The 280,369-nt window shown below is 38.2% G+C and overlaps 9 protein-coding genes across 19 annotated transcripts; 5 read left to right on the top strand and 4 right to left on the bottom strand.

Moving 5' to 3' along the window:
- Positions 1–14,976: 14,976 nt before the first annotated feature.
- On the bottom strand, positions 14,977–80,874 carry TDRD9 (tudor domain containing 9). Its single transcript, XM_030452257.1, has 36 exons — positions 80,708–80,874; positions 66,477–66,583; positions 61,376–61,473; positions 60,711–60,932; positions 59,120–59,242; positions 56,831–56,911; positions 54,825–54,989; positions 49,616–49,719; positions 48,041–48,099; positions 44,955–45,009; positions 44,723–44,807; positions 44,005–44,062; positions 43,342–43,446; positions 42,262–42,359; positions 41,756–41,887; positions 40,921–41,080; positions 40,770–40,833; positions 40,219–40,282; positions 36,706–36,750; positions 35,761–35,814; positions 33,635–33,751; positions 32,555–32,662; positions 30,110–30,210; positions 28,904–29,077; positions 27,622–27,733; positions 26,047–26,259; positions 25,056–25,145; positions 23,482–23,742; positions 22,873–23,022; positions 21,906–21,976; positions 21,433–21,542; positions 21,241–21,337; positions 20,413–20,551; positions 19,286–19,395; positions 16,267–16,339; positions 14,977–15,075 (listed from the first exon to the last, which is right to left on the bottom strand). Exons 1-36 carry the CDS (start codon positions 80,872–80,874, stop codon positions 14,977–14,979), a joined length of 4,071 nt encoding a protein of 1,356 aa, XP_030308117.1.
- RD3L (retinal degeneration 3 like) lies at positions 74,304–75,716 on the top strand. Its single transcript, XM_030452258.1, has 2 exons — positions 74,304–74,602; positions 75,419–75,716. Exons 1-2 carry the CDS (start codon positions 74,304–74,306, stop codon positions 75,714–75,716), a joined length of 597 nt encoding a protein of 198 aa, XP_030308118.1.
- A 710-nt stretch (positions 80,875–81,584) lies between the features above and the next one.
- ATP5MPL (ATP synthase membrane subunit 6.8PL) lies at positions 81,585–86,224 on the top strand. The gene is made up of 4 exons (XM_030452249.1): positions 81,585–81,682; positions 83,215–83,338; positions 85,129–85,149; positions 86,034–86,224. The coding sequence occupies exons 2-4, from the start codon at positions 83,215–83,217 to the stop codon at positions 86,057–86,059; spliced, it is 171 nt and encodes a 56-aa protein (XP_030308109.1). The 5' UTR covers positions 81,585–81,682; the 3' UTR covers positions 86,060–86,224.
- An 11,477-nt stretch (positions 86,225–97,701) lies between these two features.
- Positions 97,702–161,202, top strand: PPP1R13B (protein phosphatase 1 regulatory subunit 13B). Of its 6 annotated transcripts, none has more exons than XM_030452051.1 (18): positions 97,702–98,019; positions 120,345–120,492; positions 125,626–125,733; positions 126,710–126,777; positions 142,377–142,478; positions 143,386–143,560; positions 143,971–144,167; positions 146,014–146,178; positions 146,976–147,156; positions 152,264–152,433; positions 153,217–153,715; positions 154,273–155,039; positions 155,748–155,876; positions 156,595–156,732; positions 156,813–156,946; positions 157,621–157,787; positions 158,648–158,847; positions 159,694–161,202. In XM_030452051.1, exons 1-18 carry the CDS (start codon positions 98,011–98,013, stop codon positions 159,733–159,735), a joined length of 3,399 nt encoding a protein of 1,132 aa, XP_030307911.1. In that variant the 5' UTR covers positions 97,702–98,010; the 3' UTR covers positions 159,736–161,202. The 6 variants fall into 6 exon arrangements, with proteins under 6 accessions (XP_030307911.1, XP_030307912.1, XP_030307910.1 ...); XM_030452052.1 differs by having other exon boundaries at positions 125,626–125,745; positions 146,014–146,154; XM_030452050.1 differs by having other exon boundaries at positions 125,626–125,745.
- Positions 161,203–161,674: 472 nt separating this feature from the next.
- Positions 161,675–182,513, bottom strand: ZFYVE21 (zinc finger FYVE-type containing 21). 2 transcript variants are annotated; one of them, XM_030451912.1, is made up of 8 exons: positions 182,296–182,513; positions 170,777–170,827; positions 168,625–168,793; positions 166,782–166,857; positions 166,005–166,096; positions 165,191–165,244; positions 163,597–163,739; positions 161,675–162,431 (listed from the first exon to the last, which is right to left on the bottom strand). In XM_030451912.1, the coding sequence occupies exons 1-8, from the start codon at positions 182,425–182,427 to the stop codon at positions 162,396–162,398; spliced, it is 753 nt and encodes a 250-aa protein (XP_030307772.1). In that variant the 5' UTR covers positions 182,428–182,513; the 3' UTR covers positions 161,675–162,395. The 2 variants fall into 2 exon arrangements, with proteins under 2 accessions (XP_030307772.1, XP_030307773.1); XM_030451913.1 differs by lacking the exon at positions 165,191–165,244 and having other exon boundaries at positions 182,296–182,510.
- Positions 182,514–183,450: 937 nt separating this feature from the next.
- On the top strand, positions 183,451–190,043 carry XRCC3 (X-ray repair cross complementing 3). Of its 2 annotated transcripts, XM_008500007.2 has the most exons (8): positions 183,451–183,533; positions 184,303–184,371; positions 184,729–184,866; positions 185,718–185,930; positions 186,955–187,109; positions 188,151–188,363; positions 189,035–189,081; positions 189,769–190,043. In XM_008500007.2, exons 1-8 carry the CDS (start codon positions 183,521–183,523, stop codon positions 189,989–189,991), a joined length of 1,071 nt encoding a protein of 356 aa, XP_008498229.2. In that variant the 5' UTR covers positions 183,451–183,520; the 3' UTR covers positions 189,992–190,043. The 2 variants fall into 2 exon arrangements, with proteins under 2 accessions (XP_008498229.2, XP_030307771.1); XM_030451911.1 differs by lacking the exon at positions 184,303–184,371 and having other exon boundaries at positions 183,458–183,533.
- A 6,301-nt stretch (positions 190,044–196,344) lies between these two features.
- On the bottom strand, positions 196,345–238,093 carry KLC1 (kinesin light chain 1). 3 transcript variants are annotated; one of them, XM_008500008.2, is made up of 16 exons: positions 237,634–238,001; positions 222,028–222,289; positions 220,513–220,743; positions 218,560–218,638; positions 216,309–216,534; positions 215,695–215,782; positions 214,846–214,947; positions 214,114–214,287; positions 213,844–213,943; positions 212,964–213,013; positions 212,793–212,860; positions 211,553–211,661; positions 208,711–208,872; positions 203,563–203,693; positions 198,909–198,975; positions 196,345–197,606 (listed from the first exon to the last, which is right to left on the bottom strand). In XM_008500008.2, exons 2-16 carry the CDS (start codon positions 222,286–222,288, stop codon positions 197,541–197,543), a joined length of 1,914 nt encoding a protein of 637 aa, XP_008498230.1. In that variant the 5' UTR covers position 222,289; positions 237,634–238,001; the 3' UTR covers positions 196,345–197,540. The 3 variants fall into 3 exon arrangements, with proteins under 3 accessions (XP_008498230.1, XP_030307977.1, XP_030307978.1); XM_030452117.1 differs by lacking the exon at positions 198,909–198,975 and having other exon boundaries at positions 237,634–237,981; XM_030452118.1 differs by lacking the exons at positions 196,345–197,606; positions 198,909–198,975; positions 203,563–203,693 and adding an exon at positions 204,412–205,046 and having other exon boundaries at positions 208,738–208,872; positions 237,634–238,093.
- Positions 238,094–248,569: 10,476 nt separating this feature from the next.
- Positions 248,570–259,988, bottom strand: LOC103534111 (apoptogenic protein 1, mitochondrial). The gene is made up of 5 exons (XM_030451661.1): positions 259,808–259,988; positions 258,362–258,559; positions 256,649–256,712; positions 254,741–254,831; positions 248,570–252,087 (listed from the first exon to the last, which is right to left on the bottom strand). The coding sequence occupies exons 1-5, from the start codon at positions 259,946–259,948 to the stop codon at positions 251,979–251,981; spliced, it is 603 nt and encodes a 200-aa protein (XP_030307521.1). The 5' UTR covers positions 259,949–259,988; the 3' UTR covers positions 248,570–251,978.
- Positions 259,989–260,051: 63 nt separating this feature from the next.
- On the top strand, positions 260,052–265,436 carry BAG5 (BCL2 associated athanogene 5). Of its 2 annotated transcripts, none has more exons than XM_030451660.1 (2): positions 260,052–260,146; positions 260,811–265,436. In XM_030451660.1, exon 2 carries the CDS (start codon positions 260,839–260,841, stop codon positions 262,189–262,191), a length of 1,353 nt encoding a protein of 450 aa, XP_030307520.1. In that variant the 5' UTR covers positions 260,052–260,146; positions 260,811–260,838; the 3' UTR covers positions 262,192–265,436. The 2 variants fall into 2 exon arrangements, with proteins under 2 accessions (XP_030307520.1, XP_030307519.1); XM_030451659.1 differs by lacking the exon at positions 260,052–260,146 and adding an exon at positions 260,153–260,259 and having other exon boundaries at positions 260,811–262,289.
- Positions 265,437–280,369: the final 14,933 nt, after the last annotated feature.

Genomic DNA, 280,369 nt, shown 5'->3' with positions numbered 1-280,369 from the left:
AAAACGGGTGTTAAACAGGGCTTGGGGCCACGCCCAGCCAGGGGAGCTGCGTCGTCTCCTTTCTAGAAAGTTCTTTAGGACGAACGTGGGAACTTCCTCTGCTTTGGAGGGGCTCTGAGGTAACTTGTGCCTACAGTTGCAGCTACCTAATCTAGACCCTGGGTTTTCATCCTTGTGAGAGGGGAAAGACCTGAGCCCGGGGCCAAATGGGGACAGTGTGGTACAAAACTGCTCACAGCTGTAACAGAGAACATAAGGGCTGTGCTGGAAAGCTCTCCTTGGGCAAAGATGAGAGTGGCCAAATTCAAAGTGAGCAGCCTGCAAAACCACAACCTATCCAGACTGGTCTCTTGGTTAAATCAATCATCCATATACAATTCTGTCATGTAGGCTGTATGGTAGTATCAGCCCACAAAATCCTGAGTACCTACAAAGCTGAACTGGTGAGAAAAGAGCTGGTATTTGTACTATTTTAACAGAAAGAGTGGTGAATTACTGGTTTAGGAAAAGGTCATTTCCAGCCTATTTCAGATTGTAGGCTTAACTGAGCTCCAGTTCACATTTAACCTGTGTGTTACCAACAACGTGCTAAACATTTTTCAAATTTTCCCCTGTCTTCCTGTAACAGTCTTCCTAAGTTTTCATTCTTCAAATGCTTCGTAACAGAAGCTTTAGCTCCAAAACTAAATATAAAAGTAGGATTTAGTGTCTAGGTAAAACTAGTTGATACATCTGGATTAGAGGGCAATGTTACAGGTAAAAGAAGTAGAGAGGTGTGATGGAAAAGGTAATGTTACAGCTATATTACAGAGAAAGCTAGACATGTAACTTATAGACTCTGGAACTAGAAGTTGATTGTGGGAAGGGGGTCAGATTAAGCGCTGTCATAAAATCTGTATTAAGTCTATTGGTGTCTAGCTCAGATACTGACTGGTTTTACTTCAAGGAATCGTGTTTAGAAGGTGTATGGTTTCTTTTGAGTATCAGGTGTGAGATCAAGTATAAGAAGTTGGTTTTAAGGAAATCTGGTCATTCTTGGTGTCTGTTGTTACGACATTTGTTACTACTGCCCAGCTAGACAGCAAAATTAGCAGAATAACTGGCTAAAAAATGAGCCAGTTACTGAGAAAGGTAAATGCTGAGAAGCAGAGTCTAATGAGCTGCCATGGAAGTACCTTGAAGCAAAACGTAGCTTAAGTGCCTCGGTTACTCAGTAAGCCAAAGGAAGAAAATGCTTCCTGAATGAAAGTGGCAGGGATTTTTGGCTCCAGGTCATAGTGCTTAATTTGTCCCCTGTGCTGCAACTTTTAAATAAAATTTAACTCAGTTTTCAAGGTCAAAATATATATTATGTCACAGTCCAGGATATTTCTTCTGCTTCCACTTCCTGTGACATACTCTTTCAACAGAAATTTTATGCACTCTGTACAACCTGCCAATCTGTCTTACAGTGGGTGGCCCAAAAGTTGGCACAGAGTTCCAGATAGGGCATCACAAGTGCCATGTAAAAGGAAGTAGTTATTCCCCTTGATGTGCTGACTGCAATTGTCTTGCTAATGCAGCCCAGCATAGCTTTCTCTTCACTACAGCACAGACCACTTGCTGACTCATATTTGATTTGTCCATAGAAGCCCCAAGCCCTTTTTGCACAGCTGCAGTCTTGTAGTGGAAAAAACAGACAAACCATCTCTCAATTTACTTTTTGTAGAATTTAGCTAGACTGCATTCCTTAGGCAGGTAGCACCACATCAATCTTTGGCATCAACCAATGCTCCATACTTGGCGAGATTTAAATGTTCCTTACAAAATGCAACATGAAGATGGGTTCTATCACCTTAGCCTGGACAACTGAGCTTGCTACCCTGTAACAGAAAGGCACTTTATCAGTGACAAAAAATGCAGCAGCAGTACCTCAGGAGTCAGAATGGTAATACAAGGACAGATATTTCTAGTTTGACAGGTTCAAAATGGTAACTCAATGTCAGTAATACCTGATAGCTGCTCATGAAGTAAATCGGTTCTGTCAGTCAAGCATAGTCAAAGAGACAGGGTTACTCTTTATACCACTTAGAAGTATGATTTTTAGGTATTGATGGATAGATTAAGAAATAATTGTTGTGATAGCAGAAACTCCTTCCAACTACTGAATGTAATTGTATTCTGACTAATACACTATTAGATACAGAACATTAAATACCACTTTCCTCTATTAAGTATCACTTTGCTATTCAGAATCCAGATTTCCTGCTTCAAACTCAGAACTTTTGTTTCTTCTAGGCTGACTTTTACAAAGGCATGTAGTGGATAGGATGGGGGGTAGTAGGATAGGAAGAGGGTAGATTTAGATTAGATATTAGGAAGAAATTCTTTACTTTGAAGGTGGTGAAACACTGGAACAGGTTGTCCAGGGAAGTTGTGGATGCCCCTAGGAAGTATTCAAGGCCAGGTTGGATGGGGTTTTGAGCAACCTGATCTAGTGGGAGATGTCCCTGCCCATGGCAGGGGTTTGGAACTAGATGATCTTTAAGATCCTTTCCAATCCAAACTATTCTATCATTCCATGCTATTAGGTAGTTTAGATACCTGAAAGTTCTCAAGATTAGCTTCTGAATTTATTTAATGTACATTAATGTGGGCCTGTCCATAATAAACAAGGGAATGTTTATTCCCTTGTCTGTCGTGTGCTTAAGGCTGACGGCCAGTGTGGTCTCCCATTTGAGGTAGGCATTTGCACACTGTAGTATCATAATGACCTTTTCTAGTCTTACAGTTCTGGTTTAAACTAGTATTAGTGAAGGTGGTGGACTCTTCATACATGCTGAATGATCTTAGGTCTACTTTAAAGAATTCAGTATAATTGTCTACAATACTGAAGAGGTTAATCAAAAGGAAGCCATGAGAATACAAGTTTTCACTTTTCCTCTGCATACCTCCAGTAGAATACTTTTACTTTAAGCAAGACAATTTCCATATGCATATCAAGATGGGAGGGAACCTCATCTACCTGGAAGGGAATTTTGGAGGTGGAATGTTGATTGTTCAGAGGGCAGATAAAGGCAGAAAGTAATTTTTGAAGAGAGAAGAGTGCTGAAGACAGGGAAAATAATTAAAAATTAAGAAAGCAGCAAGAAGTAACTTATGCCCTAGGGAGGGGGTTAAAAAAGGCAAACAGAAGGGAAAGAAAAGGACTGGTCACAGATGGAGCACACAGCTAAGCACTGGTGATTTGCTTACAGATTTCTGTACCTTAAGGGCTACACATAAAGCATTTTGCTTAAGGCATAGAGAAGAACTGGGGAATATAAGTGAAGCCCCTGTGAATCTCAGGACTGAGAGACTGCTGCTAGTTGGTCGGTGGCTGGGGTGCCGAGACTTCTTCCTACCTCCAGCTCCCATTTTTACTTCTTTTCAAACTACAGTTGACCTAAGAATTGTATTTCTATTAACTATTCCATCTGTTACTCCCCATACACAGAGACTGCCAAAAGATTAGGGAAATGTTGTCTCAGGTGCCTAAATTCATTCTTTATCATGCTCAGGAGCACTTCATCAGCAGTAATTTCAGCAGAATCTTAATGGTACCATGAACACTTTTACACAGGGAAGGAGAAAAGATTTAATTTATTAAAAGTCAGTAACAAACCTGAGCATTTTAGGCACTCAGGCTTCCCACAGGCAATCAAGAGCAGGAGTTCCACTTGCCTTTAATATGCTCTAGTTGTGACATTGTGCAATTTCAAATGACTTTGGCCTTCCTGGTGGAAATTCAGCACCCATCACAAAGCAAGGTTAGGAGTTTCATGTTTTCTTCCCTATAAAGGGTGTTGTTAGGGATGTGGGTGGCTTGAATGGACCCTGCAGATCTCCTGTTGAGGCTATGGACACTTGCAGAATGGCAGTCTGTGTGTTCTGCTGGGAGTGGGGATGTAGAAAGGAAGGTGAGTATGGATGCAAGTTTAAAGTGAGTTATTTCCAAGGAGAACAGGACTGTCCTCTTTCAGCTCTCTGTCTTTCTTTTTTTAAGAGGTACAGATGAGTGCATAGAATTAGTTTAGAAATGTTGATCTTTTCTAGTGCAGTTGTGCTGCTGGGGGCACCTGAGCTCTACCTATTCCTAAAGCCTGCTCATGGCTTTGATGTGAACTTTTCTGTGCAGTGCTCACACAGAGTTCAAGGTTAGCAGGAAAAGGAAGGCAGGAGGTGGAATGAGAATAATGAAGGGATGGATACTTTGTCCTAGGGTGACTTCATTGAGCACAATGAGTGCAGTCACAACAGGCTCTGCCTTGCTTAATCCGTGGTCAGATGTCTCAGGTTTATTTATACTTAACCACCTCACTTGGGCAGAACTCTGACGTGCCCAGGATGAGAACATAGTGAGACAAAGGACTGTTCAAACAGTCACACAGAGGATGGTCCAAGTGAAAGGAACTGCCTTGGAGAAGCTACAGAAATGCTGCAGCTTCCTAGAAGAAGGTGAGACTTTTCTCTAAAACTGAGAATTGTGGAGAATTTGTATAATCTTGGGAAAGAAAAACACTGTCATGTCAGTAGAGAGATTTTCATGGGTTTTTTTATGTTTGTTTGTTTCCTCTAATTTTATTGAAGAAATATTTACCTTTCACTGAAATAGAAATGGGGAGAGGAGAGCCTCTAAGGATAAATTTAGAACTGTAGCTCTGTAGATCCCTGGGTTTGTCCTTCAAACTGCTGAACTATATAAGTTTTAAATGAGACAGTCTATTCTTAGGGCTCTATTTCCCTGTCCATCTTTCAAGCAGGATCATGATGCAAAGCTGAGGACTCTCTACACCTGCTGCACTCCTTAAAACAGATTAGGCTGAGATGCCAGTCTGCATACAAATACCAGGAAAAGGCCATGTGAATTAGGATAAAGGATAGAATCACAGTTTAAATCAGGAGTGTTTCATAGTGTATGCAAGTGTTGGCATAGACTGTGACAGGAGTTATACTGAGTTTGGAAAGTAATTATCACACTTTTAAGGGCAATATTAGCATGCTGTTTTTTAATCTACCTTAGCCTGTAGAAAGGGAACAGAAAAGCAAACAAAAAACCCCACCATCAATATATAGTATGATTTGGAGTTTCCTTTCTGTACAATAACCTAAAGAGAAGCAGATGAAACTCCCAAGAGGTTAATAAAGGAAAAAAACTTTAAGCAAGGAGGATGTATCTGAAGAAGAATAAAGGTATATATTAATCTTCTAAAGGATTAACACTCCAAAAGAATGTTGAGGGAAGAGACAACCTCTGAGTTTATCTGATGATTCTGTAGAAAGATAAAATTACTGTTTTCTTAGGCACCAAGTGCATCCATACATATAGGTGTTTCTCTCACCTCTGATGCTCCTGTACTTAGCTTTACTCAAGCTCCAGAAATGTCTGGTCTGGGAGATGATTTGGCTTAAATAACCTTGGGAGGCAGCGGGTGTGATGGTAGCTCCCTCTGATGAGGGAACTCTTCCATCCTGTGGGTCAGGGACAGAACTCTCTCAGAGGTTCTCTCTTCAAGGGAGGGAAGCGGCCCACTTGGTGACTTCACATCTCCGTGATGGGGAGGTCCTGGTAGCTGTTTTTTGGCACAGGGATGAGTTCTTTGCTTGCTCTTGAGCCAGTGGGGCTCCCTGGAGCCTTTTCCAAAAGGGCTAAGAGCAGAGCTTGGATGCTGGAGCTCATTAAGAGGGGAACTGCTGCTCACTGTGGGTCTCTCCATGGGCAGGCAGGTTGAGCTGCATGCACCCCATGCCTTCCTGAAGGGTTATGGCCTTCACTCCTTCCCCAACAAACCCCTCCCTCCCAGTGAGTTCCCAGGAGACAGAGAGCAGTGGGGACATCTCCCCGTGGAGACAGGGGAAGGAGGAAGGTAAACAGTTTGCTCTAAATGCAGGTATCCATTTCTTTTTACCCTTCAAAAAATGCAGAGTCTGCTTTCTCCTCCAAAAACTGCAATCAAAACCTCTTTTCTCACAGTTGGATCAGCTCATGTCCTTTTCATGCAACACTTATGAAATGTCTCCTCTCTCCTTGCTTGTCAGAGCAATGAGCCCCAGGTGTTCCACACCACCATGATGGTTTTCTTTTTTCTTCCTGTATTTGTTCTTCATGCACTTCACAAAGGACTCTTTAATCTTTCACTTCTCTCATTCTGCTTTCTTCTTAAACAGAGAGTAAAACACACAGGGGCAGCATTCTCCCTGGATACCTGGGTTTAAAAAAGGAATAGTACAGCTGGCAGCAGAACTTCAACATTTACAAAGTTCTTTTCTTTTGGTCTATTACTAGTGAAAATCTAAACTGCATAATCAGTAAATGAACAGCACAGAGGATGAATATATATCTCTCTCTTAGGCTTTTTTTGTCTTTTTAATAAGGACAGGAAAGTAGATAACATTTGATTAGAATTCTTGATATGGACAGCATCTTCCACTGCCCGTATTTCCAGAGATAACAGAAATAAAGCTGTAGGGAGTTCCTCTGCTTTTGGGTTCAAACTGTTAGCTTTCTCTTGAACTAGTTTTACTTGATCTGGATAATGATCATGTGCAGATTACTCCTGCTCAATTAATGGTTAAATGGGGAATTGAAGAGGCACACTTTAAATCTATTTTACATGTTATTTGAGGAATAGGAATTTCTTGGATTTTATGTATGAAAATGAGGCAGAAAATTCATGGGAAAAAACCCAAAGTGATTGCTGCTGGTAGCAAGTTCTGAAATTAGAATAGTTCCTGAAGGTAACACATTTAGTAGAGACCCCCCATAGGATGCCAGTGCTACAGGATGAGGAATATACACAGGGAAGCACAGTCTATGATGCTTGTGAACTTCCAGAGAATACATGAGTGCTTCTGGAAGCAAAGTTTTCACTCTTACTAAATAGATGCTTTCAGCTTAAGTATATGTAAGATAGCAAAGTGCTTCTAGGGATGGATGCTTTGTAATACTGTGTTGTAAACTTTCATATTGCAGACTAGAATCAGAATGGGAAGCACTGCTTCCATACTTCTCTGTGTGTCACACACAGCACCTAGTTCAACTCAACACTTTGTGATGCTATGGTTATTATTTTCATAATAAAACGTAAGGTTTTGTCTTAATTTTATTGCTGCTATCAATGTATTGTTTTTCAATTCATTTGAACTGATACAGTCTGTAATTTCTTAGGCTTTGCCCAAACTACATAGTTTCATGTGACTGCTTGACAACTATAAATCCAGTTATGTTTAATTTAGATCTTCTAGCACAGTATTACATCACTCTTATACATACTTGATGTATAGTCAAGTTCAGCTAGCAACTTTTTGATAAAAGTTTTCCTAGTTCAGAATAATTTCAATACCTAGTTTTAATATAAACTGAAGTAGGTTTTGTCTGTGGTAAATGAAACAGTTGCACACTGTTCTGCAACATAGGGAGATTATGATTTAGGGTCATACAGCCTGTTGGAAAAAGGAGTAGCAATGAAATGGCTCTGGTTAACAATAGAACATGTTTATAAGATGTAGTTTTGTTGTTTACAGCCTCTCTAAACACAAAAAAGATTATCTATGCAATCCTGGAATATGCACCACTTCTTGATTCATGTAACATGACAGTAGAAGACTTGGCCAAAACTGTCAAGTGCCCAGAGGTACTGAATACGTTCTCTTATTCTCTGTTCCTAACCCTCCCATCCTGTCAACACTGGTGCATTGGTTACTGCACACTCCATGTCCTCAGTGGGGTTGATCCCATGCACAAGCTTTATTCACATGTTCCCTTCTTACTTGTATGTCAGCATGGTTTTCATTATTAATTTTGTTTATTTTTCTAAACCACTTTAAAAATCTCAGTAGTTTATCTTGCCTGCAGTCTCTGTGAGGCCTGGGATTTGTTTGCACTTGGGTGCTCATGCACCCTGTCTGCCTCCTTCCAATTGGATTTTAGCTCGATGCCAAATCACTTATCTTACTTCGCCTAAAGCCATACTGAGCCTGCACCATTGCCAGTGCCAGACTGTACTCTTGAGAACCCAGCACAGGATCTGTTGCCAAATCACACCTCACAGGTGAAGGAGAGGTAACTGCAGAAATTTCTCCTCCCTGAGTCATTTGAGGGCTGCTCCAGACTTGCCATGTCTGGATCAGCATGTTTTGTGTCATCCATGGCTTTCCTAGAGCTGCACTTCCAAAGATGAGGCAGGATAGTTTCTTGGTCAAGGGCCCACAGACCTACCCACAGCCAGTGCTGAGATGTGAGTGCCCTGTTCCCAAAGTGGTGATCCCCAATGCACAGATGCTGATCTTACAGCTTTTTTGCCTTTTTAAAACAGGCAAGGATTGACAACCTGAAGCCTGACAAAGCCCAGAGGTGAACAGCCCCTCCTATAGCATCATCCACCTACTAGTTCTGCTGGTATTTCATGCCATACCAGGGTTTTTCTTGGCATTTGTATTTGTGTTTTTAGCATTACTGACTCTTTCTCTGAGACTTAACATCAGATGCCTGATTCCTGTGGATTCACCTCTACCATCTTTTATCCTGGAAATACCTCAGTGCCATTAGTAGCTCAGTGGGCTCTATTTTGACAGGCAAGTTTTGGTCCCATCCAGCCCTTGAAGAAAGGGGAATTAAATTGTGCAGCCCAGTGTCAAAGTTTTTGCATTCTGATAACCACTGCAGCATTTGCATTCAACTTAAAGGATCTGCTTCCATCTTTCTTTTCCTTGTCACTGTAATCAGTGACTCATGGGCCTGATTCTCATCAATCAGAAACTCATGGCACAGCATGTATCCTGACCTCATTATTACCTGTCAGCAGATCACACACAGTGGAACTTTAACATAACAAACAAACAAAAACAAACACTCCCCCCCCAAAAAACCCCCAAACAAACAAAAAAAGAAACCCAAAACCACATGAACACACACACGAAGAAATATTTTTGTAACTCATAGTCAGCCATTGTGGATGCCAGACATATATGCATCCAAGGAAATTCTAGTAATTAATTATTAACTTATTAATTACTAATTATTAAATGAATTAGTTGAGACTACATACCTGTCTTCTAGAGAAGTGAAATCAGTAAGCTGATGAATCCTACTTCTGAAGCATATTATTTGGCATGTGACTGTCTATGGGGAAAAAAACTGTCCCTGTACTCAGCTCTGGTGAGGCTGCACCTCGAGTACTGTGTTCAGTGTTGGGCCTCTCACTACAAGACAGACACTGAGATGCTGGAGCAAGTTCAGAGATCATCAACCAAGCTGATGAAGTCTGGAGAGTAAGTCCTATGAGAAGAGGCTGAGGTAATTGGGATTGTTGAGTTTGCAGAAGAGGAGACCTTATTGCTCTCTACAGCTACCTGATATGTTGTAGGGAGGTGGCTGCTGGCCTCTTCTCTCAAGTAAATAATGACAGGACCAGAAGAAACGGCCTGAAGTTGCACCGGGATAGGTTTAGACGAGGTATTTCTTTACCAACAGAATAGTGAAGCACTGGAATAGGCTGGGCAAGGAGGTGGTAGAGGCACCATCCTTGGAGGTATTTAAAAAATGATGTAGATGAGGCGCTTCACTGCATTTCCTAGGGGGCATGGTGATATATAATTTTTAAAATTTTATATGGGGTGGATGTTGAAGGTTGGATGTGGTGATCCTTGGTCTTTTACAACCATGACAATCCCGTGATTCTGTGCAATAGTAAGAGTTGAGTATTTTGAGTCAAATATTTCTTGTGTTTTCTTCCAGACCCAGATATGTCTTGATTAGAGCATTTTGATAAGACATGTCCTCAGGGTTTTGCTCAGACTACTGTGTTCAGAACAATAACAGGAAACAAGGTTCATGCAGGACCAATTAGGGACTTAATTTACCTGACTGAAGCTCTAGTAAGGACTGAGAGCTGAAAGTGCTAAAGCAGGTCAGTGTTACATGTGAAATTATATATTACATGAGATTAGCTCCTGTGATTATTATTTGATACCTTCTCACCAATTACAGTTTCTTCAAGGAGCTACTACTTTGTTTTTGAATTCAATTCCCTGTTTTGAATTCCAAAAGATTTTTGTTGATGAGGTTGCTCAGCCTGTCCAGACCCCTCTGAAGGGTGGCCCAGCTACTTGATGTTTTACCACTCCTCCCAGTTTTGTGCTGTCTGCCGAGGGTGCACTCTGTCCCTCACCTACCCATTAATCAAGAGATTGGTGCTGTTATCAACCCCAGGGATGCATAACCTAGTGCTTAGGTTGCAGCTCATCATCATGCTGCTGATTACAACCCTTGGACCTTGGCAGTTCAGCCCGTTTTCAGCCCACCTCACTGGCCTATGGAAGCCCATTATCAGTTTGGCTGAGGATGTTACAGGAGACAGCATCAAAAGCCATAGTAAAGTCAAGACCTCTGAGCCAGTCATCCAGTTATAGCAGGCTGTCAGGTTGATCAAGCACAATGAACCTTTGGCAGCAACTGCTCCTCACTGTATTTTTGGCATTCTTATGTCTGGACATGCCTTACAGATTTGTTCGTTTCATCACTGTTCCCTGGGACTAGGGTGAAGCTGAGGACCCTGTTGTCCCCCAAGTCCTCCTTCCCTTTCAAGAAAGTTGAAGTTTCTTCACTTACTTTCTTCCACTCCTCAGGAATCGTCCCTTGATTGGCAGGACCTTTCAGAGTTTTAGTGCCCTCAAATGGCATCAGCCAGCTCCCTCAGCACTTGTGGGTACAACAGGAACTTGTCGGTGTCTGGTTTATTTAAATGTTCCCTAACCTGATTCTTCTCCAGTGACAGTAAATCTTCTTTGGCCCACACCTTCCCATACATCTCAAGTGCCTGGGATTCCTGCAGGCAATTACCAGTGAAAACCCAGGCAAAGGAGACATTGTCACATCTTTCCATTCCCTGTGTCACCAGGTGCCCTGCAATCCAGCAGCGGGCCCATATTTTCCCATCATCCTTTTGCCACTTGAATTTCCTGTAGGAGATGATGCTTGAAAATGGATCCAAAAACACATGGAGATATTTTAAGAGCTTCATTATATCTGATGGGTGATGTAGCTAGACAATTACCTTGACTATTGTGAAGCAACAACAAAAGCTCACTGGAGTTCTCACTGACTGCAGGAAGGGTATCTGCTGGACTTATAGAATCATAGAATCCTAGGGGTTGGAAGGGACCTCGAAAGATCATCTAGTCCAACCCTCATGACCATGACTTGTTTCATGACAGTTCCCAGCTGTCAGGTACTTGCATCTCACTACTGAATGGACACAGGAGTGTTTTTCTTTCCCAAGATGTCCTGGTTTGGGCCAGGATAAAGGTGATTTTCTGCTTTGTACTTTTACTTTTAGCTAAGTCTCTTGTAAGTAGTTGCACTTGCTGAAATTAACAGCAAGTTTCTCAGACAGTGTGTGTTTCTAGGATTGATAACACTTGATGTTTATAGTTACTGCTAGAGACTTGTGTGCAGAGCCAAGGACACTGCTCAGCTCTGAGGAAAACATTTTACCGTCCAGGAGGATACAGAGGCCCCACCTGAGCCCTCCTTTGGGGAGGAACAGACAAGATAGATGCCAGAATTGACCAAACAGAGTATTCCATCCCATATACGTCACACTCAGTATAAATTTGAGGCATCACGAGGGCCGAGCCAGATCTTTTCCTGATTTCCTGCTTCCCTTCCTTCACTCGGCATCCTGGAAGGATCCTGTCCGTTCGTCTGCCTGTGGTCCTGATCCGTGCCAGCCCATATCTGTGTTTTCCTGCCTCTGGTTCCCAACTGCTGCCGACTCCAGGAGTCCAGCCTGGACTTTCCCAGGGCTGCCCTACAGCCTCGGTGGTGACGTGAGAGTTATTGGGGGAGAGAGGGGAGGAATGTGGTTTCCATTTTCCTGTATATTTGTATATATTTAGTAATTTTACCTACTTATCATTACTGTTCATTAAAGTTGTGTAGTTTAGTTTCCAACCCATAAGTCTCTCTCCCTTATTCTCTCTCCTTTCTCTGTCAAGGAGAGAGAGATTAATAGAGAGCGTCTGTTATTCGGTTTAATTGCCGGGCCAGTGTTAAACCGTGACACAAGATTATACAAATTCTCCACAATTCTCAGTTTTAGAGAAAAGTCTCACCTTCTTCTAGGAAGCTGCAGCATTTCTGTAGCTTCTCCAAGGCAATTCCTTTGCCTTGGACCATCCTCTGTGTGACTGTTTGAACAGTCCTTTGTCTCACTATGTTCTCATCCTGGGCACGTCAGAGTTCTGCCCAAGTGAGGTGGTTAAGTATAAATAAACCTGAGACATCTGACCACGGATTAAGCAAGGCAGAGCCTGTTGTGACTGCACTCATTGTGCTCAATGAAGTCACCCTAGGACAAAGTATCCATCCCTTCATTATTCTCATTCCACCTCCCACCTTCCTTTTCCTGCTAACCTTGAACTCTGTGTGTGCACTGCACAGAAAAGTTCACATCAAAGCCATGAGCAGGCTTTAGGAATAGGTAGAGCTCAGGTGCCCCCAGCAGCACAACTGCACTAGAAAAGATCAACATTTCTAAACTAATTCTATGCACTCATCTGTACCTCTTAAAAAAAGAAAGACAGAGAGCTGAAAGAGGACAGTCCTGTTCTCCTTGGAAATAACTCACTTTAAACTTGCATCCATACTCACCTTCCTTTCTACATCCCCACTCCCAGCAGAACACACAGACTGCCATTCTGCAAGTGTCCATAGCCTCAACAGGAGATCTGCAGGGTCCATTCAAGCCACCCACATCCCTAACAACACCCTTTATAGGGAAGAAAACATGAAACTCCTAACCTTGCTTTGTGATGGGTGCTGAATTTCCACCAGGAAGGCCAAAGTCATTTGAAATTGCACAATGTCACAACTAGAGCATATTAAAGGCAAGTGGAACTCCTGCTCTTGATTGCCTGTGGGAAGCCTGAGTGACTAAAATGTCCAGGTGTGTTACTGACTTTTTAAAAACTGTATTCTTTTCTCCATCCCTGTGTAAGGTTCATGGTACCATTAAGATTCTGCTGAAATTACTGCTGATGAAGTGCTCCTGAGCATGGTAAAGAATCAATTTAGGCACCTGAGACAACATTTCCCTAATCTTTTGGCAGTCTCTGTGTATGGGGAGTAACAGATGGAATAGTTAATAAAAGATGATTTTAAATCACCTGCAGTCATGGCCTTTTCTTAATGGAAGTAACCCCTGAAAGGCACAAGGCTGAATGAGTGCAGGTCTGTAGCCATACCAAGAGACAACTCTTTTTCAATACTTCTTTCTCACCTGCTACATAACCTTGAAGGGATAAATCCTGCAGCTGCCTTAAACTTGTTTAAGTGATTCTGCAACGCTTTTGAAATGTAAATGAAATAATAAAATACAGTGGCTGCTTTTTGAATATTAGTACATTCTCATCTGGCAGTAACATTTTCCACTTGTAAGATGCATATCCACAATCCCTCACCAGATGGCAGCACGGGTACACATACAGACCAGGACACCTTAGCCACAGAACTGGGAGCAGGAGGAGACAAAAAAACCCAAAACAAAACAAAAAACCCCCAAAACCAAACCACCAAAAAAAAAAAAAAAAAAAATGGAAACATACTCCGTTCCTCTCAGTACTCAGTACCCAGTGTTGCTTGTGAGGAATCACAGGAAGTTACATTATTTATTTCACATCTTTTGGTACTACTCAGTTACCTTTTCCTACAGAAATTCCCACCATTAATGTCAAAGCAAAGATCTGATGCTCTATTTCATTTGTCCCCAAATGTGTTTAACTGCAACACCTAATTTGCATACAAGACTCAGCTGAGAAATTCTTGTTTTACCACTTGAGATTTGATTTTTCTATGAGACCTATTATATGAAGTATGATATTTTATAATTCACAAGGATTAGTAAAATAGGTCTAAGGAAGTAATGCTTATAATTAGCCACTGAAATTGCCTACAGTTGCCTATACAGTTGCCTCTCTGCTTAAGTACAGCTTAAATAATTTCCCATTTTAAGCATCCCTTTCTTTCCCCAAATCTTCCACTTTCTTATGGTGACAACTGATTCTGCCTGTTCCTCAAGTGATGACTGGATATTACAAGATCTTAAAATCAATAAATAAATAGTGAAAAGATTAATACATTTCTACATAGGTTTGTTTTTGTATTAATGTATTTAATGAATGCAATCACATACCATTAATAACTAAATTTAGCTTTCATTAAGCATGGATGCACAACAGAAGAGACATACATTTTATTTCACTTATACATTTCATTCTGAAACAACTGACCTCATTTTTAGAACTCAAGATCTTATGGGTAAAAATAACAGGAAAGGATGAATCAGCAAAGGTGCCATAAATCAGTAATTCAAAAACATTCTACTGCCATGCAGGAAAAGAAAACGTATTATATTTTGCTGTGAAAATTTGAAAATTAAATGATGTATGAAAAAACTGTATCCTGCATAGGCTATACTCTGGATCAGAACATAATCTAGATCAGTTTGCCTTGATCTCAAAGTCTTTGGTTGAGATAATACCCAACCACCTTTGCAGTATGGCTTGTTGAAAAACCAGTGACAAAGAAAACAGGCAAATGCAACTTGCAGTTAAAAACAAACAAAAAAAATCATGCCCCATGACTTATGAGCTTTAAGACAGCAAAGTAACCAAACCTAGAGGCACTTTATCTTCCATGTACCTTCCAATAATCTGCTCATCAGTATTATTAAAATGAAAATCGGATCCTTTGTTAAGTCAGTTTGTTTCATGAATGAACTCTTCTGCTCTTCTTCAGCTTTTTGAAAAAAACAGAATGTATTCTAAACTATATTTTAGTATACAAACTAACTTTATGTAACAGTCTTCCAAGACAGACATCCAAGAGGTATACAGAAGACAAACAAAACTTTTAGACTAGTTGAAACACCTCTTCCTCTAAAAAGCTTCCAGAAATGCCTAAACATTCAATACAACAAGCTTATGTAGCTGATAAATACTATTTCCTGGTCTATCGTGTTGCTCTTCTGACTGGTCAATGATGAGCTGAGAATCCACCTAACCAAAAGAAGCAGGATGAATGTCAGAAAGCATTCTTAATCCTGTTTTCCTGTCAAAGAAGAGTTTAAAATTATACAGGCATTTCAGTTCCATGCCACCCACTTCAATGTAAGAGCCAGTACTATAAAATGCTGTTATCTCACAGTTTGCCCAAGTCAGATTTTCCACAATCAGTTCCAAAGCATTACAAGGTAGTATTTTATGTGGTGAAAACAAGAGGAACTGAGCTTCTTCAGACTTCAGACAATGTGAGCAAAACCCTAATTGAAGGCCTATATATTGTCACAAAAAGCTAAACACCAGTATTAACTAAATAGGGGATTATCTTCATAATAACAATAATAACTGAATTTGAAATGTAAGAACAGAAACACTTTAGCTTAAGGCATTGTGACACACTCTTGACACCTCAGTGAATACCTGCAAGAAATCCGTGCCCTTGGTGCTCATTCACTGCTGTCAATCTTTTCAAGATTGCACCTCAGGGTAGGAGAGGCACAGGGAGGGTCTGTGTAGAAAATCTCCTGCACACAGTAATCCCTCCATCACTTTTTAACTAAGAAAATGTACTCGTTCAACAGGAAATCTAGTTGCCTCCAGAGGTCCTTACAGTAACAGGGTAGGAAGCTTCACTTTCCAGCTTTATGGACTTCAGCTCTTGGAATTCCAAGAAAACCTACCCCCTCTCTCTGATCCCAACAGATTCATTCTAAAGTAACTCACATTTCTGTCTGCTTAAGAGGGAAAAGCCCCCTGAAAGCACAGCAACCCAAAATGAAACTAAAATGCACTGCATACACATCAATCCTAAACAACAAAAATAACATTTTTTTTCTTTTAGGCTATGGCTGCTTAATAGAAAGAAGAACATAAAATTGTAACTTCCAACATATTTAAAATTGCCTTTACAGGTTCTCTCAGAAATCATGAGGTGTTCTGTTTGAAAAGGCTAAATATTTACATACACAAAATTAAAAACCAAGACACCCAAACTAAACACTCTACAAAAAGTAGAAGTTCTTATGCCATAAATTTGCTTTCAGTATCTTTGAATTCAATATTTTTTTTCCCCCTCCCCAGTCTTAAAAAGACATCCTTCCATAGGAAATTCTCCATTTGACCACTCTTAACTAAGTTCTGGAGTAGTTTAACTACTCTTATTAAGAGAACATAGATTTACACCCTTACCTGATTCCATTCATACGGCTTCTCATACCAGGTGGGAACAATTATATTTCGAGGTTTTGATTTGCAGATTAAGCTGAAATTACATAAAAACTGCCTTAAGAAATAAAACTAAATAAATTGTAATTATATTAATACAAAAGTTTTTTAATATTAGATACAACTAGGCATTTATGAGGTGTTTCTGCTGAAGGGAGTCTTAAATGTTCCTAATTAAGTCGTAATACGATCTTTCAAAGAGACATATAAAGGGTATCAGAAGGTATTTGCTGTTAAAGAAACTGAATTTAAAAAAAAAATTTGTTTACAAAGTACTAGAATTTGCAACTGTAATTTACTCCACAAGTAAATGTCCATTTACTCCATAATACATGGCTATCCAATAAAATACAGCTATTTTTAGGTATTTTGCTTTGCATGACAACTCAATTACTATAGATAGTCTGTCTGCTACAGTTATTCCCTCAAGCTGTGCAAACCACAACAGTAGCTGACTTTAATTAATTCTGTCTAGATGTGTTTTTCAAATACTCATTTTAGTCTTAAGTAGTGGTGACATGTTGTAAATACAATTAGCTTTTGAAAAATGGGAAAAGTTATGAAGGACTGTTCAAGCTACATTTTTACACATTTACTCATTAATAAAATGTTAAGCTTTTTCCCCACAAAAAGACTGCATCATGGCAATAAACAACTGATAATAAACAAACTGTCTCTTCTTTCAAAAAGGTTAAAAAAAGAACAAACAACAGGAATTAGGGACTTCATAATAAGAATCCAGAATAAAAAAATGGAATAATTACTGAATGTGGTTTCTTGATAGTGTAACCCTTTCTCTCTTCAACACTTGCTGAAAGCTCCCCACCCCTAGCTGAGCTGCCCCAAGGCTCAGCTCTGACACAGGATGGATGTGTACCCTTGGCTCAGAATGCCAAGAATGAGCTGTCAGTCTGCTCAGAGGCAAGAAATGCAGAAAAATTAGTTGTAGGATTGCTGGAACAGAATCAGAAGCACAGAGATTCCCTGAGAGGAAGCACTACCCTAGAAAGGTGTAAAAGCCTGAAGAAAGAGCAGCCCAGAAGAGGCTAGTGAGATTGACCAAGTCAGCACTGCCTGCGCCGAGGAAGATGGCAACACTGAGCAACCAACCCAAGAATGGTGCTGGAACAGTAGCGAAGCGTTCATGCCTACAGAAATAGCTGTGACATTTTTGTGCCTTGAATTTATCATATAACTATTGATTTCCAACTATGAGTTCCTGTTATTGTCAGTCACCTTCAGGGAGGTTTTGTGGTTTTGCTTCTTCTTACCTATCCACTTCCTTGACTTCTCCCCACAGTTATTACCACATGAATCATGCAGCCCACCTTCATTCAGCTTTTAATCTAAGCATGGAACTACAGGGCAGTGTCTAAAGGCAGTGCAGACACCAGCTGGCCTGAGGTATATGTGGACACCAACAGGAAATTCAGGATTGTATGAGCAGTACACTGGGCAGCTGGTATCTTACCAAGAGCTCTGCAGCTGTGAAATGCAAACAGCTTCCTGTCAGCCTGCACTGCTGCTCTTTCCAGCAGTGTTCAAGCAGCAGTGCACCTTGAAGGCACAGCCTGTGTGGAGCTGTACCACTGCTTTCTGGAGACACAGCCCATTGCACCAGCTGGCTGGGAGCTGCCACACCTCGAGAGAAGAGCAGCTGAGAGCCTGCTGGCAGCAGGCACAGTGTAAAAAACAAAAAACCAATCACCCTTCTCCCTTGTCATAACCAATGTGTCTGCAGGTCAGCTAACACTTAATGGGTATCTCCACATTTGGCAATTGCTTATGTTCCTTAATTTCATTTCCAGTGCCTCAGAAGGCAAGGCTGACAGCCCTTGCACTTCATTTATTATAAAATGCATGACACTGAACTTTCCGTCAATTTTTGGACATAAGAAGCAGGGCTCTTGCTTTCAACTAAAAGCAATTTATGATTTTTTTTTTTACAGATGGGAATAGAGAAAAATCAATTGAGCAGATATATTCAGAAACAAGAAACACTTGAAAACTCAGCATAAAAGCTGCTCTGATAATAACTGTGATAAAGGAGGATAAGGGCAGCTAAGCTTAAAAGCTTCTGACCTTTATCAGCATGAAAAACAGCCTCAGTGTACAGCTCCTTTAGAACAGCTCTATTTACAAAAAAGGTCACATTTCCTAGAGATGAAGCTGATGCTAGAGAACATAACATAACTGTTAATTCATGACTGAACCAGAGCTCATTTTGAAGTGTGTTCAGCACAGAGCCAGGGAATGATGAGAAAAGTCCACACATGACACAGAGGGCACTAAAATACACACCGTGTTTACAAACAAGGGAAGATTTTTCACACATGTTCATCAGTGGCAGATCTGACAAAGAATGGGTTACAGGGATATGTCATGGAACTGTCTCTACCAAACATGTCACACACACCACAAGCTAACAGAAATTCACAAGCCTGGCTACAATGACACCCAAAAGTCTTTTCAGAACCACTGCTTCAGTTACAAGAAGCAGGGATAACTTCTGGAAAAGGCAGATGGCCTTACTTCAGTTCATAAATTAACCTGGGATTTCCAGCAATTACCTTGGCCAATGTCTGTCCTACACAGGTCTGTTCAGGGAGAAAAAGCAGTACACACAATTTAAATCTAATGTAAGGTAAAGAACTCCAAATCCTTCTGCACTCCTATGACATAGGACTTCATTAACTTTGTCCTGGGTGCACGAAGCAGACACCTCACAGCTAGTATCCTGTAGAACAGGTTCAGCAGTCCAGGTTTTCTGACTTAAGTGATCAGGCTTCCCTGAAAAAGCACTGCTCTCAAGTCTAAAGTTATTGTGTATACTGATTTATAAATAAAGTAAATTAAATGCACCATTCAAGTAAGAACATACATTTTTCCCCAAAGCCTCATCTGCATTATGCTTCAAGCAATTATATATTCTGTTTTTGCTGAGACTGTGAAACAGACAGTATTATTTCTACAAAATTATTACCATAGAAGTTTCTGACGAATATCTTCCTGCAGCTGTGTCATTATCTCTTGTCCAGAGCACACAGCACATTCACTGAGTAGCTTATTAATGGCTGTTCTTAGGATGTTTATCTGAAAAAATAAACGGTGACAGAATATAAAATAAACCAACAACAGTTCTATATATTGCGTTGACAAGATGGTGGTCATGGCATCCATATTACCCATTTCAACTGGAATATTATTAACAAAAGCATCTGAAGCTTCAGAAGCACTTCTTCATCTCTGCAGGTCAAACATGTTAATATTCAGCCACCTGATATCACAATCTTCCATACTGTTGTAAAACAGAGGCTACCACTAGCCTGGAGTCTTTTCTAACAAATAATTACTTCTGTAAAAGTTTTAAGAACAACAACTTGGCATTATCATTCTAGCTAAGGTGTCATGAATACAGACATCACACACATCAAGCCAGTGCTTTCAGAAAACAACAGCCCACAGATATGTACACCAGTATGCCCACTGTGCCCTTAAAAAGCCTCTAGAAACCACTGGTCATCCATCACCCAGTGCACCTGCTCTGAACACAGAACTCATCAGGGCATGCGAGGTCCTCCACTGTCTAAAGCACTGCTCAAACCTGAAGCACAGGTCAAATACAGGTTTTATGGTCCTGCAGAACAGAGTACATGTACCTACTTCCCTCTGACAAATCTGTCTGCAAGTTGCAAAAAAACTGTATTGAAGAATACAGGGAGCTTTATTGTTTGGCTGGTTCATCTGACTCTGGGAGTAGCTTGACAGAGCTGTAAAATCAAACTGAACACTCCAAAGCAGCAATGCTAGGCTGATGAGAAACCACAATCTTAAGAAGGGAACTAACAAGTGTTGACACCTGATTACTGCAAAATTGATGCTTTTGTTTTGAAAAGTGTATATTGTATTGTTCTATATCTTCTTCAGTGTGCATGGAGGGTTAACTATTTTCTCTAGTATGAATACAAGATCTTAAACAGGTAGGAACACTAGAAAAAAAAACCCAAAAACATGGCTTAAAAGAAGTCATCTAGTTAACTCTGAGTTAACTCTAATGAACGGAATTCTACCTAATTCCCACTACAGAAAAATTCTTATGCATTATTTTACCTCTGATATGTCTTCTGCTCCAAAATGCACATCGAATGTCAGCTCCATGTCATTTTCTGGAAACAGTGGAGCCCCACAAGTCTGACTCCAACCCAAACCACACAGAACACCAGTAAAATACTTTCCACTTTTATCAACCCTATAGAAAAAACAAAGAAAACAGTCTTGCCTAGAAACAAAGAAGCTAAACTCGTATGAAGACTACTTAAAACAGTTATCTAAGCCATACCAAGCAAGATGCAGGTGGTGGCTAAGGAAGCTAAACTGATCAAAAAGCATTCACCCCAAGTCATACTGCTTTTTTTTAAATACAGCAATGAAGCAAAACTAAAGTTTTAATTATGAAAACATGTATTCCTAAAGCCTAAGAGAATCATGCATATGCAAAATGAAACTTTAATTAAGAAAGCCAGCTTCACTCTATTGAAGTGACAGTCTACAGTTACAAGAATTTAAACAAAACAAAACAGAAATCCAAATGCCAGAACTCAGCTTTTACAAAAAACACATGTTCCTCTCCTCACATAGATTTACAACTTGCCCAGTTCTACAGCTCATATTCACAGGCTTCCAACACAACCGGCAAATACTGCATTGCCTTATTGTGAGGATAGAGCCTGCAGCACCAATTCTAAAGTCCATGAAACTACTTAGCTACAGTCTGTACTAAAACTGACAAGATGCAAGAATTACATGAACAGAACGAGGATATACTGAGTGCTGAAAGAAGGGGGGAGCAAAAAATTAAAAAGGAAAAAACCCACTAATTTTGTGAGGGTACTTAAAAAAAGAAACAAAGAACCAGTACTTTTGAATGTGCACAAATACCTGAGTTCTACAGCAGGAGCAAACACCATGCTGAGGAGTGCAAGCAGGCCAGGAATAGGAGGCATCAAAGATGTTTCATCTAAAAACAGAGTTGATCCTGGCACCAAAAAAAAAAACCAAAACAAAAATACTCAAAAAATGTAATTTAGAACTACAGCGAGAAACCACCCCAACACTTCTATTAAGCATTACCAGTTGCATTTACTGATAAAGAAGCAGCAACCAAGAACTGTTGAAAAGGATCTTCTGGAGAGTCATGGATGACAACAGAGTTTATGCTTTCCTTTAGTATGATAGCATTTCTGTGGAGGAAAGAATAACTTTTTCACATAAAAAAACCCCAAAAAACATAGAAACATGTAAAAAAAATATTTAAAATTCACTCAATGGATAGCAGTCACTATCTGAATACCATTTAGCAGATGTATATGATGGTTACAAATCTCTCCATGAGACACACTAAAGCACCTTTCATAAACCTATTTTTAATATCTTACATAGCAACAGTGTGCACATTAATGCAATTCAGGCTTGACTACTTCTGTCTTTGAAATGACTAAAAATTCTGCAAAAATCAGTAGGAGTAACTAGAATGGTTTTTGCCTATTTATTGAAAATAACAGCTGAGAGTGTACCTATACTTCACAATACAAGTCTTGTCGTACCTGAACTGGGACACTCTGGTCATACTGTAGAACTTCACCTCATAAGGACTGAATGGGCCAGAAATTGATACCTTCAAAAAGTGATTATATTTTAGTTAGCCAGCACCTGGACCTCTCCAAATCAAAACACTTAATAAATTAAAACCAAAACACATTTTAGCATTTATCAAGCAACACTGATTGATAAAATGGTAAACACCATTTTCATTTCACCCACCTAAAGTAAACTTTACTTGTGGGGCACCTAAGCAAAAGAACTAATTTCACGATTTTCTTCTGGCTTAAAAAACAAAAGTTCAGACTTCATAGAGCACCTAACACAATCAGGTAATTTTGTTTACATAAGCATGTATATTAATCTTGAAAATATCTAACTTTTATGAAAGTGAGTAGTTAAGCAGGATTAAACCTATGGGTAAATTATTAGGTGATTGAAGGCTTGAAATTTTGTCAGGTTTGAAATGGAAAAAGAATTATAATGTAGATGAGGAATAAGAATGAAGAACAGGGCACACATTTTCTTATTTATGTTCCATCTTAAAAGTAAGAAGATAAATCAAAATTTGTAAGAAAGAATAAACTGAGTCTGGAATTAGCAAACTGTTTCATTATTATCAGTTAGAGGGTTTGCAGCACCTGGTTGCTTACTTAGCTGAGGAAGAACAAAACGTGTGTTTTAAGTTTTCAAAAGAACTTTATCTTCATTCTGCAGTCGTTCAAATTGCTGCCTTAGAATGTGTCAGAAAAACATACTCACTAAACTCTTATGCCATAATTCAAAACTTTGTTAAAAGCTGCAGACTATAGTCTACAAAGGTGATCCCCTTGATAGTTTCTACCTGCTGAAGGTAGAATGCACTTTAAGAGACATCATGTATGATTTGGTTATTAAAGGTACTTTCAGTCTTCATCTCTATCCTAACAATGTCAGGTCATGTAATAACAACAAAACCACCACGTAAGTTACCTTGTGTGTTGGAGCATCGTATTTCTTGTCAGAAAACAGGTTCAACAATCTTGCAATAAGATGCTTTTCTTCCTCTCTTGAAGATGCAGGCATTTTCTCTCCTTCCTTTTCTTGTCCCAAAAAGAATCCCTTAAGCAAATCATGGCTTTGCTACATAATAATGGAAAGGTGTTAAAACCATGAACTACCCATACTTTTAAAAATTTTACCAAAAAAAGTCCCCCACAAAGAACATGCCTACTTGATTATAAACACAAAACTCCCAATATTCTTCTCTGTTCAGATGATATAAAACATAAAAATTACACTTAAGATTATGAAGCAGTTACATTTTTTCAGAGCTTCAAGAACCAGCGTAGCAGTTCAAATGATGCCACTATCTCCTAGGAAACATCTCTTCCAAAAGGTTCCTCAAAGCAGCAATGCTTTTGCCCAACTGCTCAATATGAATTACACACACACACTTGAAAAGATATTGGTCCTGTTCAAGTATTAATATTTCCTAATCCCATGGAATTAGTCAAGACTTCATCTCGCTTTCACAGGACTTCAGAGAGCCTGAGCTGAAATACATTAGTGTAAGAAAAGTAGAAGCAGTTTAATACATACTTGTGATTCGTATGATTCCTCTGCTAGTTCAGCATAACCTTCTTCAATAAGCACATCTCGAATATTCACAAGATATTTGCACCTCGAGTAATGGAAAACATCCACGTGCAGAACATTCCTCACAACTGAATACACCTCTGCTAGAAGTGTGTAGCCATTTACTAGTGAGGCAAACCTCTGAGTAGCACTGTAACTCCACCCTTCCCCACATACAAGAGATTTTGCAGACGGACGCATCTTGCACATCTTGAATTCTAAAGCCTGGAGAAAAAAACATGGAAAGCAATGGGAAGAGAATCAGCATGAAAATGACTAATTTTATCAAAAATCTGAATTATATCTATGAAATTACTTCATCATTACTGCAGTGGTTAATGTTAATTCCTAGGACTGCTAATAAAGCTACTGGCATAATTCCTATTCTGTCATTGCCAACACAGCTACACATGTATGAACAAATCCATGAACAAGGACTGAAAAGCTAAATCTCACTTGAAGTCTCAAGCTATTTCATTTGTAAATATAGCTCAAGATGATTATTGGAAAACTAGCTAGAAAGTCCCTCAGATTTGTGTTACAAATCACTATTTAATTATCAAGAGTGTTCTGGCTGAAGAGACCCAAATAACAGTTCAACTAAAAGCTCAAAGAACAGCAAAGCAACACAAAAAGCCAAAACAGACTTCTAGCTCTGAAAAATTTAAATTAGGTAACTCCTATTTATTCATTCTGTAATTAAAGCTTAACAAACAGGAGCTTTGATGGAACAAAAATACTGTGCACAGTAACTGTAATCAAGATTTGGCACTCCAGGCTTACGCCATACATCCAAGAGATACTAAACTGTAGTGGTAGCAGCCAGGTTTAAGCAGAGAACAACAGATTAAACACAGCATTGGATCAGTTCTCCCCTCAGGGTTGTTTTCTAGGCTGTGTAAACCTTTGCCATTTGCTCAGAGGTGCTTTAGACTAAAGCAAGGCTGATCTCCTGCTCAGACTGTTACTTCTGAGCTTTGCATATAAGCAGGCAAAGGAGGAACCACAGCAACACTCTCCTTCTAGAAAGAAATTCTACTTCTCATAAAACTAACTGGTGGAGAGCAAAGAAACTGGTAACTTAAAGCAACAAGCAGCCAAAGGCAGCTATTAGAGCCAGTTCTTCTTTTCTTCTGCCATTCCTGTGACCACAGTTGGACCCCCACAGACACAGGACTAGTTCATTCAGTTACAAAAAAGACCTCAAAAAAACAAACAAACAAAAAACCCACAAACCACCCACAAACCATTAACTTTTTCATCTAGCAACTGTCCCAGGAAACGTTCTTCTACAATTCTTCTACTTCCACAATTAAACACAATGCAATTCACTCACATGCAAGAATTACTGCTCTGTGCATACACATAAATGTCAAAAGTGTTTATCCACCTACTAGTGATCTACAGGCACTCCCATTAGCAAAATACATGTTACTTCATTATTATTCTGAAGAGCATTATGATTTGAAGTACAGTTCTGTCTCCCAGACCAGACATGGAGGTACGTATTAAGCAGCAGTAAACAGAATCATCCTTACCTGAAAAGGAAGCTCTCGAAGACAGCTTGGAATCTCCTTTAATTTACTTAAAGGCACTTTTGATCTATTGCCATAATCCACAAAGAAAACCTGGAAAAAGAACCAAAAGCATCAGCATTACAAGTGCTTCTTTGAATAACAAGGAAAGTGGCAACCTAAGTTTAGTAATTGCAGCACACCACAATCTTAAAGTGAAAAGAGGCAAAATCTGAGTCTAGAAAATATGTCAATGAAGTAATACAAAAACAGTCAGATTTCTATCCTGTCTAGTATATGACCCTTGGTTTAAACTAGTGATACAAATAATCTGCTACATCTAGAAAAGGTAGATTTCTCTGAAAGGCTCTCCCCACAATTAAATCTGTATTAACCTTATATCTTAACAGTGTTATAATAACTAATAACTGCTTTTAGATACGCAGATGGTAACGTGGATCAGGTGACTGCTTATAAATGCAAAAGAGAAAGTGATGCAATTAATGTTGGTATTCACTAGTGATCCATGACTTTACAGATGACAATATTCTGTAGTAGTTCTATAGGGGTGACAGCCAGGTATGTTAAGAAGTCAAGTAATTCCCTATATTTATTAAGAGGAAGTCACAGCATCAGTGCCAGCAATGCAGCACTAGACTGACCTAGGAATTTCTTCCCATGCTTTCACAGCTCCTGGAGGTTTAACTTATATTTTGCTTTGCTCTGCTACAGTACACAAGACACTTTATTGCATCAACAACAGCTTCTCAATTTAATATTAAAATATTCCTGTGTCCCGGAAAAAAAATGTAATTCATCTATTCTGGTCACATTCTGTTAGGTTTTATTTTAGTTATAGTTCTACAGATTTCTTTCTGGAATAATTATCAAGAACATGGTGATTATATATATATATATATATATTTAAAAAAAAAAAAAAATATAAAGCATAGCTTCAAGATTGTTAACCCAATTACATCCTACCAATTCAACATGACATAACATATTACTGTACCTCTGCAAAATCCCCACAAACATAGAGAATACGAGCTCTGAAGTATCCCCTGTTTTCCAGATCAGTGAATGGTGCCAGACAAACCATCTCTGGGTATGGAAACACTGACAAATCCATCAGGTTCTGGTAGTTAATTTCAGCAGTTAGAGCCTGAAGTGTAGTCCTATTTTTTTCATCTATCCTGTAACCCCAGAAGTGTCCAACTTCTACTATCTGAAAGTATAAAAATTAGACAATATCAGCTTTCATACGATTTTACTTTTCTGCACCAAATAAAAAACACAGGAGCAAAACACAGAAAAGCACTCCTATTCCTGACACAGAAATGTTTTCATACTGCAATAATACAGTGAAGAATTTCTCTGTAAGTTGTTTTAATATGCTGATTTGATGCGCATCTACAATACACTTTTCATCTAAAAAACACCCTGACACAGGCATTACTAAAATACAGAAAATTAAGAAAAGATTTCTTCCATTTTTCTAAACCAAATGAAAAAAAAAGTTACAGCTGATTGACAGATCAACAGATTGACATTTATGGTGCACTTTTCTTATTAGTAAAGCAATACCAGTTAGCTACATCTATCAGCAAGTCAGCATTTTAGTTATGATTACCCAGCCTTCAAGAAACTGAAAAGCACATTCCACTACTTACACTAAATTGAATAAAATGTCATCTTTTCAAATGGCTTACTAAACTCTTATCCCATTTCTGATCTTACACTGAATGCTCGTGATATAAAAAAAAACCATTTACTTACAATACATATGACCATTAAAGCTGATGTATTAAACAGAAAAAGCACAGATAGATGAGTGATTGGAATGTGTCTGATCAAATCCCTATAATGTTTTGATCTAAGACTCAGCTCAATAAAATGAAGAAAGTATTTTCTATGCTTGCAAAACATGTCACTGCTATCAAGAACTATCAGCCTATAATTTCTATAGGCTGATATAAAGACAAATGGTTTGGGCTTTTAAAAAAATTATTCTATTTCAGCAGAATATATATTGCTTGCTACTACTTAACTTGTTGAGAAGATCACAGTTACACAAGATTCAAAACTTATCAGCTCCAGATACTAGAAATGTTTTATTTAAATTATTTTCCCCTAACACACTTTTATGCAGCAGTGTTCATCTGAATGAGCATGCAGTACAATTAACTCATGTAATTTCTCTCCCCTGCATTTTCTGAAGAAAACTGAGCAAATGCCTACAGATTCTCATTTCTCTGGTGCACACAAGTACATTTCCTTCTCCCCATAATCCTATTTACATTTATACCTATTTCCACCTAACATTTACTGCTAACAAATCTCCCAAGTTTTGTCAAGTGCAAATACATTTCCTAGTTTGAAATCTGAGACATGCACATTATTGTCTAACAAAGAACTACTAAAACTTAGACTAAGAATAATCTTCATAACTCTTATGGATACACCTCTGGGCTAAAACCATTTTTAGTACCCATTCTTTTTATTTAAGCTTATCAGATATTCACCTCTCCAAAGTTACCCAGGTACTGATTATTAGATGTAACCTACTTCAGATGTAGAACATTCCTACCTCTGTTATCTTGATGGACAGAAGACTATTTGGGATCATCTTTGACTCTTGTAAGGCACCAAATGAGATTTCCATAGGCTCCACTGCCTGCTGCTGACAGTCCACATTTACTCTAAAAAAACTATGGAATAAAAATGCTAAAGACTTTACTCATAGGAGCTCCAATTTTTCCTTCAATTTGCTTCCCAAGGTGTCCATAGGGTGTGCTTATGTATTTAATGACTTGTATTTAGAAATTGATTAACTTAATTAGAATGTAGAATGACCTCACAGTACCATAATACTACAGAGAGACTGTTTGCATTCAATTGTGACCAAACACAGGAAGACAGACATCAAGAAGCAACCATACCATCAATTTATTGGAAATTTGGAGAATTTGTGTTAGTCAAGCCTTTTGCTATGACATACCTTCTAAGAGTATTTTAAAAAAGAACCCTAAAGCATTAAAATAAATTCAGCCTTTTTATATATATAATATTAATTTTACTTGACAGAAGAATTCTAAAATTAGTCTTTCAATCTAATTGAGTGTCTCAATTAATTTTCACAAAGATTATAAGCACAGTGAAACTGCTAGAAGTTTTATTAAGTACAATCAACTGGAAGCAAAGTATTCACTTGCATTTTAACATTTCCAGTTCATTCCTGCCTTTGTATTTTAGAATATTTTAAAATACTGAAATAGCTGCAGATGCACCAGAAGCTAGGCAGATATATTAGTTAGAAATGTCCTTGTCTCACCTGAAGCTGAGTATCACAGACAGCATGTTGTAACAGTAAAAGCCACGTGCCTGATATTTCTAGCACCAGGAGGTGTGGACCAGAGATACTACATTGAATTCCTCAGCAGTATTTTCTGTTACATTTCCCCACGCTTTGGTGTTATTTCCACTTGGTTTCTGTTGTTATACTCTTCCTCCTTCCCCTTGTTTTATGTCTCCAAATGCTACTCTTTATATTGGTATAAATTATGTCTAGCATGAACAGGTATTGCTGTGTACATCTGTATTTCCATATGCCAGAGGCAAATGGACTAGAACCTTAAAAAGATAGTATATACCTAAGAGTTCCCTTAAACAGTAAAACACCTTTATAATGAAATATGTAAGAGAATCATGTGATTTCTACTTGGGAAAAACTATTCTGCTTAAACACAATTTACCAATTTGCTCTTGAACTTAACATGTCTTCCCTGGTGACACTTCTGAGGAAATTTCCACAGACCTCAGCAAACCCCATTTCACTGCAAAGAAGCAGGTTTTCCATGCAACACTATTACCTTAGAGATTCCACGTTTGCAGCTCTCACATCTAGCAATTCCCTTGTGATATCATCTGGATAATGAACATTCAGCTCCAGAGGAATTCTCAGCTGTGACATCTTCACTGACAAATACACTGCAGGAAGAACTTTAGAGGTCTCCATTGGGTTGCGGGAAAATTCCACAAAAGCCCTGCACAAAAAACCCCACCAAATAAAACTGCAATAAATACTGAAGAAACAGGACCCAACAGAACACAAACAAAACCCATAATTTCTTCTCCCTGTCCATTTCTTAGCAGGCCAGCAAACAGTGAAACATACATTCCTCACAGGCTTTGCCTACTGCTCTTACACACCTTAAAACTTCAATTATTAGGATGGTTTTAAGAAAACTTCATAACATTCACATAAGCATATAACAAGTTCACTGAGAATATTTAACACAAATAGAAATGATGAGAAAATATGTGCATAAAGGAATAATTAAAGATTGGAAAAGACTCAGGAGAAAATTAACTCAACTTCAGGCAGCTGTAGTAAAAAGTTAGCTAGAAGTTTAGCTAAAAATAGCCAGTTGCATTAATTTTGTGCAAAGCCATCTGACTGCAGAAATGAGCTAATTCAGTATACAAGTTAGAAATATATACAGACAGATTAGCTGCAGTTAAGATCCACTGTCAGACAACAGAAGAGAATAGGTGGTCTTTCACTCTGCTAGTTTAACTAATGTTATTCCAACCATCCTATTATCACAGAATGTCACAGCATGTCAGGAAGGGACCTCAAGGATCATCTGGTCCAACCCTTCTAGTACTATTTTTTATATATGTCAGCACTCTGTCAAGATGAGACTTAAAACTTTCCAGAATGGGCAAATCCACCACTTCCCCTGAGAAACCATTACAACGTCTGACTGTCCTCACAGTGAAAATTTTCTTCTTGTGTTCAAACAGAATCTCACCAAGAGCAATTTATGCCCATTGCTCCTTGTCTCATCCATGGGACTCCTTGTAAATAGGAAGTCTCCATAAGGAACGTACCACCTTTCTTACTCTTGCCAATACATTAAGAAGAAACTACTGATTCCAGAGAGATAAGAAAAAAGAAACTCATTTTGTCAGTGTACCACTGACTAAGACAGAAATTGATTACTGCATAACTAGGTAACTGAGAACACGAGACAAGGCAAATTTATGAAATACTTTAAATATTTCATACTTACTTTTTTCCATCATAAGCAATAGATTTTACCTGCCCACACTGTCTAAACAATGACTGCAACTGTTTATGGTATAGATATCCAAAGGGAGGAATGTTCCTAAGCTGTTAAGAAAAAAAAGATAAGTTTGGATACTTTTGATTATTTGATGCATTGTCAAGTTCCCTGAAATTGTTTACTTCCCTCTTCCCTTAAGCTGCAATAATGACATACGATCTAAACCCCAACAACTTCTAAGAATACTGTATACTAAATTAAAAAATCTCAAAAGATAATAAAGTCAGTCTTGCTGCCCTACTGCCTCAAACCAGAAGATAAATGTTTTCTTTCTCTAAATAGAAATGAAGGAGCTTCATTTGCAGTAATACATATTTAACATTTCTTCCTAGAAGTTGTCCAGCATCCTGCTTTTTGCTTACACAAGAGAAACAACGGATTGCTACGGTCTCTAGATCACAGGCTTTGCATTTTATGGGGAAACAACACAAGCTCCTAGATTTCTGAAGGCTGCTGAAGGTAACACAGGTCACGAGTGAAACGGGGTTCTTCTGGATCTGCTATCAGTGAACATTACTGAACATTACTGAACTTGATACAGAAGTGAGCAGCCTGGGGCAGAGCAACCAGGAAAGAGGAGAACTGCAGATTCTGAAGAGAATGAGGTAAGTAGCAAAATACACATCCTGAAGTCTAGGACAGCTCAGTTTGGGTTATTCAGGGAACTGGGTGGGATCCCATGGGAAGCTGCAGAATCTCCATCCTGAGAGATCTTTCCAAACTCAAGTGCATGAAGAAATAAGCAACATAGCCTGAATTCACTGTGTTTCCTGCTTTAACCTTATTACCAGATTAGGTAACTTCTTGAGGTCTTTCCAAATTGAATTAAAAAATTGTTACTCTTCCTGGATTTTCAACCTGAAACCACTACAAATTTCTGAATTTAAGGGACCTGACACATGTTTTCAAAGGCATTTTCTTAAGAGAAACATCTAGTTAAGTATATTGCAATGCATAATGTTAAGTATATTGGATTCTACAGATCATATATAGCTGGATTATAACCTTACCATGCCTAAGGCAACAGGTGAAAGAGTCATGCATTTCACCAGCTGTCAGCTAAACTAGCTTAAAAACTAACTGCAAAAAGCAGCAGAATAGCTTTCTTTAACATGTGTCATTCAGGAGGCAGACAAGATCCAATTAAGAAAACCACAGAATCTTGCAATCATAGAATGACAGGGGTTGGAAGGGACCTCTACAGAGTCCAACCCCCTTGCTGAAGTAGGATTATGTAGGGCAGGTCACACAGAAACACTTCCAGACAGGTCTTGAAATCTAGAAGACTCCACAATCTCTCTGGGCACCCTGTTCCAGTGATCCATCACCTTTACAGTAAAAAGCTTTTCCCTCATATTGAGGGGAACTCCCTGTGCTCCAGTTTATGTCTGTTGCCCCTTGACCACTGAAAAGAGACTGGCTTCTTCATGACACCCACCCTTCAAGAGATTGATATTTTTATCTTTTATATTTTTACTCTGCCAGACTGAGTTTAGTCTGTTACACAGATTTTTCTGTTTTTTGCTTCAACAACCTGAAACAATTGGTTAAAACTTCAAAAACACACACAAATGTATTTGTGCACACATATTACCAGGCTAGCATCTCTTTCACTATAAAACTATCCTCTCTTCATGGGTAGGCAGTAAAGCATGAAAAAATTCCTTGTCAATAAGCTTTTAAGAATTTCTCTCCTAACATTTTTCTCCTGTGTCAATACAACTCTATTCTGTGAGGCTCACTTGTTTGTTAGTTTGGTTTCTTTAAGTGTAGATCATGATTATTTTACAATGTTATATCTAGTTCAGATACAGCAAATATTTCCTTAGTTGAGACACCATGTGCAATTTTCAACATCAATACAGCCATTTCAAACTTGTACTTAATCAGATAAAAAAATGTCTAAAAGAAAGCAGACTGCAATACCTGAATAACCTTAAAGCAACAAGCAAATATGTCATGCACTATCAACTAGGAGATGACAAAAAAGCAACACTGAAGTTGCTTTCATGCAACTTTATCCATATACATAGATTTCATACATATATATACACACTTCATTTATACATTTCATGCTTACCAAAACATACCCTTTATATTCCTGTTCTATTTTTCGAATTTTTTATTAGTTTTATGAAAGCTGCCTGTGCAAAGTAAGCAATCAAATGCATAGAGGAAGTTCTCTGTAGGAATTCTTCTATAACTGCCCACCCAAGCAATGTTTTTTGTATGGAAAGAAAGAGAAGGCAGAAAGAAGATAATGGACCAAGGGAGAATCACAGTAGATAACTAATTCTGTCCTTGCCCAAGAGAGAAATCAAGCACAGTGCCCAAACACTACACATTTTCAGTACTTGATTCTTTATTAAGTGGTTCACCTTCTTAACATACCATTACAGTGGTTTGGGGATCTTTGCCAGCAAGGTTTTTCACAACAGTTTCTTCATCACATTTTCCAAAAGTAAAGTAGTTTGGATAGAAAGCACCAGCTATTACAACCTGAAATCAAGAGAGTATTTGGTAAAACACACCAGATTACATTCAATTTCTTGAAAAGATATACACTAGCAACAGAGAGACACTGACAGATTTCCCTATGAAGTTTTTTTCCCCGTATCTTTTCAGGAATTACTGATTTTGGACTAACATTAACTCATACAAATCCATAAAAATGTACTTTCATGATAAAGAGTTCAACTTCTAGAATAGTTTTGCAACATTTTAACATTTTTGGACAGACTTGCTCTATGAAAAGTATAATTGTTAGCTCTGATATCAAGAGCAGCCTCAATTTAAAAAAAAACAAACATACTAACTACATAAAACTTGTTCAGTTTTCATGTTGCATCTTACAGTATTTAACAACTTAGTTCTGAAAAGTTCACTTCTTACACATAGAAACTATTTGCCAATGAAATAATAAATAGGTCTGTGAAAAAAAAACCCCACACTACTAATCAATCCAAATAAAACAAAAAATTTAACTCAAAATTTTACAAAGTTGCAGTAGCTGAAAGGCATCGAATTTTCTCCCCTCCAATCATTAGCCAAGCCAGTGGTGGTTCAAATATAGTACTCAATACCAGTGAAAACAAAATTTTCAAAATTGTTATTTCTTAGTCTTCTAACACAAACCACCCTTTTTAGATTTTTATAACTTTAACAAAGATTAGCTTAAATATACAGTTTAACTGATCTCAGTATGACTTTGTTGATTTTGATGAACTGTCAGAAGTAAAGAGCCAGAGGATCAACTTAGTGTGAATTCTGAACCATCGGAAGTAACATCAGTTGTCCTTCAAAGTAATAAACAACTTGTTTTTTCATCTGTAAGGTCAAAGCCCGCAAAGAACATTAACACAAATGTGTAATACTAATTAATCAGTTCCAGTATACTAAAAATCCATATAAATTTTGTACGTAAATTTTGTAAATGAATGGTTCTCCCATGAAGAGCCAATAAAGCATTACCTGCAGAATGAAACGCTGTTTGTAAACATACTCCTGATCTCGAGCAGATGGCAGAGCATTAACACACATGTTAAATGCTTTCACTCTCATTTTCAAGTTGTGAAATAACTGTGACACCTGAAATTTGAACTCTAGGTTACACATTAAACACATCAAAACCACCCACAAATTAAAATAAAACCTGTTAGTGTAAGTCTAAATAAGTGGGTGAACTCCTTTCCATCCCAGGTGTACGCATCTCACTTAATATACTGCTAAGCATCTCTGCTTAGGAAAATAATTTCAGTACTGTGACTAAAGTAGTTTTCCTGATCTCTTCATAATTTTGTAGTCTCAAAACATATTATATATATTTGATACAGAATAGATTGGGAAAATAACTGAAACAACCTTAAATAAGATGATGTACTGATTGGCTATTTAAAGAACATTGGAGTTTTATCTTAAAAGGTAAAAAACATGCTAATGCAATGTGGACTTCTACACCTAACTGCAGCAGTGACAACAGGTACTGCAGCCTCAATTCAGCAGACAACTACGATGACTTTAAGTGAGATCAAACTTATGCCCTACAGCAGAACAAGCTCTATTAAGCTTTTAATCCTAGGCATTTCTAAGGCTTTCATAAGCAGCCATCACTCCTCCAACCACCCAATTAATGTTTCCATTGTCATGACCAACTTCAGAAAAGATGCAGAAAAGTACAGTCCACTACTCAGTATCTATATTTTCCTGCCATCAATTTTAGGATTCTAAAGATCCTGTTACTTTCCTTATAGGGTAACTACTACCATCAGAAACCAGTATGTGTGACTGCCTCAGTTCTCCAAATTCACTTCCACACAAAGAATTATAGAATTGGTATCTGAAAGTGTGGCAAATAAAACCCTTGCCTCAGTCTTCTTAGTAAGTGTTAGTGTAGATGTCCATTCTAAACTCCTGAACTATTATGTCATGCACAACTTCTTGAATTATCTGAAATTGGGCCAAGATAACACCAACTACCCAGAACGTATCATGTAAGACTTCAGGTCTCCAATTTTACAATTTTTCTTCTCCATCTTTTTGCCTTGATACAAGCTAAAATACTATTGACATTTCTTATCCAGGTGGTTGCTTACCATGAAAAGCTTTTTTTTTTCTCTTGTCCCTTTTGAACACAGGTCATCCAATGCTCGTGAAAAGGTATGACCTACTGGAATAATGGGCAATGCCATGCTCTGCTGATCAGTTTTACTTATCTCCCCTCTCACCATAGCATGTTAAGCTTCAAGCCTTTGTGATACAGAATTTTTGTAATTGTTGCAGTAATACTATCAACAAAGACTCAAATATTCTAAGTCTAGTCACCATTACATAACTATTTCCTTAAAATTATCCTAGCTGTAGGACAGAAGCTATGTAACACCAGCAGTCTCACCATAACCAGTGTAAGTGAGGGACTTATAGAATTAGCAAATAATATAAAGGTCTCTTAAAAAAATGTTCAAAAGATGTTAAACAGTTAATAGTTTAACACCACTTTGTTTATTCCAACAAAAGAAAAATTCCTTTCCTCCAAAAGCTACAGCCTGACTGTTTCAAATCCCCATCTCTGAGCTAAGATCCTACTGGATGTGCCACTCCTACAGCCTCCAGCAAGAGCCATCTCCTCATAACATCAACTGTGGCAATTAAACTACTTAGGAATCCATTCCTCCCAGGTACAGGTATGTGGTCTTGCTAACATAAAAACCACAATCTGAAGGCCACTCTCCACAAGAATGCCCATGTGGCTTTGCTAACATTACAGTGATTTTCCTCACCTCTTTCTTTTATACTGTATATAAAGGGGATATCTACAATCGCTTGAGAGAAAAAAGAACAGAAGGGGAAATATTTGCTCTCCATGTTAATAAAGCTTGTTTGATTTTGTACTTCAAGTCCTAATATTCTCCAACAACTTTAAATAGTGCCATCTCTCCTTCAAAGAAACAATGCCTAAAAATTCAGAATTTATTTAAAGGAAATTTATATATTGACACATACGTAACCATAAAGCAGGCTTATGCAGGATCTCAACATCTGTAGAAAATACAGGAAGTTACAGTCCTTCTGCATATAAAAATTATTATTTACTGTCTTACCTCTCTGACCTTCTTAATATGAACACAATTTGATTGACCCCACTCAAGCTCTTCCTGGAAAAGAAAGCACAAAATGTAAATGCAAAAATTACTAGAAACATTTTTCTTCTACTGCTAGCAAGGTTCTTCTCATCCTTCTGTGTAGACGACAGTAAGTTATATAAAGCAATGGAACATTTTTGTCTTATTTCACAGCTATCGTTGTATCTATTATCAAATGAGTGTTATATGTATGAAAACAAGACAGTTAAATATTTGACTAGTCAACTATACTTTGATTACCACCAATGCACTTGTGAGTCATCTAAACTTTTCATTTAAACCCACAACTCTAACTCTGTGCTGCTACTACAGAATCTTCTTTAAGAATCTTCTTTATCTGGATGCATAAATATTATCAGACAGATTCTGGCCATCTTGGCTTCTCATTATAACTCAGCATCTGTTACATACTGGTGTTCATGAAGCTTATTCCAATCCTCTGACAGAAGCAAGGAAAAAAACTGTTTTATTTTAAAAATAGACTGAAAAAATAGTGTGCATACTAGTGGTTTTTATGACTGATGCACATAAAGATCTTTCATCTTTCAGACTTATTTGGTAGAGGAAGAGTTGTGCGATTCTCTAAATGAAAAAATTGGACATGCATATTAAAAACATTTCTTTCAACTACAGCTCATTTTGCCTTTGCAGATTGGATTTCAAACCTTTGGCCACCGTTCATTTATCTGTGAAAGGAACCACGTAAGGGATTGCCTTGAAATACTGAGCACTGGATTCAGAGCTCATGTTCTGTCAGTGCCTACGCTCCTGTCTACCTATTAAAAAAAATCCCAACCATTATGAAGGAGGATTTCTAGCAAAAATTCCTCACTAAGAGCATAAAATACTCCAGCACTGAAGTCATTAATCTTGGGTAGAAAAGAAGAAAGAAGTTTAACTGACCTTTGGATGTCTCAACTTCCCCTTTTCTTTGCAGGCCTGCCATGCCTAAGAAAGAAGTGGTACAGTATTCTGGCACAAACTATTGTTTCAGCAATAATTCTTACAAATACTAATGCAATGGTAAAATGATCAAGTTTTTTCCATACCTACACTGAAGATATCTTTTTAATATCAATTTAAAGAATCAGACATCAGGATACAAATATTTAAGTATAAAAGAGTATAAGGAAATCTGAATCACACTGATTTAGTTTAGAGAACACTTCTTCAGATGAACTCTTCCAACATCCCACAGAGCAGGGCCAACTCAGATCAGGTTTTTGAGGATACTGTCTATAAAACCCTGAGTAAGCTTGGCTGACCTCATGGCTGAACCTGCTCTAAGCAGGAGACCTGACTACTGACCTCCTCAGATTCTTTCCAGCCGTAATTATTTAATTAGGTCCTAGACTAATGTAATGCTCACCTGGTTGTTTATTAAGCAGATCAAAATATTTCTCACTGTCATGAACAGTCTTACTCTCTTTAGTTGAGGGTGGGCAAGAACTCTGGGTCTTTGTTTGCTCATATATAAGCACACAAAGTGGTATGCTGGAAATTGTAACTCTGAGAATATGTTATTGGAGGGCTCAACGTGTAGCAGGGTTAGAAATGTTTTATCACAATATGCTAAAGAGTTAATTGCTGTAGGAAGACAACTATTCTGCCTTCAAGTCAGCTTATAGGTTATGGGATACAATTCCACATCTACAGACTGAAAAGGAGTTTAAACACTATTGAATAAACTGCAGCTACATACACTGTCTGACTTGCCATCAGCTCCTGCAACTGAATTGGAAACACAGCATTTCAGTCGCTGTATTTCTGGACATAGCTTAGAGATTCTTGATTGTGGCACATTCCAAAAGCACATCGAGAATCTTAAGTGCCAAGAATTTAAAGGAGTAAGTCCTGATTTGTGTTGGGACAGGTACAGTAGCCACCTGATAACTGACAGCACAGCAACATAAAAAAGGCTATCCACCTAGTTTTCTGAGAGGATATGGACAGAGTAATAAAGCACATGCAAACATTCATCAATAAATAGAAGAATATGAATGCTTTGATGTGATACTGTAATAAAGCAGGCTTGCCTTGAGACAAAAGTGAACTGACTGATTCAGATACAATTCTGATACAGATGAGGCCAGAAAACAGGAATAGAAGAGAAATTAACATACAATATTAGTGACAATAATTTCAATAGTGGCAGCAAATTTGACAGATGCCTGCAGAATCCATTTTTCCAGTTTGACAGCAAGTCACCTCAATGAATTCTCCAGGTCATTTTTTTTCTAGTACTCAGCCATTCAAAACACAAAGATGTCACACCACACACAGAAATACTGCACAAGAAATTCTGGTTGAACATTTGGGTTTTTTTCCCCTGGACGGGAAGAGCAGAATATAAGTAAGCTTTCACTGAAGTAAAAAAAGCCAACATACACAAAAATGGAAGAAATTAAATCTGCAGCTGAAGATTTTGGAGACTTCAGAAGAAGACAACGTGTCAGGTCACCCATAATGGAAAGATTGTGTTTTGAAGGGCAAGTTCCTCCAGCAGAAGCTTTTCCTGTGCAGCACCAGCTCTGCTGCTGAGGACACAGAGCACCCGCTGTCCATGGTGCTGAGCTGCCCAGCAGCCACTACAAACAGCCCGTGGGGAGAGAACAAATCCTGCCAAGCCAAAGATACCATCCTCATTCTGTCTGAGAATTTACCAGCCCAAAGTGCCCTGAGCTAAAAGGGAGCTACCAACATCACTGCATCTCTGACATTTTATTTGTGGTTAGTACAATGGAGAGAAATGCCACATAAAAGCTGTAAATTCTTCAGTGGTGGCTAAAGTGAATTTATGAAAAACTAGAATTTTCTCTGATCATCAGTGGATTGTCGACACAAAAGCTCAACAGTAATTTTGGAAAAGATGGTGAGTCATCAGGATATTAACATTCACAGCCAGAGACAAAAACCAAGACAGTCCTGCTTTAATCTGATACTAATTTTCCTTTAAACACTGCAAGCCTACCTTGATAAGCTGATCGGAAGTGAAACACAAAAGATAAAAGAGGCAACCTGCTAACATCTGTAAAGCAAGTTCTAATTTATCAGACAGAAGGAAGTTGACACCACAGCAGTTCAGTCATTTTGTATCAGTCAGTACTACTTTCAACAACAACCTGTTCCCAGGTAAATCTGAGCTGAGATGGGACATGATACAGACATGTATTAGTTAGTGAAAAACAAGACTTTTTTTTGCAGAACAGACTCTTTCCTACTGGAATTTCATCCTGATTACTGCTAATTGAGCAAATCACAAGAGACAAGCTTACCAGCCTAGATAAATCAATAAATGCTGTATCATATTTATTTTTCTTTAAATATGTATGCATACCATTTAAACAGCCGAGGCTGATGAAAACCATTTTGCCTCATAAAACCTTTCTTTTTTTCCCCCCTTAAAATTCAGTTTATTAAGAAGCATAACTTAGTATGATAAAAGACTCTCCTGAAGCACTGAAGGCTGTATGTTCTGGGTATATGAAACTTGCAAGACTCAGATGTGTTGCAAATACAAATTTCTTGTTGCCCATGACAAGGCTTTTATCATTCCCTCCTAAAAAGGCTCAAGAACAATTTGAAAAGAAGTTTTCCAACAGCACAGATGTAGACAGTGTATTAAGACAAAGGAAAACAGACCAAGCAGACATTCAAGTGAAGCATGTGAGGTCACAATACCAATAAGTATTATGGTTCAGAAAACTTCAGTCTTCTAAGATCTGTAATAGCTGCAGTGAGATCCTCAGTAGGGCAGAGGAAGCAGATACTCTACATGAGAAACCTGATCAGCACTTCAAGTTATTCAGTCCAGAAACTTCACTCTGCTTACTGGTTAGCCACCACTTTTTCTGTTGGAGGCAATGAGACATCACCTTCATAGTAGCTATACACAGGTAAACCTTCCTGAGTTGGAAAACATTTGGCACCCCATGTGAAACAGGTCCTTTATTGAAAGGATCACAGAGTCAAGAGACTCTGAACCTCCAGTTCCCATCAAGTGTAAAATGTGCTCCTACTTTGACCAAGCAGAAGGTTGAGATAAGAACCATGCTCTCAGTCTTTCTCTGCTTTTCATGCTCTTTTCCATCTGCTTAGTAGAACAAATATCTCAAAAACCATTGGAGACTGAAAAGTAGGATATATAGTCAGAAACAAAGCCCTGCAACCCATTTTTTTATCCATTTCTTGCCGCCTTATTTTGGTGTGGACTTGTGAAGCTCCTTCACTGTGGTAAAAATTAACCCATCAGAACTAATGGCATTACACAGTGAGACACAGGCTTCAAAAAGCAACATGAAGTAGCTAGGACCAATGTGAAGGTCTTACCAACTTTCAGCAAGTTCAAAATACAAACGTGAGAAGCTTAGTCTCAGATCTATCAGATTTCACTGGAAGCCAGGAAAAATTACTTACCTTAAAGGCATTCACAATTGCAATACAGTCACTCTTGGTATTCCCAGCAAAGAAGAGTTTGTTCCTGAATATACAAAGAAAACCAATTGCCAACTATTTATTTTTTTAAAATATCAAATCTGACATACAGCTCAAAATGCTCTACATCTTCTAGGTCTTAAATATACAAGGTCAATATGCTTATTGTAATTATTTATTCTTATTCACATCTCCTGGCTGAAACTAAACTGTGTGAGCAGGACAGCAAGGATTTTTTTCAATTATTTAAAAAAACCAAAGCATTTTAATACACTGCCACACGTTCACACGAGAATGACAAAGCTGAAGTATCAGGTCTTGCACCCAGAAAAGGTAAGTTAGCTCTGGGATACTACTTAGTTCACATAGAAATAGATTTTAGTATCTCATCTGCCCTGGAAAAGCTTCCTTTTGCATTTCTTGGCACTTAGACTGAAATTTAGACTCATGACACGAGAATATATATTTAAAGGTAAACTTAGTCCTCTGCACTCAATTGTGGTCAGGAAATTGTAAAATATCTAGGGTTATACCTGTATCCATCGACATGCTGCTTGAAAGGTACTACAAAAAAACTCCGCAAAGAGAGTGCTGCAGCTACAAGAGAGGAAAAAAAAAAAAGGTAAAAATGTGCAAATCACTTCCTTTTAGAAAAATGTTCTCATTTTGGTTTTTTTCAGTTACCTATAATAAGGCATTCTTCTAAGCACCCGAAGACGTGCCCGAGGACTATCAATTTTCCAAGATGTAGATCCACTGGCAAATGTGTCAATACCCTTCCTAAGAAAGTCAGCTCACCATCATGTGGATCATCTTTTTGCACACAATTTGTAAGTGCTCCCAGCTAGAGAAATGAAAATGTATTCACTTGTAAAAAGTAATGAAATAAATATAAGACCAGTTTGTAAGAAAACAAGGCAAGAGGTAAGCAGTTATCTCAAAGCAGTATCAATTAGTATGAAAACTGTAATTAAGGTGAGGTTCTCAAATCAGTTTAAGAAAACTATTATTTTGAAACCAGAACTTCTATTACATCTACTGTATACGAGTATCATTTCTTATGCACTCTGAAAAAGTTTAATACAATGAATGTTCTACCTTGCATCAACTTTGTAACTGAAAATCAATATCACAACTTCCTTGTAGAGGTCAGAAGGGGATCTTTACACTGACCCCTACACATTGAAGGGTGTAAGACTGTGATTTTGCTAATTATTGACAAACAATTTAACTTGAAGTTCCAGTTGTCTCTTCCCCCCCTATTCTTTCCCACCATCGATGCTAGTTTAAGCAGTATTATTACTCTCTGATGAAATTACAGTTCTGTTTTAATGAACTAACTGCAGAAATTACACTGAAGAGGATGGTAAGCAAACAACAGTCAAATGTAACAAAAGATTCTCTAGACAAAGTTTCCATTTCAGGTTCCCATTAGGACTCCTACTACCTTAAATACCAAAAAAAAGTTGTGTATTACATTTTTATTACTTTGATTTAACAATATTAAAAGAATGCCTACCTCTTTCAACTGAAGTATGGTACGTTCAATGTCACCTTTACTGGGTGGAGAAAGAGCTGTTGCCAGCAAGGCTTTTGGTCCCCCCATATCAAGCAATTTTATTTTTAAGACTGTACTTCCCAATGGACAACGCTGAATGGAAAACAATGTTATTGTTACTTCCCCCTCATGGAAAGCATGAAAAAGTATTTTTATATGAAAAACCAGTTAAAGTTTATAGTTTACTAAAGCCTGAAATTGATCCTGTGCTACTTGAGTTTCTTTTGAACAGATTGCTTATTTCTAATCCATATTCATTTTATTGCTATAAAGTATTTCCTGCTATGAGTAAATCTACCTGGAATGGTCTTTACCAGTTATTTATCAACCTGATTTCTATCCAGTTTCCATACAGTTATTTGTAACTACTCAAATCATGCACTGTCTTCAGGAAAAGCAAAGAAAAACTTAATTTTATTGTCTCTGCTACAAAATTTTAAAATTTTAGTGTTTCCCAAATGTCTTACCAGTATCTCAGGTACTAATTTCTCTGGAATACAGTTTATCCAGAAGTCCTTGTGTACAAGCCTGTAACAATACCCTTTGGAAACACGTCCAGCACGACCTTTACAAAAATAACACATCAGCAATCTTTAAGTTGCTCAAGTTTCAGGCTGTTCAAAACCCATCCATCTACAAGTATTCTTGGGCAGCTGAGCAGCATGCAACAGCTGATGCTGCAGGCTGACCAGTATTTTGCTTTCTTTTAGCATACAGGCCTAGGGGAGACATTCTCTCTATTCTTTCCTACATAAGGTCTGATGAAATAATTTTGCTTTCATAGCAGCAGTAACTAACAGAAGAGCCTATACTGTAACAAAGAGCCTATGTGCCTATAGTATACAAAATACGGTCTGTATATTGCTGGTTGCCATAACCCACACCGACCCACAACCAAATGGAAATAAAGCTATGATTGTGAAGTCCTCATTATATTTAGATATTACAATACCTTCATTTTTAAAGATGTCACTGTTATTAATCCATGCAGTACTCTTAACTGAAACTAGAAGACTTCGATATATAAGGTTACCATATTCCTAGAAGAGCTGACTTGAACCTTTTTTTAACCTTGTAATCTTTTTTAATCTTGTGCTGCAAACACTTCTCTATACTAGAGACATTGGTATGGAGTTTTCAACTAATTTTAAGAGTGACAAATAGACAAAGAATTCTTTTATTGCTGAAACTCACAAGAAGGTAATAAATACCTAGAAGTATTTACACCTCCTCTTTAAAAACGGCCAACTACAAAATTTTACTACTAAAACCCAACAAATTCTTTTAAGTTTTATGGCACTCAATTGTTAGTATTTTCAACAGAACACAAACCACTCCTCTGGAAAAATACTTAGGCAAAATAAAACATTCAAGCATAGTCATTTAACCACACTTCAAAATCCTGACATGGTCATGAATTGTATTTTTGTATCAACTAATAATGGCAAAAATAATTCCTGTTCTTTACTGTTCAAAAAACTGAAAAGTAACAGAATTCTTCATGGTCAGCTTCTAAAATGCCTTTCACTTATCCATTGTGATCTTACCTTTCCTTTGATTACAGTTTGTTTTAGATGCCCAGCAAAGTCGCAAACTTTGGTAATTAGTTTCCTCATCACAAATCAAAGTTCTAGTTAAGCAGAAATCTATCACTGCAATTAAGAAAAAAAATCCAGTATTATGTTGCAATTTATCCTCATAACAGTGGAAAAAATACTGGTTCATTCTGTATTACAAAGGGAAAGTTTCTATTATCAGAATTATTACCAGATTTACAAACAAACAGACCCAGAATACTCTGAATACTAAGAGAACTGAAATTAGATTTCAGATATAAATACAATAAATAGTCCAGCTGGAAAAGAATTAAAATGCAGTAATTCCTGAATTTAGATACTGTATATCAGAATTAGCTTAGTCTGATGTAATCATTTCAAACTACCGTCAGAATATGGATAAAAAGCTTAAGGTTCCTGTGATATGCAGTCTGATTCTGCTTGTTACTACATTTAAAATTATTTTTCTTCCCCTGCCAGTTAAGATTAAAATCAATCATCTACTCAGAAGCTCAACTACGTGTTGATATATTCAGATTTTAAAGTCCTCTGTCGTGAAAGAAAGAATTCATGCTTTTTGGGTGTTAGAGATTATGCCACAAAAAAGGAGAATGTTACTTAATACAATGCATACACAGGAGGCAGATGACTTACCATACTTAACATCAGGAACTGTTACAGAGCTTTCAGCTATGTTTGTAGAGAGAATAATCTGAGTTTTGAAGGAAAAAACGAGCAATGAATGCTTAGAGAACAAATTACTCACATTTATGTTTCTACATGAAAAACCCTTTTTCCTATGAAGAAATGTAAACACAATGGCAACCTAGTAATAAGACAAACACTAAAAGAGCAATACAACACAAATAAACTTGTATGTTCTTGTCCTAAGATCAGACAAGCATAATAAAGTAGTACTGCAGATGACAATACAGAGGAAAAATATTTTCTTATGCCTTTGTTGTAAAAAAAAAAACATTGCACTATTAGCAGCAATAAAGAAAACAGAGACCCCAGCCAAAATGCAGGAGACAAAGCAGATGAGTTTCTCATGTACTGAGGGACCACTCTGCTACGCAGTGCCACCAGCAGAATGCTGCTGCTGTGCAGGTGAAAGAATTGACATGCACAAACTATTCTGAGGGATAAAAACAGTGTTACACAGTAATTTAAAGGTAACCTGCTGCTATTTCACTCCTCTTGACAGCTAAACACCAGTTAAAGCAATCTGTTTACACCTTGTAAAAACAAAATTGCTTTGCCCCGTGGCACACCTAGTATTAATTTATATACATTATTATTTACTATTATTGCTCTAGCACACATTCAATAAAGATGAGCACACACTCAATAAATATTCAACAATATTTACTTTTCTGTAGCCAGGAACTGTAGTCAAAAATACACTACTTTGTTCCTCTAATGTGACACGTGAGTGAAGTGGATACAGTTGCCACCTGAAGAAAAATAAATTAGTGGAACAGTTACTGATGCAAGAATATAAAAATTAATTACACTTCTGTGCTACATCATACTGTGTATTTAGAACTCATACAGCTGAAGGATTCGTGTTAAACTTTAAATGAACATGTAATCTAACTTACCTTTTATTAGGCATATCTGAGAGACATGAGTGCATGTATCTTATTTCACTCAAACCTAGGGAAAAATTAATCAATAGTTTGTTTTCTTTTTATTAATCACTAACAATCCTAAAACCAATTCTCATATCTACTTAAAATTCTTAACTTTCATTATTGACTCCTTTTCATCATATAATAAAACAAGTTTAACAGTAAATATAGTAATGAAAACTGAAATAAGAGTCATTCATTTTTCAAGAGTTATGTTGCATAATTTTACATTTAGTAGAGTAAAATGACAATATCAGATATAAAGGTCATCTACCAGTGCCCCATTATTAGCCCTTGTTTCAGTTCCTTACAAGCAATAAAGCTCACCACATATCTGGGTTAGGATAAGTTCAGGTATTAAGCGAAACATGGGTATTACAGGCAAAATAAGCTGTTTCTAAGAACAGAGCCAAAGGAAAAAAAAAAATTAATTGCCTATTTCTGCCTTAACCATGCTACCCTTGGCAGTTACCTTTCCAGTGCCCCTACTCTGGGATATGGATTTCGTGTCTGTCAGGGGAAACCTGACTATTACAGGGGGTTTTGCTGCATTCCTGAGTGCCTCCACAGTCATAAATCTGTTCTCAGAAGCCTAGTTTACTTCTTACTGAAAGTCCAATTCCAAAAGCCCCAGGAGAGACAAGACCTTGGAATGAAACAGTAACTACCAACAAAATCTGTCTGGCAAACATATTAGGATAAGAAGGAGAGCGGGGTCCCAGTAAGTGCAAAAGGAAGAGAGACAAGAGACTGACAGAAGTAGAATAGATAAAAGCTTAGGACAGTTACAGCAGAGTAACTCTGAAAGAAAACCCTAAGGCACTAAGCTATGCAATTCCTGCCATCAGCAAGGACAGGGGAAGCACAGACCAAGCTACCCCCACCTTCTGCAAGCTTCTTGGATGGAAGAGGATGCAAGGGGATGACAACCTAATGTTGCTTTCATTTAGCCTGTCAGCTGGTCTGGCAGAAGCTTGAAGGCATGGCTCAGTAATAATTAGGTCTACACAGCCCAACACAACTTCTTTTTCTAATTGGTTAAGATTTTAAAGAATTATTAGTTTTGCCAACAATGTAACCCATTAGGAACATATTTACAAGACATGTTAAAAATTCACTGCACAATTTAACATGCCACTTTGTATCACCTAGAATGTAGGGACAGACTAGGTCTGGAATCAAAGGAATTGAGTACCAAAGGATATTTATGTATGTGGAAACAGACTCAGTAACATTAAAAACATTAATCTAACATTAAAAAAAAACCCACCCACTGAGGAAGACAGGCAATTACAACAGGAAGGGAGAACACAGCATTTTATGGAGGCAGCTACAGCAGCTCCGTGGAAGTGGATTCTGCCCCATCACTGAGTTCCATGAACAGCTGGCAAAAACCACTTTACAGTACTAAGCACCACACTGATTTCTGTCTGCTGATGTCTCCTCAGCTTGAAATGTCAATGGGAGTGTTATTCTGAATGTACAAAATGGTAAGTAATTTTGAGCACTCAAAAAATCCAGGCATCTCAAATCAGAGTCCTAAATTATGGAGGTTATTTTTACCCATACCAGCTGCCCTCTTATGAGGGTTCTCCTCCCTTTTTCTCCAGTTCTGTGTAAAGACTTTTTGTGAAGAAAATTTCAAGAGGTATTTATTAATTTTGCATACAAGATTAGTTTTGAGTTATCCAGTTACAAAACAGGCCAAGGTCAAACACTGAACAACATAAATAAAAATCAAACCTGAGCACCAACTGATTCAGAAAGCACAATCTACACAGCTTTCCATGAATTTAACAAATGTATTTAAATGAAAAGTTTGATTTAAAGTGATGTTTAAAGTTCTAAGCCATAAGGCAGTTATAAGCTATGGGAAATAACTGCATAGTTAAAAATATTTGGGAACTGAAAGTGCTAATGAGTAATTCCAGCCTGAAATAAAGTCTTGGAAGGCTGTGGGAGTCTCAAAACACACTAGACAAACACCAGTATCAGAGGCCAGAGGCAGCAGAGATGGTCTCCCTACTTCATTAATGGGGAGCTGGAATGGATCCTAAATTGATGCAATGAAGTTAATTCCTTCCACCCACTGATTTTACAGAGACAGCAACTCTAAGAATGGCAGCTCTAACGCCTTCTAGCTGGGGGGGAGCACTCTCCACTATAAGCTACTGTGAAAGTGCAGTCTTATTTTTGTGCTGCTGTGTCATGCTTCCAGCCCTACTGTTAGCACAACTACTGCTAAGCTCAACACTGAAGTCTTACGACATTGATAAAGACTTTACAGAGAATTAGAAAAGCCCTGGTAAGGGCAGAGCTCATTGTGCCCACGGAAAACAGCTGTTCCTCACTGTAAGGGGACTGTCCACTAGAATGTAATCTGGCCTTTTCAAAATTTTCAACTAGCAAAACTTAACATGTTCACGAAGCAAAAAAATACTTGAAACCACTAGGTAACAGGTTTGTAATGCTCAGGAAACCCAGCCTGCAGCCTACTCAGAATAAAACCTATTGTATGCTATTGCTCGAACTATCATTCTTTCTTGAACCTCTCAGCTAGATCTTAAAGGTAGTGTAAGATAACGTAGGTTTATTACTATATATAACTAGTTCTCTGATCATAAATTGCTATGTCATTGTGTGTGCTTCTGAGCATTGCTACTATACCAATCAATATACATGGAAAGAAAAAAACCTGAATCTTAATATCTACAAGAATCTAAATCAGACAACACCATATGAGGGTAAGAAAACACCTCTAAAAGAAACCTAGAAACTTCATACAATGGTTAGTAACAAGTTTAAAAAAACGAGTAACAATTTCCATGGTTTAATTGTAAAATTAATTACTGTAACCTCATTTTAAAAGCATAAAAAGGCTTAATTTTTAACTTGCAGCTCTTTCCATTATTGTCATTTTTAAACAACTGTGCAAGAAGAATACCCAAATAGATCAATCAAACCCAGTTAAACATGTAATAAATTCCTGGAACATGTGGCAGAAGAAATCTCACTACACAAAAAGGCATAATACAGTTTTTAGGATGCATACTTACCTGGTAAAAATACTAGCACACTTCCACGTCCTGATGTAACATTGCAGTTTTCTTCCTCTCTATAAAGAACATTTTTTCATTACTTTTAATACCTTAGTCTACTTTATTACCCCAAGTTATTTTATTATGGAAGAACAAGCAGAACTGTGCACTTTTTGTAACACATATAATTTAACCTTCCTGAAGAAATGGAATTTGAAACGACATTCACAAGTATGCTATCTGAAAAACCAAAGTATATAAACATTTGAACTAGATCAATAGGTTTAGTTCTGCCTAAAATTATGTCAAAACAGACACATTCTTGTTTAGCAATCAAAGTAATCAAAATTAGGTTTCTTAAAATGAAAACACAGTATACTACTGCAGAATTCTATGCAAACTTGTTCAGTACTTTTTCAGGTCTATGTAATATTCTTTGTGATCTAAAATAGAATCCCAGCACATAAAAACCTAAGAATTATCAAGAAGTTCAGGTTATGACAAACTTAGAGGGAGACAGGGAGGTATCTTCAATTAATCTGTTACAAATCAAGAAGCTAAAATCAACATGATACAGAACTCAATTTTTTGTTAATCATTATCCCTGATGGTATGTTGAAAGTCTCTACTCTCAAACTATATGACGAAGGGAGTGTATAGTAGTCAATGGAAGGTACAAAACAATGGATGTGTGTAATAGCCCCTCTGGTACCTGGAAAGATGAAATGCTAATGCCTTTATGTTGTGTAAAAAAGGGAGCTTATTAGTTAAAGGTAGTTTAATTTGGCTATTCTCAACTACAGTAAGAGAGCTTGAGTGAAACGATCAGAAGTAATAATGTAAAAAGTATCAGAAGTCACTATATTTTCTAAAAATGTTACTACCACTTTTTTTGTAGTTATTTACCTCCATTGGCACTTTCACTTCCGTTGTTTAGTTGGTAAATGCTCAGGAGAGGTTAAGCTGTGCTTTAAAACTTCAAAGTTTATATAATATCAAGTTTGGAAAAAATTAAGCTTACAAAACCAAGTTATTTCTTCAGCATAAATTTATGAGAATATAAAGCAAAAAACCCTTCCTCAACTAAATGTGCAAAGTCACAGAAGCAACTGTAATACCTTTTCAGATAGTGATTATCAATTTACAAAACACAGATAGTAACACAAATTAATGTTAACTTTCTCCAAAATCAGTGGGGCATTAGCTAAACATCCAAAGAAAATTACTGTCTAGTTTGTAATACTTTTTCATGGCTTAATGGATGTATTAAAAGTTCAAAAGAACCACGCTGATTTTATTCTTCATTTCAATACTACTTAGCTCTGGTCTGCAGTAAATCACGTGGCTAGACTGAATGGTCACTTACACTCCAGAGCATGAAGTATATTTTAAAAACACAGGGCACTCAGAAAGACCTACAAGCAGTCTTAGTGTGACTACAACAAGAAGAAATCACACATACATGCCAAATAGCTGAGATACAGAAAATTAATTTATTGTGAATAATGATAATACACAGGCTGCTTCTGTTCCTTAATTAGTGTCTAATTTCTCCAAAGAAACATGGAATCTAGATCTTGAACTGCATCTTACCTATTGCTCTTCATCTCCATCTCATCAAATGACTGAATCAAAGACACTGCTACTTCATACATCTCCCTTACTATCACTGGGTCCTCAATCCTTTGAGAAGGAAGCTGTGTAGAGAAAAAAAGCACTGAGGTTAACACAAAGTAACAGGCTAAAAGGCTGTAGATCACTTGCGTCATTTTGTCAAGTGCTTTTTGAATTAAAATTGATCCAGTGCAGAAGCTGTACAAAGAAGCAACTTAATCTGGAGCAGTAATTGTGCTAAAGAAATACTTCCGAGATTTATGTACTTGAGATAAGCACTAGCTCACACTCCATTTCTTAAAGCTTGCAGGACATACTCCTTATTCAGTAATGTTAAGCACATGAAATGAACCACAACACACAGAAACAGGATAACAAGAGGAGAGGAATTTATGTAAGGTGCTATAAAGCAGGTTGCTACTTGACTGCCAAATAAATTACATAACTTTCTCATTTGAACTGTTTTCCACAGTTAATTGCACCTCAGAGTTACTCCTCATTCTAGCAGAAACTCTTTAGTGGACTAACCGTTATCTCTAATTTTTCTAGACTTACATGACAGTGTAATCTGTCCACCACATACTTTACATTATTAGAAATCCTTGGGTCAAACTGTGCTTCTCTCTTTCCTGTTGTGCTTTTGAAGTTATTCTCTCCCTCCACCCTCAAGAGATTTTCCCAAGAAAACCAACAGGTTCAAGTGCTCATGTGCAGAGTACACTTTTAGAACTTGTATTTTCTCACTAGCTGGCACAGGGAATTTACACAGCTTTTTACACAGATGTGTAGTGAGAGGACAAGGGGGAATATTTTAAAACTTGAAGAGGGGAGATTTAGGTTAGACATCAGGCAGAAACTCATTCCTTTGAGGGTGGTGAGACACTGGAACAGCCTACCCAGAGAAGCTGTGGCTGCCCCCTCCATGGAAGTGTTCAAGGCCAGGTTGGATGGGGTTTTGAGCAACCTGGGCTAGTGGGAGATGTCCCTGTCCATGCAGAGGGGTTGGAACTAGATGATTTTTAAGGTCCCTTTCAACACAAACCATTGTTCTTGGGAGAAAAGGCAGAGGAAGGAAAAATGTCCTTTCAGTTGCTTCTTTCCTATATCCAGCCGTGGGGCTGGATGTCCAAGTTCAAGATTCAACACCAAGACAGCTTTAACTTCATCCAAATCTTGCCTGCAAATGTAATAGTTGACCTAGTAGAGAGCTATATCTTACCTTCAGAGAGCTAAAATTGCAGAATACTGAACTACCTGAACTATTAAATAACTCTTTTTTTAACCAGTCTCCCTTTCTGAAGGGGCTCACAAAAGAATCACAGAAGCACTGCTGCTAGCACCATTCTGGCAACTTGATTTAGATCAGGTTTTACTGCTGCAACCTCAGTCATCAGCATTCCAGCCCTTAACAGAGGAGCCAGCCCATAATGCTACATAATGTCATCTTTAGGTCACCTTGCTGTCTGCAGAAAGACTCCTCTGTGAAAATCCTCAGAAAATTATCCTACTTTCTTCTGGCAGAGCGTGGATTGGTGAACCAAAAAAAGCCATCTGTAAGAACGTGCCAATATTCTTCCCACTTCTCTGAAGCCCTGGAATCAGCTATCCAGACAGACTTTTCAGGTGTACAACACTGTCAGTCTCAGAGCATCTCTGCAGTAAAACTGCATTCTACACCCACTATAGTCAAGCTTTTCCAATGAAGCTTCATTAGACCATGAGAAACCACTCTTAACATTCTACTAATTTTGAGGAACAGTACTTTTCCCTTAATATGTGATAATTTAAGAAAATTATCTTTTCTGAGCTGCTTGAAATTAACATTTTTTAAAAAATTATTATTCTCCCTGCCTAAATAACCACCAAATTTGTCTTTTCAATTTTGTCCTGGTTGTACCTTTTGTTTTTTTTGATATGACAAGGCTGTCACATCACTCCTAATAAAAGGTAACGATGTGACAAACAGCAAATCCAAAAGCCCAGTCAGAGCTGACTGAAATAACACAACATAATTGGAATAGCTTTTGACAGCAGTTCACTACCTTTCATCTGTACTCTGACTTTAGCTCCAGGGATATAAAGGAGTTTTTACATTTGCAAGCCAAAAATGGGACTCTTTTGCCTTAGTTAAGTAGATACATAGGATTTCACATGTTTACTGTGAAAGACTGATGTCTAGATCCCCTATCTGTTTACATTTTTTTATTCTGTTCACCAAATTAATTTGTTATGCATTTAATCTGCATTTGGTATCTCCAGCACTATATCACACCAATAGGAAAACATTTACACAATTAGCTTGAAATTTTCCTGTAGATTCAGTCTTCATGCAATTTCCATCAAAACCTGTGTTTCACTGACTTCTTGTGGCTCAGAGGGTGCTGCTATGACAAGATGAAGACAATTAAATACCTAGAGCAATCTTAAAGGTCATCATGCCAAAAGAAAAAGCAACTACATTTTATAAACCTCAACTCAAAAAGAAACAGTATCACCCATACACCACCCAATATCGAGGCAAGCATAAGCCAGTGCTACACTGAAGAGCCTGCCTGCTTTCTCTTCCTTCCCCCTTAGTTTTATTTTTTCCTACACATGAATCAACTCAAGTGGAACACTGAATCTTTGATTCAGCTAGATGTTTATCTAGCCATAGCAAAGGCACAGAGAAGAACAAATAATGACTGGCATTTCTATTTATCTTCCAAATCATAACTGCTATCAGGGAATTCTAAAATTATCTGAGTCTGATCTACTCAGAAATCTCTTATTTTGAAGCATAATTTAAAAACATTAGCATCTACAGAAATGAGTGATATTAAAGCCAAGAGTTATGCAGGATTTACAAAAGAATTCTACTTTTATACATAACACCAAAACATGTTGATTTTTTGAGAAGGGACAAAGGTTCATGCCTTGCACTAAAGAGAGACAGTTACAAAGGACTAAGTTGATTTCAATCAAGGTGCTTTAAAGAATGTTATAATTTCTGTAACCTGATTTTATAGTTACTAATTTTAAAATTGAAAGAAAATCTGTAAAAAAATTAGCTTATGTAAAAAACAGACTTTTCACTTCTGTATTTTCTATGTGAATTTTACAGGCTTTTATAGGCAAAATTAAAGTATTTAGTACTAAAGCCTGAAGCCTCTACCTCAGGCACTTATCCAACTGATTTTGATTTTAGCACGGAAAAGATGAGTCCTTGCTTCCACATGGCAGCATTAACTCATTTACTGCCTTAAACACTCCGGCTGTGTTTTCATTTTTATTAGGTTGTTATATAAACCTTCCTAGACCTTCTATTTTAAAAATACTTAAAAAACATGGAACTACTATTCTGAGAAAAATTCCTCACACACTACCATAAGAAACAGGATGCAAGACCAAACGTCAGTGATTTCTAGTTCAATTTTTCTTGTTTTCACATGTATTAAAAGAAAAAAAAAATGAAAATAAAGAGCACATATACGCTTCTCTTGTTGCTGTATGGTACAAATAACTTGGACAATCATACTCTCCTCCTACTGTACAGGATGGCTATAGCTACAATACAATATGAACAGATGGAAACTCTTTAAACAAACACACCCAAAATAAAGCTAAATACTCATACGTAGAGAAAATATAAGAAAAGGCATAAGCACAGAAAACAGTTCCTTTTGTAAGTCATTTCTGAGGTGAAAGGTATGGCAACTGACAGTCAGCTCAACAGCTCACTGTAGCTATGACTAATGCAAATTGACCTCTTATTAAATTTCTTTTTATTGTATTACCAAAAGTCTTTTACAATAATCACACACTTACATAATCTCCTCCATACTATCTGCCTGAGCTGCCACACTAATGTATAAAAACTGACAGGTCAACTGTTACATGACATTTTTTCCCTCTTGGTTCCATTAACACTCTAACATTTGACAGCCTTTAATTTTCAATGCCTATATTACGGCATAAGCAGTGCTTGTACCTTTTACACCATAAGCAATTATTTTCTTCTGGGTTTCCTGTAAATTAGCTGTGTGTATCATTAGTCTTAATTTAGTTTCTGCAAAACTGAGGGACAAAGGCTAAATAATAACAGTATGTTCAAATGCTGCATTGTATTAACGTTTTAAGTGTTCTGAATTATCAAAATTGACCAACAGCTACTCCTATACCCCAATCATTTGTAGAGCTGTTGTTAATATTAAAGCCTGGCACCATTTGTTCTTCTCCACTTTAACCTGTTTATTTTGCCTTGGACTATAATACTGAAAGAATTTAGACACTCAAGAAAATTCCTCCACAGCTGTTTTTCAACTGTAAAAAAAATCTAATTATAAAAACACAGAAACCAGACTAATTCAAACTTCCATTCATTCCTCCGTTATCTGTTGTCTATGAAGATACATGCACTACAACAGCATGTCAGGAGCTCTGCAAACACACTGTTCAGCTCATAAGCTAAAAAAATGACACAGCAAATGAATCTTCAGCCATTATTACTCTCCTGAGGCATCAGAGCAACAATTCTCAAGTGCAGCCACACAGGCTGTTAAGTGGCCGCCAGGGATTTGGTGAATATCTATTATTCTAACATATTTTCATCACTCAAAACTACTTAGTTGCTGTGGTGGCCTTTGTGACCACAACAGAAATATTGTCAAAAATACTGTATAACAGCTCTGAGACTATTAGAAAAAGAAAAAAAAGAAAAGAAAAAAAGGAAAAACGATAGGAAGCACCTGAGCCTCAGCTGATGGAGAAGCAAACTTTATAACATCAAATTTCTAATCATAAATGCTTTTTTTATGATTACTCATTCTTCATTTCCTGTCTCTTTCTATCCTTGATACATAAATACAACATGAACCAACCCAGGCAATGTTTCCTGACACTGCCAGCTCTATTCAAAGAAATCTACAAATCCTCCTATGTTACTTTTGGCACAGACTTTTACACTGTTCATCTTGGATGCAAATTACCAAACAAAATACTACATACTAAGAATTTCCAGCCCTTTAAAATCCATTTGTTATACGAAAGAAAAAACAGGCTGTTAGTAAGGAGACTCCTATTTTATCACCACACATTCTTATCTATAACAGTAAGGTTGGTTATTTGTTATTTTATTACACAGCTTTCAAAAGACCATTCCATTTTCTTTCTTAGTGTGTCCAAAGAAATAAAGTTATAGTTACAATACCTTGAAATTAAGAATATGCTTCAAATCATCAAGATAATATTCTTCAATTGCATAAGGTCTGCCTTCCAACTTAAATACACAGGCTGGATTTAGACCATTATGAACTGGGAGTGCAAAGTAATGAGCAAATTCTTCACAGTTGATGGAAGCAGACATCAATATTACCTGTTGAAAAATTGCACAGAAAACATAAAACATTAATGCTGTAATCACCAGCTTATGATCTCTCAATGGTCGTCAAAAGAAAAAAAGTGTACCCTAAATATTTCCAGCTCCTGCTTTACTAAACAGTTAAGGTTACATATCAATGCCTTTAACTCCATCAAAAGATGGCTTATCCCTGCAAGAGCAGTAAACAATTATAGCTCAGCCTTAAAAAGGTTACTATAATGATTTTGAGATATGTCAAATAATCTTTTTCTCGATTTCAGTTAATTTATCTAACTTAAAACTCATGGAACACACTAAACTAACTCCTTGCTCTATTTGCTGACTCCAGCAAGACTCTTAACCCATAGTCACCTGAACAGAAATCACATTTGATACCTGGTGACACCTTTTCTTTCAACTAATATGAAGTTCAGAATTTACAGCTTGGTTGTTTTCTCCCTAGTTAGACACCATGTAACGTGCATAACAGGGGAAGGGATAAGACTTAAGTAACTTTGTGGCTGACTGTTTATTTTCTATTTGGCATGTACTCCCACTGCTCAGTGCTCAGAACAGCCAGCATCAAGGGCAAATGTTTCACAAACTGAGTGTTCTTGGCAGGCAGAGCCAAGTGCTAAGACAGACAGAAGCGATTCACACTACTGTCACTGATTTGAAAGACAGGTGACTTTTTATTATCAACAAGAAAAGGGATAAAAAGATGAAGTGCACAGACATGCTCTATGCCAACTTGGAAGGGAACTTCAGTGAGAGCACACTTGGAAATATCAGAGATCAACTTCACAATATCACAGAATGGTTTAGGTTGGAAGTCATCTTAAAGATCATCTAGTTCCATCCCCCCTACAGGGGCAGGGACACCTTCCTCTACATCAGGTTGCTCAAGGCCCTATCCAACCTGGCCCTGAACACTTCCTTGGGCAACCTGCTCTCTCACAGGAAAGAATTTTTCCTGTTCAGCCTAAATCTCCCCTCTTCAAGTTTGAAACCATTTCCCCTTGTCCTCTCATCATACACACATGTAAAAAGCCCTACCCCAGCTTTTTTGGAAATTCAATTTACCTGACTTTGAATCAATGTGGTAGAAGGAAAAGAACACAGATCCTCTTCTAATAGTAACAAAAAACAGCCAAGGTAGACTCACTGAGCAGAACAGTTCATATTACCTGAACAATTAAGTGAAGCACTTAAAGGACACTTACAGCCTTGCAAAATTTCTGCCGTCACAAACAGCTGCACCAAGTTAGCCCAACTCTTAATTTCTAACAATTCAAGAGTTCAGTACTCTGAGACCACAAAGCTTAACTATGTCAAGCTACAACTCTTCAAAATCTGCTTTAGTACAAAGCAAAATTTCCTAAAACGCAGGAAAAACCTCAACCACGTTTTACTACTATTCTGCTTAGAAGTTACAACGCAGTATTTCTGCTTTTTACCATTTTTACAAACATGTTGTTTCATTTAAAAAAATGTCAGTACTTCCAAGAGTTAATGATACCATTTTTAACCAAGGATAAGCACTGCCCTCTAAACTCAATACATAATTCTAGTCAAATACCCAGCTTGCATTTTTTTGCCTTAAGCAGATTTTAGAAACTAATGCATTTTAACATGAGGAAAAAAAAGTCTCTCAGAACACATTATAGCAGCCAGAAAAAGAATGCCCTTTAGCTTTCTTGCTTATGAAACAAACTAAATAATAAAACAAAAATAATATTTTATTTAAAAATAATGACACATTTATGGCAAGTTCTTTAAAACATGCCCTTCATAGATCAAAACATGTTAAAATAGATTCTTGCAAGAAAATACAGCAGAATATACTCTGAACCTACCTTTACAGACTGTGAATTTGTATGCAAAAGTTTACGGATGACCAACAGCAAGAAATCCATTTCTTCTGTACGTTCATGCACCTGGAAGACATAATCCACAATTTAATTTTCATGCTCTTTTTGACTGTGTCTTCCTTTGCTACTTAATCTCATGTTTTATTCTTCTAACTTGGAACAATACACTTTCATAGAAGAAAACACACTTAAGACTATGCTTGATAATGACATTTTAAAATCCCAACACAGCACCCTCTGTTAAAATCCTACGTCACTCTTAAGTCATGGAAACTGCATAATAATGACTACAAAACCAGTTGTGAGCTCTAACCATTAGTTCTACTAAAGCTGACAATAATAACTGAAGTGATACTGGAGTAAGTCAATTGTATTGGTAAAACCACAAATGATCCAGGAGTGGCCCATGCTGGCTTGTGTAAAAGCCAAACAAACTGAATAGACATTTGTTGCCAATGGCCTGTAGCTATTATCAAAATACAAAATGTTTGTCTTAAACATTATTCTCCACCTACTTCTTCCTAGCACCTGACTCTTCTGACTGTTCCTTGCAGTTCAATAAGCACTTCACGAGTGACACACATGATTGTATTCCTTTCTTGAACTACAGTTTAAATATATTAAGTGCAGCAGCTTTTTACATAGTCAAAACTTCAAAGGTCAAAATTCCAAATTCATTCTCTACAAGGTTATTAGCATTTTCTTACATAATAGGAAGATATGTTTATATTCAGTACTGCCTCACTACAAAAATCATTTAACTAAGGCTGTTTTCAAGCTGACAGCAGTCTTGCTGTGAGAAGTGATGATTTTCAGACACAGGTTTGCTTAATTATGTTCCTAAATGCCTGTAGTACCCTGAAGGGCTGAGACCTACAATTAGAATGCAGTGGAGAACATGTGTTTGTTCAAATGGTAACTATTAGGTCAAGATTACAATCTGTGAGGTAGATGTAGGGAAAAAAAGCAGCATATTGGGAACAGAAGGGACTAGAATTTTATGAGCCACAAAAATCAGAAAACACAATCTTGAAAGCTAGGAGTTGCTAAAAGAAGTGGTACAAGCTGATACCATCACTTCAAATGACACCACCCGAGCAAAAAAAGGTGGGAAAAATCGCTGCATAAACCTGTTCCACACAAGAGCCCAAGAAACTTCACTCATTCATTTTCAGATCTAATAATTTTTAAAACTAACAGAACAAGCTAACATTTCTTTGTGTATACATCTTCTATTGTTAAACTTTTGTATCTCACATGTAATCTGCATTTCTTTATCTTTGGCTAAAAAATGTTAAGGTTTGCCAGTATTTTAGAGTGGTCTTAAACCTTTCCCATGAGGACTACTGGTACAATTCCTCTGGACTCAGGGCTTTTCCATTCTTTTATCTTTTTTAATTAGAGTTTCCCTCATACAAAAGTTCAACTATTTGCTCAGTCTTTTCCAGGTTTTCAAGTGCATTTCAAGTACAGTGATGGCAGCCTTCATTATTACTGTGATAGTCTAGTGGTACACCAAGTACAATCTCTCTGCTCCAATACTGAAGAATCAAGTCACTCTCAGCAACAATACCGTAGCAGAATAAACCCAAAGAACAGTATAAAAAAAATAAACAAAACAAAAATTTTAAAATCCCCATGTGTCCTCCTCCGTGTTGCTACAAGTAAAGATTTGTCTTAAAACTTCCTTGCGATTTACATTCATGATTTGTGAAAGCACAATTTCATATGTGACAACATTTAACTGTCAAATACTGCTTACCACAGAAATTAAGCTTAAAACCATACAAAAACACAAAGTACATAAAAAACAAGTACCGTTTTCTTTAGCTTTTTAGTGAAGTGACAGCAATAAGAATGAAACCATGAGTGGACTGTAAATCCAGCTAGGAGACAGAGAACTTTCAGATGGTTATTTTATTTTTCAGGGCATCCCTGGAGAGCAGACTCTAAGGGCAGCATTAACCAAGTGAGTAAAAGCTAGCTGCCTCCCCCTAATAGGCCCAGTCAGAAACACTGTTGAATCTGCCTGGTGGATTTCAGAAAATGTTTCAAAATATTCGTATCAAAAGCTAAGCACTCCCAGATATCCTTCACACACCCTCGATTCTAAACATTGTTGCTCAAAGGACTGCCTGGAGATGCCTATTTCAAGAAGCATTGGCTTAGAGAACTTAAAGCCTATTTACAAATAAATTTGCACTTTTCTTTCTCTAGTATGAGGAGACGAAAATGGTTTTAATATAAACTTAAAAATTATTTCCACCAACTTACTTCATCAATGAAAATGTGTGTGAATTCTGCTAGGCTCTTGGCACAAACTACTTTCTGAAGAAGAATTCCAGTTGTCATGTACAGCAACCTTGTCTCCTTTGTGGAAACGTTCTCTAAACTTACCTAACACAGTGAGAAAAACAACACACTCAGGAACAGATACAGATATTTAACATACTTATAGGAACATGTATGTGAAAGACTTACAAAATTAGATAGGGTAAATGTATATAAACTATTCAATCAAACTTGTAAAAGTCTCTGTACAGATGTGTTCTTCGAGCCCAACCACAAACATTTTTTTTGAGAGAAATGGATTAAAATAATTATAAAGGATCAAAATTCTTTGCTAGGAGCTCTAGCCTGGAAAGAATTTTTCAAAGGCTTTTAAAGGTGCATACATGGATCTTTCCATAATATACAGAGCAAGAAAAAGGTTTTGCCAAAACAGAGTTTGCTTACTAGACAGGAGAAAAGGAAAGAAGTGTAAGATACCACAGAGACCAGGCAAATTATTCCTAGAAGGAAAGTTCTACAACGTTGTGTTAAATAATGGATTTTTTTATTTCTGTCTGTTAGCTGTCCCAGGCACTACCTGCACAGGGCAGGCACGACTGTAACTGTGTTTTCACTTTCAGCTTTTACAACAGCCTTGAGTAGATGACTCCACGCTTAACTGTTCTACTTCCATTTCTGCTCAGCTCACACAAGTGCTTTTAAACAAGCAAAGAACCTCTATGTACACTGTATGTAGATATTTAGGGTATTATTTAAAGCATATGACACCGTCTCCCACACCATTCACCCAGCTAAACTCAGGAAATATGGTCTGGATGGTTGGGTAGTAAGGATTGTGACTGGCTAAAGAAAAAAAGTCTAGCCTATTAGCAAATACATGAATGACCCTGAGTGGAGAAGAGTAAGAAAAAAACGGCAAGGAAGAAGAAACCAGTATCTCTTCCTCACAACAGAGAACCCCAGAAGCTGACAACTCTCCAGGAGCATCCTCCCAGTGCCAACACCTGCGTTAAACCCTTAGGCCGCAGAGAAGCTGTTCCAGTGAAACAACAATCACAGCAATTTATTGTGGTTACTGACAAAGAGCTGATTAAAGCATCAGTACATGTGTCAAAAGATCAAAGGAGCACAAAGTTTATGAACAGAGGTACAGGAATGAACTATGAAGCCCAGTTGGGCAAAATGAAATGAGGGAGATAGATTTAACAAGTTTGACATTTTAAGAAGAAATGATAGGATGTTCACAAAATCTGACAATAAATGCATGAAAGTTCTGACATAGCTGTCAGGTAAATGTAGCAAAATCAAACATTTTAAATATGCTCATTAGGGCTTCTAAAGGAAAAAATCAGAGAATAGAGTTCTGCAACAATTCAAGGGATCAATAAAGGTAGATGTGTCTGATTACCAGAATGAAGACCATTGAATATTTCTATTGAAGTCTCATTAGCATTTAGAGCTGTTCAGCTGTTCATTCCTAATTAGGTGTTTAAGTTTGGGGTTTTTTTAAGCAAGAAATAGGATACATTACTTTTTAATGTCTTTTTGAACACAATTTGCAATTTTCTTCTACCTGGTATCCCACAAATCCACCCAATGTCCACGATCGTTCCTTGCTAATCCACTTGGCAATGCTGCTGGCACCAATCTTCCGAGGCTGGGTGACAGCAATGTTGCAGTAGATAGAATGCTGAATGCAATAGTCCAAAATATACTGTGGAATCTGTGTGCTCTTGCCACTGCCAGTTGCTCCTTGTACAATTACAACTGAATTGCTTTCTATCAGGGACACTATCTGAAACAATTTAAGAAAACTCTTTAAGTCTACAAAGAAATCAAAGCAGTTTTCAAACAATCCCAAATATCAATACCTTCCAAGTCACCTATCAAACCTCTGCAAAACACTGTCCCATATTTTCTATCATCTCCTAAGCATCCACAGACAAATGGACTCCTAAAACACATTAGAGCACCACAGAAAAGAACATGAGCAGGCTTTTGCTTACTTGCATTTATTTCTTTTTAGTTTGCATATTTTACTTAAATAGCTATAAACAGCAAGTGAAACAGCAATCTCCCTTCCTCTTGAGAGATTTTATACAATGATTTTGTACGAAAAAGGTCTTGTACAATACTTAGAACCAGAACAGGAATTTCCTTCTGAAAAACAAAACCAAAGTAAACCAAACCATGATTCTCAGCTTTATTCCTTAATTAGGGGGAGTACAACAAAATTACCTCTTCCCTGTGCTTGGCTACCGGCATCTCCACGCATTTCTGGTTAGCTACTGGTGTAGAACTCGAGTCACTTGATTCACAGGGAGACAATGAAGTATCTGGGCATAAAAATAGCCAAGAGTATGTTATTTCAACAGACAAAAGGGAAGACCAGCAGGAGAATATGATATTATTATTTTGAAACCTAACTTCTACCTAATTTGAATCACATACTTATGAGTATTAATTCAATTAGTACTTTAATATTAGTAGATTGAAGAGAATTTCCATGTTAATGTGAATATTATTGTACTGGCAGCAGCTCTGAAAAACATTGCTTCTGTATGTAAGCTACCAGCAGCATCAAGGACATATAACTAACTGCATATCCTTTTTCTCTTAACTAAAAAACTCACAGTATTTTTGCAGTTTGCATTACAAATGCCAGATCTACTCTTTTTCCCACTTTTCTGAAAATAGCAAAAAAATATTATTCACATACCACCCACGTGCTGTTTTCCTTAAAGCCTATTGGATACACAGTACAAAATAACCTGCAATCTGACAGGAAGATCACTACATTTCTACCACTTGGCAATTAAAACAAGTCTAATAAGTATCATGATGACCCTTCAACGTGACACTACTGATTCTGCCGTCTCTTGGCAGGAGTTGATCACTATTATCACTGGGTAATAGAGGACAAAAGTCTTGCAGTGCTACCATGAATTTCTGCTCACCAGCCTGATGTCAGGTGGACCATGAAAAAAAGTGACTGAACAGGTGTGGAGACAGGTGCAGAAGGGAAAAACCAAGACAAGACTTTGATAAATAACAATTCTGCAAGTCAAAATTAAACAATTTGGCTAAAACTCCCAGTACACTGAAATAAAAAACAGAAACATTTCCTATTTCAAATGGGTTTCTTCAGGTACTGTGGTGAAATTATTTGCATACAGACAGTAAAAACTTACTACTTCATTTTTTAAATGTCATGTTATTTCTCTAAGAAATACATCAGTAATGGGAAAAATAATAAAGCATTCTTTTTACCAAGTCAGTTTTTACTGTACTATACAGGCTACAGTCTAAACAGCTGCAGTTGCAGCTTCCTTTCTTAGGAGCCTTTCCAAACAAGCTCACACAGCAGCAAAGCAGAAGCAGGAATAGAATGTGCTCCTATGCCCCAAAATTGTCTTCAGGTGTCAAGGAATACAAAATTAGTTATCCTCACACTAAAAAAAATGAACTACCCAGCTTTTGGGAGTTTAAGACAGTTTCATAAAGCACTAAAAACCAGAGTTGTTCTGAAGCCACAGTCTCCAACAAGAAAGGTTCTTTACCTATATTTTATATATACGTTTTACCTCAAAAATATTAACTGTCCTCTTTAAAATTTTGGTCAGCTTTCTGAATATATTCCCCAGAAAAATTTGTATATATTGTTCTATCACAGCAACACTGTGAAGGCTGACTGGCTTCCCTCTGGCACAAACATGTCACTACTGAGACATCAGTAACTCCGTATGATTTGACCAATGCTAGAGGAAATCTCAAGCTGCTAGGGAAAAGATCCCAGTGTCAGCATATTCCTGCTAAAGCAACATAGCCTTCCCATGATCAGATCTTCCATGTAGTTAACAGCAATTCCAGAAAATACATTAAAAGTGTATAGTACAAGACAGCAGCAACTCTATAATGGTGATTACAAAAAAGGCAGGGACAAAAGAATTAAATTGTAGGATTTACATTATAAACATCTCCAACTCAGTAAAAACCAAGGAAATAATTAACCTCAAATTCTAAGGAATGAACCAGAAAGAAGTAATCAACCACTACTATTCATGTACCCACTGAATAATCAGATCAATTTTTTTATTTTTCATTTTTTCATTGAAGAATTTTTTTTTTTAATATGGCTTTTTATATGCCAAAAGTGAGAGCACATCCAAAGTCAGCAACCATCATCAATATGAAGAGTTTGAGAACTGGCAGCCATATAACCATTAGGTAGATGCTGCAAGTACTAAAAGCTGTTTGGTTTCATATTTTCTCTTCAAGACACGTACTCTGTGTTTAAAGTGAAACTGAGTTTGACTGGGAAACTACTACCATGACAACTGTGAAATTTCTGTCTGAAGTAAACAGGGCAGTCTTGAGCCTCAAGGTAAACCATAAACCTCAGCTGAACGTTGGTGCCACTCAAGCAGCCATGAACAAGTCCACTCTAATAAACTGATATCCAGTATTATCATTAATGAGAAAACAAAACTGGTATCAGGAACTTGGATTAACCATCTCAGATGACTCTTAAACTTCTGTTGTGTTCCCCTCCCTCCACCCTTTTTTTTTTTTTTTTAATGGAAGGTTGTATTTCAAGCAATGAAGGCTTGTTGCAGAACAGAAACACTGCAATATACATCCCCATAAGATTTCCAAGGTGAGTCTACTAACTTAAACAGCCCTTCAAGTGTGGACTCTATTACGGTGTAATTACCTTCAACTATTGTTTGGTTTTGCGGTGGTTCTTTTTACATCCATGTCTGTAACATCCCAAAATGAGAACCAGTCTTTAAAAAATATAGCTTCTGCAAATACAGAGGCATCTAGATTCAAGGTGCTATAGGACTACAGACTGATCAGCAAGAAAGGCATGGATTCACTTTTTAAATTGCTTATACTTTCCAGAAGCCACTATTAAAACTGGGACAACCAAACTCAACCTTTGTAAGATACAATGCTCAAATATGCATCTTGTATTTTGACACAGAGAATGCAGGACACTTCCAACTTCAAAATAGTAAATTGAGGAAGCTTGCAACTCCCCAGCGTGCTGTTTTACAACAAGCAAAATACTTTGTGTATAAGCAGTGTCAACGTCAGTCCCAAATAACTGATGATATTACTATCTCTACCCAAAAGCTGATGCAAAAAGAAACTGAAAACTCAGTTACAGGAAAGATGAATTTGCCTGCTCACTTCCTTCACAATTATTATTGAAGTTCTATAAAGATATGTTGAATGCCATGACTAGAACAGTCTACTGCCCATAAAAAGATTAATTCTGAAATATCTCAGTTACTGTAGCCCATATGGCAGATATATTCCTTCTGGTACCTGTTTCCTGAACTGAATTTGAAGAGATCCTTTAACAGAAGATTAGATTTTTGTATTCAGCAGTTCTGGGAAGAAAAGATTGCAAAGCTGAATCTTTGTAGCTGCCACTAAGCAAATGAAAGTGAAATGCATAAAAATTTATACTTGGAAGTACAGGTTAAGTGAGACAAATGAAATGCTTGCTGTATCACTGACCATGCTTCTACTAAGATACAAACACAATGTAATTAAAGTTTGCGAACAAGCTCATTCAAAAGGTAAACCAAAGGAAGCAACAAGGCTCCCGAACTGAGCCACAAAGCACAAGGACTTCACAGTAAGTCATGCTACTTGAGTCACAACAAAGTACATGAAGTTGCTGCTGACTGAGCCCTGAAGAGCTTGATGACTAACAGTTGCGACAAAGAATTTTCTTCTACTTTTATTTAATCACTTTGACTTCCTTTCCACACCATTATCATTTCTACCATGCTCTGTACAAGCCAGAACTCTAAATGCAGTTCCCTGACAATCCATTTTCTCTGACAGAGAAGCAGATGAGGCATTTCTACTTGTCCTCTCAGTATAAAAGCACAGTTTCCGAAAGAAATTGGAAAGCACAAAATTTAAACTCCAAAGAACTCCAAGGCATTAGCAAATACCACAACAGTTTCAGTAACTCTGAAAGCTTTAAAATAGGCTGTCAATTTACACAGAAACCAACCTACAAGTAGAAGAGCAATTCAGAAGAAGCAAGAGAAGGGGACTGGTTTTGAAGCCTCTGGGCAAAATCACCCTTATTTCCTCTTTTGTGCATCTTATTCCTTGACTATATTTCTATACATGTGGAGTGGTAGAGTCTGGTCTAGATTGAATCCTTTGTAATTTATGACAATTTTTGGGTTCTTAAATAGAGCATGCACTTCCAGATTGATGTAGCTGATAGTTACAAATGGGTTTTGAAGCTCTTGAAATTGTCATGAACACAGTACCATTTGAAACAGCAGTCTCATTATTGTACACATTTATAATCCATAAGATTTACATTACAAATCTCAGGCTCACTCACCGAGCTTCTTTATTCATACTACCCTAACCTGGGACCCGTGAATCTAAGTCAAAGTTGCTAACACCAACAAGCAGGATTTTCAGAAGTTTCTGTGTTATTCTATATCTAGGCAGGATTTGGCAGCTCTGCCTCAGAATGCCCTAAGAATCTTCCAGTGCCATCACTACCCAGTCTGCTCAGAGTCCCCCAGTGTGTTGCTAACAGCTGTCAAGAGAACAGGAGACTATTTTGTACTTAGGACAGATGGTCAGATGCATGGCATGTGCTGGACAGGCCAGCTGCACCTGCTGCCTCTCAGCTGACAACAGACCAAAAAAATGGCTTCATCTACTACCTGAGTTATAGAGGTTGCATAATTAGCAGAAATACTGAAGGACAGTAATTCCTAGAAAAATTCTCAATTTGTTGCTTTTTGGTATATCAGCAAAGTAATATAATAAATATAACAGAGAATGTCACATAAAAGTCCTTTTTTTTTTTTTTTAAGGAAATCAGCTATGGTAACAAATTTGGAAATTAAGAGGCAAAATAGGAGTCTGAAGTTGAGTTGTCCTGACAAGTGAATCAGTCTAATACTGCTTTTACTAGAGCTCCTAAGCAAGAAGTGCAATCAAATTTTTCTCTAAAGGCAGTTCAAAGCAACAACCAAGAATACACAGAAAGAACACAGATAGAAACTGGGAAAACATAACAAAGAAAGACTTTAATCCTATGAGTGGTATGTTTGGCATATTTTAATCATTTGCCTACATTTTTATCAATACATTAAGCCAGATGTATGCACATTATCTATGCAGCATTATGCACTGTGGTTTCCAGAAGCACATGCAGCATTAACCAAGTAATACACAGTTAGGTTTCACAGCTCTGTTTTGGGCAAGAGATGTGGGGAAATACAACAGAAGCAAAAGGACAAGTACATCTGAGTTTATAAAAGTAAGCAAATGTATATTTTACCTGGTTTACAAACAAGTTGATCATTTTCAGCTACACCTAATTCTTGTCCAACTATTTGTCTGCATTCTTCAGCATATTCAGTTCCAACACTCCCTGTGATAGGCAGCCTGAAGAGGAAACCAATGACAAAGCAATGATTTTTTCCTAATATAACAGTCACAGGTATCCCTGGGAATAAAAACATTATACAGTAAGTTCAGAGTCTCTCAGGCACACAGGAACTACTTTAATTAACAAACTTCAGAAATAAATTTTCTCTCTGAAGCTAGATACTAGCCAGATGAAAATACCACACTAAATCTTTTTTTTTTTAAATATATTTTTTTTAAAAATAGCTCCCAAAATACCACCCTTTAGGTTTTTAATACCTAGGAAGTTCCCTTGTAATGAATACCTACGATTTTTTTTCTGAACAAAGATGAAATAGCTCTTTTTCACCAATTCTTGACACAAAACAATTAAGAAAGTACACGTAACTCTTGCATGATTACCTGGACATCACACTACTTTAAGGAAAGAGCTTTTGTCTTTTGAGGCAAGAGATGACAGTGGATATGGAAAAAGATTAACATAATCACTCAATCAATGAATATCATGAAAATTTATTACACAAAAGATAAAAGACTATCCACAACATAAGGAGAATGAAATGGGATTTTTAAAATTCTATTCTACATAACAGTGTGAAGAAAACCACATTGATTTCAATAAAGAATAAAGCAGCATATATACTTTTATTATTATAAAATGAACTTACATAAGTTTTGAACAAATTAAATGCACCCTCTTTCTTTAAATAAAATACAAACTAGAAGAGAAATCTATGCTTTTGCACTTAAAATTCTAGGCCTAGTCCAAGTTTTTGCTGTTTAATAATTTGTTAATGCACAGCAGATCTGTTTCTCTGTAGGTGTATTTCAGAGCCATTTTATCAAATAAGGTGCTGCTGCAGAAGTGTCAACTTCGTGACCCAAACAGTAAGCAACACTGACTCCAAAACCAATAAAGCTGAAATCAACCACAGATTTTTAACATGGAACTGTGTCACATAGCTGTTTTATAGAGTAATTCACAATATCTTGCTGCCACAGAGCGCCCACCTTCTGACACGGCAAAATCTCTGCCAGCTGAGCTTTGAATTCAAACAGGTATTATTTCCTCTTAGAGGAAACACCAAGTAGTTATCACCTGCTGCTCTCAACCACCCACGAAATGGCTTCTTACCCTATTTTTGCAGTATTTCAGAAAAAGAGTTAGGGCAATTTCTCCCTGGATCAAGTACCTTCTGATGCAGATCCAACAGGATTGCACACATCTGAACAATCACAAGGTATCAACTTCCTACTTTATGCAAGCAGAGTGCAACACCACCATTATCACTCTTCTGAAACTGCTGGGACAGGGAGCACTCCTCAACATACCCAAATCCAAGATAGAGTTCTGTAGAGTTCACATATACCTCAGACCATTTGTTAAATAGGTTTTTCCAGGCATATGTTTTAAACACAAGTAAAACCTAAAAATACACTGAAGGTGTCAAAATCAAGCATCTAGTAGTTGAAAGTAACTAAACTTGACCACACAATCTCAATTTGGCAGTATTATATCCACTGTTATACATATTTCAGTGGTACAACCAATTATTTTTCATTTCCATTAGACTACAGCCTCACCAAGTGCACTGGACACACATTATCTTACAACAAAACCAGGATGTATGGTAAACATAACTTGTTCTTTTACTGTCTTACTCAACTGAGAGAGCCCTGAGCAACAGAAAGCAAACCATTTTCAAACAAAAATCTTCCACTGAGGGGTGGGGACTGAGGGTGAGAAAGGCAGGACTGTGTTCCTCATTTGTTGTAAAGACCTTGCAGAAGCATCAGTTATTTAAGCAGTAGCTGAAGACAGCTGAGAAAAAGTTTTATATAATACAAGATATATTCAACAAGACGCTCCTGGAAATGGAATATTAAGCATTTCAAGATGGGCTCACTGAAGGATGTAAGTGCTTTTGATCTTTGCCTGTCAAGCTCCAGGAAAATGAAGACATTATGACCTCAGTGATTTGTGAAAATACATCAAATTTTTTCTGTATGAATATCTGGCTATTTGCTTTCACAAAATAGGTTCTCTGCCTTCAAAAAACTGCATGAAGTAAATATACCCCAGGCTAAACAATGAATAAAGAAACTATTTAATAGCCAGTCATTAAGGATGAACATTGCTCATTCGATGCACTGAATGAAGCTCCAGTCTTGGGCAAAATCATATGCCAGTGAAAAATTGCATATGTGCATATGAAAGGAACAAACAATCTTCATTACACCATTTCTCAATGATTTAATGCTGAACTTTGGAGCTTTAATAAAATTAGAAACTTACAGAATAATGGGGTTTTTTAAAGCAAAATGGAGAAACAATCTCTATGATTAGGAACTCTCCTAAATCATCCTAACAATACAATCCTTTCAAGAAATCATTAACAAGCCATCATTAGGAGATATCAACCTACACATTCCTGGACAAACAGAAAGGGATGGAACATTTTTCTAATTAGTTTCAAACATTTGTTGACAGCAGAGGAATGACAAGATTCAGAAAATTCAAATCCATTCCAGCCATCAAGGCTTTCTAACCAGGTAAAAAGGTACATACTTCTTCTTGGGAGAGAATTAACACTGTTTCTTACAAGATAATGGGATACTTTCCTTATTCCTTAGCATGTGCTGTAATTACCATGACATTTCTCTGAGCTGTGACTGATCTTTACAGAATTGACTAGTTAAACTAATTTGGAGCATTTGAGAAAATTATTTCTATCCTGATTATTTTTTATAAGTATTTCTCACTTGAGTCGAAAGGATAATTCAGTGTCACAAACAAAATTAAATACAGCTGTAACTTCAGGGGAATTACTAGAAGGGAAAAAACAATTTAACACCAGAAATTACTGACACATCCAACTGTAAATGCTCTCAAATACACTGAAGGGTGCTTTCTTTAAATAAAATCAGCTAGAGAAAGGTTTTCCTTTTCTTCAAGCTACAGAGTGACCTCTAATAGGTTACCAAGGCCACCATAACAGGCTTGGGTTTGCATACCCAAGCAAACTTGGGTATTTGAGCATTTGAAGTATTAACCAAACCATTTCTGCACACAAGAACTGAGGAACAGAATCAACCACACAACCCCAAGCAAACTGGACAGATCATTTATTTGCCTCTTCTCAGTGCTGTTTATTACAATGCCAGTGCATACACTGAACAGAGCTAATGGTCTCTAGAAGCCATGAGTAAAAAAAGCCTTATTAAATAAACAGATGCATACAATCTTATTCCCTGAAAAAGTAACACTTCTTATGCAGCAAGCCTGACTGTATACAGAAAATATTCAGGTATGTAATGAAACTCCCATGTACTTTGTGCTTATTTATGGCTATTTTGACACCAAAAAAATCCGTTTGCAAGGGGGCTGGAGCCACTAACTTCACAGAGCAGGACTGCCCTAAGTCATTGCTTCTATCACACACACAAGCTGTTCACCTACTTAAGAGATCTCGGGGAGCGGGGGAGGAATCACTGGAAAAAAACCACTTATCTTTACAGTACTATTTTGCTGTACAATTTTAGTACAATATATACAGTAGACTGTTTCAAAGCCTCTTTTCTGAAACTAATGTGATACCTTACATAGCTGAACATTTGCCATGACAGTAAATAACTTCCCCATGTAAGGGAGACTGCTCAATACCTCAGCACCCTCACAGTGAAGAACTTCTTCCTAATTTCTAACCAAAATCTACCCTCTTCCACTTTAAAGCCACTACCATTTGCCCTATCATTATGTGCCCTTACCAAAAGTCCCTCCGTAGCTTAATGCCCGAGCGAGAAACATCTCTGTAAACCAGAACTGACAATCAGTAGGAACGGACAGCAAGAAAGAACTGATGGATATGATCCTCCCATTTACTTGGAGTTGGATGGAGGGGAGAGAGAGGAAGACATCAACACTTTGGAATACAATTTTTATTACCAAGAAGTCCACAAGATGAATATTAGCTATCAACAAGGTTTTCAAGTTTGTTCTATACATTGTTAATTAATAACCCGTGTGTCTTGCATAGGGATGCAAGAAAAGAGATTCTGTTTTATTCACTGGCTGCCACTCTGATTTACTTTTTTACCCAATCAATTTTCAATGAACATGGACTCTTGAAAGGCTGTTGTTTCAGAATGAGGCTCTTTGATGATGAATCTGGACTTGCCATACCAAGAACAGAAAGCCCACTAAAACTGTCTTACTTGATTCATAAAAGTGAGTCTGCACTTTGGCTCTTAACTCTTGCTGCTCCCTCAGCTCAATCTGAGAACGGCAACAGCACACAAACCTAAAATACTCTACAGAAAAAGAAGTTAGATTAAGAGAAAGCATAAGAAATGGTTATATGAAAAGATACCCCGATTTACCTACATAAGAGGACATATCACTTACTGTTCAAAGAAAATTATGAGAGAAACAGCATATATGTTTCAAAAATTCATTACATTTCTTGCTTCAAGAACTTGGAAAATAAAGTAAGGTTGAAGGAAAGTTGAAAAAAATAAAGAATCTTCAATTTACATTTTAAATTATATTCAGAGAAAATTAAGGCTAATTTACAGGATAAAATTGCTTAGCAAACAACTGCTCTGCTGAAGTGGCAAGGTAAAATAAGGCTTCCTAAACAACAATTACTCATCATCATATAACTAATGTTACAGTCTCACTTGGGTAGTAATGTGTTTTAGTCACTAACACCAGCAAACAAAAATTCAGAAAACAGAAATAAAAACTGTAAAAACATTGCTTTGGCATGCTACAGTAAGAAAGCCAAACTGCTAGGACTGAAACTTCTAGAAAGTTTACCGAAGTGAGTAATGAGATTAAATGCCAAAGAAAAGAGATTCAGAAGCTTAAAAGTACTTTTAAAAATACAGCAACTCAGAGTTCTCTGAATTTACAGACTTAAGGAAACTGCAAGATTCCCAGCCAAATGTTAAGGAGACGAAAACATTTTTCCATAACCATGAGAGATATAAAGATAATATAAGTGTTTCTTCCCACCCAGATTAAGATATAACAGCAGCTGTAGTTACTACTAGGACAAACTCAGAAATGCCTTCAGGGAACAGGCCCACTGTCAGCCAAAATCATACCAAAACTTCCATCCTGACACAGCACTGCAAAACCACAAGTACATTTAGGGACAATTGGATAGAATTTTAACTCCCCACAAAGCTTCCAGGACTAGCCCCTGGATGGCAAATACATAAAATACAGCTCTGCTCTGAAGAGCTGTTCCCAATGCGCTCCTCACAGGAACAGTTGTCTATTTCTGAATACAGATCCAAAATGCATAAAAAAGCAGAAACAACGAATTTTCCGTTTCAATGTTCTTCTACTAATAGATACAATTCTCAATATCCTGCCATACAATGCAACTAAAAATCTGGTTAAAAACAAACAAAAATACTTTTAGGTTTCTCATTTAATTTATTTGCAAACCTTCCAGTATGCACCTCCTTAATTTGCAAAGACACTACAATGGTTTCATACTGTATAGCAGTTTACTTTCTGATTTGATATACTGGGGGAAAAAGTGGTGACACGTTAACTCTGCTGTACAGGAGGTGGCAAGGAACATTTTCATTTCATCAGAAAATCTGCCAGGACAGTTCTGTCATCATAAACCTAGCTCCCTTCCTCTTTCACAGTACCATATACAATGCAATGTGAAAACCTTCCAGTTGAAGAGAATTAATACTGACAATTGAATTTTTCCAATGTATAAGTAGTATCAGCTTTAATAACAGCCATACACGTCACCCTTTATGTTACATGACATCTAGAACACATTCACAGAACTCCTGGTCTCCCAACAGTTCCAACACACCAGTGGAGGCAAAAAAGCAGAATTGAAAAATCCTTACAGGAGCAAAGACACTCGTTAGAACAAGAAAGAGCAGAAGAGAAGGCATTTTGTGTATCATGCCTACTGTTTAGATTAATAGGAAGAGACTCGATAACTGGAACGGAAAATGGCTGCTTCAGCGACCTTTAGTGTGCACAATGCCATCTCTGAAAATTAATCTTAAAAATGGATATGCTCGTCAAGGAAAGAGGGAGCAGGCAACTGACAGCCAGCTGAGAGAGAAGCAGAGTCTATGGTAAGAATTACAATTCTGGACTTTATATATCAATTTTGCCTTAATTTGCATCTCTTTATCATTCTATTCCTTTAATTAGATTAATGTGTCTTTTAAGGCACACCATAGGTGTTACAGACTGGCTTCTTTAAACACATTTAAAATGTTAATTAAAAATGCCAACAGCTATGCACAGTAATGAAAAAGTGTAGCACCATGAGACTGATGAAATTAATCTGAAAGAAGCATTTAATATACCAACAAAATCCCAAGCAACTGAAAAAAAGCTCTCTTCTGTCAACATTCACTTAACAAAGGCTTTAGATTATCTTCACTAGAGAAAGACTCTTCTCAGCTGTTTAAAAATGACAGTAGAACAGCCTGATCCCCCTCTAATGGGATAGAAGTCTTCCAGCATCTCAGTGGCCTGAAAGTTTAGTTTAAGGATAAAAGCAATGTGGTTATTTTTAGCACTCTCCAGGCAAAAAAATACAGCTCTAAACCATGACCTACAGCTATGCACAGCCAAGCATCACATCATACGACAACCTTAACTTTAGCTAGAAGCACATCTGTAGTTGTTTCAGACAATCATTATTCATCTCACAGCCAACAATACCATTGGATGGATTTAGCAACAAGAATTTGAAATTGTTACCATCTTTTTTTAAACTGCTCCCATCGGCAGAACTCAATTCAAAGGTAGGAGATCTTAATGGACTTTGTAGTGAGTATTTGAGAGACCATGTTAGGCTAAATGGATTACTACATCTCTCTGGCACAGAGGATGAAAAAGAACCTTAAAAGCAGAAAAGCTTAAGATGTCATATGCAGTACAGAAACCCATTTTTTCTAAGCACGGTTGGAGTAAATGAAAAAAAAACCAAAAAAAAACCCCAAGAACAAAACAACAAAAAAACCCAGCTTTTTTTTTTCCAGCAGCAGTAACAGCCTGAAAACAGGATATGCTAGAATAAAAGACCTTCAAGCAAACTCACCTGAAACAACACTGTTCAGAGACAACTGCAAAGGTAATTTAGGTTATTTTATTCCTATTAGCATGCTTGTGTCTGCATGATTTGTAATGAACTGCAATTTAAAAGCCTATTCCACCAGGTTACTGTTTCCAGGTTATGTAAAATGGAATATATTTAAAATAAAAATTTATGCAGAAGCTCTAAAAACTCAAAGAGTTCTAGCACTTAACTTTATTTAATTACTTTTAAACATGAACGGGTTACTTCCAATTTTGGGGGTTTGTTGTTTTGTTTTTTTCTGTTGTTTTGGGGAGGGGTTCTTGTTTGGTTGGCTTCAGGTTGTTCTGCTCTGTTTTTTAAAGTACACATTCTATGAGAATGAAAAATGAAGTATTTCCAGAGTGACAGACATGCGCTTTTAAATCCTGTAAACTTTGCAGTTGTGTGAACCCAGAAAATGTTACAAAATGCAAGGCTTTTCAGATTTGTGGCTTAGAAATCATTGTTACCACTACTTATATTGTACTGCAAAATATTTTAGATCATTAATCAAGTTTCCTTTAAATATTCATCTGCTAAAAAAGAAGCCTACAAGGATAAATACTATGGGCCAGACATAAATAAACAAAGTTATTTTTTCCCTCTTCCTTCACAGCTTAAAAATGCCACTCTTCGGTTGGATGAAATGGTCAAAAAATGATTCCTATAAACCCTCAAGACATCCTGGATCAGAAGTAGTTACAAAAACCCTACTGAGGGAACTGAAATGGCACCTGAAAGAGCGTGAAAGATTAGTCCAAGAGATTGAAAATGAACAAAAAGTCCAGAAGATTGGCATGGATTACAACTGGTTGAAGAACTACCAAAATCCTCAAGCAACAATTCCAGCTACTGAGCAAAGGCAGCTTGAAGTTCTGTGTTCACAAATCCAGCCTTGCCAAACAGGAACTGTTCTCAGCAGGTAACCCTTTCATGTTTCTCTGAGTACTGCATGATAATTAAGGGGTTTCTTCTACCGAATCTCTGATCTTTCTTCTAAAGTAACAATGACAAGCGACTTGAACACATTTTTACAGGTGTTTCAGCAATTACATCTTTAATATGTTGTACCTGAAGGAAGTTTTAAGTCAGGATTTTCCTGACCTAATTCAAAACAAAGGAAGTCTCACATGGTTCAACATGTGACCTCTCATTACTCTGAGCTTCTCTCTTGTCACTTATGCCCAGTATGTATTAAATAGTAACCCAACAACCAAAAACTCAAACAAAAGCACTAATGAAATGCCCTGTGACTCACAAACACAGCCTCACTGTCCCAAATACCTGAAAGCTTATAAAACTAAAATCACTGGGGGAGGAAAAAAATCCCTTTCCTTAAAAACAAACAAAATCCCACATTTTACAAAGAGAACAATCTCCTACCACCTGTATATAAATTCATTTTTTATGTAGAAATGTAGAAAGGACATGTATATGTAGAAAGGACATAACAAACCCATGTGCCTTTTAAAGCCCTGAATATACCTACAAGCAAAGTCAGTTTAAATCAAGCTACCCACAAGGGCCAAAAAAAAAAAATTTCCTCATAATAGCTGGCCCACATCCAGCATTGTTTGAGCTCTTTTCCTCTTACAATCTTTTGGGGGAGGTGTATGGGGAAATGTGGCAGCAAGGAATAAATACAGTCATTTCCTCCTCCTTCCCTTCCCCTCAAAAGACCAGAGAGGAAACTGTTTTCAATGCTGATGATTAGATTTTGGTTTTTGTTTGTTTCTAGATTTCGTGAAGTTTTGGCAGAAAATGATGTATTACCATGGGAAATAGTCTATATATTCAAACAAGTTTTAAAAGATTTTCTTACCACTCTTGAGAGAGAAAACCACCAAGACCAACTGGTAGATGCATGGAATACAAATTGCTCTGAACATTGCACCCTGCGTGGAGACAGTTCTAACAAACTGGACAAAGATGAAATCCCCACAGTTTCAAGTTATGTCGACAAAAACACACAAAGCATGTTTCCCACCTTCTCCCACAGAATCTGGAATCTACCCTATTATTACCCATCAAGTTAAATTGGTAAATTTATTTTAAAAAAATACGTAATCGCTCTGCATTCCTTTTTCTTGACTGCCTTTCCACACACACAGGACTAAGAAACCTGACATGCTCCCTTTTCCCCAAGTTCAGAAATTAAAATGCTTGATTATAGCTAGTATGCAGTATACAACTTTATATATGAACTCTTATTTTAACATTATCTTAAAGATGTTGTGTTTGAAGATACCTTTTAACAAAAAATGTAGATGTTTCTCAAAAAACCCTGACATTTTCATTTTTAGCTAGATGTGTGCACTTCTAGACATACAGCTAGGCGTATTTAAACAAGAAATGACTGCATTCTGTATTTTGAAACAGCATCAATCTATGAAGTGTTGGGCAAAAACTTCTGTATTTGTCACATAGCTTTTAGACTGTATAGGAACTTTATAATCAATGGCTTACTATAGTATCAGTTGTACTAAATAAACTGGTAAATACTATTTGAAGCTAAACCTATTTCTTTACTTCAAGAATAAGTTCTAAAATGAGAACAATGTCAGAAATTAGAACACAGCATATGTACCCTTTCTGTATTTTTTCAAACTGTGCTCTGCACATGCTGAAATACTGCGGAGATAGACAACTAAATTAAAACATTGGTTATTTAACAGCATTGAATAACTAGCTCTCTACACTTTTAGAAGTTAATGTATTATATATCAAAGTGTTATTTCTTCATTTAAATTATAAAAAATTTTCCTGAAAGACGGAATGTAAAAATTTGGATCAAATCAGACAGTACTTTTCTAGAACAGCAAGAGAGTCAATAGATAATTTCCAAAGCAAGAGGTGGTCTTTTTAAATATAAGTAAAACCAAATTTCATGGTTTTTGGTTGCCATCACCTATCACTGTGGGTTCATAATAGTGTCTCACAAGACGGATCAGATATGTAGCAGTTATGGACCCAGCAGACAATCAGAGCAGAAAATCAATGAAAACATACGCCACAACTCTATTTCCTGCATTTCCAATTGGGCTCCCATCATCGTATTCTAACAAATTTTTCAGTGTCTTATGTAACCTCTTCACATCCAGATTTCCTTTTAATCTGTCTGCCACATTATAAAAATGAGGAAGACTTAAGACAGACCAGATCACAAAATGCACTATTTTTCTAAGACAGAGGAAAACTGCATCCTCTAGTATTGCCTTCAAATATAGTGAAGATGAAACTCAGATTTCCTTGCGCTGGTAACACAATGTGGAAAGTATGTTCCACAGTTGTACACCCCACCCAAGAAAGTATTTACTAGTTCAATGAAACAAATAGCACAGTATTTTCATAAAAGATAAAAAATACTACTAAAAAAAACTTTGTAAACCTCTTGATCTAGATAACTTTTCTGGCACAGAAGTGGAACATAACATACACAGAAGGCTAAACAATCAGAACCCTGGCACACACACACCTCACTGAGAAAGCACTAAAGGACAGGGAGCAATTCAGTTCCTACTGAATTAGAATAATAAAAAATGCAGTTCAATACCAAAAGGAACCAGACCCTCAAACTAAATGCACAAAACATGCAAACTCATTATTTCTGCTCTGAAAGATGGCCTAAACTCTTCACCCTCCTTTTCTGCGGCTTTCAGTGTGTGGACAAATAAAAGAGCTCATCTTGACCCACTCTGCCTTACTGATGCAGAATAAAGATTATCAGTTTATTTTCATGCAATGAAAATTTATTTTCTAAACAATCCAGATATGGATCCCTGCATGAGAGCAGGATGGTTGGAAAGAAAGGTTTTCTCTCAGTGATAAAGTTCCCTAAAGAGTTAAAACTTGAAATACCTTTTTTCCACAGGAAAGAGAGTAACAGGTACTGAGGATATATAAAAGACATAAGCAGAATTACTATTACATTGAGAATTAACATCCACAGTGCCAGTTTCAGAATTTTTTTTATTTGTTCAAATGTATAAGATTGCAGCAATGGTAATTCACATACATCAGTTCCTTAAAACAGTATCTTCACAGCTTTCTATTGGAAAATAGGTGGGAAAAAATGCCCCAAAAAATAGCTTCCAAATTTTAATTTATGGAAAACAGCAGACCAGTAAACATACAAAGTCCACTTACCTTTATTATCAACAAAAACAGGAAAAAAGAAAAAAACAGGCCCATAAGATGATAACCATTCTTCATAACTTTCATTTTAATATAAGCAAGTGACTGCACCTGCATTTTAAGTCAAGAAACAAGTAACGTCAACTAAACATACACTAAAAGGCAGTCAATGAATAACAGTGGGGAAAATTATCTAGGAATCACAGCTAATTCAATGGTAAATTGCAGCATCATGCAGAAGAAACACACAAAGTCTTCCCTGCTTTTATAAGCATCCTTTATTGATAAAACTGATACTAAGGTACTGCATCCAGTTCTAATATCTGCACTTGGAGGGGAAAGACAAGGACAAACCAAACTGGGAACTGGAGAGAGTAAAGGAAAAAAAAAAATTATTTAAAGGCTGATAAAAAGCCATCCACTAAGACCTCACTGTCCCATTTTTTTTCAAATACAGAAATGAGAGGTGAACTTCAGGGAATATGAGCACTTTCACCTGATGAAAGGATCATATACTCTAGTTAAAAACCAGAGAAAAACATACAAAAAACAAGGGTGTAAGAGCAAGACAACAAACTAAACATGTTTCAGAGAAATCTGCTAGGTTTACAGCAACATGCTACAAAGAGACTCCATACTTCAGTCTGCCCACTAAGACAAGCTATTTTCTGTAATTTAGCTTACACTTAAGATTTCATCTACATGACAGAATGTTAGGGGTTGGAAGAGACCTTGAGAGATCAAGTCCAACCCGCTTCCAGGGTAGGATCACATAGTGTAGGCCATACAGCAACACATTCAGCAGGTTTTGAATGTCTCCAGAGAAGGGAAGTCCATAATCTCACTGGGTACAGACAGAAGTAACACGGTAAAAAAGTCATCACTTCCCTGCTGACCATTGCTGTCTGAGAACCCACCTGTTTTTTCAAGCCCTTTCTATATATGGCCTCCGAGCTTTGCATGAGGTGATCACAATCTATCTTGTTCCTTCTATTAACCCAGCTGGTATTTCTGATGCAGGCAGGCAGCTGACACTAAGCAGTGACAGAAAGGTAATCAAAAGGCAGCAATGTCTCCCACCTACACAGGTGTCAGACAGAACAGTGCTCAGTGTGTTTTTAGCCAAATAAGCTGGGTATAAAAAAGGGCTAGCTTGGTGAAAACTAGAGCTATGAAATGGAAGAAAGAAAAGTTTTGCCTCCAGAAAAGGTGGTTGATTGCTTTAATGTGAGCCACAATTGCACTCATAACAAGGAAGGATTTAAGAGTCTCAGTTTCTTTTCATTCAGTTAAACATAATGAGAGGAATTAAAAAGTTAATTAATAAGCCAGTTAAACAAAATTGCAACCACAATTTCTAAGAAATAACTATTTCCTTAACAAACTCAATTGCTAATACTGCTATTCTATGGGTTGCACTACGAGACAATATTAAAAGCCTTGAAAAATGAAATAACATTGGTAAAGGCAGAGAACGCATTCTGTATCACTTTTTAAAGGCAGACATGAGGCTTTTAGATCCCATTAGACAGTCTCTAACATTTTTTTGAGAATATCAGCTATTACACTTCTGTGCATTACCACACCCATTATTACTGTTACAAATTGGGTATTAATCCTACACATGCTTACATACAAATTTAGACAAAATAGGTAGGAAGGCAGTCACCATGAGTAACTGTGTATCCAGCTTGAAATAAACAAATATTTGAAATAGTTTTGATTTTGTTTTTTCCCCAAAAACATACCAGGAGTTTTAAAGGAAATATTAACTGCTATGCTACAAGCAGCCTAAACAAAAGGAGATAAATTGATTTCCGCTCTTCACATTCTTTAAGAAGAGAGTGAATAAACTCTAAGTGTTTCCTACTCGAATCTTAATTTTCTCAAGGCTCTTCAAGTTCTGTAAAAACTCTGCAAGCGTATGAATTTTCCCAGAACTGTGAAGCACTATAGAAACAAAACACAGCTAAGCAAACACACCTTCCTATACAGGTTCTTTTCATTTCACTGCAGCAGCACACACATACACGTAACACCTATGTTACCTGTACACAAAAAACCACATATCAGCTGATGTGGGAACATCAGAGGGAGGAAGAGCAACAGGTAAGTCAAATTTTCACAAATCTGTAGCCTAACAAACTTTCCAACAAAGCTATAGGGCAGGTAGTACCTACACAGTATTAAGAAAATCTGCTTACAGACTTTGATATAAAGGACTAACCTATTCAAAACATAGTTAATTCCAAATAACATATTGAAGCACCTGTAGTTAAAGTATTTACATACAGTATAATAGCTCTTCAGCATTCAATGATGAGCCCCTCAAAACCACACAAAGAAGTAACTATGAAGTGTAAAAGATCAGTTAAAATCAGCAGCAGTGCTTACTGAATTAATCGCTAAATGCAAAAGAGCAGTCTGTGAGAATATTACTCCGTAATAATCAAGTTTACTCTTGCATCTCCTTTATCACTTCCCACTACCAAAATTCCTAAGCTACATGTCTGAATCCAAGTAAACCAGCCCTTTTCTAACTGTTCCACAGTTTTTCAGCAGCACTTGTTAGGACTTCAGAGAAAGCAAACATAGCACGTCTAGCGATGACAAACCCAAGAGCATTAACTGCTAATTCAGGAAACAACTGCGAACACACAAAAACACACCCATTCACGCCTGACTACACACACAGGCATTACCGAAGGTGTTAGGCTGGAATCGAACGACCGCCCCACCTCAACCGAGGCAGAAGGCAGCCCAGATCCAGTGGGAACGCCCTGCGGGGCCGTGGGCACACACCGCAGAAGGCGAGGCCCCCACTGCCCCTCACTGCGGCCCTGAGGATGCTCCACTCGCTGCCAACATCAGAGGCCCAGCGCCCCGCACTCACCCCGTGGGCTTTAAAGGTTCCCGTGCAGCAGGAGGGTCTGGGGAGCGGCAAAGGGGACCGCGCAGGGGCCCGACCTGCACCTCCTCGCCCAAGAACTCGACGGCGGTGACGGCTTTGCCGATGGTGAACCACTCCCGGAGCTGCTCCCCGCTCAGCTTACGCAGCATGATGGCGGCGACACCTCGCGGATGGCGGCACGCGGCGCCCCTCTTCCCGCCCGCGGCACGGCCACGCCCCTGGCACGTGACCCAAGGGCCGGCGCCTCGCGCTGCGGCGCCATCCGCGGTGAGGCCGCTCCGGCCCCGGGGTTACCGCGGGGTATCCCGATCCTTCATCCCTCCTGTGCTCGTCCCAACCTACGGTTCCCTCCCTTCTCAGCCACGAGAGGCGCGGGGCTGTCATTTTCTCCCTCGCACCTACATAACAATGCCCCAGAGCTGCTCTGGAATCCCAATCCCCTTGTTCCCCCCCCGTCCCGTGGAGGAAGAGACCCGCCAGCACGTAGCTGCCTCAGCCCGCATGGAGCGAACCCAGCGGGTGCCTCCCCGTCCTCCCGGACACTCTGTGCCCCAAGCGACACGCTCGCCACAGCCCCTTCCCGGCATTGTTCCGTGCGCAGGACGCGCGCTGCGCTCCCATCTCAGGAAGCAGCAGCGAGGCGCAGCTCGGGCACAAGGCTGCGGTAAGGCGGGCCCTGGGGATGAGTGCTGCTTTCAGCAACAACGGCAACTCCGGCGGAGGGGGCGCGGGGCCGTGACCCCGGGGATGGGCTGCGGGGCACGGGGAGCGGCAGCGCGGCGCGGAACCGGCCGGTCCAAGCTCCTCCGGAGCCATAGGGGGCGCTGCACGGCGGCGCCTCTCGCGGTGCGAGGTGCTCGCTGGTTCTTGCGCCATTCCCAGCATCCCCCGCGGCGGTAGCGGAGCCCTTCCCCGTTCGGTGACCTTCGCTGCCGGCCGCGATCTCCCGGTGTCACGGTGCGTTGAGGCCCAAGCCGGGCCTGTGGGCCCGCTTTCAGCGGTGTCTCGGGGAGGCGGTTGTGGCACGGCCTGGGAAAAGAAGCGGCGCTTGAGCTCTGCCGTTGCGCACCGCTTCCCGCTGTGTGGGGAAGGAGCTGCGTGGGCCAGGCCCCGGGTGGGCGGGTTGCCTGGGCTGCGGTGGGGTCGTGGCGGAGAGGTCAGCGAGGTGTTCCGGATAAAGTGCAAAAAAAATAATTAATAAAAAAGGCCTGAACAATGTCGCGCCCACGGAGGCCTTGGGGATCTGTCTGCCGGGTTTTAGCAGTGTGTTAACTGGAAATAGAATTGCGTATTCTCGGGGGTTTATGGTGGTGGGAGAATCTTTTCCTTGCTCCTGTTAAGTCTCTGTGTTAGTTGTGTTTTGATATTTTGCTGCAGCAGAATTGCTGTTCGTCTGAAACGGCAAATACTGCAAACTTTGGGGGAGGTGCAGTGTTCGTGTATTGGTGAAAGCACAGCAGTGTTTCAGGAAATCTGGCCACGATAATGAATTTGATTGAAAGGTCTGGCCATAAACAAGTAAAGCTAAGTGTTTGGCTATGCATTAATTACCATGAAGATGCTTTCATTCTTTAAGAAGCACCAAGATTTTTCCTGTTGTTTTGACACTGGCTACCCGTGCACCCTTTTCTCTTAGATGCTTGACAAAGGGTGATTTACATTTAATTATGGCAGATAAGGTTAAATCTGTTTGTTTCCTGGATGTCTGATTTACCAAAAACTGTCCATATGCCTTCAGGTATTGTAGGTGCCTTCAGTGGGTTGTAATAAGTGACTTTACTGGTGTTAAGTGATGTGAGACAGTAGAACATACAGTATTTCAGTGGAGTGTGGTGCAAATGTGTATTAACATGTTGAATGGGACTTTGGGTAAACTTTATTTTAAAACCTCTTAAAAGTTTTCTTTTTGTCCAACAAGGCTGTATAGACAAGAAAAGATACAAACATGTATAGGCTTCTTGTTCTTGAGGCATATTTTGAAAAGTAAAATATTCACAGTAAATCATGAATTCAGTAGATTAGCAAAATTTATTCTGCTGTCTTTAATAGAAATTAACATGCTGGGTGAGACATTTTAGCTATGGGGAGGGAAAGGAGGTAGTGCAAGGAAGGAACCTCCCTAGCTTGTCTGGAACAAGGTTTTCTTAGAGAATCTTAAAATATTTTTAAAAGCTGTGATTGATAGGGAGAAAGGAGTCTAGCTATTGCTACTCTGTAAATGCTTTATTGAGTTGTCATTGAACCATTTCATCAGGTATAATTTATGAATTTTTTTATTGCCTTAACCTATTAATTTTGACCTTAACTCTGAATTTTCATTGCTTTGCTTCACAATAAATACATTTACATGCTTGGGGATCTTTTTTAAATTGTAAACTGCTGCTGATACGTATCAGGAGTATGTAGACAGATAAATACATCTATATTAAACATAGGTATGAATACAGTTGCACAACTCACTGTGGAAAAAAACTTCTTGTAATTTTCAGATGGTGCAGACAATGCTTCCAAAGTCATTGAAAGCCATGAAGTTTTACTTCACTACCGTGTATCAAGAAATATGGGTTGGTGTAGCATTAACAGCTTATGCCTATTACAAAATTTCATATGGTGGTAAGTTATACATTACAGTCTTAATGAGCTGTTACTTTATATATAAGGTTTATAGATGAGAATACCCTTAACAGTTAGAAATCAGTCATTGAAAATATCCAACAAGTAAGAAATTAACATTCTTACTTAAGGCTAAGTGTTTGCCATAGAAATTCAGAAGTATTAACATGCTCAGTGTAGAAAGTTACACAGAGAAACATACTCAAATACCACTGCAGCTGTGCCACTATTACAAAGATTAGGTAATAAAAGAGTTGGTTTTAAAAATACACATCTAACTTGTAACTTCCAGCAAGAGCTGTCTGTAGATCTGTCCTAAAGGGAAATGTACTGGAACCTATTTTAACTAGAATTTTTTTTAGAATCCTTATGTTTTGGAGTTTTTGCTCAAAAAAAAATGTGGTCATTAAAAAGTTTTGCCATGTGAACTTGTGAAAGTTAAAGCACTTACTTTATTTTTGGATGGTACATCTGAAAATGTGAAGAATATCACTGAACATTAACATCTGTTACTTGGGGATATTGTACTGCTTCCTTGGAGGAAGAAACAGAACATCTAAAATATTAAATTTGAGTGGGCAGGAACCTCAAAGTACATGGGTACATGGTGTCTTAAAACTCCTTCAATTCAGCTGGTGCCAAAAGTGAAACCTTTACTACATGTCATGAAGAAATGTTAGGAATTGCAGACAAAGTTGGGAGACAAAGGAACTCCTCACTGTGGACACAGCTGAGGGATGTTACCTCAACATTTCTTGAGCTTTGTCCAACCAACTTGCAGCCTGTCCAAAACTGTTACACTATGCTTACAAGCTTTATTACATAGGTAAACAGAAGTAGTTGAACAGCCAGAGAGAAAACAAGTAGTGTAACTTGCTTTAATTTCTTTCTTTCAAAGAGAATTCAAAGTTGACAGACTGTTTCAAGTTTGTGTTCATGTCACGCTACTTCTATTTTCATTTATGACTTAAGTAATAGATGTGGCAATGTAGGGTTTTAAGGGCCAAAACTTTGATATAGGGCAACCATATGCTACACATTATTTAAAAGTTAAAATGGCTTTTAGTAGATTTAGGCCTTTCCACAGTTTGGGGAACAGTTTTGAAAATAATACATGTATTTATAGAAGAGTGTGTTGTAGAATAATGTAGATTGGAAGGGATCTCTTGAGCTCACCTGGTCCAAGCCACAACTTAAGGTAGTTAGATAAAGGTTGCTCCTGGCCTTAATAATTATAATTCAAATTAGTATTTCCAAGGGTGGGGATTGCACAACCTCTTACGACTGTCTTCCTTATGAAGAATTTTTTCCATCTGTTTTTGTCTGACCACTGTGAATGAGTATTTTAGGACAACAATTACAAGGGGAATGTAAAGCTATTTAATTTACAAAGGAGGATTTTAAAGCAACCTGCATTCTTATCACTTCAATTTACCTCCATATGTTGTGTGTGTGTGTGTGTGTGTGTGTGTATATATATATATATACACACCCCATATATTGTATAAAATAGCACCTTTCTGTATAGCTTCTTTTGAATTACAGGAGGAGTCTTGATGGCTGCAGTTTCTAAATGCATGGTCTCTTAACCAATGAAAAAACCCAAGTTTTACAAAATTAAAATGTTTACTGACATATACCAAAGTACATGTTATACACTTCCTAAATCTTGTTCAAGCTAAATTAGCACATCATAAGTAGCATAATTTAATTGAAGTTTATCTGCAAAAAAAAAAAAACAACTATCTTTTTTAACTGTCATTGTTCAGCTTGTATTTTCTTTTTTTCAGGTAAAAAAGCAGTGGCAGATAGTAAGTATGAAATACCTAATACCGTGTTGCATTTTTAAGGGAGTGTAGTGAAAATTAGCTCACCATATTTTACATAACTTTGGGATTTGTTTAAAGACTGCTTTAAAATACATAGTTTTGGTGGTATTGATGGTTTTATAGCCTAGAAACGTGTGAATCTGCATAGATGCTACCTCTGTCTTAAATTGTCCCTTGTGTAGGGTTTAGGAGCAGCATGGAAGTTGCATGCCTTTGTTGAGGGGGAGGAATGGTTTTAAATAGTGGTCATTCTTTTATATTAAAAAAAAAAAACAAACCCCAACAATTTAATGGAGTTTCTTAAGTCAGTACAGTCTCAAGAGTTGCTGCTACCTTAGCTGAGAAGAATGAAATTTAAACTTGCATTTTGAACTTGTATTTTTATATCTTATAGAAAGTAGTGGCTAGATATTTACAGTTTCATTTGACATCACATGGGAATTTATTTTTTCATGGTCTGCTGTATCTTAGCTTTCTGCACCAGAATTAGAAGCCCATTTGCTGCCACTTGAATTTGTATATGCAAACATGATTTACGTTTTAAAATGTGTAATTAGTGTAAATACTGCCCAGTAGACCTACAGATGATAGCATAAACAAACCCTAATATAGAAAGAACCATACCAAGACTGAGGATGAATGCATGTTTGCCAGTAATAATGCCTTAAAATTTTGGAAAGAGGATTTTTAATATCAGCCAAGTTTATGTATGTAGTTTGAGGATTTTGTAGTGTTTGACAGGATAGTTGAATCTGACAGCTCTTGTGCTCAGGTGTAGATGCAGTTGTCTGTTCTAGGTTCTGAACTAGGTGCCTGAACTGATCAGCTCTACTGTTTGAACAGTCTAAATTGTGTCTTTGTTTCAGAGTCCTCTGGTGGTGGCCATCATTAAAGGCATCTTCTCTTCTTGGGAGTATGAGTTCGTGGTTTGCCATCTTTGTAAATGAAGAAAATGACAACCATAGGGAACTCTAAAACTTTACCTGATCCATCTGCTGTAATTAGAGAAAGAATAAATCTGTTGAGCAACGAGGAATTAAATATGTTGGACAAAGAATTCTGGAGTGTAATATTAACCTAATTTCTAGAATAACTATGTTTTGTTTTCTACAGGTCTTTCAAGTACTTTGAAAAAGACTACATTTCTGTAACTAAACTTCTTAGTAGAATTGGAATGTAAGAATTGTAAGGATGCTATTCTTACAATAGCATTAAGCCTCTTTTTTTTCCCCCAACGGTACCTTTTTTGGCTAGAACCTTTGAAACTTCATATACTTTTAAATTGTCATTTAATAGTATACCAAGTATGAGAATTCTCATCTTTTTGGCAGTTTGTGGCGCAATAAATAAGGGTTCAGAAAGTTCTTAATACCTTTCATTTTTATAAAGACTTCTTAGTTCTACAAGGGTTAAAAACAGAAGCTCTATTGTTATTAAAACATGTAAAGCATTCACAGAGGTTTTTTAGAAGTGCATTCTTGGCAACTACCTTTTTTGTCTTTCATATTCAGTAGAGCTAAGGAATTACTTGGAAAGGTTCTTCCTTTAGTCACAAATTTTGCAAAGTAATAACATGTCCGTGTTGTATGAGAAAGTTCATATGACATGGACCCTCATCTGACACTTGTGTTTAAGAAAATCCCAGAATTTAAAGGGAAGAAGGAAATCACACACTCTGGCAACAGTTAATACAAGCATAAACAAACACTTAACTGACTTCAAAGAGATTTCCTTTTTACTGAAAGTTTAGAAAATACTACAAAGATGGATCATTAGTGGTTTTTGCAGACAGCTTTTAAAGTAGCTCCATGAGGAGTGTGCTACTTTTAAGACTTCAGGAACCTATTCTATCTTATGAAAATCAGTTTTCAGAACTGTACATACTGAATCCTGTACCAAGGATACATAGTGTATAAAACCCAAATTGGACTTGATGTTTTGTTTATATTTAGCCTAATCTGCTTTTGAGAAGATTAAGAGGTTTAGGTAATTTTAATGACTTAATGCTTACGTACATCTTTTTAATTACTTCACTGAAATGTCTTTCAGCTTGATTAAAATTTTGGTTTCAAGGCTGCAGGATCTGGCCATAACTTAAATATTTTGTATTTTAATACAAAATATTGTAGTCAATTTGCTATTGCTTGATATATTGATGTTTGGTATTGCTTGATAACCTTACCTTCTGATGGTAAACATTGCAAACACTGTCTTGCCCTTAATTTCAAAATATATATGTCTGCTTAAGCTTAACAGCTGTACCTACCATAAGCAGCATATTACCAGTGATGTTTCTCCGGAAGCTTTTTATAAAAAGGAAGATAAAGCTTTACTCAATTTGAAAAGAATAGGTGACATCTCTTTTTCATGCATTCTTGATGTGTTTTCTGCCTTCCACAGCCTCCCTTGTTGCATCTTTCCTTGATATGCTTTAGCTGAGACTTCTGATTTCTGTATGGGTTTCTCAGTGTCTCCTCATCATGGGAGAATAAATGAGAAATAAAAATAACTTTCTTTTCATAAAGCCAAAAGCATTCAGAAGAAGGGAACGGAGAACAAGAACTAGAAGAAAATGGAGCTTCAAATGAACAGATATTAGGCCAGTGATGATTACAGAGTTGTTGTAGAGTTAATGAGTGGCTCATATTGAAAATTTATGCCAGGTAAAGAGCTATATGTTTATTTGTAATGCAAATCTATGATCACTACATTATAGTTCCTAAGATACTACACATACTTCTAATGACCTGCTTTAGCAATTTTCAATTACAGAGCTAAGGAAAATGAACTAGGGGAAAAAAAAACATTAATCATTGCAGGATTAGCTCACCTGAACTAGAACTTAGCACACGAGACTGAGTTACATCAGTGTGCTGTCTGATCTCCTGGTTGGTAACTGAAAAGCAAGAGGGGCTTCTGCTAATCTGCCCTTGGGACACCCTTAGCTGCACTTACAGGTAAATGTAACCTGCTTAACTCTGAAGGCTTCTTTATATCTGACTTGCGTGATTTTCTGTTAGGGAAAGAAAGTACATTTAGGCAGCAATGTCTGGTTATGAATCCTACAAATGCCATGGAAATGCTATCAGCAACTGGTTCTTCCATTAGTGCATCTCTGTCAGAACTTTCTGTGAAGGTTGCAGAATATTCCTTCTTGTTTGTGATTCTTAACGCACAAATTTCTGCAAGAGATGAGGGAAGTAAAACTGGTATTTCTGTTTAAATAGACATTTAAATTGTGTTTAGATGAGTAGGATTCAAAGGAGGAAATTAACTTTTAGTCAGTGGCTTGAGTCAAAACCAGAAATCAACACACCCAGAATGTGTAACACCTGTAGTACCATTTATATACTTTCTGCTCCTTTATGCTGAAGCATACCAGGAAGACAATAGAGGGAAGTTAGCTAAGGCATTGTGAGTTCCATTCCTTCTGTACAGTGAGGTGTGAAAGGAGTAATTGGTTTTCTTTGCAGCACCAGCATCTGGAGTGTAGCCCCGGGTAGAGAGGCACTATAGAGGAGTACCCTTGAACTGAATACTCTGATTATAGCATATGTGCCTTTTTTTCTCATGTAGTCAGGGTGATTTCTAAAGCTAACTTAACTACACAGACAAGCCTCAGCTCCTGAAAAAAACCCCCCACATTGTCTATGCAAATGACTATTTAAGATGAGGGCTTTTATCCGTGGAGGTAATACTCATCATGATTCACAATTAAACACTGGTGAGGGAAATGCTTACTGCTCATTAACAGATCGTGCTGTTTCAATTTGGCTGCTCACTCTTTATATTGCTGCCATTTTTTTAAATGAGAGGATTAAACTTTGTGTAGTAAAATACAAATTCATCAATTGCATTTTTCATGTTTTGCCTGTGATAAGGCATCAGCAATGACACAAACTGTTTACTACCTTACTTGTTAGTGGAACAACAAACTCCTGTAGGGGCTGAGAAACCTCATCCAATTACTGCAGTGCCATCTTCATTAAGTTTTGCTGTGGCACTGGTATTTTTTTACAAAATCAATACAGAACATGAAAGCAGGGATCTGTATCAGTAATGACAACACCAATGCAAGACTTGGGCCTTTTACAGTACAAGTTTTTCTGTACTTGCCTCTTCATACCAGGTCTAACTTATGGCTAGGATTTCTCATTGTGAATCTCTCTGAGATTACTAGAGCATCTGCAAATCTACAATTAGGAATGTGAGAGTATCCCCTGCATGCTAATGAAGTATTGTGGAATACTCCAGAGGAACAGCAAAACACAGCCAAGGAAACATTAGTCATGGGGCCCAACCTACTTAACCTCTTTAATGGGTAACTTGGAAAAAAAGCCAAGTGTGTATTCATGTTAATTGGGAGGATGAGTAAAGTTGCAGGAAATGATCTGAATTAACTAAAACAGCTGAACTAATCTGTTTATCTGAATCATGATAACAAATCACTGTCTGTAGTACAAATACAGCCTGATATAAGGCTGGTATTGGTATGTGCATTGTACTTTCAGTACCCCTGGAAGGAAAACTATCAGGTGCTTGTTAGACACAGGTGATTATAGATGACATCACCACCAGATGGCTGGAATGAAACTAACTGAGGAAATCGATGTGTGAAATCTCTATTGTTTCATTCACGGAAATGTGTAAAGCTACTAGGAAGGAAAGAATATTAAGATGGAGATTCCCTGAGGCATTAAATGTTGGTTAACAATTTGGTAAATGGAGGAACAAGAAGTGACAAGATAGCACTTGCTCTTCTTTTTATAATTCCATGACCTTTAGCAACTAATATTTAGCAGGTAATATTCTCTTTACTTCAATAATGTAAAGCCATGTGACTAATTTGGTAATTTATGAAGAACTCTTAAATTCCTGTAGTCTGTTCCACTGCTGCAGGCCAACTACCTGGAAACATTACTCTCTCCAAACTGAAAATTAACTGACCACCACAAGAATGGATTACTTGGAACTTTTAATTAAGTTCTGCTGAGGGTACTGTGATTTCTTTGGATGTGGTTTACGAGTACTTTGGCAGCTACACCAACTTGTGGAGTTTCCACCTGTAAACCACAGTGCCTTGCTCTTCACAGTTGTGCTGATACAACTATTTGTGGATCAAATTATTGTGAATCATTTCAGGGTTTTCCCTTCTCCTCTAAAATAACAAAACAAGCACTAATGTTTTTTTCTATTTTAATGTGGATCAATCGCCTGATCCTGTGTACAGCAAAGCTGCTTTATGAATTGCATTACAGCACAATAGCACGGCTTTTTGTTTTTTTTGTTTTTGGTTTTTTTTTCAAAAAAGGGGCAGCAGAATCAGAGTTTCTAGCTTTCCATGCACTCACCCAGATTTCCCAAGTCACTGTATCCCTTACAATAATTTAATGCGAGTTTCTTCCTCGTGCCCAGCTACGCACATGATCAAAGTACTGTCTCTCCCATAAGAACTGTCATGACTGTCAGCACTCACAGGAATAAAAAGAATGCAGAACTCCACCCTGTATACAAATCAGGAATGTCAGCTTGTGCTTTAGCAGAAAGGCATAACCTTGCTTCCTTCCTCTGTGACAGCACATAGCTTTCTCAAGTTCATAGTATCATTTAATTAATTGTGACAAATGAGCAAACAAGAAGGGACCAGGGAGAACAGTTGTACCACAATATCCAAAAGCTCAATACTTGCAGGAAGAGTACTTTTAGTAAAAAAAGATAAATCTGGTGGTGGTTCTTCAAAATACATTACTGGTCATCATCAAATGAAAATACATTTTTAATTGCTATGACCTTCAAAAACCTAAAGTAACTTTTCTTAATTTACATGACCTTTAACTATTTCATATCCAGATCATCACAGGAACTTCAGCTACCTGCTGGAACAGACAAAAGATTGGTTCAAACTAATCTTTGAAACAAAACTAATGAAGTGTGTTTGCTAGGGAATGGTAAGAGGGGTCCTGCGGGTGGTACAAGTAACAGCAGTAAACTGAATGAATCCTGTTTGTCATGACTACTGCCTACACAGATTTTTCCTGCACTATCAGTTGTAGTCTTCATTTCTTGTTATAACCTGTAGTGTTTAGCATGTGTTTGATAATATTAAGAATTGCTGCAATTTAGCAGCAGTCTTTGAGTATGAAGTAGAGACTGTTGTGAGGTATTTCATATGGAATGCTATATAAGCAAACAAAATGGCAACAAATAAAATTAACAGAACCAGGATATTATGGGGGGAGAAAGGAGGAATCATTAATCAAGTGGATTAGAATGTGAGCAGGCATTTGATTCCAGAGTAAAAAAACAGGGAAAGGATACCTGTATTTAGGGCGTCTAACCAAAGGCATTTCCAAGTGCTTTTGGTTAAACAATGATGCCATTGTTTATCTTGAGGATTTATATAGCAGACTCAGGCTGTACTTTTTTGCAGACTATTATTGACTCTGCCCTTGATGTTTCAGATACACCTTTTAATTTTGTGTACTTGTATCAGAAAAAGAGCCTTGTTTAAATTCTCTTATACTTGACATTACAGTTCTCATACTTTTTATCTTGTATACCACGTACATACCATACAACTTGAAAAGAAAATTCTTTTGGTCCCAGTAGGACCTCAAAACACTCCTTTAAAATAATTAGCAAAAATTGTAATTATGCATTTCTTTCAGTAAGCTAAGAAAGAATTGGAGACATACCAATTTTAGCAAAGGATCTGACACTTCTTGCAGTAAGCACCAAGACAAATACTTTTCAGCATACTTTAATTTAGTTAATTCTTTCAGAGTAATGCAACTAGAAAAGGAAACTTGCAAAAGTATTTTTACTTTGCTTTCAAATAATGTATTCTTACTAATGCTAACTATTACTCCTCTTTTTAAATTAATGCTTCTAATTTAAAGTCTGTCTAGAAGGACAGAAACAGAAGGCAGAAAAACAAACTCTTGAACTTTCACACAGCAATTGGAAAAAAAAGATTCAATTTAGTTCCCTTGTGCTATACAGCCAGCCCTTTTTTAGAACAGAAATACTGGTTTTAAATTTGAGATATGAGCAATGGACTAATCTTTAAATCAGCATCTAATCATAACCAAGCAAGGAGGTTTATTTTTTGTGTTTTCCATGGTGACCACACTCCTTTCCAACCCTTCAGATGTTCTAAGGTTCAGCTGCATATCATATTCTCTTTAATAAATCAAGATAAAATAGATCACCACATACTGGGAGTACATTTTCTACCATCCTATTTGTAGGACTTTCACTGAATCATTTTCAGCAGAGTTCCATCACTACTCTTTACAAGTCATCTCCCCTTACTGTTGACATCCTTCTGTTTATACAACTAAAAAATTGCAGTAAACATCTTCCACTCATCATCGGCATATTGAAAATTTAAGAAAAAATATTTTTGTAATAAAACAACTTGAGAGCTCAGCTGGTTATAAGCCTAGAGGTACAAGCAAAGAACCTCTCCCAGGACATTGAAGTTTTTTATTTCTCTACCCCTTCAAATATAGTTAATGTTTTCATAATTATAAATTACCAGTGAGCAGTACAAGATTTTCTGTCTGTAAAAAGACTGGCCTGTGATCTCTTGCAGAGCTCTATCTTCTGTAGCTACAACATAAAAACATTAAAATAGCTACTAAGCTTAAGAATGTTATGGGAGTAACACTCCCAATGAGGCCACTTCGCTAAGTACACTCTTTTGCATCGTGTATGGGATTAAGCATACAATTTCTGTTATTGTTTAAAGAAATTACAGCACTAATCCACCAAATACAAGGCTGAAACACATGATGTATCAGACACTCAAATCCCAGGGAAATGCACACAGCTATGCTATATACAGATCATATGCCTTCACTCCTGTTTTAATTATTACACTCCTTTCAGAATGATGCACTGAGTGGATTGTGCTATGGAAACTTCAGACCATTAGTCATCTAGCCCAGCATACATTACTTTAGAATATTACAAGGTAGTGATGAAAAAGTATCTTTCTTCTATTCACGTGTCTCAAATACTGTATACAAAACAGACATCAAAGTGTTTTATTTAGATTATTTATAGTTTATCTCTGAACAGGTTTGGTGGGGTTTAAAATGCATAGGCTGTACCTGGATTCAAACACAGCAGCATATGAATATTGTTTAGTCTGAGATATTGTTGCAGCCTTAGAAAATCACCTTAATTCTGGAATGAGAAGTTACTTAAGGCCACAATACCAAATTAAAATACATTTTCTTTAAATGTACACACTTTACATAGTATTTCTCTAAAGCTTTTAGGCTACCTGCTGTGAAACTCTCCTTGATACACGTAGTGATTTTTTTTTTCTTTTTTTTTTTCTTTTTGTATCATCTGTTACATAGCACTGCATCTGCACATTAACTGCCTGGCAAGTCAGAAGTGCTTCTGTGACTCAACTTCAAAAACAGTTTACCAATCCAAAATGTTGTTCTTGAAAGGCAAGCTGTATTCTGTAATAATCTGCCTATCTGTTTAGAAAGGATCCATTACCTTTTCTTTGTAAGGCGCAAAGAAAATCCCACTGATCCCACCCATTCTCACTTTTTGGAGATTTTATTCTGCCAGTTGTGAGGAGATCCATCTTAACTGTAGCCATCTCTGCTCTCTAATCTCAGCTAGTCATCCAGGCTCCTTTAATCAATAGATAGGCACCTTCAAAGACCAAGAGATTTAGATAGTGGGATGAGTATCTCAGCATGGAATGAATTGCCTGCAGAACTGCCTCTGACCCTTCCCTCCCTAATCCAATTTACCTGTATAAAGACCTTAAATGACTAAGATTATGCACCTAACTTCTAGATTCCTGAAGCTGGGTACAATGGATCCCACTCTAAATGTTTGAGCTCTGGGGCTGTTTCTGGCTATCAATAAAAGTGTCTGTTATTGAAAATAAGACCATATGAAGAGAAAAAGTGTTAGATCATTAAAAGTAAACACTTTCCTGCAACACCTCCAAAACCTGTAAACATTTTCCTATGCAGAAAAGCATCTGAATAAGTGAATAAAAATTGAAAGAAAACTTGAATCTGAGAAGGTAGGAAAGATCATTCTCTTCCTTTTTTCTATGCACAAAAAAGAAGCAGAAGAGGTTCAGACTTGGTAATTTTAAGAACTTAAAATCTGCATTTGAAAGTCTCACTAGAAGATACTTAAAAAACACAAAGGAATTGGAACTTCATCAGGAGTGCTGAAATTCTCATTTAGTTTCTGCCTGCATCTTTGGGAATCTTCCCTTTTCCAACAGTAACATTGTGCATGATCAAATAAGAAGCCTGACAGTTTATTAACTTCAATTAATATTCCTTTTTTTTCAATGAATCCGGGTTAAATACAAAACATGTTGATTATTTTTCCATGTGTATCCGTAACTTTCAAGTATTTTAGCAAAATACTAAGATGACAGCTTATACATTTCAATCAAATTTCAATTTCTAGCTTAACACAAGCTCAGCCCAAATCTCAAAAACTAAGCATACCCTGATAACATTAAGCAGAAGCTATGTCTGTTAAACTATAGTGGCTTAGGTTTTTAAAGTCACATAGTATTGCTCTGTTTTTTTAAAAGAACCAAGAGAAGCATAAAAGCTACTTGCATAACGTTTTAATACTTACGCCAACAAATAAGCACAGACCCTTTCCTTTAGAAAAAGGCCATTAAGATTAGAGCACCTCTCACAAAGGCCAGTTATATTTGGAAGCAAATAATTTGGTTTCTGTATCTCTGCTTCCATAATCAAATTCTCTTAACTCTATCTTCTTATGTATTCTGCATATTGTGACTGCTTTCACACAACCTCACTTACCAAGACAGGCAACTAACTTCTAGATATCACTGGCCCCTCTGGCCAAGTAAAATAATTTCTACCAGTCCTACCAGTCATTTGGTATGGAAATGCATGGCAGTGGGGAAAAAAATCTACATTACAAGTTACCATTTTCCTTCTCACAGTCAACAAAAGATTTGAAGATCTTAAAAGATGGAATCAGATTTTATAATTGCTGCTCTGCCCTGTGACTGATAGAAGAGTGATTCCCAAACAGATTGTTCTGAAGGAGAGATGTTAATTAATCTACCACTCTGCAGGTAGAGTTTTAAGTCTATGCTTTTCAAAAATTTATGGGTTTTTTCTTTCTTTCCTCATTTCTATGAGAAAATGGAGATGGGAAGGGATGAGGCAAGTGTTGTTTTTTGGGTTTTGGTTTTTTAAAAGAGAAGGAGAAATAAGGACTTCCTTATCCTTATTGTAGGAACAGACTTCCATCTTAGGTACATACTTTACCTTTTGAAGACATTTCCTCTTGGTCCACAGTATCCGGTCTGTCTGGTTGCTGCACTGCCTGAACCTGCCTCTGCCAAAAGCAACACAAGGTCAAAAAACTTCTATACTAGAGGCCATTATTCCAACAAAGGTATTGCATGGAAGAGTGCCTTCTTTCCCAGTAGCATCTACACCATATTCTCTCATTTTTCATTTTTGTCAGCATTCCTCCTATTGCAAAGGAAAAGTCATACTGGAGTAATACTAAAGAGTATTTTAGTTTTTAGTATTGATCACTGAAAACAGGGAAATGTCAGCTATAAATTATACCTGCAAAGAAATTATAGGCCATCATTTAAGAATCGCTGGCAAAGAAATTAACCTAGGTAATGACAAATACAGTCATTTTTAAAGACAAGCATGGCAAATGGTACACCTTTCCCATCTTGTTAAAATTAGAATTTCACCACTAATAGTAAGAATAGTACATTTCTATTCCCTTGTATTCTTGTGTTTGCTAACGTTTGGTATGAATTTGATTAACTACTTTTTTTTTTTCCTTAATACATAACTATTAGTGCTTTATAGCCTGTTTCATTTTAGGTCAGCTTAGTAGCAGCATGAATGCTATTATTTGCAGTAGATCTTGGAATTCTCTGTTGGGTCAGAGGTACCATAGTCTTACCTATTTCCAAAGCTGTGTGTGCAAGGTAGACTCATGGTTTACAAGAAACTATGATAATAATTTTTGGCAAGAAGCACTCCAAATACTATGTACAAAATAATTTTAAACTGACAAAACATTATCTTGTGATGTTAATAGTTTTTTTCCAATATGACCCATTTATTAAAAGCAGCAGAATCTTTCACCTATCACAACACTAGAGCCTGAAAATACACTGACAAGGATACACAATGAAATCTCAGGCATGCATATATTACTTAGACATAATTTATGCAATTATCTGGTATATGATCTTTCAATAACTTGTACATTAATGTACAAGCTCGTATTTGAGATTAATCTGCTACTAACAAACTCTAAGACTTACATAATCGGTATCTAAGCTCCTCTCCAAAAATCTAGAAGTTGTAGTTTTTTTTTCACTCCTAGCTGAGATGTGTCATGGTGTTCTACAAATCAAGTGACAAAACCTGGAAACCAGCCATTTATAAAAACAGTTGAAGCGTTGGGTAGCTCTAGGTATTTTGTAGATGAGGATTTGAGACTCACAGCAATTTTAAATTCGTCTACATTTCATGAGTTGCAGTGCTAACATACGGCGATGTTGGACTTGATTCTTCCAAGCTGTTAAGTTTCGCCTTGGTGTTGTATCTCTACAGAACGAGACACCTCATGAAAAGGATGAAACTAAACCTTTTAAAAAACGACAAATCTCTTAGGGGGGAGGAGGGGGCCGATGTCAGGGTCCTGGGCTTAAACTCCCGCTGTTACGGGGAGTTCGGTACATCAGGCAGATTTCACAAGTAATGCACGGGTGAAGGGACGGTAAAACCAGGGTGACGCCAAGGTGACGTTATTCTGGCCACAAAGTACAGCTACGCACCAAGGTGTCCTTCGGCAGACCGAAAAACAACACTGGAAAGTGCCCCTGCCCCCCGCCGTGCACACCTCCGCCTTCCCGCCCGGGAGCTCCATAACCGCGGCGCTAACTCCCACCGCCCACGCGCCACCCCTCCGCACTCCCGGGGGTCGCGTCTCGCTCCTCCGCGCCCCAGAGAGCAGCTACAGCAGCCCCGCCCCGCCACCACCGCATTCCCCACATTCCGGGGGTAGAAAACGCCCGCGGCCTCTGCCTCTTCCTCCATCACAGGGAACCGCGGGCGACCGACCCCAGGCAGCCCGCCCACAGGAGGCAGCGCCCGCGGGGGGCCCGGCCCGGGGGCAGGGCGGGACGGAGCAGGGCAGTCCAGTCCAGCGCCGGGGGGGGGGAAGAAGTGGAGACCGGGCAGGGAGCGGGGCCGCGGGAAGAACCGGCGGGACGGGGCTCACAGAGAGGAGGGAAGCGGGGGTTCTGCGAAGGAAACCACCCTTTACGCGACAGCGAGGGGAGCACACGAGTCCCAGTCAGGGTCCCAGTCCCGGTCACGTACGGCTCCGAAGTGCGCACTCGCGGAGCGCTCCCTCACCCCCGCCCCCTCCCCGCGCGGCCCGTGCGCGCGCCTGCCGCCGCCCCGCCCCCGGCTCTTCCCGCCTCGGCCAATGAGGTGGTGGCGGCGGTTAACCCCTGGCGGGGCGGCGCGGAGCCGAGCAGGAAGCGCCGAGGGAAGGAGGCAGGGAAGGAAGGCAGCAGCGAGGCCGCCGCCGCCGCGCTAAGGAGGAAGGGGGTTGGGAACTCGGCCACTGCCGCCGCCTTCGCCTCTTCCTTCCGCCCGCTGCGGGGAGCGAGGCGCGCGGGAGGCACCTGTCACAGCCGCCAGGGCGAGCGCGGCGTCCTCCACTCTGAGAGGCGGCGGCGGCGGCAGCGGCAGGAGAGGCCCGGCACAGCACGGCGTCAGCTTCGGCGAGGCTGGCTCGGGGACGGCTACGGAGATGATGCCGGTGAGTAGAAAAGGTCTGAGTTCACGTCGTCGCCTTCTCCCGGCCTGGCGCCGCTCTGACGGGCCGGGGGTCGCCGTGTCTTTTCCTGCGGGGCGGCCGGCGGCGGATGGAGTGCGCGGCGCCGCCGTCATTCCCGCCTGTGTCCCGGCCAGACGGGGCAGAGGGAGATGGTGCTGCCGAGATGCCGTCGGGCTCCCCGCCGGGGTGGGGCCGCCGGTCACCTCCGTCCCTGGCTTGTTGGAGGGGACACGACCTACCCCCGCTTCTCCTCTCATCGAGGGGCTGCCGCCCGCCTCCGGCCGCGCAGCTCTCCGCCTTACACCGACCGTGACAGCTCGAGGCCCGCGTCCCCCCGGGCTCTGCCCTCGCGTCCTCCTGACAGGGCTCCTTCCCTGCCCCCCGGGGCCCTCCTGCCCCCGCGGTGGTTTCGGCGGGGGGCAGTGGGGGGAGCGCTGGTTTCGCCTCCAGGCTGTCGGCCGGCGGGAGGACCGGCTGCTGGCCGCCGAGGCCCAGCGTGACGCGTGGGTGGGTTCTCTGTGCCAGTGGGTGTGCGTGTGTGTGTGGGTATGTTTGGTTTGTTGTTTTGTTTTGGTGGTGTTTTTTTTTTTTCCTTCCGAACACTGAATTTTCACCTCCTGGGTGTGGAGAAGGGTTAACCAGTCCCGGGGTAGGCAGCCCGGGCCCTTCAGCCGGTTGTCAGGCGAGTGCAGGCGGCAGCTTCACATCAGTCTTTGAGAGAAAGGCGAGCTCCCTCCTCGGTTTCTGCCACCGCTTTTGTGAAACCGGAGTCTATTTATCGAAGATAAGACCTTTCGTTTCCCCGCAAACAACCTTGATTGTCTTCTGTGACAGAATCTCCCTCCGTTTCCTTCCCCTCTCTATCCCTCCCCCTCTCGCTGTGGGCTGGTGCAGTGGTCAGAAGAGAGTTGCTCTTGATGACTGTTCGTTTTATGACAGGATCTGCTGAGACTGGGTGATGAACAATTACATTGTCTTTGTTTTATTTCAAACTCTTGTTTGATCTCAAAATGTGGGTTTATGAGATTCCCCCGTCTAAGGCAGTATCTCCTGTTTTATCTAATTCGAATAGAAATGAGCTTTTTATTTACAGTTCCTCTGCAGTGTTTGCAACTGAAGCACTGCAGCAGAATGCTTTTCGGTGAGAATATTAAAGACATCTTTCACAAAATTTCATTGCTCTAACTTTATTTCATGAATGAGAGGTGGAAATAAATAGCCCAAACTAGATGTAAAATTTCAGACTGAAAATTACTGTTAGTGTTTAAAAGCTCTTATTATGACAAGCTCTTTAGCATGATGTGCTATTTAACTTCCAACTGCTAGGTACTGAAATACTCTGTTGTTACTGTATAAAAATGTCAGTGCACTAAGCACACTAAAGATCATCAGCGAAGTTCATTGAGTTACATGCTTGTTCTGTAAACATATGGGTATTGACTTGTATATACAAAAACAAGGTGGCTGTCAGCTTTTTCAGCTTCCATCACAACTAGAATTGTGTTTTACATTAATAAAATTCTTACTTATTGAAAACCTAGCATACCAGTGATAGGCTAAGTTAGAACAAATGTATCTTCTTTCCATCACTAAACCACGTGTGGGTTCCAGGTTGATGTTGTAACATCCATAATGCAGCGATTGACTTTATAAAAAATTTTTTAACCTATTTAAGTGTTTCTTCCACTGTCCTGTGTTACCTTCATGGCTGTTTAAACATAGCATTTGTTTGTGCTTGTTGTAAGGAAAGTTTTAGAAATTCGGACTCTATATTATGGTTTTGAAACATACTTCAAAGCACTTTTAATACTGACAGCTGAATTTTAATAAAACCAAATTACCTTTCTACAATGGTAGCAGTGTTGTAGATTTGAGCTTACTGACTCTGAACCCTAAAATAATAATTATTTTACTTTTCTGAAGAGCTTTTAGACACAGCTATGGGCAGTGTTATCATAAGGTAGTAAGGAATATGTGTATTTAAATGGACACCATAACAGCACCTTTACTCATCCAGTTTGTCATTCCAGTTCTTTTACTTCTGGACTGCAAGGATTAAAAAACCCTTTTGCTGGAATAATTGACATATAATACAAAATATCCATCAAAAACTTTCATTGCCTTCAGCACGTAAGTGCATGTGTATGATGAACTAATGATGCTACAGTGAATACCATCTTTACTTTTAGAAACTTTCTGAAAGAGTTGCTAGAAGTATGCATTGATTGAAAAATATAGTAATGTTTTTTCACTGAAAAAACCCCAGGTTAGTATGATCTTGTAGCTCCTGTAGCTCCTACCACTTGTTTAAAAGAGCCTAATTACCTTTTTTTTTCTTTGAAGAATGCAAATAATGCTTTTTCTTCTTGGATGGTAGTTCCAGTTGCCTCTCCTGAGACATATTAGCCAAATTCCTTAGACATTAGGGTGCAGGTAAGAAAAAGGCCCTTATATGAGGAGCACTGTTTTTCTATTTAAGAAGAGATACAGTGGAAAAAGGAACTGCTACAGCTGATTATGTAACACTGCCTTTTTCTTCCCTAAATTTTGGGTATCATTCTTCTGTAGCATACATGAGGTAATACATCATTACAAAGACAGAACTGTATGGTGTCTGTACAGCATCAACAGGAGAGGAGAAGGGATGAGGAATGCTGTGTAAGAAATCATGGTGGACCGAATCTCTGAGGAGTAGTATTGCATGTTCCCCTAGCACCTGGTCCTGCAGGGCTTTTCTGGCTTTGTCTTTGACTTAAGTAGGAGAAATTACTATCAGTGAGGCCACAGCCAGCATTTACATTTTTTAACATATCTAGGAACAACCTTGTGGGACTATGTGCAAATTTCAGAGTCAGAGACCTGTTGGGTGTGTCTGGTTTTATGTATAGGATAGGGTGGTTGTTTGGTGTCTTTAACAGAAGTGAGGGTGAAAAGTTTGGAAAGTGTTCAGTGGTGGGGGTTTTTTGTTTGGGTTGTTTTGTTTGGGTTTTTTGTGCTTTTGTTTTTTTGGGGGGATTTTTTTGTTTTGGGTTTTTGTTTGGGTAGTTTTTTGGGGTTTTTTGTTGGATTTTGGGTTTTTTTTTGTCTAGTTAATTTTGTGTGACATCGTAACTCTTTCCCAAGGGGACTGCTACCGATGGATATTTTCGGTCAGGCTCAGCAGTATCTTCTTGATTGCAATATACATTCCTGGCCTATGAAGACATAACATTACTGATAACACACAAACTAAAGATGACTATCTGCAATTAAAATTAAGCTGTCTTCCAGGAGAGCTAAGAAAAAGGTTTAGTGGTGTTCTTTTGTTGGTGGTGTTTTGGTAGGTGTTTTTCAAGTAAGTACACACTTGCCATGTATTCAGCCTCAGACCCGTCTCAAGCAGTCCAAAGTGGGCATTTCTTATTCCCAATTTAAAACAAAGATTTTCAAATGCTCTCTTTCTTTAGGAAGTTTGCTACTAATATAATGCTATGTTGTAGAAGTTGAAACCTCAGTTTCCCCCATTCTCAGTTCATAAAAAGTAGTTTAGTGATGTGGAAACTGAAATCCTTTTGCTAAAAGGATATACACGTGAAACAGAGTATCTGCAGCATATGCAGGTTTAGAATTCTCCAGCCAAGCAAATCAATTAATTGGAAACTGAAAAGTCTTAATTGTACTTCCACTACTGAAGAACCAGGTTAAATTACACTATAATATTTTAGAGAATAAGAATACAGCTGACTAGTGACTGCCCCCTAGTTTTTATTGTTTTTTTGTTTTTTTGTCCCAACTTTGTACTTGTTTCTCAAGATTTTCCCCACAGCTACACATTTTACAAAAAAAAACCTCCAACCCAACAATGATTACAATTATTTGCTCCTGTTTCAGGGAAAATACAGTGTTACAAGATACCAAATAAAAGATGTGAAAACTGGGGAAACCATAATTTATTTCCAAAGTAACAATGTTTCTACACTGCAGAGATTTCATTTCACTCTTCTACTCACCTTCCTTAGCCAGAGAACAAAATTCAAAACCTGTTCACTGGGGTACAGCACCACAATAAACTAAACTGAATAACTAAAAATACTGAAAGGGAAAGATTCCACATCTGTATTCCCTTCTTTATTAATCTCTGCCAGGTGATCTGCTGCCTCCTGTACTAACAACAGACATTACAATAGCCACAATGTAAGCTGATTTAGTGCACTAGTCTGGAAAGAAAATATACATACTCACATATAGATGTGCATAGACACACATCTCGTCAGCATTCTTTGGATACCAGTATTTTTTCCTTCTTTAGGGGTCTGGATCATTTTACTGAGACAAGCAGTACAGTCCATTCAAAGCAAATAGTGGGAATAAGAAACAAGGAAGAGGAAACATCCTTTTCCAGCAGCCACAGGAAATGGTTAACCCAGCTCATCCCCTTTGTGAAACCTCAGCCCCGAAAGGAACTCAGTTGCTCCAACATCCTACTGCACCACAATGATAAACCTGTGCTCTCCCATACAAGTGAGGTGACACAGAGTTGCTTCTAAGCACAATTTAAGAAACTAGAGTGACTTAAAATCTGTGTAAGTGACTGAATGTTGATGTCCAAAACAAATATTTTCCTCCACGAGGCAGTTCGTGTTCTTGATTGTCTTTTGAGATATTGCAGAATGTACACTTTGCCCTCCTGGCAGCATTGTTGCTTTTGACACACAAATCTACTGAAGGATGGTGTATATTATTGCACAATATAATTCTATTATTGTCTGTCATAAAACAATTGTTTGCAGAAGCTCAAAACATTGAGTACATTCCATGGATATATTGCCTAATACATTAGAGATGATTACATGCTTCCAAGTTTAATAGATTCTGATGACAGAGTTCCAAACTACCAGAAAAACAGATCAATCTGAGTAGTTAAAATTGGTATTGGATAATAATTATTTTTTTTTAAATCTTATAATTTAAGAATCAGTGAGACACAGGGTCCAAAACTGAAAATCTGTTCATAAAAGAAGTGAAGAAAAATTATAAAGATATTTGAAATCTCATTTTGCTGGTGTCTGACACAAACTGAAGAATGACACTCCTGTGTCCCAGACCAGCATATTCAGAGTTGAAGTATTTCCCCCCATTTGGGCAATAATTATTTGCTTCTTCAAATCCACATTCTCAACAATTATTTTTTTATTTCTGAAGCTGCCTCAAGCTTTTAAGGACAGACAAATAGATCTAAAATCCCTAAACGTTTAAAAAGATAATAAATGAGGGTTTTGATTTTAAGAAAAAGCATTAAATTGCAAATTCTTTAAAAAAGGCATTGTCTTTACTCATGTATGGGCAGCTCTTAGCATAATGGGGGCCCTTCCACAGCTGTATGAGTTACTAATACAAATAGAACAGTAAGATAGAATGTTTTTTTTAATATAGTAAGATGGCCTATATTACACATTAGATTAGCATGATTCAATCTGGTGCAATGGCATTTTTTGTTAAATAACTAAGTATTCTTCTCAAGCCTGCAGTGGGCAACTATACCATCTATGAAGAGAAATTAACAGAGCTATTTTCCCTCTAAAATACATTTCATTAGAATCCACATGTGTATATTAAAATATTCTATTACAGAATAGCCTGTGAATAGTACTTTTCTTTGAGATGGTGAAGTTGATGAACTTGTTTTTACTATAGTTTAGAATTTTTTTTATCTTCATATAAAAACAATGACATGATCAAAAACACATGATAGTGACTTTCAGATTTGTTGCAATAAATAACTTCATTAATAATGGCTGATAAACTTGCAAATTATTCACTAGTCAGTTCAGATTTATTAATCAAACAAGGATATCATTATTGCTGATAACTATCCAGCTCTGAATTAATTACAAGATATTCTGTCTCAACATAATTGAAAATTCCTGATATTAAAGTGACACATCTTGCTCTACACTTCTACAACTGAATCTCTTAGGAGTAGTGTTGCATGTTCCCCTAGCACCTGGTCCTGCAGGGCTTTTCTGGAATGTGTAGGTTTTGGGAAAATCTTGAGAAACAAGTACAAAGTTGGGACAAAAAAAAAAAAAAAAAGAAAAACAATAAAAATTAAGTGGCAGTCACTAGTCAACTATAATTTTTTTTTCTGCCCATTGTGTTCTTATTCTCTAAAATTCATAGTGTAATTTAACCTGGTTCTTCAGTAGTGGAAGTACAATTAAGACTTTTTAGTTTCCAATTAATTGATTTGCTTAGCTGGAGAATTCTAAACCTGCATATGCTGCAGATACTCTGTTTCACCTGTATACCCTTTTGGCAAAAGGATTTCAGTTTCCACATCACTAAACTACTTTTTATGAACTGAGAATGGGGGAAACTGAGGTTTCAACTTTGTACAGGTGGAATCGAGGTAACTGCAGGGGGCTGCTCGAGTCCTGCCTCCCTGCTGCCCCCTCTCTTGCATGAGTATGTGTCTGGTGCTGTGCTGTGTCAGTAGGCAAACTCAGCAGGAATTGTTTGAGCTTTTTTTTGTTTTTTTTGTTTTACAGGATACTTTTCTGCCAGCTGAGCACACTGAAACCGACTCTGTGCAGGGTCAGATAAGCAATGGAACCAGCACAAGGGAGGGCAGAAATGCACAGGGCACAGAAAGAATGTCATTTATGAGTTTAGCTTGTTGTCATTTTTCAGCCTGAAAGTACTCCATGGTGGTGAATAAATATAGTGAGGTATATCTAGATGATTTTGATGTGTAATCCATGTCCCAAGTGGCAGAGAAGAGTAAATTCTCTGCTCTCTGAAATCAAAACAAGGAACCAGTACAGAGGTCAAGGTCTCTGCCAGGCTGATCTAGGAGAATTTTTCCCATCCCAAACCCCATGGATAGAACCATGCACATAAGCACAGTGCATTGACTTAGCCTCTGAATTAATTCTATGTTCCCTCTCCTGAGAGCTGATTTTTGACACTGAGAGAAGCAAACCTCATTCTCCTTGTAGCCAAAATATATGTCCAGACCTACAAAGATGAATAGTTGTGAATTTTTTAGAGTTATACTATTAGATGAAAAAAGCAGTAGACAGGGTTGCGTTATTAGTATGTGGGGAAAAGTATTGCCTGCATTGCTCTCTGATGTTTACAGGTAAAGAATTAGGTTGGTTTGAGACAAGCAAAGGTTACCATAGCCATAAAGTACATGCTTACCTGCATATAAATATTTCTTTTCTAATTGCTCAAAGAAGTTGGGTTAAGTTTTATTTACTGTAGCAGGTACAATTTAAGTTGAGGAGACATGCTTTGAATGCATGTTTGCATGAGAAAATCCTTTTCTAATCCTGTTTTCCTGATGCAATTTGTCTAATTTATGTTTCAAGCAAGTGCTGCACCTGTTGGCATTTTTACTTACTTTAGGTACTTATTTTCAATGTAGTTATGATACATTCATCATACTTAAACTTCATCTTTTTCTACATCACAGCTGCTACTTTTTTTAAAAAAAATGGGCTTAAGAAAGTGTATCTGACTATCTTGTAAAATCTTAACCAGAGTATTGATCTAAACCTGACCTGAATCTATCCCATCTAGCCTAAGATAAGGGTTTTCAAATTATTTATACAGAAAAAGTTGTCTTTAATAAATGTTAGTGATATCTCAGTCTCTTCCTTTTATAAGATGTTTGTACATTGGTACAGTATAGTTAATGTCTATAGAATGGTTTGCAGGCTTTTAGCTCTTTGTATAGAGAAGAATGTAATGATGTGGACAGCATACAAAACTAGCATCTCTAATCAGTTTAAACAATTAAACTATTGATCACTTGCCTGAAACTCTAAGTTATCTACTGCCATCTTAGTTCACTTATTTGGGCATCTGAGAATATACTAGCATTGAACTGACAGCCATTTCTCACAGATCCTGTATAAATTTTTGTAGTGCATGACCATGGTAGAAATGTAGCTTAGTCAAATATGTACTTAGAAATAGTCAGTATTTCTCTTTAGTGTTCAGGTTGCTATTCAGATACATCAAGAGAGAAGTGGTTAGATTTTCCTGCTGTGTATTTAAAAGCAGGAAGTTCTTGGAAGTGAAATTTTTGGTGATTCTACAGACTAACAAACGGATTAATTACTATTCAGGCTCTAAACAGTTGGACTGGGTGTACACTTTGGGAGATTATTGAGTTCTTGCAACAGTGTCTTATAAAAATAAACTGTGAAACTCATCTCTGTATGCACCTTCATCTCTGCATGCATCTCTGAATGTCTCAGCATGCCTAATGCTTGATTTCCTTATGTACTGCTTTATTGTTCCATGTTATTTGAATTTCAGAAAAATTTATCTGCAAGTCTGAATCATGTAGGTCTGGTAGTGGAAAAAAAGATCTGTAGTGGTTGACCTCCTTGACACTTCAAAATCATATCAGGATCAATACAATTATTTTAAAACCATGTCGTGTATTGGTGTCTATTCTAGGCCATGCCACTTGGAAATCTTCTCAGTCCTTTTTCTGAATAGCTTCTTGGTGTAGTAAACACTGCAGTTGATTTACCATTTCATTGCCATTTATCACAAGATCAGCAAGAGCTTGTTTGATATTGGAATATGCTATAAAAATCCAAGCTTTTCATTGAAACAAATCAGTTTTGAGTCTGTTACTTTTATGTTTCCCTCCTGGCAAATTCCTTCCTGTAGCACTTTTATTTTCACTTTTTGTTTTTGTTTTGGTTTTGGTTTTTTTTGATGGTGGATAGCAGTAGTATTTGTTTCTGCAGCCCTGATAGTAAAGTGGTGAACTAGGTTTAGATCAGTTAAACTCTGAATTATAAACTGCTCTGTTACTTATGTTGGAAATATATAAATTAAATTATTCCAATATAAGTATCAATTAGTGTGCTTTTGCTTACTTTGAGCTAACCATAAAGAAATGGAATAATTTCCATGTTTTCCTAACTTAGATTACTTTATCCTTTTTATAGTGATTTTTTTTGTATTTATGGTGCAAAATTATAGGACATAAAAGAGACATTAAATTGGATTTACTATGCAGTGTTTCTAATAGGGTATTTTTGTGTTTCTGGGTGTTTTATAACATTCAGCCTAAAAAGTCTTTGTGTTTTAAGTCTTCAGTGCATTATTGGGTTTCCCCTATTTACTACTCATTCCCCCAGTTATTTTATTAAACAAAAAGTTCTCCCTGTAGCTACCAAATACTGCTTGGTTTGTTCTCTGAGTTCTGAAGAACCAAGAAGCCTTGATGCAAAATAGAAGATTGATCTGGAGTGTACATGTACTTGCCTGCAATTTTCAGTAGTAGGACAAAGGTTTTGCTTTACTTTTTCTTATTATCTCACAAATGATACAGAAATTTTTCAAACAGCAAGGTCTCAACAGCCTCTTTTCTTCCAGCACTAAGGGATGAGTGTTCTGATTGTGTGAGTGTTCTTTATAAACCTTTTGTCTTCCTTTCCTCAACCAAAGTGGGGACCAAAGTAATTCAGTCCCTGCTCTGTTAACTACTGCAGTTTTCTTGGAGAAATTATATCTTCCGATTTGTGAAAGAATGCAAAAATGTGAATACTGTATAGTGTAGCTATGCCTGGTTTCATGTACTAGCATCTGTGGTCATAGTGGAAAAAACAATATGAAATGCTGGGGACTTAGGGATGCTTCTGTACATCTTAACATCCTTGGCAGAGCAGTTGGTAAAAATTCCTTTCTGCACCCCTGCTCTACCTTCCCAGAATAGAGTGTGCTGGATGTATTTGACATGTTTTACCTGAATTATTTTTCATTTTTGTTTTCTTTTCCCTTTGACTGGAAAAAGGGAACACACCACAAATCACACTCTGCACAGGTTATTGAGCTTACAGTTACTACACTGTAAGAGAACATTCTCCATGAGAATGCTACATTGAGCTTGTAGTGGTTTTATCCTTTATCTGGCTTAACAAGCTACACACAGGTATGTTCAGCTGTTTCAGAAAGAAAGATGACAGGATAAAGATTTCAGTGACACGTATGTCTATTTTAGTCCATATTCTTCTTTTGAAAGAACTCAAAGGGATGGTGGGCTTTAGAGTTGCCCCACCCTCCCATTCTTTTGGTCTGGATGTGGATGTTTCGCCTTTCTACTGCAAGTAAAGCTTTTGTAAATTTTGGGGGTTCAGAAGAATTCAGCCAGTAGCCACAGTTGGAAGAGTGGCACAATATGTGTTAATATGTGCCCAGCTTTTCCTTTCAAATATTTATTCATGTGGCACATTTTGTTTTTCTGGCAGATAAAGATACAATCTGGTTTTGGAGAACAACCAGATTATATTTTTCCATCCTTCCAAAAGCAAAACAGCCCTTCCCTTTTAAGAAATGTCCTCAAGTTTCAGTTACTTAAAATGTTTTCAGTTGCTAAGAGGTTAATTCTGAAATTATTCAACCAGTTGTATTCTCAGTAAACATCTCAATGTGATACATGTTTGCTGAAGAGGAAGGAATACTACTTCATGGGATCAGAATGTTTTTGTTACTGACAAAATAATGCATTAAGGGAGGACAGTATTATTTCTGAATGTTGAAACAGGCTAAATAGGGTGTCTTACCATTTTTCTTTGCTGCTGCTTGTGGAGAAGGGTAATCTAACAACTCTGTGGATTACAAAAGAAGCTGAGAATGCCTTGCTTTTCCTTTCCTGCAGTTGGTGTGGAAGGTGCTACACAGAAAATGTAGCTCCTAGCTCAATTTTAAGAGTTCCATTGATGTTTAATAGAATGGGTTGGAATTGGTTTTTGCTTCGTTTTTGTTTTTTTGTTTTCCCCCTCTGATTTCTTTTTCCTTTTTATCCCCTTGGGTCACTTGCTCACTCTTTATTAAGTAAATGGAATAGGCTGAAGAATATGCTTTGCTCCTGCCATCGCAGAGTACGAGCTGAATGCACTGTTGGTGCCATCTCTGTCTGTTCCCCACTCTGGATCCTGGATGGTGCTGACAGGAATGATGATAAACATTCACTGTCCCTTGACATGAAGAGGCAATCAGAAACATAGTTTACCATTTTATATTCTCTGCTGCTTGAATTGCATCCAGAAAGAAGACAGACTTTGCCAAGAATGGAGTGGTGCTTGAACTATAGTATTTTTAGCCATAAATCCATGGTGGATTTGTTGTTGTTTATTACATGCTTAAGCTAGATGGTCTTTCATGAATCAGAAAAACATCATGGAAACGTCTTTTGATCTTTGTCAAGATCATTTTATCCTGGAACTTTGGCTCATATCATCGCCCCCTTCAAGAGGAAAATCACTTCTTTCTCTTTTGAGGCAGTCAGAGCCTGAAATGTAAATTTATTTAAGATGATGACTTACTGTTTGTCATTATTATAATAACAAACACAGATTACTATTGCACAATGAGAGGATGGCAGAACTCCCCTCCAGCAACCTTGCCTAATTAGGTGAAACTTGATCTAGCCTATCTTGTTCCTGTCACAAGTGTGGCCTGTCTTGTTTCTTTAGAACTTCTTATCACTGCTCCTCATTACTGCTTGAATTCATATGCCAGTAGACCAAAAATACTCCATTTAAGTAGTTTTTCCTGTAGTTGTTGCACAGAAACTTTTCTTAGGTTTTAGTTCTACACAATATTTTTATATACACTAATATTTACGACTGTCCACATGAAGAATATTCTAAGGATGGTTCTTCAGAATGTTATACAGACATCAAAAGAGAAATCTTGGCTACCAGAAAAGACTGGACTTACCTCTAAAAACTGGACAAAGGACAGAATTATAAGAAAGAAGGTGGGGTTACTTTGCTTTTTGTTTATTTGCTGTAAAATTAAGCACTGAAATTTTGTTTTGTAAAACTGAACAATGTATCCTTATAATGGGTTAGAGAGGGATGTGGGATATTTACTTGAAATTCAGAGATTATTGCCTTCTGTGGGTTTTCTCTATATCTGAAATGTCTAAAATTTTTAATTTTATCCTGCATAAGTGGTTTGATTCTCTACTTTATTAGTATTTATTGGTTTTGATTCAGTCAAAGTAAATCTAGTTTTTAGCATCTAGTTTTTAGACCTGCCATTTAAAACTAAAGAAAATGCCCAGGAAAGAGTTATTTTCTGTTATGCCCAATTTTCACTCTGATGGAAGGAAAGCTCTGCAGAGTGCTTGTTAAATCCCAAAGGGTATATTCCATTTTTCAGTTTTTATATTTTTGCCAAGCCAGATAACATTACATCTGTGTTTAAATGGTTGGTGTTCCCTGAAAGCAATACAGTAAACAATCAGTATTTTGTTACTGCTTTCCGCTCAGCAGGAGAAAGCTGTGGCAGTCCCTTCTTGTTTCACTCTACTGAAAATAAAAGGAAAATGTAGCACTGATTACAGTGCCAACATGACATAGGGGTGTGTCTGTCTCTAGATTTCCTTCTTTCTAAAATGAAGTACTGATCCTCAGTGCTGCAGATCACCTTTATCAATTGACAAAAAGCACAATGACTTTAAAAATCCTATACTAGTTAGGTTGCTTTGGTTTTTCGGGTTTGTTTTTGCTTTGTTTAAAAGTAAATAAAAAGGCACAAATGTCTGTCCTTACATAGGATATGTTATCAGATTATTTTTAATGCAGTAGGTAGGTCAGGCTTTTCTGGAATTCAGTAGATTTTGGATGACTTTGCTGTAGCTGTTGACAAGGTCGAGCGCAAGACTGTAGAAGCATCAGCACCTCCCTTTCCTTAGCCTTGGCCAAAATATTTTTAATATTTTGAGAACACTCAGTTCTGTGATACAAATTCTGTGGGACACTTTTGGTGCCTGCAGATTTTAAAGACTAAGTTGTCTTTCAGGAAATTTAACCCAAAATGTTATTCTGAACCCTGTTCTTCAGTTTTACACTGTGTTGACAGAATGAGCTTGCTTTCAGAGTAAATTATAGTATTTCTAATCCCAATGTTTAAAAACCTGGTATAGGATTTCTCCCCATACACCTCACATAATAATAAAGTAAAATACTGTATTTCTCTCTTTCTCTCTCTCTTTTTTTCTTTTTTTAAGAGGACTTTGTGTGGGGGGGTATTGGGGGCTTTCTCATTGTTTGTTTGTGTTTGGTGTTTTTTAAAAAACAACAGAAGAAGAAAAAAAAAAGCCACAAAAAACCCAACAACCCTAATATTGGTGAATATGAAGGGGTTTTTTCCCTGACTGGAAGGCTGAGATTCTTGTGTAATAACATTATCTCAGAAGCTGAGTCATCTTGGATTAATTTAGTTTTAGTTTTAATACATTGTCAGTTCACCTGCATTTACTGCAAATTTTAGAGTACTACAGTTGTGTTCTTCAACAACCTGTCTTCTGTAATGGTTTGGGAAGTAAAATATTTAGTTGTATTTTTTAGCTTCATTTTTTATTCATCTCTCATCTGCTGATTAAATGAAATGGACAGTTAATATTTTAGGATTGTTGTTTCAAGCTTGTCATGCATTTGATGTATGACCTACTGGTAACCTTGACAGGTGTGAAAGATTTGAACTTTAGGTTGTGTTTGCAATCTTGTCTGCTGAGATGTGGTTGTAGTGCCACAGTGATTCCTCTCCCATTTCCCCTGGGGGCAGGAACAGCTGACCCAGTACTGGATGTTCCCACTTCACTCTCTGAACCATTTGGTTTGGAGGACCCTGGTTTGAAGATGTGAAGAAATGTAGTAGAAATGTGAACATCATACTTGTATTTCACCAAAACAGACCTGTTAAGAGTTCATGGAGAAATGGATTTCTGGAAAAATGACTACAGCAGTGTAGCTATTTTGATCTAGAGTCTTGCTGTCCCCTGAACTTCTGACTCGAGTATTCCTGGTGTTCCAGCCATTTGCAAATGCTGTGTCTGCTGGACTTTTTAAAGAAGAGTTTTGCAATAATCCATTGTTCAAGGAATTCTCACATTAATAAGCCCAAACAACTGTTAAAATATTTAGTTATAGCAGAGGTATTTACTAGTTTCTTAAATAGATTAGAAATTTCTTTTACTTTTTCATTTAATAATGAGCACAAAAACAATGATAACTTTTTTATTTATCAATGATCATTTTTATTTAATAATAAGCACAAAGTTTGCTGATTTTTTAAAAAAAATTTTTCCAACGTCCTCTGGATAAATACAATTGAAATTAGGCAAGTAGTACTAGATGAGGTATGTCATCTTAATATTCACAGCCAAAAGTATTCTAAAAGATAAAAAAGGGTATTCTTAATGAAGGCACAGAGAATCAGTCTCTGTTTATTTGATTTGAAGATCTGTCTTATGTTCTTGCTTGATAAATGGCAAAGTTGCATTTGCAATAGTCCTGCAACAAATCAGATATTAATTTGCAAGGTGAGAATACTTAATTTCTGTGTCGTGAGATGTCATGAACCTTAAAAGGGGTTCAGGAAATCCAGCATCAACTGTTTGAAGCAGAGAATCTTATGAAGAGTCTCCAATTTCCACCAATAATATTATATTTATTTTGTAATTATATTTATTATTTATATATTATTTATATTTATTATTATAATTATATTATTATTATTTCCAATAATAATTATGTTTATCATGGAAGATAGCATATGGCCCACAGTCTTCTAAACAGAGGAACAAAACAAAATTTCCAAACCTTGTTCTGGAAAGAGTTTCCAAGACTCGTTCTGTTGCCTAATGGAGAAACGTGCACAGCAAGAACTTGTCAGTATACCTAGAATTATCCCTGCATTCTGAAGTCTTTTTACATGGTAACTAGTGTCTTGACAGTCCTTTGGTAGAATTATTTGCCTCAAAGCACAACAACAAGATCTCTTGCTGTTTCTCCAGATGTAGCAATTTAGGAATCAAGCCAACAGATAATAGGAAGCAGGGATGTTGAACTCATTCTGTAGCAAGTGCCAAATTACATTTTCCACTAGAAAACATCACAAGAGGCATGTTTTATAGATTTCTCTAACTTCAGGCTGTGTTGCTTTAGCTAATGATGTTAAATATTGCACTTGGACAGATTTCCTTTTAGATTAATAGTTTTATTTGGATTGCAACCTCTTTATTCCTCTAGCTTGTCCCTGTTCAGCTATACCCATCTTCCCTTCTGTAGCCACATGCTTACCACCCGTCCTTTAAATTAATTTATCCAAATCTCAGCTCCTGCTTGCTTTTAACAGAACCATCTGAATCTAACAGAAGGCATTTCAACAGTGTGACAACACACAACTTCTATAAAGATAATGTCTGCAGAGCTGGCAGTGGTTTAGCACCATAGATTAACTGTGACTGCTAATATAGCTTAAAAGCTGATGTAAGCTTATAATGTCCCAGTGATTGTGTCACTTTTCTGTCTTGGGTAGATGTTAGAAACTTAATGTTTATTAGGCCAGGATTGTATTTTTTTTTTTTAAGCCCTATTTATATCTTACTTCTCGTACACCCGTTTGAGTCTGTGCTTTGCTTGTGTTGTTTACACCAGTGAACTTTTAGTTGCTATTGTTTTCATTAGATATTGTTTTCTTAGAGATCTGGATGTCTTTCAATTTACTACAATACCTTTCATTTAATAATCTATCTTGCTTAGTTGAATATATTCAAATACATGATGATAGTTGCCATTTCCTTCCTCTAGCAAGAATGTTTGCTTATTTCTCTGCCCTACAAAAACCCTGCCACTGGAAGAGTAAGAGGCTTCAAATTCCAGATCTACAGTTGATGCTGTAGCTTTTTATATTTCAGTGAGAAGAAAGGTCATTAAATGTGCCTTCAGCAAACACGTATCCAGTAGGTGTAGATTTCTCAGAGTCTGAATCCTGTCTTTTAAAAGCTTTTTTAGAGAGGGCAAAAGTAACAGTCCTGGAAGTCCTGTGGGGAAATGTCTCTGGGTTTTGTCAGTTATTAAAGCCACATGTAGGCCAGCTGAAAATGTAGGGAAATCTTATTTAAGGATTTCATTTAATGTTACGCTTCCACATTTCTACAAAAGTCGGTGGTTGGTTGTTTGGGTTTTTTTTTTTTAATTAAAGTGATTGCATTGTCAGTAAAACAATTGTCTGAGAAGACTTTTCTCCTGGTGGTGTTTTTGGTGTCCAGGTCATCTGGTGCAGAGCCTGGTGAAGGTGGTTTTCAAGGTGGATCAATTTATTTATTTTTTGTCTTGCAGTGATTGCCAAACAGCAAGCTAAACAAATAGTAGCCCACAGCTGACTGCTATACATCTCTAGTGTTTGAGATTTGCTCCCACTTATGTGAAATCTTTGCAGGGCCATATGGAGGCAGTTGGCTTCAGATTTGGCAGTGTAATAGGAAACATGCTACTGGCTTCACAAGTCTGCATTTTGACAGAAAACTTTTACTCATTTTTGTATTCTTTGCAAACTAAAGTCTTCTGGTTTCACTAGCTTGTGAATTTTACTAATACAGTCAAAAGGCATAACTGAGCTTTAAATTTTGTCCTGACCTCATAGTTTTCAAAGCCTGTATGTGAGGAAATGCATTCAGAAATGTGGAAATTGGACACAGTTATTTCTCAATGAGTATATGAGGAAGGGGAAAAGGTGTTCAAGCAAAGAAGTCTACAGATAAAAGACTCAGTAATCAATAATACATTTGCTGTCATTCTCGATGCTCTTATTTCAGGCAACTCAAACATACTGCAATAAATTCTTCAACATTTATTTTTAAAAAGAACAGTTTAGTTCTGGAGGTAAATAATTACTGAAACAAGGTATGCTGGTGAATAACTTGCTTATTAGATGGACTTGAAATGTTTCTTTTTAATAGAGGGATGTGAATTTACTTTTGTCTTGGTTTTTCCATATAATAATCAACAAGAGAGATTTATTTGGCATTTTTTTGTTTTGAAGTCACAACAATATAAAGACATGCTCATGACTGTAGTAAAGAATGTGTCTTTAAGAGTCTTTAATTAAAAGTTCTGTGGTTAAAATTTCATAGTCTGCTTTCTTTTAGATGTAATTTCTTAAAGCTTCACCTAATGAAGGCTATAATCTTTAAAAGGAACAGTCTTCATACTTCAAGTTAAGTTAAAATTCTGCTTTAGTGCTTGAAATATGAAACCAGAATTTCTACAGCTGTAGCTGATACAAGATTTATGTAATGACATGAATTCCAGGCAAGCAAACTTGCATGAGATAATTTATAATTTGTAACTCTTTTCTCTGATCATCCTGTAGGTGAATTGTGCATCTTAGTATGTCTCATCATCAAAGGGACGATTTTTCACCTCTTCACATTTTGCTTGCATCTCATTCAGCAATTTATCTATTAATTAAAAATCTCAGACTTAATCAAAGTTGGTATTTGATTGATGGGGCTTTGACATTTCACTAAGATACAGATTTGGATGTTTGGTTAAAATCCTATTGCAGTAGAACCTTCACTATAGCAAGTTCCTGGTACTTCCAAGTCAGCAGAATCAAGGATGAAAGTTACAAAAACTTCTTGGGACATTTTGAGGTCTCTCCTGTGCAAGAGATACTTACTTTGAACAAGTCTTGGAGTTGTAGGCACCAGTAAGTGCTTTGAAATGGCAAAGAACATGATAATGAGTGGATTTTTTGGAACTCTTTATTAGAGGAAAACGCATAGTGAGAAGATAATGCCTTTTAATTCCTGTGAAACAGGAGTGAAGTTGGCAATTCTATCAGAGATGTTTGGTACCATTGTGTGTCAGCCTTTTAACAATAAGCATTTCATATATATATATATGTTTCATATATAGCCTCGGGTAATGAGAGCAATGGATAGCACAAGGAGCAAAGTAAATGTTTTTCATTTTCTTAGTGTGTTTTTAGTCATCTTAACCTTTTGTTCAATACCTGAATGATCTAATTCCCATTCTTCATTGATATGATTTCTCTAGATTTTGTTGTTGTTGTTGTGGACTTCAGGCTATGAACAGGAAAGGTGATGCTCATATGATCCATTTTTGCCAGGGTTTTGAGTGGAAACATGAGGGTTAGTTAAAAAACAATTATATATGAAGTAAAAAGCCATGAGTAATGTCCCAGCTTCATCACCAGAACTCACTATTTTTCTATTTGAATATATGACTACTACTATTAAGAAAAAATCTTGGAATTGTTTTAACTTGTACTATTTCAGGTCATGCTGTAACAGTATTATAAATATATTATTGGCCTGATAGGCAGCACTTTTCAGCATATTGACAGCTTACTTGTGTTCAGTACGTTCTGTGGACAGAACAGCAAAGGAGAAGTCACTTTGCAGGTGTATATAAGGTGTGATTAACAACACAGAAGAGAGCATTAAAACACCTGTTTAGCACAGGGAAAGTAGAAACTGATTTGAAGGACAATTTCAGCATCGATTTCTTGAAATGAAGTGAGAAATGGTAGGGAAGAAGTTTCCACATCTCGATGGAGAAGTGAAGACCTGTAAATTGCACTTACCAGGACTGATACATAAATGTAACATGGTTAAAGCCATAGGCACGAAGAATGATTTTTGCTGTGATAAGCATAATGAGTAAAAAAGGCACCATCTGGGAATTAGGTAACTTTCTGAGCTCTTGAGAGCACTAGTTAGGCCAGTTGATACAAAAAACTGTCTCTGTGTTTCATATTGTTGAGGAAAACTACAGACAGATCTGAGACACAAGACTGAGGAAGTAACTAGACTCAAAGGTACCTGTATTACAGCTCTTTGTGATAGGTACCTGTGTACCTAATGAATATGAAATCTGGAGTCATCATGGCTCAGGACTGTACTACAGCCATATGAAATTGAATTGAATTGATAGACATTCACAGAGGTGATTGAAGATCGTCAACATTTCACCTACTTTAGCAAGAGATCAGGTCTAGAAAGGTAAAATTAGACAATGGAGGAATATATGCAACCATTTGACAAGCATCTGTTGGGTAGAGAAGGTTTGGGTAGAATGGAAAGATTTGAGTATTCTTTATGGAAAAAAATACATGATTTAGAAGCACTGAGATGACTGGCTTATGAGTATTGGGTTGATCCTTTTGTGTGACATTGTGTGCATGTATTAAAAAATTTGGATGAGTGAATTAAGAGATTATCAGTGGTTGATCTCATTTTTACCAAAAACAACCAAAACCATAGGTCTTAACAAGATGAGTTTTTACAGTTGTTCCTACCTAGGAATCCATTTAAAATGAGAAATCAAAGGATTTATCACTTCTGCTGTGTCCTGACCTTTGCCTAAGAGTATTTTTTTGTAAAGCTGATTTACTGCAGTGGGTGTACTGTGTATTTCATGTCTATGCTTCACTCATATTCATCAGCAGCAAATTTCCAGGCTCTATCAATGCTTCATCGTATTTTATCTCTATGAAATACCTCTGATTATTATTCCACCCCCAGCACAAATAGGGACAGCTATGACAGGGACAGACTTGAAAACCTAATTAATATGGCAATACATTAATAGCATTCAATATTTTGAGTCTTCCTGTGTATGTTTCAGGACATCTGTTTCACAGCACAGTGTTCCAGTTCCTTTGGTGTTACTCAGTCAACCTCTTAAAAATAAATCCTTACTTAACCAAGTTTTCTTCAGTAGTAGTAGTGTGACAGTAGTTGGCTACAGCACCTTGCCTCCTCACTACTGGGATAACTTTCCCTGGGCTGTTTAGCAGTTGATATTGTGAGTGACATCCAGCTTTGGAGAAGACAGTACTGGTGTAGTCACAGCTGACAGAACAAAGTGGCATGCTTGAGGTACAGCAAGTTTTGGCTTGGTCTTGCAAAGGGGACTTTAAACTAAAGAGGCAGTATGCACTGTATTGTATTATGAGTTCAGTAAAGCCAGGGTTTCTTGGCTTCTCATGAAGTTTGGGAAACTTGTGTTTCATTTTGAAATTACTATCAGCTGCAATGGGGAAAGTTTTGAGTACTGGCATTAACAATTCTCTGTCAAACTGGGGTTGTTAAATTTAACTTGATTTACTTAGGATACATTTATTTAATTTAGCTGCAGAGGGGAAAAAAACAAACCAAAACCCAACAAACTCCTCCATATTTCAAATCACTCCTGTGCCTAGGAGAAGCACTAGGGGGTTTAAATAGTGGTAAGGAAAACTTTGACTAGACTTGAAGAAACTGGATTTTTTGGGGAGGATGGTTGAGGGAAGTGGTAGAATTTCCATCATGAAAGGCTTTTCAGAACAGGTTAAACAAGCATCTCTGCAGAATAAGGTAGGTACAGTTGATCCTGCCTGAGGCCAGGAGACTGCATTAGATGACCTCTTAAAGTTTTTTCTAAGTATTGTTTTATGTTTCCATATGATTTCTTTTTTTTCTTAAATATGAGGTCAAATTCCACTAGTAGATTCCACGTAAGATATTTATTCTGTGAAAGATTCCACAGCCACTGGGTATTGAGACTATGTTAGAATCTTCTATGGGAAAAAAATCTCTCTTTACGCTAGGTGGTTACAGGCACTTCCATTATTATCTGGCTGCATCCTGTAGCTTCTTCCTACATAGTGCTATAGCTGTTGTTACAGCTTCTTTTAATGCTGCTGCTGGAGAAACTTGGGTGAATTCTAGCGAACTTACAGCCCACGATGACTGCTTCTTGTGTTGAAGTATAGTTATTTGAAAACTTCAGGGTATGGTGTACAAACTTGACAGGCTGAGGGAGAGCAGAAACATAGACTGAAATAGCCTGGAGGACTGACAGGAGTCTGAGCCTGAAGGCTGGGCTTTCTTGGAATTTGTCCTGTGCCTAGTTCTGAAACAGAGAAACTCCTCTCATTCAGTATCTGGCTCTTACTGATGCAATCTCCAGTTTGGTGCAGGTGTCCCACAGGCAGAAGTTTTGTGAATATTTTTAAGAACCATCTACGGAGATTGAAGCACAACTCTGTTTAAGTGGAGAGTGGTCATTTAATACAAGCTTTTAAATAATGTCCTGGTTTGGGCCAGGATAAAGGTGATTTTCTGTCTTTTACTTTCAGCTAAGTCTCTTGTAAGTTGCACTTGCTGAAATTAACATCAAGTTATTCTCTCTCCTTTCTTTATCAGGGAGGAGAGGGGGATAAATAGAGAGTACCTGTTATTTGGTTTAATTGCCAGGCCAGTGTTAAACCATGACAAATAATTAAGTTTAATTTTTGTGGTTCAATATGTGATGCTACATTTTATTTACTGAAAAGATCTGAATGAACTTTGCAGACAAAATTAATAATTCTGTCACATTCGTTAGGGATATCTATATATTATGGTATCTTTGTCTTCTAAATACAGAATTATCTCTGTTCTGCCCTTATGAGTTTACAGAGCAGTATTTACAGAGCATCTGACTACACATGGGAAATTAAAGAGTAAAGAGAGAAAATAGTTAAAAGTATCTGTTCAATTTTAAGCAGGAGCTTAGGGTCAGGTGTCTTTCAGAGGATTTAGTATAAAAGAGGAATACTTGTCTTTGAATACAATCTCTATTGGTCCTCAACCAGACTCATTCAGGAAAAATCATCTCAGTATCACATGAAGAAGGATGTTAGTATCTCTGAATATTTGTATTTGTGCACATATTTGTTTAAAGGAGTGCAAAGAATTTGAGCAGAAGTTTACATTGATCCAGATTAATAACAGCTTTTAGTCCTAGGCTTCCCCCTTTATAGATTTCATCCCACTTTTTCTTGTTTTCCTTGATCTCAAATCATCTTGTGTGTTGGGAGAGAGGGGGAAGGAAAACTATTTTATTGTGGCTATTTTTCATCTGGAATAGCTAGGAGCAGTTACTGGAGAAAATAGTCTTTTGATGTTGTAACATAGAGTGAAGACAAAATGCTGGGAAGGTTGCATGTACAGTCTGATCAACACAACGTATTTGGGGTGTGGGGCTAAAGTAGTGCAGAATGAACTGACTTCACAGGTTTTTGTCCCTTGAAAAATGTGACTCTCTTCCTCTTTTTTTTTTTCTCTTCTTTTTTTTTTTCTTTTTAGTCTGAGGGCTATGGTTCAACCAAATACAAGTATTTCTTCAGATAAATCACAAAGTTGCAAAGTTCACAAACAGTGTGAAAACTTGTTCCTTCCTTCCCAGCCTTATTTTCAGACAGAATTAAATAATTTCAACTGAAGATTTTTTATTTTTTTTTTTAATTGTCAATTCCATCCACTGTCAAAAAAATTCAACACAGAGGACCAAAGCTTTGGCAAAGTTACAGGAAACAGAACAATGCTTTGTTGGATTGTGGTAGCCAACCAATAAGCATACATTTCCATTTAAAGGGGGATTATAGATCTAATCATAATCTTATTAGTGTAATTTTTATTAATATTCTGGTACTTTTCTTTTTTCTTACAGATGATATTAACTGTGTTTCTAAGCAACAATGAACAGATTTTAACAGAAGTTCCAATAACACCAGAAACAACTTGTCGTGATGTAGTTGAGTTCTGCAAAGAGCCTGGAGAAGGAAGCTGCCATCTGGCTGAAGTATGGCGTGGAAATGGTAAGTGAAATATTCAGTGGAAATTGATTAATTTTTTTATATATATGTGTGTGTATATATATATATGTATTATTAAAAAAAAAAGTAAGACTGACTCATCAATATTAATTATTCCAAATTGTCTTTTTTTTTTTTTTAATTAAGCTTTGATGTAAAGCATGGTAATTCAAAATATGTAGAGGTAAATGCTATTCTTGGTTTGTTTGGTTTTTTTCTCTGTTTTCTTCTTGAGCACAGAGTATTTGATAAAATGCATGTATAAGATATGTTAGTATTTGTATGTCAGTTTTTCAAATGATGTAAACAGTGTCCCCATCTTAAAAAAAAGAAAAGAGGAGGGTATTTTCACTCCTTGAAGCCATTTATTTCAAATAGGTGTACAGCACACATAGCATGGGAGGGTATTTAAATGACAACATGGAATCTCAGCGATCTTTTTATTGCAAGTGGGTGCAGATCACATTCTTTCAATTTCAGTCCACATTTTTTCTGTATTCAATCCAATTTCCTCACTATTTGGCACGTGACCACAACCTGACATTTATGAAAGGGGATGTATTTTTTTTTCCCTTCTGTATCATGAATAGCAGATGTTCTGCAGACAGAATTGTGCCAGCATTGGACATAGTATCTCCAGCTTTCTCATGAAATTTCCTCTCAAAGATTTGACAACCGTGGTTCTGAGTGGGAAGTGTGAAGCAATTTGCAATAAAACTGTGACATGTTGTGCCAGTGGAAGAGTATTTTTTCCCTTCTATTACACTATCTCTGACCTCTCAGCCTGTTATCCTCAGAAGAGGTCCATAAATGCTCTTTTAGAAGACATTTTAGGAAATAAAAATTTAAAGCTTGAATGAATACATTAGCTTTGGTCATACACTTTAAGTGGGCTGTTTTCTTGGTAGTCTCTCCATGCAGCACAGGTGACAAATGACAGTGTTTTCTGAGAGCTGTCATACCTGTCCTCCTGTGAATATACTTAGCTCTTCTGTTCTACAGGCAGGCACAACCCCTTTTAGGTACCCCAGCTGAATAACACACACCTACTCAAATTCAAAGCAATGGTTCCTGCACATGATAGTTTTATTATCAGATAAAAAAACAGTGTCTATTTCCTAAACTGTATTGATCTAACAAAATTCTGTCTTTTCTAATGATCTTTCTCTTCTGAACGTGTATGTACAAATAAATTACAAATACTTCATTAAGTTTTTAGAGGGTGACAGAGACCATTTGTCTTCTAGAAAAATGTTTTTAAAATCTAGTCAAGTTTGGCTCCAAAAATTAGGCAACGAGGGAACAAAAAAAACAACAAAAGAATAGAAAGGGAACGAAGGAACGAGAAAAAAAGAAACTATGAAAAATAGAAGGGGAATGAGGGAAGGGGGGAAAAAAATTAAAACATAGAAAGATAAGGAAGGAACAAGAAAAAAAACCAACGAAGGAATAGAAAGGGAACAAGGGAATGAGAAAAAACCAACAACATTCAGAGAGTTCAGAAGAGGATTATAATAGCCTAGCTGTTGGAAAACATTGTTTTTATTTGTTATGTTCTTTCCTCTGTTTTCTTTTGTGTGGCAAATAAAATGAGGAGCTTCCCCAGAGTTAGAAAACAGTTTAGGTACTGTTTGTATTAGAGAAAGAAACTGAATCGCCTCAGAGCTGCGTGGCATAAGCACTTGGTTTATTCACATCTGATTTTTTGTATTTCATTTTCTGTTTCCCCTCCTTTCCAATTTCTGGAAATGAGTAGTAGTTGAAAAAGTCAGTAGCATTTGGTCTTGATACATCAGTATGTTTTGTAGCACCTTGTGCTTTTTTAGTTTGAAGCTTTCTCTTTTAGCACTGATTTCTTATGCTATAAAAGAAGAAAAAAAAATAAACAAAACAAAATAGTCTTCCTCATTCTCCAGCTACTGCAAATAGCAGTTGGTAAAGAGGTCAGAAGACAGGTGTGACGCCAGGAACTTGCAGTATGTTTACTGAGAACATGGATTTCCACCTTTGAATACACCCAGTACTCAATTATTCACTTCATTTACATTTGGAATGCAGCAATTGTTATTAATTGGCCTTCCTGAGCTTAGTAGTAGCATAGAGGCAAGCAACTGTGAAAGAAACAGTTGTTTACTACAAGTTTACTTCTGCAAACCTGAGGGGTAAAAGGCTTGTGCCTCATCTTGCAGCGAACTCTCCTACTATGGAGATAATACAAAACTTTGTAAGCAGGTTTCACGTATAGCAAGCATAAATGTATTTGTAGTAAAGAGCAGGATACTTGTAATAGGGATCAAAACAGACCTGGAAGTCTGCAACTTACTTTGTTTTAAATAGTGTGTAAATATTTCCAACAGAAAGATTTTTGCAGTTCTCTTCTAATACACTGATGCAGTATCTGTGTTTTGGTCTTTCAGGTTGTTTTGGTCAGTTCAGAATACCTAAAATTAGCCCATCCTCAACATTTTTGCTTAAAAGGGAAGGAACTATACTCAGTTCTCAAAAGTCTTTCAGAATTTTCACCCATCTTAATATCTAAGGCAGTTTTTTGCAAATTACTATGGATTCATGCATATGGCATGGTTCTCTGCTTAGTTATTCATTAAAACATTCTCTAAGTAATTTAAACTTGCTAAAGTGGAGGTATCCAACTTGTTTATTATTACTCTACACCCATCCTCCCGTTTCATCTTTTCTTTGTTCTCTTCTATTTAAACTTTAAAATTTAAAATTAAAGTTCAAAATAGCATTGTGAAAACTATTAAATATATCTGAAGCTATGACAACTATAAGAAATTTAGCTGCCAGATTTTTGTTTGGCTTGGTTTTGATGCTTGAAGAACAGATATTTGCAGAAAATATCCTTTTATGCTGTCCTCACATCAAATACAAGATCATGCTTTCTTCTTGCAATTCTTCTGGATTTAAAGGATTGAAATTGAAGGAGGGAATAAGTACTTCAATTTTCATCATGTCTTGTGTCAAGTGTTTATGTCCATTTCTTCTTCCTCTTTCTTTTTTGAAACTGTTTCATGTAGCTAAATTGCACAGAATGTTGAGTGCTCCTTTATTTTTCTTATCTCAGTTTCAATGAGGATGATGTTGCTCATATTATTTTAAACCTGTTCTCTGTCTAATTTGGGCAACAGATCCCCCCCCCGTTTGTGGTGGTTTGTGTTTTTTTTTTTTTTGTAACTCTTGCAAAAGTAGTAGAAAATGTCTTTCCTGTCTGAAAAAATATTAGCCTTGATTCCTCAAGTAACATTATGTAAATGACACTTTTTATTTTGAATAGTTTCTAGGACCAGGGCCTTACTTTCCATAGAAGACCAGCCTAACCAGGAGCAATGCTGCAGCCACTCCTCACCATTCCAGAGTTAGCCCAGCCCTAGACATCCAGTTTCTTGGTACTTTGTTACCAAGCTTCAGTTCTTCATAGGTTTACCTAACATTTTTTGTATATGGGAAAAAAAATTTATAGATTCTTATCTTCTTTGACTTAAAGTCTCTGAACTAAACTATTTACATATTTTTACACTCTGTGATCTTTATAAGACACAGGCTGCAATTGTAGTGGATATGCTTCAAAGCACTTGAAATCTTAGTTTAGGGGCTGAAAAACCTGAAAGTCGTGTTTATAAAATTCCTTTTCAAGAGCTGAGTTGTAATAAGCCACTGACCATCTTCCTGTGTGCATAAACACTATTGACAGTGTTTCTTGGAGTTCACTTGAGTGAGGAGCAAGAGAGAAAAGCACCACTTGTTTTAAATCCAGGTGTTGTGGGGTTTTTGTGGGGGTTTGGGTTTTGCTTTTTAGTGAGATTTTTAGTCAGTTGATGAGTATGAATAGCTTATGGTTTAAATGACCTTTCCCTACTGAAAGCAGCTAGATCTAACTGTGGCTGTGTTCATTGCCATTGTCTTTGACATGACAGATTTTGACAAGGCTCTGCATCATATGAGATGCACTGTGAATCAAGTGATGAAAATGAATTGTTCTTTAAATACAATTAGTATTTGAAGATTATCAAGATATGCATAGAATGGTATAGCCTAAAATGCATGCACCAAGCTTTCTCCAGTGTAGCTGTTATATCTTTGAACCTTTCTGTCTTCTCTTGTTAAATGGGTTAAGTATGAAAAGGATAACAAATTGTTAGTGGTGCTCTGCCTGATAGGAGATGCGGTTTGAGTTTTGAGGGCAGAGACTATTTTGCTATTAACAATGAAGAACACAGACTCCACCTTTTGGTTTCCATCCAAGCCTGATTTTCTGAAGTAATGTTGACTTGACATATTGCTGTATGATGGAAAGCTAGTGAAATCTCTTTTAGTATAATTTCATTCTGCTTGGAAGATACAGACTAATATTATGTTTAGTATTAGATATTAAAAACCTTTAAAGGGAGATTTTTCTTAATGAAAATGTTTTAAAATAAATTCAAGTATAATTACAGAAGCAGTCTAAACTTTGCTTTTGAAATGTATTTTGATTTAGAAATACAATGTGCGGCCTCAGTGCACTATATTTGATCAATTTGAAAGAAATAGGTGCACTAATAAAATGTGTTGCACTTCCTTGGGGGAAAACAAAGAGACTGCTGCATGAAACTTAGCCTTTATTTGTTCAAAGATCTGCCAGTAATTCCAAATATACTGAAAGTTAATGTCTGCAATAATGTATTGGAGTGGGAGCACCTGCTCGAGTTCTTAGGGGATGAAATGTCAATAAAATGATAAGGTTTTTAGCCTGAGTGGAAACTTGGAAGTTCAAATTGAATGAATAATTTTAATTATGCAGGTATGCATCTGCTGGTGATGGGGAGCAGAAGTGCAAAGATCAGCATGGTGCAAAAGGTTGTGATGAAGAATTCCTAAATTACGAATATTATTTTATATAGTTTTGCAAACTGATGGTGCACTGCTGTTAAGCAGTGAGCTGTGTTACAGTAGCAGCCCAGCTTTTAATACAGTGCAACTACTCCTGTTAGTGCCTGTTTCTTTGTGCATGAGACAAAATGCACTGGATAGAAGGAATTGCTACCAAGAAGAACATTTTGATTCTTAATGAGAGTTCTGTAAAACTTTGCTTAATTTAAAATAGTTATTATAAGTGTTTTGGTCTTGTACTTTCAGAACGTCCCATACCCTATGATCACATGATGTATGACCACCTGCAGAAATGGGGTCCTCGCCGGGAAGAGGTGAAGTTTTTTCTTCGTCACGAGGAGTCTCCAGCTGAAAGTAATGAACAGAGTAAGGATGCTTATCCTGTAGTGTTGTTACCTAAACATGTTTAAGTGTTTTATGAAGTGATTTGATTATCAGTTCTTTCAGTGGATTTCAGTAGGTATATGTAATACTCCTTCCTTACACCAAAGCCATTTTGGACCTTTCTCAGTGGCATTTTTATTTATATTTATATAATTTCTATTTATATAAATATTTATAGCCTCTTCTCTAGAATAATTTCTACTAGTCTGTTGAGTAATATTTTTGTAGTAAGATAGGTTTCTATTCTGCTTCATACTGATCTAAAAATATTGCTGGGTATAGTAGGTTTAGTGCACATTTTAATTCTTGGGAGTAAGTCCTACATTTTAAGAGGTTCTGTATTACCTCCCATTCTCTTTCACTTGCCCCAGATAGGACTCAGTAAATTACTTTGTCTCCTTTAGAAATTAAAATCTATTTTATAGATAGCATCCTTACTCACTCAAATGATCTAGCTGCTTCTAACAACTAAATCTCAAGACTTGGCTGAGTCCTTATTTGAGTTTTTGAGCTTTTAGTTTGGGGTTTTTGAGGGGGGGGGATTTTTTTTTCCCGCTCATATTTCTGTTTCCTGGCATCTTTGATTGCCAGAAATAGCAGGCCCAGCAATGTATCCAAGTGAAGGCACTGCTTCTTCTGGACACAGAAATAAAAAACTTTAGTGGTCGTGCTCAGTACATTCCCTTTCGTGACATTATTGTGTAAACATAAGTCAGAAAAAAAGAGCTGCATGTGTGTACTTTTAACAGAGGAAGCCTATGAAATAAATTATGTATTTCTTAAAATTCCACTGCCTACAAAGAATACCGTAGAAGAAAGAGTTGTAACTAGCAGAACAAAAATTCACAGGTGAAAGCTTTATATAAAAATTGGTGAATAGATTAAAGAGTGAAAACCTTTTGGCTGTAAAATGAATTTAGATCTAAGAGTGCTACTTTACTTTTAGGTGGACGTCAAGCCCCAAGTCAAAGAAATGGCATAAATATACCAGTGGACAAACGTGCAGAAAATGGGGTATGTAATAAATCCTAAAGCTTTGGATCAATTCCACTGAGATATTTTATGTTTCAAAAATTCTTATTTTTCAAGATCTCTTACGATGGGAAGTGGTAGAAAATGTATAACTTTTGTTCTGTTTGTTTCTTTTTGTTATAAAGTGAATGGGAGAATATGACTTTCATGAGCTACTCTTTTTCTGCCTAGAAAAAATTCACTTACATGATGTGAGAAGCCCCAGAGTTGTATTAATTTCTGCATTTTCTAATCTGTTTTACTCATCCTGTTTGAAGGAAAAAGCAACTGCATTATTCTTCCATACTAGTAGTGCATGTACCACCATCTTTTCTTCTTTATCTCACTGATATTGATTAATGACCTACCCTCATATATTACAGTGTGAGAGTGGAGAAGCCTATCCATGGATTGGGATGTTTTCAGATGATGGTAGGAGGGGCTGTATACCTCTCTGAGCCAGCTCTTTATACTGTTTTTATGTACTTAGTTAATTTATATGGTTTTAGTGGTTTTTTGTTTTGGGTTTTTTGCTTGGTTAGTTGGGTTGGTTTTGTCTTACCTGAAGATTTTACCTAGGTTTCTAAATGAAAACACACACTGCGTAGCACTCAGTGAATCCAAGCTTGAACATTTTTTCCTTTGCAAGTTAAAACATAGTATGTATATGCTGTCTTTACTGAGGCATTATAGCTGACATTTAAAACATTTAAACATTTTAAAATTTTTAAACCTTTTAAAAGGTTTAAAAATAAAAATATTTGAGGTCACCAATTCATAGTTGTATTGTCTTTTGGAAGCACTGTCAGTTTATCGACACATATAGAGCTCTTTGTCAGGGTAGAACAATGCTTAAAAAGAGTTTAAAAGCAAACAAATCAAGTTCTTCAAGCTACGATGCCTGAAAGAAAAATTTAAAAATAATTGTGCAGCTTAAACAAGTCTGTGTTTCTATATTACCTGACAATTGACATCAGACATTCACAGGGACACACAAATACACAGCCACAAAGTTTGTTCAGTCAGTTTGCAACTCTTAGCAGCTTGTTTTTTGTGTGGCAGGTGGGCCTAGTGGCAGGAATTTTTTTCCTATTCAGGCCAGCTAATCATGGATTGCTTTCTACGTTCCTTTTTCTGTAGCTGACACGAGCTGATATCCTCTGCTGCACAGCTCTATTTATCCTGCTTCCATTGTCATATTGACAATGTAGTGAGATCATAGTGTGCTAGGGGAACGTAACTCTTTCATGACCTCCCCTGATCTATTCCTCCCAAATTAAGCACATGTACTTAATTTGAGACATAATATCTGTTGGTATGATGCAGAATTATTGTACTGCATGGGCAGTATGTTTTGTAAATCTGACTTCTTGGCAGGACTAAAGTTTATGGCAGCACAGCTTTATGTTTAGTTCAGTTTGTTTTTAATTTTTATGGGTAAAGCTCAAATCTGGTAACTCTGCATTGCTGCCTGTGTGTCATTCAGTGCGTGTTATTAAAACAAAACAAAACAAAAAGCACACAAATAAAAACAACAAAAATAAAAACAACCAAACAAAAACAAACAAGCAAACAAAAAAAGCCCCAAGCAAACAAAAAAAACCCCACAAAAACAAACAATTAAAAAAAGACCAACAAAAAACAAAACACAACAAAAGTTTGGCCACAAAATATTAGGGAAGTGATCACTTCAAAATGTACTTTTACCAGGTTTAGGAAATTATTAAAACACAGGAAAGACAGAAACCCAAAGGGCTTATATTAATGTAAATTGTTGCAGGCTTGCCTGCCAAACCTGATACAGATTAGGTTTTGAGAGTATATAAGCCCATGATTTTCAGTTGTATAAAGTTTTAAATTGGAGGGGGAGGGGGAGAAAAGAGGTGGCTTCAGGATCAAGGATTTAATCAGCTTACTCTTATGTAATGCATTAGGCTTATTCATTGTTACTGGCATGCTGAATGTTAGACTACCCCTAAAATCAGTAGAAACCAATGAAACATTGAAGACAGCTCAAATCTTACCAAATATTCTTCATTCAGGTATATTTTTATTATGTGTACTGCTTTAATGACAGAATAATTGATTTTTACTTAATATATAGATAGAGCTGAAAGTATGACATGCATAGAAAACTTTAAGATTAATGTTTGCATGAATGTTTGAATCAGTAGCCTTGCAAAAAATTACAGGCAATTTGGATGATTCTATTAATTGGTATTTTGGCATATACAGTGGGATTTTTTTTTGTTCTTCGTAAGTCCTTGATTAACAATTGTTTAATAATGGTGAGCTTAAAATCACATTATATGCATGCTTAAATTTCATTAGATTGTCTTCCAATTAAAGATTTAATGTTATAAATAGAATAGGCAAGGTCTCTTTGAACAGTGAAACATGCATTGCTGTGAAAAGAATACTTACCTGTAAGTGTTCATCTGGGAGCTTTGCACTCTGCAAAGTCTCAAGTTAAAAAACTCTCATTCCTGATGTGACCTTTCTGGGTATGCTTTTGTTTAAAACTTTCCTTCTTGGAAGGGGAATTATGCTGTAATCAGGGCCTGAGCACTCTTATTTCCACTGCTACACAAAGGTGAAGCTTCGCGGAGAGAAACCTTACATAACTTAACACTTCCCTTTGCCAGGGATTGGATCGGATGGTGTCTGGAGAGGGATTCTCTTCTCTGAGAATAGCTGCCTCCTCCTCCTCCTCCTCGTCCTTCTTCCTCTTCTCAGCATGTAGAGCTGAGCCTAGGATTGTAACACGTTCTTACAAGGCAACTTCTAATTAAGGATTGAGGAAAATGTTTTCTCAGGGAGAATAACTGACATTGGAATGGATTGCCCATTTCTGTGGAATTTCTGTGTGTAGCCAAAGAGTTCTGAGCAATCTGAACTACTCTGAGCAGGAGTTATTGAACCGGGTGACCGGGCTCCTTTCTACCTAAATTATTATTTGATTCTGTGGTCAGTGGCCATGAAGAAAAGTGGTCATAGCCCGCTGGGTACTGTTGGCTTCCCGATGTCCTGGCGTGATCCAAGCTTCCCTGCCCAGAAGCGGCCGTGGTGTGAATGCAGAGAGAGAACAAACACAGATGTGACCACTGGGGGTCAGTGGTAGACAGGAGAGGGACTGGGAGCCACCCGGCGTGTGGTGCAGCTCCCAGTCATCAATAGAAGTGGATCAGAGATGTACTTAAAGGAAGTCCCAGAAGGAAGACTGACCATTCGATGACAGCTGGCCAGATGAAAAGGTAATTAGATTACTGAGAAATTTGTTGGAGATGATAAAACAAGAAAGCAGATGCAGATAGGGAAGAAAAAAAGTGTGGGTTGTACACGATGAAAATGTATTGGACTGAATAGATCTATTTAGTGTAATGCAAACAGTCTGTATATGAAAGTAATACTCATTTTGTAATTGCTTGGTTTAAATTATTTTTATACTTGGTAATTTACTTGGGGAGAACAAAATGTCAGTTTGTGGTCTCCTGTACCATTCTCTCTCTTATTTTTGCCCTAACATTAAAATATCTCCCCCTGATTTAGAGAGACTGATGTCAGTAAGCTTTTTTTCCTTGATAGATACTGATTGAAGCCTTCTCCAAGAAATAAAAAGTGGAACTCTCACTATGAAATGCATTAAAATCTAGGATTAGAGTTTAGATATATTTACATGTGGTGCCAAAATTCATTAGTAGAATTGTATGTTTTTTATTAGTTTTAACCACTTGAAATAAGTGAGACCAGATAAAAAGGGCACTAAACATCTATTATGCCTTTTGATACATTTGTTATGACACAACTAAAATATATAAATGTATTCTAAAGAGCATCTGGCTTCAGAGATGGCTGAATGGTCTTAGCAAGCATAATTGCACAGACAAAATACTCAAAAGGGTTTTTTAGCCTGTTAGGCAAAGATATGACAAAATCTACTTGTGAGGAAAAAGGTGAACAAGTTAAATTTTTAACAGAGTGGTGACCTCAGAAGAAGAGGAAGTCATATATTCTTGCTTGAAGTTTCTCATTTGAAATGTTGAAGGATAAAAAGCTTAGTCTGGAATAGTTGTTCTTGAAATTGAGCTGCAAATTCAATTTAATATAAGCTTGTAAGTATAAAGTATTTTCTGTTTGTAAAATTAAAAAATGTACTTTCACATAAGACAGGTTTTAATCAAATTTGTTTAAAATTAACAAATAACTAGATTCTTTCAGGGGTCTCTTAGCAAAATCTAAGCAAATCATTCCATTAAATGATGATTCAAAAAATGTAGGTGGAAGGAATTCTGGCAGTTTGCAGAGAAATTTTTTTCTGAAGAAATTTGCTTGCAAGCTTCATAGTAGATTTTGACAATATAAAAAAAATGGTAATTAACAGAGATCCAAGTTTTCCTAATTTTCTTCTGCAACTTTGTCTGTTGCTTTCGTTAAGGGGACAAAAATGATTGTATCTACCAGTTTTCAGTCAAGGGTGTTCCTTTGGCTAAGGCACACATTCCTTAAGTTATTTTTACCTGTCAGAGAGGGGAACATTGCTGCACCTACATCAGCCTTCTGCACTGTCAGACTTCTAGTCCTGGGTTATCTTTTCAGAGTTTGGATTCTCCTCATGGATGCAGTTCTTCATTAAATGTTTTCCAGATAACTGGCTGTATCTTGCTCTTCAAAAAATAGAAAAACTAATCCAACTGAAGGACTTAAGGGAAAAAATTAAATTAGGAAACTAAAAAAAAAAAAAAAAAAAAAAAAAAGTCAAAAGCTAATTTCATCTCGTACAAGTAACTTGAATTCTTGCTGGATTAGAAATCCCAGTCCCCTCACACCTCAGTTATGGATAGTTATGTAGGGTAACATCTCTACAAGACTAATTAAATTATGTGATCTCACAGAAACAACTTGTGTGAAATTGCAGGGAATTCAAATGGTCCTGACCTCATACCTCACTCTGAGGCCTCTTAAAAACTGTCTAAGGAGAATCACATTCTCCTTAGATTATTCTTGGATTTGGAATGTCATGAACAGTGTTTTGCCACAGTCTGTGCAATCTCAAATGTCAATCCATAATGGACAAAGTTACTAGATGCTTACATTTTATGAGAATAATTTCAAAAGCTTCATCAGACTTGTTCTGTGATAATTTTTGTGTTATAATTTTAGATAGGATAGCATTAGTTTATGACTGTTATTAGCACTGAATATCTGACAATGTGTTTTGAGGAGTCTTGAGGGAGTTTGACTAACTGGGAACAGGAAACATTTTTGGAAAGGATTGTTTTCCTCCATGTCTCCTCCATGTGCTTACATAACATTAATTTTTTTTCACTATAGATCCCAAGTATCTATCTAGATGCCTATGGATGTGAGAGATACAGTATATAAACTTGTAGTATACAGACTTAACTCTGCTCAACAAATTGCAGGGAATGAAGATGTGTTGTGGTTTTTTTTGTCTGGAACAGCCACCAAGTGGCTTCCCATTTTTTCAGGGGGGGAAAGACTTACCCTGTATCATTCACTCAATCTACACCTACAGTTCCCAGTCTGTGGGTCTGATTTTGCTTTTCCATGAAGCTTGTGAACTGCCTCCCACTGATACTGCACTTAAGAGATTGCTTGGCCCTTGGATAAATATGGAATAGTTTAGAATAAATGACTGCTTCAGCTGATGAATAACATTAATGAATGAATAACATTATACAAATTAGCTCACAAAGTAAATGATACTTAAGAGTTCATTTGTTATTTTTCATTAAGTACTGCTATGCTTTCACAGTCCTTATACCAGTACTGTAAACTTCAGTGCCTTTTGCAGCCACATTAGTATTCTTTTTAGGCAAGCCAAATACTTACATTAAAGTTGTTGTATGGAAGATAGGACTTGCTCTTTATTTTTGTAGTCCTTACAGGAGACAGATTATAAAATTCACTGTGTCAGTGTAGAGTTCCAAAAGATTAATTGTCAGATCTTGAGGGTTTGGACTGTCTCTCTGAGCAGCTTTCAGGTCTTAGCAAGACTCTTCTGCTACTTAGAAGGCCAACTATTCCTTTTCAGGCTACCTTTAGAGTTCTCTTTTACTTAGTCATGTCATCTGCAGATTAGTGTTTCCTCATCTTTTACACAGTCTCTGTGGTTTTTCTTGTGCAGTGCTGCTGTGTCCTCCATTCTCTGACACACCTTTCCATGCTCACTGACCTGGTCATTTACTTTCCTGTCCATCAGGCCTTTGGACACCTAGCATACCTATTTCTCAACTTTGTTTTTCCCAGGGAAGTGAACCTTTCAATTTCTCTATTGTCTCTTCAGCTGCCTCCAGATCCAGTTGCTGTTTGTTCCCCCTCCAGACTTCCTCAGATCAAAGCAGAGAAAATCAAAGTCCCTCTGGCTAATTTAGAAGCAAGGGAGTTGAACTTGTTTTTCTTCTCTTATTCCTACTAAATGATCTTACTCAATAGCTCATACCTTGCTTGCTTGCTTAAAATAAGCCTGTTCTTTATGTAGTTGGAATATTCAGTGTATTGTGCTTGGACATAGTTCTTCAGTGCCCTTATGGAGACCCATTTGGCTGGATCTCGTGTGTAAGTGCACTGAGTAATGCTTGAATGACTTTCTTGAAAGAATGAAGAGAAGATGAACTTTTCTGTCATTTACGAATCGTACAAGGTAAATTACAGCTTTCTATGGCTTTTACCTTCCAACAATATCATAATTTTTTAGATAATAAATTATTGATGGCATTTAATATTTTCTTTAATATTTAAAAATCCTTAGGTCTAGGTTTTAGCTTGTTGCTGTCTTCTCTAACGTGCTTCTTGATTTATGCTATTATAGACTTGCTTCACCTTTATCGCTGGCTTGTGTGCTCATCTTGCTGCATTCAAGATTAAAGAAACAGCTGAACTGTAGTGAAAAGCTTATACCAAACACAGGAAAGGTTATTTACATCAGATTGTGGTATCTGTTCTGACTGTACTGTGTGCCTTTTATCTTAAGCAGTCTATTAATGCAGAAACTCTATTAAATTTCAAATGGTGTCACTTGAAGCAGTAGAATTAGGAACAAAAAAAAAAATGTTTTTCCTGATCTTGGCATTCAGTTTTTCACCGAGTTGCTAATACTGCAAAAATACAAAAGGAACAAGTATTTCATGTGTTTTTAAAGCTAAATTGTCTGTATTCTTAGATTTTTCAGTTTAACCTGATTGCTGTGAAAGAAATGTGTATTGCTCAACATTTTCCATTGAATATGATAAGTGCAATGAATCAAACTGATTGTAGTTGACAGCTGGCTTGATCTTGCCGTGACTGGGTCTTTTACTGCTGGCAAAATCCAGTGGCCTTTTCTGTTAGCTGATTGTTGATGAATACAGAGAGGCAGCTTTTCCTATCGATAAAGAATTTGGGGAAACCTTTATTCCCTATGGAATAAGATGAAAAAATATCCTGCCTCCTATTGACTTCACTGATCCAAAAAGCCATGCAGGAGCTTGTAAGATGCATACAGCTGTTGATTTGGCTTGTTCACAGCAAATAGTTAAACAATTAGCATAGGCAGAGCATAACAGCAACATGGATTGGGAGCATGTTGAAGAAACGCAAATGTTTACATCTGATGGGCAGTGCTGCAAAATAAAGATGTGCTCTCTTACAATTACATGGGAAAACAGCAAGAAGGTAATTATTTACTTTTCAAAATGTGTTCATTTTACGCTTTAGTGGACATGTTATTTAAATACTGTGTGACTTCTGCACTTAAACTAAAGTGATTGTGGGTGTCATTGTCACATGACAGGAGTGCAGATCAGTTTGTGTTTTGTAGCACCTGTGAATTGAAATTCTTAGTTAATCAGATTTTCTTAGATGCATTTGCTGTAATTTCTAAATTTTAAGATATTATTAAAAGCTTTTTACTTGAAAATATTTTATGGGAAGTGCAAGACTTCACATTGAAGCTTGAGGGAAGATTAAGTGCATAATTGATGCTAAGTGTGTTATTCAGAGTGATGATAAGTGCATTTAACCATACTTAGCTATCCTATCAGAATAAGATGTTGCTTTTCTAAAAGACCCAGAAAAATACAAGAGTATTTTTAAAGGCTCTTGGGCAGTGTTTTCAATGTGTATTATAACATGTCTTTTACTCAAAACCAATCAGAGCTAAGAAGGTTGATACTGTAAACATGTCTGAAGTTTTGTGCATAACTGAATTGTTATTTCTATAAGAATGCATAATTTCTTTCAAGATAATTTATTTTTGTTGGTAGTGTGAGGCTGGTATTTTTATTCAAGCAGGCTGCCAGGTATTTTACCCAACACTATAATTTATATGAACATGTTTAAGATTTTTGTGGCTATTTAAAAGTGTCTGCAAAAACAAGACAGTAGTATTTAAATAATTGAGTTTCAGGAACTACTTTCCTGTATTGCAGAAGTGATCTATAAGCAGTTTATTTAATATGAAGCAAATGTTCAATATATGTTTAAATCCATTTCTAATTTTCAAAACATATTTTAACATGGCTTTTATTTTTGTTAACTTCTGGTTTCTTTAGCTGTTCTGGGCAAAATAGGGAGCAGTCTTACTTGTGAGATTTCTAAGAGCAGTATATTAAAACAGGAAATATGGGGTCTGTGGCTTATGCTAAATACACTTGAAGTACTTTATTATATAGTGTGACTTACTAGCATCCGGTAGTGTAGTTTATGAGAGATGTTGAGATTTTATCAAATATAGATAATGTGAGATTTTTTTCAGTGAATTTTGGTACAGTTGAAGTGTGTTCATTGTAAGAAGCTGTTCATGTATTTTTTGCACAAATAAAATAACATTCTTGTTACACATTTTTGGAAAAGTTACCAGATTCTATTTGTAATGTTAATTTCAAGATTATTTAATTATCAGGAGGTAGAACACACTAAGTATATTTTCCTTTAATTCCCAATACTCTGGTTGCCTTGTCTGGGTTTAATTAGCTTGTTCATTTCCATTAAGCTAAAAAAGGCACATGCTATTGTCATTGGATTCTTTAAAATGGATTTCTGCTATCGGCATATTTCTGACCCAATTAAAAAATGCAAGGCAGAGCTGTGGATAAAGCCATTAAACTGGAAATAATGCCATCTATGTCGAGATCAGCAAAAACTCTATTTTAGGAGTCTTCTCTAGAATAAGAACAGATGTTTTCTTTTATCTTTTTATGGTGTTATATGTGAGTTTGCACATAAGATTTTCAAGCTCTGTTCTTTGTTCATGGTACTAGGATTGGATTTTATAAAAAATGTGATAAAAATCTATTAGAAAATTTAAATTTGGTGATGTCTATGGTCACTATGTTTCAGATGTGTAAAGCAGTCAGAATCAATAATCTTCAGTAGATGTTTCATCCTGTGTTCTCTCCTCAGATAGCCCAAGGAGGACATACATGTTTCATAGAAGACCTATTTGATACTCCTATATCTTCAATCTGTTTTCCTCATCACTACTGGTGTGCTGAGGACAGATACCCAAACTGTGTGTTAGCTGTTCTTATTCACAACTTCTAAAGTTTTCTTGCCAGCTGGGATCCCCTAAAGCATCCCCTAAACAATGTTGCTTTGCATGAGGCTTAAGGCAGAAAAGTTGCTCATGACTGATGGGCTTCTACTGCTCTTGTCCATGTTAGCATGGAAGAATGAGCACATCTTTTGCTAGATTCAGCAGACAGAGCTGTCCCTTCCTTGTCTGCTCTGGCAATTTGGTAGCTGTGCAGGCAGAGCAGTAGCTCTTCCATTGCTGTAAATGTGGCACAGAGCAGGGATGGCCCACTAAGGGAAGCTCCCTGGTTTGGGAAGGTTTGTAATTCACTGGCTGGGGAATACTCTAGCCTACTCACTTCCATTTTATACTTGTCAGTATGCTTTGTTCTGGGAAAATAATCATTTCTGCACTATGCTTCACTTCCTTTGTCCACGTACTTGTATATGTAGTCCCAGACCTGTCAGTTCTCTTTCTGTCTTGAAAATGTATAGATTTCTTGGATTTGACAGCTCTACATTTCTAGTCTGGAGGTAGAGTTTTGTATTCCTTCATTTGCCCTAGCAAGGAACAGTGTCTAAAAAACTGCTATAAATTATGGAAAATGGAGTCTTTCAATATGTGCAGAAAAAGCAGAGTATTTACTTTGCATTTCATGGCAAAAGCTGTATGCCTCATTAATGAATCCCACTTGGAGGAGTAAACTCTTCAAATCATAAGCTCAAAGGAGTTGATTCTTGGATTTTTCTCACTCTGCAGTTTCTGCCTTTAATTCAGTACTGATCTTCTCCGTGGTCTGTGTCCTTTGGGGAGTTTAGGGTTCTGTTTTGGGGGGAGGGGGTGTGTGTCTCTCTACCCTACCAGCCTCAAATATGCTATTGTTTTCCAAACTTTGATAAAGGGTGGGTTTTTACATATTATTCTGACTGAGGATATGACTATATTTACTATCACATGTTTTGGGGAGAGAGGGGGCTTGGAGCACTTCAGAGAAGGCTGGCACTTTTTTGTCTAAAAGAGGCCATTTGGCCAAAACATTCCTTATCTGTAACTGAGTTTTAGAGCGGTAACCTATGTGAAGAAGAAACACTGCCTGAGTTGCAGGTGGGATGTACACTGCATTATCTTTAGTAGCTGCTCTGTGTTGGTTTGTCAAACTAATGGGTGGTTGAAAGTAGTGTGATGCAAGCAGAAAAATCTCCTGGGTAGCCTTTTTGATGGCCAAAGTGAGAATCAGCCATTCTGGGCTCCAAGGCAAAAGCTAAGGGACAGACTTTCTCAGCACCCTGCACACTTGTTGTTTTACATTTATCTATGTTATGTTGGGCCTTGGCAATTAGTGGGATTTAACGTCAGAATCTCTGCCTGTGACAAGAGCGAAGGATGGGCTGAAGTACTAAAAGAGAAGTAAATGAGGGAGTAATGATAGAGGTGATGGAGCTGAGTGATAGGTAAAAGGTTGGAAAATATGTGAGAGAATTCATTCCATGCAATTCATTGCCCAAGAATACACATGGGAGAAGGTGGAGGATGAGCAGTTTCAAGAGGCTTGAGGTACGTGAACCTAGACTTTCTAGTGCAGGGCATGGGGAAGGGAAATGGAGAATTGTGTGGGTGATGGGTGTGAACACCCATGTTGAAAAGAGGGGAGGAATAGATAATGAAAGTTAATGATACGGTGGCTCTTGCAAACCTAGAAGATCTGAAGAGATTACCAATCACTTCCTGCAGGCTAACTCTTGTGCTGCTTTGGTTTTCTTTTTGAATTAAATGGTTACATTATGCTTTGCACAGGCTGTTTGAGTGGTTAGGCATTGCTGAAACTAAACATGAGTCAGTTTGCCAGGCATTACGTGGGTTCACAAAGCTTATGAATATTTGTTGTTTTCTGTTAAAACTCTTCTTTCTGAAATCATAACAGTCTCGGGGGTGGGTTTGGTATATGTTGTATTATTATTTTCAAAGTAACTTTCTGTTCTTACTGGTACAAATTTATAAAATTATCCAAAATAACTATCTTCACAACATAGGCATAGAGGCAAAGAAATGCATAAAATCAAACCACATCCTAATTAGCATGTTTTAAAGAATAATCTATTTTCAAAGGCCAGTCTCAAGGGGTTTTTATTTTAGTATTGACATAATTAGATTTCTCATAGAATATAGTTATCTGATGGGAATAAAGGCAAAAAACCACTGGAATCTGCCCTTATTACTTATATGACTTCACTACAGTACACTGTGCTTGTCAAAGAAATATTTCAAGTTCAGGTGGAATTTTTTTTCTTCATTTAGTATTGTGGGTTCCTAGTGAGCAATCCATTTCATAATAGCTCAGAAGCATGTAGGCTGAGGAGTTTGTGATGATAGACAGAATAGCATAGTGTGAGGGTAGAAGGAAAGGGAGGAGGAACAAGAAAATGGATTTTCAGGGTGACAAGACTAATGTGTAGAATTAAATATTAAAGGAAGTTCCTTTTCTTAATTAAATGCCTAAGGTATGACTTGTTTTGAGGCTGCTTGTAAACTAGTTCCCAAACTATTTAATTACTACTGTACCATTCATCTAACCTGTCTCAAAAATAATAATCATCAAATGGAAAAATATTAGTCTGTAGTAGGAGGATAATGTCAGAAGCTGAAAATCCAGTTCATTACAAATTCTGTTTCTCATTGTGACCTTTTAAAGTGCATGCTAAACAAAATAAATACAATTTTTTTAAGATTCTTGTCAATATTAAGAAACTAGAGAATACAGGTGTAAAGTATTCTTGTCTGCATGAGCCATATATAATACTTCCTTAGTGCATAATAATGCAGTGGTTTCTCTATAGCATTTCATTTAGGAGTTCATCTCTATGTGTAAATGCTTCTGTGAATCAGTGAAAAGAAATTTACAGTTCAGCAGAACTGTCTGCTTTGATGTATCACCATGTAGCAAATGAACCTGTGGAATGTGGAGGAGTGGATATTTGTAGTGGCTTTTTAGTACCTCCTTCAGAAGGCAGTTGTGCAGGAGGTAGGTTTCTTTTGCTGCAGGAGAAAGGAGGAGGTCTGGACCTTCAATGTGATAGGCTCATGTTTGTTATGAGAGGTGAGTGACTTCATGGATGAAATTGTTAATAACTAGTATGAACAGCACAAACTTGAGAATCCCAGAAACCATCAACCTCATTAAAGAGCTGAGAAAATTCAGCTCTCTCTTTGCCTTGCATAACTTGAGGTTCTGAAGAAGGACCAAGGCTGACTTTTTCCAGTGGTGGTGTTTGCATGCAGATTATTAGAGGCAGACTCAGCTAATATGAAATGCTCTGAACAAATTGATTAAAGTAGATCGTGGCAAGAGAGAGATTCAGTGTTTTATGGGTTGTTTCAAAAATTATACTCTCCTGTTTTGGAAGCCTGAGATCAGCACCAGTCTGTATCTGAAACTGATTTGACATTGAAGAGGAATTCTGCTTGGTGTGGTTACTGCTTTTGCCATGTGGATGAAAAAGAACAATCTGCGAGTGAAGTTACAGGTTTAAACTTTGCTTCCTCAGCTATTGCTTCTCTTTCCTAAGTATAACGTAGTTTTTCTAGGTGAAAGGGAGACTTGCTGGAATTCAGTGAGGTAAACATTAAAAGGTTTCTCATAGGGCATTTATATCTAAGTGGTTAATTATCACTGTTTCCCATGTTTAAAAGATTTTAGACATTACACTTTTTAAATGGAAGATTTTACAGTAGTTAATAGCTTCTTCAAGTAAAAGTTATTTGCATTAATCTTATCATTAATCTTCTGTATTTTACATAATACAAAATAATGCATTACTTCTTTCAGGCATTTTAAGGTATGCTTGCAAATATGCTTATTTAAAGCAATAAAGTTTCTGAGCTTTTGGATCACAATGGTTTTTTTGTTTCTGGTGCTTTTACAAACCAGTTTCTTATTGTCATGTTGTACATTCCAGGTCACATTTTTCATTTTTCACTTGGTGAAATGGCTTTTTGACTTGGAAGTATGCACAACTCCTATGCAGAAAACACTTTTTGAGTATGGATGGGTTTTTAACAAGATTTCTTAGCAGAATAAAACATTTCTCTATATCCTGGACAGTGTTGTACTGAAAATTATTATTTGAAATAGAATGAGCTAATAATGTTGTTAACTTTATTGATGATCAAAGCAGAAAGGAGGGAAGCACTGGGGAGATCTTGCATAGTCTGATGCAAGTTGTACATTTTTGAAACTGAGCATATGTGTATTGAGATTATATTATCAATTCACACACCTGACTCTCACCTTGCTACTTTTAAAGTCAGTGATGCAGAGGGAAGCCATTCTGAGCCCCTTTTAAGAATTACCTATGGAGTCCAGCAGATGTAAAGGTTTAGTTTTTTTCTGGTAGAAGGTTTTGCCAACACAAGTCAGCAGAGCCTGAACATGTTCTGGGAGCTGCGTATTTTTTCTGTTATGTTCTTGTCTCAAGTGAGCACATTTTGGTTTGTGGATGGCACTTGGAAAAATTTCTTTATTTTCTTACCCAATTTGTGCATTCCATTCTGTAATTAATAATACAATATCTCTGACTTATTAGTTGGTGACCACAAGTACAAACAAGTTATTTGGCCTTATAGAATATTGTGATGGATTGTTCTCTGTCATAGTTAATAAAAAAGTACACACTACTAATTTAAATTTTTTAAGTTCTTTCACTAATAAAGCATTGGAAGTAGAAAATGAGTGTTTTTGAGTGGGTTTGGATTTTAACTTTTGTTCTAGTTCAACTACTAAATATATCTCTAATGGTAAATAAACACGGATTTGGGTTTTTTATTTACTTCTCTACTATAAATAGTTTTTATTCTTGTTGACTAGTAAGAGGCATTTCAGTTGTACTATCCAGAAAGAATTATAATTTTGCTCCGTAATTCACTTAATAGGAATCTTCAAAGAGTAACAATAAATTTCTCTAAAAAATTGAGTTCAACATGTCTATATAATTTGTCTAGAATGGAGCAGATCTAAAGGTTAGTGTTCCAAATCTGGCTCATTTTAATGTCTGAAGGTAATGTGCATATGTTACCTGAATAGTTGTGTGCAGAAACATGAAATATTAATTGCAATTCAGGTGGATTAAAAAAAGGGAAGTGGGTGATTTTAGAAGAAATATTTATTTCCCTTTCTGATTGAAGCTTAAGGAAACAGTCCTGTATTATGTATTGGTTGGAAAACTGCTTACTTAAGTGGCAATTTTGTGTAGGAACATGAAACAAGTAATTCAAATTGGGTGAGATATTTCAGTATCAACAAGATGTTAGAGAAGAATGTATACTTTTCTTAGAGTGAAGTACAAGCATTGCAGGGGATATTATGGACAACATCACTCCTGTACTGCATAGTCTCTAGTAAAACTGTTGAAATTTTATATTGACCAAATAAATTGACTGCATTACATGTAAATATCTTGAAACAGATGTTGGGCTATTCTGAACTTACCAACGTAATTTTTCAAAGGATGGTATTTTCTTTCTGTGCAAATTCTAAAGTTGTGGTTGGACTGTGCTGTTCTAGGTTGTGGGGTTTGGTTTTCTGAGTAGCAAAGCAGGTATTTGGCAAGTGCCAGCTTCTAGAATTTGTCTTGTTGCTCTGCACTCTCTTTCTTGTGATTGCATAGTGAAAATAGGTAAATAATTCTAATCACCAGCTGAAGCTGCCAAGACTGTTACACTGAAATGTCAGGAAAGGAAATAAGTTCAGATTCCAATTTCTGCTTAAAATACCTGCTTGTTTTTGTGTTGTCACATGGGTACTGTTTACCAATTATACAGAACATCTTAAATGAGCCGTGTTAAATTTAGTATAAAGGGGGTTTCCCCTTGTTTTTGTTCCAGTGCTTTCCTCTTTCATCTTCTTTTCTGCTCTTTGCTTATTCTGTTTCTGGTCTGTGTCCATTCATTCTGCTCTGAGGTTCCTTGCTTTTTCATAGGTGTCCTCTGAGAAGTGGTGAGGAGGCTTTGGCCTTCCTCTGGGGAGTGGGGATTTAGCTTCTCTTTTCACTCAATATGCATCAAAACATTCATGTAACATTTTTGTGTTCTGCAGGTTGGAAATCCACGTGTTGAGCTCACTCTTTCTGAACTTCAAGATATGGCAGCCCGACAACAGCAGCAGATTGAAAATCAACAGCAAATGTTGGTTGCCAAGGTAATCATTATATACAGATCATAATAAATACAAATTTCCTTCACATAGGCAAGCATGAGTTTCATGGATACAGGAAAATGCACAAACCTCGTTCTAGATAGGTCAAGAAAGAACTTAAGACATCAGTTATTTTACTAAGTTAATGTAGGTAATATACAGCATTTCAGTGTAAGTAATACTATAGCAAGTCAAGCCAAATCATATATCTTAATAAAAATTTTGCTAGGTTTAGTTTCTTTTGTGAGGTCCACCTCATGGTCTGTGATAGCTGGGGGCTGGCTCTGTGCTCCTCCTTAGTACCTCATTCACTGTCATAGTAATACTAGTGTGACAGGAGAATATGCTCACTTTCTTTATTTTCTTGTATAATGTTCTCCAAGTCTCTTGAGATATACAAATCTAAGTATGTTTTCAGACTGATACCTGGGTCTAATGTTTTGGTGTAGGTGTTACAATGTATAGTATGCTTGGGATGCAATGTATTGGATGTATTGAATGCTTGGGAGTACCTAATTATCAGCCTATCAATTCTGTTGTTCTTTTTGTGGAAATAATATAGAAAAAGAAATGTTTGCCTTGTGTACCCAGTGGGACCATTATTTAGAACGGGAACACTATCTTACAGTAGGTCAGCTTGTCTAAAATGGTCTGTTGGATATATTTTTATTTCTTTGGGAAGCTGGATAACAGGGTTAGAAGCTCATTTTGCAACAGCAGAAGTGTTAATAGTGTCAGAAAACAAATGCTAGAGGGTGCTTCACAGTTCCGTTTGAATGAGTGTTTAAGCTTGGATTGGATCTGCATGTATGTGTAAATTTAAAATTGGTTCTAAAAAATCTTGAATCTCTGCTCTAAGACAGATGAAGTTAACTGCTATAATACATAACTTGGTACTTAATTTTGTCAGGAACAACGTTTGCGTTACCTGAAGCAGCAAGAACGTCGTCAGCAGCAGTCTGTTTCTGAGAGTGAAAAACTTCAAAAACTTAAAGAACGTGTTGAAACACAGGAGACAAAGCTGAAAAAAATTCGTGCCATGAGAGGACAAGTGGACTACAGCAAGATCATGAATGGCAATCTGTGTATGTGGAATTTCTTAAAGTTATCTACTTAATTTATTTTACTATTCACTGCGTGACTCGCAAATGATGCTATAATTCTAGTCAGTATAGCATTGAAGCAGGATTTCAAGTAGTGTTTTTTGTCTTACAGAGGATGCTGTGCTTCTGTGAAACTTGTGATTTAACTCTTTGTTTCACATAGGCATAAAGGCAGAATAAGTTTATTCCCAAACTATAAGAAGTATGACTGTTAGTAAATGCCCAACATATGAATATTTTTTTTGTGCTTGCATATACTAGATTAAAACTAATGTATTGCATTTATCAGTGCCTGTAGAATTAAAAAAAAAATTAGCAACTTCTGCTTTGCTTAATGTTTTGTGGTTTGGTTTTTTTTTTTTTATTTCTTATTTTTATCTTGTTAATTTTAGCAAATGAAATTGAGCACATAAGTGCCATGTTCCAGGAAAAGCAGCAGGAGTTACAGGCTGCAGTGTTAAAAGTGGATCAACTAACTCAGCAACTGGAGGATTTAAGGAAAGGGAAACTGAATGGGTTTCAGTCTTACAATGGACAAATGACAGGACCTGCAGCAGTAGAACTTAAGAAGTTGTATCAAGAGTTACAGGTAAGTAATGGAAAGGTGCTATTTGAATAATAGCTGTAGATTTTAAAAATTGTATTTATTGATCTTATTGGTGGCTGTTTTGTTCTTTGGCTTCTCATAAAGCTGTGTATTGAAATGCTGTTAATGTGTGAGGTTGTAGTTATTAGCATATAACCCTCTTTAAAATAGAAGTTTGTTACTTTTGAAAATTATTTTTGTTGTTACTCATGTACAAAGTCTGAAAGTGTAATGAAGGGCATTTCCAAGTGCCTACTACTTAAATACTGAATGTTGACATATTCCAGTATTTGTTTGAATTTGTTTGTTGTTTTTTGTTGCTTGTTTTGGGTTTTTAATCTAAAAAATTTAATTACATTTTGCAAGGAACTGGGTGTAGCCAGCTCACTTGGATGTCGTCTTTAACTTGGTGATGTGACTGGACAGTCAATAGAAGTAATTTTCAATATAAGTTTTGAATTTAAAAGGTGTGAAAATACAGCTGTAATATCTGGTGTAAATAAATAAAATACATAAGATTTAAATAACACATTTTAAAAGAATCATTAAAAGTATAGGATGCACTTTATTTGCTGCATTATATAGTGCACTGTAGCTGCAGTATATTCACACAGTATTTATTCTCTGTATCACTGTCAGACATATTGCTCCAAGGAGATCGTTACATCTAAAGTGTAGTTCTCACAAGAGTAGCAAAACATTCAATTTTCTTTTATATTTTGTCCAGCTTTTACGTTTAAAAGTTATGGAAAGCTTAATTGTGTTCCAGTGTATCAGGATTTGAGGGCTTTGTTTATTTACTCAGATACTTTTATTCTGATCAAGGCAACAGCTCAAGTATCTATATTTAATATTTTAAAATTAATTTAGATTTCAAAATTAGCCTTTCTGATTTGTTTATATGAGCAAATACAACATACAAATTAATTAATTTTCATGAATTAAGAATAAGGGTCCTTTTGCCCTCTTTTTTTCCCCTCTCCCCTCTTTTTTTTTCCCTTTTCCCATTTGTGCAAGGCATATCTGCCTTTTGAGTATTTCTGAGCACAGAGGTGCTTAATAGTTTGAGATTTCCTTCTTGTGCTTCACAGTGATCCCATACATGTTTATCGAGACTTAAATTTACCTCAGGTTTTTCTTGCATGTAACATTACTATGAAAATTGGAACACTGAGGCAATACTGTTAGAGTTATTAAAGGATGAAAAAATGCCAATGGGAAAACAAGAGAAACAATTATAAAGACTGTCATGGTTTATTTAAACCATAAAGGTAATCCCTCCCCTAATCTACTGGAAACCTGCTGTAAAGGTTTCTGTTTAATCCCTGTCTGGAGAGGAAAAGTGTGCCCAGTCCCTGCAGTTCAGTTAACCTCCCATCCAGATGTCAGGAAGTTTCATGAGGAACTAAAACCAGAATCAATAGCAAAATTTCTGTTACAAGTTTTATGTCACTTGTTTTTCATGGCAGTCAGAATGTCTTGATTAAACATGGCATTTAAAAAACATTTTCTACGACTTAATTTTTCACAGTGGAATTAATTTCTGAAATGTCCTTATGCCCAGTTCTTCAATTTCTTTACTGTAAATGGGATGCAGTCTACATGTACTTAATAGGTATCCACTAGTTCATTAGGACATTCTTTTGCTGTTTTCATTTAAGAGTTTTTCATGGTTGCAAATGCTAATTTGACAGGCTGTGTGGAATCACAACATCAGAGATGTCAGAACAAATTGCAGACTCAAGTTGTTTTCTGTTTTTTCACACCGCTTTAAAAAACAACTTGACAACAGACAAAATGAAGTAACTGACCTAAAACTGATTTTCTCTTTTTTTTTTTCCCCCCTAAGATTCGAAATAGGCTCAACCAGGAGCAGAACTCCAAGCTCCAGCAGCAGAAAGAACTCCTAAACAAACGCAACATGGAGGTGGCTATGATGGACAAGAGAATCAACGAGCTGCGCGAACGACTGTACAAGAAAAAAGTTGAGGCACGTCAAAAAGAAAACATTCCTGTAAGATTAACTGTTAAAAGGGCCACACTTTAGTTTATCAAGACCCTATTAAAACTACAGGCATTCTAACTTTTTCCCCTCTGAGTAATATAATTACACCTAAAGAGCCTGTGTTAAAAGTAGCTGGCTTCTTAAAACTCTGATAGTTTTCATAGCTAGCAGAGAACTGTTAGAGAGAATGCATTTCCTTTTATTTTTCTTCATGGCACAGACCATACTATATTAAAAATTATAGTAGTTTATATTTCTAGGAAGGGAAGTGTGATTATGGGCTATGTTTAAAAGCATGAGACCATAAAAAGCTCAGGTTTTAGCAAATACTGATCTTCCAATATGGAAGATTGATGAAAATATAAATGATGTGATTTACTTAGTCTTAATAGTTGTCTGGAATTTTGAAAAGAAAGCAGTTGCAGAGCAGACCACTTATCTAAGGACTAGACAGAGGAATTCCAGGTTGCCATGTGTATCCCTAGCTGGAGGTATTGCTTTAGAAAAAAATCCCAAGCATATTTGATCATTCAAGAACTCATTTTATTCCATTTTCCTAAGAAAGGCACAATGAAAGAGACTTTACACTGATCAAGTTTTTAATGAGAAATGTATGTGCTGTTACTGAGAAATTTAATTTTGAGATGTTAATTTTAGGGAATAGATTTGTACTTTTTCTTTTTTTGCAGAAGCATGAAGTATGATAACACAATTAAGGTTTCTTAGCATGGTTCCAGATAATTAAATTTAGACCTAATGTCTAGATTAAATGAAAGTTCACATTTCAATTTGTCTGAATTTTTTAGTTGAATCGTATTAATGGAACTTCATCACCCCAATCATCCTTGAGTGCTTCAGGAAGGGTGGCAGCAGTAGGACCTTACATCCAAGTCCCAAGTGCTGGCACTTACACCGTACCAGTAGATCCAGTTAAACCACAGTCTCTCACCATTGCTTCTAGCTCAACACATGGAAGATCAAAATCTGGTAAGCACTTAAATGTGGTGTTCATTAATACACATGGTTTGGAAAGGAGTAATAAAGAAAACAAGTAATTTTAGGAGACCCAATGTTGGCATAATCTCTGTAGTTGAAGATGTGAGTTTTAGATGCCCTGTTCTGTGAACTGGGTATTAGTCATTTGATAAATGGTGGTTTTGCCTCTTTCCATGTTTTTTTTAGGAGACCTGTTTTCTTTGAAATTTTACTAGCTGGTACTCAGCTATAAAGAGCACATGTTCCTCCATACATTCTGTCTGCTGTTTTTAATAGCTTTTAAATTTGTTTGTGTTCAAATACAATATCAACTTTTTGACAAACTATATTTTAAACAAGTATTTATGATATGTTGCTTTTTGTCAAGTAAAACAAAGCTAGTGAGCAAGTAAAAATAATATTCTCAGAAGAAAACTAACTAGGAGAACAAATATATTGGAGGTTTTTACTTCAACTGAGAATTGGTGGTGCTGAAGCATTTCTGAATTGGAATAATCTTAAAATTGATGCTGTTTACTTGTTTCTGTCTTCGTTAGTGAAGAAGCTGCCCCTTCAGAGTACTTCCCAGAATTTTATGTCCAAATTGGCTCTCATTTCTCCCATAATTACTAATTCCATCTACATTATAATTTTTATTTAAATTATTATTTACTTTGGAGACTGAAGGAAGCCAGTCATGATATTTGTGCCTTAAGTTCTCATTCTGGTAAAGCTCTCCTCTCTGTGCACATCTTGGCAAAATTAGAGTTCTTAATAAAAGGTCAGCTAAGAAAATGTACATGATGGAAATAAAAATGCACAATCCCGTGAGTTTAACCACAGAACTTAGTTTACCTGGTCTCCTAGGAGAGATCTAAAAATGAGGTAAACCATGACCACCAGAGTGGAGTTTCTGCAATATTCACTTACATCCCAGTGGTATAAACTGAATACTCCAACAAGGCTTGCAACATCCTTCCAAATGGGGAAGAGGAGACGGAGAGGAAACAGTCTGAACCTCTCTCTAGGAAGGAATGACAGAAATGTCTCCCAAAAATCCAAGGCCAGAAAGTGAAACTGTCCATACAGAATGTAAAAAACCTAATATTTGGAATTCAAAGGCTTACAAGTCTTCTCCATTGAAATTAGTGATTTAACAATAACTTCAGTTTAATCTGACAGCTGTACATTCCCCTTCACTGTGGTTTTATGGAAATTTTTGAGACTATGGAATGATTGAATTGCAAGTGACAGACTTGGCAACAGCTTGGTTTTCAGACATGAGGATTCCTCTTCCACATATGGGAAGTCATCTCATGACTTTCAAGTTCCCCAACCAAAAATAATTCACAGTTTTTAAAATACCAGCTTGAGAAGATATACATGCCCACTTTCACACCTAACCTCAGGAAGTTACAAGATATCTGAATGATAACTTTATGATTTTATAAAAGTAATTATTTTACCTCAGGACTGACTTTGTGTTGATCACTCTGAATGTACTTGAATAAAGTCCATAGATTTATGTAAGGAGAAGCTTATATGCTGCCAGGAAGAAATTATGAAATACTTTTCAACTGTCATGCTTTTATTTCTCATTATCTGAGTGTTCCTGTTCTAATTTCTCCATTGTCATTGTTATAATTTCTCCACCACTTTTTTTCTTTCTTTTTCTGTGTAACTGGATCTGCCTTGGTGTGTCCGGTAGAGACAGACTGTGGGTGTGTGAAAAAATCTCCAGACACCTGGAAGGTTTCTGATTTAGACATAATAGTGGATCCTATTCTGTCACCTCCCACTTCTCTTCAGTCTGCTGCTCACAATGTCATCCGCCTGGCACCTACTGTCTTTGACACCCAGCACTGTGAGTCCGTAGAAGATCTCTGGCTAGCTAAGAACTCAGTTTTTAATATGGTCATCTGAGCTCTTGCATACAGATGCATATTAAACAGCATCTTTAGAACTTGTGTTGTGGTCTAGCATGCAGAAGATGCTGTTGAAATGTAAAAATTGCTGAGAAGTTGCTTTTCGTCTATGAAGAAAACAGTTTTGCAGCAAATTCATCCCTGGAGTACTGGAGCAGTGTACTTGGGATGAGTTTTCTTCATTGAAAAATCTTGACATTTTCTAATGGCTATGAGAAAATTTATGGTCATCTCCAAAGCATGTTTTAGTATATCTCAGATGAGATAGATGTATTAAATACAGGTTTAGCCTGAATACTTAGTGGTAAACTCTGAGTTTCCATGTTGCAGTGGCCCCAGAGTTGAGATAAAAGCTCACTCTGTCCAAGTCAATAGCAAGAATTTTGCTGACTTCTAGTGGACAAAAACGTACTTGGTTTGTGCTTCTGTTGCTACAGTAAATATCTCGGACACAGACATAGGCATTTATTTAAGTAAAATCAGAGAAAATGCCCAGAACATTTTTTGTTTGTAGGTCAAATTTATGTAAATACCAAATGGACTGATGGGAATTGAAACAGACAGAGCATTCGGTCGTCTTGCAGGCAGCAGACAGGAGGGTACATTCGGGAAAAAAGCATCTGGTTGGCTGAAATGGCTCTGGGGTGGCTGGGAGCAGGAGCTAGTGAGGGCTTGTCAGAAGGGTGTTGCCATCAGATGGGCAAGAGTGCCTGGGACCTCAGATAGCAGGAGGCTGTTTGGTTGCCTCCTCTGAGCACCCATCGCGCAGGTTCTGGCACCGTGCGCTACAACTGCAGATTGCAACAGCAGCAGCTCAGTGAGTGCATGAGAGCTGGGCTGAGCTGTGGGAGGACGTGAGAGGTACACTCATAAAAAATGCCTGGTAGTTGGCAAGTCTGCCAGATGGCAATATGAAGGACATGAAGGTGGGAACAGTTACGATCTGATGTTTATGTAAGTAGAACAAAACATAGAAGCTAGAGAGAGAGGAGAGAGAGAGCGAGTTTAAATTTACTTCCAGTCTGTTACCTCAGAATCTGGGAATAAACGTGCTAATATTTGGAATTCAAAGGCTTACAGACAGTTTTTGTATGACTGTCTTTCTCATGGAAGAGTGTGGGCTTGTATTTGCAGGTAAGATAATTAAATTCTTGAGGATTTTTGCTGTTGTTTCTGTAAGTGCTTTTTTAATAGTTAAACTTCTGGCAAAGGTGCTGTCATGTTTAGTGTGACTCAGTTACAACACCTTTTACTGATCTTCAGAAAAAAAGTTTTACTGAACCATACCTTGTAGGAGTTATGGATCATTCTGTATTTTGTGAAGTAAGTGTTACTTCAGTGCAATACTTTAAAACTTGACATTATTTCGGGTCAAAGTGTTTAAACAGTCATTTTTTTTTTGTCTTTGTCTTCGTAACCAGATTACAAACAAAGCCCCCAGCATACCCAGTTCTTGGATGTTGCCAGTACTAAAGCTGGCCTCATTACTTTACTTCCTGGCAGTTTGCAAACATGAAAAGTAATTTCTGGACAACATACTATACTCTCAGTATAAAAAAATATGTGTTAATCCTATTTAAATGACCAATCACAAAAATACTCTTTCTTCAAAGTTACTGTCTCTCAGAATTCAAACACAGTTAATCTCAATTTAAAAGGTTAATACAATAGAATGTGTATAATATTAAGGAATGGTTTGGACATAAAATTGAAAGATATTTAGTATGGTAGATTAAATCCAGAGGTATAACTTACCACTTTTAAGTAAGCAAAAAATAGTGATTTTTAATAAGCCTATAAATAGGTTTGTGAGCTAGAGGAGTGAATTTGTAGTCCCCTAGTGAAAACATTAGGTTAGTGATGAAAGAAATCTTCAGGTTGTCATTTCCATAGGGGGGAATAAAATGGATACTGAAGAGGATAAGGCTTGTGCATAGAAACTAGAGTGGTGATGTTAAATTCACTGTTATTAGAATGTTCCTATTCATTCTTAAGATTATCTGCTATACTAGACAGAGGATGGCAAAGAATTCTAGAAATAGCCTTGCCTATTCTATTTTCTAGAGGCTTAATGCTATAAAGGGAAACTTTGCTATTAAATAACTGATTTTTATTTGATGTTTTCTTACTGTGGGGGTCCAGAAATCTCAGTAGATCTACACACACATATCCCCCTCCATTTTAGTTGTTATCCTCTATTTAAATTAGTTACGTGCTACATGTCATTCTTGCTGAACCTGAGTGCTCCACTAAGATAATTACAGGTATCAGGGAAGGAGAAATTATCTCTGGTCTCCTTAGAGACACCTGAAGTTTAATCTTTTAAAAGCAAATCAAAGCGTTGAAATCTAACCAGGGATCTATTTAGTTACTACATAACAGATCCAATGATCAGACTATTCAAGCTTTCTTGCTTACTTAAGAAAGCTGAAACTAAATCCTCTCATGCAGTTAATAAAGTCATATATCAATGCACTTAGAACTTCATTAAGGATTTGTTGCCTCAGCTGATGTGCAGCTATGCATGATTTTTGCATATGAAGATGATTAAATTCCTTGACTTGTATCTTGACACTGTGAGTTGAAGTTGTCAGCTGATTTTATAAATGTCTTTAAATCTTTGGGCCAATTCTAATCAGGTGACTGTGTTGAGGAAAAGCAAAAGGTAAGTTAACTGCCACAAAAGAATGTGTGCTTTTGTTCCACCCCATTGTTGAAATGAACTTTTACATCCTGTTATGATTGAATGAACCTAATAACCACAGTTTAAATTTGGAGTAAGTCCACTCAGAGCTTACGCAGGCTTAACATTTAGCTTAACGTGGCAATCTCTGGATAATACCAAAAGAAGCATGTTTCTGTTTTTTCATTTCAAGATTAAATGTTTCTGTAAGGATTTATGTTCTGAATTTGTTAGCCTTTTAAATAGTAGAGTATAGAATGCTGAAATCAAAATTTTAACCATCTTTTTTTCTATAGAAAATTTCAATGCAATTGAAAATCAAAGTGTAGTGAACAGCATATTATATGCAATGATTTGGCTTCCAGTAGTGATTTCTGACTCAAACATGAATATGATTTATCTCATTTCTGGAATCAAATTAATCCTGCTGTAATCCATTTGCATGTTGTTTTGCTTGTTTACAATGATGGTGTGGTTTACCTTTAATATAGTATTTTTTTCTGTTTTCAAGCTAATGATGGAAATTGGCCAATACTTAAACAGAGCTCAACCCCTGTGGTAAAAACTCCTCAGATCTCCAACACAGACTGGAAAGAATCAAGCATGGATACTGCTTTAAAACAAGGATCTATATCCAGCCAGCCATTGCCAACTTCAGTATTAGGAAGTACTGATAAGCTGGTGGGTTTCTTCTGTGATACATTTATAGATCTGTTTTGCTGAAATTACAAACCTTTGGCTTCCATAGCTGTAACTTCAGTTATATACACATTCAGTTTCCCTGCTGATTATTATTTTAAAAATCATAAAGAAAATCACCTTTGTATTCCTCTTGTTCCTTTCTGTTCTTACCACATTACAGTCTTTTTCCCAATGTCAGCAGTTTGCATTTTTTTTTTTATTTTTACATATGTCTCCACTTTTCTCTCCCCTTGCTTATCCAAATCATATCCCCCACCTTCCTATTTTTCTAATTCAAATCTTCATCACTATTTCCCCTTCACATAGATTATTGCTTTTTTAATGCATTCTTTCTCACAAAAATCTCCCAAAATAAGTTATTAAATCCATTCTTGAGGGAGTCCACTGGTGGTTTCTGTTTGCCTGCACTGTTTCTCTAGTACTTTGAATTCTTTAAAAGTGTTATCTTTAAGGACCTTGTCTCTATAAGATTTTAGTAAAGTCTGTTATCACTTTATGTATTATCAAATACATTATCAGCTAGATACTATGAACAAGTTATTCAGGCTTTGAAAGTATGCAAATAGTTCTGGATTCGTATTAATGTATTATAGCTGAAGATGCCTTTAAACAGCAGCCTCTGTGTGATGTATGATGAAGTCTTGTGAAAATTCAGGTAGAACTGTATCTAGATAATAAGGAACGCAAATCATTTGTGTTTATCTGTCACACACAAAAGTATATTATTTAATTGAATGCTTATATACCCTTGTTTTTACACAGGGTCTTGACCTGGGGAAGGTGCCACCAACAATTCCTGGTGTAAGCAAGCAGTTGCCTCAGAACTATGGGACCTATCCAAGTCCAGTTCCCTTAGGAACAGGTTCTACAAATTCTCTAGAAAGAAGGAAGGATGGCAGCCTGCCCAGACCTGGCACCAGTGTAGCAAATCGGCAAAGACCTGTTCCACTTCCACCACCAAGCAACGTGCATCAGCCCAGTTCTTCACAGCAGATTCAACAGAGAATTTCTGTACCTCCCAGCCCTACTTACCAACCTTCTGGTCCCTCCTTGTTTCCAGGAGATGGCAGGCCAGAACTCCCTTTAACTGTGGCAATCAGACCTTTTCTAGCTGATAAAGGATCAAGACCTCAGTCTCCCAGAAAAGGGCCACAGACAGTGAACTCCAGTTCCATCTACTCAATGTATCTTCAGCAAGCAACACCACCAAAGAATTATCAACAAGCTGTGTACAATACTTTAAATAAGTCGGTAAAAGCAGGTACAATATATTTTGCTTTATTTTTTTTTCCTTTGAAATAGATGGTTAAGATCTACTTGCTGGGCTTAGTTTATTTTCCATATCACTTTGAAAAACTTGCCTAAAACTGCGTGAAGAGGAAAGAAGTTTTATGTATGCAGCGTGGCAGAAAAATGATCCCCTATATTTTTGGGATGCTAAATAAGTATACATTGGGTTAACTTTGAAACAAGATGCAAGTAGAACAATACAGTCTGGGTACTCTGGCAATACCTTCAGAAATAAGTTGAAAAAACAGTGTCTTGAGAGGAGAGTTTTCCTTCTCTTACTGTTTCCTCATGAGAGGACAAACATTCCAGGTGTTACTTGTAGCTTGTAATTTTAAGTACCATCACCATGGCCAACAGGTGAGTATTTATTTCTGGTTTGATACGTTCCAATACAATAATTAGATTTTCTTGTCTTTCTGTAATAGAGCCAAGGAAGTAGCAAGTTGCATAAACACAATTTATTTGCAAATATGTTATTGTGTAGTTTGAGAACAGTTCTTCACTGTTTTCCATCTTTCTTTTCTTCAGTTTATGGAAAACCTGTATTACAATCTGGTTCAACTTCTCCCTCACCCTTGCCATTCCTTCACGGTTCTTTGCCTGCCCAGACCCCCTCACAGCCACCATCTCAGCCTCAGTCTGAGGTGTCTGAAAAAGAGCCAGAGCTTGAAAATGCCCCACCATCCAGTGAAAACAGCAATGTGGAAAACATTCCTCGTCCTCTCAGTCCTACTAAGCTCACACCTATTGTGCATTCACCCCTACGATATCAAAGTGATGCTGACCTTGAAGCTTTGAGAAGAAAATTGGCCAATGCTCCTAGGCCGCTGAAGAAACGTAGTTCTATCACAGAACCAGAAGGCCCAAGTGGACCAAATATACAAAAATTACTGTATCAGCGTTTTAATACTCTTGCTGGAGGAATAGAAAGTGCTCCTTTTTATCAGCCAAGCAATCCACAGGACTTCATAGGCATCTTAGCTGATGTTGATAACGGTAACGCAAGCACCAATGGCAATATTGAAGAACCTATTTCCGTGCAACCTACAGTTCCTCTTCCTGATGAGCCACCCCCTTCATCAGATGCCAATGATAATGAATTACCTTCCCCTGCTACTGAGGAACTGATAAGCACTGAAACCACAAATCAAACATCTGAGACAACTGAAGATAACAACAACAATCCTGCTATAGTTCCTTCTACTGAACAGTCATCCAGTCCCACACCTGAGGTCAGTTCTCCGGTAGAAGATGAAGCTCCTTTGCCACCTGCTCTTCCTCCTCCACTCCCTCCAGTAAGTAACAAAGCAGAAAGACAATTTTGTGAACTGTAGAACTTGGTGTGTTTAAGCATAACTGGAAGCTGGTAAGCTTATGCTAAAGGGTATCTCTGCACCTCAAGTTTCATGACACTAAGAGAAAACCAGGGAGCTCCCAAGGAGAATTCTGATGGGTTAGCTTCTTTATTACTGTAGCTGTTTAATAAGGAAAATTTGCATACAGGCTACAGGAGGCTGTGTATGTATTTTTGGCTGTAGAACATTTTTGGGGGATGTACTCTTACTGTAGAACTAATTCTGGAATCTAGGATTCCATTTAAAACTTTTTTTTTCATTTCTCTGGGTCTGCAAAGATATTGGTATGAAACAAAGGGTAGGCTTAATGTCAGTTGGAAGCTTTTTCATTTGCAAGCAAGCTACTGGGAGAAGCACCCCTTTTCCTCTGTTAGCAGAGAGATGTGAGACCAGAGCTAAAACTAACAGCAACACAGCTGACTTGTTTTAGCAGAAATGTTTTTCTAATGGGGCTTGTCACATAATCTGAATTACTTTCAAAGTCCCTCCTCCAGCTGCACCAAAATGTTTTAAATACTTGTCATTACCAAAATCTACAGCATATGGATAATCAAAAATAGGGAGAAAACTGAATTTTATTCTTAGTTGTTGATATGACTCACTTTAATGTTGGTTTCAAAGAATATCTCCACTTTTTGATTGACATAGGGACCTTGCATTCCTCTGACACCTCGACTGCAGCGTGCACAGGGCCTTGTATGCATTTTCCGTGAGCACAAGTGGGCCAGGATACTTCTGGGAGAATGGAATATTCTAGCAACAGATACTATTCATGCTGTGAGAGGTTTATTTTCCAAACTGAAATAGCCATACTAAATAGGAACATAAATGAAAACAGATCTTAGAGTGCTAGAGATGAAAAGCACTCTATAAAAGCTGTAATTAATAATAGATTTTATTTTTTCTTCTGGAAAGTGACAAGGACATGTGCATGATTCAGAATATTATCAAAACACATTTAAATGTGTTTCAGATCTTGAGAATGCTGCTTCTGACAACACAAGCTAGAATGCCACATAAAATACCTTCATGTTCTGTACTTTTCTTTCCCACAGCAAAACTCCTAACTTGTCAGCACTGACCTACAGCAGATACTTTTAATAATTCAAGGCAGAGTCCTCTGAGTAGAGACCAATACTCAGGCTTAATTGTGTCATCCTTCTTGCTTTAAGCAAAGGTTCTGACTGTCTGTCAGACAGTCAATCAGAAGCACATTCAGCTTACACTAAATATAATTAAGACAGTGGTACTTTGTTCCTTGTATTCACTACCTTTAACGAAAAGTTTCTGAATAGCACTGGCATGATTTTTCATTTTTTAACTAATATGTAATAAGATATCAAGCCTTTTGTTTAGAGACTTAAAAATGTTTGCATAGTTCTTATTAAGATTTAAGGTGGATGGGATTCTTAATATATTTTAAAAGTAACTGAATAATTTGTAATACTTACGCAACCTGAAATGATGCCTTGCAACCTCTCTCATCTCTACTCAGACAAAACGTACCAACTTGAAGAAACCTAACTCAGAAAGAACAGGCCATGGTTTGAGAGTGAAGTTCAATCCATTGGCCCTCCTCCTAGATGCTTCTTTGGAGGGAGAATTTGATCTTGTACAACGAATCATATATGAGGTGAGCTTCTAAACAATGGCAACCTCTTAAAATATTTTAGGGGGGAAGGAGCTGAAGGTGATCTCTCATGTTTTCAACAGGTTGATGATCCCAGTAAACCAAATGATGAAGGCATTACACCTCTGCATAATGCAGTGTGTGCTGGACATCACCACATTGTGAAGTTCTTGCTTGATTTTGGTGTAAATGTAAACGCAGCAGATAGTGATGGGTGGTAAGTGTCAAGATTCTTAACTTATCATCTGGGAGAAACACCATATTGATGCATACTCAAAATGTAGTCAAGACCTGTTTTGAGAAGAGTTTCCTTCCTTTTTACCCTCTGCAAATGAGGGCACTTTTTAATCTCTAGTTGGTAATGAGCAGCAGTGCATGGTTATACTGACACCATTTTGGTTTACTTAAGTCATATAATTGCATTCATGCTCAGATGCTGAAATTATTGAACTGTAAATGACAAGGGGTTTTTTAAGTTTCATCTTCATATAACCCACCACAGATTTTGGTGTTCTTGAAGAACCTAGGTAGCGCTTCTATAGTGTTTGTAGGGGATGTGAAGCCTTGCTGTGCTGGTGTGTTTCACCCTCACCTTTCTTTTACTTTTCCAATTTCCTCGTATGGGAAAATACCCATTTATACCCAGCAGTGCTGTAAGCTACAAAACCTGATCTTTTTGCTACCATCTGTTTTATGATGTTTGGCTTTACTGGAGTCAGGTAAATCCTGAAATTCATTCCAGTTGTTTGACACATTTTGAACAATACGTATATACATTAAAATAAAGAACAGCTTCTAAAAATAGACAGGCTAGACTCTATATTGCAAAATAGTATAGTTAGGATTCAGAGAGGTTTATTTTTTCATGTCTATATTTTTGTTTTATTTCAGGACACCCTTGCATTGTGCTGCTTCTTGTAATAGTGTTCATCTGTGTAAACTACTGGTTGAATCTGGGGCAGCTATTTTTGCTTCAACTATAAGTGATATAGAAACTGCTGCAGACAAGTGTGAAGAGATGGAAGAAGGTTATATTCAGTGTTCCCAGTTCTTGTACGGTAAGTTATGACACTACAAACTTTTTTAGCTTTTTCTAAAATTTGTCTCTTTTTGTCTCTGATCTGCATGAAACATATGCTTAGGTCCCAGGCTTGACAATACTGTCCATCACCCTCCTGTTCTTTCAGAATGCTAAGAACAGAATATTCTTTCCAATACTATGTTGCTCATAGTTCTTCTGTTCTGAGTTACTTCACAGGCTCCTGATATTGCAGATTTTTAAAGTTTTATTTGGCTCAATTTCAAGAAAGTGCTTCCACAGGGAGGTTTTGACAGCCACAGTGAATTGTCAAGTATCTTGCCAGAAATACTGCAATCCTCAGATGCATAAATTTCTAGCAGAAAGGTGTACTTTATGAATAATTAACTTAGAGAATCTAGTTACTAACACATATTTTGCCAAGAACCTTGATGGAGCAGTCATTTTTAATTTGCATCAGCAGATGTAAGTTTAATTAAGGTTCTATATAATTGACACTGCTGATTTTTCAAACACTTCAGGTGCTGCTGTAGAAAGCAGGCCTGTGAGAAAAATACAGTAGTTCCCTAAAGCTGCTTTACTCAAACAACTGTAAAACTTTGTTATACTAATTTGAATTTTAAAATTGTAAGGCTTCTATTGCATATGTAATAAGTGAAAAAAGTCATGCTCAAAATTGGTTTCACATGTTCTGTAAAACTTGGTTGTATCACGCGGGTAAACTTCCCAAAGCATTTCATAATGGAAGAGCTGAAAACTGTTTATGAAATTTCATGAGTAAAAGACTAATATTTGGGCCACAGTGTCCACACTTAAAAGCTCAGAGGCTAAAAGAGGATGGTTTACTATCTAATGTGTTCTCTAATTTATTGTTACCAGGAGTGCAAGAGAAATTGGGAGTGATGAACAAGGGTGTGGTGTATGCTCTGTGGGATTATGAAGCCCAGAATAATGATGAGCTGTCATTCCACGAGGGTGATGCCATCACTATTCTCAGACGTAAGGATGACAATGAGACAGAGTGGTGGTGGGCCCGCCTCAATGATAAAGAAGGCTATGTGCCTAAAAATCTTCTGGGGGTAAGTTGGTTTCAAGTTACTTTCTCTATTTTTTTACTTCCTCCTGAAGTATGACCACGAGATGGATCTTTGGGTCAGAATCCCTGGGTGCATCATGTGAATACACTGCTAGGAGGCACTGCAAAGCAGATTAACCTTATCTTTCCAGCCTGTGTCACTGTAAACAAAAAGGAGAGGCTAGGGTTAGGGCCCTAGTGCTATTTTTTATTTGGCAAGTTAGTGTATTTAATATAGTTCATGCTTTAATCTTTAATAAGACTTTTTTTCCCCTTGGCTTCAATGTGAAACGTGGTGGCTGTACTGGGCAGCGTGTAGCTTTTGCTCAGGAAGTGCTTTAGGCACAAGATAAGCAATAGATAGATGTGTACAAATTTAAACAGGAAAGAACCTTGAAGATAACAACTGTAGGCAAGTCATTTATGCTGCTCTCAGTCACACAGCACACTGCTGTCATGACAAACTAGAAATGTCAGGCTACTGAGTAGAGAGATACAGAGGACAAAATGCGTAAGAAAACCTTACAGAGCCAGAAATAAACTCTAAGTGTTGGTGTGCAATTCTTTGGTCTAGTCTGGGATCTTGTACCCAGTGAACCAAGTGATTTTCAGAGCAGCAATTTCACAGCTGTTGGCAGGAATAAGTCAGCTCTTGGTGTCACAATGCTTCTGGTTTAATTTTTCAGAATTTACCTAAGAATATGCTGTAGTTCATAAAAACCTTACCCCCAAAAAAACTCTTCATCACCCAGTTCTTGTTAATAAGTACCCCTTGGTTATTATTGGATTGATTTATATTTAACTTGGTATCAACCATGTAAAACCTAATGGTTTTGTTCTGCTTTTACAGTTATATCCACGAATAAAACCCAGACAGCGAACCCTTGCTTGAATTCAGTTCTACGACAGTGCAATACCGTGCTGGTAACTGGAAACCTAAAACTTACACTGGAGCCATCATTTTTGATCATTTCACACAGAGAAATAAAACTATGATATTTAGTTTTAATGGTGCTTTCTCTTGTTAAATGGACAGCATCCACAATTTTGAAAATCTGCAGTTTGTAAATGAGGATTGTTTTTCTGTGACCCACCACTGGTGAGGAGTGGTACCTCCACTGTCCACAGCCTTGTGCCAACTGTTGTCTAAAGCAGTGTTTTTGGTTAAAGTTCCGTGGTAGGAGCTTTCTTGTGTTCAATGTTCAGAGGTGTCACTTGCAGAGTGCAGATATGCTGTCCAGTTTGCTCCAACCCCTCAGTAACTGTTCCATGTCAGGATTTTGGATATTTTATTTGATACCAGTGAATGTTGAGTTCTCGTTACTCATCAACTCTTTGGTTTCTAGGACATAAGAACTCCACCTGTTACATGCACCAAAGCTTCACCAGGGCTAGGATCTTAAGGGTAACATGCTCTTAAATCCCAGTCAGACATCCCCAACAAAAGCTTTATGTAGTCTAGCATCAAGTATTATTTACATTTAGAATCAACCTAGAGAACTAACAAAACAACAGTATTTTTTACACTTCTCAAAACCCCTACACAATATTTCACTCGTTTTATTTTATTATTATTCAGCCTACAGCACCAGTGCTACCTCTACTGATGTAAAGGTTCCCCTACTAACCACCTGAGCATTGTCCCTCCTGGACAGAACAATTAGTACTGAATTTGCAGCAGCTTAAGGGATTTGTATGTCTGCATGGATGAAAGTGCAATAGTCGAAAAGGGTGAGAGTCTGGTGAGGGTTACACTGTGTAATTTGAAGTCTGCCTGAGTCAATCTAGAAGAAAACATGAAGGACTGGATACAAGTAGAAAGAAGGTTGTGTAGATGCCGAGTCAAGGAGAAGGTGATGGGTCTAGAGAAGGTTTTAAGAAAGGCAATAGCTTAATAGAGGAGTTTCTGTGGTTCTTGGCAACCTACATCTGTTGCCAAGGCAAGTTATGCAATAACCTATTCCACTACATTGTAGTTTCAAGAAAAAGAAAAAAAAAAGAAAAAAAAAAAAAAAGCACTTCACTGGAATTTTAATTGTACATGATTTTATATATCAAAAATATATTTTGAATTTCCCATTATAAGTTTTAGCCATATTTCTTGTAATTTTCTCCCATTTAACAGTATACAGTTTAATTAATTCTTCATGTAGAAGTTCTGTGTATAATTTATATATCCATTTCTGCAGTGCTGTAACTTGCTTTTACCACAGGCTAGCATTAACTGTATATATTGTGGTGAAAAGTGAAAGGGTATTATTGTTGAAGAATTTGCTACATGAATGTGTTGATTTCAAGAGCCTATGAGACACTAATTCAGAGAACATGTAAATGTGCACAATAAAGTACTGCTAAGGCATGGCTGCATTCTCCAGTATTTTTGTACAGGTAGCAACATTAGATGTGTCACAGTTTCCAAAAACAGCAATTTTAGCTTGCTGTGTTCTAGCTGTTAGCTCAGGTTTCCTCACTGTTTTATCAGCTGCACAGAAAATGACTTGCCAAACAAATTCTGGCTATTCCTTATGACAGTATTCCAGCTGTGTCAAATTAATACTTGCCTAGAAAATCTTGAGAGAGTCCTTTGCACAAGCTGGCAACTGAGCTTTGTGTGCTCCTTTATTCCATCTTTACCAACAGCATAAGAAAGGCACATTTGGCTGAGCACATGTAGCCAGAGGATTCATCCCATTGGCTGAATCAATTATCAACACACAGAACAAAAATTAGGGTGCTGTTGATAGAAAGTCCAAAGTTTAAATTTAGAGAGCACACTCTATGCATCATTAAAGAAGTTGTATATTATGAAATCAACTATCACCTCATTTTTCTTTAAATAAGTGAATTAATTTATTCATTTTTGTACATTAAGTTGTATACAATTTCAAATAGCATTACAGTTAGATTAACAAAAGCTAGTTACCAAAAAGAAAATACAAAACTAAGAATTATTCTGGAAGCTTATTTATCACAGAAGGAAGTTCCAAAATCATGTTCATATTAAGTCAAATTTGGTGATATTTGGTGAAATCTTCAGATGTTTAAAATGAAATGTTTTAAAAAAAATCAAGTGGCTTCTATAAAATCATATCTAAGGCAGATTTTACTGTACATTGATTTTAAACATTTGGATAGAGGGAAAAACCTGAGATCTATGCCCAAAAGCTATTCTCTGCAGAAGAGACATACACATTTGTTTGCTTTTTTAGCAAACAGTATATATATAATTGTTATTATAAAAGTTGTGCTGTACATAAGCTGTAGTGCAGGTCACTTTCATATTAAGTGCCAGGAAAGGCTTAACAAAATATACAAAGTCTTAAAAGGTGAGGCTGTTTAAAGCATTAATTGTATACATATTGCACACTATAGTGAATACTCATGGTTCAAAAAAATACTCACATTGCATTTGCCAGTTCTTACACAATGAACCACACTGGAATGAGAAAAAGTCAAGAACAGCAAATGTTACCAGCTGTCAAATCATCAGAAAGGGAGAGGCAGGTCCATGGAGCTGGTGTTTTCCCTCAGGTGGCCAACAATTTGCTGTTCTTACTGGTCCCGGGACTCATACAGAAGTTTTGTTGCCTGACATGAAGACAAAACATCTCTCTGTTAATTAAAGTTTCACTTGGAGCCACTGCATCTCATTTGTACCCCACCAAAATTTCTGTTAAACCCAAGGTTTTAAGTTCTTCTTTACTATTTTACTTCTCTAACGAAAAAGATAGAAGTAGTACGTCTAAGATTTTGGTGACCTGCCTAAACACATGCAGTAAACAATGTTATTCTGTTCTATTCCCCTCCTACCTCTTCTGCTTCTCCCTGGAAGTGTTTTGGTGAGGTTTTCCTTTTGTCTCAAACCACAGGACCAAGCCCTGTGCTGGGAACACAGCTGCACTCTCTAGCATCAAGTCCTTTCACCTGCTGTTAACTGGGACCCCTGAAAGTCTCACTGCTCAGAACAGTTACTCAAAACTCCCACCAAAGGGGACAGCATGGGGAAGGTTACCCACGGAATACTGGTTCTCATTTGCAGCAGTTGCTTGTGCAAGATGAATTAGAACAGATTAAAGGAAATGCTAAATTGTACTCACAAGGCAACACAGAGTCTGAGTGCACTGTGCTGAGCTGGGGCTAGGGGTGGCTGGGGACCTAACAGTGGTAAAGAAGCAAAGAGCCACATGCTTGCCATTTGCAGAGAGCTTGTACATTAGAGTTCTAATTATTAACCAGATTAACAAAGTTCAGAGCTAGTTGGGGTCATTTTGATTTTTGTCTCCCATAACTTTGGCTTATGAAATTATATAATAAACTTTGGTTTCATTAGCCATACAGTGCCTAAGAGCAAAAGATGAAGCAGTCTTCCACAGGATCCTGCCTCAATTCCTGCTCCTTTTTTCAGAAATCAACACCACCTCTGAGCCATCATGAACCAGTGAAAAAAAGTAGCTGAGTTGAGGGTCCAGACAGTATTTCATAATGCACGTTCTGCAGTGAGTAACAAAACCCTAAGGAACATGACAGTCTAATTCCTGTCTTCTTTCCACCTCATGGTATACATTAGATCCTGGCACACAGTTTGTTCATAACAGCCATCACTAGCTTCTCTTTCCTTAATCAACAAAGCCCTAAAATCCCTCAATAAAAATTAGTAAGAAAAAAAACTGAAAAAGACTCCTAATGCTTCATGTTCTCTCATCTGCTGCTCAGCACCCCATGTTAGGATTTTCTACAGCTTCCTTGTGCTTACCTTATGCATAGCTGCCAACCAGCTTGCTGACAGCTTCTTGTTACAGCTGAAGTCTTCGCTGGCTGTAAACTTCATCTGCGTTAGCTCCTCTGATCCTGGTACCTTGTACTGCAGAATCATACCTATGGCACGACTGTTACCTCCTGAAAAAAGCAGAATAATCTTGAACAGCAACAGTTTTAACTTCTTCTGATCAGTAAGCATGTCTGAAGAGAACCCTCATCACTTAATTCAAAGCAGTAGCAACTGGAGATGCAACTAACAGGGATCACTGGGGTTAATGCCAGGCAATGGAACGTGCAGGCTCAGTGTCTTTTAATTCTCTGGCTACCACCAAGGTAACTTAAGGTAAAGCCACCAGCTACACGTGCCAGCAATACCCTCCTGTTCTAATATTAGCACGTCTTGTCTTTAATAGATGCCACAGTTTTGTAACCTGAATTACTAATGTGCAGTTAGACTGATCTCCAAGAGGGATGGCTGCTTGGTACAAAGTCTGGCACAGCTGTCACAAGTCCCTCCAAACCAGAAAAATGGAAAGATGCTTACACAAGACTAGGCCACGACTGGCAACATCATTTACTTCCTGAAGGAAATCCACTCTGAAAGGCATTGCTCTGACAGCAGTGTGATAGTGAGATGTTTGTATCACTTTTGCTCTAGCTGCACAGAGATTAAGAGAAACCAAAGCAAAAACAGAGAAACTAAACAAAAGCTTTGTTTGGAATGCCAGCTTGATTGGCACTGTTCCATGAAGTAGTAGAGCACAAACTAAGCCCCAGGAACAGCACTGCTGCATGCAGGACACTTTTTGAAAAGTTCTTTCTAAAAAAAGGAAGTGTCTGCATGAGAGGGCTCCTGGAGGCCACTACTGCAATGTCCAAGAAGCCAAACAGACAAATCCCAGTCTAAGGAACCTGATTAAAAGCTCAGCAAGCAGTGTTTATAAAAGCAGACATCTATTCCTCTCGTAGGATAAAATGAAATCCAACTTCCTTGCTTGCTCCCCTCCAGATACCTGGTCAGACTAACAGATTAGGGGACTACTTAAAGATAAATCAGTGGAAATCAAACACCTACAGCTTTGACCAGTTTGCCTATGCCTGGCATCCCAAGACTACGCAGTCAGGCAGAGCACACATGACACAACACGAGGTCATACTTCTTTTAAAGATGTGCAAGCCAATAATTATTAGTTTATTCAGTGCAAAGCTTTACTGGACAGTACAAAAGTTTATTTTTAATTTCTGGTACCCACAATCAGCACAACTGCTGAAGCAGGTGATGTGTCATGCATACCACTAGAGATCTGGTTTCTCATCTTCCCTTCTCCCTTCTAACATGGACAATTGCACACGTGGTTGAAAGAAGGCCACAAATGTGTCAGCTCTCCTCCAAAAAGTCAGAGAACATTCATTCTCAGATTATTAAAGACAGATGGGAAGGAATAGATAAATGTTGGATTTGAACACAACTTGTCTTCAGTTAAACAGCTACAGACCAAGCAAAACACCAGCACTGCAAAGGAAGAAAGGTGGAAGGGGGGGACATGACAGCATGCTTGGGTGCATCATGCTCTAAGGTATGGTGATACCTTCAGTAATATGCTGGCTCTCCAGAAGGCTGGTGTAAGTGTGAATATCTTTTTCTACCATCAAGAAGGCAGGCAGGCAAAAAGATAAAGCAGTCAGAAGAGGAATAAACAAGGAATTATAGGAGCATTAGGTAACTCAGCAACACATCAGGTCGATTGGAAGACCAAGATAAATTTAATAAAGTTCACATGCTGCACTGACTGAATACTGCACAGACAGCCTGTCTGATTAGAAAATTCCAGCAGTGACAGAGGTGTTGCTAAAGAACAATTATTAAAATTCCTGACCTTGTTTGTTCTCAATTCAGTGAAATCATATTCAAGTTCATCCTGAAATACTTTAAAATCTGGTAAGAAATGAGGCAGTAAGTAGCTGCCCTCTGATTCAGATGTTACCTGTTTCATTTGGCAACCCCTTCACCTTGAATGAAATGAAGAAAGAACAACTTAATTATTTACCCCCCACACCAGTTTCTCTGTCACTCCCCTCACGTTTGTGAAAGTAGAAGAGAAATCCCAGCTTCATTCTGAAATGGCAGTTGCAGAGACTGAGCTCCCTCATATGAGCTTGTGAATCAACAGATATTTATATTTGGCCAATAGAAAGGACTGGAACAGATGATAGCCACCTTTTCTTAGGTTTCTCCTTAAATCCCAGTAGCCACATGGGTTCCACACACTGCACACTATCCTGAGAGCAGCTGTAACTAACACAGCTGCTCCTAAGTTACCAATAAACAAGCAATGCACTGTCTAGCCTGAAAAATAATTACACCTTGACATATTTTTTTTCTTTATAGTTAATATGTATTACCTCCAGGAGTAAATCCCTCTGTAAGTATCTGAACAGTTGATATCTGTATAATTTCAATTTCATAGTGGTTGTCTCCATCCAAAACCAGGTATCTACATAACATAAGAACAACTTTTAAAAAAAACAAAAACAACCCTGTATTTTTCTACAGCATCAAGTCCAAATCAAAGGAAAAAATAAACACAATCTCTCAGTGACTGACTGCTTATATGTTCTTTGCATGGGAAGGGAGAGAAATCAAGCAGCAAAAATTACTTTTCATTGAAGTTCTTTGAAAAAAAATACCACACCACTGAGCCAATAGTTTAGTTTTCCAGGAAGCCCTTTCAAACTACTAAAAGCATTCTTTCAAAGTTCTGGAGGAAGAAGAGAACTCAGAGTTGGAAGTGTTCTAGCCAACCATATTATAGGGATGACCAAAGTAATGCTTTGGCTGCAATGCTAAACAACGTGGTGCAGTGATACAATCATTACACAATGAGCTTTTTTCAGTGACTACAGATTTTTCCCTCCTCCTATGAGCTGGCAAAAACTCTGTATTCCAGTGGCACTGAAAGTCATTACCAGGGAGTGGAGAGCCACCATTCCACAGCCCATGGTTAGTAAATGCAAACTTACTCCAATGAAGTTGTACCTATCATTTCAGCCAGATTACTTTCTCCAATATCCTCACAGCATTTTACTCTTACAGCTGTATTATTATCTAGTAACATAAACAAAATATAAGTGCATCAATAAGATAGTTTAAAAGTGCAATTTCTATCTATCTTTTCTCACCTCTGATTGTTGGAGAGTCGACAAACCATGAGCTCAGATTTATCAGATGTTCCCAGAGTTACAAAGAACGTAGCACCTGGAAATAAATATTAAGTATTCAAATGCCAAGTTTAGTAAGGTATATTCAAGTATCAAAAAGCATAACTAATTTTTAGTTACTGCACCTAATAGACCAAATTGGATGAATTAAGAGACTAATTGACATGTTGCACTGATTAACATCAGCAGAATAGTGAAGTATAAAAAGCTGATCTTAAATTGTCATGTTCTGAATTGCAGAACCTATCACAATTACTATCCAGTTTCTCCCACGTGTTGCAGAAATACAGGTATCTTAAAATAAACCTTTAAAAAACGAGAACAGATTTGGAGATGATGAAAAAAGGAAACTGAAGACCCTATCCTGTCACCATAATACAAACTACTGTTTCAATATTTAAAAAAATGAAATAAAATAAAACCTGTCAGAAGGACCTAATAGCAGGATATGACCTCCAGGTCTGTGCTTAATAAACACTTGTCCTGTGCACCTCTTTTTCATTACTGAAGGCTAGCTCAGCCTTACTTGCAGGTCAATGACCTCCAGCCTTCATAATATGTTTCTTCTCTGCAAAACAGTTCCTTTGACATCAGGAAAACCATCTTAACTACATTAGTGAAGTGATTCATAACTTAAAATAAAGCAGACTACAAGCCTAACCACTTTACTTCTTCCATGCCTCACGCACCCTGTATTACCTAATCCCAATACTGCTGGCCTGGGAAATGAAAAAACAGCACCATGCAGCCCTGCCAGATGGTCTGCAATCCATCTCCACAATCTGAACCTCAGAGAGCTTCACCTCACTGCCTATTTCACAATTTTGCAGTCTCGCTGGCCCCCAGCATGGACCCCCCAAAGGCTGCTGCTGAAGTGAGACAGAGGTCACAGCAGCAAAACTGCCCAAAGGCCATCACAACCACCACCTCTCTGGCAAAGATCTGTGGCTCTACTGCAAGTCAGGAACAACGTCAGACTTGAACTGCATAACACAAATGCAAGCAGAACAAGTTGCTTTTTAAAAAGAAGTCTTCAATTTAATTTAAAACCCCATCTACACCTTCCTCTGCAGAGCAGAGTGAAGAAAGGTTTGTGTGTTACAGGAATGAACATCCTCCTTTCTGAAGCTAGAATCTTCTCAGGAACACTCACACTAAGGAGACGTGTGGTTTAGTTGATTATACACATTGGCACCATGCTCAGATTTGAGAGCCCATCAAAAGAACTGAACACTCACAGAATATTTTAAATACTGAAGACTCAGCTTTCTTAATGTAACTGGAACACAAATTACTGTATTGCAAGTAGTTTTAATGCTATGCAAAATTGACCATTCATGACGATCTGCCACCAGCCATGGCTGCAGGCCATAGACAAGATCAAAGCTCACAGATGAAGCTTTAAACAAGCACAGTCTCTTGTTAGAAAATATTAAAAATATCCTCTATTGTTAAGTATTTTACATCCTTATTTAATGTAACAGGAATCTGGCTAGAAGATGTATTATTTTAACAAAAATGCCAATTGCACACATCTGAGAACAGAGGCATTAAAAACTGCTTGGTCTTTATTTAAATCATTCTTTGTAAACATTGAGTTAAAAGCGTAAAATTCTCTCTAAATAAATGGATAACACAGAATTAGTAACAGGAAAATAGGAAGCATGGCAACAAAAAAGTATTTAAAGGAGACAAAACCGTGGCCTTTTTTGACAAAAGGAATTAACTCTCACTGTGTTTACCAAAGCCATTTGAATAAATGTAAATAAGATCAAACTGGCACACGTATGCATTCAGTCCTTACCATTCATGAGCACTTTGAGCTGCTTATCATAAAACTCTGTTTCTTTCTGAGAGATGAGTGCACATTCAGCACACTGGCGCACAGGGTCCACAAAGCACATGCGAGGCAGAGGCACTTTTTTACTGCAGCACTTGTCACAGAAGCACTTTCCACATCTTCGACAGTGATGCTAAGCAGGAGAAAACATTTTGTCCATTTATTTACACAGGAAACTATTAGGGAATAATTTGATACAGAAAATACGTTCAATATACTCCTCCCCAAGAAACAGAACGGTTCCTCATGTGTGAAACACACGAGCTGAAGGACAGGTAAAGGACATTTCGCTGCTAGGGTGGTATCCAGAAATCTCAGGACTGAACACAAAGGTCTGAGTGTAGTGTGAAGAGCACCACTGTTCACCTTTGTTGGCACTCTGTAAACAAGCTTCTAAAGCAGACCAGACAAGACACTGAAGGGCTTCTCCAGTGCCCAGTAAAACCTTCACCTTACTGTTAATAAATACACAAGAGAAAAGTGGTTTCTAGACTCCTTCCCACTTCCAAGCAAAGATCTTGAGAAACTTCAACTGGAGATTCTGGTCTTCACTTAGAACTATTCTCAAGTTTTGCCCATGGAAATATCAGTCAGCACAGCAGAAATCCAATGAAGTTGCAAAATCAGAGCTAGTAGTGCAATGTGTTTCACACTGCACATTCACTATATGCAACAACTGGCGTGTTCTCCAAATCCCAGCTGGGGTGTGACAGTCCCAGCAGGTCTCCCTGACTCAAGTTCTCCTGTCAGAACAAGTATTCCCAGGCAAGCAGGAACTGATTTGTGGCAATAAAAGCAAGTTTGAAGACCTTGACACAAGGAACTGCTATGCTGCAGTTTTGGTCAGTGTTAGGTTTTTTCCTCCAAGTATTATGAAAAATTCTCTGGAGTACCTATTTCCCATGACTTCCTCCATTTACATCCCAATGATCAACCAAGTAAAACACAGCAGTCTAATGACTCCATGCTCTCAATCTCTAAGCAACCAACAACCATACTCTTAAGCTGTCCAACTAAAAGGCAAAACACAAACTCTATGATTTAGGAGCACTAGGATCACTTATCTGGCATCCTGATACTCTTCAGGCCTCCAGAAAATTCACACCTATCTGGCATAACATATTAATATGTCTAGTTTGCAATTGCTCTTTCCCTCTCCCTCCAAGCAGTTAAAGTTAAAAAAACACTATCCCAATGCACTACAACTCACACTTCCACATCTTTCTTCACTTTCACAAGCACATGCTAAGACACTGGAGGTGTACTTATCCAGAGGAATGATACCCCCCGAGAAACATAATTGGGCTTTCTTGGGGAGGCTGCTTTCCATCTCCATGCAGACACCTGAATATCAGCAGAATGTCCTCCAGAAGTGGGACTCCCTACACCAACATGCACTCCAGTGACCTGTTAACTTTTATGCAATCAATATAATTTACATTATGTCTGTGCCTTCCTTCCTGACAGAGTCTACTTCCAGCTCACAGCCATCAAAGTGGTTTATACTTTCTACTACTACAGAAATTTCCTTTTCTAAACCTGAAATAAATTCTGCTTTACTTTTAGAATAGACAGAGGATCCGAGTTTTGGTTCTCCACGTTCTAACAATATGGATCTTCAATGTCAGATTACAATTGTTATTCCTGAAACCATTTTTGCTTACACTTCCACAACTAATTTTATCTCCAAAAACACAACTGAGTTGGTTTCTATGCCAGTACTGCAAACATTTTCGCTTATATTTCCACAACTAATTTTATCTCTCCAACAACACAACTGAGTTGGTTTCTATGTCAGTACTGATATTAGCAGCCTACTCCACCCTGAGTTCCTCTAATTCTTCCTTTGAATCTAAATCCTGTGGGTACCCAGTGATTTGGAAAAACTCTATGTGCTACACATCAAGATACAAGATTATTTAAAAAAAAAAGAAACAACCAGAATTAAAAAAAAAATTACCTCTACTAAGAAAAGGCAGAATAAAAAGAGCACTACTTTAAGCTACATGGGACTTGGCATGCTATTCTACCGAAATCTTCTACATTGTGAATCAAGAGAAGCCTATATTTCCATTTTGCAACAGTTAATGCTATACATTTCAATTATTTCTCTTACCTTTCTAGTTATGAAGTCAAATTTTGTATCACACTGCATACATCTTGGGCACTAGAAAACAGTACAAATTAAGATTAACCTACAAGTTAGGTTTCCGAATATTTAATCCTCCTACCATATAGAGAGACAGAGCTTTATATTACGCCCTAAAAAGAAACATCTTCCAACAGATTTCCATCCATTATATCTTCATTATGTATGGTTTTAATTTATTTTAATATTTATGCAGCAAAATAATGTCATCCCCATTTGTAAGACAAAGAAAAGCTGCCAAAGTCATTAGCCCTAAGGAATACTGCATCTTGCCAGCAGTCAAAACTACATTTCAGAAGTACTTAATTACATTTGGCTATACAGACACTACAGAGCCAACTGGTTTATTTTATGTAACTCATCAGCCTCACTGTATTATGCTGTGACATACTGTTGACTTTCTAGAACACAATTTACCTATTTTAATGCTCTCAATACTTACATATTTTTGACAAACACCAGGAGACACCTGGTTTTCTTCCAAGCCAATAAAAACTTAATTTTCATTCCAGGTACAAAATGTCACTTCCTGAAATATCTCTTTCCCAAAACAATCTTACACCCACACTTCTACCAAAAGGAAAGCCAGGCAAAAAAAAACAACAACAAAAAAAGAAGTTTCTCTCTGACAACTAAGTAGAGCTTAAAGGGTGAAAGTTCTGATTTTCTAAACTACAAGAAGTGACTGTTAGGCAATTCAGATTTTCTGTGCAGAAAGTCACCTACCCAAGGGCTGACACTCGGATATTAGATCACTGGATTTTCACCACTATTTTACATGATTTTGTCCATCATATCAAAACCCACTTTCCAAGGCTTATAAGGCAATTATTGCTACATTTATTTGCAAACATTAATGCAAAATTATGCCTAACATCTGAATTAGGAGAACATGGTTAGATCATACAGTAAGTTTTATAATTCTAGATAGATAAACTCTTAAAAGGCCCCAGACTACAGCAGAATATAATCTGCAAACACACCCCAAGATGAAAAGGTGTTGTTTGCTGAGAACAAAGCAATCATCTTTTGCCTTTAATTAATGCATTTCAATACCTAACCCTTTATCTTCTATAAATTCCCTCAGGTTACAACAGCTAAATTAAAAATTCTCTAGGAAGCTTTAATTTTCTTTTGAAGTACAAGATTGTTAATAATTTGCAACAGTTTATATGAAACATTCCAATGTCTAAACAGAAGCGTAACAAATTAGAGAGTAAGTGCAGCATAATGGAACATAAATAGCTATTTGCAGTGATTGGTACAGTAAGCTATGTTTCTAAATCCCATATTTTTTAAAAAAAGAGCAGTACAAGTGCCTCTGAATTGTTTTTAACAGGATACTGAACTAAGGCATCCAACCACCTTGCTTCACAATGGCTGCAGAAAAGATAATTCTAACATTCACTGATGGGTAACCTTCAGCATAAACCAACTTCAGCATTCCCAAGGTTTCATCTCTGTAACACGTAGTACTCCAAGCTATTAGTACATTTGACTTCACACTGGTCTGGATTTACTGTTTTAATCTTTTATATGTGAAACTTAATAGCTTGTCTGGGGAACTAGACCTGGCAAGAATTTTGGTGTTCTTTGGATTTACCAGTAGCATTTACCATGTTGTTGTTGTTGTTTTTTCTGATCAGAAATTAGAAAACACAAGCCACAAACTAGGAGGAAAAGAACACAGCCCTAAGTAGATTTCACACACAATGTTAGGCTAAACATACACGTTGCTTTTCAGTAAGGAACAAAGTTATCTGTTCCCTTATTTCATACAAACTCCACAGAAATATAGATCTGAATTCCAAACCTATAATGACAACACTGCCTAATACATAAAAAACAGTTATAATATTACAAGTCTTAATTTTCATTAAGTAATTCACATAAACAGTTTGGCCTGATCCACTCTCTTCTTCATTCCCCCCTTTCCTTAGAACTTACGAAATCATTCGTCAAGTTCCAAGGGAAGGTTCTCACGCCTTTGAATCATTGTCCACAGTACTCGGATCTTTTTGACTATATCATTCAATTTGTAGTATAGCCACACATTGAAGAAGGATAACAGGAGAATCATCACTACCATGACTATTAGAGGGTATTTCAGGTAATGTAGTACTTGCGTAGTCGCAGGGGAGTATCCTGTAAAGATATCCCACCCGGGACGCTTCCCTACTTGTTCTATCTTTGTTAGCACCTGCTGTATACCTTTTGAATCATGTGTTACTTGCCAAAGCATGCGTTGTGTAATTCTATTAACCTCATGTACTAATTGTTCTATGTCAGGGTGTATAAGCATTGCCTTCAAAAGATCAATATTCATGCCTATCTGCAAATGCGGTACATCATGATACAGAGTATACTTGGCTTCAATCAATTGCATAGTGGTTATTGGAGCAGAATATTCAAAGTCACAGCCTACTATTCTAGAAAAATTACACACACATAAATTGGTACCATTAGCTATTATTTTTCAAACAGCGCTCACATTGGGATGTAACCTGTTTTACTGCTGTGAATAGCTTTGGCCCTGCTATTCTTACTTTTAAATACTGATAAAGAGGATCTAATCCCCAGTGGGCCTTGTCATGTTCTGTTTTTACAAATTGCCATACTGATTTCTCTGGCAGTACCAGTTGTCCTGTTTCTAGCTGACCCCATCCATTATCTAACAGTTTACCTTTGTTCCTTTGCATCCACTTATGGTCTGATTCCTGGTACTCTGGTTGGAAATTAGTGTCTAATTCTTCTGGTACCAGGGCCAATACTAAATCATTGGATCTTGTAGCAGCGAGTTTAGCTTCTGCATCTGCTGCTCTATTACCTATTTCTGGAACGGTGTTACCTTTCAGGTGCCCCTTGCAATGCATTATGGCCACTTGGGTTGGGAGCTGAACAGCCTCCAGCAACTGTAGGATTTCTGCTGCATATTTTATGGGTCTTCCCTGGGCAGTCAGCAGTCCTCTCTCCTTCCAGATCGCTCCATGGGCATGCACGACAGAGAAAGCATACTTAGAGTCTGTCCATATATTAATCCTTTTCCCTTTTGCCAGCTCGAGGGCTCGGGTAAGAGCTATGAGTTCGGCCTTCTGTGCTGAAGTTCCCACAGGCAAGGGATTTGACTCGATTACCTGCTCTGTTGTAGTTACTGCGTAGCCAGCCATCCTTACTCCCTGTTTTACGAAGCTGCTGCCATCCAAGAACCAGTCGTCTGCCCCTTCGAGTGGCTCCTCTTTGAGATCCGGACGGCTGGAATACACAGCCTCGATGGTTTCCAGACAGTCATGCTCAATTGGCTCTGCTGACACTCTTCCTTCTAGGAATGATGCTGGGTTGACAACATTAGTCACTTGAATATTTATGTCATCTGATTCTACTAAAATTGCCTGGTACTTCAGGAACCGAGAAGGTGACAGCCAGTGGCCACCTTTCTGTTCCAGTACTGCTGATACAGTGTGGGACACCAATACAGTCATTCTCTGGCCCATAGTAAATTTTCTGGCCTCTTCTATGTTTATGATTACTGCTGCCACTGCCTTCAGGCATGTGGGCCATCCTTTACTTACTTCATCTAGTTGCTTAGAGAAGTAAGCCACAGCCCTTTTGTATGGTCCCAATTGTTGAGCTAGGACTCCCAGGGCCATTCCCTGGCGCTCATGTGAGAACAGCCAAAATGGTTTTGTTACATCGGGCAGGCCTAATGCCGGGGCTTTCATTAGTTCCTGTTTCAGTCTTTTAAAGGCTGTTTCTGCCGCAGGAGTCCAGAGCAAAATATATTTAGACTCCTTCAGCAAATCATAGAGGGGTTTAGCAAGTATGCCGTACTGGTATATCCACAGACGACACCAACCTGTCACTCCCAGGAAGGCTCGCAGGTCTCTCACCGTTTCAGGCCTGGGCATCTGGCAGATGGCTTCTTTCCTCGCTGTTCCCAGAGATCGCTGTCCTCCAGAGATCTCGTATCCAAGGTAGACCACCTTTTCTTGCACCAGCTGTGCTTTCTGTTGGGAGACTCGATAACCATTTAAACCCAAGAAATTTAACAACGAGATTGTCCACTCCACACATTGTTCTTCTGTTTCAGTTGCTATCAGTAAGTCATCCACATATTGCAGGAGGGTGCCCTCTCCCTGTGGCCGTTCCCACTGTTCCAATTCTTTGGCCAATTGATTTCCAAATATTGTAGGACTATTTTTATAACCTTGAGGTAACACCGTCCAGGTTAATTGTGTTTTTCTCTGCTTCTAGTTTTGCCCTGTCTGTCTCAGCTTTAGCCTCTATCCTAGCTTTCTCTGCTTCTAGTTTTGCTGCTTCTAGTCTTGCTTTTTCTATTTCCGATTTTACTCTTTCCCCTATCTTTGCCATTTCTGCCTCCCTTTCCTTTTCCTTTCGCTCGGTCGCCCTTGTGTAATATGAATGGCTGGTTCCTTCTCCGGGATCATCTCTCAGGTTTTCGGTGTCTGCTCTATTCTCTTTCTTCTTCACCTTTTTCCTTGTCTCCTTTGGGGCTTTCTCTTCGTCTTTGTCTCCCCCCCTCAACTTTTGCAAAACACATTCCAATTTCTTTTTCTCCTCACTCTCCAACTCCTTTCTTTTCTCACTCTCCAACTCCTTTCTTTTATCACTTTCCAGCTCCTTTCTTGTCTCACTTTCCAGCTCTGTGGAGCTACTGCTGCTTTCACATCCTAGCACAAGAGGCTGATATTCTTGGAGGCTAATGGTACTTTCCGCATCACTGCTTTTTCCTTCAACTTAAGGCACCGTTTCCCTGCACTACAAGCATCACAACAGCGTTCCTTAACTTTGCTGTTCCTTTGATCCTGTTCTAGGGCTAAAACCAAGAGGTCTTGTGATACATTTACTCCACAATCCTTTTGCCATTCCAGCTTATCCCTTAAAGTGAGAAACATGTCTGCATATATCACTTCATCCCACTTTCCTCTTTTATTGAGAAACAACATAAGTTGTTGGATGGTATTATAATTTAAACTTCCCTCCGGTGGCCACTTTACCCCATCATTTAGTTTATACAGCGGCCACCAATCTCGACAGTATTTCACAAGTGTCTCTTTCCTTATATTTCCCCCCGGGATTTCACCAAATTCTTTCCAATGTTTTAAAATGCATCCCAAGGGGGTTTTAGCATCAATTTCCTTACTCTGTTCAGTCCCCATTATGCCTACTGGAGAGGTTACAACTGTGGGACCCTTTCTGGATTACCAAATTCTATTCAGATTTCAGCAACTTACAATGTCAACACCTTATTCAACTTATTCTAGTAGTCATGCACATCCAAATTCACACCAGTCGCTTCGTCCGTCTCTGGCCGGCCCCCTCGCGGGTGACACGGAACCGCAAATCGGGACTCCGCACTTGCTTCGCAATTAAATTGCGTCTCAGTCACTCACTTTCACACATCGCGATTCACACCAGTCGCTTCGTCCGTCTCTGGCCGGTCCCCTCGCGGGTGACACGGAAACGCAAATCGGGACTCCGCACTCGCTTCGCAATTAAATTGCATCTCAGTCACTCACTTTCACACATCCAGATTCACACCAATCGCTTTCAGTCGGAACTCTGCACGGGTAAACTTTTACACCAAAACCTTACACGTTGCTTTACCACCTACGGTCACAAAATGCCGCTATAAACCTCGAATACCTGCTGGTGTTGCGGATGCCCCCGCGACCCCCCCCCCCAAAGATAAAGCTATAAAACTTCTCTTTGATGGGGACGCGTAATTACCCAACACACTTAATTCTCTTAAAGAGAGAATTAACACCAAACACTCAAAACACCTATATTACTCGCAAGTAATACAACATGATCATCAATCACCATATAATCATATGACCGGCAGCATTACCAAAACCCCTTTACCAACGCAATACAACACCGAGTGCATTTTCCCACTGCTGTGATCTTCAGTTCTCCTGGGGAATTGCACCCCGGAGAGGGACGAACTCAGCGCTAGACAGGACTCCAATCCGTCAGCCTGGGGGCGTCCCCCGCGTCCCTGTGAATCCTAAGAGCTCAAACCTCCTGGGGGACTCTAACCCCCTGGGGGACTCTAACCCCCTCTTTCCTAGAGGCCTCGAAACCCAAACAAATATATATAAATACCTTTTCAGTATGAGGAAGGTCTGGTGTCCATCGGCGCGTAGGAGCCAAGGGAGTAGGGGAGGCTTATCCGACAGAATTCGTCGGGGGGCCCCAAAAGCGTCCCCGGGCCCCCCTGGATCACGGCACGACGGAGTCCAGTCCTGCCGCGGTCGCCAAAAATGAAGCCGAAAAAGGCCAAACAAAACTGTTTAGAGACAGAGTTTGAGTCTTTAAACAGTAAAGGTATTTATTTTCGGATCCGGGGAACCCCCAGCTTGCGCCGGACAAAGAGTTCCAAAGGGTTAAGGGAAAAGGGGTTAGGGTATTTATACAGTAAAAGGGGGAGGGTATAACAATACTACATTCTTAGTTCTTGCTGACTTCATTAGGTTGTTACAAAGCAATATTGTTACAAGACCCCAGCCATAATTTCTTCTTATCCGTTGGTGATGATATCTTTATAGTCTTCTTGTGCGGATGTTCACATCCTTTAGTGTCCAGCTGGCCTTGGCAGTACCTTGCTTTTAGAACAAGACTTGTTTTAAGAAAAGAGTTACAGAAGAAAAGACTTACACTTTAATTATTTGCTAGCTAGAAATTAATCCCGTTAGGACCTTGTATTGGTTACATTGTTCTAGTAAAAAAATGACATGTCTCAGCTGCTGTGTATGGGAAAGTGAAATGTCTCAGCTGCTTTGTATGGGAAAGTGAAATGTCTTGGCTGCTTTGTTATCTTCTTTCCCTGAATTATTAGTAGTTATGAACACAAATTCATTAGCATATATTACAAGTCTTAATTTTCATTAAGTAATTCACATAAACAGTTTGGCCTGATCCACTCTCTTCTTCAATATGGCAGCAAGCAGTGCAAAATGGGACGTTCCTGCAAAAATGTTCTAACAGAAGTAGGCTCGATACACTCTTCCGTAAAGGCACTTCTGCTTTAAGTAACCCAAAATCAAGTTAATCCATTTGTGTAAAATCAAGTTCTACATTGCCTGGGAAGAAAACACTATTGAGGAACATCTTGAAAGGTCAATTCTTCTTATTCATCCAAATGAGGACAGAATTAGAAAGTGCATGAGTACTGAACTAAGCCTTATTGCTCCAAGTGTTTTATCACATTTACAGAGAAGGAAACAATCTTTGAGTTACTCTTCCTGTCTTCAAGATACAGACTTCTTAAAACTATTGCAAGTCTGATTATTTTTTTCAAGTGGGAACACAAAGATGTAAAGAAAAGAATTAAATAAAAATGCCTGCCACCAGCGTATTCATGTCACATTCAGTCAACATATCACTAGTACTGATACTTACTTCATGTAACACGAGGAAAACAGAAGAACAGTTGTTGGATCTTGGTATAAATTTATAAATAGTGAGAGGAGAGTGAGTGCATTACAAACTGAGTGAAGCTTCTCACACATTGCTTAATTATGAATAAAAATTTGCAAAACACTCTGGATCCAGCCAGAGGTGAGAACACCGTAGGTGGACAGGAAGCTATAGTTACGCTTCATTTGCTGTATTTGCATGAACAGTAACAAAGCCATTCAGGTAGGGATGCCAGGTAACACCTGGCTGAGCTCATTAACACACTGAACTTTTGCAAGTGTGGAAGTTCAGAAGCTCATCAGATCACATCTTGCAACACACCCAACTGAAACAGCTGATGCCAGAGCTGCAAACACCCCCGTGGTGCAAACACACGCAGACACACACCAGATGGGGCTTACGATGCCTCCTGACACCACAACAGCACAGGAGCAATTCCCTGCCTGAGCTACCTGGCTCTGTGATTCTGAAGTGATTCTGCCCCTGTACTCAGCGCTGGTGAGGCCACACCTCGAGTCCTGTGTCCAGTTCTGGGCCCCTCAGTTTAGGAAGGATATTCAGGTCCTGGAGCAGGAAGGCAAAGGAGGGCAACCAGGCTGGTGAAGGGACTCAAGCACAGACCCTATGAGGAGAGGCTGAGGGAGCTGGGGCTGTTCAGCCTGGAGAAGAGGAGGCTCAGGGGAGACCTCATCGCTCTCTAGAACTACCTGAAAGGAGGTTGGAGCCAGGTGGGGGTTGGTCTCTTTTCCCAGACGACTTTCAACAAGACAACAGAGCATGGTCTTAAGTTGTGCCAGGGGAAGTTTAGGTTAGATATTAGAAAGAATTTCTTTATGGAGAGGGTGATCAGGCATTGGAATGGGCTGCCCAGGGAAGTAGTGGATTCTCCATCCCTGGAGATATTTCAAAAGAGACTGGATGTGGCACTCAGTGCCATGGTCTGGTAACTGCAGCAGTAGTGGATCAAGGGTTGGACTTGATGATCTCTGAGGTCCCTTCCAACCCAGCCAATTCTATGATTCTATGATTCTGTCACCCAATTTCCAGTGCCTGAGCAAAAGTGGATCCCGCTACACAGAGCTCCGGGAGCCCCAGGGAATCGCTGTCACTGCATCCCTGAGCACAGGGTGCTGCTGCTCAGCCACACAAAGCTCTGATACACAGCTGGATGGCACCGGGCTTGGCCACCTCTGCACCCAAGCAGTCAGATTTTTCTCAGTTACCAGTCCCAGATTTCCTTAATGGGAACATCATCAGCTGAGCTCTGCTGGGGATGATAAAAGAAATCCAGGGTTAGAAATGGCCCATGCAGTGACCAACTTTTTAACCTCTCTCTCAAGTTTAATTTCTTCTTTATACTACAAATAACACTACCTAAAACAGTCTTCTGTAGTTGTCTTACACTTCAAACTCCTCAAAATAACTGTTAATTTTTATACTGTAAAATCTTGTGACACAAAACTAAAAAAAATTGAAACACATGTTGCTGCTATGTAAGTCTCACATAACTAACTGCCACAATTCTTAGGTGGCTCTACTTCTAAAAAATATGCTAGTAGAATCCTCCTGCATTAAAAAAAATAAAGCTACTGAGTTTGGTGAGTGCTACTGGCTACACAGCAGAACAAAGCATATTTGAAAAGCCAGATCACTTTCTAATATCAGTTTCTTGCAATGGATGAAAAGGTTAAGAACTCTTTTTTTTAAACTTATGCTTGACCTGGTAACTAGAACAAATGTTTCTACTGAATTTATTATTTAGATAACAATGTGTCTTTAAATTTCATTTTACTGATAAAAACATGGGGTTTATATGCTTCCCTGTATATTGTATACCTGCTGTATTTAAAGAAAAAGTTTTGTATTTGGTAATAATTAATAATAATAATAATTCGGTAATAATTAACCAAAGTGTCAGAATTTCAATGCACTTTAAGAAAACCTGTAAAATAACTTTTTTATAAAATAACAATAATGCAAGATTAAGACTATGACTTAATAAATGTTTGCCTACAATACACTTCCTCTCAATACCAAGTATCACCAAGTCTGATGTAAAGCCAATATTCAATACCAAATCAGTGCCATCAGCCTGTCAACCAACTGACTGCAGGGGGAAAAGTTGAATTTTAAGGAGAATTAATGCCTGCCATAAATAAGTGTAATATAAAATTGAATCTAACAACAAACACCAGACTCATGAATCTAAAATACACGGACTTCATTCTTAAATATACCTAACTAGCTTAAATTAATGCCACCACAATCCTCAAACAACCTTTTGTTGAATTAAGATGGTACTGTAAGTTAGTATGTCACTAAATCAGTGTTAGACCACGTTAAAAATACCTTACTTTTTTTAAAATGTGGCTAGTCTGTGATAATCAAGGTTTATTGAAATATAAGACTACATTTTAGAAGGTTAGGGAGAAAACTAACTTCAATTTAATTTTTACAGACTATATCCACTGATGGTGATTCCTGCAGCCCAGGTGAGTGCACCTAAGGTGCTGCAAGCCAGGGACACAACCAAAGCCAACATCACCCAACACACAGGGAAGCCACTTGCACAATAACTGCTCAGACTTGCTACAGGCTCACTGATAAACACACACCCCACCTGCAACACACCCAGTGCCAGCACCTTCAAACCAGACTCAGCTCCCATCACCAAACCCTTTCTCTCACCTACACTGCATACAAGGCATATACCCAGCTCAACAGCAGGGAAAATATGCTTTTTGTTTTCTAACTATGGAAGGGAGTAACTGGAAAAAAACTCCCACAAGATATTTTAACAGATTTCTTGTTTAAAATAAGTTGACTTTCGCATCACTTTCCAGAGAAGGGTTGTTATTTTGGACCAAACCAGCAACTTCCTAACTATGCAGTTTATGAGAGTGAAAGTTAAGTCTGTGCAGCAGCAGCTGTGTTAGCAGAACGAGTCTCTGAAATTGGGACTTTTACCCAGAACATTTTCCCTCAAGAGATACCACTTAAAGACAAACTTTTCTTCCTCATTCTGAAAAGAGCACATAGCGTTCCCACACAAAACAGACCAACCATGTCAGCATCTGGCAAAGAATGGCTTTGCTTAATAGCTCGTATGGGCTCATTAAAGATACATCTCCGGTCACGTTTAAATGCACTGGCAAGGATCCACACCACAGAATGCTGCCAATAAATAAACAACCGATTCTGAGTTGTGTGAGCATCTAGCTGTAGGGGCTGGCAGCAAATAATACAAGTTACATCGAATTTAATGTAACATCACGATCACATCGTTCACGTTAAAAGTATTCAAAGGCAAAGTTGAACGAAGTCACCAGAGTCATCTGATAATCATTTAACACTAAGAAAATTCATACTGGAAGCCAGAAAGGCTGTTCTAAATTAACCTGATTGCCTTAAGACTTTGTATTTTTTTTTAATTTTTTTTTCATCACTATGGTTATCAGAATTACCTTTAATAAGCATTTAAAGGGAATGCCACACACTTTTTAATGAACATTAACGCCACACACTTTTAATTCATAGAGTTCCTCACTGAATTTTGTGGACAGGGCCACGCATCCCTGATGAGTGACGGTCCTGTCCTTTTCAGTCCATTAATCCAAGCGAAGCAGAACTCTGGTTTACAATTAAAACAAACCGGACCTGAGAGATCCCGCTCGGCTGCCCGCTCCTCAGCCTGTGCCGTGAGGCGACCCAAGCCCCTCTGCCTCTCCTCACCTCGGGTCGGGCTCCCCGAGGCCGGCACAGCCGCTTCCTCTGCCCCCAGCCCCCGAGCTGCCACGGCGGAGCGAGGTACCGGCACAGACGGACGCACAGAGAAAGGGGAATAAAAGCGATCCCCACCCGCGGCTCCCGGCCCTTCGGGGCGGTGGTACCCAGGGGAGCCGCGTCCCGGCCACCTGCGGGCCAGCGGCCCCTGAGGCGGCGAGGAGCCCACAGGCGGCTGCCGAGAGGAGCAGCTGGGGCTGTCCCCACGCTGTCCCCTCCCCGGCCACGGCAGGACGGCGCGGAGCCCCCGCCCCTACCGATACCTCCTTGTCCGGCACCCAGGGCGGCTCGTCCAGGCCGAAGGGGCTGCGGGCGGAGCGGTGCTCGGGCACCATGCGCAGCCCGCTGGGGGAGCGCACCAGCTTCTTGGCGTCCCGGGCCTCGCAGCCCGACATCTTCCCCCGCACACTCCGCCACCGCTACTCGCGACTGACAGCGCCGCTGCCCAATGGCGGCCGGGCCCCTTCGGAACGGGCGTAGCGAGAAGCCAATGGCGAGCGGCGAGCGGCGAGTCCCCGCCCACCCGCTGCGAACGCCCAATAGAACGCTGAGCCCAGAGTTCCCAGCCAATCCCATGCGGCTCAGGGCTCACGGCTGCACGGTCAATCCTCGCCCGCCCCTTAGGGCGCGCCCGGCTCATGCGCAACAGGAAGAGTCCGGCCCGCAAACCGGAAGCGGCGGCGTGCGCGCCTCAGGCACCTCCCTGTATCCCGCGATGGAGGAAGGGTGGGAGACGACCGGCGAGCGGGGACGCGGAGGGAGCGGGCTTGGCAAGCGGCTCTGGGGAGGCTCCGCTGCTGGTGGGGCAGCGCCCGCCCTGCGGGGCCTACCGGGCCGCCTGTAGGTAGCCTCTGACAGCGGCTACCGCGCCTCTTCCGCCACTCCCGCCACACCCCGTCCGGCCCCGCGGAAGAGATCACCCCGCCCCCTCCCCGAGCGGCGCCCTGCCATTGGTTGTCCTGACGGAGGGGGCGATTTGCGGAGTTGTGACTGGCCGGTGGCTGGTGACGTCAAAAGCAAGCTGCTCGCCGATTGGCTGCAGCCTGTGGCGGCGGCTCAGGCGCGGCGTTCGGACGGGGCAGCGGGTGGTGAGGCCGCTCCGGCCGCGTCCCCGGGCGGGCAGCGGCACTGAGGCGCCGTTCCCTCAACCCCTGTCCCGCAGCCACCCTCCGGGCCCCGCTGAAGGCTCCCGTGAGGCGCTGCCTGTGGCGAGTCGGTTCCCGGTAAAGCCCTGCGGCTTTCCCCCCTCAGCCGACCCCCACGGGGCTCCCCGCTGACCGAGGGGCCGGTCCCCTCACCTTGCTCTGCGCCGGGAGCAGTGGCGGATCCGGGCGGGCTCTGTCGGGGCCTGGGTGTTCCCGGCTTCCCGGTAAGCTGCACCTGGCGGTGTCCCCGCTCTCAGGCGGCGGCCGCGATGGAGCCGGTTCGTGCCGGGGGAGGGCACGGAATGTCTTGGAGCCCTTCCCGTCAGAGGTCATCATCATCAGCATGATCATTTTCAGTAAGCTTGGACTTCCAGCTCAGGTCAGAATGTCACTTTAAATTGGCGTTTCTTAAAAAATAACTCGAATTGTTATTTTTATATTGTTATATAACTCCTGCACCTGCCCTGATCCTGTTATCTCCTGCACCTGCCCTGTTATCAGGGTCCATGGATTCCTCTCCTCCCCCATGTTAGAAAAGGGATTGTTCATTCAATCCTCTGTTCTTGTATTAATCATCCGTGCCTGCCGCAGCCCTTGGTAAAGCTGATCTGAGCTGTAGGAACAAACCCCCCGTGCTCTTCCAGGCAGCTGTAGTGCAGCGTTTGAGGTGGAAGTATTAGGAAGATCGTTTAATGTTGTTATAAGGAACAAACTGATTTGAATGCTCTAAAACTAAATTTTCATTTAGCTGATCGAAACATATTTGACTATCCCATAGCCCTGGAACATTGCAGATGGCACACAGGGAGGTCTTTTTGTCTATTTGAAAATTAAAGTATGGTACAGAGAGAGGAAAGACAGAAAAAACTCTCCAGCACATGGATGAACTTCAGAGCACAAGTGCAATGTAACTGCAGGATTACTACCTGAAGCTTTAGTAGCATGTATGCAAACAGCCCTCTGAGAAGACTTCAGCCAGTGTGCTGAATCATTGTTCTTTCTTTCAGATTGACATAATTATATTGTTAAGTTTGCAGGATTTTTTTTTTCACGTCCACTGATGCTTGTTTTTTGTTGCATGTATATGTGGTAAAAGCCCCTTTAATAACAGATAATTCATTCCAGTGCTGTATCAGGGAATGGACTGGGACCAGTGTGACTTGAACCCTAAAGTAATTGCTGCCCTTAAGAAAGGTAACTTAATTTTCCAGTATCTTGTTAAGAGATCTGTCACCACAGTGTTCAAGCACTGTGATTGTGGGAGGAAGCCTATAGATTTAGAGTAGCATTTGAGAACTGTGATTAAGTATTTAATGAGCAGGTTTCCTTGTTAATTAAAAGTGATGGCTTTTCTCTATGCTTCATTAATAATCTTCCAAACAATTTTATAGCATATGCTCATCCATTCAAAGTCAATGTTGCCTGCCCAGCTTACAAGAACGTGGTGTAGGCAAACTTTGAGTGAATGAGCAGCAGAAAGTGGGAAACTTTTTCTTTTGTGTGTAAGACTAATCCAGCCAAAAGTATTTATAAAACTTCTTCTTATTTCAGCTGACATAAAATCAATAAAAGAGATTTTAAATCTTTCTGGAGCAGACTTGCAAAGATTGATGAAGCTCTCCAGTGCAGATATCCAGTGCTTGCTCAAAACAGTCTCTCACATGCTGAGGAGAAATAGCATGCTTACAGGTAATACAAAAAAACCTGCTGTGTTTAAATCTTAAAGTACTGTCACTGGTAGAAGAGAAGTTTTTGGCTCCTCATTGACTTAGTAATGGGATTCAGAAAATGAAAGACAAGTGGTTTAGTTTTGCTGTAGTGAATTATTTAACTGTCCTAATGAGAGCTCCCCTGGGACCTGGAAAGTAGGAGGGAATGGATGGGTATTATTCATCAGGATCTTATCTGCTTGAAAAAGGACACAGTGATTCTCCAGTCTAGAAAACCTGATTGGAGGAAAAAAGGTTCTCTCTCCCTCTTGGACTAAGAATGGTTGAAAAACTGTTACAGTACATAGAAACTTATGTAAACTGAGTGGATATAAACACCTCATTTCAAGCCAAGCAGGACCTAATAGCTGCTTAAGTACAAAGGTTTCATGGCAACTCTGTACTTAGTTTATTTTCTTGTCATTTGCTTATAACTTCAGACCTTGGCCAGATGCCTTCTGTGCTGTTGCATAGGCTGCTGTAGTTTTCCATTTCCTAAACTGCTGTTCTTGAACCTTGCTGGCAATATTTTCTCAGAGTGTAGGCTTCTAGAGAGGCTTCTTAGTGACAGAGAAAGGAAAGAAATGTTTGAGAAGAGGAAATGGCAAAGTGTTAACAATTAGATTTTGAAGGGGGTTTCAATTGGTCGCCCCTGTGGGGAAGGGGAGGAGGGGAAGGACCAGGCAGAATTTTAAAAATCTCCCACCAACAAAGTATTCATAGTAGATTGAAACCTGGGTTTACAGACTCTATTTTGTGTCATTTTATGTTGAAAAGATACTAAATTAGACTTTTTTTTTCCTTCTTTTTGAAAAATCCAAAACCTTGCAGCACTTCAGCTCTACCAAGACAAAGATCATCTCAGCTCCCAACACCAGAAGCTAAGCCTAGGATGTTCAGTCCTCAATAACTTGTTAAAAGGTGGAATTCCTTTAGTGGGAATCACAGAACTTGCTGGGGAAAGTTCTGCTGGGAAGACTCAGATTGGTTTACAGCTGTGCCTTTGTGTGCAGTATCCTTACAAATATGGGGGATTAGAGTCTGGTAAGTACTGACCTGGAACTATTGATTAATTTTCCATTTGTGGCAATAAACAGTCTTTAAGAACACCATCAGTACATGGAAGTACATGCACATATTCAGTGCATTTCTTAAACCTTCTGCAGTAGTAGCACTAGTAATAAACTAGTTATTAACACATCTGTATGTAGAGAAAAGAATGCTGTGCATTCTACATCACAGCATAATTTAATACAGAATCACTGCTGGGTCGTGTTCCCCTGCCTGTCACAGTGGTGCAATATAAAGTATTGCATGTATTTCTGTTTGGTTTTCCCAACATCTTTGTGTATGGTTAATTTTCTTCACAATAATAGGTACTTGTGAACCAGAAATCACACTAAAAATATACAGACATCACTCACAGTAATGTGATTGAAGAATAATGCTTTTTATCTAATCCACCATTTTCTGGAAGTGTTAATTGGACTGCGACTGGGTGCCTCATCTTCTTTAATCTGGTTTACAAATAGTGGCAATAAGTACTGTATGTAAATTTTAAACCAAGAGAGTTTCAGTGAGTGAAATCAGTTGAAATACAAGTTGTACCAGTTTTGTGTGTGATAGTTAATTTTCTTCATAGTATATGCAGTGCTGTGTTTTGGATTTCTGACCAAAACAGGCAAACTGTGCAGTGTTGCTCTCTTTGTGGGAAGGATAAATTACAGTGTTTGTAATCACCTGAGTTAGGAAGTCAGATGTTCTGGAGCTGTGCAAAAGGAGTCACCTAGTGGAGAGTCCAAAAACCCTGTGTCAGCATGCACAAAAAAGGAAAATAAAAAGACTGGCATCTACAGGAAGGTCATGGGGACATTTTCTTTTTGTGTTGTTTTTGTTTGTTTGTTGTTGTTCCTTGTTGTTTCAGTACAGCTGAAAAAAAGTAACATGAATTTCCACGTGCATATCTATAGCTTTTGAGTGCAGAATGCATAATTTCATTTTTATGCTGTTAAGAAAACTGTGTGTAGGAGCCCTGATGTAGTAATCGAGGTGGTTTCCTTGGCCACAGGTGCTGTCTACATTTGCACAGAAGATGCATTCCCAAGTAAACGCTTGCAGCAGCTCATAGACCAACAGCATAAGCTGCGTGCAGATGTTCCAGCTGAAACAATACAGAAGATCAAATTTGGAAACAATATTTTTATTGAGCATGCGGCAGACCTAGTAAGTAAAAACACAAATAATTAATACATAATTATAACACCATGATCAAGTAGCCACAGTGGGTTTTTTTTAGTGTGGGAGAGCCTTCTACATGCTACAAGTGAACTAAAATCTGTAACGAATACTTAATTTCTGCAATTTGCTGTTAGAGAAATTGTGAAAGATATTAAAAAATAAATACTGATATTTTTAGAGTGAATCACGCAGTGTTTTTTAATGTTGTGATGTTTATAATAAAGAAGTGAACTTATTGTTACTAGTTTTACTGCAGCTCCTAGGGAGAGCTCCATTAAGTTCCGAGACAAGATCTAAATCTACTTGCCAAAGGTGGTGTCTGTGCCAGGTAACTTGCAGTGTAACTCCAGAGTTCTTAAACTGCATTTTAAGCAGATGGGAGGGAAGGGTGCACAAAATGATGCCTGGAATAGATAATGGCACAGCATCAGTGCAGCTGTTTTGTCCCTCTGCCTGTAACACATTGCAGAACAGGAGAGAAGATACAGACTTCAGTATTGCATTCTTGTCTCATAAACCCATTTTTTGCTTTTTCTTAGCATGCTCTTTATTGATAGTAGAATGCTGGAAGTTTTTTTTCTCTTAAGGTTTGAAAGTAGCACTTGTTTCATTATTTCAGTTGCTAAGGGGTTTTATTATAGTTTTTAAGAACTGTAAGAAGCTCTTGTACACTGGTATGCTTCCTACTTACTTCCTATGTTGTCCAGGTAGCAGCCAAGCTACAGGAGCAGTTCAGTTGTAGTATGGTGTTCTTAAATCAATTATGTAAAGACATTTCAAAGTGTCAAGTCAGAGCTGCAGATAACTTTACTTTGCAGTTTGATCTCTGTTTTTTTTCTTCAGGTAAAACTACAAGACATTTGCAGAATGGTTACTAGTGAGACTTAAAAGAGCCACAAACTGACTTTATTCTTAGAAACTCCATCAGCCTGTGTCTCAGCAATAATATCTTTAATTACTATCTCGATTCTTACAAACAGAGCTATTTTAATGGTTTTAACAGTGGCTGTTTGTATTTCATGGTAGGATACCTTTCAGAACTGCATTACTAACAGGATTTCCCTCCTGCTCACAAGAGGCATGGTGAGGCTGGTGGTGATTGACTCCATTGCTGCTTTGTTCCGGTGTGAATTTGGAGCCTCAGAGTCCGTTCTGCGGGGTCGCTATCTGCAGACGTTTGGGGCACAGCTTCACAGGTTAAGCACCAGGTTCAGGACTCCAATAATGTGCATTAATCAGGTATGAGGATGTCAAACCTGCCTCTCATTTTATGGGGACTGTGTAAGGGGCTGGAGAGGGTCCTTCTGTATTCTAACAGAAGGTAACTCATTACATCAAGTCTGTAATAAATAAATTGTCAGTGTAATAGCATTAAGGAATATTGTGGATGTAAAGTAATTTGTTCCATACGTTGTGTTTAGAGAAATACCTAGAACTTAATTTGCTGCACTTTCTGAAGAATTTGTATGGAAGAGTCACAGTATCAAGAGACAACAGAGAGAGTCAAGATGCGTAGATTTTTCTAGGTTGTAGTTACAGGCCAACTGCTCCATTGAGCAGGGCTTCAAAGGTAGTTAAACCATTGACAGCAGGATACCTTCTGGATATTTGGGCTTTTATCTACAGCTACAGCACTGGAACACTGGTGATGGGTGTGTTGCCTTTTGGGTTTTGTTATAAGCCAAGCATCTACTAGTAGTTAAATTCATACAAGTTGTAGCTGGCTGAACAGATGTACTTTACAACTCCCTTATAGTTTGACTTGAAAGAATAAGGGTGTTCAAACTTGGCTTAATATGTGATCCAATAACCTTGATTTCCTTGGTTCCATTCCCTTCCCTTCTTCCTTCTGCTTGCTAAAGCTAAAGATACAGCTACAGGTCAACTTAAAATGTTGTTATTTTCTTTAGGTGACCGATGCAGTGAGCAATTCAGAAGCTGCTCAGTGCAGCTGTAGGTAAGTCAGCTACAACAGAAATGTCATACAGCAGCATTTAACCTCTTTTTTTATAGCTCCAATATAAGCCACCAGAGCGTGTTAAGAGCAGTAGTGCACTTACCCAGCAGTGCTCTATTTGCTGGAGATCAGCAGTAACCACTGGGCTGTGAAGTGGAACTGTCATACCCACTTCTGTGGCAGGCCCCAATCAGCAAATTAGGAGGCAGAAATTCCCTGGAGTTAATGGCTGGTGTACTTGCTTACACAAGAGTATTTTTGCCTCTTTTCTTCTCTCCAATGTAACAATGCATTTTCTGTCTACTTAAAACAATCCATAGCAACCAAACCTTACTGATTGGTTTTTCTAGTTGCCTAAGGGAAAAAAATAAAAAAAGTAATATCTTTTGACATGAAGATATGAAGAGGATTCAAACACACGTATTTGTTGTTTGAATCCTAACTATAATCTTGACTTATTGGCACTAAAGAAGCACCTCTGTGCCAGCTGGTGCCTTGCTAGTGTAAAGTTCTGTGAGTATACACTGTAAAGTCTTCATAGAGCTACAGTTTTAAATATAGCAAACAACAGTAAATATAGAAAGAGTAGATCATTTCTTCCAGTGTAATTTTGTTACAACATAAGTGAAGGTATTTCCAATTAAATTAATATATTCAGAAATCTCTAATGCCTATTTTTTTTAATAGTGTAGTGGATAAGAGAGTGTCTCCAGCACTTGGAATAACCTGGGCAAATCAACTGCTCATGAGACTGATGGCCAGCCGAGTACCACAGCCTGAACAGTCACTTGGAGTTGTATCACACCACACTGGAAGTGTGAGGACTTTAAGAGTAGTCTTTGCTCCTCATCTCCCTCCATCCTTTTGCTACTATACAGTCAATTTGGAAGGTGTAAGAGGAATAAAATAAATCCTTTGCATAGTAAAACATTCTGCTCCAAAAATGTATCAAAACTGCTTTCCTTCACAAAGAACTATCAAAGGAAATGGATGCTGAAATACTTAAATGCTATGATGATGTTAAGCCTCGTCTACATCATGAAAGAAGATCTTTTTTATATTTGTATCTTTATATATATATATATACACTATATAAAGATATACTTTATGTACTTTATACTTAAATCTTCTTTATACTCTGTCATCAGCTTTTCCTCATGAAAGAAGTATTCTGAAGGAGAGTGAAGTTGTGGGCAGGTGGAGGCTGCACAATGAAGGGTGATGTGGCAATGCCCATGCTAGGGGAGACCAGATTTCTGGTTCTGTTTCACATCATTGCTGATCTAGAAACAGCATTTCCTGCAGCTCTGTACTGTCCTGTTCCCACACCAGAGGGACTCAACTTCAGCCAGTTGATGCTGTGTTTCTGGGCATCATGCTGCCATTACATATAGCCATTCTTCTATCTATAGGGCCTCAGAAATAACACACAGCAGCTATCCTGTTGTAAGACCACTTGTTAGTAATATTAGGATTATTTAAACATCTTTGTAAGAATTAAAATTTTTACAGTACTCATGGGGCACTGCTTTTGTGCTCTGTGGGTGTATCCAACATGATGGAAATTCTGCACATTTTGTGAAATTCTTTTCTACCTTGTTCTGCTTTCCAGTTCCCTCCCCTCTTTAGCCTCTTGCATTTAAAAAATAACAACCCACACTCCCCATCTTTGCCCATCTCAGGAGCTGAGTAAGGAGGTGGTTTCAGTGCAAGGCCACTGATCGTGATCCTCAGCACTGCTCTGGGTTGGATCTGGATGACACTTTTGCTCAGTTTCTGTATTTCTCCCTCTAGTGTCTTCTGTCCTTATTGCTGGGCTTTTAGCTGTGCTGTGCTTCTGAAGGGCACTTTTGGATATTTTCATCCAGCCACAGAGCTCTCGTTTCAGGTTATTTTTGTTGTTAAGAGCTTTAGCTATTTTTCTTTGCATCTGTGCACTATTTATCCCATCTTTTTCTCTTGTCCTCAGGCTACTGCTTACATCTGCTTTTTATAGCAGCATTCAGCATGAAATCCAGCTGGAAGAAGTTACCCAGTGCAAATTTTCCAAAGGTCTTAGGCCTCATCTGCCATGTTGCTTGGGTGCCTGCTCTTACAGTGTAGGATGCTCACTCATATCACTTTTTAAGCTTTCAGATTTCCTCCTTCTACCTGCTTCCCCAGGCTGCCTGAACAAGAAGGCTGCCAGTCTCGGGTTGTTCTGTCTCTGTTCTTCTGGCAAATGGGAACCTTTCTAGTCTAAACAATAAAAATCCCTCCCCTAACTCCATGCTGAAGGGAGCTCACTGGCACTTGGTAAAAGTCCAGACACATTTCTTACGTGTTCTCCAGGTACATGATCTCAGTGAAAAAGCCACCTCCTCCACCTTTCCCTAGCAGAACTCCAGGGATACAGCAGAGCAACCATCTTGTGGAAAAATGTAGCTGTGTGTCAAAAAGGGAAAGTTCTGTCCCTGGGTCAGGAGGCACTTTACAGGAGAAGATTTCTCAAAAGGCAACCAAGTGTGATGCAAGTAAGGAAGGGAGTGTGTGACTGCCTCAGGGAAGTTTTTGAGAAGAGGCACAGTCATGCCTTGAAGCTGAAGAAAGGAAACTCCAGGCAGCAAGATGGATAAACTGCTTTCAGTGCCTTGAGATCCCTTCTGTCATCAAGGGGGATTTGATGTGCAAATAGCGTAACAAATTGTCTCTAAACCTCTTTTCTAAAATGTTGTAATTATCTGTATTTGAAAATGACCATGATCTCTGCTGTTTTTTAATAAAATCCAACTGTGAAGCTTCTAAGTCTGTGTGCTCTATCTAAGGAAAAAACAAGAGTACTGTAAGTCCAAGGCATGGCTGCCTCTGTCTTCAAATCCTTATGTTCCATAACTAACAGTTTTAATTAAGGTAAACTAATAGAGCATAGATAACACTCAAATAATTCTCTTCCATCCCTGGCCTATCTGGGACTGGAACTTTAGCTAATACATTACTCATCCTACTGGAAAAGTCTAATAATTAAACAGAATAAAATTAAGCACCACAGGGATGTAGTGGATAACTGGGAGTCAGTCAACCCCAACCCAGTCATTTACAGAACAGCCTCATCGCAGCCCAGGCTCTAATCCCAGGAGCTCATCTCTCTGGGAACCATGTTCAGAACAGTCCTAAGGCTCAGTTTTATAGTACTTAAGATAGTTCTTTTTTTGCAACCTGACTGCTTGCAGGCATTGAATGTGTGAAGGTCAGCTGGGTCTGTCACAGAAGTCCATGCTTAACTGGTGAAAAACACTTTTACCAACAAATTTCGGTAACTTCTTACCTGAGCAAGACTTCCTGTCATGTCCCATCTTGGTTCATGACCTGTCCTGCTGGAGACTTCATGTTACAACTTGTTTCCTACCTCATCACTATACACAAGCCCTGGACCTCTAAAATGCAACTGAGCCCTCAGCTTGCAGTCAGCCCCTCACAGCAGCTGAATGCTCACCTGCAGATTCTACCCTTTTCTTCTGTTACTTTCATAAACAGTCAGAGACAGAATGTTGCTTCCCTGACATTAGTGCAGCTTTGGGGACAATGCCCTCATGACAACTGAACAAGGCATCTGCCTCCTTTGCAGTTTTGTATCAGAGGTGTTGAACCATGCTTCAATGTTAATAAATGCAATCTAAAAACCTTCCCTTTATACAGCTTTATTCGTCTTTGGATTTCACAACTGAGATTTGTTTCTATACAGGGAAAAAAAAAATTTTTACAAAGATTTACATTCCAGAATGTATTATTGTCTTTATCCTGTAAGACTACATTTAAATATTTTTCTACGCTTTGAAAAGAAACATTAAACAACACTTGAGAAACTTAACAGTTCCAAATTAACCTGTAGATAAAGAGGCCTTTTACAGCAGAAAGATCAGAGAGGGTTCTGGAAATGTTGCTTTGGAAAAGTAGAACCAAATCCATTTGTGCTTGGTAAGATAAAAATTTATACAACTGACCAGTTAATAAAACAGATGTAGTAAAACACACTGAACAATCACATGACACGTTTCTTGATAAAAACCACAGTGAATTACTGCTATTTGCTAAAAAAAAAAAATCAGAACGTTATTTTTAACAAAGTTCTGTGGGATAAGACTAACAGGTGAACTCTGAATGGCATTTCATCCATAGCTGTTACAAGCAGTCCCTACCTATGGAGATCAAAATCTTAAAGCCAATCTCGGAATGTTTTGGGTTTTTTTTATATATATATATTTTTTTTTCCTTTTTAAATCAGACATGAAATCCACATATGGCAGGGACAAATTCTTACAAGGGAAACACTGACATTGCAAATGGTTTTCTGGTTTTGCTGCGTGTCACTTCAACTACAGAATTTAAAACTAAAGGCACAATAACTTTCCTTGAACTGGGACTTCAGTATAAATATAGGAAGCCTAAGGAATGATCTGGTTTTAAAAACTACTTCACTAAGCTTGTTCCATGATAGATTTTTAGTCTCACTTGTGCCAGCACAACTGTTAGAGAAGCTTTAAGCTTTTTGATGTAACTTCCAACCATGGTTCTCTAAATATTTCTTATTTACAAGCAGCCATAACATCAGTTTTGCAACATACCCATGAGCATAACCACCTACTTAGCAACTTGGGTCCTGTGACCTCTATCAGATGGTGGCCCTGTTTGCCTCTTACTTTGCTGTTTAAGGGTTTTGTTTTTAAAAACCAACAACTATTGACCTTGACTGTTCAGTGTACAAAGAATATTGTGAATGATGTTTGGGAAAAACTAATCAAATGTAGATGTTCAAGCTTTCCCTCAGTTCAAAACTATTAAAAAAAGCTGATGTTTATGCCAGTACTTCCATTTGCCTGTGACAAGGTAAAGTTGCTACAATGAAATTGTAAACTTCACAGCATCAGTCTTTTAATATTTATTCTCAGTACAGACTAACATTACCAAAATGCAATTCTCTTAGCAGCTTTCAGACAAAATACATGACCTGCATAACAACTACTATAAAGTAATTTTAATTTGAACTCACCAGGTATTGTAAACACACTTTCACACCCCTTTTACTTTATATTTACAACAGAACCACACAGTTTTTAAAATTACTGGATTCAAATGGTACAATTTAAGCACAAATATTTCTCAAGCTTAAAACTATTTTAATTTGCTACCATTCAGGAGGGCTTGGGGGATGGGAGTGTTGTTTAAGAAAAGGTACAAACTCCAGATTACCTGTCCAACTGTTGTGACATGTTCTGCCTCTGCAGTACTGCAAGCACAAACATCACAGCAATAGTTCAGTTCTGTCCTCTTGAAATATCGAGCACACCATGAAACTATTACATTTTACAGTTATATTTAGTAAGATCTAAACTCAAGAGTAAATATTGCCAGTATTCTTGAAGACTATCATGCAACCAGGCAGACATGAAGGGCAGCCAGAACAACTCAGTGTAGCAGCCCCCCTATCTGTACACCCCAGAAGTAGCCACCCACTGTTGACTGACCCAGAGCCCTCATTATGGGGTTAATGAAGTTCACCCTTACAATTTTGGGCAAGGACAAACCAGCCAGATTATAAACACAACAGCACTGCCAAGGTGTCTGTCAATTTCGAAGGCCTTTTGTTCTTTTCTGTTTCATCAGAGCTGTTGACTTAGCTTGGTACTGAAGATGTACAAGAATCACACAATTGGTTATTCTGAATTATAATCCAGGCTGTCATCTACGGCTAGAACAGATTAAATTCAGAAAGTCTTATATAAAAGCAAACTGAGAAGCCCACCTGAAACTTGTGTATACAAACCATGTCCTGACAGTAATCCACTGATGATTCAAACACAAAGAATGCTGAACTTAACCTTCTGTACTTTACAATTTCTTCTTAAACTGCAAATAGTTCACTGTCTTATAACTGTAAGGACTTGACTATCATTCTTGGGGATTTATGGATTAGCTAAGTCTTGAAGTTGTTTTCTTTTCTGAAAAACAATTAACCTTTTAAATACATGAGTTGCTTGATATGCTTCACAACCAAACCACTTTTTAAAGGTTTAAAACATTCAAAAGCACAGTACTAGTAATGCCACCAAGAGTAAGATCCTGAACAAGAAAGTTTCCTCACTGTCACCATCAACACACCATGGTCTTGCATTTTAAAAAACTTAATGTACATTATCATCTTGCATGGTTAAATACTACTATTTACACAAGTTGCAGAAGCTGCAAAATTAATTTTCCTTCAGAGTTGAAAGTTGAATGTAAAAACACATTCTTCAATTCCTTTTTAACTAATTCTTTATTACCAGAGTCAGCTCTCTGTCTGAACAGGTTTTGTGGGGCTTTTCAGAAGTCAGACTTTTGTAATGGTCTACAAGCAAAACATGAACTTGGAGCTGTGAGCAGGAGACCTGCTGAGCAGCCAGATGTGACAGCAGCAGCTGCTGTGAACCAGGATGACTGCAAGGGGTGTTTGCAGGGAGATTATCCAGAGGCAGGGCCAGGTGACACCAAGGAATGGTGGCTGCTGCAGCTGCCTGCAATTGCCAGGCCCCTCTCCTGCTGTCCCCCCGTGTCTGCCAAGTGGTTGGACACAGACACCTTCAGCTTGGCAGCCTGGTGCACACACAGTTCCTTGTGCAAAGCCTGGCTCTGTGCAGAGAACTGAACTCACCAGTGGGTGCATATAACATGATCTGCTTTAGGGGAAAACGTGTAAATATATTATGTATTTTTTAATATAAAAAGCTCTTAATAAAAAGATTAAAACTCAAGAGTCTACATTATGAGCATATATTGTTAAGGTAACTGAACAACACTGTTGTTGCTCAAGTTCATTAATGAATTGCACTACTCTGTGCTAAAACTCCTACATATTAGCAGCATTGTATCTCACCATTTCTAAACTGTCTTTCTAGCAGGCATACCATATGCAGCTTCCTTAGAGAGATGCTAATAAGGTACCTCCTGGTAAACATAGTTAAGTGCATTATATATACAACATCTTGCATCGGTTATTGTAACCAACTGAAAACGAGATGCAAAACCAGTCAAATACTTCTATGAAGTACTAATTCTAACGACTTTTCACAGCCTGTTCATATACTAGAAGTTGCTTATGTCTGTACATTTCACCTCCTTCAGTTGGCATTAACCTTGTATGAATATTCCAGCTTTTCCCAAAGTTAATTTTGTTCGACATCTTCCAACTAAGAACTATGACCCCAAATACATTTCTACACACACTGGTTGTTGTTTTTTTTTTACTGTCTCATCCAACTTCACAAGTACGAATTTTTACAAAAAGATGAACAAAATTACAAGCTTTACAGAAAAGCAGAAGGAAATACTAGTGTCTATGAAACACTTAAAACATATGTATTTAGTTCCACCAGCATATCTAATAACCATTTGATATGGATGAGTGGTCTAAAGAGTTGGTCACCACTTACAGCCATCTGGTGCTTCCAGTGGAGCCCTTAGGATTCACGTGGTCCTTTGCAGAGCAGCTACTCCACAGTGTAACAGCCTAGCACGTAGCTGCCAGCATCTGCTGTCATCAGGTACAATGAAGATTTGGGATCAGCGTAAGGAAGCGTTGAAGCACTTTCAGCATACAGAGAATCAGATTGTGAATTCCAGTGAACAAAGCAAGAAAGTCAACCTGAGGCGTGACGTTTCCCTAAGAGCAAGATCAGCTGCTCTGGGACTGCTGCAGTCCAAAACTTCTTCAACCAGACAAGGTAAAGGTCAAAACATTTTCCGTTTCTCCTGACCATCATAAACCATCCACTGATTATTGTGCCCTAAGATGTGTGTCAGCAAGTATCAAAGTTATGGTCACAGCTATTGCTATTTATGCTATCTACATATCATGTAACCCCAGCCATCTCCTCTGTAAAATTGAATAGCTCAATCTAGTGGTTAAGTAAGCCGTGTCTAAGTGCTGTTTTGCCAGCTAAGGTTCCTAACATTACACTAACCAGTGGTGCAAAGGAGAGCCCCACAAATATAGAATGCTCCATTTGAATCTATACAGTAATGCACATAAATTTATCCTTCTCTCAGTCCAGCACTGTATATATTTATTGCTATACGTTTAATTTTGCCTTCATTTTCAAACATCTTTGCATTTTGGTATGCTTTAAATATGTTCATATTTTTTGCTTTCTTTTGGCTGTTGGAATATTCAGATCTACCAAAGAAATCGATTTTAGTAGTATTAATGGGAGCAGTGCAATGAGCAGTATGTATCTCTATAGTTTTCCTTCAGAAGAAAATATCCACTAGTTCTTTGTTTGAATTGTCCCTATTTAGAAAAGTAAAAACAGCAGTCCACTGGGAACAAAACCAACAAAATCTACAAACTAGGTGTTCCTATACGTAATGATGAGGAACCAAAGCTTTGAAGGTCTCAGTGCTTCTTTATTCACACAGGAATATTAGCTAGCTTCTGTCCAAGAATCTCAATGCACCAAATCAGTTTGACTGACACTCAGAGCTCTTGAATCTGTCAGACAATTATTTCGCTCCTGTGTGAAGGGGAAAAAGACAAACAAATTAAGCAGATGTCCAGACAGTGCAAGTAAATAAACAGTATCACTGGTTCTAACAAACAGGAACAAATACATGGAACTACGGAACTGTCCTTGCTCATGGTGGGTAGGGGGACACTCTTGCCTACTTAATAAACTTTCCTGAACTTTAAGTAGCAATACTGAAAAGATCTGATACATATATATATATATATACACACCCACCCTTTACAGCCCTGACCTCTGTCTTACCAGTAATGCAAGAGCCCATCAATGGGAATTACTGTCTAGGACAAAAGCTCACAAGAAGTGGGAACTGAAGAGCAGTAAGTTTCTCTTCTGAAGTCACATCAGTTCCAAACAAAGGTTACAGTTTAGGGGCACCTAGGACATGGCATTTCAAAACCGTGCCACTGTTGCTGCAAAGAATTATGCTCGACCCTGAATTATTTTTTTTTTGGCTGAATGAAGTTTTGCATACATCTCACACCACAGGAAAATCTGCACTATATTCATTAGAGAAAATAAAGCTAAGACACCTTTACACCACTCAAAAGTCAAATAAGAGCTATATAGTTTGGGCTTTTTGCTGCTTTAGGACAGTTTTGTTAGTAAAGAAGCAATTTTATCTTCCTAAAATTAGTTACAGTTACTGTGTTAGTGGAACACAAACAGTGTTTAGAAGGTGGAATGCTGCCAGCTTCTTTGACAAGGTAAGAACCAGTGCTTTATTAGATAAAAACAGGAACTGGGAAGCAGCAATCAGGCACGCCACATACACTTCAGGTTTCATGTTAGCAGAAGCAAAACACAGATCAGACAAGCTGCTAGAGACTGCTCCTGTTAAACCTTAGAAACAACTCTGGCTGCATGTACAAGAATCTGAAAACATACAGAAAACAACATAACTGGGCCCTTTGCACTAAAGGGACTGAAGTAAAAAAAGGCTTAAGTGGGCTTTAGGTGTTCTTGTATTTTTAAGCAGCATTTACAAGAACATAAGATTCCATAAGTTTCATATCCACTGTAATAGTTAAAGTCCGAAGGCAGGGACTGCTTGGCACCATAAAACCAATGCTTTTTACTGGTTGGACTTAAGCACTTGCTTAAAATTAAGCATAATTTACAAAAGCGTTACAGAATGATGCCTTAAGCATACACTTCAAACATTTTACTAAGGTAGGATCTTAATCACTGGATTTAATTAATTTAATTACTTGATTTTTTTTTTCATATTCTTTTTATCCCAAACCCTACTAATGATACTTATTTTTGTAAGAATATTGTAGGGCTTCTTACTTGAAAATGATCTTCAGTAGCCTTGCCACCCATGTTAAGAACATTCAGAGAACTGGCACGCTTCATGCTGCAACCAGGACAGTGAACATGCAAGGATAAACCAATCAGAATGGCTGAAAACAGCTCTAACAACACAAGTACAACAATGAGCAATGCACAGTTGAAGGATTTTGAACAATGCCCCAAAACTAATCTGAGGGACACCCTTTAGGGTAGCTTAGAATATGTTCATATTTGGTTCTAAATTACATATTTTTAAAAAAATTTAAATTACAAGATCTTAAACACTTCAGGCAACTGATTTAATTTCAACTCAAAATTTCGATTTTTAAAACGTTAGAAATTAATACACTGGCTTAGCATTGATTTTTAATTAACTGATTTTCTGTTTCAATTTTATGCACCTTCTTACAATAGCATCAAAACATTCAGACAGTTTAGGAAAAAGATGTGGAACAAAAATAAGTTCCTCACCTAGACAGCATTTAACTTAGGAAAACTACAACAAACATTAGTACTTTCTGCCTCACCTAGGTAACTTTTTAGAATAAATTTCAAAAAGCATTTCATTTTAAACACTTCAAAGTGATGGGAAACATGATGGTTGCTGCTATTAAGTTTGGTTGTGCTTCTGACTGCAATGCTCTGAGCCATGGTAACAATGAGGATAGAATGTTGTATTGAAAGCATCAGACAAGGAAAAAAAATTAGTCACCTACATAGCAGCTGACAGTCAAAATAGCACTGAATTAAATGTAATACCTACTAGTGTTTGAGATGAGAATTAATAATTTACCTAAATTTCTCAAACATATGCAAAATGTAATAAAAATATTTTAGTGTATGTAATAAAATTCAAGATTAGCCTGAACATTGTCCCTGCCCATGCAGGGGGGTTGGAACTAGATGATCTTTAAGGTCCCTTCCAACCCAAACCATTCTATGATGCTATGAAGCTTCCCATCATCAAACTGTGTACCACATGAATGTCTGATGCCCTTTACCCCAAAGTGTCTGTGTATCACTCTGTGTACTGTTTGACTTGATTTTTCACTAGCTCTTTGAACAGTTCATAAATACTACATGAGGGCTTTGAAGACATATCTGATGAACTGTTAAGAAGACAAAGAGGTCTTAATCCTGCAGTGCTGCCTACATTGTTAGACAAACAGCCAATGCAGTTTCCAGTGCCTTCCAAGAAGATGGAAAGGTTTATCCATACAGATCACACTAGATATTAACCAGTTTTTCTTTCTCCTAAGACTACTAACAGTCAAAGTCAAGCACAAGTTTTAAATGCTCTGAGAAAGCAAAGGCTTAGCAGAATAAGGAGCCAAAACACTACCAAACACAGGCAACAGCTGCCACACCACACAGGCCTACCCAGTTTTCCTAGCATTAAATCTGTACTTTTCAAAAACTACAATGGACACAATTTAAAATATTTGCCCTTAGTGTTAGCAACAACAAAGCAAGGACTCATGCATGGTATACACCTATCATTTATTCAAGGAAACATGTACAACAGAGGTTATATATGGAAGTAAAAGTTAATCTGTAAAACACAAACAAAACATTACATAAAGCTCCCCAAAAGAGCATAAAGGTTTATGAAAAACACTCCAGGGAAATTTAAAAATCCACCAGTAAACATTTGGTTCTTGTTGAAGCATCAAGTAAAAAAAAACTCACTCACATGAGATACTGGTTTGCTTGTGAGTTATTTTTTTTTGTTGTTTTTTAAATCAACATATTTAAGACCTTTAGTCTGGCAAACACACTTTTAATTCCCTCCATGTTGGAAAGATGACTGCGCATACAGCATGCAGTTATTCGAGGGCAAAAGTAATGAAAAATGTGTTGTTTGGGGTTTTTTCCTTTAAATTACAAATCTTAACTGTTCTGTTGCACAGTCAACACTTTAAAAGGAAGAAAAATCAAACCTAACATTAATCAGCAAAATTAAATTATTACAGAACTTAATTCTGAAATTGTATAAAGACAGCATTATACCATGCTTCCAGTATTGTATGTTTCAAAGAACAGTTCTTAAGGGATTTGTTCTTTGTCAAAAAGGCTTTCTGCACTTTTTAAAAGAAATAATTTCCCTGTTGAGTTTTCCACTTTATTCTCTTCAACCTGCTGTATCAAGCAACAAAATGAGAACTAAGTCTTTCTTTCATGCTGTGATATTAGTGTACTTGTATTTGAATTTTTGTGCTTCAAAAGTCACACCAGCACTGCCCATTACTATTTACAGACAGACAGTATAAGCAACAGGGGTAAATCTATTTCAATATAAAGTCTTCACAGAGACACAGGCAGGGAATGCAGAGGTGAACTGGTAAGGAGGGAGGCACCTAAGTCTTCTACCTAGAATAGTGACTCCATAGCAAAAATTATTTATATGTATGGTGTGACAGTATTGCAATATCCACCTAGTAAGCACTCTAAAACCCAAAGGTTTGCATAATAAACACTACGTCCCTTTTATTAAAATCAGAAGCAGAAAAAAAAAAGTAACTATTTACTGAAGCTTCTTCAGAAAATTAAGTAAAATTACTTCTTGGAATATCAATATGTACAGCTATGCTTCATTATTGATAAAGGTGCTGTTCAATACCAGGAAACTTTAGCTGGTCTTAGTAACAAATGCAAATACAAATTAGAATTAAAATGTCTATCTTACAAGAACAGAAATTGTAGAATTTATTATCTTACTCAACATATATATTTACATAAAAGCCTGCCAACATAATAGCTTATTGCAAGTTTTAAGAACAAATTATTCTTTGAGAACTGCAGTGATGTCTGAAAAGAGTATTTTCTCAGAAAAGCAATTTGTTTTCACATTTTTTTCACAATGAAGTCTGTATTTGTGGAAATCTTATCTGGTTATACAGACTCTACAACATAATTATATGTGGGTAGCCTACTTCTGTATTGGTCAAGTAACACTACTTAAGTGCAGACAATAAGAGACAGAGGAGTTCTTGCAGGACACTGCAAAGCAAAATGTCTTCAGTTATATATAAGCATAATTTTCTATACCTATAGGCACAGAGTTACTTTCCCAGCAGAGAGAGTTAGCTGTATTTATGACAGAGAACAAATAATATTTTTGGCTTTTAAGAAACTGAAAGCCTTTCACAAAACTAAGGAGAAAATGCAAAATTAGCTATGAATATATGCATCTATTTGTCTGAGAATATACCTGAACTATGGTGTATGAGATCTAGACAGAACTGGATAGGAAAAAAAAAAAATCAATATATGAAAATGCTAACTTAAAATAAAATGCTAACACTGGAGAGAAAGGAAGAAATCCCTTTTATTCTATTTTGGCTTGCATTTGCTTGTTTTCCATATAGCATTTACATATTTCCTTCTAATTGCATGATTTTTACAGTTTATTCCAATCTACCATCTCAGGGGCACTTCCTAATGATGTTTCAATACATGCTAAGGGATTTTTGACCATGAATTTGATTCAGTGCCCTCAACATCAAATCTCAGGCAGCTTGAGACTGGAATTTTAATTAACAACTGTAAGGATCAGCTCAGCCTGAATCTGAAACAGATAGGGGAGGAAGAGAATTTTACCTGTATTGCTGCTGTGCAGTGTTGTACAGCCACATAACAGGAAGGCAAAACTTCATTGGAACACTTAGAAAAACACATGGAGACCCTGCCTCTAGATACTGCATCGGATATGACCATCATCATCTATTCTATAACTCATAGATGCAGTTGCTCCACCAGAAGTTAATCCAACTTCTCCAATTTAACTGTTTTAAAGCCTGAGTCCAAATTCACATTGTCATACAGTTTCCTGTTAACCGAGTTCAAGTTTCCCACAGCCAGGGGAAAAATCCTTGCAAAACTGATTGCAATTATGTTGGAAGTAAAAGGGAGCACGTTTGAGTTCCAGTATGAAAAAGAGTGGTACATTTAATTCAACTTCTCTGCAGCAGCCAATAAATGATGCATGTTTTTATGCATCTATTAAATACTACATCCATCCATCAAAATCCATAGTCATAAGGTAAACAGGAAAGAGTTAGAAATCAGATTCACTAGAATTTTGATTTTTACCACTGACTTCACCAAGGCCAAAATGTTAGAGATGCACAACTTGGCTGATTTTTTTCAACACTTTCCCCTGACTAAAGTCAGGATTTTCTGAAAATAGCAACTGAGAAGGACTCAAGTCAGCAAAATTGTCTTTATACCTACAGCAATAAATAAAGCTGTATCAAGAATATATCAAGACATTAAGCAATTCAAGGATGCTAGCTGAGTTTAGTGTTTTCAAGCTTTTGTTGTAAAAATCAATAACGTTAATTATTCTTCACTACTCTTTGAAAAGGAGAATTTTGAAGGTAACTAACATTTACCAATAATTCTATGAGGCTAAAGCAGTAAAAAGGGGAAAAAGCACTGTTAAAATTAACTTTTGAAAGTAAATATAATCCCTTAGGTGTTACAGAACTTTCATTAGAAGTTTAAGAAAATTTTTTTTCTTTAAGATACAGATCTACATGATACAAAGTTAGCTAAGCAGAGAAGAAAACACTGCCCTAGGTACTGAACTAGGCTACAGTGGGGGGCAAAGAAGGAGGGCACACCAGCACAGCTAAGAATAGATAATTACCCTGGATTCTTTGGTTCACTGTCTCGTGAACTTCCTCCCTTCAGCTTTCTAACCAGCTTCTCACTGCTGCGTCTAATGGAAGCACGAAGCTTGCTAAAGGAACCACTGCGTTTTAAAGATCCAGTGCCATCCTGAAAGAAATTGAACAAATGTGAAAGGGCAAGAGGTTGTCACCCCCCACCCCCAAACCTAGCTCAAAAACATTTCATTGAAAAAAATTGTTTAAATTGCTATTAATACATACTTGGTACAATTACCTAAACACAGACTGTTATATATCTATAACTCTACCAAAACAAACGGGTTCCTTCCAAACTGTAACAAAGCTTTCCAAAATTTGAAGACATGCTCAAGCCATGATTGATAATAATAAATAAAACCCCACTACAGTAGTCAAACAATTCACCATCACCATGTTACCACTTCATATGAGCCCACTGAGGTTAACAGAGTACAGGGTCCAAGCAAAAGCATTCTGTCAGAATCCAAGAAAAAAAATTCTTATTTTTCCTAAACATCTACATGATTCGGAAAAATCCTGAAGTCCTTAAGCAAAAATATTTCTGATCAGAAACGTGTATGAATTCCTACGCTTAATTTTCACCACAGAAAATGCAAAACATGACAGATTTTTCATACACTGTTCATGTTTTACACTGCTGTGCTGATCCAAAGAAAAATCTGACCACAATTTATTTTTAAACATTCTACTATCGAAAAAACAACAACCAAACCCAGCGTTTTAGTAAGATTAGAATTGACCACCTCCTACTGCATAGAAATCCTGTGTGATTATGAAAGAAGAACTGTAGAAGAAGAAAGTGAAGTACTACTAAGCAGACAGACACCTGAGTTGGAGTGAGTTTATTAGAAGTTAGAAAGACGAATACACAAATCACTGAACACCAAGATTAGTAGAGAAAAGCATAACTGCCAAAATCTCACACAAAGACTAAACAGCAATGCTACTTTAGAATAATCATAAGCGAAGACATCCAGAGTTCCATATTGATGTTAACCACGTAATAGGTCTCTAAATACATTTTAAAGCACTTGGAGAACATGCCTTACTGTTACGGGTTTTGTTGGTTTTCTCCTGTATAGATCACCATCATGCCATTTCAATAATACCTTGTGTGATACTTTTAACTACCTTTTTTCCATAGTGAACAGCTACTTATAAAGTTCATTGATAAGTTGTTTTTTTTTTAATTAATGTATTACACAGCAAATGGTTGTAATAACATTTTGTGTGACTAGATACATATCTGGCAAAGCTACACATGTACATTAATAGAAAAACCAAAAAAAAAGACACCAGCACTGAAGGAATGGCCAGTTTACAGGGAAGTGTAGCTCTGACAAGAATCTTAAGGGGTTTGCTAAAACACAGCAGTCAGTACTGAAGAGAGAAGTTAAAGCTTGAAGATGGTGCACGCCCGTCATGCAGGAGACAGTTTAAGAATCACAAAAGGCATCTAGGCCTGTCAGAAATGGAGAGAGAAAAACTGAATGAAACTGTTGGGAAAACTTCAACAGTTTTCAATTTTGAACAGCTGTGGTTACAGTATTTCTAGGTCACATTGAAAATATTATTTTCTGAAGTAAGTATTTGGACTGCCCTTAAATATAAAGTGCAGGACCTTGCACTTACCAGTACATCCTTATACAGTTTCACCTATTATTTATCACTAACATGAAAGTTATAAAAAAGCATGAATGATGATGCTGGGTATTAAGTTAGCATTTGCATAAAATACAAAACGCCTTTAGGAAGGGATTACATTTTGTAAACAAACAAAAGATTTTTTTTTTGGCTGACATTAATGAAAAAGTAAAAATAAAGACTGGAAAAAAACAACAACAACAACAGAAAAAAAAGGAACAAAGGAACAGAGCATGGTGCATTCATTTCAGCTTTAACTTCTGCCAGGGATTTTCCTCTAAACAAAACTGCAAGAAGAAAGAGGCCGTTCCCCAGCCCTCCAGACAAAATTCTGCTCATTCCTTTAAGGAACCAGAAACCAATTGACCTGTCTCAATTCAGTTTGAGTATTTTTTAGAGAATGGGTCTGTGTATATATGTATAATCTAAGTGGAAATTTCTCTCTTTTCCCTAATCAGTGAGACAGCTGAAAGAATCCATCTTTAAAAATAAGCTGTGGATCAATTTAGACACTTTTTACCTCTGTGTAAGTGCAGAGACCATTACTGATGGTTTTAGCATCACTGTTTTGAGAGCTTTTACATACAGCAGCTGGAATAATTAAAATTATTCTTAGAAATGGCAAAATCCCTTGCTCTAAGTGATTATAAGATCAAATACTAACCAACTATTTACATTTGCTAAGTAGCACATTAAGAATGAGCAGACAGGCTTCTGGGTACTTCAGCTCTGAAATAAAAACATCAGACTCCCAAGTTAAACACTGACTGCATGACTGACAAAACACCATTAAAAGATAAGTTCAGGATAAAAAAAAAATCCTAAATCCAGCATAAGCAAGAAAAAAAATACCACAGAAGATACCCTTTCTGTGGCAAAACTTAACTGTCAATTTTCATGTCCCTCAGAATGAAAATCACCTTATTACTGTTGCTTATAGCTCTCCATCACCATCATCTCCTGTACTCTCTACTGGACTGCTACAACATCTTTCTGACTCTCTGACACTTCCCACTAAAAAAGAGCAACTCTTATCAGCAAGTCTACAGGAGTGAAATTTACTGCTTTCACTTCACACCTCAAAGCCGATTTATGTGCCTCAAAGCTTATCTTTTTGAAGCATATGGGTTAGAGTAAGAAATGACACTCCTCACACTAAGAACATTATCTTAAATGAGGCACTATCACATCACCAAGATTTTCCTCTGCCCTGCAAGTAGCTGCAACCTCAATTTATAAAATGCCAATTACAGATACCCACTGTTGTTTTTAATATGCAAATATAATAAGGAACAGAGATTTTGGGATTTCTACTTTGAATTTTTAAGACTGAGTATTTATCTTCATTTTCAAGTACCTTGTGTTAACTTTAAGGAATAGGCATTATAAGAAACATGTACTATACATCTCACTAAATGTATCTGCTTTAATCATTAATGGCAGATTTAGTTTTATAAATATTTCAATTATTTTTGTAAGAGTACAAGACATTACACCAAATCCTATAATGCTTAAAATGGATTCTGCTACGTATGGAAGTCAAAGACAAGAGCTCTTTCAACAAGATTCTTTTTTACATTAGTTGTTTTACACACTCCACCTATTCTCTCTGACAGCCAAGCATGTAAATCAGCTTGACCACTTCAGAAGGAAATAAACAGAGGAAGCAGACCCCTCTTCAGGCTCTGCACATAGGAGCAAAAAATATTGCTGTGCTTTATGAATCAGGATATTTTGTCTGGAGGGAACACAAGAGGGTAAAAAAACCTACATGATATAGAGTAGGGGGAAGAACAGCACTGAGACAGAAACACTACAAGGGTAGAGGGAGAGAGAGTTGCCCACTTTAGGTAAAACATGTAATGCAAATACCTTCCCTAAGAGGGGAAAGAAGAAATAACCAAGACAAGAATAACACAATGCCACTTCAGCACACTGAAAATGCAAACTTTGTTTGTCCTAAGGTAAAAAATTTAGGTTTTCAGATCAACTGATCTGATCACCAAGTTTGATGCAAATATTGACCTAGAAATACTGTCTATCACTTTTCCACAGAAGGCCCTTTCAATACAAAACCTGCATGCTTGTTCAATTAATGCCAATAACAGAAAAAAGTTTAATTCATTTAGAACATATAGTCATGCAAAGTACAGTGAAATTAAGGGAGGAGTACAGTACACAGTTCTAATGCTGAATGGGCAAAATGAGAATTAAAAAAAAGAGTTATTCAACCTTATTTTGGCTTTATTAATGATGCAGTATTATTCACAATAGATGCTGATTGACTGCCTTGGCACTGAGAACACCAATGCCAAGAGAACAGTAATGAAACAAAAGCAAAGATGGAAAGAACATTCTCCTTTAAGACTAAAGCACTGTGTGTTTCCTAAAGGTGTCTAAAAAAAAAAGATTGCTATTGTAAGAGAAATAGAACTTCAGAACACAAGAACACTAGAACACTCCATACTGCAAAGTAGGCTACTTCCCTCCCATACAGCAAAAGCAGGCAACACCACTTTTATAATATAACAGAAAATATTCAGCATAACTGCAGCTGGGTGTTAGTTAACAGTGCAATATATATCCCATTGCTGGCAATGGGATAAAGCATGGGAAAGATGGTGACAAAAGTAAACAACTACATAAGGCAGATGAAAAACTGAAAGCTTGCACTGTCTTTCAAATTAAAGGAGAACGGTGGTTAGAAAAATGCATATTTAATCATATTATATACATGTTTTCACTTTAGGACAATCAGTGTTATACAGTGAAGCCAATATACAGGAAACAAAATGGAATTTTGTAAAATTCTCCAGTCAAAAAGTGATATTAATATAGTTCACTTAAGAAATGTGAAGCTACTATTACATTGTTATTTGATGGCACTGCCTCCTAAAGTGGATTGTATAGCACCTTGAAAAGCTATGTTCTTTCCTCTGGAAGAAGAGGATTGGAATTATTTTAGTATTAAATGGATCACTTAAATTTACTCTCAACACTTAATACATCTCCAAGGCAAATGTTCTTTGTGATTCCAACAGATGCAGTATTTTCATGAAACATTTAAAATACTTGCAAATATGGCATCAAAAGGACAAAAGCAAAAATAAGTTAATTGCCAGAATATTTCTACCAGTAAAAAGAAACCACTGACAAGCAATTGTACACCAGACCATAACCAGGACACTCAATCAGCATTAAATAGAGTTAAATACAACTGCGTGGGATCCTTGAAGAATTTTCACCATCAGGACAACAAGAGAAAGGAAGTTTTGAAATTTAAAAAAAAAAACAAATTTCTTTACATTAAGTCATGATAAACATAATGTTATTTTTAATTTCTTAATTGGTTCTGCAAAATGAAAAAATATAAAAGGCATCAACTAAGAAACTACTGAAAACAGTGGTGGTGACTGGGCAACCATATTTGTTACAGTGACAATTTATCTAGGCTACTTTCTTAAACTGTGTACTGTACTTACCCCGTTCCATTCTACGCTCATACTCACTTCCTCGCCTCCGTCAGGACCACTCTCGTACTTTACCACATCAACATTGAGGCTTTCTCGGCTTCGCCTTTTTTCTATGCTCTCAGGATCATTCAGCACTTCAGCAACTCTCTGTTTGTGAACATTGTCAAGACCCTGAGAATGAGATAAAATGCAAAAAGGTTTTACTTTCATGACAAGATGTATTAATATACAACTTACACACAACAACTGTATCAAGAAGTCAAACAAAGCTGTAACTCCATCACTTCCAGTTCTGCTTTTAAAGAGCAGCTGAGTTACCCTTTATAAACTGCAGGAATCAACACAGCATACAGAGGACAGACAGACTGGTAGTTGAAGAATTTAAGGATTTGCCATTCTTTTCTTCCTTCCCTACCATTTGTCAAAGCCTCACTGTTAGTGACATCTGGCCACCAGCTCAATATTTAAGCAATGATCATGAACAATCAATACAACTCTCACAGTTTTCCACCAATGGAATGATGCAGTATTCAGTATTCACCTTCTTTGGAAAGAATGTTGCAGGTGTCTGAATGTGTAATACCTGTGATACAGGTTGTTTTATTAAACAATACTGATCTATTACACTTGGCACAGTATTATCATTTATTCTATAGAAAGAAATCAAATAGAAAATAAGCTTTGAAGCGAACAGACTAAATATATGGTCAATAACATGTCTGTGCTAAAGAATGCCCACCAATTACCAAATAAGCCTTTAAATATCTTGAAAGTGCTATAATATTTTCTCTGAAAACCCTGCAGTAAAAATAAAGGCAAAATCTTTAATACAGAAACTTGAAAGTCACAATGTACAAATCGTACTTATTTTCAGTTTGCTTTTCTTCATAATAAACATACTCCACATCACAAAATGTATTTGCTGAGAGGAAGAGCTTCCAGATCAATGCTTTACATATTAGAAAATACCCTGCATCTTTCACTGCACAGCATTAGCAGAAAATCCATCAGGGGAATCCATAGACATATCCATAAAATTTACCACCATACAAAGAAAGTGAAAACCACGCCAGAATTCTACTTAAAACTGCAGGAATAAGAATGTAAGTTGGTTTAGTGGCATTAAGAAATCAGGTTCTTGGTTCCCACACACCTGCCTTCTACTAACTGAAGAGCACAACAGCCCTCCCTAAGGGAATTCTGCACACAAGGAAGAGTGAAACCAACACACAATGACCATATACTTTCCCTTCCATGTAGCTGTATGGTGCAGAAAAGTGGCTGGAGTTCTAAGGCAGTAGAGAAGCATAGGCTCAAAATGGCTTTTGCACCAATCCCTTTAGCAGCACAGAACACAAAAAGCATTAAACAATTTAAAGTCACCACTAAGAAGGCAAGGTAGCACAAAATACACTCTGATCTCTCTTCAAAAGCTATCATCTCTCACTTAACTCACATGTTAAAAAAAGCAGAAAAAATAGTGAAGGGACAGAGAGCTGCATTTCCCCAGTTTGTTCAATTCTGTCATGAAAGACAAAGGACAAAGAACTCCACTGGTCTTCAAATACCAAGTATTCACATCCCAGCAGCCAACGCAAACAAAATGTGTGAAGGAGAACAGAGCTGCAGAAAACTGATGTCTTTCCACCGTTGGGAACAAAACCCTTTTTTGCTTTTAGCTCAAAAGTGAAACAGAGTTAACCCTGTCTGTCCTTTACTTTAATGACCTAGAACAGAAAGGTAGCACTAAAATGCTGCTAGTAAGGCAGTATTTTTTCCTACATCTCCAAATCTAGTGCTGTATGTAATGTGATATTATGGATAAAGACATTGCAACAATGAAAATCTGAAGCATACTTAATAAAAATAAAGTAGCAGCATCAAGCCTCCAGCAGGCTTTATGGAAAATTGAGAAAAGGAAGTTTTTCCAGTGGCACCAACAAGCCACAAGTGGCTTGATTAAACAGTTCTCTAAAACAGACTTCTCCAATACCATTCTTAATTCATAAATAATCAATTCTAAGCTTCCCAGTAAAAATTCAGACTTGAGAAGTTGGTGCTCTGCATTATTTTCATAATATAGAAAAGGAAACAAACATAACTACAGCTAAGTCTTATTCCAGTCTTCTTGTTACTATTATGTCTATTTATCCTGGTTATATCTGTTGATACTAAAAAATTGCATCAAATTATCCAGCAGAGAAAGGAAAAATCAAAAGTCAAGAAAACTCCAACAAAACCAAACTCTCACTTTCTAAGACTGAGAAAGGGTTAACTGAACTGCAGACTTGAGCCAGCACAGAACTTCTCCATGTTAAAAGAAAAACAGTCCCTCCCTGAAACTGCAGTATCCATCCCAGAAGTAACCGAAATAGAAACTGATAAATTTAGAATGATCTCCTGAAGGTCTGCACCAGTCAGTCAGTTGCAAGCAGAAACAACACATTTTTAAGTTTGACAGCTCCTTATTACAAGCAGAAAAGTATTACCAGCCAAAGAGATGATCAACAGAAGTTCTCCATTTTGCCCTAGCTACAGCTTTTCCCCCAGGATGCACAACTGAGTCCTCCTATTAAAACACAGTGTTTTCTGCTATTCTATTTTTCACGATTTCAACCCAGTTTGAATCGTGTCTCTGATACATGGTGCTACTGCCTGAGCAATGAGCCAGCCTGCGTATGTTAAGATGGCATCAGTTTATCACCAGTTCACACTCAAAACTAGAGGGTGACACCAGGCACTAGACAGTGAACAGCTAAAAGTTTACAGATTCTGCATAACCAATAGATATTGAAGTTCAAGATCTGCACAACCACAATGTGGAAATATCAAGGTGAACTTTCATACTTGCCTGTTTACGAGATCTCATTGCTGCCTCTTCTAATGTTTCAGCAGCTTCAAATTTGCCCTGTCTTCTGTAGAGTGCCCCAAGGTTCTTTAAGGTAGTTGTTACTGTTGGGCTATTTAAAGACAAAAAAAGAAGTGTGTATATGTATAAATATATATAATTTTTTTTATATATATATATACACACACACTCACTCAACCTCTCAATTTACAACTAACAAAAACTTACATTAATATAGTACTTATATTTTTTGTAATTATACAGTAAATATCGCTTTAAATATACTACAGTGTACTTCATGTACAAGGAAAAACCTGTTAACACCCTTCAAAGTGCATTAACAATTCATACTACAATTAGTCAACAGCCCTGAAACTGGAACTAGCCTCTAGACTTGAGAAAACTGGAGTGCTACATCCTTGCATTTTTCAGGTGCATCTCAAGGTGAAAATACAACTCTGAGTGCATCCAACTGAATAACTGTGAAGCTTCCAGATAATTTCTGCTCATATACACAGTTATCATTACTGTAGCATGTTACAAAACAAATGAACAGTTCCTTTCCTCAGCTTTTACTTAATACCTATTTGAAGTTTCTATGTATTCAAAGTACACTTGAACAATAAAGAAAAAAAAACAACCAAAACCCACACATTCCATTAACAAGTCTCACTCTCCAACAAGCATTTTTGTTTCAACAACACAATGAGAATTAGCTCAGTGACAGTTCTGTTGTGTGAAGTTTTGCTCCAGTGACAGCAGAGAAAAGATTTCCTCATGCACTAGAATGAACTACTATGTGAAAAACAAACCCACAAAATGCACTGCATCCAGAGCTCAGGATTGAGCAAAAAGCTGTTTTTAACAGTACAGATGTTCTGCTGATTGCCAAAGGCAAGAATTCAAATGCTTCTGGTTCTGTCCAGAGGTCCCTTTGGGGCAGGAAGAGCATGTGTGCCCATCAAAGGTGACCTATGCTTCCATGTGAAGGACTGCCAAGAACTGGTGAATTTTTATGTCACTTACTATATCTAATCAGCCCAGATTAAAAGCCTCAGAACTTGAAAAACGCTGCTGTGGTCCTGAAACCTGGCTCAGGTCTTGATGCCTGAACTTCTAACACTATAGTTTTTATAGTCCTAAGCAAGCAGCTGGTTTGGTTCCATTTCTAACCATGCTTTAATTTGACATTTCTGGGTACTGGGTATTGCCATGTTGTTTGTCTTGTAAAGAAATTACCCACCTGTCAACTTTGCAAGCTTTGTACCAGCCACCATATTCTCCAAAAGATGTGCCATCTTTTTGCTTTCCCTAAAACAGAAGTAATATTGAAACAGAGTAACTGATTTGTAACTTAAATATTTAATCAAAATATCAATAAATATAAAAAAAATATTTATGACAGTGGCCTTACTTTGCATTCTTCCCTCTCCTCTGCATGCATCCAAATAGGCTTATTTTCATCTGATGGAACAGAAGAAAATACATTATATAAGGACAAAACTACAAATTACTAATTGCTTGATTTTCTAAAATGAATTTATGAACCAGGGAATTATACTATTACCAGCCCAGAAAAGCTTACTGTCCACACTAAAGGCAGGAAAAAATTAAAACATGAGTCTTTTCCAGTTTTTCAGTTCTGTCTTCCTTTCTTATCTGAACTTAAACACTTACTTCTGAGAACCTCTGAAGTCAGTAGATGTTGCCATTGATTTGTCATATGCCTAGTTCTGTGCTAGAAAAGTTGGGTTTTGTCTTTTATTGTAATAACTGCTTTGACATCTACTAAGTGGTACATGTGCTACTGTCACGGAATGCAGTGAAAATTCTTCACAGCGATTTACAGCTGATAAACTACACATGCCTTCAATGTACAAGATAATTCACAATTTAAGGCTATCTTCCCCATTCTTTAAATGTATTACTGGAAGGTTCACATTAACAATTTATTTATATCATTAAGAATCCTGTGGTGACTTTTTCCTGTGACTGAGAAGTGACATTAATTTTTCTTCCTCTATGAAAATACCAACATTTTTTTGGTTGGGCATAAGATAATTTAAACTCTTAAGAACAGTCCATAAAACCTACACTTGCCAAGTCTACCTCATGTATGAAAAACTTTTGAATTAAATGTTACTGTTTTTAATTAAATGTTTAATCTCACTTTTTAAATATACTTCAAGCAGACAACAATTTTAATCAGGATAAAATTAGCTTCCTACAGATTTTACTTCATAATAGCTAGGAACATGAAATGTACATTCAAATCTAGGGAGTCTGTTTCTTACCATCTACAGAGCCAAATTCCCGTTCATGAGCACGAGTAAGAATCTCTTTGTATAAAGTTTCTGCTTGCTTAAATTTGCCCTGTTTTAGATAGCAGGATGCCTAAAAAAAAAAGCATCACCCAGAAGATATATCAGAACCCAGAAGATATATCAGAACACTATTTTTTTGCTTGATAAATAATAAATACAACACATGCTGAATAAATGTGCATTTCAATTCACCAGAAAATTTTACTTTTACTTAGATTTACTTTAGAAAAAGGCTTTTACCAGGTTATTCTTTGTTTTTGCAACATTTGGATCATCTGGTCCCAACTTAGTTTGGTAAATCTCCAGTGCCCTCTGATAGTAGTATTCAACCTCCTCATATTTCCCCTGGTTCTGGCACAGTAGAGCCAAATTATTCAACTGTTTGGCAACATCAGGGTGATCTTTCCCCAGAACCTGAAAATGAAGTACTTTGTATTAAAATATTCTCCAATCATCATATCAGGATTTAGAAATCAATCACTTAGAGAAAGCTCATTAGTTTTTATTACTAATCAATTCAACATAAGGATGACACAAGCAAATTTGCATTTGGAAGATATAAAAATTACTTCTATTACAAACTGAAAATTCTGCAGAATAATTCATAACAGGAATACTGTAAGTATTATAACAACATTATATGCAGCATATTCTTCAAAGAAATCTGAAGATGCAGGCATTCAGTCTCATGGACTAAAATACATATCCCCATAGGCACAGAAAAATCAAATGGGAATGAAAAAGGTAAAGAGGGTTAACTATGATATACAGAATTTACAATACACCCAGAGTGCTCCAGCTTCTGGAATTTACTACTGTTTCGAATTTCAGACACTGCTAACTACTAGGGTATTGTTAACTCTGTGGCTTATCTGACAGATCTACTGAACTGAAACATAAAAGCTGTTAACTTTGCTCTTTCTGATAAAAAAAAAAAATCCATTCAAAAGGGCTGCATTCTTTTTCTCATACCTTTTCTCTGATTTCCAGAGCTCGCTTACACAATGGTTCAGCTTCTTTGTACTTTCCCCGTTTACCATAAAGTACTGCAAGATTGTTTAGAGTTGCTGCCACCTGTCAAAAGTAAATAAACATTAATTACACTGGAATTTGCTGATACAAATATCTGACAAAAGTACATATCTACAATGCATTGATGTTTTCAAACTTTACAGGCACAGGATACACCTCTTGAAATTGTTTCTTCATTTGCAAATTATAATGGAATGCATACACACACAAATGAGGAAAGGAAAATAAACAATTAAATACTTCTGCTTGGAAAAGTAGGGGGAAAAAAGTGGAAATCCACTTCATTTAGTGCATAAATTTTCTTCCTGTGTTGTTCTTGATCAAAGTTACCTCTCATACCTATACTGAGAGTTGCCCTGCTTCACATGAACTACATGAAGCAAGAAATATTACACATTACATATTTACACATTGAGCACAAAAGCTTGATTTATGTTTCATTTAAAAGCAACAGTAAAACAAATTAGAAGTACACCTTCAATCCGAGTTTAATAAAGTGATCTAAGTAAGCAAATTAAAATCTTTCTTCCCAAATCAATTTCCCATAGAAAATCCATGCAATCTGAAATCAAGTATGTGCAAGTCATTTGTGGTGAAACAGCACTGAACATAATGCTCAAGGCTAAGTATTTAAGAGAAAACAAGGTATGTTGTATTGTGGTCTCCTACCTGCACTGTTTAGAGATAAGCCAGGTCTTAAAAATTTCTCTGTTAAGTTTAATATTAGAATGAGTTGAAAAAATTCAGGGAAAAACACAACTAAAAATATGATATGGTATGTATACAAACCGCTGGATGATCTTTGCCCAAAGTCTTTTCACGGATAGCCAAGGCATCATTCAGGAGATTTGCTGCATCTTTGTACTTGTTCTGGTCTCTAAATTTTAAAGAGTCATAATTAATAGTGAGGATTCAGAAAAGAAAGTAAAAAATGAAGCTCACTGCCATACTGGCCTGAAGATGCTAGTACAAAAGAAAAGTAATTGACAATACATGCAGAAATCAGGAAGTCAAAATTTAGAGCCTGTCACTTTAGTTTGCTGGTCGAGGACCAGCATGTACTACTTGTATACTGCTGTCCCACTTATATCTGTAGATTATCTGTAAGTAGGTAATCAAGACATGTCCCCTCACTAGACAAAAAAATAAATACCCACAGCACTCCCAAAACAAAGACACAGAAAAATGAAGCAATCTCTTTGACTTTCAAGTACAGAATACAAATATCTAATATTTATATATCCTATAATATATAAGTATTACAGAACCCTCTGGAGGGTTTTAATAAAAAACAGAGAATGGGAAATAATACAAGTCAAAAGATACTGGTCTGAACATTAACAGATTGTAGCCAAATATTAACCATTCATTTAACTGATATTTATCTGTATCAGTATACAAACCTGTACACCAAAGCCAGTATGTTCAACATAGTAGCAACATCAGGATGATCATGACCTGAAGTCTTCTCCAGATCTTCAAGAGCTTGTTTACAAAGAGGTACAGCAACCTCATATCTACCTTGGGAAGCATACTGAATAACAAGATTATGAAGGGTCCTTAATCTTGCTGGAATTTCATAGCCACCTTGCTGGGCAGCAGCTGCAGCACTGCTATGCTGCTGTTGAACTGAAAGAAAACCACAAGTTTCAAAATTTTAAAAGATGACTGTAACTGAAACATCTAATATTATTGTTTAATGACAAAATGAGACTGACTGAATTTTACTTCCTCAATACAGATTACTAGTAGTATTAGAACATACTTTGCAGTGGCTATGCTGTCTTGAACAGCAACAGTGAAAATATGACAATTCTATTCTTCCCATTCCACCCAGTACTGTATTAGCATTATATACTTATATACTATATATACATTATAATATTTTATATATATATATATATACTTACATTATAATATATACTTATATTATATACTTCTGTTAGATCAAAGACCCAAACTCAATAAACCAATGAAGAAAGTTGGAAATTAATTCAGCTCAGCAAATCATTTAAAATTCTCAAGATTTTGTCATAATTTTGAACTTAAAACTATCAGTATTTCCCTGTGGAATGGAACATTAACACAAACAAGTGCCAAAATGCTTGTCCTTTTTCCTTTATTCTTCTTCTCTAAACACACAATGTTTCCCCCTTTGTTTGCTATACTAAGAAGTACTTCAGGTTGGCACCTAAACGATTAAAACACCTTGGATGCCACAAGAAGAGCTGCCAGAGAAAAGGCACCCCGCCTTCAGAGCCAGTGTCAACCTTTAATGTTTATTTACTAACCTGCAGGTACAGCCACTTGTTCTCCACTAGCTCTTCATCTTTGGTTGTTGCATCCCCCACCCTCCCACTGCTCCCAAAAATGTTCTACTCCTTTTCTCTTCACCTGGGAGATTTCAGGGAAGATTGAGAAAACTTCCTCTTTGTCAGTTTCATTAAATTCTAGACAACACATAAGCCCTCCAGCTATGAGTCTGACTTTCTTCTTTCCTTTATATTAAGCAAAAAGCACTCTCAAAGGAAGTGGGAAGCAAAAAACAGTCTCACAGTGCCAATGGAACCACACAATTCCAAATTTACACCCACCATCACTGCCTACCAAAGCACGGAAGCATTTCAGTAATTTTCCTTGAGGTCAAGGAAATTACTGAAAGAATCAATTTAGTTTTTTAAAAAGCAAAATAAGGTAGATGGACTAGGCAGGAATATAGACAGCTTTGTCATTCATCTTTTCTACTACAAAATGCTAGGTAAGGAAGGATGACCTCAGGAAGGAGTTCATGGTCAACACTAACCAATTCTAAGCTCTTCAGTCTTCCTTCCACTGCTGGTAACAGACAGCATTACCATGCTATCAAAAATGCAGCACATCTTGTCTATGTGCCCCCAAAGCAGAATTCAAAACCCTGACAATTACAGAAGTAGGACCCTTCAGTCATTTCTTTCTGAAGTCATTTGTCTCCTAGGAGCCAAACCATTATAATACCAGGACACTGCATATACTACAGTATAAACATATTATACAGTATCAGCTTTACAACCATACAGAAAACATAACATTTCACTAAGCAAGGCTCATCTTATTAATAGGTTCCTTCAAACATGCTACCAAACCTCTACCTCAAACTTCACTGAATATTCATCACTTCTCTTGACCAGAAGACATTACTTCTAGAATGAGTAGTAGATCTAAGGAAGACAAACTCAGTAAAGGCCAAAAGATTCTATGAGAAAGACTTGTAAGTGAAACTTGCCCAAAAATGTTAAATGAGCTCAGTAAAAAGGTCACTAAAGGAATTCACCATCTGGACAGACCATCAAAAGGCTTCAGAGTTTCAGAATCTGCATCAGTCACTAAGAATAAACCTTTTCCATTCTGAGGCCCACAGGAGAGACTGTGGGACCAATCTGAATTTTATAATAGCTAGAATACTGCTTAAAAACCTAGGCCCTGGTTCTGTACATATCAATGTACCGAATGTATATTAATGACTGATTTCCTTATTCTAGCAGAAGCATTCACCATTCTGCTATTCTGTTCTCTGCTGTTCCACAGGATGCCAAGTACAGATTAATTTTTGTATACACTATCTTTACATTCTGCATTACAGGGATACACTAACATTGTAATTTGAAGTTCACTTACTTCCTTGTCCTTGGTCATCTTCATCATTGGGAAATAAGTCATCCAAGGGCTCTTTGGTGGAATCTGTATCTTTATCCTCCTATAGAACAAGCCCAAACAAATTGTTACACTTAAATCTAAGGCGTAAAAGGACAGTTCATTTATTCACCTACGTTAAAGGAAACACCCACTTCCAGAACTTAGGAACTGAAAATAATATATTGCTCAAATAAGTTTTATGAAGGTCTTATGGCCAAATGTATTTACATACTCTGTTCTAAAACAATACAGGACACCTTCAGAAGAGCCAGGAATAGAAATCAGGTCTCCTAGATTTCAGTCTCAATTTAAGCACGCAGGAACACATTTGCTATTCTTACAGAGACATTATACCTGCTGAAAGTACCCAGTGAAGGGTGAACCCTATTAAATATAGAATTGTCCACTGCACATTTTTAGCACTTGGAAGGCAGTTAATCTCCAACAGTCTCTATCTGAAACTTCAGTAATTTCTCCATCAACGTGTACTGATTTTAATTATCCAAAGGACATTCCAAATCCCACAATCATGTAAAATAAAGACATAGACTATCCCTCAATTCTGTTTCTTAAATGTGGGATCTACACAAAATAAACAGCTGAAGTTCTTAGAAATGTTAATCTCTATATGGAAAAACCTCAGGAAAAAGCACATTCCTATTCTTCTGGATTTCTATCCAATACCCTTTTCCATAGATGAGAAAAAGACAACTTCTGCTGCTGGCATTCAAGTTCAACAGTGGCAAAGGGGATGCTCTGCAATAACAGCAGATTGCTGGGACTAGAGCTCAGGTGGGAAGTTCATAATTTTAAGTGTGTCTGTTCCAGTATCACATTGAGTACATACAAATGACTGTTTTCAAACGCTAACAACAGAGACTGTCTCCATGGTCAGTGAAAATACAAAGATGCTTTGCTTACTTTGCCCATTACACTTCAAAAAATGGTGCTATTTAGGCCATTGACAAATTACAGTTCAACAGATAGCACACCAAAAATCACAGTATTCCTCCTCCTGACCCTTTTCTAAACAGGCTTCACCAATAGTAGTCAGCTGCAACTACTAACTCATGAAACAGCATTGAAAAGCTCCATGTGCAACTCTCACTACACACAATATTTTAGAAAGGACTTAGTCAAGCAGTCAGTTAAGCAGGACTAAAATGCATACATTTTCAACCATTATATTGCTGAGTTATGAAAATTTGCTCTGTCCAAGACACGTCTAAGAAGCTGCAAATGCACAAAATGAAATCTTTCTCTGCAGTGCCATCTAACTCAAACACAAAAAAGGACAAGAAGAAGGGCAAATAATCCAGAAGTCTTAAGAGATAAATTACTTCCATAAATTAAAGTGGTATTCATCCTCTCTCTGAATCTAAAAATATTTAACACAACAGGCTAGCTAAACACAACTGAAAACATGCAGGTGATCACAATGTCTAGCAGAAAGTCATGAAAGGGGATACAAAAACATTCCTAGTGTAAAGTCTCAACATATATAAAAGCTACCCACTGATTTCACCTACAAGGAAACCAAATATTTTTTCCTGAAGTCAAAATAAGGCAAGTCCCCTATGTACTTAAATCTCTAATTAAATCTCTACATTCTCCATTTAATTGTTGAATTTACAAAAGAAAAAATTTTAACTGAAGTTCAGTTCTTTTTAACCTGATATGATATTAGGTAGGTATTTATGGATTTTGACCATCTTATGTATTTTATTATCTAGAAACACTGAAACATTTACTCTTCAGATAAAAATGAGCTCTCAATGTTTCTGCAAGCTATTTGACACTGGTACAGTTTAAGCATTTTAATGACAAGTTTGTGTTAGAGATAAATAAAAAGCTTGTATCTGTCATTTCTTGGTAACGAGGCAGATGACAACACAGCAATAACTGTAAGATGCTTTTTACTATACAGCTACTTACTGATGGTGAAATATCATCATCGTATTTTTTTAACTGATTCATGAATTCTAGATGCTTCTTTTCTTCCTCCAGCTGAGCCACAGATTGCTCACTTTTCTGTAGTTTCTGCTGTGTATTGGCCAGCTCATCCCGTAGCCACTGGTTTTCCTGGCATAGCCGGCGAACCTGAGCACGCAATTTCTGCTTCTCTGACTCCACTGCATTTAAGTGATTTGATAAGGCCATCATTACCTAAAAAGCAGAAGGTGGCACATGACTTACTTCTTCTTTTGGCTCCTTGCCACCAGTTCACAAAACAGTAAACATGGCAAACAAGGCAGTAGTATCTATAATTGACATTGCTGAACCTGACAGAACCAAGAATTAGAATTAGCTTATACTGGAGTCCCAATACAGTCTCAAAGTTGGGAGAGAGAAGCTACTTATTCACCCACAGATCTACAAACACCTACTACAGGTAACTCAACTATTCCAGTTTTATTCCAGATTATCTGTATAGTATTTTCTTCCAGTACAAGGGATCAAAGCTTGTATCATATACTAAGGCCTGACAGTCTGTATCATAAGGGCCAGGTGCTCCACACTCCCATGTCTGGTAACCCATATTTGTTCATTCTCTCAGGCCTCAGTTCACTATGATTCAATGCAGAGAACTTCCAGATCATAAAACAGTAATTTCCCAATCCAGATGAGAAACTGACCACAGTTACAGACCAGTATAAAGCCAGACCAATTCAATGCCAGACCAATACAAAGTTAACTCATTGGACTTTTCAACTCATTTCCAACTGTCGTGTGCCATCATGACAGTTCACATCACATCACTTCAGGTTTTGACCTGGTACAAAGTACCCAAAGCCAGACTGTAAATATAATCCTGACATTCTGACCAAACTTGAATCCTCTCACTCATCTTAGACAGTATCTTCAATGCCTAAAATGTTTGACAGAAATTAGCTGAGTCTTTTCTTTAATTAATCACTGAAAGTTGCTTGGATTCTTTACTCAATTCTGAACCTTTAAAATGTTTACTGATTCAGTATTGATTTACTAAAATGTTTGAAAAACACTGGAGTTTCTTAAGCCTCAGGAGCATCATGAGCTACTACACAGATTGGTAGAATCAAAGGAATACAAACATGAATTTAGGTTATGGCAGAGCTCAAAGACTGGAGCACATTCATTTATTTGTGTGGAAGAGACCTCCCTATGCAGAAAGAGTTAAAATACCAGTGCTCATTTCTTGAGCTGCTCAAACATTACCTGCCTAATGCTTTGGAAAAGTCTGAACAGGAAATAGCAACAGTGCCACTGAAGTAAAGAGCAGCTCAGTTATGAGCTTCAGCACTTTAATACTGAATGCATAATTAGTTGTGTAAAACAGCAAGACAGACAGTATCTGTTTCTATTAATTGCAGCAGCCTTTTCCTAAGAACAAATGTCCCAGTACATTACTAATATTCAGTAAGGCAAATGTAAGTCCTCTGAAATGCTTTACTTTTACTGGAATTTTACCTGTGCTTCACTAAGGCCAAGCTCCAGCATTTCCAATGACTTTCGAATCATGTTTGATTTTTCTTCAACCAGATTGCTTTCATCATCTTTCTTCAAACATTTCAGTGTTTCAAGTAAGCTCTGTAAAATTGAATTGTGTTCATTCTTCAGTGCCTCTAGTCCATTAATCACTTGCTTAGTTTTGGCAATGATTTCATCTTGAGTAAGCTTCTCCAACTTCTCTTCCTTTAAATACACCATTGTGGACATGTTTTCATACATTCTGAAACAGAGAGTACACCAGTTAACCCAAAAGTAAAAATAAAACAAGTAATATGGTTTTATTTAAAACAGTAAACAAGTAACATTGTTTTATTAAACAAGCAAAATGTGCAATAATTTTTGCACATCTTTTACAGTGTTTTAAGACCTGGGTTTGAACAGTGTTTCAAGTTTTCCAGCTTGTTTCCAGAGTTAGTATTAGCGCTAACTAATAAAGCAAGCAACAACTGAAAATAACATTTCTATTACAATATGGCAGAGGAACTTCTAATGAGCACTGAAGAATCGAACTGCATCTCCAAGATGTGCAAAAGCAAAGTAACTGGTGTATAAAATATATGCTGTAATACAGTGATTTGCAGATGACACTGATGTAACAACTATCTTTACAAATATTCACAAATTAGATTCTGAGGAATTTTAAGAAATACCATCCAAACATCTTAAATGAGTTGATCAATGAGCAAGTTTTGAGCAAAATCACCCTTTTAGCCATTACCACAATGTATTTTGAAAATACCCAACTGACCCCCGAGATTCCTTTACATTCATTTTTTTAATGGTACAGTTACATATAGATATCCAACCATCTGCAGGTCTACATGCAGCTGCTCTGACAAAGTTGCAACAGCTGTCTCATAGAAAAAATGGTTTGTATAGAACAACCCTTGTAAGAATCATTCCACTGTGCTATTTTGTCAATACCTTCTGCTCTACATTAAGGCCAGCAAACTTCCGGTTATTTACAAACATCTCTGCCAAATGCAAATGCAGACCTACATAAGTTTAGAAATTCAGGTAACTTTAAATATGCTACTACTGAAGTGACAAATAAGTATAACAATGTAAAAATACAGATAGAAGACACAGATATAACTTGATCCTTTTTTGATGTCACCAGAAAACTGTTCTATATTAAAATAAGGAATTAAGGAATTGTTCTTTTATCTATACTTAAGATATAAACACCTTAGAGCATACCACAAAGTATAAATCAGAAAACCAGAATCATCATGGTTGGAAAGAACCTCCAAGACCACTTATCCCAACTGTCAGTCCTACGCCACCACCTTAACCACTAAATCATCTCCCAAAGTGCCACATATACCCATTTTTTAAATACCCTCAGCCACAGCAACTTCATCACCTCCCTGGTCAGCCTGTTCCAAAGCTTCAGCACTGTTTTGGTGAATAAATTTTTCCTATTATCTAATCTGAACCTCCCCTGGCACGACTTGGACCCATTTCCTCTCGTCGCTAGGTAGAGGCGAGAAGCCAACACCCACCTCACTAAAACCTCCTTTCTTTTCAGGTAGTTGTAGAGAGCAATAATGTCTCCCCTCAACCTCCTCTCCTCCTGGCTGGAAAATTTTTTCTCCAACAGGAAAGATTTTTCAAAAGCAATAAATTATCACATCCATATGGAGACACTTCGGGAAGGTTTGATAGCCCAAAATTTAAAATTAATTAGCTCAACTTTGTTAATCTGTACAGAAACCAGCCTAGTTTTAGAAGACAGCCAAAAAAATTACAGCCACTTAAATCCTGAATAAAAGTGCTTTAATGGATATTCATGTATGTTCCTCTTCATGGCAACAGCCAAAGAATGTGCTTTTATACTGTTTTATTATATTTTAAAGAGAGGTTGGTCTTTCTGTTTATATATACTCAAATTACCCTCCCTGTTAAGCCCTCCTGTAACACAATATGTAACAGGTGTACCCATTTGTCACAAATGCTCTGTACATAATACTTATTATTTTGTAATAATCTATTGTCTGAGAACACGGATAACTTGGGGAAACAAGGAATTTGGTTTTACCACAATTTAATAAACATCTTCATATTCACAAACATATTTAATACTGAGCTTATATACCTGTATAAAACATCAAACCTAGCGTGGCAGAAGACATCAACTCAACAAAACCTGATAAGCAGAATGCTTTTTAGACATTTTCCACTTAGAACGTGAGAATTATTACCCAGGATGCTTAAATGACAATCTTAAAGCACACGCCCTCTAAACCTGTGCATATAAATAAGGTAAATTAATGTAAGCCAAGCTGGTAAATAAATGCTTCTAACATGCACATTGCTATGGAACAGGCTAACTTCTGCATACAGTTCCAATCTAATCACCACTGGCATGCTCTTGTGCCTTCAGTTAACAATTACTGAATCTTGGATCATAAGGACATAAAACCAGCAGAGGCCATCTAAGGAATAAGGACTTCATGCTGCACTACAGAAGTTCTGAAAAATACCATTTTTAACCACCTACAGCTTTTTTACAACACTCCTAAATAAGTATGTGCTCATTTGTCTGTCTTAGTAAACAGTGGCAGCAATTTCTTCTGCATGCTTCAATGTTATTTAGTCATTCTACACCAAAGGTGGAAGGCAGGTGTGTGAATGTATGAATAGAATGTATGCATAGATGTCATTTTTAAAAAAATTGTACATTTTAACCACCACAGTGAATTCCAGGTGATGAATACAGATAACTAACAGCCATTCACTGTTACAAAAAGAATACACAAAACCAAGGAAGTCATACCAAAAACTATACTAGGCCTTGCAACAGACTTCATGCAAAGAGAATTAAGTAGCCAGGACCAAAACAACACGTGAAATCCAGCAGACACCAAGTCATTACTATAAAGAATAAAGGTTATCAGATTATAGACAGAACAGGCACACAGCTCTGGCTGAGTACACCAAAGTTGCAGTTAATGAAGGCTAAGCCAGCAGAGCAGCTTTTCAGGAAAGGTGCTCCATTGCCCAATGGAGCAGAAAGCATACTTAAAAGTCCATCACAATACCTGCTTCTTATCTCAATGTGGTCTGCCAGAGTTTTAAGCCACCTCATTCTAAACCCAATGTAGCAATAGGCTCTCATGGCCTCAGACCTACCAGTACAAGCAACTTAAGTGGAGCTGGTGTCCAGTCAGAAGCTACACCACAACACAGACTGATAGGGAGCTCCACACAGCCCAGGAAAGGGATTCTCAAGATTCCACTAGTGAAAACTGTTTGAATACTAAAAACTGAATACTTTCCCACTGAAAGGAAAAGAATCAAACTTTCTGCACAGGCTTTGCAGGTTGTCTGATTAAAAGATACATAAAACTATGCATAAATGATGTATAAAACACTACAGACAATTTGGACAATGTTCAGAGTTCTATAGATTGTGCTTGGGAGAGCAATTTAAAAAAACAGGAGGACAGCATGCTAAATGACATGTTTGTTATTAGATCTGAGTCTTTGTAGGAGTAAGATTAATAAGTAAATATCTAATAGATTTAGAGCAGAATGGAGTTGTGGTGCTACTTCCATGGTTTTTAAAAAACATATTATACAAAAGGGTATTACCTAGTCAAACACTGTATTTGAATATATAATCATACAATTAGTTTGCATACCCTGAGGCAGCAAACCCCATGCAGGAAGGAGACATGGATGTTTACAGAGGAAAAGAGAAACCCTACCATGCCTTTCCATTGACACTTTTCAAAAATGTTAATTTTTCTGCCTCTGTTTTTTTCCCCACAGGAAAAAAAAAAGAAAAAAAAAGGCTTCTTCAGATCCTGACTATTTATTCTGTATACAATTCACTGCACGGCAAATTCTAACTGGTACAGCACAGGAATTCTAGATTCAAATACCAATTTTTAAATCACTGTACAACTGAAAACAAGGCAAAAAAAATAAGATGCACCAAGATCTAGCTCAAGATTGGCTCAAGCCATAGCTACAGGCCTCACAATTTACAAGTACTGCAAATTCCACACAGATGTAGTACATACTAATTTGAGCTTTTTGTATATTCAACATGTACCTATTAATTCACTGTTTCACAACAATAATCACTCTATTCAGGGCTTTTAACTCTAATTTCACTCTTAGTTTCTCCTTAATTAAATGGTGAAGCTCAGCATCCTGTGTCTGGCATGCACTTGTTTCATTTTGTATAGCTACAAATTAAAAGTCATTAATTCCCTGCTCAGACCAAGAACACATCAGATCACAGAATGCATCACCTTAACTACTATAAGATGTTCTCCTAGCCTTCATAATATGGAAAACTGCCTTCTCAAACAATTCTCATAAGACCACAAAATCCTTTCAAGCACAAAAAGATAAGCACCAACAAAGGCAAGAGATGGCATACAGTCTGCCAAAGGACAGGGTTAGTATGTCAAACACTACATGAACCACACCTCTTCCTAACAAGGCAGCTCAGTGACACAGAGTCAGAAATGGTGAGGATGAATCACTCACTGATGCCTTTCATGTACTTAGAGAGGTATTTGTAAAGAGACTCTGATAAGCATTCCAGCTTGAATACAGTGCTGTTATGGTTTATGGTTAGAGATCTCCAGGACTGGAAGAACAATGGGCACTTACAAATATTTTTTTAATCTAAGATGTTAATATAGCCATCTTTCTCTGTGGAGCTATTTCTGCTATCATAAGTCATATTCCAAGCCATAAAAAAAAATTATAATCTCTTTTTATTTGACTTGTTCTCCTTTTAATTAAAATCATCCTTTATTCTCAGGAACTTTATTCCAACACACTCTTCTCTAACCCCACAAAAGAAACAGCAGCTTCTTCCTCTTGACAGATTCAGGACTGCAGCTGAACTGCCAACTATTCCTCTTTTCATCATACACATATAAGCCTCTATGGAATAAAAAATCTTGGACTCCACCTTCAAAGAGTGTCCTGTTGGAGGTCAAACTTAAGGTATGCTCACTGACCCAGTTCTATAAACAGAATACTGCTGCACGTCTGTACTGCCTCTGGTTTCCAAATATGCCATCTCAGAAAGTGTTTTCAGAATTCAGCACACATATAGACAAGCTACCTTAAAATAACTCAGTGGGAAGAATTAGTGGCACATACCAGAAGCCAGTAAACTACTGACAAAAAGCAGGTAAGAAGATGGGAGTTGCACAAGACTGGCAACCAATATAAAGCTAAGGAGAAGTCCTTTAGAACAGACAATCTGTTTGAAAAAAGAACTCTGTGGAGTCACATTTTCTACCAGCTTCCAGCTACCAAGCCCTTGCATTAAAAAAACAAAAAACAACCCTTTCTGTGCTCCTTCTTCCAACATTCAACTCAGAGATAAGACTGAATGCAGAAGTCCACTCCACCATTTGGTTTAAAATGAAGGTATGCCAGGTAAATATGATAAAAAGAACATTTGCAGGCCTCTTTAGTTGAAGGACACACATCCTAATAAAAGCTCAGAATCATATTTGCAATCTGACCTACAACCTTAAAATCACAAGACATCTGTAAGCATGATAACATGCAAGTATACTTGTAAGCAGAATGGACACCTATTTTGTAAAGGTTTAGCAATTGTAACAGTAAACCCACAAATTTCAGAAGAAATGCACAATAAGCACAGAACAGCTTAACAAAAAAGTGTAAAACAACAAAAAACTTTAATATTAGCAGAGATTTCCACCAGACAAACATGGCTTTTGTATTAAGGTGCAGCCTACTCTTCACATTCCTGTTAGAGGCTGCATGGGTACATGTCCTACCCCTAAAATCACAACAGCATCCACCTCTAAAAAACCACACTCCCAGACTCTTAGAAACCCTAATGGCTATCAACAAGCTCATCCACTACATTAGACTATGTTTAAATGAAGAGGACTATGTACTTGTTAAGCTGAAGAACACAACCACTGTACATTTACCTTGATAAACCTTGGAATCTTTTAATCTCACAGCCTGCTGTTACTAAATAAATAAATAAATAAAAATTGTACCTTCCAGGGGAAATCTTTTGCTCTTTGGAAGAAATGCAAGTTAAGTTATATTAGCTAATAAGCGGTAACAGCAAAAATAGCTCCTATAAAACCTGTAGCAAGGGTGATGCTGACAGATCTCTGAGAAAGCACAAGCTATGAAGATCTGAACTGCTTTAGAGTCCTTTTATTTAGATTTCTACAGCATGCTACATCAGCACTAATGAAGCATGCAGTGTTCCTTAGCAATCATATCTGCATTCTTACACATAATCTTAACACTATTTTGAAACAGTTTTGCATGTTTCAAGGATAACTGCCAAAAAATGTCACAGTAATTTTAGCCTTCCTTCTTTGGTAGCAAGTTAACTACTTTCATTAAATTCTGGCTTCTTGTTGAAACGGTTAATTCAGGAAAAATGCTTATACAGTGTAGAAGTATTCAGTGGCATAAAAACGCTCTGTAACTACAAAGATTTTTCTTCCTCTTAAAGAAAAGGTTATTATGGCATCAATAACTTGACAGTACTCCACTGAATAAAAACTAGACAGCATTTTAATTATCATAATACAGTCAAATCCTTTTAACAGGCAACCCAGATGCCCTGCCAATCTCATTATTTCCAAAATCTCTATTAGGTTCAACCATATACTCGATGATCTCTGAGGTCCCTTCCAACCCAGCCAATTCTATGATTCTATGATTCTATGATTCATTATGCTACAAGGAATCAAGGGAAAGCACCCTCCATATCCCACCCACTACATTTTACCTTTCTGAAGTACTAAATATAGACAATGATTAAAACACAGCATAGTGACATATCCTAAAGCCTATTGCATTGTTCTTCCTCTGCAAAGTAGCATCTGTTTGGATCTTACAGTCTTCAGGTATAATAAGCATGCAAGGGGAAAGATTATTCTCTGTATACATTCAGGTCCTTCTCACATCTTGGGTTTCAAATGAAGATGGGAGGAAAATAAGATCCTTCCATGCATTTATCAGAAATTACTCTTTGTCAAAGCTGAAGCAAGCACAAGAGAAATCTGACAGGCAGTTTAGTGGACCCAGTCAGGAGTCTAGAGCAACTACATCAAAAGCTGTACTTTTAAGAGGGTACATGCTTATTAAGTCTTTGTTAATCAATTTTTACAATCACCTGTTACAGATTGGTGGTACATGATCTCCCTTACTCTAAATCTCAAACAACGTACTTATTGAATATCCTCAAACCTGTGGGGCAAGACCAAAACTTAATTCTTTCCCAGAAAAATAAAAGTGAATACAAATCCATCCCACTTTTTGGTAGTCTTGGGCAAAGAGCTCTAATATCTACTTCAAGTCGACTGAAAAGAAATTTTGACTGTTCGTATGTTTTAAGAACTCCTATCAAGACAGTTTGAGCTACAAATCCATTATCATTATCAAATTCTACAATTTTAACATCAGCATTCCATGAATCTGCATTTGTTCCTGTGGTGCAACGGCCACTGGCTCTTCATGGATTTGCCAACTTGTACAACCATATTTTCAGTGAATCTTGAGACTTGATTAACAAACTAATTCTGGCTGGCATGAGTGTCTCTTTGGGACTGGACTACAGAGGTATAGTAACATCAAAGTGTTTTCAAAGTTATTTGCAGCTGTTCGTGTACACAAAGCATTTCTTGAGCTTGACTATTTCTCTCATTTTGCATTGTTATTTTTGGACAAGAACTGCTTTACTGACTAATCAAAGTAAGATACATTTACCTTATCTATTTATCTTGCCTCTAAATAGTACTTTGGTAAAAAGCACAAAAATGTTCCTATCAAATCAGACTTCCATAATACATTAAAAACCCCATCAGCTTCCACTCACCAACATCAGACTATAATCTAAACCAAACCTACTTTTTATGGCATACTTATAACCACTAAAAAAATGCACACAGGAAGGGCAGAGAAGGCCACATCTTGCCTCATTAGATCTGTGTGGGAAGCTTTGCTGACAATTTAGCATGACTACAGACTATGTTGCTCTTACAGGCTTGAGGACGTTGAAGAGAAGAGTTATTTGAAACAAATGAGAACGTCAGCAAGTTCTTCTGCAGACATAAAGGGAACATCCACTGACATTGCTTCAGCACAGACTAGCCTTTAGGTTTAACAAATCCTATAATCTGGTTTTGAAGCTACCTAATAGTTGACATTAAGATGCACAAACTGTGTAGTTTTCCTTCAAGCTTTAGGGAAAATGGCCTCACTCTGCTTATCCTTCCATTAAAAAAAAAAAAAAATAAATCTGAAACCATGAATCCCATTCTTCCAAAACTACTACAGAAAAGGTTTTATAATTAAATAGTTCAGACATTATTCTCAGTATTGAAGTGGCTTTAATTCTACCTCATTAAGATTACATCAAAATGCATACTTTCAATGGCAATCACCAGTTATCAGACTAATATTCATTCCTTGCAAATTTCATTTCATAGAAAGAATTGCAAATGATGTAATGATCTAGAAAAGCAACCTTGTATGATTCACTTTTTTTTTATTTCCAACAGCTGAGAACTCATTTTGCTATGTGGTTGGGAATAATGTCCTTGGTAAGTGCTCCATAATCTGCAGGGTTTACTGAGATGATCTTGAACTCTACTGGGCCAGAAGGTACAGATCAGCACAGCAAGCCCTAATCCAGCATCTGACACAGTCACCTTAACACCCAGACACAAGGATCAAATCACAATTTTAGCCTCCACTAAGCTATCTTTCACATTCATGATTTATCTTAGTGCTGAAGCACTGGGTGCTCCTTTGGAACTCCTGAAAATCCTGGCTGTGGGAACAACACCAACATGACAGTTCCCACTATCCTGGTGCACTACACCACCCTCCTGGTGGACTGACAGAGAGCACAAGCACATGTTAATTGGAAAACAGACACAAAAGAACTAAAAAGGAACATCTTTGTATTCTTTTTTAAACCATCTTGTTTTGACAATTCTGTTTTGAAAGCATCTCAGTACTGAGGGCATCAGAAGATTCACTTCCTAAAACAGCTGTACAAAGCAACATATTATGCACTTGCAAGTACTGTTCCATTAAATAAATAAACTTTTAAAATACGTATCAGTGTGTTTCCAGGCCATTTGTTAACAACTGTATGGGGATCAAGATTCAATGGCCAAACTGTAGCTCAAGCCCTACAGGTTGCTGCTTTCAAAACCATGCTGTGCATCTTTGCTTTCTATCTGCATTCTGCACAAACTCCAAACTTTCAAAGTTCTCTGAAGTTAAATGAGTATTCTAAGAGCAGTATTTTAAGGATGCTCTTTAAGTACCCTGTGAGAGAAATCAATACTAACTGAATAAGATGACTTAAAAGTAGAGCAACTGAGTCATTAACCTGCTTTTACTTGTCTTCTGAACAATAGAAAGGAAATATAATGGATTAATGGCAAATTACTGGGACACTGAGTCTAAGTCACTCTCTGGTGTCTCTTGCCTTTTTAAAAGATACAGGAAAAAAAACAAATCTTTGAAAAATTAGGATATCTCATCAGCAGTCTGCATTCCAAAATGGTCCCGGATCAGAACCCTACAGAACAGTTTTATCATGTTACAAAATCACAGAATCATAGAACGGTTTCAGTTGGAAGAGACCTTTAAAGATCACCTAGTTCCAACCCCCCTGCATCTCTGTGAAATGTAATTCTGCCTTACACAGTGTTCATGTTTGCACACCAAAGCTTCACAATATAGACCACATCCCGAATTAATCCATCTTCCTGATGATTCATCCATTCCCACCTCTAGTAAGACCTCCAGGTCACTACCATGTGTTCTGGCATCCTGCCAATCATCATCAGGACTCCTATACTCCACATTATGATACACTCAAATGCAACTGAGCTACATCCAGGGAAATGGCAAACATAAACAGTGCATTCTTTATCTTCCCCAAGTTATTGCCTCTCTGTACAGAGGAATTTAAAGAAAGAAATGGCCATCAGATCATCTGGCAGGCTTCCTGGAAGCACAAGACTGTGGACATTCATTCATTGAGGCTACACTTAGATAGAATAAGCAATGCTCCTCATGTAGCCATACATTTCACTCACATGCTCCATCATGCCAGCACAAGCATTCCTGTCCATAATAAATCACACCAAATATCCATACCTTTTGCTGGATTACTTTTCAGTCAGAGTTGAGGAGATGGAGAAGGAAAAGGTCCAGGACACAGAGCCAAAATGCACCTATTTCAACGTGCTGCCATGCAGCAAGCTGTGTTAACAGAATAAGGACATGGAACAAGCAGGCAGAGTGAAACTACATAAACCAGCACCAAGACCTAAGTTGAACTATACCCTTAGATAATAATTACATACAACTGTTCTATCTTCTATCAGCAGACACACTTTAGGAGGATACTGTCCTCCTCCCATCTCAAATCTGTGACCTCCCTTAGATCCTCACAAATTACCATCCCACTAGTTGTTTTATCTGACTACACACACTCAGCCTCTACACTGAGGTGGAGGGCAGGGGGGGTGTCTGTGAATCCCTTTTAACACACTCTAAATATGGCTGGGGGTTCAGGAGGGAGGTGAGGGAAAGGGAGGAACATCTAGTTTAAGCACCTGAACAAATTACATGTTTAAGGCAAGGGTATAGCAAAATCCAGCTGTGGCAAAGACAAGGTATGAGGCAGGAACAGCAGCCTCTGAAACAGACGGTGCTTGAGCTGCACAGCAGCTGTGACTTCCCTACACTGTATTATTTCATAAAGGAACATCTATAAAAGCACTCAATCTTAAATACAAAATTCTACTCAGAGGAAAAAAAAAAAAAAAAAGCAGAGCAACCCCCAAGATGGAGCCCCTCCTCCCCTGCTACTCCTTTACCTGTATGACATGCTTTGCACATCTCCCACCTAATGTCATCTGGAAGGAGCAAAACCAAGATGCACTGCAGGAATGCAGGAATGCAGATACTGCAATCCTTGAAAAAATTTTAAACTACCACCCTCTGCCTTATGGAATGGCACACACACACACACACACACACACTAGCACATTGCATTTAATCTTTTTTTTTTTTTTTTTAATAACTTTGACTACTTGTGCTGTCTCCAGGCAAAGCACAATATTAGAACAGCATAAAATATCACTAGTAATATGCTGCCAAGAGAGACAGAAGTGAAGGTTTTAAGAAACAGCCATGCATGTAACACCCATGTTTATATGTTACACAAAACACTAAGAATTAAGGTAAATTATCTGATAATTCAAAAAATATAATTGTCCTTTAAAAAGACTTATTTTAAAGTATTAAAATTAAAAAACATTAAAAAACAAATATTATTTGTTTCCTGAAAAAATATGTAAACTACACAATATAAGAAAAGCTAATATTAAGTATTACCAAAAAGTTCATCTTTCCACGAGACATTTCTTGCTCTTCTAGATGTTAATTACTGCAATGTTAATTATTAAAATTACTTTCTGGGGTACACAGAAATAAACACAGGGTTATCATCACATAGTAAGTAACATATAATTAGCCACCACTCCAACCCTGCTGATAGGTAAGGAAGACAGTACTATTGACTAAAATGGTTACATTCTTTGCTATGTTCACTTTAAAAATCAATAAAATCAGCTATAGTTCTGACAAAATCCCAGAAACACAATCTTAATGTGATTAATAGGTTTTACAACACGTATTTACAAAAGAATAAATTTCATTAATTCTACATACATGTCAAAGCTTCCAGAGCAAAGATTGTTTCTGACTGCACTAAGGAGTTAAATAACAGAGTCCATAGGAGATAAGCTGGATTCAAAGAAACAGTGATTAAATCAAGATACAGATGGTATTGCTTGCATGTGTTTTTTTAGCTGACTGAATCAGAAGAAACTGTCAATTATGAAAAATTAATTTGCTTTATACATTATAAAAAAATCAGTATATCTTGTGTCAACTGTGTTTCAGTGTTTGTCCTCTGAGAACATCTCCTTTATTCATATTCCAAATACATTTTGGGTACTGGAAGCACATATCCTCAGTCCTCATGCCTGCCTATTCTTAACTCTCTATGTTCTTCCATTACTAAATATATTAATTACCTAGCACAAAAAAACAAAACTACAGTCTCATGCCCACTGCTTGCAAAGCACCTCACAAAAAGCCCTGCAGAAATAATTCCTCCATCACTGAAAGCATCTGTGATTCTGGCTCTGGCCCTCTAACAAAGTGCCCAATTTAAATACTGTAAGATGAAGGCAACAAAGCATCTCAGCAAGTCCAAGCTAGAATAAGTGCACCTTTTTATGGTCAGGCATTTATTGATAAGCAATTTTTCAAAGCCACCACACTTATTTCTAGAACCTGCTTTCAGAAAGGAAAACATTTCACTCTAAAATTACTGGGAAAGCCTTATTAGTTCAAAAATACCAGAAAGCAACTGTGTTAAGATGTATCTACTAGGAGCAGTTCTCTTCAGAATTGAAGAAAGTTTCTTTTTAGCATGAATAATCTTTTACTGTTACCACGGATACCACAAAGTATCTGTTAGACATTATATATGCCATGCTTTTCTTTTAAGGAAAATGAGAGTTAACATTGAAAAGAAATGCTTTATTAAACTTTGGGCAAGGTAAACCCTGTGTTCTTATAAAACAATTTAAAATACTTTGATAATACAAAGTTTTATGCAAGCGGAATTAACTGGCCACTTTATTGCAATGATGATGGAACTGGTCAATTTTTATGATAGTTGTGTCACATTGATGAACACCTTAGAGTAAGACAGACTACAAGAGATGTTTAAGTAGACCGAGCACATTTGTCCCCATCAGTGCTACTATGCTCTTCAAAATTAAATACAGAAGTGTATTTTGCTTATTCATGAATTTACCTGAAATTCCTTACTTTCTACTCCTCTTATAAAACCATTCTTTTAAAAACTATTTGTACACTGAATTTTTAAAGTAATCATGAGTTATGCATTGGGAGAGATGCCCAGAATAAATCCAATTGCATGTCTGCCAGAGAAGCCAAACAGGAAGAAAAAGTAACAGCATAAGACCACATGTCTCAAAAGAAACAGAACCTCCAGTAGATTTTCACAACTGAAATTGGGGCTACAGTATTTCCCCAAACTCATATTTAAATAAGAGACATAAGTAGGTATGTATGCATACATAGATACTCATACAGATACATTTCAAGTGAGTAGCACACAAGTGAGGGTATCATAGCAAGTTCTTCATAACGGAGGAAGCAGCAATTGCTCTTACATCCCTTACATGGCCAATCAGTATTATTTTGATCCTTGTATGTCAAAATAATTTAGAAGATTGTATTTTGGACTCCTGCAAACTTCCTTCACAATTTTGTATTAAGTAATTCCTCTTTTGTCAAACACAGACATTTTTAAGAATCAGTTTCCATTAATAAAATACCGTTAGAATATCACAGTAATCTGACAAACAGAAAATGAGGCTATTTCATGAGACATCTGGGAGTAACTTCATTCTCTTTTTTAATTACATGTGCCAACATGTTTTCTTTGATTAGAAAAATAAGGGAATCTAAGCTTGAACTGCCGTTAGAATGTCTCATTAGTGGCACTGTCCAGTTCCATCATCGTCCTTTGGAATCAGAAAGGCTGCCAAACTTTTAACTGCAACATGATGCAGAAGTGATACTGCATTGTTGTGCAAGTTTCAGGAACAGAGAAATTAAATTCTTTACATTTACCCACACAATTCTGCATCATATAAAATATAAATCTAAACAGAACTGCTAGAGTTCTCCGGATCTGTTGTAATTTCACAAAAATTCTCTTAAATCACGTGTTCACAAAAATAATTTTTCAAGTGACTTACAAAACAAGGTCTTCTGCTCAGAATTACCAGATGGATCAGCTTTCTCTCCCTTCTGACAATAAATGCTGAATGTGTTACTTTCAATTGTACCTATAATCCCAGGGTTATAATATCCACTATCATGTTTTGCTGAAGCTTCGGAATTCAAAACCAATTAAAATAAAAGTTATTTTCCAAAAGAGGCTGAAGTCATTTGTGGATTGAGAAAGGCATTGTTTTTAATTTTGTTGGTGTTTTGTTAGTTGGGTTGTCGTAGGGGTTTTTTGTTTATTTTAATTTTTGTATTCCTAATTAAAAGGTTAGCCTGTCTAGATCTGGAAGGCTCTTTTTTAGCTTCCACTGAACCCTGTTTGTGTGTAAGTTTCCTGTTTAAGTGAAGTGCAAATACAAAAGTGGAAGTGAGAGAGAAACAATTACTTCCCAGAGCAATTGTTACTAAATCTTCTGCCAATAGCAAGAACACTAAAATTATATTTTAAAAGCCTTCACTTTATGTATAACTGTGAAGTATTTCATATGCTTAATGACATTTGCTTACCATTTTGCTGTTCAAAGCAACTATAAAAACAAACTTTCACTTTTATTTGGTTTTATTTTCTGATTCTGTATTCAGATTCCATGAGCAGTACTTTAATACTGCTACATTTAAGTCACAGCCACTAATAGAAATGACTAACAGAAACAAAACCAAGTAAGAGTAAGGACAGCATCATGGATTTACTAGCCTTTTAAAAAAGCGGGATAGCAGTACACTAGGTGATGCTGCTGTGGTCATTAAAATATGGTTCAATATGGTTACAACACAGAATTCAGTAAGAAGTCAAGAAGTTCCTTTTTGTGACAGCGAATTGCTATGCAGATCTACAAATCGAGCATCTGGTTTCCCATAAACACTGGAAACACAAAACCAGAATGAGTAAGATTTTTACAGTCTTTCCAACTAATCCCTGCCCAAAAGATACCGTTATCGATTAAATCAGTTACGCGTAAATGTCATTTTGTTAGAAAAACGCGTTTCTAGCCAACGCTTTCCTTTCTTATTTTAGAAGCGTAGATACATGGCCAAGCCTACGAATCCATTCCGACTACAGCACAGTGACCTACAATATATAAATCCGGTCACTATTTACAAAACCCAAGGAAGCGCAATCCCCGCCTCTTCTTTCCCTATTCCCGAATTACCAGCAGAATAAACCACCTAACCCAAGTCCGCAAACTGAAAACAAAGCGTCTCCCGGAGCCGAGCTGACCAGGGCTGCGGGGCGCGGCCGGCAGCTGCCCGCACCCGGCTCTGCCCGGGTCCCTCCCTGGGCGGCGCCCGGACCCAGCCGCAGCACCGGCGGGCGCCAGGAGAGGAGAAGGGGACAAAGCCGAGCCCATCCCCGCCGGGGGATACTCATCCTTCCTCGGCCAGGGGTGAGTGCAACTGATAGAGCTTTCCACAGAACACCCAAAACCCATCTCACCACCCCCCACGCTAAAAAAAAGACCCCACCCCACCGCTGCGCGCAGGGAAGGGGCTGGCTGTCAGCGGCGCTGCGGAGGGACCAGCCGGCCCGCGCAGCCTTTTGTTGTTTGCGTAATGGCAGATAAAAAAGCAAAATAATTGAAGACAAACAACACCCCCACCCCCTCCCATAGGCCTCCCATCCCCGCTGCCCCCCGGGTGCGGGCAGCTCCCCTCGCTCACCGCTCGGTGCTGCAGGCTCGGGCGATGTGCGCAGCGATCGCAGAGGCGGCGGGGGCCGCGCAGCCCGGAGTTGGGGGGGGGGGGGCGCGTGGGGAGGGAGGAGGCGACCGGAGGAGGATGTCAGCAATGGGCGGGCAGAAGGGAGGAAGGAAAAGGGTTTTTTTGGGGGGGCGGGAGGGTGGGAGAGAGAAGACCGGAGAGAAGAAGGAAGGAAGGAAGCGGGGTCGGCACTACGGTGCCCTCAGCGTCTCCCCCCGAGGCGCTGACAGATCCGGCCCGGCCGAGCCAAGCCCAGTGGCCGCGGTGGTCGGAGCGCGGCCCGGCCCCCGAGGAGCGGGCGCTGACAGCTGCCGGCAACCGCTGCCTACCCGGCTGATGCCACCAATGCCGCCGCCGCCTCCCCAGCGCCCGCCCCACGCTCCCCTCCCTCCCACCGCCGCCCCGCCCAACATGGCGGCTCCCCCTTCTCCCACAAGACCCTGCGCGCCCTTCTTTCCCACCGCCACCCCATCCATGATGTCATCCATCCCCCCCCACCCCGTTCCCTATTCCCCCCCCTCACCCCCGAAGTCCCCAACGCGTCCCCACCGCACCCCGGGTCAGGCCCTCGGCGGTCACCCGGAGCCAGGGAGGGGGAGGAGAGATGCTGGGGCGAGGCCTTGAGGGGGCTGAGGTGCGAGGCCCAGCACTGACGTTCCCGAGGCCAGCGGAGGAGAGGCGCTGGGGCCGTGCTGAGGCCGGGGCTGCGAGAGCGTGTGTCAGGGGAGAGCAGAACCCCGCATTGCCTCCGGGCAGCCTCCCGGCACACCCAGGCGGCTTTGTGCTCCAGAGATGGGGACCGTCCCAAATCCAAATGCTTTTTTTTGCTGCTGGAAAGAATTTTGGGGTGTTGCCTCTGTGGAGCAGGCTGAGAGTGGGAGTCGTAAAGCTGATGTGCAGCTCTCTGTTGAAGACCTCCGGGACAAATGCACGTGAAGAGCTCTACGGCGTGCAGCTGCCTCACGGTTACACGGGGGAAACGGAGGCTGAAACACAAATTCTGTGGTGAAAGCTTGGGCCCCACTCGTGGCTAAGTATGTGCCACTGATACGTTTACATGCCCTTGTCTTTGTTCCACGTAGAACCATGTTGAAGATCCCTACTCTTCTGCATATTTACACATAAACAGTGATACTTCTATGAACCTCACTTGGTGATGCTTGTCACAAGAACTTTCTCTTTGCAGCTTCTAATTTGGTGCCCACTCTTGGTAAAGAAGTACCAGTCACAGTATTTTCTTAATTTGCTTTATGTTCCACTCGGTAGAAGTTAAATGTAGAAATGGAAGATGGAAGCAACAGAGATATGATGTGAAAAAATGTTAAATATAGCACAGCAATAATATGTACATTGGAAATCATCAGGGAACAATGACAGCCTAGCTTCATGGAAGAGTTATTAATGTCTGGGCAGAATATTAAGGTACATTATTATCTGAGCTCCACATAGAATAGAATAGAATAGAATAGAATAGAATAGAGCAGAGCAGAGTAGAGCAGAACAGAGCAGTTTGGCTGGAAGAGACCTACAACGATCATCAAGTCCAGCTGCATATGTAATTCCTGCAGTACCTGTAGGGTATGAATTATAAGCTAATGGGAACACATGCAGGTATTGTGGTAAATCAAGAAGTGCAGCCTGACCTAGAAGCTAGTATCTAAAATACACAAGGAAAGCATGGCTTACATTGGTTTGCCCTTACATACAACTTAGAGCAAGTCTACAAAATGGCAGATGAGAGATCAAGGGTCAGGTGAGAAAGCAATGCTTCTAAGAAGATGGCTGAGGAATCACAGCTAATGCTGTTGTGAAAGAGGTAGAAGAGCAAGAAGAGTCACAGAATCCCACAAGTAACAAAACCAAGTTAGGGGAGCATGCATTGTCTGCAGACTGCAAATAGACTGTTGGATTTGAAAAGCTGAGAGAACTGGAATATACTTTCTGAATACCACTCACTGATCCCCTATGCAGGTCAAACTGTCCACAAAAAACATCTGTCATAGTAGTATTTCAGAACAGCAACTTCTTGTGTTCATCTCTATTTAAAACACTGCTCTGGCAATTTTCTATTACTGGTTTACCACAATATTTTTGTTGTGACACGCAGTACAGGCTAACTATGTATAGTAATGTGAAATATGTGTTTGCACAGTAATATATATGAAAGGGAAAAAAAAGATTGAAGGGCATCCCTTTATACAAACTACATTTAAAAAGTAAGAGTCATGCCAGCTGGTCCACAGGTTCAGAGCCTTTTAATGAATATGCAAGAGATTTAATTAAAAATAGAACATGCCCTAATTACATAATTTTGCAAGAGAACTGATTCAAAGGGACCACTCCTGTCTTTTGAATAAACAATATTCATTGCTTTCTTCCTATCACACATTTGCTTTAAGAGATTTCCTGCAATTAGCTGCTTATCCCAGGGATCTGAGCATCTGTGAACAAAGCAGACACTCCAGTTATGACCCTGATTCATAATACTCTGGCTAATCAAGTACATGCATGCTGGCAATTTCCCACATAAGCAGCACACACTACAAGCTCCCTCCTGCAGGTAGGTTGATCAGCTCAATGGAACAAAAGTGCAGTGTTACTCCCCTCTGTTTACAGCACACAGCAGAAGAGAGACAGAAGAGGCTTGGTGAGTGTGCTGCTTCTTCAAGCTTCTCCTGACTTGGAATATTGGATGAGTTCTTCTCCATCAGGATCCTGTTTTTCCTGTCCTGTCTACGTAAGAGCTGACCAAGTTCATCTAGCAACAAAAGCTATTTGCTGCCCACATTTCCATCTTCTCATAGGGTACTACTTATGCTGTTTACACTGCTCTTAGGATGAAGAGATCTAGACATGCTATCTGTAGAACAGTCTTTGTCTGCCACCAAGGTCACTGTGGTTTTCTGCAGACATCTGAGTGGTTATTAAAACAAAACCCAAAACATTTACAATGCTGGATTCTTTGTTCTCAATATACCCATTTCTCTTCTGTCCCAGGAGAGAGGGAAATTTATAATTTACAGTGAGAGAAAAAAACCACAACCGCTTAACTAATGCAGCATGAAGGTCTTATGTTTTGAGGTGCAAGTGTGAGAAATACATGGAGCAAAGTAGGATTCAGTTTCACTGACATCCACAAATAGAGGAAGCCCCAGTAAAGAAATTCAAGTTCACTTCCTTTAAGAATTGTGGGTTGTTTTATTTTACTATTATTATTTTAAAATTATCTTCCTGGCTTTGAGGATCTTTTCTCCAAAAGAGACAAAAGTTTTTTAAAATCTAATCCTACAGTCTATAAAAAAAGATGATTTCATCTGATAAATGTGGGCTACAATAAAGCACTACACTGGAATAATTTCAACTGCTGCTAAAGTGCTGTTTAAAGCATCCTGGCAATAATATTGAAAGGCCAGATTCAGCAACCTGTCTGGCTTTTCATCACAATCACTTGACAGTTGCATAGACTTTTAGCTTGTATTTCCTACAAGAATGTCCTTTATGGAAAACAGGAAACATAGAAGTCAGTGCTCAAGAGTCAAAAGTGTCAAGTACACAGTCCCAGACACAATTTTAGCCTAACTCCTTTGTGTATATGTGCAGTTACTGCATGTGGAGCTACCTTGTTATCTGGGTGCTCAGGCAGTTTGGAGTAAAAGGGCTGTATTTTGTTTGACATCACTCATTGTCAGAGTCAAGATGCCTGAACATACCCTCGGGAACCTACTGTTGGCCATGGCATTAAAGTACTGCGTAAAATAAACACTGATCATGATCCCCCTTCCCAAGTCACTAAGCTTTATTTATATGCAAGTGAAATCCTCATTTTTAGTCACAAGGATTTCTAGAAAGCTGCAACAAATGAAATCCCGTGTCCTTTTTCATGCTGTTTTCTAACCACAGAGAAATAACAAGAAAATAAAGCATGCAGTGTTAATTCAGCTGTTAACAGGACATTTCATTAGTTGATTGTGTTACTTTTTTTTAAAAGAACAGGATGTTTGTGCTGGACATTAACATTTTGTTAACCAGAAGTCTTTTAATCTCCCACCTATTGCAGAGCTGTGCTATTGTTAAACCCAGAAGTTACTGAAAGGTTTTATAAACCCATTCAATTTGCTTTAAAATAATTCTGTTATGAAAAACAAACTTTAAAACCTTAGGTAATACAGTTAAAGTAATTACTTGAAAGCTAGAAACAATTAGAAAATTGGCATATTAGTATTAATGTGAACATAAAGCATAATGCCAGACAATTTCACCAACATCCCTCTATTTATATTTCCCAGTTTCTACTGTGGATACTCATACTAATGATCAAGGAGCTACAAATTGCACCCTTTGAAAAACTCTAATACTCTGCTATATAAATAGACAGACACTGTCAGTATTTTCCAAGATCTTGCTTTTAGGCATAAAAATTCCCAACAGGCTAAGAGTTTGCAGGGAAGAGCTTATGATGATAATTAGACTTGTATCATACAAGGAGTATGAATCTAACTCTATGAGCTCACACCAATGCAAACTTTGCTCAACCAGCAATTTTGTTCCTTTTTTGCTTCTGGCATGCCTCTCATTTAATTGAGAGATAAAGTAACTTTTCTTCCTTACTTCTTTCCATGTTCAGTAATAAGCTGATAGGTAACTACCAGCAACTTTGTAGCAGGGAAAGACTCTGTATTAATTCTGCATTACTTTTACTGATTATCCATGAAGAAAGGTAGCATTCCATTTACAGTCCTTTCCTTCCTCTACACTCTCACTTGTCAGTGAGGTTATTCTCTCTTGGTGTTTCAGTTGCTCATTCCAGGTTATAAGAATTTTTCATCACTGCATATGAGTCACAGGAAGTTAAGTTTATTTCTGTGTTCATCTACCACAGTCACTGAACCATGGCAGAGGTGTATTAAATCCTTCAGAGACAATAAATAAATAAAAATTATTGGTGGAGTATCACAGTCTTGGCCACTGCTAGAGTAAGAACAATCAGTGTGTGATACTGTACTTCTCTTCATCCTCACATATCCTTACTTCCCAACTATGACTGTGCTCCCTTTCTTTACCTTCTATTGGAATAAGGCCTAGTACTGACAGGAAAAGATTTTATTTCACAAACACAATAAACAGACTCTTTGTAAGACTTAGTCTTTCACAGTCTGTGTTCAAAACTAGGAACACCTGGCAAACACAGCAGAAGACAGAAGGATCACCTCTACTGATTTCTTAGTGCCTGCTTTATTACTGCATACATTTTCCCCTTCCCTTTCTCTGAACACCAGCTCTTTGTTACCTATGCAGTGTGTCAGCATTCCTTTATGGAGATTTGCTAACTCATCAGGCTTTAGATTAGGTGAGCCTCTTACCTTGATAATCTCAGTAGTCATTGTAAGGTTTTTTCTATGGCAAAGGAGACTCCTGGATACCTTTTTCTCATTAAATTCACTGTAATTTCATTATGAAAAGTGCTTTTCCCTCCTCCCCCCAAATAAAAGAGAAGTCTGTGAGGGCTGTGATTTTAATTTCAGTCACATATCAGTGTAAATATGGGATAATTCCATTAACCCGTATGAGATTTTTCTCTTTTTTGAGAAATTAATCTTTGAAAATGTAATAAAGACATCAACTTGTCTTGGCACCAGGGAAACTGGTGCTTCCTCATGGAAATGTATTCTCTTTATTCTCACTAAGATTCCTAGATACATGTATAAAAGAAGGAAGTTGTGATTTATCAGATGTTGCCTTTCATTAGAGCTCCTTATGCTAATCACAAGAAGTGCAAATGCCAGTGTATGCCTGTATGTGTGACCTTTTCCAAGTAGAAATTTGCACCTACTGATGAAAGAGAGCTGAGTCTCAGAAGTCTAAAAGGCATTACAGATAACCACCTCCTCTGGCCTTTTTTTTTCAGAACCCAATTATCAAACTATTGAAAACCAAGAAGGCATCTTGCCCTTCCTGCCCAAGAACCTCATTCCTACAGTGCTAAGCCTCAAGGGTAATATGTATGTACAGATATTATGCCAAATTGTCTCATTTCATTCCAGTTCTTTTCCCTTGCTGGGGATTAGCCCTCTTTTACTACGTGTTTTTAGTTCTAAGGAGGCCCTCAACTGAAACACTTCTCTTTTATATGTTTTATCATATTATTGTAGAGAAAGAAGATTCTTTGCTGGGTAACCCTGTTAGCCAGTCCTTCCTCCACTTACCTGCCTGGGAGATTCTGCATTCCTTTCTCCTCTCATGACCATCAATTTGCTTGGCTAAACAAACTGAACTCTTAATCTCTTTAAGAGAGATTTTGCATCTCCCTGATTATTCAACTCACCCTTTGCAGCTCCCAATTGCTTCACCTTTCTTGAACCTGCAAGTTTGTGCCATGGTCACTACTGAAAATAATTCTTCCTAAGTCTGATTTATCAGTAACCTTCCTTTCACTTTTTTTCTGCACATGCTGCACCATTTGCCAAACCTTTATCCCCTTTTCAGTTTTTCTGTTAAATGCTTTTCTGTACTCTCAGCTAATATGCTATATGAAATTACACCAAATTCACTTGGTATCCAGGGTTGTTTGGAATGTCTCATTTTTTTACAGGACACCATTTCACATGTACTTTTCATTATTGGAGTTTGCCTTGGTTAAGAGGGTATTCAAACCAACGCAGTACTCAGCTGCACTGGGACTTAATGGTAATACAGTTTGCCCCAAGGGAAAGGGAAATGGAAAAGGTTTCTGCTGTGTGACAACTGTTTCTGTAGTTTCTGTGCCAATGACCAATTATTTCTCTACAGAAAATGGCTTCAGTGAATATGCCTGGGGCTATATGGATGGTATACAGTACGTAGGGCTGAGAAGGGCAGAGTCACTCTAGAAATCAATAGGAAACAGAACTGCCTGTGCCAGGTATTTTGATCCTTGTCCTATCTCCTGGGAAATGGAGCAGATGCAGGATAGAGAGATGGTAATATTCCCAGGGGTTTGGATGTGAATTCTCTCCCCTTGATGCCTCCCTTTGCAAATATACACTGTGAAGTCTATGTTGCAGTTTCAGATGATGCAATTTCGATCTTTTCTGTTATAATTCCATCTTTTTAAATCTGCTATAGGGAAACATTTTCTTGATAATTCACAAAAAAATCCATTGAAAGGAATTAAGTTCAAAGACATGCCATTCTTCTGTGCCTTATCAATGATACAGAAGAAAACAAGATATGTACATCACTGCTATCAGGTCTTAGACTTAAAACATTAGTGAGATGTTTATGTAATTCACTCCTACTGAATGGATTCTGTGTTTTATCTATACAGGCTTAGTTACCTGAGAGCAAATATTCTTGAAAATCTCTCTGGGCAGTCTCCAAAATGTCTTGAACAGAGTCTTGATAATCCAGATGAGAAGTGGTTGAAATAATGGTTAAAAGTCAACTTTCTGCCTTCCCAATCCTATGTTATTCCCTGCTCCTTGTGTGATTAAACAAACACAAGGACTTGGCTTCCATGTGATTGTTCTGCCCAGGACCTCCAAAGGGTCCATCTGTAACCTAGCCCATCCACACTGAGTATCCCTCCCCTACTGGGGGATGTGAAAGGAGGCAATAGAGGCCAGCCTTGTAGGTGTTCATTTCTGAAGAAAGCAATTCCTCATATGTCTGTGTATAGGTGTTTTAAAGATCATTATAATAAAAAATAAACCAACAGTGAAGGGACGCTACCAATTTGTCAAGTTTGGCAGATACTGCTGCATCACATCATGTTCTGAAGGTTTTTCTTGTGCCAAAAAGGCTGGAGTCAATTTAGCAAGTTGTCATTTATGCAGAAACTGGCTAGAAGGCAGTTACCTCATCTGTATGTAGATGATCTGAGGCTAAAATTTTGCTTCAGAGGACAAATAATTAAAGATAGAAATTTAAGGCAGAACTCCTTGACTTTGGGGGCCAGCTGGGAGCAGTGCAAGTGACAAAAAGTAGAGTTTCTGGTAATTTATTTCAAGGAAAAGATCTGTGCCACCACAGTTCTCTAAAACAAAAGTGTCACCTAAACCACCTGGACTGTTCGTGGTGTTTTGATTATATAGAACAGTTCGTCACATCAATTAGCAACAGTCTCCTGGAGGACTGCTGAAACATGCCATATGCAGTACTTTAGATTCTGATGCTAAGGTATTCTAACATAAAATTATTTCTATGTAAAATAGTTATGTTTTAACGGAAGCTGAAATACACTGAAATTGTTTCAAAGACATTTATAGTGCAGTTTTACATAGTTTATCAAAGCCCATGTATTGAAAGTAATGTAACTATAAACAGGAACTGAAAAACTACTCAAAAAAACCCAAGAAGAAAGCAAGGAACAACATATCTATATATAGAGAGCAATATATAGATATAGAAATTAGCCATTAAAATGAAATGTACTGCCTACATAGAGTTACACTTGTTATTACATGCTGAAGGGCCACGAAGTAGAATATCACCATATGTTTGAAAACTGTCATGACTCACAGAGAAGAGGGTGATGAATATTAGTATCTTCCTTCATCGGTGTCTAACATTGGTGAGAAATTCTACCCAGCAATCGGTTCCATTGTGGGCAGCAGTTTAACATTCCCCATATCCTTATAATTAACTGCAGAGCTGTAAAAACATAACTGCCAGGTTTATCATGCACCAATGCAGAAAGCATTGAATATCCTTAAAGGAAGATTCACACATTTGTCATTTGTCATCCCACTCATGCTGCAACCAAAGGAAGCTGGAATGCTGTGTCACCAGCATTCTCACTCATTTCGCTTATTTCTCTTTGAATTTTTGGTTGTGAACTCTGTTGGGTAGTGCCCAAAACCCAGTTTGTCCTGTAAATAAGGGAGACTGCTTTTCTAATTTACATGTAAACATATAGTAGTGCTTAAAGTTGAAATGACATTATTACTTACATATAAAATCAAACATTGAGTGCTAAGTGGCTGTTAGACAACACCTGTAAATTACCAACTCAAGGCAGTAAGGAGTAAGTAAGATAAAGTGTGAACCTCATGATTCAAAAGCCTACGAAAAATCTTCCTAAAATGGAAACATCCCTGTCCAGTGGCAGCTCTTCAGACACATCCTCACAGCATCAGCCATGGCCTGGCAATTGGATTGATGGCTGCAGTCCTGTGGTAGCTGTTAAGAACACCAGGCAAGTCTCCAGGTGTCACACTGAACAGATCCCTCCTTACCCAGCAGCAAAAGCAGCATAGCAAATGAATTAATTTTGAGCAGCTCTTGTCAAATAAAACTGCTCTTTTATATCCTATGACAAAGCTGATATTTTCTTTGAAGTGAGCTTGAATTCTCCTTTGACACAAATTAGCACCTGTGGCTATTTACTCATCTGTCAGTTTAGTATTTTGTTCTGGTTTTCGGGGTAGAATTTTTCATGGGGCCTAAGGAAATTGGAGCTTTTCCAGCTATGACATTAAAAGCGAAATACCATTTCGGTAAATGTAAGAATATTTACCAGAAAAGCCAGAAGACATTTTCCTATATATTCATTAGAATTTAGTTCCCATTTTTTACTTTGTCGCCTACAATTTGATCAAATAAACATTTTCTATGTAAGTATTTCTATTTTCTACAGTTACTACGGTCAGAACTGTCTTGACTTGGTTTGTTACAGAATATTTATGCTGTGTCTTACCCTCTGTTTTCTACATGACACTCCAGAATAATGGAATCACTTGGAAAGCAATCAAGGCAGTCAATTAATCTCTTCTGAAATTTGCAATTCATGGAATTGACTTGACTACAGCCTTAACTACAAAATCTGGTTTGCAGCCCCCCCGCCCCCTAAAGAATCTAGATTTCTTATTATTCAAGTAATTCTAAAGATGTACATCTGTAACTTTTCTGAAACCCTTTAAAAACAGCCGATGTATGCTACATGCTGATCATCCTACAAAAAAATTTTCCACAGCAGGGCTTTGTTACAAAGATGGAGCTGAAATTCGTCAACAGGAAGTTCTTTAACAATGAGATATGAGTAGTGACCTGAATTTCTTATGGTTCTGAAACTTGCATTTTGCCTGTTAATGTGTTTTGGCTCAGCAGATAAAGTTACTGCAGCCAATTCTGCAGCTGAATCATATCAGTGGGCTCTTTGGAGGCAGCAGTGTGAGCAGAGTTCTGCCAAATGCCAGCAATTCTTGACTGTCATGGGGGGCTGCTGTGAACCCCTGCCAGTGAGGGTCCATCAAAGCAGCTTCAGGGCTCCTCCAGCACAGGCTGAGTGCTAATTGCCTCCTAGCAATCTCAGGAGATGCAGAGAATCATTCTTGCTATCTCCTGCCATTTCTGGCCCTGGTCACAAGAGACCTGGGGCCCCCCCTAAGGATGAGAACCTGCGTACACCAGAAAGTGCAATCACAAGTCACTGTGCCTTTCCCTGCAAAATGTAAGAAACTCCATTAAATGAGCGTCTGGTTTGAACTAGTGAAGAACCAGCAGCTGCATAAAACAGGGATCATATCTTCAGAGCAGTTATGTGGCTTCTAAAACCGAATGTGACTGTGGGTAGTATTATAAAATTCTTTCTTCTGAGTAAGATCACACTTAAAAAGGGATCCTGTAATTTTTTTGCCCTTGTTATTTCTGAAAAGAAGTATTGCCTTTGCACTTCCACAGCATCTGCTATTTGAATATGTCAATCAATTAAACATTGTAATACTTGGGTAAATTTTAATCCATTAATAAATGCAAATTTGAGACACAAAGAACAGATTTAATAATTAATATTAATGAGCATGCATTTCAAGATGCTTATGTTCCATGTACATACAAACTCTTAAACTCATAAGAAAAAAAATAATTTGTGTTTCTCCTAACTGTTGGGTTTGGGTGGTGGTTTTTTTGGTTGTTTTTTGGGGTTTTTTGTTTTCTTATAAATTAAGCTGAATATCAATTATGGGGCTATGAATGAGTTTACAGCAATCAGTGGATATAATTTTTATGATGCAAATGTGATTCATGCATATTACAGTCCCAGGCATATATTATCCTTTCCTGAAAACATTTCAGTCCCCACTCATTATGCAAAAGATTGGCCCTTGGGCTCTGCACAGGATGCAAATTAAGTTCTTGTCTGGCTAAATCTGATTACTCTGTAGGATGTCAATCTTGCTTAGTGATAATGGAAGTTAAAAACTGCAAAAAGAACAGTCTCCTTAAAATGAGGTCAGGAAGGGTCAGCTTGTAAATAACAATTCTGAGTTTTCATCCAGATTTTAATTTTATCCCCAAGAATATTCAATAAAACACAGAAGCAATCTCCCCATGAGTTGTTTCTATCACTTTAAAAACTCATAATGAAATTGAGAAATGTACAGTTCCTTATTAATCATATGTAAGGATGCCACAATCACTTCAAACCAATCTTTAGTTGGTTTGCCTCTCAGTCCCCATTTGACACTTCCTCTCACTCCTCTCAATATTCTACTGAAATTAATGCTCCACTAGAGAAATTGAGTGAAGAGCACAATCCCACACAGACTGCCAGAAACACCCCCAGTCAATACAAGCTATCTAAAATTATTTTAATAGTTCCAAGATACTTCTGCTTTATTATGCACTTACTGAGTGCATGAGACAGATTTAAAAGGCCCATGCTGACACTGCTGAATATGAAATATTGCTGTTCCTTCTGACAGGATTAGCTAAATGCCTAAATGATAAGAACACTCCTCTATGCTTTTCCTATACTCAGAAAATGTGCACAGAAAAGTCACTCTTTGATGTACTTCACCAGCTTCAGTTACTGTAGCAGGCCTTTGTATACATACAAAATTTATTTTTAGCAGTCTGTGGCAGCTTCTTACTCTTCCTTTGATGTATAAAGGATTTATGATCAATAGTATCTGAAAGCAGCTGGGATTATCACAATTCCTCTGAGTCAAGAAAAAAATATCAGAAGTACTGCAACACTGGCAAAAATGATATGACTTTTGGCTTTTCAGAAAACATAATTATCTCAGTAAATGTAGGTGGTTTTGGTAATGAGACCCAAAATTTCAGATGGATTATTTTTAGTAACATCTTTTCACAGTGGCTTTATTAAATACTGTAAATCAGAACTCAACACTTACCTAGTAGATAAATACCTCACTCCTTCAATAGGCTTCAGATGAAGAGACCCAGCATTCCAGACAGAATCTTAATGAAGACAATACCATAAAGGCATGAATTTTATTCACAAGCAGCTCAGAGCAGAATCCTGGCATGATAATCAGCATATGCTGATTATATTGGGTTTGGGTGACCAACATTAAAATTAGATGTTCAGAAAACAGTTTTAACTGTGAATTGACTGAAGCACAATCTAAACCTTCCATCTGAATTCCTACACCTCCCCCCTATGCCAGCAGTAGCACACTGATAACTTCATGATGAAGCATATTAATTCAACTGACATCTTAACTTTTTTTCCTTGGGTGAGTTCTGGTAGTGAATCAATTTCCTCATCTGGTTCAGCAGGCAAACACAAAAATGTCTGTGTTAATAAATGTGGGCAGCTCAGAAGATGAAAATGCATCTTCTGATTGACCTTTACCCTCTTAAAGCATATGTAAAACTACCTCGGGGCTCTTGTGCACAGCCTGTCAGGACATACAGCTATCAACCACTGGGGCTCTGGTCCCTGCCTCTTGGGGATATTTTCATATATAATTCAATCCTATTGTTACCTTGGAACTATTTCTTAAAGTGTGCATTCACATTGTGGTCATAGCTTGCATTTGTAAGATGATTTACTGTAAAGCCCTGAAGAATTATTTCACATACCCACAGCAGTCCATTAAAAAAAATTATTTTCCTAAAGAAACACTGCATGTTGTAGCTTTTTAGTATATTTATACCTTTCACAATACTGATTCAGTAACATTCATAAATAATATTTTCCTAGAAGTGTTGGGTATCGCCTCAGCAAGCACTATTCATGTCTGTTTTCATTTAGTAACACAGGTTACAACCACAATTCAGTGATAGTTTTAGCCCTGATGATACCATCATTGTATAAAACAGTGCAGTCTGCTACCGTATCATTAATATTTATTTAATCTTGCAAAGGAATTATTACAGTTGATACTGACAAAGCCCTTTCTGCTCCAGCTGAAAAAGCCTGTGAATAAATCATATCACATTTAGAGATGAAAAACAGGTCAATGGCTACTGAGGTGACATTTCCAAAAGTAGAACCTTCCCTACAGCATAGCTTTAGGAAAGCACGCTTCATTTAACAACATACATTCTTTTTACCAGAATTCTCTTTGTAGGTGCTGTATCAAACAAATCATTTAACTGTATAAATGGACAGGGAGAATATTATGAGGAATGAGACTTCTTTTAAATTACAGACACATAGCATAAAATTAAGATTTTGTTTAAACGCAGCTGCTTCCAATTGATGTTACGTACCCTGAAGTGAGAAAAAAAGCCCTGAGGCAAGTTCTTTCTAACGTCTCAGAGAAACTGGTGAGAACAGCACATTTTTTGAAAGAAATGAACCAGTAGAAAGCAGAGCTTATTAGTAGTAGTGTTTTCCTCCATACAACCAAGTATCAGTTTCTTTTTCTATCAAGATGAAATGACTGGCAATGCATCTCTTGCTCAGCAACCAAAATCTTTACCAATCGTAGGTTAGAGGAACTCCTATCCCAGGGGTGCATGTTTTTAAAAATTAAAACAAAATTATCTAGGAAGAACTGATTGTATTGGTAATTCATATGAAATCATATATTAAATCTTTATAAAAAATAGGAAAAAAAATCACACTGAAAAGAGAATTATTCTAAATTAATCACATATACATTCACAAATCATACTTGTCCTTTCAGCCCACGTTGTATTACTTGTGGTTTACTGCTGCCTCAGAGACAACTGGCACAACAGGAGGTATTTTTGTTGTTATATACTAATATGGTCAGTGGGGACATCATTCTCTGACCTGAGTTCAGGTGCAGCATACAGGATCATGCATTACACAGGAGATGTGACTGTGGTAAAAACATGAGTTACAATCCTTTCCATAAAATGTAAGAGGAACAGTTTTTAATAGCTTTCTCAGTAGTGTTTCTGTTTACAAATATTTTAGATATAGTTTGAATAAAACAAAGGAAACCTACATCATTATTATAAATTAAGACCAACAGCAACTTTTATTTACATAATTTAAAAACCAGATTCAAACAGTTATTACATTAGTCCTTCAGATTCTGAACATCACTATGAACACCAAATTTATAGCAGGCCTAGCTAGTGTTGCATTCCTCATGAAGCTGTGATCATGAACTTCCAACATTTTTCTTTTTCCAACGAAGCCACCTCAGAGCTTTCACCAATGCCACTTGTCCCATGAGGAATGTGATAGTAAAGTTACGTTTATACCAATCTCTAGGATTCCAAAGCCAGGAACATCAGCAGCACCCATAAAAAGAATAGGAAGGTACATCATGATATTAAAATATCTTCTAGCATTGACAAATGACATTTCAGTGACAATATGCTTTTCCACTCTTTGTGGCAACACTTTTCCTGACTAATGGGAGTTAAATAATCTATGAAAAAGGTCCATTAACAGAGTACATGTAGAATATAGGGCTACACCACTGAGAGCTCAACTGTTAAAGAGTTAAGGGATGGGTAGTTTTATGACCAATTGTATTTGCAGTCAGGTAAGATAAAATAATTGTAACCACATCTCATGTTTTAGAGGTAAAGTTGATGAAGCTATCCTGAAGAATTTCCTGCCAATACTGTGCTATGGGTACGATTTGTTTGTGCATGTATGAAGATGAGTATGTTGGAAAGGGCATAGCTGGTCATCCATAAAGGGGGAAGGGGGTGGAAATAACATAAAATGACATTTCCTAGATTAACTGTATAACCAAATACAGGAAATATCAATTTTCTAATGCTGTACCCTTTAAAGATCATGCCTTTAATATTGCCAAAGTTAAGTGTTTATATCTTTAAATAGTTTTTATGCAGCATGAATGACTTCTGGAGCCAATTCAATATACACACAGGATAGTCTGTGTCAGCCCTTCTTCACCCCAGAGAGCTTGCTTCAAACTCTTGACCCTGTTACAAATTAATTTCATAATTTCTTTCCAATCTCCAAGAAGGATCACTCTCCCATTTTGTTAAATGCTGCTTAGGCAGCAGCAGAATACACTTACTGCAGAACTAGCAGCAAATATTAAGCAGTGGGATTTAGGTCTTATCTTGACATCTCCTTGGGAAAACTTGCATGGAAGGAACCAACAGAAACATGAGATACTAAACTCACAGTAAGGGCAGTAGCCAAAATCATGCTGACACGCAGCACTGAGCTACCCCCTCAAATGTCATGTTAAATCAACGTATCATGGTAACATTGCAACTGTTTCTTTTCCCCTTTCATGTCTCATTTCCTATATCTGTCTCGAAGTTTTCTGCCTAAATCAGACTGTTTTTCCAGTCTAAGAACCCTAAACTAAATATTCACGGCATCTATGCTCAGTCATTGCTTCAATTTTAAACTTAATTTTGGAAGCTGCAACACTTCAGCAGACAGTTTTCAGACCAGCTGGCAACACTGAAAAAGAACATACAGCTGAGTGCATAAACAGATTTTTGTAAACATGACCCCTCAAAATCAGAATGCCTGTAAAAAAAGCTTCAGAGCTGCTTTCAGGGCTGTGCAGCTCCACTTTAAAATTCCAATGATGCAGAGGACACTACCTGATTTTGCAAGGCAGCAATGAGCAAGGTTATGTTTAGGCAGAAAGCCTGAACTCTCTTACCATGAAGACAGAACACTATCCTGAGGTCACTACAACAATGGCATCTGGTGACAGCTCTAACAAAATATTTGCTTTCTCACTCATCAGTTATAGGCAATTTGAACAACAATCCTTTTATTTAAAAGCGTTTTTTTCTTTTCATCTTTTCATGCTGTTTCTGGTGAGGTTCCCACTCTCTTCAGACCCCCCTCCCATGGCCAAGATGTGCGTATTTTTTTAACTATTTGTTATAGTAAAACTGTTCTTACTACACAGTATGTTACTGTATATGCACAATATATACAAAGAACCTTAAAGTAAAATTTATTATAGATCAGTCCCAGCAATGGTAAAATTCTCACTAGCATCACACCATCAGGAACCATCAGTAACTCTTTACACCCTTACCAAATAATTTTTTCAGTCCAATACAGAAAAGAAACTGAAACGGCTTTATATTCAGTAGGCAGTGCTACTGTAACTGGACTGAGTACTATTCTCCTCCAGCTTCCCATTCCTTCCTAATTTCTAGCCCTCTACCAAGTGTGCACAGCTGCTTACAAGGTAATGTGTCTGCAAGTCATTTTTTCAGTTGCTTCAGATCCCCCGTCCAGTTTATCAAGTTGTACAAACAAAACACTGAAACAATGCAGTATTTGTTGTGAAGAGGCATGGTACATGTGGGCTCATCCAGTTGTAGCTGAGGTTCCACACAGGGTAAGTTCAGGCAATCATTTCACTAATGCTTTGTCACACACAAAACCCCTCAAACTCAAGGCTAATAATTTGGATTTTTACTATATGCTTCCATTATAATAAAAACAAGAAGGCTAAATATTACTCTCATTCAACAATTTTCCTTTGAGATTAATCACATTTACCAGTCCTTATTTACCACTCAACTACAATCCATTACAGAATTTTCAACTGTTTTACTTGTATACTTACCATTTGCAGTTAAGAGCATGAAAGACCCATGCTATAAGAGAAAACATTGAGTACTTGTCTCTTGTCACAAAAAAAAATTGTGATCTTGTCTCTCTAAATCTCAGACAAGATTCATCCCTCTACTAAATCAACAATAAGCAGTAGAACTCAAATAATAATGCAAATTTCTGTCAAATGCTAGTAGTAGCACTTAAGAAATAATCTTCTAAAATTACAGTTTAATGTGTTGCTTTACCAATTATGGAAAAAAATGTTCAGACTTAAAAATCTGACCTTAGGCCTCTCACTTAGACTGAAATATACAATAGCCAACATAAGTACCTTCTACATACCTGTTATACTGCATATGCTTTATGAAATTTTTACTGAGAAAGTCCTTGTAAAAGTCAGCCATTTCTTCTGCATTCAGTGTTGCTTTTTTACCTGAAAACAAGTTTTGATATAACAATGTCAAGATAAATTTTTATTATTAAAACACTGGGTCCAGATGCAGGAGAGCTAGGCTCCTTGCTCCTATAAGCTTCCTGTGTAACCCTGAACAACTTAGTATTATATCTTCCAACCTTTAAAATTTACCTAGGGAGCAGAGCAGATTAAAAATATTGATCATTTTGAAGCTGGCAGAGTAAGACTTTTATTACTTGTGAAAATTATTATGTTTATCAGTTCTTAGATTATCTAGGGAAGCAGTGGACCCCTGTGTCAAAGTCCATAGATCTTGGAGTATCTATACTTTGAGTAAAAGTAATCTCCAGAATACTGAAGTCTAAACAGCACCAGCAAGGGCACTTATCCTAAAGCAATTCAGCAAATATAGAAAGAACACTATGCATAAGTGACATGATATTGTCATCTGTACATTTTTTTTCTGTTGCCATTGACAAATTTCAAGGAACTTAGACCAAAAAGCATAAGTTCTGAGGTGTCAGATTTATTAACAATATAGTAGACAATTAGTTTGTGAAGAAGCAAGTGCAAAAGATGACTTTGAATTTGCTACTATCATAAGCAGACTATAAGAGGAGATGGATTCTCTCCACAGAACAAGAAAGGAAAACCTGTGGCTACAGCACAAGATGTAGAACCAGGAAATATTCTCAACTGTACAGATAATTCCTATACAAATGTTTTGGCACTTCCAACATTTCTCAAATGAGGGACAAGTTTGAATGTCCCAGGGAACATGGATATGATGAAGATAGAATTGTGATATTCACCTTGTTACTGTCCCAAAATGCACTTTTAACCTCCTGAGAACCATCATACAATGTAAATTACTGATCAGTTCTATCTGTCATAATTTGCAAATCTAATATATTAGAATGGATTAACATACTTTGTGAAAAATTTACTCCAAAACTATTTGAAGACTGCCTTTAACACCTATAATTAAGCTACTTCTTCATACTGGTATCAACAGAACTGATCCTAGATTGTAGATTCATTTATATTAAAAAGTAAGCTTTGTTTCAACTGTATATTTTTATTACTCTTACCCCCCAAAATACCAGTATAAAAGAAGACTTTTCTAAACAACATAAGACTTAATTATTTTTTGCTTCTCTTTGTATCCTGATGATCAGTTTACAGTTGGAAAATAATTTTAATTATCTGTGATGCAAAGAATGTTGGAGCAGATGCTTTACTAAACTCCAGCAGATCATTATTCTACAAACAAAACATTCAACCTCATGCAACAGTGGCCAATTCTGTTATTATGAATGCATCTTGGTTTAAGTTTAACATAATGAATTAAAGAGGCAACTATTTTACAGCATCTGTGCTTAGGCAAAGACAGGCAAATAGCAGCTGCTGTCTCCTCAGAAACTGTCTTATTCTCCCTCAAGGAACACTGTGGACCTGGAGCCAAAGACTGTGAATTTATCCACCCAACCAGAACAAGCACTTGAAGCAAATGCTGTGTGTATTTAGCTCAGCTAGCTCACCAGGTCAGGGTCAGGAGGTGGGTAAGGAAAAAGACCCTTCCTCTCCCCTTCATCTGACTACAGAATGATTGTATCACTTGGGTAGGACTTCAGCACCTTCCCTGCAGCTGCAGAAAGGACTTGAGGGAAGAACTCTGCAACAGTTACCTGACCCCCACATACACATCTCTGAAGAACTCCTCCCTTCTTCCCCTATGAAGCTCATTTACTTGACAGAATACAAAAAGCATTAAAAATTCAAGGTTAAACAGAAATCAGAATGCATCCTAAACTATAAACAAAGATCTCACTAACCTGTTTCATCTCTCATTTCCAGACCCTTGGCTTTCAGTCTTGAATAAATAAATTCTTCTTTTTCCTAAAACATGTTTTTCCACATTATCATCTGATGTACTCAGTCCTCACACTTATCCATTGTTTTTAATCACATAGCAGTGTAGTGCTTAATACCCTCTGATATAATAACCAATACTCATTGCACTTGGAAATATCAACATTTCTCTGAATCCAGTGAGTTAAGTTAAACCAGTAATTTTGTCAGGTAGGTTCTAATACACGTACTTATCAATTCATGCAAGTGTTCTACTGAAACATGCAAAACTGATTTGTGGTCTAATATTACAACTGAACTTCAGCATTGTTTGACAGGATCCAAGCCTTCAGTTTAAAAGCAAACTATGCAGATGTACTGTATTGTATAACTTAGAATTTGAGCATAGGGTAAAACATGCAGCCTTAAAAATCTGAAATTACTGAACTGGTATGCTAGTTTTGACTTGGACAGAGTTAATTTTCTTCAAAGTAGCTAGCACAGGACTATGTTCTGAATTTGTGCTGAAAACACTTTGATAAGACAGAGATGTTTTTGTTATTGCTGAGCAGTGCCTGTACACTATCAAGGGCTTTTCTGCTTAGGCCACCACCAAGTTGGCTGGGGGTACACAAGAACCTGGGATGGGACACAGCCACACCTGAGCCAAACTAACCAGAGATATTCCACACCACATGATGTCATGCTCAGCATATAAAGCTGGACCAAGAAGAAGGAAGGAAGGGTACATTCTGAGTGACTGAGTTTGTCTTCCAGATAGAGTTTGTCTTCTAGAGTAACTGTTATGCATAATGGAGCCTTGTTTTCTTGAAGATGGCCAAACAGCTGCCTGCTGACGGGACGCAGTGAATGAATTCCTCCTTTTGCTTTGCTTGTGCATGGTGTTTGCTTTACCTATTAAACTGTTTTTGCCTCAACCCACGAGTTTTGTCTCTTTCACTTTTTCAATTTTTTTCCCCCCATGCTGCCAGGGGGAAAACCAGAGCAGCTCTGTGATGCCAGCTGGAGTTAAAACCACAACAGATGGAAATAGAGTAACTACTTGTACATGCATTTTTCAAACTTAAAAAGCAGTTCTATGGAATTAAAAAACAAGCTGCCTGCGATCTTTGCAAGTTTTGGTAGAATACAATCATCAAAGAACATCACAAATAATGGTGAATTACTGAACCATTACTGTTCTTCCAACAAAATTCAGTGTTGAATGCTGCAATCAGAAAAGAAGACAGACCACAGCTGCGAAGTCCCCACTTTTTACACTGCCCGTGAAACAGGGAATATCCTTAATTTACCCCTGGTGATTATAAATAAATTCTCTCATGAAAGAGCAAGAAGAGCTGCAGAATCTTTTTCAACAGCTGCTCCAGTAACAGATAGGTCTTGCATGCTCAATGGTTTTAACTTTGTGTTTTCAGTGCTAGATAGGAAAAAGGCAAATATTCTGTGCCACTAAACAGTAATAAAAAAGGGCAGGCTCTTCAATTTTGCCATTTGAAAGAAATGAACGACAAAAAAAGTGCATAACAAAAGTAACAGTAGCAATCAGCAGCCAGAAATCGTGGGCAGGACCCTACTGCTGGGCCACCAACCCACCCCCCAACCTCTCTCCTTGGATTTCAGTGTGCAGGGCAGGTGAGCAGCAGCAGGAGGAGGAGGAGGCATCTGGGAGGGCTCACCTGGTGGAAGGCACGGTTGTGGCGTGCCCAGAAGCACTGGTCACAGGCCTGGGCCTCCTGCCGGGCCTCCCGCAGCCGCCGCTCCAGCGGTGACTCCTCAGGGGGCACATAGAAGATGACGGGGCGCAGGTTGGAGTGCTTGTCCGGGGGCCCGATCCAGTCACTGCGGGAGTGTGCGGGGGGGCTGAAACCCAGGCCCTTGGGAATACAGGCAGAACTCATTAGGAACACCAGAGAGGTTTTTTAAGAACATCCCGATTTGAAATAAATTCCACAACTCCACGCAACCTGAATACGTATAAGCGCTAAGAAGTTCAGAAATTATGCACCTTCATCTACGCAGATTTTTTTTATACGTTTAAAATTTACTTCTATTTAGACGTGAAGCCCAAAAAGGCCACCAAAACTGTTTAGAGACAGAGTTTTGAGCCTTTAAACAGCAAAGGTATTTATTTTTGGATCCGGGGAACTCCCAGCTTGCACTGGACAAAGAGTCCCAAGGGTTAAGGGAAAGGGTTACGGTATTTATATAGTAAAAGGGGAGGTTACAACATCTTTACATTCTCAACTCTTGCTGACTTCATTATATTGTTATAAGGTGATATCAGACCCTAGCCATAACTTTCTTATCTATTGGTGGTGACATCTTTATGTTCTTCTTGTGCAGATGTTCACATTCTTTGGTGCCCAGCTGGCGCCTAAATGGCCTTGGCAGTATCTTGTTTTAAGAACAAGACTTACACTTTAATTATCTCCGTGACAGATGTTAATCCCATTAGGACCTTGTATTGGCTACATTGTTCTAGTGGAAAATGCCATGTCTCAGCTGCTTTGTTCACTTCTTTCTCAGTTTAACCCTGAATTTTACTGGTTATGAATACAAATTCATTAATATATATTACAAGTTTTAAGTAAATCCACACAAACAGCTTGGCCTGATCTCCTCTCCTTACAGGAGTTAATCCTGTCAGGATCTGTCTCTTTTTCAGACGCGCACCTCAGAAATGCATTAAGAAAAGCATATCCTTCCTTCTTTTCCAACAAGCATGGTTTGTTTTGTTCGCTTGGTTTTGTTTTTCATTACTGTATCCCTGTGAACACTGTCAAGCTGTAGCTTTTCAGTTTTCCCGGTTCGGGGCAGAATTGGCTCTGACAGCCCCGTAACTCACCGCTCCGTTTTACCCCCCTACTGTCCCCCTCGCACCGCGCTGCGGGGCCCGGATGGGATTTACAGACACGGGGGACGTTGGGAAACTCGCAAACAAGATTTTATCGGGGCGCACCCGCGCAGCAACGCTGAAGGTTACGACAGGGACAGCCGGCGGGGCCCTCCCAGCTCCCTCCCCCTCAAGGCTCGGCAGGGGCGGGAGGCCCTGAGGCCTTCCCCGCGGCCCGCCGGCCCCGGGACACAGGCACCACCCGCCCCTCCGCCCCGCCCGGATTTACCGCGCTCTCCTGCCGCTCCCTGCGCTCAGCCCCAAGGCCGCCGCCGGCTGAGGAGGAGGAGAGGGAGGAGGAGGGAGAGAGGAGGAGACGGCGGTAGCGGCAGCCACAGCCGCCCCCCCACAGCGCTCTGGCGGCCGCCATCGCTCGCCGCTTTACGGCGCTGTCGCAAGCACGGCCCGGAGCGCGGTGCTGGGGAAGGGGCCGCGTCGTCCCCGCCCCTTCCCGCCCGCCGGTCGCTGGGCGGGGCCGGGCTGGGTCCTCCCGTTTGCTGCCGCTCGGCACCTGGCGCTGTGCAGCGCTGGGCCGGGCAGCGGCTCCTTCGGCCGGGGTGGCCCGCGGGTAAGGTGGCCGAGGCAGGGCAGGGGGTGCCGCCGGGAGGGAGCGTTACGGGCGGCGGCGCTGAGGGGCACCGCTATGCGGGCAGGGGGGAGCCGGGGGGACACAAACCTTAGGTGTCTGTGCGCTCCCCCGGGCAGGGCGGCTGTTGTCTGTCCTCTTCGTTAGGCCCCATTGCCTCAGGGAGGACGGGGGGTCGGGCAGCGGGAGGCTCCTGCAGAGGGCGAGTGGAAGAGGCCGGCGGGGGTGGCGGGGCTCGGGGGGGGGAGTGTGGGGCCTGTGCGGGGGAGGGCGGCCCTGCCCGCTCCGCCGTTGTGCCGCCCAGGGGCGGTTGGGCTTTGCCGCTGTTTTTCCTCTGGGCTGCGAGTTTGTGCTTGTGGTGCCGACAGCTGCAGAGCAAATGGGGGAGGGAGAGCTGGAGGTTGTGGGTGAACGGTGAGAGCTGGTGGTCTGGTGACTTTAAATATCAGCCCCGCGGCCCGAGCGGGAGAAAGAAGCGTGAAACAGTGGAGGAATGACTGTGAGGAATCAGTTAAGTGGTTTCGTACCATGGCTTGTGATATTTTAAGTAGCTGCCATGCTGAAGTGCTTTCGGATGTTTTATAAACTGTGATGTACTTACATGGCTCCTCATTTATCTCAAGTCTTTTGCTCGCTTTCCTTGTAGTTCACCTGAAACTGGACGAAAGAAGAGAATGGATATGGGTAACCAACACCCATCCATAAAACGGTTGCATGAAATACAGAAAGAAGTCAAAGAAATTGAACAGCAAGTCCTTGTCTTCAGTGGTCTGTCTACTGATCGAGATTACAAGAAATTAGAAAGGAGTCTTACCAAACAGCTTTTTGAAATAGATTCTGTAGACACTGAAGGAAAGGGGGATATTCAGCAAGCCAGAAAGCGAGCTGCTCAGGAAACAGAGAGGCTGCTTAAGGAACTGGAACAAAATGCAAACCATCCCTGCAGACTGGAAATAGAGGCTATATTCAAAGAGGCACAGTCCCTTGTGGAACGTGAGCTTACACCTTTTTACAAAGGAGGTAACTGCATAAGTGACGAATTTGAAGAAGGTATTCAGGACATTATATTGAGGCTCACCCAGGTGAAAACTGGAGGGAAAATTTCTCTACGCAAAGCAAGATACCGCACCCTGACAAAGATATGTGCTGTTCAGGAGATTATAGAAAGCTGTGTAAAGCAACAGCTGTCCCTGCCACTCTCCAATGATGCACATCCTTCTGTCTCCAAAATTAACTCTGTAATGTGTGATGTGAACAAAGCAAGAGGAACTCTTATTGCACTTCTAATGGGAGTGAGTAGTAATGATACCTGCAGGCATCTCTCCTGTGTGCTTACAGGCCTGATTGCTGATTTGGATGCTTTAGATGTCTGTGGTCACATAGAAATAAGAAATTACAGAAAGGAAGTTGTGGAAGAGATCAATAAATTGCAGGAATACCTGGACCTGGAAGAAGCAGCAAATTCTACCCATGCTTATGATTTGGCACAAAATCAGTCCATTCTAAAAATAGAAGAGATACGGAAGAAAACGAAGGAACTTAATGCTCTGCTTTTAAAAACAGAGAATGCTTCTGATTTGTATTTGGGATCCAAAGCAGAATTGCAGGGATTAATTGCCCTCTTGGATGAAGTGAGTACAGGAAAAAACCCCTGTATTAGAGAAGCCAGGAGGAGAGCAGTAATAGAAGTTCAGACTCTTATAACATACATTGATTTGAAGGAAGCACTTGAGAAAAGGAAAATGTATCCTGAGCGAACTGCTGCTGAGCATCAGTCTCATAAAGCAGTTTGGACTGTTCTTGGAAACCTGTCTCAAATTCAGCAGGAAGTGATTTCATTTGATGGAAACAGAACAGATAAAAATTACATGAGATTGGAAGAACTCCTTACAAAACAACTTCTAGCGCTTGATGCTGTTGACCCACAAGGTGAAGAGCGGTGTAAGGCTGCCAGAAAGCAAGCAGTAAAGTTTGCACAGAATATTCTTTACTATCTGGACATGAAAACAGATGAATGGGAATACTGAAACAGCCATGGCCTAACACAGAAGAATTTTTTTTTCCTTTGGCACTTTATGCAGATCACTGGCAGTACATAATAAAAGTGGTGTGTTCTGTGCTTGCTTCAGTCACGGAGATTGCGTAAGCAGTTGACTTGGCTGTACTCGAGTCTGGTATCCTACGCAGTCACCCACTTGCCATGGCAACTGTCAGTACACCATCACCAACTCTGGTCATTGCTATAAGCAAAGAAGTGTGATTTTTCTGAAGGAATAGCTTAATACTTGATCAAATGGCTTCTTTTTTTTTTTTCTGTTTTAATCACCTTGTGCAGTGTTCGTTGAATACAAATTTTTCAAAGATGCAGAAACTTCTTTATGGTACTGTTCTGATATAACTATTTAAAGGAGATTGGACATGGAAATTACTACTCAAGCAGGAGGCACCATCCATCAGTTGCATAGCAGCCTGGGTATTCCCTTAATGTGTTGTTACATAAAGTATGTAGGACAAAAAACCTGCTGGCTTTTGGGTTGTAATTGATATATTTCATCCATCACACCTTTCTGGGTGTTTAGATTTCTAAGTTGATGGAGCTATGAAGCCAACTGCAAATTAGCATTTGCATAGGGAAAGCCAATTACAACTTTTTTGTAATATCTGAGCCCTCTGATTTGCAAAAACAGTTTTTGTGTTGATGTAAACTAATGCTTTTGGGTACTAAGACTTGAAAATCTGTACATGTATACTGACCAGATGAATGGGGTTTCAAGCATTTCACACTGCCATCCATAAACCCCTGAAAGCTGCCCTGAACTTTAGTCAGTGGCTGCTTTGGTGTCTTTTAAAATTCTGTTGTTAGATCTGGTTTTGACTTGTCTTTTCACATTTGATGAAAACAGAAACAGGATTCACTTTGACATGATTGAGTGTTTTGAAATTATTTTTGTAAAATTGAATTGTTAGCTATAAATATGTCCCTAATGATGTAAATGTGTTATGTATTTCGTACTGGACAGGTGTGGCTTCAAGCAAGTTTTGGAAAAGACTTGTAGCAAATGTCTCTCCTTGCAACTCATCACTTAATTGTTTAGAAACTTAGTAAATAAGCTTGCTTGTACTATTGTGTACACCTACCTTTTTATTTGTGGCTGCTAGTGCCAATCACATTTCTACTCTAGCATGTTTTTTGGCATTTTTTGAGAGCATGGCATTAAAATGAATTAATCATAAAGATATATTTAATTATGGATAGTTTGCACTCAGCTCTTTCCTGTTGGATTAATGAATTATTGTTCTATAGTTTGCACCACTTTAGGGAGTAAAAAACATTTCTGATGTTAAATATTTTTAGATATATTTTTGACTGATTAGAGAAGAAGTACTGTCTGTGAGAGACAAGTGCCTTTATGACACCAGTAACTTGCACCTTTTTATTTAGATAGAGGAACTATTTACTGGCAGCTTGAGACATTTGCAATCTTTGCAAACTGGACTTCTCATATAAATACATACTATATATATATATATATATATATAATTCTACTATAGTATGTGTCAAATTAACATAGATGACCATTAAAATGTAGAGTCCCCAGAATTAGTATCAGATTTGGAAAGTGGGGATTCTGCTTAAAAACAAATGAATTGGTGTGGAGAGATGGGACATATTTGGCAGGTCTGTGCCTATTACTCCAAGAAGCAGAGAATATATTTGCTCCATAACATGCTTTGAGATATTCAGGAGAGGGTGTGTAATTTTGGGATATGAATATATTTTGATTGTACAGGTGATTGCTTTGCAATTTTGCTTGCAAAAAGATCTATTTTTTTCAAATAGACAAGACAATTATGCCTAAGGCACAATTTGGCAATGACAGAATGTTTGTTGGAGAATTCTCTCTGCTTCTTCAGAGCTACAACCCTGTTGAATTTATTGCTCCTTACCTCAAAAAAAAAAATCCCCTACCTAAAATTTTGATCTGTGTTTATATGTTATGTGGGTAACACAATAATGTTGTAGACCTGAATTATTTGCTCATTTCAAACTTTATACACATTTAAGCTGCAACTTTTAGTTTGCAGTTATATTTTTAGGAAATATAAGGATTTGATAGAGTAATGATATTATTAACTTTTCTTTAGTGTTACCATCAGATCTGCAGTGGTTACTTGTAGATTGCTTAACAATTTAGTGTCCGTGTTATTTGGAGGTTACATGTAACTTTATAAATGTTTGAACCTTTTACATAAAAATGAGTAAGTATTGTTTTCAGATCAGACATTTATGCCTTCATCTCAAAGGAGGCAAATGTTTGAGGTCAGTGTAATTTTGATTAATGAATAGAGTTCAGTAGCAAGGTATTGTGTGGAGTAAGATTTTTTCCCATTGTTTTGTAATTTCATAAAAGGACTTTTAAAATTTTATGGTAAAATACTCATCTGGAATGGGATTAATTCACAGTTTTTGCATGACTAGAAATAATAAATATGCTTAACCAAAAAAACAATGCACAAATTTCTCAAAATCTTGCTTTTGTGCTGAAGAATGTAATTTCTTTGTTTTTTTAATCCAAAGATTGTGGGACACACAACTTTTCTTTGAGAAACAGCAGGCTGAAATAATTGGAAAATGTAAAAAATGGACCAAATTGCAAAAGGCTGCATTCTGGTACTATACTGAAATATAATAACTTTTACATGTGCTGTGTGTTATACCTTAGAGCAAAATAAACAATTTGATATATGGGGGAAAGGTAATCGTACACTGTGATTCCTGTTTGTTAATTGTATTTCTTTTAAAACTAATTTTCCTTAGTTATTTCTGTGTTTTATTTTTGTTCTTTACCACTCAAAGTGGGTTTGCAATGTCAGCAGTTTGGAGGGTATCTTTAAATAGGGATCCTGCTTTTTCAATTTAACAGAAATTGGTGTCTGTGCTCCTGAGAGTCTGTATGTCTTGATTTATTGCTGTGTAGGATATGACATTTGTATATACAAATATAAAATGAAATATTGCAGTGTTATATTCTTGATTATTAATAAACAAAAACATCGCTACCTTTTACTATCTATTAATTTGAATGTTATGCCCTGCTGCCTTTCTCTATTTATTTTTGAATGTAAATTACCTGAATGTAAATTATTTTTGTCTTAGAAAAAGTTGTTTTATTAAACATATAGACACAAAGCTCTGTATTATTTTTTCCCCTCTTTTAAAAGTTTGCTTTTAACTGCTGTATTTATGCCATTAAAGATCTTTGCGTGGAAACAACTCCTACCTCTGTGTTCTAAATCTGGTGCCTTTTGGTTTTCTCTGCATTCAGCCTTGCAATACAATCATTACATTGGTTGTTACTTATATTCTTTCTTCAGCCATAGTTTCACATAGGCCTGGGGTTCACCTTCATGAACAAAAATGCTTGTGGCAGTTTTAAGGTCTTGCCAGTTTTCTGTGGAAGGATTCTGCCTTCACAGGTGAGCTTGCAAAACTGATGGTACGAAGTCTCTTCATGTGCAATGTCACTGTGGATTAAATGACCTGCAGCAGGAGTGAGGCTAATCTAGTTTTAAACTGTATAGATGGAGCATGTTCACATGATTGTTTGAATGGCTCAGAATGTTTTTTCAAGGTGCAGTGTTACCAGCTCACTGCTGATGGAAATCAGAAATTCTGTTTGTGCCCAGAAACCTGCTGGCTTCATGCAGAGCCTGCTGCTCAGCCAGCTCCTATGAACTGATTATATCCAATAAAGTGGGAGAACACAAACTTAGCAGAAATGGAGAAGGGAGTTTTCTGTGGGTCTAGTGAGTTAGATTGGCTTGTAAAATGCACGTGGGCCCGAACTACTGCCAACAGAATGGGTGGGTCATGTGGCCGTGGGCTAGGGAGCAAGCTGTAAGATTTTCCGTAGCGTTAGAGCAACCTTCTGCAGAGTTAAATTTCTGGAGGAGAAAGTGGCAGTATCAACTCCTACAGACAAGTGAGAATTTGATGCTTTTAGTAATGGGGTATGATGAAGACAACACGAATGAATCATACAGAAAATAAATCAATTGCTTTCCATTGGTCTTTTGTGTTACATAGTAACTGTTCCTGCAATATGAAGCTCCAGTGGTAATACTGAAATACTATGCACCAGCTGGAGAAGCTGTAACCAGAAAACATTAAAAAAATAAGGTTTTTAAAGGTTGACTGTTTGTAGAGGTAACAAGTTCTCTGTATCTTCTTGCTCTCCCTTGTAACAATATAGTATTAACATCTGTCAAGTTATCATTAGTCAGTGTTAACATGAAAGGAGGTGTATTTTCAAAGATCAGTAAATAATCTGGGCAATGGCCCTAGGTGTTGCTCAGCCAGCTGTTGAACTGATAAGCTGTTTGCTTGTCAAAGGAGAGAATTTCTCTTGCTGAGAATTTTCTGTGTGTGTGTTTGGCACAGGCAGATTTTTGTGCTTGCAATGGCTTAACTGGGAAAACTGTATTTCTATTGGCATATCCTCTCATTTGGAGAATTCTTAGCTGAGAACTCAAAGGAGTAGAAGGACTTCAGTACTGAACTCACAGATCAAAGGCCTGGGAGTTTAAGCTGGCTGCTTGCAGGAGACATTTAAATGGCAGGATCTGGGAAAACATTCCTGCTGGAGGAAACTGCTAGCAGACATGACCAACTGTTCAGAGCTCGTTTTGAGCAAGCTGTGTGCCTTTCCCCCATTGCTTATGAGCTTTTATTGCAGAAGTGGATTTTTGGGGTAATATTCCCTGAAATACTGTTGGACTTTTTGTTCTAGATCAAACAAAGAAATCACATTTAAAGCTTTTGCTGAGCCAGAGTGGGGCGTGTAGTAGTTATTGACTGATCTGGATATCATTCTGTTTTGCCACATGAAACAATAATGTACATGCTGCTTTCAGCTATACTGGTAGGCATGTCCAGGTCAGCTGAATGTTTATCCTTTTCCTCTGCAGCATTTGCTTCTGGGCACAGCCAAACACAGATGAATGCATGAATTGCACTTTCTGTCAATACAGAAACAATGAGGACCCTTTGTAAGACCATAAACTCTTCCTACAGAACATAAACCATAGCCAAGTTTGCCATTAGAAATAGAAAAGCACAATGAGTTTCCTAATTGGGTCATTTCTCCTTAAATAGTTTTGCCAGACAAATCTCTGTGCCACTGAAGTTCCTTGTGAAACCTGTATTTCAGGCAGCTAATCAAAAGCATCTTATGAGGGAAGGAATCAACAACATAGTACAATGACTTTAATAAGGCCCTGTCTTACTCCCCACCTGTATTGACTCTGGAACAGGTAGCCAAGGCCAATCTGTGATCATGACCACTGAGAGGTCTATAAGCCAAATCAAACCCCCAGAGAAACAGAGACAAAAAAAGGCTACAGAAAAACAAAACAAAAAACCTAGTTAAGTTGTCAGGCTGTTGTTTGACCAACTTCTTTTAGTTTTACAGCATTAAAAAAATCAAGCAAAAAGAAGGTCCCTCTTTGCCTTATTCTAGCTATACCTAGTCTACACCCTGCAGTTCAACATTATTTTCCACCTTAAGTCAATCCTAAGTGCTCCTCTCAGGCACAGTCCAAACTCAATTAGCTGACAGGGGTTACCTTTGGTGTGCCCTTGGGCAAGATGGTGCCACCCATCTCTAGGGATGCTATAATTACCCTAATTTTCTTTGAAATGTCTGGTCATGGCAGCTCTTAGCATGCACTTAGAGTATCAGCATGCCTTGCAGAAGATAGTGTGCAACACGAAGGCTAGATCCTGTAATAAACTGGTGCCTGGAAGGGATAATACAGTAACTATAAGCAATTTGAGTAAAGTATCATTCATGTAATTCTTTATGCTGAATTTCTTAGCTCTTCTGAAAGAAAATTCTTCATAACATTGTTTTCTTCAAATCAATCTGTAGTCTATGATTATGATAGAATGCCTATTTCTTACATGCCAGGTGCCTCATGTTAATGCCACATGAAAAAGAGGCTTGAAGGACTCCACTGACTGACTATTAATAAACGGCCTCTGCTCACTTGCAGGCATCTGAGGGCCAGATGTTCAGACACAAGCCAGATGTTCTGGAATACTCAGCATCCCACTGTGACAAATAAGGCTGTGTTTTGAAAAGGAACCCATCCATTGGTCCACACACCCTCTCATTTCTTGTCACAGATAACCATGGGATCATCCTTGGAGCTAATCAAGCTGTAACTTAAAATGGCTTCACTTCATTCTACCCGTGAAAGGTTTTGCCAAAGCATCATTACTGTGAGGATTGAGTAACCTTCTAATTTCCATCACAAACATATTCATGAGAAGCTTTTCTTCTCCACTAGTGTCTAGTCTAGATTATAGGCCACAGCTGAATTGCCTCTCAGCTCCTGTTTTGCTTGGCTAACAAGCAAATATACTCAAACAGGCTGAGTTCTTTTGAAAATCTCTGGTCTCTGAATCCAAAACAAATCCTTAATAGTCTTTTCATTTTTTTCAGGAGTTCTCCAGTTCCAAACATATCTAAGGCTAAAACTCACATCCTGAATTAGGAGTCAGTAAAGGTGCATTGTTTGATGGATTGTTTTAAAGAAAGTCTAAAAAAAATTAATATCACGTCTGTAGCAATGTTGTTGTAAAATAATTAACTATTTCTTTTTAGTACTTTCTTCATGGCATCATCTTCATGCCCAGCCTGCTCTGCCATTTGGATATTGTAGCATTGAACAATCTTGTATGATCTGCAGAAAGAGAGTGGAAAAAATGTCCACCTCTGCTAGGTGGGTTTTTTTGTATCAATGGTTAGGTGTGTTGTTGCTTGAAGAAACCATCTGTGAGTAGGTTTAGATCAGAAGCTATCACTGATAATTTCATTTGGCTGGAAGTATGAGTTCATTTATGCAAATGCAAAAGATTCCAAACTAGATTACAAGCTTCCTCAGAGAAAGTCCACCCCAGTTTGAAATAATCAAATAAAACAGGAGAGTGCTTATGAAGCATGACCTTAGTGTAGAAGGGCAATTTACGTTGCTATAATGTATAGATGTGCCTTCAAATTTGAGTTATTAGAAGTACTAAATTCTTCAGAAAAGTATCTAATAACCTACAAAACATCTTGCTGAACATGTATGCAAAAATAAACAAGTCCCTGGTAATTGTGAGGAGACTGTTAAGATACAAGACAAACTGGAGAGCTTTTATGAGCTTCATACCTGGTACAGGAAAAGAGGACATAAGGAGGCTGTAACAATATGAGAGGGTAGAAGAACAGCCAGCACAGTGACTGAAAAATACTGCTGCTGATGTACTCAACTGATGGAAGGAATTAAGGCACAAGATGGAGAATGGGATAGGATGCCTGGAGCCACTGTGATAGCAGGGTAGGGCAGGACCATTAACAATATGCAGACTCCACCAGGAGTCTAAGTAGCCAGATGACTCTGGTGGAGAGGTAGGTCTGAGGCTAAGCCAGGAACTCATCCAGGGCTGGGATCTGAGTCCCGATCAGTTAATCCAAATAATTATGGATGATAATAGTCAAAGGTGACAACGTTTTAGACAGGTTTTGCTAAGCTAAGCAATTACAGCATCCCTGAAGAGTTGGTAATAGGAAATAATCATGGATTGAATCAGCACAAGAATAAACTATGGGAATTCTGTATTTTATTTCAGAAGATTGTGAGACTGAGATTCCTATAAATTCAGTGAGGTATTCAGCAAAGTCAGTTACTGAACATCTCAAGGACGTGAGCATGGAGTAGGTCTGTTCTTCCAGTAACTATGCAATTTTTCATCATGTGATGCAATGGTAGCCACACACCAGCACATCCACCAATTCATGATTCAATTGCTTTCCCACTAGCTTACTATGGGCTGATGCTATAATGGGTCATGCTATATGACTGAGGACTAGCAGATGCTGTATTTATATTTAATGCAGGGTCAATTGATCTTGAGTCACAGAAGCTTCACATGGAAATTTGAGTGGTCACTGCAGTATTGCTTTCAGTTTTGGCATTACCTCATGGAGAGCTTGCTGTAGTATTTCTACACAGCAATCCCTGTGGTATGGCCACAAAGAAGGTAAAAATGTTCCTACAATGCACCAAGGACAATATTCAGTACAGAAATGGAAGCATTACTGTCATTGCACAGGGCAGCAGGAAAATAATCTTTGAAGTATCATAAGCATTTCTGGTCACTCCCACTCAAGGAAGCTTAATGACTACCAGAGATGCAAAACTTATCAGAAGAATGAAGACATTAAAAGAGCTGGGTTCTGTAACCCAGCAAAATGAAAGCTGATAAAGATTAAAAACCATAAGATTGCTCTCTCTAAATAGTAGGGTAAGTATCAAAGATGAAAAAGCAATTACTTAAGCTAATGGATGGTGTGGGCAGAAACACAAATGGATATAAATTAGCCAGGCTGGAAATGAGAAAAAATTTCTATAGAAAGCCTATGAGACATTGCTTTGACTTGATTATCTCAAAGATACATTTGAGTCCTTGAGTATCTTAATTCTTAAGTCTTCTGTGGATTTGTTAGTACATATTACATATCTATGTAGCTTACTCTTCTTTGGAAATTAATGCACCATCCATTTCAGAGCAGACGTAAGGTTCTGTTAAATTCTTACAGACAGGCAGCTGTGCTGTGATGGTAATGCTGATACACAATGGCCTCAAAGTGCCTTCCAAACTTAGGAAGTGTACTTTAACTTAGGACATGCACTTGAGTTTGGCTGCCCAAAGGACAGAGGTTGTGATTACCCTTTTTTAACAATGCATGAAAAGTTACTCAATATTTCTTTTGAAGCTCAATATCTGGGTTCATATTTATATTATTTCCCGCAAATAATAGAAATACTACTCTGATTATAGCATTACTAATTTTGTAACAGCCTCAGCAGATTTCACTGACATTGATGAGTTTGATTTCATAGCACCCCTGAGGTGATGTTACTGTTCCTTGTTCCTAACTGGCTTTGGAGACCAAGTGGTGTGAGAAGATGCACTATACTGTACACAGAATGCACCTCTAACATGCCTTTACTGTCTGTGTGGGAGCATAGTTTTTAGGAGCCCACAGCCACCAAATGAAGGTATTTTTTAATAGGAAGCACAGAAAGCAGATGCCTGGCAGGCAGTAAATCACAGAATCAGCTTGGTAGGGACCTAAGGAGACCATCTCATTAAAACCTTTGTATTAAGAGAGGATTAATATCAACAGATCATGAATGACCAATATTTGTGTAACCTTCTCAGAGAATCCACATCCTCTGCAGGAAGCCTGACCTAGGTCATTAATAATTCCATAGGTAGCAAGTTCTTCCTAACAGCTTGACTCTTCATTTAAATATTTAAATAATACTGTTTTCTTTTTTTCTGTTTACTCTGTTCCCAAGAATCTGGAGAATAGCTAAGTAATCATTAGTAATAAATAACTATTCCTTTTTTTATTCATAGAAAATAGCCGTTTCCTCAGCTTTCCTTTTAGCATTTGCTTCTATAAATTAAGCACCCAAACAGCTTCAGTCTTCCAATGCAGAATAACACCACATGTTATTTAAATTTCTGTTGATGAGGTGGTTCTGACATTGGTGCTCACTACAGGCATATTTCTTGAAGTACTATTCCTCAAAATGGAATACAGCTGAGGATTCATTGGCAATTAGCAGCATGGCGTAATTGCCTCTCATATTTTAGCTATTACAGTCCTATAAATACCGCCAAGAACACCTTTCTTGCAAGAGCATCACACAGTTGACTCATGCTCAGTTTATAGTCCTGCATAAGCCCAGACCTGTCTGATCCTACACATCAAGTGCAGGACTCATGGCACTGGCTTCTGCCTGTGTCCTGCCTGCAGCTAGGGTGAGAGCATCCATGTGCTGTGCCTCCTCCTTGCACTGTGCCTCACTGACCAAGGCAGTGCCAAGTGCCAACCAACCTTCTGAGCAGATAACCATACCTTTGGCAGCCTGGAGCTGTGCCTACTGCCCCATCCTGGGAATGGAGGTGCCAGGTGGCTCCTGCCCAGCCAGGCATCCTGATGTGCTACAAACCTATGTGGATGCCTGAAAACCCTGTGACCCACTGGCCCTTTCCTGTTCACCTTCTGATCCTGCGATCTTCTGAAAACTCAGCACGCAGAAAGAGCTCAGATGGAAACTTCCCTGAATTATCAAGGTTGGCAACTGTAGGGAATGTCTTTAGCTGGAGAAGGAGGCATATTTCAACTACTCAATGAGGGCTCCAGAAGAGGCCTCATTCAGAGATCATTCCCAAACATTTTACTGAAGACAAAGTACTGCTCAAAGGGCTCTCACAGGGCACTTAAAAAGATCTCCATATTCACTAGAAACACATTAAAATCTTCTTTATTTTTGCTTTGCTGAGCTTTCTCCCACTTCCCACACCCATCCTTAATTTTACATGTTCAATGCTGAAAATAGGAGTGCCTTGTACTTTATGGCAGGACAGCCTTCTCATGCAACAAAGACCACTCTTTCTCTGAGGTTTTATAGGCTTCTTTAAACTCATTGACAATGAACACATTCTCTTTCACATAATCTGGATTAAGGTAGACAGTGCATTGTATCACTTACATTAGTGATTGGCAGGGTGTGTTTTAAGGTGAGGCTTTCTCTGTGTACTCTGTTCCTGATCTATGTTCTAGCTTAGAAGACTGACTTCAGTGTCCCACCTTGTCTCCAACCCTGGCCACATCTGGATGAAGTCACTGAGAAGATAAACCACCACAAACAACCTTGCCCAGGAATAAAGCAGTTTGCAGATCATTGTCTCTGTTTTTAAATAACATTGAGATGGCATTAAAAAGACCCTAAAAGCTAACATTGAGATGTTAGCTTTGCTCTCTCCAAGGCCTTTCTGTAAGATACACACCTTCCCATACAAACACCTTCACTGTACTCCCTGTGTGCAATTGTGAACCTTAAATAGAACTCAGCATCTTCCTCATATGAAGTCACCCTTTAGGGAGAAGGGTCCTCACCTCCCGTGGGGATGCAAGGTCTTGGCCCACCTGGGGAAACCAGCTACTGCATGAGTACAAGGCAGCCCCAGTCACTCGTGTGACTCCTGTGGATGAAAGCTGCCCTTTTCCTCATGTCAAAGGGTTAAACACTTCTTGTTTCTTTGCAGCAGACACTTTCATACTTCCAGCCATTGTACGAGCTGCTGGGTGTGTTGGGAGTGTCTGTTGTCTTAGTGGACCATTGTTCTTCCCTTCAAGGCTGCAGATCACTGTCTGCTGCAGCTTATCTCATCTTTTCTCCTCCCTGTGGGTGGAAAAACCACTTTGGCAACGCCTGGCAATGTCTTTTGCAGCTCCCTGATTTTCTTGCTGATTTGATACTTGTTGCAACTTTTTAATCTCACCAAGATGGTTCTACTTTGAAGCACGAAGCCATGAGCTGCTTCTGTTGTAGTGTTATTGCTGGTATTGCTGTCTGATGGAAGAAGGCGTCATTTGGGAAGGAAGAGGGAGGAATGGCTCCAGCTTTCTATTTCCTTGCACCACTCCAGATCCTTGCTCTCTGCCATGCGTGGCTGCTGTCTTGCAGGGTGTGAGCAATTTCGTTTTGTCTCTGTTTACCGATTTTGTCTGACATGCTCCTGTTCCTGGGCACCAGACTCCTACCTGGTCCCCTAAATCTCATGAAAAAAAATGGGACACCTCCTAACCTCCTGTTTTCTATATATAACTGGAGTGCATGGCACACTTCCCAAAATAAGCTGCAGCACTTAGCTGCTGTTTTTTCATGGGGTGCAGAATAGGAAACACAGTTTCTCAGCTTTCATGAAGGCTTTTATTGCTAACCTGACTTGTCAGTTTTCTAACTGAAAGCAGCCTGGCTTTGACTTCTTTGTTGGCTTCAACTTTTTACAACACCGCTAGTAGAACAAATAAAACAAACATAGTTTAATGCCATTTTGGCATTTCAGGCAGTCAGAGGGATTATTGCCTGTAGATTTTTAGGGAGCAGGATTCAGCTCCGTCATTTAGCTAGAGAACCCAGCTCTGATTTTCATCTCACCACACATGGTTCTCCACAGCTATCAGGATGCAATCTTACAAAACCTCCAGCCCCTGCTCACTTCAAGTGGCCTGGTATGTGCACAGAACCAAGAAAGCACTGTCAGATGCTTACGGGGAGCTGCTATTTCTTCAGCCACTGCTGTTGAATACCTGAGGATGAGAGTCTGAGAGGTGTCTGATAAACTGCTCAGGCAGGACACTAGAGCTGCTGTCATTAAGTGGCTGATGAAGAAATGATTTTGCAACTAAGAAACCATAAAATTGAAGTAATCTGTCTGCATTTTTCAGATAGAGCAGATTTCTTACGTACAACTCATCATCATAAATGCTGGCATGTAAGGTGTTTTTTAAAAGCCCTTCATAAACATCAGTGGTGGAGAAGCACTAAGCAGCTCAATGAGCAAGAGGCTTATGTTAATAGAATTCCTTTCAAGAAATGTAACAAGACTAATGCTTTGCCAAGCCTTTTTTTTCTTTTCTTTTTTTTCTTCTCTCAGTTGTTTCTGTCTGTAGAAGTACAAACCCTGTGACTTCAGCCAGTGAAGTCAATTGTATGCGTGAAAAGGAGACAGCATGAAAGGCAAGATCCTGACTGCATCACTTAGAAGAACAAACACTGCTTGGGACTACAAGCTTTTACCTCAAGGTTGATAAGACCTGAAGACCAAACTTAAGCTATCTCTGTCTGAGAACACCACGTACCACTGGTAAAACAATAGAAGATTTTCCTTTCAAGGACAACAACAAAACAAAACAAAACAAAACAAAAGAACCATGGCCAGAACAGCAATGGACCATAGGAAGTCTCAGTGAAAAATTTAATCTTGAGTTTGTGCTTGAGGTGCACTTTGTGAAGTCCAATGTGCTGATCGGGGGGTTTTGTCCTTCCCCTGCTGGTTTAGGACATGGAGAAGGGCAGTGCTTCCAAGAATTGCTTTCCATCTTGTTTTTACAGAAGGTTAGGCAGCCAAAGGCAGTCCCAGGCCCACGGCCCCGCGATAGGCAGTGGGACACACCCAGGGCACCCTTCCAGCTCCTTGGCCACTCTATCTGTGGCAAACAGCCCTGCGACTGCCGGGCCTCAGCACGGCCCCTTCACACCACATTGTCTGGAGCAGGGCACAGGCTACTGCCCGGGCACATGAGGTGGCCATGGGGTGGCCACAGGGAAGGCACAGTCTTACACCCTGGCAGGGATAGGAGCAAACATGCAGCCACCCCTGCCAGGCACTGCCTGCTCACCCCGGTTATTACAAACACTGCTGCCTACAAATCCCCTCCTGAAGCTCCTGAAAGGGATTATTTGTGCGCAAGTCTTCCAGTCTCACAGTGTCCGGTCTAAGACTGCTGACGGCCAGTTTATAACCACTTGTCCTCGTGCTGGCTTTGTCCTTTAGTTTCAAAGTCTGGTTTTGTGTTGACACGGCAGCTCTCTCCACCACGGTGTGTGCTGGGTTTTCTTCAAGTCTCTGTCTTCAGGCAGGTGGGCACAGATTGCCAGCCTGGGTGTGCCGAGGCTGTTCCTCAGTAAATGGCGTTCTCACTGTGTCTCTAAATGCCTCTCATGTTTCCTCAGCAACTGTTTTATCTATCCTTGCGTTAATGCCTTCCTGGCTACTTTGCCCACTTTGATCTCTGGTCTGTCTCTGGGAGTCCAGGCCATGTCACCCCAGCCCACTAAGACACGTTTGTTAATGCTCACATGGGGATGTCCCTGCTCTAACCTGGGTCCCACTGCCCCACAGGAGTCCCGAGTCTCCCAGACATCCTTCTGCCACACAACTACTGTCATCCAGGGCACTGAAAATAGTAAATCCTCTCTCTCCTTCACAGCAGGCTGGAAAACTGCCCACTTTCTCTGGAGATGCTGAATATAAGTTAGCAGATGTCAGGGGTGCAGATGCTTCAACAGGGGTGTTGTTTCAAGAACTGGTCTGCTGTGTGCAGACAGCTTGAGGGTGTTGTTTTTTCTGTATTTGGGTCAGGGAAGAGTGATAAAAATAGGGTAGAACAGTGCTTACTGCAGAGGATATACTGTCATCCCACATGTACCTGCACACAGCACCATTCAACATTAATTTCCTCTTGTTGATAATTGCATTTTTTAATTTTTTCCCCACTAGTGGCCTGCCATCCGCAGATCAGTACTTAATGTATGAGGTCTGGGTGGATTTTTCTTCTGACCTTCTTTGCAGCACACAGTGTTGTGTATCTCTTGATAAGGTGAATCCAAATTTAGGAGCATTTCTTTGAGAAGCAAATGATGTTTTTGTTGATAAAATGCACCTGGCTGAATAGCTGAGTGCTAGTTTCTTTGTAGATATTTCCCAGAGGCAAGAGGCAGCTGTTATCCTTGTGCTGAATAGTCTCAAACAGTATAAAAAAATCTAGCAGCAGCTGTTGATCTCTTGTAGTTAACTCCACAAATTTTGAAATTTTGCCAGTAAGTTTTGGGGTTTTCTTGTGTTTGGATTTTTTTTTTTTTTTACCTTCCTGAATAAAAGCAAAGGGGGAAAGCAGTTATTTTCCTCCTCTCAAAGCTGATCAGTTCTGGGGACAGGGCAGGACAAGTGACAGCCAGGCTTGACAGCCCTCTGACTGGCAGAAGTCATGGAACATGAGCTGGTAGAAGGCCCTTTAGCAGGTTTGCTCCACCTGTAAAGAATGAGGGGCCATTCAAGCTCCAGCTGTGGCACCAGTGTGGTTGAGGTTCAGGGTTAAAGAGGGAAATCCAAATTCCTTATGTACTCGTGGAGCTTTTTAGAGCTCTGGTGTTAGATACTGAAAGCAGCCTGGAAGTGGGCGGTCACAGTCTGCAAGATAACCATGGGTCCACTTGTTTCCCCTCTGCAACCTCACAGCCTTTCTGCTCTGCGTTTTTCTTCTCTGCGCAACCAGACATTGTGCAAGCTGTGACTCCAGCTCTAATCACACCGTGTATTTGCACCTTAGAGTGCCAGATAAGTGAGACTGGATGCACAAAGATAGAACAGAGCTTTGTTTGTGTAGTTGGGAAGGAGACAGACTCTTCCTAGATTTTTTCCCTATGGCTGAAATCTGAAAGCATCTACATTTTTTTAATATACTTACTCTGAGTAATAAATGAAAGGAAATCAATGCCTGTCCTCTGCTTTGCATGTATTTAATTATTCTTTGCAAATTCAACTACTAACAAATCATCTGACCAGAGCTCACAGCCCTGCCTCCCTTCCCGAGGACAGCAGTGGTGGCAGCTATAGCAGTGAGCAGCTACCAGCTTGCACTTGCACTTCTTCCTTTATAGATCTCAAAGCATTTTTGCAGAAAAGGCATTGCCATCACCTCTCTTTTCTGGGGAGAAAACCACAATACAAGCAGGAGAAGTGATTGATACAAGCAACACGGTGTGGCCTTGTGACTCTTCAGCCCACAGGAGGTGGAGGATGCTCCAGGAGATAGGGACACCAAGGCCCCAGTTCTCCTGGAGTTGCAGTATTCATGCTGGCAGACCTGGCTGACAGCCTTTTCTGTTTCTCTGCAATTAAAAGGGAACTCAGAAGTACCAAGTCTGCACAAAGTAAAAGTTTCCCCCCATGCCCTGAGCTGCACCAATACGTCTGTTTCCCCAAATCCTGCTAGTGGTATTTTCTGCACTGTGCCTCACATTAGGCAGCCCATACTTAAAGGTTAGTTCCACTTTTTATCCACTGTATTTTGTGCCCTAAGAGCTCTCTGTCTCCTAAGACCCTAAAGGTCTGCAGCAATTCCTTAGTACTGCATGCAACTGGTCTAATGTCCCCTTTGTTTTTGAGACAGTTCCCTGGAACTACTGAGAAATCTTGAATTAGCAGCAAAATCAGTGGCAGACATGACATGATTTTCAGTGTGTTTAATCCAGGTACTCAGGTCCATGAGACTCAAACCCAGGCAAGCAGCCACCTCTCTGCAACCCCAGTCACCCCAGCCACCTGCCTTTGTCCCCTGAAATATCTCCACCTCCTTTTGGCTAGACTGAGGCCAGGTGAGAAGAGGTGGTCTGGGAGTTACACCTGCCCCAGCAGCCCTGAATGAGGGCTGTGTCATGGGAACTGATGGAACAATCTCTCCATGAGGATCCCTTGGGATGCCTCAAGGGAGAACAAAACTCCAGCCAGGCCTCCTGCCCTTGTACATTTTGTACAGATTATCAGCTCATCCACAGACCTTTCAGAATTGAGGATTAGCAGGGGAATTGCTGAAATGTACTTATTCTGCTGGTACATTAATACCCCTGCCTTTGCAGGCTACCTCTGCCACCAGCAGCTCCTGTGTGCTCTCTCCCTGTTTCTATTTCACTTCCACTGAAGCCAGGGCTGTGACTTTCAGAGCTGCCTTGCAGCCATTTGTGCAAACTAATGGAATAAAGTGAAGTCAGTTATAAAAGTCACTGCAAGGCTGGTTCTTACTTTGCCTTGAATAAAGGACAAGATGTTTCAGCTGGCAGGCTTGTTTCCATTGGCACTTTGATGAGGAGAGGATGTCAGCAAACACAAACCCTCAGCAAGGCTCTGTCTAAGTGAATGTGCCTCCAGAAATGGCAGGGCACTCTGTCATGGGCTCATCTCCTTCCTCCCTTTGCCTCCAGGGCCCTATCAAAGCCCCAAGATTTCTGAAATAGAACAAGGTGGCAGCTCTGCTTGTCACGCTCTGCTCAGAGGAAATCTGAAAGTCTCTGTGCATTGTTTTGGTGACCTTGGTTAGGGAGGATGGTGACCAGTGATACTGTGACACACTGCTAGAGGTCAATGGTTCCCAATACTTTCTGAAGATTTTTGCTAGCTGAGGAAGCTGGGGTGCTGAGTAGCCATTTAATTAGTCTCTGAGCATGACACACAGCCTGTTTTCCTTGCTTGTAAGAAAGGTACATGATACAGCACATCATGAACTTCAGTCCCAGCAGATGCATGTTCACCTAACAAGGGAAAGACAGACAATTCCCTCTGCTGCAGGGGTTAATGGTAGGGACTTTGGCTCACGCTCTGCAGGAGACACCAGAGCTCTGCAGCAGTCCCTCTGGATTTCACTGTGAATCATATCTGGCAGCTAAAGCAGCATTAGAGCAGGCAGCAGATGCTCTTAGTCCTGATCTATCCCAGTCCTTGTGGCCTCAGGAGCAGTAGAGCTGGGGAGCAGTCCAGCCTGCCCTGCCTTCATCATGTGCCCAGCCACAGCCTGCATGCTGTGGGGTGGTTGCTCACTCCATCTTGCACCATCATGTTGAAATCTGTGGGATTAATGTTCATCCAAAAGGGGATACTGAGTGTCCTCTCAGGCATGTCCCAGTGCCCTTTCATAGGTCATCTCTGACGTTTTCAAACCATGCATTGCATAGCAGTTAACTCTGAGTAACTGTGAAAGCAGGCAAATGTATAGTGAAAATAATTAGGTCTGGATTTTTCCATTCAAAACTGGTTAAAACAAAGGTCCACTGTTCAAATACAATTATATTAATAGGACATGAATCCATCGGGTGGAATGACAAGGAGGAAAGGACTTTGACAATAAATGTAATTTTGACCTGAAGTTAACCAGAGGGGTATTTTCTGTAAGAGAATGGAAGGAAGAGGTGTCCTAGAATATTTTAATAATTATTTATTTAATTAATATTTAATGTTTATATTCAATACAAATATACTATATTATATTGTTTAATTGATATTTAAATATTAATATTTAATTAATATTTTGTCCATCTTAGATGAGCTTTAGGGAAGCAGTAGAAACAAAATGCAATTTGGGCAGAGGAAAGGTCCATACAAAGTTGAGTGAGCTGACAGCTGCTTTTATTAAGCACATGATGAAAAGGGGACCAGCTCTGATGTACAGGTTGAAGGAAGGATTTGCAGAAAGCTAGTGTGATGAGTGAGAAACATGCCTGCATTTAATGGGGATTTTCAAAATTAAAGGGTGTGCTGTCTGGTGCCCAAATTTTGTTTTGTCAGGTGGATCTGAAATATTGTGTTTGCTTAAAGGTAATGGTCACTGGGAATTTACTGTAATGTGGGATGACACACATTCATGCTGGTGAGCCTCATCTAGAGGAGCTTCCTAAGGTGTGACACTGCAGGACTTGGTCTGGCATGACTACTGGTGAATCAGTGACATCTTAGCTTCA

This window comes from Calypte anna, chromosome 5A (genome assembly GCF_003957555.1).
Source record: "Calypte anna isolate BGI_N300 chromosome 5A, bCalAnn1_v1.p, whole genome shotgun sequence".
Lineage (NCBI taxonomy): Eukaryota > Metazoa > Chordata > Aves > Apodiformes > Trochilidae > Calypte > Calypte anna.
Note: the sequence above shows the minus strand (reverse complement) of the source record. Positions and strands in the feature narration are given on the sequence as shown.

Coding starts and splice junctions, on each gene's coding strand:
- ATP5MPL (XM_030452249.1), top strand. CDS start 83,215: ATGGTGCAGACAATGCTTCCAAAGTCATTGAAAGCCATGAAGTTTTAC. Junction 83,339..85,128: donor TTACAAAATTTCATATGGTG/GTAAGTTATACA, acceptor TCTTTTTTTCAG/GTAAAAAAGCAGTGGCAGAT. Junction 85,150..86,033: donor TAAAAAAGCAGTGGCAGATA/GTAAGTATGAAA, acceptor TCTTTGTTTCAG/AGTCCTCTGGTGGTGGCCAT.
- TDRD9 (XM_030452257.1), bottom strand. CDS start 80,874: ATGCTGCGTAAGCTGAGCGGGGAGCAGCTCCGGGAGTGGTTCACCATC. Junction 23,743..25,055: donor TTCGAGAGCTTCCTTTTCAG/GTAAGGATGATT, acceptor TTTTTTCTCCAG/GCTTTAGAATTCAAGATGTG. Junction 21,543..21,905: donor ACCAGAGTGTCCCAGTTCAG/GTACGACAAGAC, acceptor TTTCCTCCACAG/AAATGCTATCATACTAAAGG.
- ZFYVE21 (XM_030451912.1), bottom strand. CDS start 182,427: ATGTCGGGCTGCGAGGCCCGGGACGCCAAGAAGCTGGTGCGCTCCCCC. Junction 166,097..166,781: donor CGACTCTCCAACAATCAGAG/GTGAGAAAAGAT, acceptor TATGTTATGTAG/ATACCTGGTTTTGGATGGAG. Junction 165,245..166,004: donor AGAGGGATTTACTCCTGGAG/GTAATACATATT, acceptor TCTTGATGGTAG/AAAAAGATATTCACACTTAC.
- XRCC3 (XM_008500007.2), top strand. Junction 184,372..184,728: donor AATTGCTGCCCTTAAGAAAG/GTAACTTAATTT, acceptor TTCTTATTTCAG/CTGACATAAAATCAATAAAA. Junction 189,082..189,768: donor GCTGCTCAGTGCAGCTGTAG/GTAAGTCAGCTA, acceptor TTTTTTTAATAG/TGTAGTGGATAAGAGAGTGT.
- RD3L (XM_030452258.1), top strand. CDS start 74,304: ATGCCACTCTTCGGTTGGATGAAATGGTCAAAAAATGATTCCTATAAA. Junction 74,603..75,418: donor ACAGGAACTGTTCTCAGCAG/GTAACCCTTTCA, acceptor GTTTGTTTCTAG/ATTTCGTGAAGTTTTGGCAG.
- BAG5 (XM_030451659.1), top strand. CDS start 260,222: ATGCGGGCAGGGGGGAGCCGGGGGGACACAAACCTTAG. Junction 260,260..260,810: donor CGGGGGGACACAAACCTTAG/GTGTCTGTGCGC, acceptor CTTTCCTTGTAG/TTCACCTGAAACTGGACGAA.
- KLC1 (XM_008500008.2), bottom strand. CDS start 222,288: ATGTATGAAAACATGTCCACAATGGTGTATTTAAAGGAAGAGAAGTTG. Junction 203,694..208,710: donor TGAGCGTAGAATGGAACGGG/GTAAGTACAGTA, acceptor AATTTCTTTCAG/GATGGCACTGGATCTTTAAA. Junction 198,976..203,562: donor AGTGAACCAAAGAATCCAGG/GTAATTATCTAT, acceptor TCCTGGTTGCAG/CATGAAGCGTGCCAGTTCTC.
- PPP1R13B (XM_030452050.1), top strand. Junction 152,434..153,216: donor TAGGAAGTACTGATAAGCTG/GTGGGTTTCTTC, acceptor GTTTTTACACAG/GGTCTTGACCTGGGGAAGGT. Junction 155,877..156,594: donor CAACAGATACTATTCATGCT/GTGAGAGGTTTA, acceptor ATCTCTACTCAG/ACAAAACGTACCAACTTGAA.
- LOC103534111 (XM_030451661.1), bottom strand. CDS start 259,948: ATGGCGGCCGCCAGAGCGCTGTGGGGGGGCGGCTGTGGCTGCCGCTAC. Junction 258,560..259,807: donor GGGAGCGGCAGGAGAGCGCG/GTAAATCCGGGC, acceptor TGTATTCCCAAG/GGCCTGGGTTTCAGCCCCCC. Junction 254,832..256,648: donor GGAAATGAGAGATGAAACAG/GTTAGTGAGATC, acceptor ACTTGTTTTCAG/GTAAAAAAGCAACACTGAAT.